The sequence below is a fragment of the Amblyomma maculatum genome, chromosome 10 (genome assembly GCF_055883805.1).
Source record: "Amblyomma maculatum isolate TAMU_Amacu chromosome 10, ASM5588380v1, whole genome shotgun sequence".
In the NCBI taxonomy this organism is placed as follows: Eukaryota; Metazoa; Arthropoda; class Arachnida; order Ixodida; family Ixodidae; genus Amblyomma; species Amblyomma maculatum.
Window position 1 is genome coordinate 63,429,841 of NC_139353.1, and position 288,358 is coordinate 63,718,198.

At 45.6% G+C, this 288,358-nt stretch overlaps 1 long non-coding RNA gene and 1 pseudogene across 1 annotated transcript; both read right to left on the reverse strand.

Annotated features, from left to right (window-relative positions):
* Window positions 1–27,094: 27,094 nt before the first annotated feature.
* On the reverse strand, window positions 27,095–211,350 carry LOC146176685 (uncharacterized). Its single transcript, XR_014701554.1, has 3 exons — window positions 210,070–211,350; window positions 75,561–75,611; window positions 27,095–27,153 (listed from the first exon to the last, which is right to left on the reverse strand). It is a non-coding gene; the product is annotated as an uncharacterized LOC146176685 (long non-coding RNA).
* Window positions 211,351–228,279: 16,929 nt separating this feature from the next.
* LOC146176686 (uncharacterized) lies at window positions 228,280–241,997 on the reverse strand (annotated as a pseudogene).
* Window positions 241,998–288,358: the final 46,361 nt, after the last annotated feature.

The following is a 288,358-nucleotide window of genomic DNA, read 5'->3' on the forward strand; positions in this document are numbered from 1 at the left end:
GTCTAACAAAGTTGAAGCAAATGTCCTGAGCTTCAGGGCATGCCGTTAACAATTTCTGAACTATAATCGGTGAACTCGTTATGATATCGCCATCAGAGCTTGATATGTTGCCTTATAAATGAAGGAGGACGTGGTGATCAGCCTAGGCGATGAGCAACACATCGGTTTATTATCAGATTTTGACAACGAACATACCTTGAAACTGAGCCACATTAAGGGACTACATGGTGTTTCATATCCCAAGTACGGAAGTGCTTACTTGACATAATTTGTACCAATTTTGTTCGTTCATTGTGAGTAAACAGCATCTCTTTTCAACATACCGCATGAGGCATCCACTTTCCCACTACAATTACGTCTACAGGATGCTGAAACCAAGTTTTCAAACACTCTTTTAGAATGGTGGAAAGCGAGTGACGTTTGACGAAACTTAGAGCGCTGTTTCGAGAGAGGGAAATCAAGTACTCAGTGCCTATACAAAAGCAGCCCCTGCACATACGCAAGGGACACGACAGACTTTCTTTTTACGCCGAAAGCTTTTATAGGCTCATGAGTGTCCGTCCATGCATGCGCGCATCCGCAAGAGGTGTCACACTTCGCGAGATTCTGTGAGATACGACGAGATTACGACTTCATCACCTGGTGAAGTCGCCGGTCGTTGAGCGGATGTGACTTCATGAGTAGATCTGATGTCATCATGCCGTCACATCCGGTCATTTCTGATAATCGAAACTGACATCATCATGACGCCACATTGACATGACGTCACTGATGACATCACATGCGATTCACGCATATACGAAGCTGACCTGACCGGGCGTCCGATCCAGGCGTTCGTGCTGCGCCATTAATTTGGCGCTTCCTCGAACGCCGCACCACACAGCATACAGAAGTAGACGCAGTAATGCAGGAATAACGGTGTTTCAAACAAAGGCTTTCGCCTCGTCGCACTTTAATGGTCCAAAAGCCACCTAGAATTTTCGGAACCACGCCTACACTGCTAAATTCAATGAAGCGCACTGTAATAAATCTTTTCATCGCAAAGAGAATAGCAGGAAAGATAGTCCTGGCCATTACGGAGACACAATGTTCACCGCGCCTTGCCGGCACCAGGAAGTGTTGCTACTCAACGCAGTGCACCTAGTATACAACAATGTAAAAAAACGTCTACTCAATTTTTGGCCCACACACAAAACCGGTTGAGTCAATAAAGAATGACCTTCTTGGAAAGCCCGCTGACCACGAGCAAGCGAGAGAGCGCTGGTTAAAGACTGCCATCACGCCATGCTGACGCTCACGGAATGAGATAACACAGCATACGGCTTACCCTCAGTGTTGAGATAGTCTCCTTCCATTAAATGAGCATGCACCAACATTAAAGCTAGCAAGGTCGACAGCGAAAATCGATGCATTCGAGAAGCGCACGGCGCCGCAGCCACGATTTAATGAACGGGAGGAAAATTAGAAACCATAATGAACACGCTTATCACTTCGTGACACGCGAAAGAAGCATCGACTAGCTGGAAGTTGGCAAAACAAGCATAAGTGCCATTCCAGATAGTGCAACAGTTACGCCCGATTTTTAACATAAGATAAAGAAATGTAAGCATACGTCATATATATATATTTTTTTAACACAGGGTTCAGTCCTTGGACCCCTTCTTTTTTCAGTGACATTGCTATTGACATTACCAGCAAAGTTCCGTTAAATTCTGACGACTGTGTTGTGTACCATGTTGTGGAAAGTTCTGATGCATTAAAACTTCAGCGGAATTTATATTCTACTCAGTGCTGGCGATCAAAATAGCAAACTTCCTTGAACGCTTCAAACTGCCAACTTGCCTCATTAACTCAAAAGTGTTTTCTTATAAAAACCTATTACTCATTAAATAATGCTCCCCTTCAAAAAAGTTTCTGAATATAAGTATCTCGGCGTATATTCCACATTTAGCCTTACGTAGACGAGGCAAGTTGATCATATTAAATCTAAATCCTGCAGACTGGTTAATTTGTTTTAAAACGTAATTTGAATAAAGCACATATTAATGTAAAATAGCTCCTGTATTTCAATTACATTAGACCAATTCTTGAATATCGATGCCCTGTATAGGACCCCCTGTTTACTTAATTACCTGACATGCTCGAACGCGTCCAAAATAATGCTGCCAGATTTGTACCTAACAACAACGTTTCAACTAATGTCACGTATCTTAAAAGCCATCATGGTCGGGAACCATAGTATACCGCAGAAAAATTTCACATTAATGATCATGTGTCGCATTTATTTTGGAAAACTGAGCATTAACAAAGATCGGTACCTGCTTGAACCACACTTTTTTGCTAGACGGCATGATCATCAGTGGAAGATCCGAGATATTAAATTCCAGACAGATGTGTTTAGAATATTATTATTCCTACTGACGATCAATGAGAGGGACAGGGTGCCAGCTGGCATCACTGAGTGCTGCACGAAAAATTTATTCCGGGCGTTTTTATAAAAATGTATGACGTGGCGCGCAGTTGTCCCCTGCGGTGCATGTTTTTATTCGTCATTATTCCTTGCGTCGCGATATTTTACCTTTGGTATTTTTGATGCTCTTTCAGCCTTTACAGGAAATGTTACTTTTCATCTCCCCCTCCCCTCCCTCTGAAATATTACCATTAGAAGCTGCAGGACTCTGTAATAAACAAATAAATAAACTACATGCTTAGCAACTACTTTCAGAAAACAGATGAGAAATTAGGAGCGTTATATTTGTTTTCACTGAGCAGATCAGGTAGTTTATGCGTAATATTGGTCTCCAAAAAACAAACTAATGCAGCAGGGAATTGAACATACTAATCCTATTTTAAAGCGTTATGAAAGTGGGCGTAAGAAAGTAACTATATATTATTTAGAAAGGTTATATTAATATATGGAGCTTCGCAATACATAAATTACCGTTGTTCGGGACGTGCTGAGAATGATTGCAGCATTATTTGGATTTTCCTAAGGTCAACATTAGTTCGACACCAAACAACGTGGATCTTATTTTTTTTCCAGTGCTCCGTGCAATCCAAAATGTCTGTGTACTTGTTCACTGCACGTTTTTAGTATTTTACGTTCGGCGTTTCGAGCCACTCCCCCCCCCCCCTCCCCCTCCCCCATATATGATGCATATGGAACATCTTTTCGGATTTGCGCTCCAAACCCTCGGCTGGTAAGCTTTTATCTGGTATTTGAACCCCCTGTAGAATTTATTTTACTCTTCCACACTGCATCCCGCAAGCCACTCTGATAGCGAAAATCTTCTTACAAGAGCCGTTAGCCAACATCAAGGGCCCACATTTCGCATTGCTTCGGTTTATAGTTCCTACGCATTCGACAGAAAAAAAAAAAACATCACGCAAGAACACTACGCTATCGTTAGTACGCACCACCAATGCTAAGATCAAGGGCCGCTACAAATCCTCCAGCGATCACGTTCCTGCAAATGCCTACATGGATTCTTGCCGTGTTCGTCTTAGAACACCGTCCCCGGTACCACAGGGGAGAGCCAAAAGCGGCCATTCATCAATGACCGGGTCATAAACCTTTCAGCTTCATATCCCCAAGTGTGACAGAGGACGCTGTAAGAGCCCTGAAGGAAGGGGGGTCATTAAACGTGACCGTCTCTTTTGTTGTCATGGGGGCTCAAACAAGACTCCCTAATTCCAGTGGGCGTTCTTAGAATGACCTCTCAACAGCGTTGACACAATGCCTGCCTCCCCAGACAATCAATTCTGTACGAAACAAAGCGCCTAAGGCGACGCCTAAGCCAACACATACGATGTCGCTCTGTTGACGGCGAATGAACTTGAATGAACAAAATATATGCGATGTCGCTCTGTTGACGGCGAATGAACTTGAATGAACAAAATATATGCTTGTAAGCATATATTTTGTTCATTCAAGTTCATTCGCCGTCAACAGAGCGACATCGTATGTGTTGGCTTAGGCGTCGCCTTAGGCGCTTTGTTTCGTACAGAATTGATTGTCTGAGCAGGCAGGCATTGTGCCAACGCTGTTGAGAGGTCATTCTAAGAACGCCCACTGGAATTGGAATTAGGGAGTCTTGTTTGGGCCCCCATGACAACGTATTCGTTGCACTTCAGTATTTGGTCTTCTAGATTTGCAACGTTGAACGTCGCAATGGTGACCCTGTACGTACAGTAGTAATATTGAAATTCTTGGCCCGGCGCGGCCTTCTATTGATAAGACATTCGAATCGATGTCTGAACAAATCGCTGCATTAAGCCCTGACACTTTAGGCGACCTTCGGAGGCGATTTGAGAACGTCACTGTCTGATAGCTCTTACTTCACTGCTGTTACAGCTCTTGCATAAAACCAACTTTTTCGTGTATTTTCATGGACACATAAAGCAAAAAATGATTTTATTTTTGGATTTTGGATTTGCGGTCGTTCAATTTGTTTGCGTGTTCTACGTAGTGGTGATAATATTGTGTTCAGTAATATTATTTCAATTCTATTGCAATCCACTCTGATCGCGGCATTACAGGTTCGGTACAAGTTTCTCCAACTTATTTTATTTCTTTTTCAACCGAAATCGTATTTAACCTGAGATACTACTGAGCGCGATAAGTGTGCACGCATTTTTCAGTCATTTTACCGAAAAGTCTAAATCTATCAGCGCGAACGAATTTCATTATTGGCGCGCCGCGGGAGATCAGTGGTTGGGGCACTAGACTACTTATTCCTAGCAGCGGGTTAGATCCCGGCCGCGGCGACAGCTTTCTGTTGCAGATGAAAATCAAGGCGCCCGTGCAATATACGGCATCAGTGCCCATTAAATGACCTCAGGTGGTCGAAACTTCCTAAGTCATTCTCTACGGCGTCTCTCATAGTCACAGTTGGTTTGAGACGCCAAACCGTAATGATAAAGCGAGCCATCTCATTTCAGTGCCCCTTTTCTCATGACCTACGCATAACCGAAAAAATGCACAAGCGTAATTTCTACACAGTTTGGGCGTCCTATATTACTTCGCTTAGTCAAACCAATAAAGGAAAAATGAAGCGTTTATTAAAGAGACAAATGAGAAAGGAGCCAAAAGATACAGGCACAAAGAAGAGCATGAGGAATTTTTTTTTATTTTTGCCGTCGATGAATATGAAGTATAATTAACCGCGGAGGTACATGATTGTTCAGAAAGCAGAAGAAAACATAAACAAGCCGCCGGTGGATTGGAACCCATGAGCGGGTAGTTCTTCTTCTACTTTTTAAACAATTATGCACCTCCGTGATTGACTATTTCTCCAAATTCATCAACACCAAAATATTATCTATGGTTTCCTTTGTGGTATGGCTTTTGGCTCCTTTCTTATTTACGTTTACTTAGATTTTTTACAACATCATGAGCTAACCAAATAAGCTCAGAGCTCTGCTTTATCGTGGTTGTTGGGATGCCTGTAATAGAAAAGTTTAGAATGTGCAAGCATCGCCCGAGTGCATGACCGGCGCACTGCAGTGCAGTGCAGCGCGGAGCGAAGTGGAGTGGAATAGGGAGTAAGAGGTGACAGAGAGGTTAGCCTTATGAAGTGCAGTGTGAATTATAGGGGAGTGGTATGGAGTGGCGTTGTGAAGTACGAATATCTGGGGTGTAGAGGGGTGCGGTGCGGTGCAGTGCATGCGGTGGGGTTCGGTTCGGTTCGGTTCGGTTCGGATCGGTTCGGTGCGGTGCGGTGCGGTGCGGTGCGGCGCGATGCGATGCGATGCGGTGCGATGCGATGCGATGCGATGCGATGCGGCGTGGCGTGGCGTGGCGCGGCGCGGCGCGGCGCGGCATGGCGTGGCGTGGCGTGGCGTGGCGTGGCGTGGCGTGGCGTGGCGTGGCGTGGTGTGGTGTGGCGTGGTGTGGTGTGGCGTGGTGTGGTGTGGTGTGGTGTGGTGTGGTGTGGTGTGGTGTGGTGTGGTGCGGTGCGGTGCGGTGCGGTGCGGTGCGGTGCGGTGCGGTGCGGTGCGGTGCGGTGCGGTGCGGTGCGGTGCGGTGTGGTGTGGTGTCCGACGCGGGATGGATTAGAATTCAGTGACATGAAATGTAGTGTGGAAGGGATGCGGTGGTGAGATGTGTGGTGTAGCTTGGTACTGATATGGTACCAGCTTCCCAAAATACGCATATGGGCTAGCGCAGACACCTTGGTGGAGGGATTTGGTTTAATAATAATAACTTTATTTTCACCACCACAAAGTACATGGTGGCAGGATGCCTACAGTAAAAGCTGCCTCTTGGGCAGCTTGACAAGACCACATGCACCCAGCCGTTTACTTTGGCAGCAAAAATAGCACACAATATTTAGAAAAACGACAATACATGTATTACAGAAAACTACATAGGCACATGACAAGTATTCGTCACAAAAACAAAAATAAAACCACATACATAATTATTCACATGCAAAATAAAATAAAATCACCATGTACAATTTTCACTTTCATAATGGAGTGTCACTGAGTAGGAAATATTCAAGCAGTTTTTTGTATGAGGTATGTTCAAGTGGGACATTATTGAAATGAAGAGAATTCAGGAGACGTGGCAGCGTATTTTCCAGTGTTTGACAGCCGTATGTTGTTCTGTATGTTTTAATATGCCACTTATCGATCTTTCTCGTTTCGTAGACTTTGTAGCTGAGTTCAGTGTTAGCCAGTTTATGAAAAAAAAGACGTGTTATTTGTAATCTCGCGTTTTAAAGCGCGGCATAAATGAAAGTTATACTGTTTAGTAATCGGAAGTATTTTATGCTTAGAAAAAAGTTCCAGTGTGTGGTATGTTCTAGGGACATTTTCAAGTATTCTTAAAAAGCTTTTTTGTAAGATATGCGGTTTAATTCTGAGCTCACAGACCTCTTCGACGTGCTCTAGCTGCCAAACATTCACTTTTCACATTCCGCCATCATAGAAGTGCAGCTTCCGCGACTGGTATTGGTCATAGCCTCAGCCGTAAAACAAAACCGCGACTAAACCAACGCGACTAGTCTCCTGCTGGGAATCATTAATGTAATCACAGAATACAGATTTTTTTTGTGTGTGTGTAAAATAGTTAATATTAATGGAGTGTAGGTGCATCTTGACCAAAGAGCGCCGGCCTAACCTGTTCATCGATCCGCAAAAATTTCCACAGATACCAACTTTTCTAGTCCCTTTACTGAAAATAACCAGACGTGAGGCCAGAGGAAAGCTTGTAACCATTGATGAATGAGTGGGTACACGAAAAAGCTGGGGATCGAACTCGGCAACTCCCGCGAATGCTACTGATGCTTAAACCTCTCAACCTGGCAGGTGAGATATGATCACGATGACTCTAGTGGTGGTGGTGGTGGTAGTGATGATGGTGATGGTAATGATGATGACTATGGTGGTGGGCTTTATAAGAAGAAAGGGACCGTGACATCCAGCGACAAACTATCACCTCGGCAAACACACTCGGCTCTGTGCTCTCTTCGGGACTCTATGGTAGCCGTCATTCTGGCATGTTTATAAGAGCTAGAATAGACCTAGAGAGCATGTTTATAAGAGCGCCTTGTCAGATAGCCTCTATGACTAGCAGAAAAAGAACGAGTAACAAAAAGGTGATTGCTCTGCCGTCATTATTGCCGAGATGCCACGCCGTAACTTCGGGAACGCGTATAAAGAATGGCGTAGCAGGCGTTCAGAGTTACATATGATTGATTGGGCCTGAAAGAGGCGGAGATGGATTGCTTTATGGGGGCGGACGAGACAAGCATGCACGCTTATGTGCGAGCACGTCAGAAGTATAAACACGGCCACCGGAAGCTTTTTCCCTCATCTTCTGCCGAACAGGTCTCGCATAAAGTGCAGTGCCCTGTCTTAACCGACTTAGCCCTTTCTCTATTTCTTCCCTCTCCCTTTTCTCGAGGCAGCTTCTAGGAAGATTGCCAAATTCAGTCACTGTCAGGAAAGTTTAGTTCGTTGTGTTCCCGAATGTCACCTTACTATTCTGAACGTAAGTAGGGAGCAAAAAGATAAAAAATATGAAAAGGAGTAATGCAACCTAAAAAGAGAAATTTAGCGCGGCCTCTTATGTGCGTCATCGAGTTACGTTTCCCTTAGAAAGTAATGATCAGACAAGCCATTCCCAATTTTTCTACCACGGGGCCTTTTCATCATAATAGCAAGGATTCACAAGGCGAACTAATTTGAGTACGTCCTGTTACCTAGTTTTCAACCGAAGGATACGTGTTAATCTCACGTCCAGGTCACGCGATAATGACGTACCTTCGTTCAAATGACGCGACTTATATAAAGCATTATATTCGACACCTTGAGTGTAAAATATATAAGCCTTCAAACTTCAGTTTAAGGACGCCAGATGCGCCACGTTCGGCACTCGACAGTACCACTTTTGGGTCCAGCGTGAGTTGGGATCGCTCTAATCTCGTAACCTCACAGGGCACATTGTTGAGCACGTGCGCAACTACTCCTTGTATATTCCCAATGGCCAGAATGTGAGCGAACGAGCGAGTATCCGGTTAATAGGTAGTTAAGAATACAGCGCCCTGTATTTTCCAGTCTTTCAAAATGTTTTAGCGATGAAGATGACGGCAGAAAACTGCAGGTTTGATGGTAGCGTAGTATCTTCCTGTGAACTTAGTTCCACAACAGAAATTATATACACACCGGAGCCCTTTTCTCAAACTTAATTTTTACCAGCAGTAAGTTTAAAATTGCTTTGTAATTATATGTGAGTTGTTGAAATGCTTTACAAACAATGAACTCTTTTATAATTTGCGCGACACTAAAGTTGCGGGCCTTCATTTTGCGTGGCAAACAGAAAACCAGCATCACGGACCAGATTTGGCACACCAAAATTTGCGCCTTGCTACAGAAACTTCTTCGAATCGCAGGACCAGGGGTTGACATGCCCTGAGGAAACTGCTCACAGATACACAGCCTTGTTATTACAGGCAACACCTTTGAGCAGAGAAAATTATCAAATTTTACATCTTAAATCTTAAAATCTGATTTCTTAGAGCTCGAAACTAAATGTTCACAGCGGATGTCTTTCACTTCTTCTAATGCGCTGTTTTGAGCTAATTATAGTTTAACTGCTCTTGACAAGCTCCTTTTTCATAGCTTCCTTTGACGGGACGATGTGTTAAAAAGAAAAAAGAAAGTTTATGCACCAGCGGACAAGAGCGAAGTTCTGTTCTGGCAGCGGCCTGCTACAACAGTTATATGATCTAGCGGCCTGCAATCATTTTAACCGAGAGTCCATGAGAAAGTGAGAGCGCGAAAGAGCGGAAAGTGAAATTATCCAACACTGCAATGGGTGACGTTGATTGAAGGATTTCGCTTTATAAACAAAAAGGAAGCGAGTATTAGCACAGATGCCGAACTGCTGCTAAAGTTTATTTGACGCTAACTGCGAAATAAGTGTAGTAAATAAAAAAAATGAAAACATCGTCTTCGATATGGTATGGTACTGTACGATACGGTAGGTATGGTATGGTATGGTATGGTATGCTATGGTATGGATGTGGTATGGGTATGGTACGGTACTGTATAATATAGAATGATATGGTACTGTGCGGCACGGTATGGTATGGTATGGTATGGTATGGTATGGTATGGTATGGTATGGTATGGTATGGTATGGTATGGTACAGAACAAACAAAGGCCAAGCGAGGCATTTCAGATTGGTATGGTATGTTGCTGTACGGTACGGTATGGTGTGGTATGTTACGGTATGATATGATATAATATGATATACGATATGCTATGATGTGATGTCGAATGGTAAGGTATGATGCAGTATGATATGGTAGGCACGGCATCATACGGCACAAGTGGGGTAACGTCTAGATAGACTGCGGCTATGCGTCTGGTTTAGAGTTTCTTGATGTAGCCTGCTGTTGCACTTTGCTTGGGAATATTTTTCGTAAGAAAAACATGGAACTTTATGTAACGAATGACACCGACAGGTAGCAGTCGATTATTCTTGTTATAACAAACAACCACAAAAAAGTTCCAATGAAAACACTTTTTGTCCTAAACGCCGATTGGAACCCAATATTAAGCTTGAAATACAGCACCCAATTTCTGTCACCCAAGGTACCAGAAAATTAATTTCGCGAGAAAGAAGCGCCGCATTAATACATTTGTTATCTTGATTTCATATGGCATGGTTACGGTAAACCAAAAAGACATTTCAAATTTGCTGACGAATATAAAGGTTTCAGTACTTAGAACAGAAATATATTCAAACAACACAAAAAAACACGACGATGTATCAAGCACATAGCATGTATTTTATACCACCAGGAATTCAGGCCGCCGCAGAGCAATCCCTTTTTGAAAAGATGGCTGAACGCGCTGCCATGAGCCAAAAATTTTATTCTTTTTCACGTTTCTATGCTCGACGCAGTCACAACGGAGCGTCCACACAAAAAAAATAAACAATCCAGGCCTTCACATCCAATTGTCTCGTTGACCGCGAAGGGAAGAAAAGGTCAAGAGAGGCCTTTCAGATTTCATTTTTAAACTGGCGTGGCGAGTGGATGCCCGAAAATACGGCCTGGGTATCAGCCCAGCAATATCATCCTCGCGTATCCCGATATCTACTGCACATCTCGTGAAATAAACAGTAAGGCCGGCTTATGTAAACGTGGCGTGTCTTCGGCTGCGCTGTGCTTTGAATCTCAAGGCCTGATTTCCGCGAACCCTTTCTTCTGATTAAATGCCAGCACTTCTGAGGAAAGTCTAGATTTGTATTTATTAGTCGGAAGTCGGGTAGCCGGATCCATGCGCGCGTCAGCGAAACTACAGGCAAGGCTCTGTATAGCTTGTCTTGCGAAGTAACATAATCCCCCCCCCCCCCCCCCCCCACACACACACACCCCAACGATGTTCTTAGTCAATCTCACACTTTCACTTCCTTTGCTCATTGGGCACTGTTTGTTCAGCGATAAATCTGAGCTCCTCCACATATAACACTTTAGGATTTACTCTAAGAGGAGCTTCTTCGAACTATAAAAGTAGGTAACACTGAGCATGAAGCGTTCCCAACAAACAGCGTATGTGTTATTAAACTATAGCAATTAATGACGTTTCACTTTCCTATGACTCCTTACTCACATTGAATAAATTGCGATCAATCTCATGATTTAAATATGACAATTTTTCTATGATTTTGTTTTATTTATTCAAGCATACTGTAAGCCTTGGTAGGCTCTTACAGGAGTGGGTGAGTTGATGGGACCGTTATACAAAATGAAAAACATCAGAAACACAAAAATGGAAAACATACGCACTGCAACACTCTAACGGGCATTCAATTTGTCGCATATGAAGCACTGTAAAGAACCGCGAAGCGACACATTAATAGAAACGTACAAAAGTGCCTTCTTATTGTGGAAAAAGTAGATGATTCAGTACTAGATACTAAAAAAGAAGAGGAACAACCATGGCATTATTCCTCTGTGTACAGTTATGCACTAAGCTTGACCGTAAATCGCCGTATTTCACATCAGGCGCGTTCGTGCTCTTTTAAATATAGAATTAGGTTAGTGGCGACATGAACAGGAACCCTAAGCATGTTTGGGCTGGCCTCTTCATTTGTTTTTAATCTGCCAGATTAGGAGCTGGTTGACTTTTTCGGTCACAAGTACGAGAGGAATACCACAGGGAATCCGTGGCCGTTCGCCTCTATTGCCCCTGTCCAAATACTGTTCGTCTCTTCTTCGCGGACACCTGGCTACAAAGGGGACTGAGCAAAATGCGCCCAAGAAATATCTGCCCCTTTTTTCTGTTGTCAGGTTTTCTGCTCGTAAGAATACAGCAGAATACAGAAACACAGCGAATGCCGATTGAAGTTATTATCATTATTTCTTGCGCATTGAAGGTATTCCCGTTAATCCCTACCTCCATCGCAATGATGCCTTAATAAGTCCTCATACTGAAACACTGGGTGAGTGTTGGGTACTGGGTGAGGGTACTGTCTCTGCAGGCAAATTTATTGGATGGGGCGGGAGGGGGCAGGAGGTCATTTTCTTTGTTCGCCACTATTGGCAGTCACTGAACGGAAGCGTGATTTGCAAGGCTTGATTAATGTCCCTGCTTGTCGTTCATTCGGATAAGCAATAAATCAATGGGGGTTAATTCAACTGGAGGTAATTAGAAAGCTCATAGTGCTGCAACGAGAAGTAACCGCTGTAAAAAACTTTCGGATATATACAAGCGCCCAAACAAGACCACACGCACAGGCTTCCTTCAACAAAGAGAACTGTGCATTGAACCGTTTGAGCCCCTGATTACTTTTCTTTCGGTTTGGCTTATTGATGCGTTGTTTTTTTTCTGCCGCTAACTACATTCGCGCGCGTAATTTGCATGTAAGAGAAGCTGTTTTAGTCGGAATAAAAAAGAAATCGATTATATAGTTTGAAACTTCTGAGACACGCAACGACGCAATCAAGCCGTTCTTTTCTCTTGAACGTTCAAGACTCGCTTCATCAAAATTCCGAAAAGTACGAGCTATTCGGAAATTCATTACTCTCTCATATCGGCACACAAGCACAAAAATAAATAAAATTCAAACAACGGTGAGACTACGCACATTCTCTCACGCATTGCTGAGCAACTTCGACAGTTAAGTACATGCTCAAAGAAAGTGAGAATCTTCCGAAACCATGGCGTACCCCCTAAGCTCCGTTTTTTCTTGCCCGCTTTGCGTACTTGTAAAAAAGAAAAAAAAGCGTTTAATCCAGTTATTTCCAAAACGAGATACTTTCGCGTCTAACTCTCCACTTGAATGCCAGTTAAACCTGAACACCTCTAGTTATATTCACTACATTGATTAACATAGTTCAAACAAAGCGAAAATTCCTAAAGACGCGCTGGTCGAAATTTCTTGTGACGGTAGTCAGAAATACAGTAATCAGCGTACGCAGCATAGCAAGTGCGCCCCCCCCCCCCCCCCCCAACGCAGCTCCTAACAAAAATATATCAATACGAAAATTTTGTTCGGAACAAGGTAGATTCCTTTCGCTTCTGCAACTATGGGAAAATCTTTCGTTGCGAGGAAAATGAGTGCGTTGAAATAAAGAATTGAACTCTGCCTTCAACGATACATGTCGTTAGTACTCGTTACAGCATTGATGGCTGTAGTCTTCGGGTTCAATTTCATAAAGTCTCTCATTTTTGCTTGTGTTGCCTGTACACACACTTGTTAGCCTGAACTAGTAAGCTAACACATATACGAAAGTCAACCGACTGCATCGTTTTAACCAAGCCGTGCCTGCGTGGCATAGGCATACCGTATCTGACTCGGAATGCAAGGACGCCGGTTCAAATTCCCAACTCATCCTCACAACTCACATGAGCTACCCGATAGCAATTTGGTTATGTCATTAGGAGACGCCTGCTTCTGGGAAAGAGAGCCATGGTTAGCCTTGACCGCCTAGTAAAGAGCAGAGACATTAGTCTGCCAACCAAGATCCGTATAACTCGTGCTATGGTCTTTCCAGTTGTGATGTATGGATGCGAGAGTTGGACTGTGAAGAAGGCTGACCGCCGAAGAATTGACGCATTTGAACTGTGGTGCTGGCGGAGACTCTTTAGAGTTCCTTGGACTGCCAAAAGATCAAATCTGTCGATCTTGTCGACCATAAACCCTGACTGCTCATTGGAGGGTCAAATTCTAAAGTTAAAGCTCAGCTACTTTGGTCATCTGATGAGAAGAGGAGTAGCCGGAGAAAGATTTGATGTTGGGGAAGATTGAGGGTCACCGGAGAAGGGGTAGGCAGCGAACGCGGTGGTTAGATGGCATCCTCGAGGCGCTGCAGATGAAGTTATGTGATGTTAGGAAGATAGTGAGAGACCGGAAAGCGTGGCGTGATATGGTCCATAGGGTCACGAATAGTCGGACACGACTGAACGACTGAACTGACTGAACTGACTGACTGCGGCACCGTAATGTTACATAACCAGCTGACCAATCAATGCACGGCAAATATAGATCATTGCTGATTCGGGCACTGCATGAGTCCCAGCGTTCATACTGACAGCAATAAGCGGACAAACAAACCGAACATCGCAATTGCATGCTAAGAACAACAGCGTTCATGCTAACATGTCGGGCTGTTCTAGTTCCTTCCCTTCCATAAAAGTAATTTGCTGGAATTCATAGTCGGAGTGTGGTTTAGAAATATATCATTATTAACACCATGATAAGCCATTTGAAACACAAGAAAGACACATGACTTGAAGCCGTTTCCTTTATCGCCTATTCGAAAATGCAACGAAGAACAGAACCTTCAAAATCTTTGCGGCGGTTACGGGTACCAGCAACTAAATTCGCTCATACAGCCTTATATAATTTTGTGCCAATCAAGATTCCTGTGCAAACCACAACAGCGTGCTAAACAAGAGCGTCAGGCCGAAAGCGACGCTTCTCTCCCAACCTGCGAGGTAGGAGGACAGTTAGCGCCACCTACTCGTTGTGAAAGAAGACTCTCCTTTATATGGCTGATTTCACCACCACATTCCTCAAAATCTCATTCTCTCTTGTTGGCAACAAAGCTATTCATTGCTCCCTGAAGTCATAGACGTTCCGTTCTTTCCTCAACCCATGTCATTCACTCAATTGTTCGGATTTCCACCCTTGAACCAACCAAAGTTTGCGTAAGCGGTTCTCTTCATTTTCAATCCGCTTTCCACCAGACAGATCGAGAAGAAAAGTAAAAAAAAAAAAAAAAAAAACCATTATTGCCCAGTCTGTCTGTAGGACAAAAGCTCCAGGCCCCTGCAGCCATAAAAACGACGAGAAGGCCCTGCGAGGCTCCTAGTGACGATATTTTTGTTCTTATTACAATCCACGTTTAAGTGCCATGCATTTCTTTTTGTTTGATTTTTTGCTCAATTTTAGGCGCCAAATTTAGTCGCACAAATTGCTAAAACTGAATGAACCTTCAAAAAAACAAACAAAAAGAAAGACTAGTTCTCGTGCAGAACAAAAATCAATTGAAAAAAAAAAAACGATCCTGGAAGTAAAGAAAAAAAAAGAGAACCGGCTATGTCATTTGCATGTTAAACTGAAAGCTTCATTGGAGGATATGAAGTTGCGAGAAAGCGTTGTGCAAGACGTTTCTTAGTGCTCTCGCGACAGGCACGTCATGGTCCCGCTTTAAAAAGCTTTTTGTGGAAGGGCGGTGCACCGCTCAATCTTCTTGTTCAGCAAGGCCGGCGGGGGCTTTCAGTGTTAAGGGATCGAACCACGGCACGCGGCTTAAAGGCCACAGCTCGCACTGGCCAATTTATTCTGCATACAGACGCCGTCATCGTGCTGTACAAGCCTGTGCTTATACGCATCTCATGCATACAACACAGTATCAAGAGGTTGTTACTTGGGCTCGTGTGCTTTTTTTTTGTTTTTGTGATATTATATATCTATCCGCGGCACAAGCAGTAAAAGATAACACTGGGAGATTTATGCTTACACTTCTGGTTCACGATAGTTACCGCGCTTTGTGGTGCCATACTGGAGATAAGTTTGCTCGATGTCACAATAAGTGTCATTATCTGCATACATATAAACACGGAGGTTGAAGAAGACGCTGGAAACGAGCAACGGTATTCGCCATGGTGACTCTCGGAAATGAGGAAAATATAGTTTCCAACAGTTTGACCTTCTCGAAATAGCTATCGAACTTATACTGCATGGTTACACGGTTATCCATCCTGTCCTTTATTTCTGATAGTTTCTAGGCAGTTTCATTAGTTCCGACATTAATTAACGAAGAAATACACGAGCGATAGCTACCATTCTCCCTTGCCTCTTTTTTCCCATTTTCGTCCGTATCGTTTTTAGAGTGGTAGCCCAACCCGCGTATGTTTATTCCGTTTTTCTTCGAACATATATTTCCATTCGTCATTCTTCGTTTATCTGAACTCAATCCGCCACACTAGTGCTTTCGTTGCGTTTGTGAGTGATGTTTTAGATAACGCAGAAAAAAAAATCACGCGAAACACGCACGCATAGTCAGGAACGCGACCTATTGCAGGGTTTTTCCCAAAATAGGGAAGGGAGCAAATGCCGGCTGGAAGTGCTTGGCTCCCTATGAAACGCAAGTCAGCAATTGTTGTTAAGGTTGAGGGGATTATGTCTCGAATTAGAATAGGGCACTAGTGACGAGACAACTTCGATTTTAACCCTCTTGTGTAAATGTAGCAACGTTGACCACTAACAAATTGAAATGTCATTGTGTTGCAGATATGTGCAGCCATAAGGTGGCGCAAAGTACTCGCCCTACAGTGCCATATTTGATTGCATAAAACTCCACCATAGAGGCAAAACATTTTCGGAAGCGAATAATAGATGCATATAGCAGTATAGCAGACAACATTATATGCTTGACAGAGCGGCAACGCTAGGCACAATTCTAACTGTGATGCTAGCTCGAACCCACGGCTCTGTTCTTTCTTATCACAGATTGATCTCGCGATTGCAAAACTATTATTTAGCTTCCAGTTACTCCACGCATACAAAATACATACACTTTGATGTTACTACTGTAACGACGCTGCATCTGTTATTGAATGATCAACTTGTGCACATCTCGCTGCACTGAAGACGAGCTATAGCTATGATAGCTATATATAGTTCAGCAACTACACATCCCAGACTGGTCTCGGCCCACTTGGACAACTCTGAGGCCTCCAGTTGTTTAGTTTCCCACGGAGAGCAAGGCAAGAGGTGCCCGTTCTCTTCCAAAAGTAGCGGAGGATCCTTCCAAGCTTGCTACACGCCTTGTTATTATTCAAACGCGGAAGCGCAACAACTTTGAAGCAGATAAAGCAAAGAGCGGGCAACAGAGCAGTCGCAAAGGCGGTTCCCGTGAAACGACGTAGTGATCGGATGCCCTGTGTGGGAACTCTCGGAAAGCGAGCTTGCTGCCGATGACTGTTTCGCGTGACGGCTTCCCGGGAGGCGTGAGCGTACCTGGCACACTGAAAAGCGACGACCAGTAGGCTTCACATCAGACAGCAGCACATGGGATCAGAGAATGCACTTGGTATCAAGTTTTGCAACACCAAGCTCGCGGGACTGGGAGAGATGGGTGACCCTAAATAAAGGAATAACCAAGTCGACCCGCCCCAAAATAAAAAAAGGTCTTACTGGCGGGCTGCGTTCGGTCAGTGGCAGTATGTGGTTCGAATGCTGATCGCGTGGCCGCGGGTCCGACATCAGACCTCGGCGGTAGCACTTCTTTGGAAACGACATGCACAACCATTTATTAAAATGACACTTTTATGCGGAAGTAAAAAACCCAGCCATTCCGCTGAAATTAATCACATGTCTCCGATTACGAAAGCTAGCCTAGAGATTCGCTTTGCCAGATCAAATTTATTTATTTACAGTGTGTACGCAAACAGTTCGAACCTAAGTTCTAGATGCGTTCTAAGCAAAGCCTACCCATTGGTTTAAGTATTCAGCAGGTTGACGACACGCTGTTAACGTGTCCTCAACCTCCTCGTATGTTTCACGAGAAGAAACTCTGGCCCCGAAAGTTGTCCGCAGAACGTGTCCACTTTGAGTGCTACCATGTATTGTGACAGTTGACTTATGTATGATGAGTTGTAATGCATTCGAGTCTAAGAGTATGGTTAAGCGGCGATTGAGACCACAGAACGTGTCAAGGTTCTTCCCCGCTTATCGCATCTGGCTTGTCACTTACTACTAAGACATTAGTAATAGAAATTCACACGGCACCGATTTGCTTAATGTTCCTGTCAAAAATGTGATGCAACTGTTAATCATGCAGCGATTCGTGGGGTGATACAAACTTTAGTCGCTTATTTGGCATTCATCTGCTAGTATAGCTAAGCGATATGCATTCGAACCGACTTGTGTGCTTCCAATTGTATGTCCTAATCACCTCATTACACCACGTGATCGAACGCAGCGGGCGTTTTCAAAGGAGAAGGGAAGTGGGCGCCCTCGGATGAGAAGTGAGGAGGGCGTTGTAAAGAGAATCAGAAAGGGCACACTGGGCATCACGCTATTGCACGCGTGCTCACGCAAACCACAAGAGGAAGCGTGGGAATCGGGCGTCGCTGCGCGAGGGGCAGACATGGCAGTAATTAAGTTACAGTAATGAAATTACTGTAATTTAATTACTTTTTCTGTAATTTGTAATGTAACGAATTACTTTTTCAGTACCGTAATTTACTAATGTAGTGAATTAGTTTTTAGTAGTAATTTCGCAGCAAAGTAATTGATTCCCCTCGAAATTACTTTTACTAAAGTGCGCCATCACTCCATCAATAGACAACAAAGTAGAGTGCGCGAAAGCAGGAACGACGTGCTGCAATCCGAAGCCAGCGTAACGGATTGGCAAAAGGAGACAGAATAGAGCAGAACTATAGTCAACTAGAATACTCTGGAGAACAAGTTGTTGTTTTGTTTAATAGCTTTACTTAGTTTTTGCCTTTATGGAAACTAGAAAGTAATTTCAAAAGTAATTGAATTACTCAGTAGAAGCAATTGTAATGTAATTTCATTACTTTTGGGGAGCAGTAATGAGGAATGCAATTTAATTACTTTTCTGCGATTTTCCGCAAATTAGTAATGTAATTTAATTCCTTTTAGAAAGTAATTTTGCCATGTGTGGCGAGGGGGTTTTATCTTTCACACACTTAGGTAGTCCTAAGTTTCTCGATGTGTTTTCCTAACCCTGATCGAAAGCAAGTAGACTGTATAGCAGACAGATAACGAAAAGTGAGAGTTCCCGGAAGTCACGAATAATGCACTGCAACATAATTCCTTCAATGCCACTTTACGGTTTTCGAAATTCGCCATCACTCTTGGGAGTGCTTAGTACGCTGCCCAAAGCAGCCGCACGGCGGCGCTGGTGTTAAAACAAAAAAGCAAGGAGGGGGGGGGGGGGGGGCTTTTCGGTTGTCGGATCGGGCAGAGGTCGAATAACTTACACTATATTTTTGATGAGATTGACTGTAGCTTTTTTTTTTTTCTTACAGAGCTTTAACTCTTTAATCACTCTGCTGACCATATATGTCGCTAAGCACTGTATAACGGCGTGTAGTCATGACTGCTACCGAGCAGCAGATGAAAACAGGTTTGACACAGTTCAATATAGGGAATCACAGAGCAGTTAATTAACGCTGTTGTGAAATGCAGAGTTCGGTTTTGAGGAAGAATAATAGTCAGGGCAAATACATTTTTTTTTCTGTATCGCTCAATACACCTCAAAATCTCTATTCCGATTCCATATGCTAGACGCGCACGATACAGCAGTATAGTTACGTTTAGTTCCACCCAAACCTAAGCCCTGCCAACTGTACAGCAGATATGGATTCGCGGCAAATACCAGATGCCTCAGGTTAACGTAACTAAGTTTTTTAACAAAGTGTCCTACTGAAGTGACACCACACGAGAGCTGCTGGCAGCGGCCTAGCCTTGTATACTGGACTTTGTTTATTCACTAAAGTTGATTATTTTCTTAGTACTTACTCTAAATAACCAACTAAAAAAGTTGGTTTTTTAGAGTAAGTACTAACGAAATATACTTAATTATAGACTTCAGAAAAGAGTATCACTGGAGAAGTTACAAATCTCGAAAGCCCTTTAACAGCGTTGTTTCAGTCGAGGTACGATTTACGTAACATTAATTACTGACCTTCAAATAAAGCTATCACGTGACCAACTGCTCGCTCACTTATTTCGCTGAGTGCACACACAACGCTTCATCGAGGAAAGCACTGCAGAGGAAAGCAGATTTTGTTCCCTGTGACACATCTCGGGATTCTGAAGTTCCATCGCAGTTAAGTGAGACGTTCTGAATGTGCGAGTTATCGTTAAAAAAAAAACAGTGAAACATTATGGTCTAACTCTTCAAACCTAGATACAAAGCCAGAGCTCGGAGCGTCATACTAAGCTCCAGGTCCAAAGGTTAAATGTTTTGCGGCAATTGGTCAACGCAATGACAGTCAAGGTCAGAGGTCGTTTGGGTAATTGGTTAACGCCATGTTAACCGGTCAATTTAACCTGAAACAAAACTCAGTTCTTGGCCTCAAATTAAAGGTTTTCACCGTAATGGTAATGACGAATCATGGCGTATAAATATCATGCTCTAAAAGTAGCTTGAGTAAACGATGGCTTGATGCAAACATTTCAGCCGGCTGTTTTTCAAGATACTGTGCCGCTTATCTGCTCAAACTTTGTTTTCAAACCAATAACTGAAAGGGTATGTTAATACTGTTCACCAATCACGAATGTTTTGAGAACAGAAGAAAGGAGACAAGGTGACGTTGCTCCCAACAGCTCTCAGCTGGTGTCACTAGGGTAGGATATATCACCTATTTAGAATTGTTGGTTGTGTTCAGCTGGAACATCCAATATATAAAACAAACAAATCCCAGGCGCAGCAGCTACTTTCCGGAGGAGGAGAAAATCAAGGTGCATATCTACTGTGTGCACAATCCGTGCGCATTAAAGAGCCCCAAATGGGGAAAATGTTCGGAACCCTCCATTACGGTGCCCCTCATACACTGAACAAAAAAAAAAAAAAAAGAAGAAGCTTAAGCGCGCTCTTTCACAGGAAGTGTAATAGTACAAGGTACTGTTTCCATTTAAGGATTCGAACGTGTTAAATTTTACGTGATCAAGTTTGCACACAACTTGTTACGAAAACTTATTTTTACGAAAGCTCCGTGTTACAAACGCTGCGAAAGGCACAAAAACATGCATTTTGGGATTCCACGAGAGCTACGAGAACTGTTTATACATCGACACCGGATATATCTAATCCAGAAGTATGGCGAAATACGTATTTCTATATCTTGTGGGCTATTCCTTTGCCCGAGGGAGACGCAAAACACACGCAGCGGGCCGTGAAACACACATCTTTATATCACTGAGGTTGGACTGAGGACAGGCAGGTCCGTCCAGGCAGAGCTGGGGGGTCAGGGGATCGTCGTCGGGAGAGCAGCCAGGTAGCGGGCAGCAAGAACCAGAAGAGCGAAGAGCCGAGCGAAATGCCCGAGCGCCTCGTTTTATGGAGTCCGAGTGAGGGCCGATCAAGGACGGGTTTCCCTAGGCAGTTGAGGGAAGGGGATGCCTGAAAGCGGTCGCCCTTCAAATACGATGCGGCGCGCCGCTGCCTTGAAAGGTCCGTGGAACAGGGCCCCACAATCTCGAACTAGATTCAAAGGGAAGGAAAGTGTAGCTGGAGGCGGCGAAAGTTAGGTGGGCGTACGAGTTCAAGGACTTCGCAGGGGTGAAGTGAGATGCAGCTACACATCATCGTCATCATCAGCCTGACTATACCCACTGCAGGGCGAAGGCCTCTCCCATATTTCTCCAGTTAACCCGGTTCTGTGCTAGCTGCATCCACTTGACCCCTGCGAACTTCTTAACCTCATCCGCCCACCTAACTTTCTGCCGCCCCCTGCTACGCTTTCCTTCCCTTGGAATTCAGTTTGTTACCCTAAGCGACCATCGGTTATCCTCTCTTCGCCCTACATGTCCTGCCCATGCCCATTTCTTCTTCTTAATTTCCACTAGAATGTCAGTAACTTGAGTTATTTCTCTGACCCACTCTGCACGCTGGTCCTGGTCCTGTGTAGATACACGGTCCTGTGTAGCTGCATGCTGCTGCTGCTGCTGCTAAGAATGCAGCTACACAGGACCGTGTTTATTGGAAAAATTTGGGAGAGGCCTTCGCCTTGCAGTGGGCATAGTCATGCTGATGAAGATGAGTATGATGACATATCGATCATTCTACCCACGAAAATGGCTGTTGAGAAGACAACCTGCAATCTAGTAGCAAAAACACTTTGCGCGCACGCTCGTAACATGCTTCTGTTTTTAAGGTGCCGTCCGCCGTGGTGTAGGTCGCTCAGTGCTCGCGGGGCTTTGCTGGACCTAAGCTGTTTTGCATCGAAGACGCTGCTTAAGTGTAAAAAGCTACGGGCTATCATAAAGACCCGTGCACCATTACAAATGCGCTATTGAATTATTAAAGGTCTAAATGAAATTGTGGCCACACAGTTTCCGCAACGTCTTCACGCCAGAAGCAAGTCGGGCGATGCACGCCGCTAGGTTCAAGTTTGTCCGTTTGCCTTGACTGCATTACAGCGAGTGTGTGTGTGTGTGTGTGTGTGTGTGTGTGTGTGTGTGTGTGTGTGTGTGTGTGTGTGTGTGTGTGTGTGTGTGTGTGTGTGTGTGTGTGTGTGTGTGTGTGTGTGTGTGTGTGTGTGTGTGTGTGTGTGTGTGTGTGTGTGTGTGTGTGTGTGTGTGTGTGTGTGTGTGTGTGTGTGTGTGTGTGTGTGTGTGTGTGTGTGTGTGTGTGTGTGTGTGTGTGTGTGTGTGTGTGTGTGTGTGTGTGTGTGTGTGTGTGTGTGTGTGTGTGTGTGTGTGTGTGTGTGTGTGTGTGTGTGTGTGTGTGTGTGTGTGTGTGTGTGTGTGTGTGTGTGTGTGTGTGTGTGTGTGTGTGTGTGTGTGTGTGTGTGTGTGTGTGTGTGTGTGTGTGTGTGTGTGTGTGTGTGTGTGTGTGTGTGTGTGTGTGTGTGTGTGTGTGTGTGTGTGTGTGTGTGTGTGTGTGTGTGTGTGTGTGTGTGTGTGTGTGTGTGTGTGTGTGTGTGTGTGTGTGTGTGTGTGTGTGTGTGTGTGTGTGTGTGTGTGTGTGTGTGTGTGTGTGTGTGTGTGTGTGTGTGTGTGTGTGTGTGTGTGTGTGTGTGTGTGTGTGTGTGTGTGTGTGTGTGTGTGTGTGTGTGTGTGTGTGTGTGTGTGTGTGTGTGTGTGTGTGTGTGTGTGTGTGTGTGTGTGTGTGTGTGTGTGTGTGTGTGTGTGTGTGTGTGTGTGTGTGTGTGTGTGTGTGTGTGTGTGTGTGTGTGTGTGTGTGTGTGTGTGTGTGTGTGTGTGTGTGTGTGTGTGTGTGTGTGTGTGTGTGTGTGTGTGTGTTCGCGGGGGCGGGGGGTATATGAAGGCCACCTTCAATCACCAACCACGTTCACATTGTCAAGTGGTTTCACAGCGCTAGTTTTGCCAGCGGGAAAACGTGGTGCAGCAAACTCGTCTTCGCGAATGCAAAGTGTTCAAAGAGTCTACCTTTGGGAGCAGCGGCGCTTACAGAGGTGCGGCTCGCTTTTGGATATATTGAATGTTTCCTTGAGTGATAGTTAATAAAAGCAAACAACAGTGCAATATGGTCTCGCGCGATTTTCAACGGGGTATTTTCACTGTAGGACACAATCCTAATGCGATATATCCAGGCTCGACTGCATTACATTCTATGCATGGTGTATCCTCTTCATCCTCATCTGACACAGCTTGGGATATAGTGAAGCGGAAACATTACAACAGTAACAAACAGCGATCACATGGTGCTTCGAACATAACATGTTTTGCTAAAAGCAATGACAGGAAAGAGCTTGAGGTTAGCTAGGCCAAGAGAAAGAACTATACCCTTATCTCTAACTTCAGCGCATGTCCCATGGCTTGCAAAGCTTTGCTACGACGAGTCCTTACCCTACGAATATTTGTTCCAATCAACTTGCCGTTCCATAGTGTAAACAGTACAGGCAGTATACCTACAGTCATTTGCACAGGACAGATGAGATGACCTAGTTGATAGTGTTTTGATGACACGTTGCGGTGCGTTCACGTACGCGAAAGATTTCTGTGTCTGTGCAGCGTCTTTCCTTCAAGAATTTTAATAAATCCAAATAGTTTGACTGGTATAGTCTGCGCTGTCGGTCGCGCGGCATCGCTTTATTTCGGCTTATACTTAAAGAGCGCAGTGTTATTGGATAATGCATATACAAACAAAAGGTCATATTTCCTACACAATATACAGAGAGAGATAAACATGAGAAACAACATACTGGCTTACATTTTAGCCCCTGTTTTAGCAATGAGCTGCAGTGTACTGCTTTCTTAAACATCGTGATTATTAAAAAAAAAAAAATAAAACTGACTACTAAAGCACCACTTAAATGAGCACTCTTTGAAGCAATTGCTTTTCAAACCAAGATTTTCCTTCTGTTTGCTTTATCAAACCTTATTACATGTTCCCTTAGAATGATATTCAAAAAAGACGCCGTCCGGTTATTGCTGTAACTAAAAATCGATTGTCCAGCTCATTCGGGCTGTGTTATCGTCTGGCTGCAAAAGACGCATTTATTGACGAGAAAAAAAAATCTATTTAAATATCTTCCTGTCTGTCCAGTCGACCAACAACAGCTATGCACAGTTGCAACAGTATAAAATAAAAAGTAGGGAACACAGATAAGTCATTTCTATGACAACGGTCTTCAAGGGGACGTGGTTTCAAAATGCGCAAAATAATAAATGCAGACAGTACGCAGTCATATCAGGCGCAATATGTCACCACCAATACAAGCGAACTACATCGAATGATGTGCATCTAAAAGCATACTGCGTGACAAAAAAGAAAAACTCGAAACAAGCTTTATATTCACCAATGCTCTCAGGAGCATTGGTGAATATAAAAATAAATATAAACTTCTTTAGTTTACGCAGCCTAAACGCACACATAAACAGTGCAGTTCATCCAGCTAGGCACACAAACTGCATCGAAATCTGCATCGAAGAGAAGAGATCGAAGATAAAAAGACGCAATATTAGCACTACACAGTAGTTCGAGTCGTTCAGTGAAAAGAAGCGAAAATTTACGAAGACAGCGCAGATAGTAGTGTAGCTAGTAACAGTCTCCAAGCGTCCGTGTACGCCTGTGGCACAACTTCGTTAAATGTGGCGCATTTTGCAACGCAAACAAAACGAAAAGACATCTGACCCGTCGGGTTCGCCTGCTATCTCCTTATTAGTACAACAGCCGGCGCATCCCTTCCGCCTTGTTCCTCTTGCCCACGGTCTCTGCGCGTAATAACTCCCCTCCTCGTCCCTCTCGTGTTTGCGAAGCCAGCGTGAAAACACGGCGCGTATGTGGGTCAAGGCCCAGGGGCCAGAACGTCGATGATCGAAGCCGTGGCTTTCGTTACACGGCTAGGGCTCCGCACGCGTTGCGACGGAACCGAGTTCCGCGGAATCGACAGCCCCTCTGTAGGCGGCTGTAACAGCCACTCAGCGCAAGGCTATTACCGGGCGTCACTGGGCTCTTGTTCGACTCGGAGAGTGAAGGGTTGTGATGCGGTTTTCTTTTCTGTATTTTCGCGCGCGACTTCTGCGCTTTGGCATCGACCTAATTGCATGCTGGCGACTGCCCGATGCATTCGGCTGAGTGCAGACCACGCTTGAGTTGAGTGAGGCGAAGATTTATGGGAAAGAGGCGTAAAAAGTTAGGCATCAGCATGACACGGACACGTCGCACGTCAATAGGTCGCTGTTCTAACAAGATAACCGTTGTACGTGGACAAGGAAAGAAAAACTGCGCAAAGCAAGCGGACGAAGCATCTCTGCCGCAGTCTAAAGATGTCGAGTTCAAGAATTGACGGGGTCACCGTAGGAACATGGAAGCCCAGATATGCAAAACATAAACCAGACTATTATTCGGAGCCACGTGGCATATACACGAGAGTATTACTTTTCTACCTGAGCGTTAACCATTATTTTGTCGTCTGTGGGGAGAAATGAGAGATGCACCAATTAAATCCCTAATCATTTACTGTCTTGCAAAAGTTTCTTTCCAGATGACCTAGACATCTGGGTTACCGAATGGCCGGCCACCTTTTTTTTACTATGTGTTTCTAGGTCAATTAGATCATCAGTGCCTTGTGGTCAGAGAAGTAGACACTCCTTTGGCTGGAGGCGAAATTAGCAAGGCGCCTGTGTGCTGTGCAATCTAAGTGCACGCTGAAGCCCCCCAAGTGGTCTAAATTACTCTGGAGCCCTCCACTATGGTGTCCTTCATAGCCTAAGTCAATCTATGACGCTAAACTCCACACACTGGGCTCCTAATGTCTGCAAGAGGTATACTGGTAGTTTTTCGAGGAGGCTCAAGGCTTCCGACCGGAGGAGCAAGAATCCCAGTGGGCTCGATTTTCTTCTCACCTTTCTGCATGAAGAGCGTTCCGAACCGGCAGTTCTTTCTAACTCACCAAAGTCACGTGGTCCTGTGACGTCTCATAAACCACTGATCAATGAAAGTTCGGCGTCATGTGACCGAGTGACGTAACATAAACCGCTGCCCACTCAGAGCTCGGCGTCATTTGGTAGCGTGACGTCACAAAAACCGCTGACTGATCATAGCTCGGCAATGTCGCCTGAAAGCTACTGCCTACCAAAGACATGCTCGTGATTGGTGATGTGTGTGGGGCTTCAGAGCGTCGATGCCAACGCCTGAGGGACAGTTCATTGCGGCATGGGGGTACTAATGTTCTGGCGCAAAAAATTAAAATTACCAATTACTTTTGTACCTGCTCTCTTCGTAACGCGGTTTTGGAGACGGATATGTTTACATCATTGATCATTTCTTTTTAGGCGAACCCTTCCTTTCTCCAGACGCTCCACCATGCGAAAAACAAAAAGAATACTAGTCACCTAGAATGAACTTCCTCGTACTGTGATGAGCGCTTCATTTGTTCTGCACCCAATCGCTTGAAACGAAGATATCCGCAACCTGCTGGTATGCTCAACTACACGAGCGCGCTTTCACGGTCTTTAGTCTCGGGAAACACTGGCAAATTCCCCGGTTGAATTAGGCGAAGTGTTGATCGTGCGCGGAGGATAACTGGGAAGTGCCCGAAGACAATATTTTTATTTCGTTCCTGCAGACCGCTCGGGAAAAGAGCATGATTATTATTTTTATCATGTGCTCTCAAAGGGATGAAATTCTAGCGCTCACAAAAACATTACAATGTTTTCTACTGGAGCCGTATCATCCTGTCCGCTTTTTTTTTGCTGTCTCATTTGTTACAATGGCAAATGTACGCATGCCTCCGGACCCACGTGATCAAAGAAAAACTGTATCTGAAATTTGGTGCACGTTAAACAATATATTACGTAAATCTGGCTTTAAGCGAGCAGCGCAATAACTGAAGTTGGATATTTTTAAAACAGTTTCATAACTGACGCTTTAAATTTTCGAAATTGTTTATTGCACTCACCGCGAGTCTGCTGTTCATCTCCAGGCTGACCTCCAAGCCATCTTTCGTGCACCAACCTGCAAATAAAACAAGGCAAGGGTTAGTTTGCACAATATGATAAAACGTATCGTAAACCTGCCCTTGTTTGGCAAGACCGAGGGACGCGCTCACTCCCAAGGCCGAGAAGCTATACAGACATGTGTCAGTAGAAATATAGGTCACGCGAAAACTAAATTCACATTGTTCTCCCTCGTGAATGTCTTCTGAACGTGAATGTTGTAAATGTCTTCTTGCGTAATTAACCAATTTTTCCACCACCCTTAGAACACTTGGCCAACAATGTATTCTGCTGAAGCCTAAGTTACGTTGCAACTACTGTACTTGGACAATGTGAAAGACTAGCATGACAATACTTTCCTTATTGAGTGGCATATAACCACGTGATATAAGTGGGACGATGTCCTCCATATTTCTGTTTAACAATAAGTTTACTGTACGATGACAGCCGTAGTTGGAAAAACCTGTAAATACATACCTTGCCGCGAAAATAACATGATTCAAGAGTCATGAGCCGTACTTTCCCGCCTGCGGTTTTTGTTTTTTGTTTCCGCTAAACTGCCATTGATACCAAGAGAAGTGCGCGCATGTTGTCAGAAGCAGTTATGTGCACACAGTAGCAGCGCGGCCGTATCACAAGAGTGCATATTAAGGAAGCTCCTCTTCTGAGAAATTAAAAAAAAAGAATATTTTAGCCAGAAATGTGTTCTCATAGAGGTGACAAAGGAGCGAGCATAGCCGCTATCATGTTTCCAAGCTAGTGCTTTGCTGACTTAATAGATAGATAATTACCACGAATATTGATTTGACGCCTTGATGTCTACCATCGAGTACACATCCCGTTAATGAAAGCGATACAAAGTGCATAATGACGTCTGCGTCATTGTTTGGTCTGTGTTCGTGAGCTCATATGCAAGAGGTCGGGGCCTAGCCAACACCCGCTACCATGCGTTGCAGAACCACAAATAAACCATTGCCAGACTTCTGCCCATTGAGACATCTACACGTGAATGACTCACCCACGTGTGACATCCAATTCGCGTTTCGCTAGCGCTACCAGAAATCCTACCAGGCGGCGAAAGGGCGACGACGAGCCCGATATGGACTCTGTTCCAGCGTAGAGCAGCGCCGTAAGGCGAGGATTCTCTAGATTTGGACCGCGTGGAACGTCAACGTCACCGAGGGCCCACCCTCCGCTTGAAACACAAAGATCCTGCGTGACACAGTCTTCCATGCACGACGTCATGTTGGATTGCACTGGATTGGATCTGCGGCCTTCGTGTTATACCTCTCATACTGAAAGCCGTCGTCGGCGTCTTCTTCTATGTGCGCCAAAGTAGATAGAGGTAAGGTTTCTGATTTCGTTGGATTGGATTGGGCTGAAGAAATTGTATTGATCAAGAAGATTAACAGGATGGGGATCAGTGACGCTCCGAAGGTCTGGTTCAATATACCCTCTTTAGGGGGCTGGCCGAAAGAACAAAATAAGGGGAAAGTTAAGCTCTGCCTTTAAGGGTATGACGCGATAGCGTACGCTAACACCGCACACATAAAGTCGAAAATTTGACATTTAAGACAAACTTTTTGTCGCAAAACGTAAGATTTTTTTATAGCCTGCAGCACCCACCACTACGCATGGTTGGTTGGTTGGTTGGTTGTACAACTTTTAATTACATCGGAAACGGTGAGTCGTGCGCCCGCGGATTAGAGGCTGACAGGTAGCCCTTGGCTTGTTACGGCCTCTTCCGCCAGATGGACGGTGCGGTGCTGGATCGCAGGGTCCGCGCTTCGCAGCGGGGTATCCCAGGCTTCTCTTCTTGTAATATTTTACCCTATCCCTGGAGATTATGGGCACTCCCAAATTATGTGGTTGAGGGTCCCTCTCGCCCCACAGTGTTTGCAGAGATTATTGTCCCTAAGATCTGGTAGCGCGTGTGACTCTTTCTGTAGTCTAGTACTTTTCTGTTGTAACTAGAAAAATTCTGGTGTTCCTACAGAAATAACTGTCGTCACAACAGGTTAGGGCCGAAACACACAGAAATTCTGTCGTGACAACAGAAAATTGTATGCAGTTTTTTTTTCAACTGTGTTCAGCCAAGCCATATGAACGTACATGCATGGCCTAGAGGTAACGTGTCTAACTGAGAATGCAAGGGTCTTGGCAGGCTGTTTCTGATATCACCATCCCATATGAAAGGAGAGGCTCGAGTTGGCAGCTCCTGTTAACGTCAGGCAACCTTAAGTCCAGTCGCTTCGCGGCCATGTTAGCGCCATGTGGAAAGATTTACATCGGACAAACGGGCCGGTGCATTATTGAGCGTTTAAGAGAGCATAAAATATCGCTCAAGAACGGAACAGGCTCGAATCTACCACTTTACTGCAAGGAATGCGGGAAAGAAGATAAAAGGATAGAAGTCATGCGAAGCCAGACTTCGAGATACAAGAATCGTCTTAAAAGTAAAGACACAGTTGCACGCGAACTGATTGAGGCCCACAAAATCGTTAAGAGTGGGAGTGCATGCATTAGCACTCCCTCAATCATAATATGCAAAGAAGAGTGTAAATTTTTAGATATGTTTTAGATATCATTGTCCACGCCTGTCCCTTCTGGTGCCTTATTTGTGATCGCGCGCGCATTTTTTCTCCTTTTGTTCCCCTGTTTCCTTCCCCCGCCCTCTAATGGCTATATAAACATCTGTTTTCTCAGCTTCAACAATTTGTTGCAAGTAGCGCATGTCCTGTCGTTTCATTATCTGTGTGCCGTCGTTGTTGCGCTGGAAATATTAGTAGCGCCATACCCGTGACGTGCCGCTCACAACGTCGATGACGATTCCAACGCCGGATATTCTGGTGAACAGAGTCTTTCAAGTTGGGCTCTGCAGATGTAAGAAGGCTAATCACCTTCAAGCACTAACACAGCCGTAACAAAACATGAGACGGCATCGCCGCACGCGTACGGTTGCACTGTGTTTCGAAAAAAAGGAAAAAAACGTGAACAGGATGTTTACCCTTGTCTTCATTAGAATTTCACCAACGGGAAAGGCGGCGCGGAATACTGGTTTTAGTCGGTGTGGGCAGCCATTCTAAACACAGGTGTGAAAGGGGAGAGGAAGGCAGACGCATAACCAAGTCAAAACGGCGCACATACAACACGAAGACACAGAAGAGAACAACACGGATGCGTTCCTGTCCGTGTTGTTCTCTTTCATGTCCTGTTATATGCGCGCTGTTTTGACATGGATCAATACGAACTCACCCAGCTTTCTATTTTATTGAACGCATTGCTAAGCACGCAAATTACACAAACCCTTAAGGAGGGCATCGGGCATGACGAGTTTGGTGAGTAAAATCATCTAGAGGGAAAATCAGTCATCTCGGCACGCTGTACCGGTCAACGACTGACGTCGCTCGATACGTGCATGTCTCCAGAACCCAAGTGGTCTAAATTTCCGGAGTCTGCCACTACGGCGTCTCTCATGACCCAAGTTGCCTTGGAACGTTAAACCCAAGAAACCAAATCAAACCATTCAGCAAAATTTCGCGGCACCTGTACTCTTCTTCTAATTTTCCACCTAGCAATATACGTTACACCGCATAGAAGACAGATAGGACCTCATAAGGAGTCATGGTAAAGATAGTCACCTACTGTTAATTCTACAAAATACAACCTTGGTTTTTAAACAGAAACTTTGACTTTTGTTTCCACCGCCTGTGATTTCACTTAATATTTCGTTTTATGTTTAATTCAGTTTTATGTTCATTTCAGGCAAATTTCATAGCGTTTTGATGTCTTGATGCTCCAAAAACGATTCATCGCAAATGATTTCATGGCCTTTACTACACAGACTTTCCTACCTCCGCAAGCAACCAAAATGTTGTCTTAAATAAATCAAGACGTCCCTTAAAAACGTCTGATTATCAGCTGGAGACGTGCACGTGAGTTCTGGAGACGTGCACGAGCACGTGAGTTCCCGTCTTTGTTTCTGCATGTCTTTCTCTGCTTCTGCGTAAATCGCAACTAAAAGACTATAAGAACTCGCGTTTTATTATTTGACAAAGTTTTGAATGCCTTGAAAGGGAAAAACCTACTCCTACCAAAAAAAGAAATGAAAAGTTGAAAGTTTTCAGCACGGACTCCATCTCATTGTGTGTAGCTTGTCGAAAGATGAACCGATAAAGACGTAACCAACTTTCAGATCCTGAAAAAAACCAATGCTTTCTTGATGTCCTCAAATTACATTCAGAAGTAGGCAGTGCAAACCCAATCCGATTACCTTCACTCGATTACTCTCGTGGGCGTTTCCTGTTCGCGGTTGACCCCCATAACGACCTCACTCCCCCCCTCCATTCAAAAAAGAAAAAATAGCCCCGAACGCACGCGAGCTACTATAGCCGAGACCTTCCCGGTACTTGAAAAAGCCTTACTTGTTCAGGTGTCCAGCAGGAAACAGCGGCAACGGAAAAAAAAAAAAAAAAGGTCAACCGCCCTCCACAAAATGATGGGGGCCTTAACGACGCAGTCACTGAATAAAATATTACTGTAAAGACGAATAAAAAATAAACGCGCAAAAAACACTCGTGAATAAAATACGATGCACCTCGGCGCCAGGAGAGGGAGCAAGATCCAGGGTAGAATGAGGAGGTCGTCGCTAATTAATTAGTCCGAGTTAGATATCCAGATTAACACGACACTCCTCTATCCACTAGCCTGTTTATCGCTTCTCTTGTTGCTGGCCTTTGACTTCTCTAATGCTTTGTGTTTACTTAGCCCCGGTCCAATAACACGGTCTCCGTGTTCTCTGATAGCACCTTGCACGCACATTTAGCGACACACTCTCTCCTTGCATAGCCGAGCATGCATAATTATTTGATGGCGGACGCAACGCTTGCGGCTCGCTTGTTTGGGTGTTGAGGACGAAAAGCAGGGAATAACCGCTAGTAAAAAATTAAAGAGCACTGCAGAATCTGCATTGGAGTAATGCGAAAGCACCGGTGCGCTGTTGGTTGCTTCTGGTTGCTTATAGTTGGTTATTTCACTTCTATTTCGCGCGCCAATCCCTTCGTATGATCTTTCTCGGCTCTACTTCTGGTTGCGTGAAGTTACATCCTCCACGTCACATTAATTCACTTCTTTTTTATTCGTTTTAGTATTCGGTACTTTCAAATAGCGCGCCAATCCCTTCCTATGCCCTTTTTTGGCTCGACTTCGGGTTGCCTGACGTCACATCCTTGACGTCACCATAATTGACTGATTTAATTAACTATTTTAGTATTTCATACATTCAAATGTGGAGCCAAGCCATTGGCTAATGAGACCATTTTGCCTTTACTTTTACATTTTTTGCGTCTAACTAAAAACCTAACTAACTTATTGACCTAATTATTTATTCGGACATAACGTTACGTCCCCATCTATCGATTGACACCACTAATTAACCTCTACCACTTCTCAATTACTCACAACTGCTGCGGACATTTAAAATTTTGCTTCTAATTAATTACCTAATAAACTTATTGGCATAATTATTTAATCGGACACAACAATATGTCACTCTCTATCGAACTGACACAACTCATTAACCTCTACCACTTCTTAATTACTCCTAACTGTTGCGGACACGATTTTGCGGATGCGGTCTGCGGACAGAAATTTGTGAATATAGCGAAGTAATGCTTTCGCATTAAAAAGGTCCTTTTGTACGCCAGTCTTCAAAGGCTTTGCGTATGACGTCACTCTTGTATGATGTCCCGAACCTGCTCTAAATGATGCCTGTTGACATAAGACGGGACAGCTAACGAAGAATTTGGTAAATATTTAGAGTATAGTAGCTGCGAATATACATAAAAAGACCGCAAGCTGACTCTTGCCTTATACACTATATATAAATTATTGGTCCTGCGCCACACATAGCGTTCTCACAAATTTGATAATGCATCAAGCATTCGAGGACCAGACGGGCATGAGGGTGGGATTTGCAACATACAGAAGGGTTTGTTTCGCGCCTTTGCATGACTTCGCGAAACACCCCACGAGCGAGGACATAGGACGTATAAGGGATAGAACAAACCTCAGTGCACACAAATTCAATTGGGAAAATTTTTTCTTTGGGCGAAAATAGCGGAAGAAAATTTGCTGACGTCCACTGCAACCCATATTTGGTAAGTCTCCAGCACGCTCGATATTTGCACAACAGGAGTAGGAATTTGCTTCAAAAGGCTCACAAAGCTCCCGATCATGAATTCAATTGTCGGAAGTCTACTTTTTGCCCTTAACCAGAATTCTAAAGCTCAATTTCGCGGGTAATCAAACTGAGCATACGTGTACGTCACATTATCCCCTAGCAAAAAAAAAGAAGTGCTTGAGAGGGGAATTCTGGCTCTACTGGCTAGCCATATAAAAAAAAAGAGCTAGGAAATACGAAGCTACAACCATCATATTAACTCACGAAGCTTGCTACAGTGAGAAATCAAAGTACTGCAACAGCGTTCTCAGTCAAGTTAGGTTCATAAAATAAAGAAGCCCGAAAACAGACCGAAGACAGGCCTCACAGCAGGAGAACCAGCGTCCATCTTAGCCCTTCCGCGTGGCGTGTCAGTGCGTTCTTATTTGGGGTTTGGAAACTGCTCCTGAGTGCACGTATAAGCCCCACGGACTATCCAGCGCCACATATGTACCGGCAGCATCGCCTTTGCTCCGGAACATGTATTACACCCCCCTTCCACCCTTCTTTTCCTGGCAAGGCGGCCCATGCCTTCAGACTGACGGGAACAGAGTAATAAAGCATCTTTCAGTAGGCTTGCATGAGGAATACAGAAGCAGCTCGGAAAGCAGCCTAGCGGCACAGCACGTAGCAAGTATGATGACGAATCCACTACGATGACCACGACGTTGCTGCAACGCCTGGTTGGAGCCGACACTCGGAACCATTCCTACCCCTTTCTGCGCCTATTATGGTCCCACCTTGTTTTGGCCACTGGCGCTCTACTCATCCATGTATCCCCCCGTTTCTTCCTTCCCTTTCCCTCATCGGCTCCCCTCGTCTCTCTCTTTTAGTTATTCCTGGTTTCCATAGCAACGGAAAGTCGTGACCGCTGAGCACAATGCATTGCACACCACGAGTATATAGCGTATATACGTATCACCACACCAATGCCGCCACGCAGGATAAGGAAAAACTAACCCCACAGGAGCGCCCCTAGTAAGCCCAGTCCAGGGACGTGTCCTGCAAGTCTGACGAAGAAGTCAAAGTTATTCAATTTGTGGCGTTGACAATGGTATTCGTTGTGGAAAGAGAGTGGGAATGAGAAAGAGAGAGCGCTTCTGGCGTTACGGGTAAGGAAGCGAAAAAGAGCTAGAGCCGGCCCAGGAGAATTGTTCAGCGAGGTCGGCTGAACCAAATCAACTCTGCTGGTGAACACTTCAAGAAGTTGGCGACGCTTTTTTTTATCTCACAAAAAGAATGTTTGTTTCGAAATCGAAGCACACATCAATTTCTTCTTTTTCAACGTGACCCTCACACTGAGTGTTTATTTCGTTGCCTAAAACAATACGTCTGCCTTTTATGAAGGAAGACTGCTCAAAAGAAAGGAATTGAATATAATAAGAGACAATGGCCTGCAATCAATATTATTTTTAACTCTTTCGCCGAGAAATAAGAAGGCAGTGATAGCGCTTCGCCTGTACTGACTATCACATTTTGAACATGTCTACTGATTTCACTTGGTGTAGGCTGCCTGCAATGCCCTATCGGCCTGAAAATTATTCTAGCACCTGCTTGAAAGCTGATAGCGTACGCCGCAGTTGCTCGGTAAACAAAAGGGTATATTCTGAACAATGAGAAACGGGCCTTTCCTTGATAACATTGTTTGGATAGATGTTTTCAACGTTGAGCATTTCCACAAATTCAACGATTGATCCACTGGTTGATTTACTAGTCGTTTAATTATATGAGATTGTTAGATGATTTATTGTTTCATTTATAGATAAACAGGTAATCCATGAACTGAGCAACCGATTTGTCAATCATCCGCCAAATATTTAAAAAAGGGTCGATTCATTGACCCACCAAATGACCGATTCATTTCTTACTTGCCGATCACCCACACCTCACCACTAGGGTGTTTTCACATCGTCGCCGTCGAAATGCGTCCACCGGAGCAGAGATCGAACACGATCTGAGCAACTGAACGCTAAACCCATTGGACCGGTGCGGCTGGCGAATAATGTATAAAAAAAGAAAACGCTCGTCAAACACCGCGGATTCACATGAATGGAGGCAACTTTGTTTACGTTCCTCCGAACTTTCCAATTGCGTTAGCCGGCTCTGCACCTGAACGATTGCCAATAAAGGCTATCTTCTTTGCTAACACAGCATGGAGCTAGAAAGCGGGCCAAGGTAGGAGGTGAAGCGAAAGCGGAGGAAAGACCTCGCTGGCGAAAGCAAAGCAAAATATATAAAGGCAGGAGGGACGCTAGCAGTACCTTCCCGCAGGAAACGATAATCGAGATATCGGGGGAAGAGCACTAAATTGATCGTCTTTTCGCGTGCGGCCATCATCGGTAGGAGATGGAGGGGGGGGGGGGGGGGGGGGGGGGATGTGCACGCCTTTTCCGGGAATGCTCGCGATCAGAGCCACAGTCAGAACCGCTTCTAGTGCGGGGAAGCTCACGCACTCCTAAAAGTGGTAGAGGAGAATGACAAAGGGCACCTTTATCAGTTTGTTATAATTTTTTTTATACCGTGAGCAAGGCTACGTTGATGCAAGTAGGCGCGCACATGAGGCAGCTATATAACCAAGGTATGCGATGAGTGCACCTTCAGTGTATTTACGATCATATGAAAAGGGAAGTCTTAGGATGACTCCTCCTCTGACCCCCCGCTTGCCTGGATTCCCAACTTGCTACGTGACCGAGTGTAAACAAAACAGGAGATCACCCTTTTTTTCTCCCGTGACCCTGCGTTAAGCAGCTGAGCGCTCTAGCTTGTGCGCCATTGAGGTGGGTGAGGACAAAAAGAATTATTAAATGACGAAAAAAAAAAAGAAAGAAAAGAATGAATGAACAAAAAAAACGTAGAAGTAAGCAATGCAGGACGCGGAGAAGCGTTTTAGGATTAGACGACGGAATCACAAAGCAGGAGAAAGAACGAGAAACAATGACCGTAAATCTCAAGTTCATGATCCTCGCTACAAGTCACTCGTGAAATCTAACCACGTGCTGTAAGTTTAAATGTAGTGAACGGACAAAGTTCCTGCGTGGAAGTAAATCTCAGTGTTCACAACATCTAGGGAAAAAAAAGGTTTTTGATTGAAGGGATACCGGCAAGGGACAAAGCACAAAAATGGAGCCAGTCGCTAACGTACCCCCACTTTCTCCGTGAAAGCGTACGTGTAAAAAAAGCACAAATGAAGCAAGTGCTGCACAAAGCGCCATTAAACGATGACACTATAGCTTTTTTTCCCCTAGCACGGTAGAAAAAAAAAAACAAGAAACGAAGTGCACGATTCACGAGTATTAATGGTGCCCGTACTAAACGCGCTTTTGCCACATCAGATCTTTCCTTCTCATGAAAGTAATTGTGCCACCAGGACTGACGTAAAAGAGCTGAAACTCCTTTTTGATGGACCTTCAGTTCGCCGTGCGATAGCAGATAGCCGGTGCAATATAACGATCGAAGCAGGGGCATTGATACATTCCTCACTGAGTCTCTCTTCCTCTCCCATTAGAACAGCGCGATAAAAAGTTCCCGAAATAGTATCGTCATTTTGTTGCCCACCGGAAGCGGCGTTTGCGAGAAAGAGAAGGTGCCGGCTGACAGAGCTTCCGGGATACCAAAGCCCCCGTGCGTCATGCGGCTACCGAAACGCGTGGGCGGGTGGGTGCGATAATGGCCTCAGGCGAGAGTGCGAAGTTTCCCTTGTACAGGAAGCAGTGGTTTCAAAGACTACGCCGCCACCAAAACAAACTGGGTGACCTGTGCTTACAGTAAACCGACGCCAGAGTATGATTTACGGGCCCTCTCTTTGCGGTGCTTCAGGTGCAACGACCTAAGAACCGATACAAATACTTTTCTTTTTTGCGCAAGAAAAAAAAATAGTCTGCGCTCAAATATACCGAAACTGAAGCCGGTGATTCTAATTTATCCTGAATTTAGCACGTTCGCTGTCTCTTGCGCTTATAAAAGGGCCCTTACTGCTGAAAATTTGGCAATTAGAACACTTCAATGCGGTCGCGCTAAGAATTTACCATTTCACGGATACAGAGGTGTGAGCTCCCCTTCACTCGGACTCATCTGCGTTCAAACTATTCAGGTGTCAGCATACATGACCTCCTGCTATCATTCCGCCCACTGTGAATCAGTTATAACGTACCAATTTCGAACACTTGAACTAAGAAGCCCTCTGGAGAACCACTGGTTTCTTGTCCTCTCAATACACTTAGGACGTGGGGAAGACGCTGAGTTTCTAAACTGTTCGTACTCCGGTCATTCAAACCCAGTCATATTAGCGCCGCTACTTATTTTTTGTTTTATTTTCCTTGTAACTGCTAAACTAGAAAATATATCAACGTATAGTACGTCCGCCCCCATACCGTCTCCTTAATGTGTCTGGCTTTCTGGTGCTGCCATCTATGTGCGAACCGTTCAACCATCCCCCCAAGCCAAACAAATCCGTCTGAGCGAGTCTCGCTCACGATTCTGCCGAAACAGACGCTCCTGCCTGAGCGGGCTAATTTCAACAGACCCTGCGTTTCTCCAGCCCCCCTCCCCCCTACCCCTCTCTCTCTCTCTCTCTCTCTCTCTCTCTCTCTCTCTCTCTCTCTCTCTCTCTCTCTCTCTCTCTCTCTCTCTCTCTCTCCCTCTCTCTCTCTCTCTCTCTCTTCCTATCCCTCTCAGTGTTCTTAAACAGGAGGGGCGCGTTCGGGACAATCAATTTTTCCAACTCCAGTGCCGAAGCATCTTCCGGGCGGGTTGACACGAGCTCGCCATTTGTTCGACCGCTCGCGGTCCCGACGGGGACTCTCCGAGAGAAGAAAAGTCTTCAAACGGACACTCTTTGGAGCGAACGTATCCAAGAAGGCTACGTCTCCGCGCCTCTAATGGCTTTAACGAGGTCTGTCTGTCCGCCGTTAACGACGCCAAGCGTGCGAGACGAGGCAAACTAAGAACAGCACAGCCTTTGTCTCTTGTTGACCGATCGGGAAACAGAATAATAGGGGAGACATAGGCTTTGGCTCATGCCACAGATGTCTCCGTTGGGAAAACACTGAGCATGTAGCTCAAATAATTAAGTATCCGAAGGAACTTATCAAGTTGGGCGTTTGCATATGCCTCTATCACGCACAGAGCCCATCGTGCTGATGTCTTGCAGTCATTTGCTGCATTGTTCATCTTGGCGCGTGTCATATGACTCATATCCCCAGGCAGCACGAAACATTGGCTCAATATTGGCACAGTGTTTATAATAACCGGCCCAGCATAGGACTAGTGCATTTCAAATGCAGTGCCAACATCGGGGCGATGGTGTGTGTCGCCTGGGTCGCGTCGTGCCCTTCTTTGTGTACGATTGCCTATATTGGCAACAAACTGTCTCCACAGTGTTTCCAACAAAGTTATACCTAATTTTCACTTTCATGTACCTCTCGCAATAAAACTGTGCAGTGTTGTTCTAATGAAGCACTTAATTGATTTTTGCCTTGTGGTTTACTGCAAAAAGAAGCCAGACGACAGGGTTTTCTTCTTAGTCGCACAGTGCAGCACGTATCAACATCATAAAGTCCAAAAGGTCTCGAAGGGTTAGGATGAGGGTTTTAGAGGTTTAGAGCCTAATGGATGTCCAAAATGCTTCGCTAATCTGATTGAGAAACAAGCCCCTTTTGGTTACTTTTGGCGAAGAATGTGGATATGTGCGCGCTGCAGATACCATAATTATTGCAACTTAACTTGCCCCCCTTGTCTTCTCATGTGAGCTTCGGAATAAATCATATTTAGGGCTGGTTTTCGTCTTGGGGACGTTTTTTCCTAGTTGCCGCTTCTTTAGTGGATGTTTTTTCCGGGGCCGTATCTTCCGGAAGGCGTCCCACATGTTACTGGGGATGAACAAAGGGCGATTCCTAGTAGCTCCAGGACGAATGAAGCGGCTGGGCTAAAGCCAAAAGGACGCTCAGTTGTGGATGTGTCGGGAAGCGACCGGAAAGTCCGATGTTGCAAGGAGATATATCACATAGCAACATGGAGTGTAAGATCTATGACGCAAGGTAAACTGGATATCGTCAAGCGAGAAATGGACGGATTGAACATTGATATCTTGGGTATCAGCGAGCTCAAGTGGACCGGAATGGGAGAATTTAACTCCGGCGACCATTATGTCTTTTATTGTGCGCACGAATCCAAGAGAAGGAATGGGGTCGCTCTCATAGTAAACAGAAGAATGGGCAAAGCAGTCCTAGGGTACAACCCCAAAAACGACCGAATGATTTCACTTCGGATCCAAGGTCATCCTTTCAACATAACAGTTATCCAAGTCTATGCACCGACCACTACTGCTGAAGAAGCTGACGTTGAGAGATTTTATGCGGACCTACAATGCCTTTTAGACCGCACCCCATCATCAGACGTCATTTTTCTCGTAGGAGACTGGAATGCTAAGGTAGGGAGTGAAGAAATATCCGGAATTACAGGCAAGTTCGGTCTTGGTGAGCCAAATGAAGCTGGGCAGAGGCTAGTAGAGTTTTGTCAAGAAGACAACCTGACCATAGCGAATACTCATTTTCAACAGCACAAGAGGCGCCTGTACACATGGACTTCACCGGACGGTCTGTACATGAATCAGATCGATTATATTATTTGCCGACAGAGATGGAGAAGCGCTATACAAGCAGCAAAAACAAGGCCTGGGGCCGATTGTGGCACCGATCATCAGCTTCTTGTTGCCAAGATTAAGCTTCGATTGAGGAAAATGCAGAAAACTAGAAGGCCTTTCATGTATAATCTGGATCAAGTTCCATTAGAATATGCTGTGGAAGTGAGGAATCGATTTCAAGAATTAGATCTAGAAGACAAAGAGCCCGAAGAGATGTGGACTGATGTTCGGGATATAATACAAGAAGTTGCTACTAAGGTAGTTCCAAAGCAAAAGAAATTCAAGAAAGCAAACTGGTTATCTGAAGAGGCATTGCAAATAGCTGAGGAAAGGAGGACGGCAAAAGTTATGGGGGAAAGAGAAAGATACAAGGTTCTCAATGTGGATTTTCAGAAAATAGCAAGGAGAGATAAGAATGCCTTCTTGAACATACAGTGCCAAGCAGTTGAGGACAACAGCCAATTAAGGAACACAAGAGCTCTGTATAAGACAATCAAAGATATCAAAGGAAGCTTCTGTGCTAAGATGGGCGTGATAAAGGACAAACGAGGCAAGGACCTCACTGAAGCCGCAGAGATAAAGAAGAGGTGGCAGGAATACACAGAAGAACTGTACAAGAAGGACCCGAATGTGTAAACCCAACATAAGACGATTGTGATCACTGATCTCGAGCCGGGCATCCTGAAGAGTAAAGTTGAATGGGCCTTAGCCAGCCTTGCTAAGAACAAAGCTAGCGGAATTGATAGCATTCCAGCTGAGTTGCTTCAAAACCTCAACCATGACGCTGTTAACATTCTGCATACATTATGTCAGAAGATTTGGACAACCCTGCAGTGGCCACAGGATTGGAAGAGGTCAGTTTACATCCCCATTCCAAAGAAAGGCAGTACCAAAGATTGTTCCAACTACCGCACGATCGCGCTTATTTCGCATGCTAGCAAGGTGATGTTGAAAATCCTCCAAGGTAGGCTGCAGCAGTATGTGGATCGGGAGCTTCCGGACGTGCAAGCTGGGTTTCGCAAGGGCAGAGGAACTAGAGACCAAGTTGCCAACCTTCGCTGGATCATGGAAAAAGCAAGAGAGTTCCAGAAACCCATCTACTTCTGCTTTATTGATTATGCGAAAGCGTTTGACCGCGTAGATCACAGCAGATTGTGGCAAGCTCTCCAAGAGATGGGAGTTCCAGTTCACCTCTTCTGTCTCCTCAGGAACCTGTATGAAGGGCAAGAGGCCACAGTCAGAACTGGGCATGGTCTTACTGATTGGTTTCTGATTGAGAAAGGAGTGAGGCAAGGCTGCATACTGTCGCCCTGCCTATTTAACCTATATGCAGAGTGCATCATGAGGAAGGCTGGTCTGGACGAGTGTTCAGCTGGAGTGAAGATTGCTGGAAAATGTATCAACAACCTTAGATATGCGGATGATACCACTTTAATGGCAGAAAGTGAAGTGGAACTCAAGAGACTTCTGATGCGCGTACAAGAAGAGAGTGAGAAGTTTGGGCTTAAACTGAACATTAAAAAGACAAAGATCATGGCGTCTTGCCCTATCAAGTCCTGGAGCATCAAGGGACAAGAAGTGGAAGGTGTGACAGATTTTCTCTTCTTGGGCTCCAAGATTACCTCGGAAGGAGACTGCAGCCATGAAATTAGGAGACGCCTGCTTCTGGGAAAGAGAGCAATGGTTAGCCTTGTCCGCCTAGTAAAGAGCAGAGACATTAGTCTGCCAACCAAGATCCGTATAACTCGTGCTATGGTCTTTCCAGTTGTGATGTATGGATGCGAGAGTTGGACTGTGAAAAAGGCTGACCGCCGAAGAATTGACGCGTTTGAATTGTGGTGCTGGCGAAGACTCTTGAGAGTTGCTTGGACTGCCAGAAGATCAAATCAGTCAATATTGTCGACCATAAACCCTGACTGCTCATTGGAGGGTCAAATTCTAAAGTTAAAGCTCAGCTACTTTGGTCATCTGATGAGCAGAGAGGAGTCGCTGGAGAAAGATTTGATGTTGGGAAAGGTTGAGGGTCGCCGGAGAAGCGGTAGGTAGCGAACGCGATGGTTAGATGGCATCCTCGAGGCACTGCAGATGAAGTTATGTGATGTTAGGAAGATAGTGAGAGACCGGAAAGCGTGGCGTGACATGGTCAATAGGGTCACGAAGAGTCGGACACGACTGAAAGACTGAACTGAATCTTCCGGGAACCTATTTTCCGGAAACGTTTTTACTTACACCCGGACAAGGCTACGTTCAGTCGCGTCTTCTTGTGATCAAGTGTTCACACACGATTATTTATGCCAGCATAAACCTAGGATGTTCACATCCGCTTGGACGTGATATTCACCTTAACAAATGAAAAGACCGATATGGGCTCAATAGTTTTTACTGTATGGTTTCAGTTATCTTTCATATGTATAGCAAAAAAGCTCCTTGGGACACTTCAGGTCTCGCTAAGTACCTTACGGTTCCCTGAAACTCCCTCGTCCTATACACAGTGAAAGAAATGGCGCAGAAATGTCAGCGCAGGATCTTTACGTCACAAGTAGTCATCGCGCTGCGCACATTAGCAATCATGAGGCATCCACAGCTTACCCGCGGTGATGGTACAGTGGTTACGGTGCTCGACTGCTGTGCCCAAGAATACCGGATCGAATCCCGGCCTCGGCTTCCGCTTTTCCATTTAGGCGAAAAGCAATTCGCCCATGTGGTGTGCGATTTTAGTAAACGTTTAAAAAACCCCAGGCGGAAATTTTCGGTGCCCTCCACTACGGCGTCTCTCATAGCCTGAGTTTCTTTGGAACGTTAAACCCAATAAAACTTGACGTTCACAGCTGTTACAGAATGCCAAGTATAGAATAAACAATACAAAATGTCACACATACACATCACTTGCTCTTTAATTAATATTTGGGCCAGTCATGCAACACATTATCGCGGACAGTCGACTGTGTAATTTGTCGAAGTACATAATCTCATCAGTATATGCAGCCAATGCTTGGACACTCGCTTAGCAGTTCATACGAGATAGCATATGTGCGTCGTAATTTTCTTTATCACATTGAGAGAAACAAACGCAACGATCGTCGTGCCTTTCTGACAGCAATGTTTGGCACAGCTAACGGAGAAAGCCCGGATTTGTCTCCATGAAAGTCACACATTTTACGCGGAAGGTCTTACAGCTCGTTCAATCGCAAAGACGTAGCTGCACGCCAGTTGCGGTTCGGGTTTAGTAGGAAGCGATCGGAACTTGGTGGAAAAAAATGGAGGCCTCTAGTTGAAGTGGTGTCTCCTTCAATACGGCGCTGGTGGTGGTTGCAAACGTTATTAAGAAATGTGGGCAATAAATGTAATATCATAATGATGAGATTGCTCTTGGATGCATGCTGTGACCGAAAGGTATGCGTGGTTCAGGTGCTCACCGAGAGCTGTGATAGACACTGCGCAAATTCCTTCCCCCCCCCCCCCACTTAAACAAAAAAAAAAATAAAAAAATTGCTGAATGAGAATGTGGTTCTTCAAGGCACTATTGCGTTTATCTTTAGGCTATCCCTGGACGTCATCCTCCTTTTTACCTTTCAACTTTGCCGAACAGAAACCAGCATTATTCAGCGCACGCACTTCCTCACGATCATTATCATGAATTTAAAAAAGGGGCAAGAGTGGACGTATTTTACAGATATTCGTAGAGCCCTGATAACGAAGTTCAGATAAGGAGCTCTGCGTCAATTACCTCTCTTATCACAGCCATTTCTGAAAAACAATTCGCTAGGGCTGCTTACTAATACTCTCTTTCGATCCCAGCAAAGTTCTGCGCATGAATTCTCTACACATGAAGCAAAAAAAGTGTACGGCGTAAAATACATAGTTGTTAAGCCAACCTCTATGTGCGATTGTTGTCCCCTGGTAGTAAAACCATGAACTCCACCATAACAACCACAATCTCAGTTGACGATAACAGACGGGTATTACGCGTACCACCAGCTTCATTGTCACATCGTCCCCAAAGAATGTTGTTTCATATTGTGGCAGGCTCATTACCAGCGTCGCGTCATCAACATATCTTCCTCGGCTATCTAGCTCTATAATGTGGAATATTTTAGCCTAAACTGCTATGTGGTCGAGCTTTTTTTTTTTTTACTTACTAGCGACAGCATATGACTGATATGTGTGATCAACCAAGAAGCTCTCGTAATCACGAAGTCGATGCGGCATTTTATTTGTTTGTTTGTTTTGTGGGTTTTACCTTTCCAAAGCTACTCAGGCTATAAGAGACTCCATTTTATTTGTGAAGTATCACGTGCGTGACATTACGCGTTAACAGTCTTCCACTGTACGTTCCCGTTTTATGATATTTCGGCTTACTGCCTCACTCATGAGGGATTCATTCAGAAATGAAGTTCTTAGGCGTGGCTGTATTGTTCTCTATTTACCAAGAATTACCTCGTTCAAACCCTGGTCCCCGTACGCCCTGGTGTGGAAAGGCGATCAAGTCATCTCGTTGGACCTATGCAAAGTGGCCTTTATAACTGGCGCTCTCATATGAGTGTACGAGGGTGCAGAGAACGTGCTTTGTACAACTACGTCTACTCGTTCTCCCCACAAGAAGACGGCAATTCCTGCAGACATTTCTCGAGTGTATACGTTGCGTGCTGGATGCGCCAACAGAACATTTTAGTGCACGTCGCACAGAAGATGTAACGCAGTGCATTTGCTGCCTTTGGTCATGACTAGCAACAACCGAGATTGAGGTGTCCATATTAGACTCACAATCTTCACGCCGCGTTCACTGAGTCACCTTGGTGTTCCATAATAATGGAAGCCACGTTCAAAAACTCAACAGAACTTCAATTATTTACTTCGAATGTAGTACAAACTGCACAAACCATACCTTGTTATAAACTTAGGAGTTTTTTCATGGAACCAATAAACTGGGACCAGTATCGTCCGATGTGGACTAATTGACGAAATAAAGGACTACACCTGTCTACCAGTTGATGTTAAACAATAAAAAACGTAGAAATGTGGGCATCCGACCTTTTTTAAAGTTTCACTAAGTTATACAAGAACAAGTAGTTACGAACTTTTCGGACACGGACATTTGATAGCAAGGTTCCATCTCCATTGTCAAAAGATACAACTGATTGAGAACACAAACTTTTCACGAGAACACTTTGTGGAGTTACGTCCGAGAAACCTGATAGTCGCGTAAAAGCTCAGTTCCTAGAATATCCCGCCAGAGACGTCCAAGCTACCACTATACGGAAGAAACAAACTCTTTACTTAACATGTCAACAAGGGCTGGACTGTATACTTTGCTTCGCTTCTTATATTTTTAGGTTATTTTGATGTATTTAGGTCCCGCCCATTTTTAACGTAGGAGTGACAAGTATATGAAAGTTGCCCAAACTCTGATAGGTGTCAAGCTCCGTCAGCCCATGTTAAGCGGCAAAGAAACCCCCATTGCATCTGCATATCTATGCAGCCCGCGAGTTTGTTTCCTACTCTGATTTCCGTCGAATAAGCGAACAGCGAATAGCAGCACTCAAAGCACAAGGCTAAATATTCTTTTTGTTGAAATGTAACTAAAATTCTCAAAAAAGGGAATTTCTTTAAATCTTTCATTCATTCTAAAAACTTAAAGACACGGCCTGAATCTCAAAACATGTTTCTTTTTCTTAAAGCAGGCTGAAACAAAGGGAAGAAAGGTATCAAGCCCATACTCATGAAAGGCAGAAACGCAACAATTGTAAACAATCGAAGCACTGCGCATTCGCGTCTTCACGCGGGACACTCCGCGGTGATAAACTGCAAACACGTCAGGCATCACGCACGCGTTGCGTAGTGAGAAAAATGCGCTGTCAGCCCGTCTCAAGCCATGCAAGACGCACAGGGCCACTCCGAGTCCGTCGAACTTGCTTTATTCAGCTATTCACTCTTACCGCTTCGATACAACATTTCGTCTTCGATCGTTCAAAACCCGTTTCAGGTACGTTCCTTTGAAGATCAAACCAAACAAGCCGACAGGCATGCGCCACGGACCCTTCTGTTTTACGGGCCAACTGCAAACATGTCGATCACCGGGTCTGGCACAAAAGCGGCACTTCAAATCCCAAAGCTACACTTGTGTCTGTGAATTGTTTTTCTTTTGGTGCATAAAACTCCTACTATAAGCAGTTTTGTCCTACTCCTTGCTTCTTTTTTTTTTTCCTTTTCGAAAGACACCCTCTTCTCTTTTTATTTCTCTTTCTTTTCCCCTTGGTGCTACTGTTGCTTTTTTTTCTATCACGTCCTCACTCTAGTATTTTCCTTTCTTTATCCCTCATTTTCCTCATTTCTTTTTTCTTTATTTTTCATTTGTTTCCCGTAGTGATAGCCAGGCGACACACTACACATACGTTTCTACTAATAACTCTCTACCTTATACTGCGAAAGCACGGAAAGGGACAAAAGTCACAGCATCATGTGCTGGGGTGTAAAATGTCCGAACGTTTTGACGGCTAGAGAAAAAATTACGAGAGACTTTAGCAACTAAAGTAGTGAAAGGCGAAAGCCTGAGTGCCGCCTTCTGCTACGCAACTGGCACTGATTAGTAATAAAATAAATAACCATAAATAATCAATTAGCCATTTAAATAATTATTTAGTAATTGATTATTCAATTAATAATTATCCCGCAATTGGTCACTGACTGTCATATGGCTATATAAGGCCCGCATTCGCGCATACGTTGGTGGTGCTCTATGATTGAACGAGACCTCTAAGACGCCATCCCATCTCGGCCAATCAGAGCCGCCGCAAAAGCGGGAAACATTTTGTCAACGAGAGCATGAGCAAATAAAGGCTTCGCCTTAAAATAAACGAGAAAGAAAAGCAAGTTTCTTTCCCGGAATTATTGAAGATAGTTCAAAGATATTAACTCTTTATATTTATCAAGATGTATGACTGCATTGAAAGAGCAAATAGCCTTAGCTATTTTCTCCTCGTGCATACGTTGCGCAACTTTTCCTTGGTTATAAAAGGTAATAAATGACAGTTCTATTAGTAGGGTTACTGCGGTATGTATTACGGTCTCCCCTGCCGTATGGGAGGAGAATTAGTCAAAGTTCGGCTCTGTACACACCAAGGTCAGAAATAGGCTCAAGGGACACAGTGTGCACAAGCCGCTCTTCACTAGAACTAGCATAGAGATTACAGTTCCTAGTTTAATTAGCAGCGTCGGAAATGACAGCAGCAGCGGTTTGGAGCATAGTGCGAGTGAACAAATTTCTGGCCTCGATTCCGTGGCAACTTTTTTTTGCTGAGTATTTTTTTGTTCGTATATCTTTCAGTTGCGATTAGTCAGGTGGGAAGAAAGAATATCCATGTTCTCGTGTTGGGTTCTTCGTTCATTCTAGTCGTTTTATATTTACGTTCAATAGTAGTTTCTTCCATTTCAGCGAGCTCTCCTGCATTGTTTGAGGTTTATCTTATTTTTCCTTGCATCAAACTCGTGTATAAACGCACTTGTCACGTTCTGGTATGTTTCCCTCGTATTTTTTATTTGTTTTCTTTTATTTCTGCCTTTCATTGCGAGGTTTTTAATATGCAGTTCAATGTTTACAGCATTGCCATCGAAATCAACTATGCGGAAATGAGTAATGGTCATTTTCTCTCTTTCTTAACTTATATTCGAGACGTTTCCTTTGTGAAATACTTTGTAAAATATTTCTAGATAGTTCAGAGTTTGTCAGTTTTTTCTCTAGAGCAAGCCACGGTGATAAAAGAAAATGCCGACATTCTGTGCGCCTGTTCTTCTCAGTTTGTTTTAGTCAATACGAGTGATCTGTCGTTTGTTTTCATTTTCGTTTAATGTTTTGTAGATAGTTCATCGCATATCTTCCATTGACTCATTGACATGGCAAGGAGTGTGGGCGATTTCCTGTTTTCGCTTCTTCCTAAAGTTAAGTTTCAGTTCTTTTATCTTTTAGTTTACTTTGCAGGCGGCCAAATGTTATCATGCCAGTGATGCAATACTTAACCTAACAGCATTTACATATCTCAAAATGGAAAACATGCTTCGGATAGTTGTTTTAGGTATACTCTCTAAAGGGATTCTTCAGGAGGATAGGACGGTAGTCACTGACCAGCAGCACAAGAAATGTCTAGAAAAATGAGCACGTTGCTACTGGTGTTCTCAACCAATGATTTTCTACTACGTACTACCACCGAGTACTGAAGCTACCTAATATAAGCTTTTTCTATAAGGAAACACGATAAATGTATTGTTTCCAAGTAATACAAATTGAATGCGAGATGTTCTTTTCCATTAGAAATCAATTCTCATTTCCCATGCATACGCGGCGCCGCTTAATACAACACTGATCATATGTACAGTGCAGGATTTAAAAATTTGCTCTCAAAATGTTATTACCTGCAGCCACATTTTCATTAGCAAAATAAAGCAGCGAAAAAGAATATAGCCCCATCTCTTCATACCCCGTGCGCTGCACGGAAGGCACAGTAAAAAGGGAAAATGAAAAATGCATCACTTCGGAAAACTGGAGCGTTTCAGCAGTTTAAATATTTATCACGAAGCTTTTCAAGTAATTCTAAATTGTGCGAACAAAACGAAATACAGGAGCAAACAAATTGTGTTCTCCGACCTTCTCAGTGTTCATTCCTATTTAGGAGTAATCTATCAATTTTAAGGATTGGTACACATTTTTAAATGTTTAAGCGCCTCAGCATGTAGGCTGTTTTTCCCTCCTGTGTTCTATGTCTGGGGGAAAAAAGGACGAGAAAAGACTGTACTTTCTTTATTCTTTCTTCTGTAAACGTATTTTTTTTAAAGATTTCCAACTTTTTTTCTCGAGCCCTCCCATCTCTATCCTGTACCCACGAGAAGGATCTGTGTTTGACACGTCGGTCCCGAAAGCTATGCGCCTTTTGCGCTTAACCATCTTACAAGCGCAGCACCTCACGTCAGGAGGTAGCTCTTTCCTTGGTACGAGCCCTCATCGAAAGCAGAGGACTCGATTAAAGAGCGGCGGAAAGCGGCGGAAAGCGGCACTTTGCTCACGCAAACCTGCGGCCCAGCCCGTTTCCTAACGCAGGTGTCCTCTTCTAAGTTTTTCTTCACTGCAGGCAACTAGGTGCAGCACGAAACACCAATTTGAACCTCTTAGTCCTGTGGTGTCCAAGAAAGACGGGAGGAGCGGACTACCTAAATGTTCAATCTAAGCTCACGTCAATCCCTTCTGAATGATAATGGAGGTTTAATTTGTTTCCTATTAAATGCATTCATGTAAGGATTTTGAATTCATTTAAATATATTTTCAGCGAGGCCGACGTGGTTAGGAAACATCGGGGGAAAAAAGTCGGTTAGAAACCTGAAAGGACCTTATATTCGTATGAGACTGTCAGAAAAGCTTCCTTTAGAGAATACAGAAAAATGATTTTCTTTTTAATAATGGTGCAAAACTCTCTAGCTGCATATGATTCTGCTATAGCGAGCCTTCGCAGCAACGGAGACGCAAATGTGTAACCTTTCAAGCGCGTGCAGCGAACTGCGAGGTTCAGTACAAAAGAGGTTCGGCTTTGGCTGGGCTTGGCTCCCTTTGTGTATATAGCGCAGGGATTCTCAAAGGATGGAGCCTCAGAGCGGCTTTGCCTTGATAAAGAGCAAAGAAGAAAGGCTGGCTGGCTGGCTAGCTGGCTGGCTGCGGAAGGCTCGCCAGAAAGCCGTGGCAAATTGGATTCCCGTGTTCCGCCACCACAGCGGAGAGCCCAGCCGCGCCTCAAAAAGAACCTAGTAAAGAATAAGGAAGAAAGCAAAGAACGTGGAGGGATCGCTGCAGGCGAGAAGAAAGTACAATGCCTAGGCGACCATATCGATTCGTCGACAGCTTTTTTCGCGTCGGAACATAGGAAGGATGTGAAAAAAGTGCCGAAATACTCGACGTGCGCGTAAAAGTATGCGTGGAATACTTCGGCAGCTTAGGATTCTCACCGCAAACACTACATATGCTGCAGTGAATAGCCGATAACTATCGATACCAAGAAGAAAACGTACTGACTCTGGGACTTTTCAAGTCTTTCAGTTTTCGTGAGCGTTGTCATCTTTTATATACCGTCAAGCTTTGCACGTATACAGCTCGTTGCACCTGTGTTAGCTCGAGCGATGAATGTCATTATTTGGCGCCATGTATCGCATATATGCTTTTATGGCCACAGGTATTTAACGCGGTAACATTAAGGCCCCGTGTAGCAGAAACCTGGATTCGTCGCCGTTTTCAGCGCATCCTTTGTTCTTGACCGAATAATCCTGAGATGCACCGCTTCAAACGGATCGAGATCGCTGAGCGGGGTGGCATGCCAAGTTCTTTTATCATACCATTAAAGATTAAAGATATTAGTTGGAACTGGGTGGCCGGTACCACTGGCGACAGCTGATTTGCGGATGAGCTGAATGATCCAGACTTCATGATGCACCACGCAGCAGAGTAGGCGACGACACACAGGAGAGGCGCACAACCGCCGAAACATACATATAAACAAAGACAATGATGAACTGGCAACTGATTATTTGAACACCAACATCCTCTTCCTTCTCCACTCCTAAGCACACGCACAACTTCTTCTTTGACGGTCCTCCCAGTAATCTAAAAAGTCATTCTCTTTCATCGATAGAAGAACAGAAGGCACGCTAACGCAATCATCACCAGCTAAAAATATCTCCCAGGCTTCCAAAATCTCTCTCGTTAATCTGTTTGTTCTTCCTCAAAATTGCTACTTTATTAAGTTCTGCTCAGTAATCAGTTTTCAGGGCAGCATTGTCTTTGTTTATGTGTGTGTCTGTGGTTGTGTGCCTCTCCTCCGTGTTGTCGCCTACTCTGCTGTGCGGTGCATCATGTCGTCTGACCAGCTAGCTCGACTTTCTACTGTATTATCGATCCAGATTTGCTGGTCCAGGTTGTCGCTGAACAGGGCCGCCTCTCAGTGTTCGTGTGATTGGTGCAGCATTATTAACTTTTTGTCAAGTTTGTCCTAGTGTTCCCAAGAGCTGTGGTAGAAAACAGAACATGAAAGAGTGACTAACTTTAGTACGCAATTTTTGGGCGCCACAAATTGCAGCGCCATTTAGGAGCAGATAAAAAAAGCTGTCTCCTATTGTCGTCATTGCTTTCTTGCCTCATGAATAAAGGTTTTTGAATGAATGAACATTGCCTTCTGAAAAATGGATGCTTTTATTTTTTGTTTGCCTCTAGTTATCTCTATGCCTTATATGCCTATGCCTTATAAAATTTGTCACTGCGTTTCTTCAACTAAATTTATTTGATAGGTGGTTGTGCATTTTTTGACTATCTCAAAATATGCATCTAAGACAGTTTACCTTAATGACCGCGGGTGGCGTCACTATTTCTTCATGGGTTGCCTGCAAATCTACTCAATGAAGTTTTTCACTCACTCACTCACTCACTCACTCACTCACTCACTCACTCACTCACTCACTCACTCACTCACTCACTCACTCACTCACTCACTCACTCACTCACTCACTCACTCACTCACTCACTCACTCACTCACTCACTCACTCACTCACTAATATTAACAGGCCCTAAGCGATGGTGGAGATGGCTCCACAGCGGGAGAAGCGGCAATTAGCAGCTGCAGAGATTTTGCTGTGTGTCAACGTCACAATCTCACCGTTGACGTGAAGCCAGGATCAGAGTTTCACGAGCTATGGAAAGCGCATTCCCAGTAACGGTTGCGCGGAGGCACTTCATACGCATGCCTTGCGATGTTTCACATAACGATTGTGGTTGTCAAAAAAGAAACAGAGTTTGCAACTGCGTATAGGCAAATGGAATTTCTTACTGTTGCAACTAACGCCTTCGTTTTGTACCCTTATGGGCGTAGTTTAATGCCCCCTTCTCCCCCCCCCCCCCCCGCCTTTTCTCTTTCTTCAAATATTTATATAAAACTCGGGGTTTGCACGTTGTACGGATAAAGATAGACAAAAATGTTTTTGCGGTACTTGCCTTCACAAAAATAAAGTATGCTTGCGCGAGTTGGTCGAAGCGAAAAAATGAGAACGTTTTCCAGGTTCGCGACCCGCGGAAAACGTTACCCCTCGTCGTCTTTCTTCCAATTCGTACGGAGCTCAGCTCGTTCCTGTATCAGATGAACTCCCTCCTATCGAGCTGGTTAAATATTTCCGGGACATCTTTTTTTATACCATCTTGAAGAAAACCGTTCCTCACGCTTCCAGAATCCGGCGTCACCTATCCGTAACAGATGTCGTCTTCATCCGACCGCTTGATGTTCTTTATTGGTTGGTATTTCCCAAATACTAGGTGTGTGCACGGCGAAATCCTTGTACGATTCCGAGAATTCCTGTGATTGGCGATGTAGATGCGAGGAGGCCGGTGGCTACGGCAATGGCTTCGCGCACTGACCATTCCTGGCAGTTCTCGATATCCCCATGTCCGCGCGTAATTTCTGCGCGTGACTTGCCGGCTGCATGTGAACAAAAAATTTAATTCTCACACTGCTCAGTGTATGACACTGCCCGTAGTTTTGAAGTGACTGTTCCGGTATGTATCCTTTGGATTTTCTTTACAGAGCTAGGAACGCACCTAATTGCATGAATAAAGCTATTACACACGTTATGCTCGGCAATAGTAGTACACAATGTAGTCGGATGTTATCATCATCATCATCAGCTGGACTGTACCCACTGCAGGACGGAGGCCTCTCCCATATTCCCGGTTCTGTGCTAGCTGCATCTACTTGACCCCTGCGAACTTCTTAACCTCATCCGCCCACCTAACTTTCTGTCGCCCCCTGCTATGCTTTCTTTCCCTTGGAATCCAGTTTGTTGCCCTAAGCGACCATCGGTTATTCACTCTTCGCACTACATGTATTGCCCATGCCTTTTTCTTCTGCTTGATTTCTAGTAAAATGACATTAGCATTAGTTATTTCTCTGACCCACTCTGGCGCTCTTGCTATCTCTTAACATTGCCCCTACAATCTTTCGTTCCATAGTCCTCTGCGTTGTCCTCAACTTAGGTAAAACCCTTCTTGTCAGCCTCCACGTTTCAGCCCCATATGTGAGAACAGGTAAGATGCAATCGTTCTATACTTTCCTCCTCAGCGGTACCGGTAAGCTGCTAATCATAATCTGGGAGTACTTGCTAAATGCGCCCCATCCCAATCTAATTATCCTCGTTATTTCTCTTTCATGGTTCGAATCTGCGGTTACTACCTACAGGTAGTCGATTATACATCGCCAGAAATCTACAGCTTTATGGAAGTGCACGTGAGCCCGTATCGACGCCTAGTTTTTCGTACTCGTAGTGACTGGTACTGTATAATACAAAAAATGCAACTCAAAGATAGCATTCGAGGAGGCAACTGATTTCGCTTCCAGAGCCGGTGGTGTCTCTTCACGTCTTAGAGTGTTATTTAAAAGGGATGTCAACTACGTGGTGCACGATATTCATTTTCACAGGACTGCAGCAGCCGACGCCACTGAGGTCCCATTTAAGGGGCACCTAATATTTGTGGGGACCAGCCCCTTCAGGGTTGATCCCATCATAACTCCCTGTGCCCATTTATTTCGAGTTATTAAACAGCGTGTATACTCAAGAAGGCCAATACGCTAATGTTGGCCCTTTAAATTGGAGCAGGTGGTGGCGTCTCCTATCAATTATCCAATCCAGCGAGATTATTAAATGGAACATATCATAAGCGTAGACTAAATAAAGGAACCAAACAAACAATGCAATTTCCCAGCGCATATACAGAACACTAAAACCTGTTATAAACTCTACTGCATTCCAGGTGAGGACTCAGAGCTAAGGTTTACTAGAATTTGGGTATAACTACGTGACTAGAGGTCGAATTCCGTCCCGTCTAGCAATGGTAGAGAAAAAAAAATTGAAATCGGTGCAGTCACATTTGTTAATTTACGTTCGAGTTCACCGTAATAAGACGCAGTTTGCGCCCTGGTCCATAAGAGCAAAAAATGAGCCACCTTAAACGCGCACTTCATTAAGCGAGCCCCATGAAGACGGCGGAGCCACGGAGCGTTCAAACCTATCGCGCTAAAAAGAAAGCACGATCGGGTAGAGCCGCCCAAACCTTTAGCTCCGTGTGTGATGGCCGCCTTTCTGTGCTCCTGCGACTTAGGGCGGATAAAACTTCCCAGAAAGCCCTTGTTCTACTTCATCTTTTCGTAGGTCAGCTCCTCTTTAACGCTCAGAATAATAGAAAATGCGGCCGTCACGCACACCCCGTAAATAATTGGGCGGCTGTACATTCTTTGTCATCGAAAAAGCAATGTGAGCTCTTGAGGAAACGACACAACAGCAACCAGGGAAGGATTTTGCCATGCTTGTAGCCGTTCATCTAACATTGTGCAGCCCTGTTGTAGAGGAGTAGTCAAAAACTTTCGCAAATCAACCACAATAAGACTAGCGCGGACGGTACACGACCGTTGCGATCGCAAAAGCAGCGAGATTTCATGTTGGAAAGTCTACGCTGTCAGCGATAAGAAAAAAAGGGTGCGATACACTCTTGAGAAATACTTCTCTTCATTTTCGCTTGGAGTCCCAGGCTTTGACATCTTTAGCGAATGTTTTCAAAACCGTCGACTATTCTCGTTTCGAGAGCAGCATTTTACGTAATGAATGTTCCGCGCTTCACGTATACTTGTCGAATGCATGGATATTGTCACGCGAGCAGCTTCGGATATCGCCGCTAATCTCTGCGAAATCTAACAGGTGTACGAAGCATGCTTCAAGAGGCGATGAGATCTCAGGTGCGATGATAGTTATATACCCAGCGGGTAGTCAAACAGCTGGTCTCCTTCCACTGTTAAAAAATTTCTGTGCAGTACGTAAGAGCTTAAGTTGTATAGAACGTATACGCAGCAGTAAGGTTGGGACAACGTGTTGCAGGTATAGTTGCAGTGACAGTAAATAATAACAAAAATTCGAAGACGCTTTGGCGACTAAAGTGACGAAAGGCGAAAGCTTGAGTGCTGCATTCTGCTAAGCGACAGTTGCGCACGTAGCGATGAATGCTGCTACGAGTAAAGCGAGCGACTACTCTCCTATTCTGCAAGTGTATTCATTGAGTGAATTCTGCTTAGCAGCGACTAGATCACGCTCCATGTATCTTCGCGGTTGTTCTACGTTTACTCCTGTGTGGTTGATTTTACTGGGGGCGCGACATTAATTAGTAATTATTTATAAATACCAAAATTTGTCACCAATTAGTAATTAGTCGTTGATTAGTATTCAGTAATTAGTAAATAGTAAATACTAGAACGTTATTATAATTAATTTACTACGCATCTGTCACACATTAGTAAGTATTAACTAGTTAGTCATTATTTATTCATTGGTAATTAATTAGTCATTGATCATTGATTGCCATAGGGCCATACAAGGCACGCATTTGCGCATGCTGTGGTGGTGCTCTGTGATTGGCCGAGACCTCCATGACGTTATCCCGTCTCGACCAATCAGAGCCGCCGCAAAAGCGTGGCACTTTTGCTGACGACAACGATGAGGCAATAAAGGCTTTCGCCTTAATAGTTAACTGCTACAGGCCAGATAATTGCGCTTGCAGTCTGTAGGGTTGAAAATTCAGAGGCGAGTACGTGGCAGCCAAGAATGCCCCAGTGTAGCGTTGCATATAAGTTAGGCTAAGGAGGGATCTGTTCGCTGTTGCGGGCATTGCGCAGCCAACAAGGGATTTTGCATGTCAGCACCATCGAAGTGCAACCTACGTAGTTGGGATCGAAGCGGCAACATTGGGATCAGCCACTGCGCACTAAAGTCGCTGACCTATCGTGGCTGATAACAGAGGAGTAAGATCTCTTCTATAATGGACACAATCTTGCCGACCACAGCGCTTAAGTGAAACATATGCGATAGTTATGCCGTCCCCTCGCCACGTAAAGATTGCTTTAGCTTGGTTAGCAAATGGGATCCAGGAACATTTCTCGTGTTTTTATAACATTCTTTTTTTGGGTAAGCTTATTTGGCATGGCAAGCACACCTTTAAATGATTATCTTTTTGAAAAATGAATGCCTAATTTTCTAACATTACCTAACAATTGTTCTAATCATTGCGTTCAGTTATTCTATAAATAATTAACTTTGCCACCATGTTCAGTTGCGGTCTAGTAAAAGAGATTGAATTTTAGCATCTTCTAATTTTTATTTTTTTCTAGACTACTGCAAAAAAGGCACTAAGGAAAGTCTATACGCTGTGCACACAAAGCACAAATCGCTTTCTTTTCTTTAATGAGTAAACAAAAAGAGATGGAAAAAGAAGCCACGGAAAATCGGCCTTATAAACGGTACCGCAAAACAAGTTTCTGCGAAGTATGCGGCGTATTTAAGTTGCAGCGAGAATTAAAAAAAAAAGCTCTGTATTCGAGTGCGCCGTTTGGAGACCGCCAGAGGATATATTGCTATTGTTTGCACAGCATACAGTGCACGGCGAAATTTCGCCGATATCCTCGAGTAGGGCAAACGTATGGCGCAATCGGCTGGCGGAAATACAGTGAAGCCCGTAGGCGTTCGTGTTTCAGAGGACCAAATGCTGCTGTTGGGTTAGCTCTGTAAGGACGGTAAATAAAGGCCCATTTCACGATCTAGCAGAATTAGGCAAGAGCATATGTGGACAAAGGCCGTGACGCAAAGGACTGGGCGTGAGTAAATAGAGCAGACAGAATAATCTTCCAAAGGCTGTCCGCTCCTGTTGCTTGAGAGCCCCTGTCAACGATGAAGTGAATGGACGGATGTGGCTAAAACTTGGTTCCAAGAGATCAAAGTAAAAATTGTGACGATAGCCATTCCGTGCTATCGTAAAAGTACGGTTTGCATTGCAATCATTTCTCGGCATACCAATAATGAAATCAGAAACTGGCTAATTTTAGTCCACGCATAGGAATGTATGAAGACAGGATCTCTGCTGTATTTATGAAACATCTCCCAATATAAAAGAGCTTATGAATAGATGAGAAAAAAAATTAATTCTGAGCTTTCACAGCGAAATTTAACGCCATAGCGGTAAACCTATTTTTAAATTTCAGAGTGCGAAACCTTTTCCTGTATCTAATTAATCGTTTTTGTTATGAGTAAAATCCACCACGTACCAAGCAAAAAATATCTAATTTTGTGGCATTTAAGAAAGAATAAAACGGTAAGAAATTAGTTCCACTATCTTTCACGGTTACACTATATTCGATTGAGTAAGCAGGCTAAATGCTTAAATGCTCATACGTTTAATTACGGTGCGCCAGGCCGTAATGCGCAGCATATGTACCTTGTCAGTGTATTTCATTTTCTGCTGGTGGAAATTGCATCCCATAAAAAACGGCACATTCTCTACACTGAGAGTAATGTTTCCTTGAAATCCGGCACCCTCGAATGATGTTACATAGCGACATTAACTTTGCCCAGTCAAGGTCTGCTCACCAGTGATAAGCGCGCTATTCTGTCTCATGCCCTCTGGCTCCCGATTTATGTAGTCGATATCGCGCACACATTTCCGTCTTAAGCAGCACCGATAAGACTATTCATAATAAATGCTGCAAGTCACGAGAAAAAAGTACTGTTTCAAATATATCTTAACATTGTATCAGTGCCTAAAATCTGCAACATGTCCAGAAAATCTCCAACACAGAAAGAAAGTAGCAATTACCGGCATCCGCCCAACCTCAGCCATATCCGGCAGTAATGGATGGCTACACAGCTTTTGTGAAAGCTCAGCAATGAAATAAAATAAAAATATTATCCAGACGAGGTGCTTTCTTAAAGATGGAAGTTTCTGAACAAGCTCGGCAGGTCAAATTTGTATCCATGTAGGTATACTTAGGTTCAAAGCCAACATTTAGGTCCATGTTTCACCTCCAACATGCAATAGAAGGGAAGGGATCAGCTCACCACGTTCCAAGCACTTGATCCGCCCAAATGAACAAAAAATTAGAACGCCATCGGGAAATACACCAATGTGGCACTTTTAAACAACACTCGTCACAAACATCCAGTCAACACTGATATTTTCTCCGGCGTGGTAGCAACTCAAACAAGCCACAAACGCATTGGATTACGCACGGGCTGCGGCTATAGTTTCTCAGCTTAGTAGCAGAACGGAGGTCGCTATACGTGGGTATCATCTGGTCTGCAGCGTCAGTGCGCCTCTCGACGTTCGCGACAAAAAGGGAGACAAGGTCCGCTCAGCGTTTATCTACGGCTCAAACAATGTGCTCATATCGCTCGCGCTTCTGATAGCGTAAGTGACGCCGAGGTGAACTCCCAGTCTTCGCACACAAATGCACCGAGGCGCATCGTCTTGCCAGCTTGCACGCGCGTGTGTGCACATTGTATATCGCGTACGACGCGTAAATACAAGGCGTAATCGGAGCAGCGCTACCACCGTTATGCTTCGAAGAATAGAAGATGAGAGGACGACGTCGAAAGGTGTACGCTGTTGTGGCAATTGACCTTCCGACCGCGTACAGGGCGCAGAGGGGAAGAGTGTGCTGTGGAAAAAGTACTAAGACATAGTGGTATGGAACGGTACGCTACAGCTTGTATGACATATGACATGACATATGGTATGGCATATCGTATAACATAGCGCGATCGTATTGCAGGTACGGGATGGTATAGTATGGTGTGGTATGACATGACGTAGTATGATAGTTAAAGTACGGTACGGCACCGTACGGTGTGGTATGGTATGGTATGGTATGGTATGGTATGGTATGGTATGGTATGGTATGGTATTGCATGACATGACATGGTATGTTGTAGTATGGTATGATATGGTATGCTATGATACGGTATGGTGAATAATTGCTAAAAAGCGGCTCAGAGGCTGTGAGAACCGCAGTAAAAGAGGATTCTGGTCGATGTCAACCAACGGGGTTTCTGTAAAATGCTCGGATTCCCATAGAACGTGTGTGTCTCTGCATGCTGTGTTCGACGGAGTATGGCCGCCACGGTATGAATTAGATCCCATGCAAGTCTGACGCGAATATCTGATGGGCGGTGCACTTGGTGGCACGTCCGCTTTCATACCTGTTTTCTTTGGGACTTGCACGACTGTGCGGTAGTACCGCTACATGCTATGTTAAGCTTCTAGGATACCGTGATCAAAAAGTGCTTAAAAGGAAAGCAGAAAGGAAAGAATACGATAACACCAGCACTGGTAATTAACATTGCCACAGGTCGAGTGCAAAGTGGTGTTATTACTCGAATCGTACAGAAATCGTTTGGTTCAAAAGCTGTCGCTGGAATCCGCATTGTGTGTCGGAAATATTCATGTGGAAAAAAGGTGAATGTTCGACAAGGTTATGGCGTCAAAATGACATGGCATCGAGCAGGAGTTTCGAACACCCCCAATTGAAAATAAAGCTACATAACAAATTACGGAAGGGTCCAAGTGAAGTCAAAGTTGGCGCGCAAGTTTCTGTAACTGACGTATTTCATAATTTGTAAGACACTCAATGAAATAAATTGGTCACTATTACGCTTTGAACCCAGGTACTCTGCATGCCAGACGGACACGCAACGCAAAGGGGACAAAGGTTTGTTGGTGTTACAGGGGCACCTAGAGACCCAGTTGCGGTACGTATGACTTTGTAGCGTCTGTTTGAGATGTTTACTAATATCAAATCAATATAAATCTCAAAATTAAAAGGATTTAAACAATGAAGTTTTTCAAAGAATTAGTGCGATGTAAAGGCGCTTAGCATCTACTGTTGACTCGGAGCTTAATCGCCTTCCTAATTATAAGCCGAAAACTTTTAATGGCTCATCGTCACTTTATACCTGTCAGTAATACTGTGACATCATCAAAAATTAAAAATTTTGTCTCCACCGGGAATCAAACCTCTACCCTCGGATCCACGGCTGAGCACTTTAAGCAACTGCGCCACGCCCGTGATCAGCACATCATTATACTTGTCTGTCCTAAGGATGATAGTAGCGATGACAATGACTCTGCAATTAATGGTAATGACAATGATCACATTAGCATTGATAATGACGGTGCAGTTGGTAGTGATGATGAGAGCAAGTGTGATGCATCGTGCTCAGCAGCAACGCTCAGACGTTCGCATTTCTGCGCTGTAGATTCCACAGCGCTGTCAGAATTGTTTCTTTCTCCTGTATTGTTCCGCCAACACACATTTTACATATGAGGCCATGAAACTGCATGTTGCAAGCCGCAAAAGCTGAAGGTATTTCTGCTGCGACACAGGTTTATAATTTCATGTATACAATTTCATGAAGGTTGTATGGCGACAAGGGAGTGAGCACCGTCGATTGGCTTGGCGTTGCTACACCCAACGCTACTTACAGAAAACCGGATTCAAAGATAGCGCGCATTCTTTGCTCCCACTTTAACTTGACATATAGAAATCGGAATTCTATGCAAGGGCCCTCATTAACCTGATCCGGAGAAAGCGCCGGGAGCTCCTGCAAAATGGACACTCTCTGCAAAGAAGCTCTTATGCACTAATAGATTGCAGATGACAAAGTCCGTCATTACCATTCTATCTGACTTAGCCCTAGATGTCTGTCTCTGGCAAATGGTCGGCGCTATGCGTGGCCCACGCAATTTTTACAGTAGACCCCGCATACGCATTCACGTATCTGCTGGGAATAGTGCGCTTTAATATTGGACTTCATCCCTGCAACTGTGCGTCGACTGCAGCACTGACACAGTTGCACGATCATGCGTGGGTACGTTCGCTAAAATGTCTGTTTACACCTACGCCCATTTCTGAAGTAAACAATTTTGGAAATACTTAAGCTCCGCATTTAAGGGTTATAACTGAACAGCGTGAATGGCGCCCGTGTGACGCCTCTTGTTGTGGATCCTCGTTGGCGCACAGGCCCTTTGCTGCGTACTTAATTAGTATAATCTCTTGACTCTTTCCTCAAACGCCTGACACATACCCAATAGAACACTGCATGATAAATCATAATTATAGCACAGTAGTATAACAATAGCATCATAGCATAATAAAGAATAATATTAGCATAATAAAGTATACAATCCGCTCGTTTATGTCCCTGCTGTGTTGAATGCCTTCTCTTTTGATTGTTGCAAACAAGCATTTATTATTGTTATTCATTGTTTTCTAATTCGCCGCAGCCCCAAAGGGGCTAGCAGTATCTGTATATAAATAATAATATGAATTATGTGCAAGCCAATGAGACATAGATATGAAGCCTCCCTTTAAAAACTAAACCGCACGAAGGTGCCTGCGTGGCCTTGTTTCTCACTCGAGATTTGAGAGTATCGAGTTCAATTCCCATCTCTCCTTTACATTCACAAAGTGCCACCCGAATTGACAGCTCCTGCCCCCTCGATGCCATTTTTTCTCGTGTTGTCGTCGCACCATCCACTGAGCAGTCAGTATCTGGTGTTGTCACTTGCCATGTGCCCCCGGTCGGAGGAAGAGGAGGAGGAGGAGGAGGAGGAGGAGGAGGAGGAGGAGGAGGAGGAGGAGGAGGAGGAGGAGGAGGAGGAGGAGGAGGAGGAGGAGGAGGAGGAGGAGGAGGAAAAACTTTATTAAAAAAAATGTAAACACTTCCAGGAGAACCTCTTAGTCCAGGAGGTATGCTAATTAATTTTCTCCTACAACGCCGACGGCGACAAAGGTGAGGCGGGAATGTTCACAGAACGGGCAAATTAATTCTGTCGCGTTGATAATCGTGACTACATCCACTGTGTGTGTGCTGCGCCTCATATCTGCGTGAGATGAATGCTGACCAGTGTGTATACCCAGACATTTTTCTTGTGCGAGTCACCCCACGCAACTCTTTGCACCATGATATCATCACCTCCCATTTGCACTCTACCTGTCCCTTCCATTCTCTTCCATGTTCTGCAGTTTGAGCCTGCAGGCCAGGGTGATAGATTCGCCAGGAAACCTATCCACTGTTGCTCTCATCAAGGTATATTTCTAACGGGACAGTATCAAAGGCCCCTCTTGAATGAAAATCTGTCATTGTCAACGTTGTCGGTGCTGTGATCGAGAACCTTGGGTGACATTGTGGCAGGGGCTGATTCGAAGGTGAAACTGACGGGCGCTGAAGGGTTAACATGCTGTGCGAGGCCACAAGAATATATGACATTGCATGCGGCTCCAACTAGGACTCCGCTTTTGAGATGCCAAGGTAAGATAGAGAACTCGGATCCTTGAATTCCTAGCGATACACTCTACTCCCAGACGAATTAAGCACGTACAGCACTGTCCAATGTTAAAGTGAACATGAGACCGTGCGGCTGAAATGTTTTACAAAGCTCTCCCGTGAAAACCGGTGACAAACAATGGCACAAGGCGCGCGCTTAGTAAGCACCTTTTACTGTGCTTTTGCAGCATGTCCGTAGTTCTGTCAAGCCTCGCCAGTTGTGAGTGGCAACGCTTTTCGATGTGTGCAGGCCATGCGATCGCAAGTTCCCTTTAGCAGTGGACCGTACTGTACGCATGGACTGGTTAAAACGGAGCTTTAGATAAATTAGTAGTCTTCTCATAATGTGATAGCTCAAGACGGTATGCTGGTGAATATGTACGAGATAGTAGAGGAACTATATAATAGGTTAATAATTAAACCAGTAGTAGAATTACCGTATAAGCAAACTAGAAACGCAAGTGGAGCCGCATACGTGAGTCTTTACCTTCATCGCGTCATACCATAAGCGTGGAACTGAGATGTCCCCGAATTTCATTGCCTTACTGCATCCCCTATTCGCTCTCCTATTTATTTTCGTCCATTTAGCTAGTTTCCAAGCCCTATTCCGCTACGCCATTTTTAAACAGTGTGTTATACAAAGCCCGGTGCCACTACCCTTACCTCTCGCCTGCCTGCCACTTTTTGATGCTCTACGCCTCCTGAAGCTCGTGGCCAGCGCCGGCTCAACTGAAGACCTGGTAACCTTGGTTTTTAAGCTATGGACGCTTTGGACACTCAATCTCGGTTTCTCCACATCCACGCAAAGAATTTTTAAGATTCTCTCCAACCACCTTCTCAGGCGATAGCTTCATCCTCCGCCAGAGGATTAGAATAACCAACCGAGCACTATCATGTTTACTTCCCTAAGTTCATTTCATCTTCTCTCTCTCTCATTCTTGTTGTCTTATAAAGGTGAATAACTCTCCCCTTCACTACTATCATCTAGGAGAGTGTTTAGCCACTCAGTGAGGCTACGAGTTGCATCAACCCCTAAGAAACTGCTCAAGCTCTGCCGCAACTTTGCTTTCGGTACACCTTGTTGACCTACACCTGCGTTGCGAATAGTTCTTCTCATAATTAGCCATACTCTACAAACACAGTGGGGCATAGAACAACGTTCAGTTGGTGCAGCGTAGACGCTTGAGTACACTTCCAAGTGCATGTTCGTTAGTTCATACAAGAGCTTCCTCGGGTCATTATAACACGACACGGTCTCCGCAATCTCTTCGTACTCCCTACCAGGTTTCTCGGGCAATCTGGCGAAAGCGCAGCTAAGAACGCGCGCACAGTTCTGCGCCCCGCACTCTCGTTAGAGTCCGCATATAAAATATTAAACGCAATTAAGGACTTTCCCCACGCGCGCCGTCGCCATCGTTAGCGTCTATTCAGTTACGCCTTTTGTTCCTTATTGTGTGCCTTAGCCACCAACAACACGGGAGCTGCAGTGAGAATACCTAGACGCCTTTCGCCTCTATTGTGTAATGTGCCTCAAGTCCATTCCCAAAACAGATTTGTTTCGCAGGTCACGGCTCTGTAGTGTCGTAATATAAAAGCTAGCACTTATCAGAAAACAGTAAAGATTGACATTACTGGAAACCTCTACTGACTATCTCTAAACCTAGCCCCTTTTCCCACCCAAACACTGCCACTTAACTCAGATGCTTTAGACTTGATTTGTAACCGGCCATGTTCACGTACTAGTTTCGGAGCTCTAACACAACCACGCTCACGAGACGCGACGCTGACAGCCTTTACACGCAGGCGGAGAACAACCTGGGGGCGGTTGCTGCGGCCTCAACTACAGGGAAAATTAACGTGCTGTGAAACACTCCACTCTTCACCAAACAAGCTGCAATAACGTGCATGAAGTTCTGAAACATTTTTTTGTAATCATTATCACTGTCACTACTGTCATAATTATCAATTAAATGCACCGCTGTTGCCATCGCTACTACCTACATTATTCTTATCGCTTCTATTATTGTTATCAGTAACTGCATCGTCATTCTCCCCGCAACAATCATCCTCACGCTAAGCAAGAAGAATTACGACTGGTTTCTCACGAGCCCGGCGTGACGTAGTGTCTTGAACACTGAGCTGGGAATTAGAGGGATAGTGCCTAGATCCCTGATAAAGACAGATTTTTGTTCATGGGTGTCATTTCGGGCGGACATTTCCGGTGGACATTTCGGCAGTCCAAAGGTTTTGTCTCATAACTGAAGTCATGAGCTCACTGCGTTCACGTTGCATGGTAAGCTCTAAGTCCTAACTGTTTCTTCGTCTCTACGTAGGATGATTTTGAGCGTTACGTACATGAGACCCTGTCTACGAGAAAGACAGCCGAGGTATGCCGAGCCGGTGAAAATATCCCTCAAACTAGAAGTGCCGAACTCACCAGCTGTTCAACGATAACTTGTTCGGACTAAGGCGAACAGCTTTGTCGCTCAAACATGCGCACTGACCGGTCATGCCACACATGACGGTCATTTTTTTTTTTTCATTTGTGTCTGTGAGAGGGCGCAAGAATTAAAAAAAATAATTGGAGAAAAGGGATGATGGGATGGTGTACTGCTGTTTCTGTCAACGGTTTTTAGTGCGCCAGCTGTTAGAGAGATAACCCTTTCCCTCGGCCTTCACATCTCTTGGTGGCAGTGATTAGGAAGCAACGTCAATGCGAATCAAGCTCATATCTTCATTGCCCTCAGTAACGCGGATTATTCTTTGTAGGTGTGATTAAAACACTTAGAGTCGCTTTTTATAAACCTTGCTCGTGACGGTGATTTTAGTGAGAGCGGTGCTGCAGGAGTATTAAATAAACAAAGGACGCTCTCCTGCACAGCTGGGACTTCATTCCTTAATGCAACCCTGGAGAAAGGAGGAAGAGGACGCAGTCCAGGCGATGACAGGGCGTATCATCGTATTTCTAAAGCAATTAATTCAAGGGATATAATCCTAACTCGGTCAGCAACCTACTTTTGCCGTACGTATGTTACTTTCATTCCCTCTTTCATTTCTTGAGTGCTTATTCCTTATTTTTCTGATTTTGCTTCCGGGCTTGCTTGCCCCTTCCGACCCTACTTCCCATCTCCCTTTCCCCTTTCCCATATTTCTTCGAACACCCTAATTGTATGCCTCCATCCGCCTCTGACCTTTCTTCTTTCCAGCCTTCATTGCTTGCTTCACGATGCAGTCTATCTATCCACCAAAAATGGGGGCACTTTTTTCACTTTTCCTATATTACAAAACCTATCTCCTTTTCACAACATGATGACACAGCAAAATGTTGTAACTGGCGTTGAGTTTAGCTTCAGCTAACTGGAATATACTTCTCATACCTAAGATATATTTCGCATTGCGTCCTACGGTATTGTAAACATGGCGTAGTCTTCTCTTTTTGGTGAGTGTATGTGCCTGCGGGAACCGCCAGCACGCTGGACTCATCCCATATTCAGTAACTACCAGTCATGATAAGCCACCTCATATATCCAGGTCAGGCACAACTTCAACGACAGCTTCGTATTAAAGGGTGTAAATTTTCACTGCACTGGTTAAATTCGGCATTTTTACAAGCTACCGCTATATATCAAATATAAATAGCATATATTTTATATCAGAATCAAGAGACGACGAGACAGGAACCGTTAGACCATTGAACCTGACACTAGTTCTATATATAGCTACATTTTATAACTAAAGAAAGGTACCAAAGCTCTCGGGCAAACCAGCAAGTTAGAAAGCAACGGCTTACAAAGTTTTGCTCAGTCTATGAAGAGTGCATTAAACTATATGTTCTTATAGACATTTGCTGAAAGCGCGCATATGCCGTACACAACAGCAGGACTGACGTCATTGCATTGCGTTAGAACAACCTTGATTGAAAAGGATTTCTTCTTCTCCCGCTTGTTTGTTTGTCTTTTGTTTTGCTTTTTTTACAAGCGGATTCGTTCAAGTTCAAGATGACGGCAATAAAGTTATCTTGAACTTTAACTTAAAGCCAGATTCGGTAGTAACAGCTAACGGGCCTGTTTTTCGCGCATCCCCTTCACAATGCTGCCTACTAGTACCGGAGTTAATCCCGCGATGAACTCTCATCCATCTCCTGATCTGTAGGTATTTCACCGGCGTCTTTGGCGCTCCTCTGTTCAAAAGAGCAGTGAGGAATTTTACCCTGGCGACCATTTCAAATAATATGGAACAAAATTATTTGGCTAGCCGAAGTAAACGAATTTTTCTTGTTTGCAATTTGAAAGATTACATGTTTCACGTCCTCGGCACAAGCAATGCAGATTTCAAATTAAGGTCGAAAATGACATCTTACGCTCATAAATCCTTCGGTGTACCAGATATTTCACACAGCGACAGCAATAGCACTGCGGAGAAGGTCGAGAGCACCAATCGGTGGTGCCCACTTTGGCGCCACCACCTTGGTAACCAGCTGGTAAGATCTTTATCAAACAGCGGACGTAAGTGAGCATTTCTCTGGATGGAATCCTGGTCACTAAAAGAAAATCGCTTATATTTCTACGCCCTGACGCCTTTTTGATCCTCAACCAGGTATTTGTCCAAACTCGGGGAATTTTTATGAGTCCTACATGTCACTGCGTTCTGTTACCTCAGTTTTCATTTTGTAGCGCAGTCAGTAAAAAGATCTACTTGCGTGCTTATCGGCATGGGTGATCGAGAGCCACTCTCCTTGAATGCACGCCATTTGGCCAGCACAATTACATGAATAGACGGATGCTATTTCTCTCACTGCCGCGAGCTCAATATTGTTGTTCAGCTTTTAGCTATTCCGGGATTAGGCATAATTCTACGTGTTATCCGCAATAAAAATACTTTTTTGTTCATGCTCTGTACGGTTGCAACTAATCATCTATCCTCTCCTTAAATTGCTTCTACTCGCTGACTTCTATACCATTAAAACCCAATTAAAAACCAATGAAATGTTTATTGAACGGCTGGACAAAACCGAGCCGAAATTTTACATAATTTGTTATAAATACCATTAATTGAGGTCTCGGTAACTACTTCAAGTTAGGAATGACACTATCAGCGCAGCACTCTCAGAGTCTCTCCTAAAGTTGTCCATTCTGTAAAGATAGACCATCGAAGGAGTTGGCCTACTCACTCAATAACGACGGTTTTCGCAGCGATATGCATCCACTTTTGATGGCGCAGTCAGAAAGCAGGCACTTTAACTGAATACACCTGTGGCCCACGCACCATATATGTATAACTATGCAACATCATGGATGACATTCATCTAGCTCCGTTCCCAGTGCATTAACAGCTTCACTGGCTGACTCATGTGACTATCTGCCACATGCGGCGAGCAACCAGATGTAAGAATGGTCTAACTGCGTAAAAAAATGTCGCCAGATCCCAAAACGTCCTTTCCCTAGTTACCCATAACAGAATGTTCCCTGGTGCACGCACGTTTCCGCCTACAGGTGAGACATTAATCTTTCAGCGCTGTACTTCCACCCCGCGTGAAAAAACGCCCGATCAAGAGTCTTATGTGTGTCTCCAGATACTACGCCCGCTCCTACAGCTCAAAGGCAAATTTACCTAATCTTAAACAACGTTTTTTCGGAATGCCATCACTTGATGCAAAATGTTATGCGGTTGTCTTCAAGTACAGCTGCACTAAATTCCGCATTAGATGCCTTGCGTGCTCTCGCAAACACGCAAACGATTACGCCACTGACACTATGTAATGAATAAAGATGAATCGCTTGATTGCCGGTCGCGAAATTAATGTGCTTCTACCACCTGCGTACATTTCTATTTAATGCTCTAAAAGAGACAACACATTGAACACCGACGAAGCACACATCCGTGTCTCGCTACCGGAAGTACTACAAGCCACTTCCGCCAGATGAGCGATGACGTTCATTGCTTACGCAAGGTAACTGCGACTACACGCTTGCACCGGCCAGCGTATAGTTCCGCAAAGTATCAAATCAAAATTAAATACGAAAGTTTTATGGCGAAGGGACAGGTGCAGAAACTATCTGTGCTATTTGTGGGCAAGAGCAGCGTTTCGTGCCATATGGAAAGGGTTGAAGGATGGAATGAGATAAAATGGAGAGGTACAGGTTGAGTCGTGTTCGGTTCCTCATTAATACTGCAATGCCCCGCGTATGGCCTGTCACAAAGTGCGCGCAACGATAAGTAATGTTCGCTCGTAAACAAGCCACACCAACACATTTGGGTGAACGGGCTTTTTTCGCACATTAAACAAAGTATTATAGGAGTGTCAGTGCCCTACATTTTGGACATGCGCTGAAACATATATCTGCGCAAAAAAGCCCCTATTTCGCAAATCTGTACTGGCAATTTTTATATTATTTCACTTTTAATATTACTCTAGATTCAATCCACGCATCCGATATTTAATCACAGCCTTATCTTAGTTACCCGTTCAGTGATATCAATGTCTCGTCATTATGGGGGATATTTTTAACCACATGGAATTGTTTGACGTCCACTCACATCGCAGAGAAGATGGGCGCCCTTGCGTTTCGCCCCGCGTCTATATCCGCTTGCCGTGGCCGGCATTCGATGCCGTGTCGTCGTATCCAGCACTCTAAGGTTATAACCATTGATCTGTGACAGCCGGCCCCCCAGATGGCAAAGAACCAACTATAGTAGGATGACGCAAACAAAATCAATAGTGCCACTACTGAAAGGTAAAGGCTCTGACTACTTCACTGCTGCGAAAAAAATGGAACACCCCATTTTTCGAGCGCTTATCTATATTGACAATGATTTCTAACATTTACAACGCGTTGGAAAGGAAGATGTTACGTTCCTAAAGCGCGCACTAACTACGGCCAACAAATGTTTCGCCACACACTGCCACCTTTGTTCAACTCATTAAAAACTCTCCCCCCCCCCCTCTAAAAACGACACCTATCTCGCCTTTTAAATGGGCTTATTGTGGATCTTTTTTTATTTTTGTCTTGCTATAATATACACTGACAGCATGAATACTTAAACAATTTTCTTCGCTCATAAATAACTGATTATTTATACAAATGAATTTCAAACCTGTTTTATTTGTATCATTTTATGCTATATGCTTTCTGTAATTTAATTTCTTGCGGTATTATATTGTTGTTTTTCACCCGCATGTATTTCTGTTATAGAATGTTCACCAATGCTTTTGCATTATTGTGTCTCTGTGTTCGCTTTATTGTGCACAGTACCATTTCTGTAGGGATAAAGACCCTGTCAAGCGGAATTCATTTGTATTTTCGTCCTAATTCGCTTCATCTGTACATATATATGCAAATAAACTTGAATTGAGTTGAAAAAATAATCTGCGCGCAATATTATTTCTCAGCGAGAAGAAAAAGAAATTATCCGCCTAACGCGGTGTTGAATGACTAATCTCATCTTCTCTTTTGGACTCGATCCCGCACAGAAACGAAAGGCAAGCTTCGGCAATGGGCGTTGAAAGCGGCTTTTTTTAGTGAGCCAGCGGAAGCTGCTTTAGGAAACTTGACCGGAACCAAGACTTCCCCTGTCGACTCAGCGCAGTTTTCCTTCCAGCAGCATCTCGTGTGCAAAGGCCTCAGAGGTCTACGTTTTTCCCAGTTCCTTCTCTCTCTCTCTTTTTCTCATTCATTCCCTCCAGAGCTTCTTCGTGAAAGTAGAGTAAGATTCTCAGCTGCGTCTTCTGAACTTTTTACATTTATTTCTGTTCTGGTATTCAGTAGCGCCATGTAGCCATGACCGTTGTTTTCTAACCTCTTAAAGGCCTTCGCCATTCTTGCAATACTTTCTATTTCATTCTCATTAAGCAAACTCCTGTGATCAATACCCCTCTATAGGCACGAACCAAATATGATTATTGCACCGAACGACTTCTGAAAAGTATCGGCAGGTGAATAGTTCGAAATGTCTGATCGTCAAAACACATTCATACAGAAGCTGATACCCCCTTTCGGAAACTATGCCTAACCAAAGCATTTTGTTTTGTTATCAGCTTTTTTGCCAAAAATTAACTTTCAGGTTGGCAGAAAAAAAAAGCACGCAGGTATATATATATATATATATATATATATATATATATATATATATATATATATATATATATATATATATATATATATATATATATATATATATATATATATATATATGAAGGAAAGAAGCAAACAGTCGGCGAGGCCAAGGAAAGCATTGGGGATTGTACTTTGTCTTTTTTTTATTTTTACTTCGTTAATCACATAAATTCGTAATTTAATCTGTTTAGGGGAAAGATAAATAAACACATAGTAGAAGGAAAAACAACGTGCCGATGGTGGGATATATATATATATATATATATATATATATATATATATATATATATATATATATATATATATATATATATATATATATATATATATAAATATTCAACAGAAACTGATTCCTTCTTTAGGAAGTATACATACCCCAAGAGCTAATAACCTCGCATTTTTCATCTAACCACAACTTTCTGCTTGCCATCATTGCTTTTTTATCAAACGTTCACTTACAAGCCGGCTAAACACCTCAGCTAAAAACGCCTCCTTTTTATCATTTTTTTTTTCGTTAAGTAAAAAATTCTTATTACGCGCGTATACCAGAGCTTAGGCCTTTCAAGAGCTCTCTATCCTCATTTTCGAAGGGCTGAAAAGTAACCACATGCATATATCTAAGCACGCGTTTAGACAGAGTAACCAGAATAAAGGGATACTCATAGGTAACTTTGCAGCATCGCTTTGTCATCATTAATCAGCCTTTTGTTGCGGGTTGGGGTACACACACGTCGACGGGGCTTGCATTTAGACCAGCTGCGTCGCGCAGACAAGAGGCGACCGCAGTTCGGACGTCCTAATTACCTGTGGCGCCACCGGAGGCAATTAGCGGGACAACCCAGACTTCATTAGCGGTCATTCGATGTGACCACGGCTGCGCTGAGGAGACTGCAAAAGCTCGGCCCCGAGTTCGGTCGTAGGGACCGTTTTAAAACATTTACCAAAGCTCCTTTCCTAACATTAAATAGCGTGGAAATCGTTTTACCCATCAGAAGAGCACGTTTTGTGATCGGACACGTGATAAAATTAACGCGGCGTCTTGAGCATAAAGCTCGAAGAAAAGCACAAAAATCTCCTATTCCCTCCATTAAAAGTAGATCGTGTTTTAATGCCAATTCTGAGAGACGGTTAGCAGAGTCAAAGGGGCAGACGGATTAGTAAGTTTGCGGAGACGGTTTTGCAGTTGTTGGCAATTTAATTGGATGTTAGAGGAGATTTTCTCTATGCATTACATGCTTGAAGTTTAATGCTGACACTATTGATGACAAAGGTAAGTCATGAAACGTTGGCAGGGGACAGTATACTTAAGGCTCTCAGACTTAGGCGAACGCTCAGCAGAACAGACACGAAATTATAATAACAAGCCCAACAGATGCATGCTTCTAAGAACGTTTTAAGCACTCTTGCTTTACTACTAGAGGGATTGACCCTTAACATATGCAATGCCATCAACGCTAAGCTCGCTGAGCTAAATGTTAACCGTGATTACTCAATTAACGAAAACATGAATCCAAATAGAGTTTCTAAGGCAGGAATGAAACCTTACCTGAGAAAGAGACCGTCATGAATTTGGCGATAAACTGACAGCTCTCTTAAGCTAACTAAGCAAGGAGCTTATATTATTTCCAAATATTTTGTGCCCAGTGACCACGCTTTGATGAGTGTGCTAACCATATATCCAAACACACATCCAATTTCATGAGCTGGGTCAAAAAAGTTTGTGGTCTTTTACGCAGCCTTTCTTAACGATAGGCTGCGCCTCACCCCCAAGCTTCGGTTCCCAAGCTTGCCGATGAACAAAGGGGATGAAACTTGAACAGAGGGCAGGAAAGGCACTCAGTGCAGTGGCTGGTTCAGAGCAGTACTATAGCACTGCTAGAGAGAAAAAGCGAGAAACCAAAGGGAGAGCAATGAAAAACCGACAGTAATGCTCAAGCATCCCCCCCCCCCCTTTCCCCCCGCCCTGTTCTTAGAGGCCTCCGCTGCATCTCAACTATTCGATGGGGGTGTCGTAAGCTCCCCTTAAAAAAGCCGCAATATAAAACTTCTGCAAATAAAAGTTCTATAAAGGATCTCACGTTCCAGGGATGTCAATATGCCCCGCGCAGAAGTCAGGATTGCAGACTAGGATGCTGTCGGTCCCGCTAGGACGGATGAAAGGCAGGACTTTCGATCGAACCTCACTGGTGAAATCTGGGCGTCGTCAACGGTATTCATAATCCACAGTTCCGCCTGTCGATATTCATCCGCCAATAATGTAGCTTATAAAATAAAAAAAAAAGAGAATATATGCGACTTTTCATGCATTGAAAGCGTCCACATTGAATAATTTTCGAGTAGACAGATGGTGTGAGAATGAGCAGTATAGAGTCAAAAGAAATGAAACTCGAGGCCAAGTACACCCAGAAATGTCTAGTACAGTGACTGTTTGCGGAGAGTTCTCCGCTTTATCGAGCTCTTGCATCTCTTTGTTTTTTTGCTTCAATACGAGGTTCACCATTTTGCACTGTTCGCATGAAGCAAAAAACAAGAAGGCGACATTACAATAAGCTTAGTTCAATAACTGGCATGTTCTAAAAGATATAACATCATATCAGCATATAATTGTAATATTATAGATAAATATATCATAAGATATAACAAAATAAAAATAATATTGCTCGGCTACTAATAGCCAACGATATAAAGAAATCGTTGAGTGCGCCTTTCACGAAGTTAAAATTTCCGCAGCTGAACATAAAATGACTTACTGGCACAATTTTTATAGAAGTATTTTCTAGGCAGTACACGTAATCGCTCTATACCATTACCGCAATCACAACAAAATAAGGCAAATAAAACCGTGTGTAGTGCTTCTGGGAAAACAGCTAGCTTATTTTGAAGAAAATACGAGAAAGAAAAGGACTACCCGTCAAACAAGCATATGACTACCGGCAGAGTGAACTGTTTCCGCGACATCAGCTTGCTATGAACAAAGCCTTTAACCTCCTTCAGCGTTTATCTACTTTTCTCAATAGTACCACGATATGAGGAACAAACGTTGTTGGTAGCAATTGGATAATACGTTGCGACCTAATTAGGCACCGGTTACGTGGGATGACACCTCCGTTTCACCGAGGGCAAAGCAAGTGACAACAGTAATCTCAGATGACTTCTCGGTTACTTCAGCTACCTCGGTTACCTCAGAAGAGAAACGGCCGGGAGCGCTGACACCGTACTTTAGTGGGCAGGCGCAAGTCCAATTCGAGATGCAGCAATCATAGTTTCTATACTCTAACTAGAGGGAAAGCTGAGGGCGCTGCACTTCAGCCACCATGGGCGCGCTAAGAATCATGGGCCGGGGTGCTACTTGCTGCGGGACAGTCGGTGTTTCTCGGATGCATGGAGTGGTGTTATTATAATGTTTTTTTCATCATCATCATCATCATCATCATATCGAGGTGCGTACATAGACCGCAAAATCTATAGTAGCGAAGGCGCAAAAGCAGACGTCGCCAATAAAAGGTTTCTGTTTCCCGAAATGCCACTAAAACTTCCTTAAGTAATTGCACAACCATAAATATAAATATCTCCAAAACGTTTTTTTTCCCTTAAAGTGTGCCTATTAGGTGCGAAATATTGGTATTTGTGCTGCTCAAAACTAAGCCAATAGTAGTAAGAGCCATCGCTTATTTTGGATAAATCTCACGCTAACACGCTGTTTCTCTCCCTTTTTAAAATATATAGTTACAATATTGAATAATAGGACATTATTTACGGTAGAACAACGTTTATCTTTGCATTAGTTTTGGCCAAAAGTTGTAGTTTTGCACTCGGTAGGTCTCCGGTCCATGATGCTTTGAGCGCCCATGGTGGCTGGACTGGTCGCCTGGAAACTCCATGTAAACTCCCATAGATGGGAGCAGAGTTTTCCCTCTAGGTAAGAGTAAGAAACTCTATGGCCGCAATTTCCTTGTCCAAGTGAAAGAAAGCTCGCAGGCTTATTCTATAGATTATGAAGCAGTAGCAATACTACCCACTATGCTTGCCTGAACATGATATATAAACAAAAAGGTAACTTCGCCTCCATTGGGCTTCGACGCGAGCCAAGGCGACCAGGTCATCTTTGTACACATCGCTTTAGATCACTGCGCCCTCTTTATAGCTCGTGTTTTCAAGGTATTTCACGTTGTGCTTCGGATACCGTCGCCTTCTTCGTCTCTCATCTGCCTTGACAAAGTTACACTAAAGACCAGAATGGGTGGTATTAGTTTTGAATGCGTGGCTGCTTTTTGACACCTGGCCTCGTCGCTCGTGTCTCAAGTGTGAGTTTGATTTCCGGAAGGGATGACTCTTGCCCATTTGAAATCTGTGCCGAACAAACCGGTCTCATATTGTCATTTGCGCATCCCCGAAGAAGTCCTGCCACCTTTCTTGCAAGGTTTAGCATCGAGGTTAGTCGTTCGAACTGCCAAACGCAGTGTCATCGTGTTCGACTACATTAACAACAGTGAGTGAAAATACAGCAGTGTTCAAGCAACTGGACCGTATAAGACCGGCACTCAGTAGATGAAAAACGCTAAAATAAGGCAAGCCGGGCCACAACAAGCCATACCGCCCTAGCCAGCACGCCATTTCTTTACTTCAAGTTCGGATTACTTTCGCGCATTGCAAAACGTTTCTGGCAACTTCTACCACTCGGTGCTTAAAGTGATCATAAAATATTTTATTAGATGCCGAAATGCGCTGAAAAGAGCACCTTTGGAAGAAGACAAACTAAAATAGTATGTTCAGTGATATCTCCCGCCAGGTAAGTTGGTATTCATAAAACAAATTATATTCATTCTAAATCATTGATGACCAGGTTTCAATACTATTGCCTTCAACTCATAGGGTGTTTTATTACAGAAATAAGCTGTTTTACTAAGCAAATTGAAAAAAAAAAAACTAACACCGCTTATTTAGCAGTTGTACAGTTAGTTATTCTCTGAAGCTGTAACCGAGCTCTGAAACCAGCCAAATTATGGATGTAGTACTTTAATATATAATCAGTTACTTATAACGTTTGCAAGACTACTGGCGAGTCACGATGGAGCTAGGAGGAATATAGTACATGCAAGCCCTACTGTATCTTGAACGTGAAATGTACGATTAAGAATGTTCGCTTCCGCTCATGCAGTACCAAATCTTGTAAGCGGTCATAACGTATCTCACAAGATTTCTGCTGTTTTCACCTTCAGAATCATAATGTCGGAATAAATACCTGAAGCGGCCTGTTACGGGTATACTCCGCCTGCCCGGTAGTGCTTCCTCCCTGCAAAAATAGAAAATAAAATCCACTTAGCCGCAAAACAAATACAGTTCAATGTTCAGTCCAGTTTATTCATTCAGCACCAAATCCAATTGCAAGATGCAGCGTATGTGTATTCAGTTTTACGAGAGGCCACCAGTTAATACATCCCTCCAAGTTTAGAGCTTTTGGTTCAGAAAGGTCAATATCTATTTTCTCCCAACGTCGAGTCTTCTATTCACAGGCTACAAATTTCAATGAGTTCTTTTTTCTTTTTTTTTTAAATATGCAGAGTAGCCCGACATACACTGAATGCCTACGCACTAAGGTCATGTATGTATGTATGTATGTATGTATGTATGTATGTATGTATGTATGTATGTATGTATGTATGTATGTATGTATGTATGTATGTATGTATGTATGTATGTATGTATGTATGTATGTATGTATGTATGTATGTATGTATGTATGTATGTATGTATGTATGTATGTATGTATGTATGTATGTATGTATGTATGTATGTATGTATGTATGTATGTATGTATGTATGTATGTATGTATGTATGTATGTATGTATGTATGTATGTATGTATGTATGTATGTATGTATGTATGTATGTATGTATGTATGTATGTATGTATGTATGTATGTATGTATGTATGTATGTATGTATGTATGTATGTATGTATGTATGTTGCTATGCATTTCGGTTCAGGACAATACAGAGAGCTACGGAACGGAAAATGGCAGCTGTAACGTTTACAGAAAGGAAGCGCACAGAATGGGTCAGAACAATAACTCGAGTTAATGACATTCTAGCGGAAACCAAGAAGAAAGGGGAGTGGGCAGGGTGTGTAGTGCGAAGAGAGGATAACCGATGGTCGTTTAGAGTAACAAAGTGGATTTCAAGGCAAGAAAAGCGCATCAGGGGGTGGCGGAAAGTTAGTGAACGGATGAGGTTAAGTTTTCAGGGGCAAGTGGATGTACCAAGCACAGGACCGTGTTATTTGGAGGAGTATGGAAAAGGCCTTCGTCCTGCGGTAAGTATGGTCTGGCTAATGATGTTGAGAGTTGTTTTAGTTGAAGCGAACAGAGCTGTCTGCTGTCGTTCAGTCAACAGCCGTGTTGAACTTCTCGAAACATCGTGGACCAACGAAGTGCCAGACTACTCCATTTAAAGCTAATCTCGCTGCATGCGTCCTAACATTTCGTTCATGCTCAACCTAAATCTGAAGTTGAACTAGCCGACTAATGCGTTGTATTTTGACAACAGCACTCTACACTGCCCCCCTCCCCTTTGCATATGTATGCGCTCCTAATAGCTCCGAACATCGCTGTATCTGTGATGGGTTTTGTCTAAAGATACCAAAAAAGTGAAGAAAGTCAAAATTGGAATGCACGCAAGTGGGTATCGCATGAATGTTGGCATGGAGACAAATACCATTTGTGTTGATTGCAAAGCTGCTCGTCAAAACAGGTTCGCAACTGAGTTTGAGGTCTTGTGCAAAGTTTACCACATTCACAAATAAAATCATCACACTCAGTCTTCTATGACAAAAGGGTGAGGTTAGCTATTCGCTACACAAGTGGATTCATGTCACTACAATACGCAGAAGCTGATTCGGGAAAATAATGCGAGTTACACAACTACAACATCTACAATTGCATGCTATTGAAGTGAACACACCAGTACAGTGGTCAAATTCTGGAAAGGCAGGCTGAAGTAAAGCACACTGTCGCATTAAAAATGAAGCAAAACGTTTCTGAAGTTTATTTTTTCAATACGAGTACATTAGTTCCGACAAAGGAAGAAAAATAAGGCGTTCAATTTGTCCAGTTAAGTTTACGTCAACTCTCATTACGCTCTCACTGCAATACAACCATGACTCAAAAACACCATCGAAGCACTCGCCAGCGACAAGCCATCGTCCCTTAAGCTCACACCTTTAAAGCGGACGTTCTCACGTATGCGTGCTGTCATGCTTCCTGCTTTTAATGTGTTTTTGTTTTGTTTTTTTTTTACAATTGAAAGAGTGAGAAGGCGCTTCGCACACTGTCCTTTGACCAAACTTTTCACCCTCAAAACCGCCCGCCTAGGCAACTTTCCTTGAACCAAAAAAATGTCAAACTGTCGTTTTTGTATATCCTCCCACTCGGAGCCAGAATCTTTTTTTTTTCGCAGTTGTTTCCCCATTGTCCCTTTTTAGCAATTTTCGTTCGTTTCTTACTGTCACTCCTTTCAATTTCTACACTCAGCATCGCAATCGGGACCGTCCTCAGGATCATCATGGCCATCTTCTGGCAGGGCGATGAGCCACCGCCTCTGTGACCATCGGCGGCTAGACATTCCGGATCATTAGCCGACCACAGATTGCCGCAGGCTCTGCGAAACAACACTGTTTCTAACAAAAGTGTTCTGTCCAAAATCAATTTTCGACCACTTCGAAACTCTGCTTACGAGCGTTTCAGTCAAGCGCACCATTGTTCTCGTGTTTCGTTCAGCTGTTTTTGTTTTGACTCACGCGCGGAAGCCACGGCAAACATTGGTGACCCGGAAGAACGGAGGCTGTCGCCTTTTCTTCTTCTTTTCGTGCCCCAAAACTGCTTGCCTCTTGCATCTTGCAAACTTGATTTGTTTCTCCTCCTTAGGCTCATTTCTTTTTCTTTTCTATGTTGCGAGGCTTTCATGCCTTTCCCCCCTTAAGTACTCCTCGTTTTTTTCCTTCCTTATTTTGCCCGTTCATCCTTATTTCATAGCGCCTTTAAGTTCGCTTGTTCCTCCCTTCCCTATAAATCTTTCTAACTTTTTTTACTGTCCTTATTCGGGCACTTTTGGGCCTTATTACCTCTGTTTATTATCTCATTTCCTCTGACACTCTCCCGAATCTTGCAGAAGCCTTTTGGGCTTCTGGTTGTCTTCCCCATTTCGTGTTCCCTTTCTTTTTCCCTTCGGCACGCCGCGGGACTTCCGCGGCCACTGCCGCCTGCGTTGTCGTCGTCATCAGCGGGCAGCTGCGGCTTCTTCAAGCGTGCGGCTCTGGCCCCGTCCTTTCCCTTCACTTCCTTTTCCCCTCACCCCCGGCATCCCAGCCCATCGATCGCCGCTGGCCACCCGTACCGCCGCACTGGCCTGAGCCGCGAAAGTCACCCGCCTTGGTGCGACACTAAAGCGCGGGCGTCTAAGTGCGCCCGTATAACGCACGCACACACAGCGACGCAAGCACGCCACGCGCCCCTGCATATCTCCCTACACCTTTCGCTTCCCCATCCCTGCCATTCTTTCTATCTACCTATCCCGTAGCCACTGTGGGTCTCCTACTTCGCTTCACGGGTCACTATGTCTTTGGGTAGTGCAACCGCGCTTTTGTGTCGTCTTTCTTCCCATGTTTTGTTCCTTGACCAGTCAGCGGTATCGTTTCTTTTTCCCTTATTTCTTCGGAAGCTTTTATCTCTATCTCTTGCGTCGCAGTTCATTGCAGCACAACTTTCTTGGTCTGCGCTCGCACGCATTACTTTTAAACATATTGTCCAGTGAAGCTGAGCAGCAGGACACATTAAAATGCACAGTACTAATTGACGCAAATGGTTACCTCGTTGGAGAATATCTTGAACTTTACGATTGTTTTACAGGAAAGCGATACAGCATTCCGGACAAAGTGCCTTTTGTTGCACTGTAATCCTTTAGATTCTTGTGTTTTTTGTTTGTTTTTAAGCAGTTTCGTGCACGTTTACATTCTAAAATCGCGTGGTTGTCATAATAAACCTCCAATCGTTTGTAAGCACTCGTTTTTTCGCAATTTTCATATGTCCGTTGTCTGTTTACCACTGGCTTTCAAGGTAGGCTTCATATTTAGGTCTGGTGGCCTGTCACATAATGTCGTAGCGTAAGGCTGTATGTGCTAATCATCGAGTATCTGGGAAATACGGGCGCCAACATGGTGCCATCTGTCATTATCAGGGTGATCTTCGCAAGTGTACTGACGCTCGCGCGGTACCGGTAGGCTGTGGAGGTCAGTGGCAGCGCTAAACTAAACGTCTCTATTAGAGAGTCTAAGCCATCGGTTCCGCCACACAAAAAAACGAGGACAAGAAGAATCACACACGACATGGATAAGAGTTTTAGCACAGCTCGATCTGCAATTAGTTTCCGTGATCCGCGCCCGCGCATTTCACTGCGCATGCCGAGACCGCCCTGACGGCGCTAGATGGCGGCACATGCTGAAAGTAAGCTTGTAAGTAACTTTTTGAAGCTAGATCAGGGTGCCTTAGAACACGCAGCTACAAAGAGAGATTTAACAATGAAGATGACGCATGTGCTGTATGTGGTAACTCCAATGAAACAATTGACCATATTATACTCGAATGTAATGGTATCCATCCGGAAGTTGATGCAGGCGCAGTCACTGTTCCTGAAGCTCTGGGGTTTTTAGAGATACCAGTGGCCGGCTGAATAAACCGGCGGTGTAAGCTAGCAAAAAAACGCCTGGAATATTAGTGGCTTAAAAGCAGAGAAGTGACATAATGTTAGTAATGTAGAAACAAAAATTTAATAAATAGAATGATGATTTAGTTAACCAATCCAAAAACTATAATTAAGATATAGGGAGAAAAATGAGCATGATAGCTACTGCTACCATCCCGTTTCAAAAGGGGCGCTCCTATATTCCATCCATCCATCCAAGCACGCAGACCTGCCGCGTTGGGACCAACCAGCTGGCATGCACAGGCGGCGCGCGGTATTGGGAGACAGATCGCGCTAGCTAGAACTCTCTATAGACACTATCGCATCATACTCAGAGAGGGGGCGATTAAGTAGCCCCAAAAGTTCTCCTTCATTTCTTCCTTATTGAGGTGTATTTGCAAGCGGTCGTCACGTAACCCACGACCTTTGCCTCAGCAGACAAATATTTCCCAGGGAACCACCGAGGTGGATGCTGAACAGAAAGGGAGTATTTAGTCTGGACCGGTTATGACGTAAGTGGCTACTGCGGTGGTGATAACAACGCTTCGTACGTCGCAACGCAAGGCTACTAAAGTAAAAGCAAAAACTGCGATACCGGTTATCCAAACCACTAGTGACACTATTCAAGCGGTTGTAAAGCAAGAACCATCTGCTTTATGCGGCACAATAAGTGGAGCGGAAGCATTGCCCGAGAAGGTGAATGCAGCACCAAGGCCGGCTGAGAACAAGAAAGAAATAACGGCAAATAAAAGCACGCACTAGCCTTTTCCTCGTAGAACTGTTCGAGCGTTACGTTCGTTCTGGCCATAATGCGGGCTTTAGCGGAGGCTCACTAAGCGAGGTCATCAAGGAATACAAATAAAGCTATGACCTCAAAAACTAGCAGAAAATAAAATACAAGGCAGCAAAAAGTTATCTGAGTGAAAATAAGAACAGAAAAAAATGTCATAAAATCTGAAAGTCAAATGCAAGCAAGAGTTTTAAGCCCGGGTCCAGAAAATCCGCCACTCTGGCCCCGTCTGCATGCGTTCAGGGCTTTCTCTTAAAGTTGACCTAGTTCCCCTATCTCTTGGTTTCCTTTATTCTTCGAAAGGTCAACAGCGGATAAAAAAAAAAAAAAAGAGGGAGAGGGAGGGGTAAGAACATCAACATCACATACAAGTCTCGAGCGCTCTAGAGAAATGGTCGACGTAGCCGGAAAGGGAAGCGGTCATTGAATAGACGACTGCGACTGGTCGAGCCGGTGGCTGTGTTTGTTTGGAAACGATGTGAGGAGCGGGAAGAAGGGAATGGAGGGGACGGAATGAAGGGGGAGGATGGTTAAAGCGCCAGTGGGATCCAATATGATGGGGCCGCGCAAAGTCATTTCTGCCATTTCCCCACATCCTTTAGCAACTTTCCAAACTGCACTCCCTCATCGTCGCTCGCATATCCAGACAACGATGAAAACACGTCGCGAGTAACGTTTCGGTAGAGCTACAGACACAGCCAGAGCCGGCGCCGGAACCGCCAGATATGGCACAGCTCGGACGAACGCCGTGGGGATTAAGGGCAAAAGGGACGCTGTAAATGGTGGGCGTAAATCTCCCCCGGCAAACAACCTTGTTTTCGACCTTCAAAGTATCTTTTTTTCTTAAGGGGGGGTATAGATTTGTTTTTGTTTGTTTTGCGGTTAGGCTTCTCAAATTTACTGTCACACGCGAAGGAGGGAGAGTCGGGACACAAAGTGCCCGCTTTTAAAGCTCGTACCGCGGCTACAACTTAGCCGCTAACGGCGACAGGACGTCAGCGAAAATTACGGCAAGGTCCGACACAATTAGGCGCTCCGATCGTAAAAAAACAGAGCGTCGACGCTGCAACTATTTGCAAAGCACGAATACACGCGGAGAAAAACAAATAAGAAAACAAAAGGTCACCGTGTTTATGCACGTCCGCTAGACTCCCTTTCACACGTGCATAGGCGCGACAATTTACGATCGGTAATGAGGTGGTTTAGGCGAGGCAGCCTTACAGTCGGGCAGCTTCTAGAGCAGGGACTACGGCTAGAGCAGGGACTACGGCTTGTGAGGCGCCTCACGTTATGGCTATGGCTGTGTTGGGGTTCAGTGGTGCTATACAAGCAGTCCGCCGAGCATCGCAATGTTGAGGTTTTGCGGTCTTTAAGAATCCAAGGTGGGAAGCAGTTTTTTTTTTCTTTTTTACTGAGCCCCTCTGCATTTGCGAAGCAGCTCTCTGAGCTCTTCCTACTACTCCTTAGGGCCTCAGGAATAGACTCTTGGCGCGACTGACTGATTTCAGCATCGTTAGGAGAGGAAAGGAGAGTGGGGAAGAGAAAGGAAGGGAAGGATAATCCGAAAATGCTCCGAATGGCTACCCTGTACTAAAGAGGTAGCGCAGTCCGGAAGTAGGGAAGCAGAGAAGGAGGAAAGGACACGTGTGTGGAATTGTCGGAGGAACTTGGTATTTCACACAATCTTCGCACAATTTAGCTTAGTGTTTGATGTCAGGATAGGTTTTTGTGCCTATGGCTTTCAGTTTCTCCCCTAGGACTTATAAACACCACCATCAGCCTGAAAAATGCCGCATACAGGACAAATTCTCGCTTATCTTGAAACCATGGCTTATCTTTAATTCTAATTCCACGCTAATTGTCTGGATGAAAGCAGCAACAAATTGTACTCTGTAGCAAATGCTCTTTGTAGCAAAGCGCGAAAGTCCCTCATCAAGCACCACGCAGACAACCCTTCATGATTTTTTTTCTCTCTTAAAATTCCGGTTCTTGACACGTTGTGCGTAATCTATTGGTTATTCAGCAACAAAGTTTATATAGATTGATAATAAATTCGGAGCTTTAGAAAAGGTACCCTCTCCCTTTGCCTTATTTAAACTCGCGACATTCATGATAATTTTCAGGCAGCCACGACTTATTTGATGGCTGATTGGAGCTGGATAGCGCTTAGCTTTCACACGACTACAGATTTGTAACGAATATCGTCAACGGAAGCAATTCCTGCGTTTAAATAGTTTTTTATTTTTTTCTATAATAGTTCTATTTTGCTTAAAATGAACCTATATTTATTAGAGGTGGAAACCCAGTAGGCAGCAGATATAAGACATTTATTTGTACGAAGTATCCGTCCAATATAATCGCCTACACTCCTGCGCCTTTCAGTTTTGATAGCGCTGTGAATGCGCTTGACGTTTCTTTCGTGGTGTAAATGTAGAAGAGGGAGAGAACGCTTCAATGCGTTTAATTTCAGCCGGTCTGTGATCATCAAAAACTGTCCACCTGCCTGTAACTTCACTCTCTTTAAGAGCTTCAAAACACCTGTCACACACGGCCTGCTAACCTGACCCATCACAAAGCCGTCGGCTTCGACAAATGGGACGCGTTAAACGAAACGTACCTAATTCGGCACGTGGAACACGGATTAAAGTCCGTCGGCATTGTTTTGGGCGTCGGTAGTCACAGTCGTCGGCTTTAGCACCGCCTGGCTGTTTCGGGATTAGAAGATTACAGCTGAAGCAGAGAGCGCCGGAGAACGAAATTGGAGGTAATGCAAGGGCACTAATTCTCACCGCGTTGTTATTATTTTATTTTGTTTTGACTGTCTTGGTGAATGAGCCAGCACACATTTGCGCTGGACCTCAACTTGAGGCCAAGTGAATGAAATAAACAACAATCACAAAACGATTGAAGCAGCACGCACCGCACCCGATGCCACTGTTGTTGTAACATTCGCAGTGGGATCATTTTTAAGGGGAAAGCCTTTCTAGACTCATGGTGATTATATCGCGTCTGCGAGATGTGTGCGCGAGATTTTTCGAGATATGCTCGCGAGATTTGTCACCGAGACGTCGCAATAGGTTCTGAAATCAACATGATTTCCCCGGTAAGACGTCGCTCTGAGGACGAAACCAAAGAAAAGAAAGTAATGTAATCACGATGAGTACACAGGCACGCAATATGTAAGAAGAAGAAGGAGCAGAAGAAGAAGAAGAAGAAGAAGAAGAAGGAGAAGAAGAAGAAGAAGAGAAAGAAGAAGAAGAAAAGAGGAGGAAGAAAAAGAAGAAAAAGAAGGAGAAGAAGAAGAAGAAGAAGCAGAAGAAGAAGAAGAAGAATAAGGAGAAGAAGAAGAAGAATAAGGAGAAGAAGAAGAAGAAGAAGAAGAAGAAGAAGAAGAAGAAGAAGAAGAAGAAGAAGAAGAAGAAGAAGAAGAAGAAGAAGAAGAAGAAGAAGAAGAAGAAGAAGAAGAGAGAAGAAGAAGAAGAAGAAGAAGAAGAAGAAGAAGAAGAAGAAGAAGAAGAAGAAGAAGAAGAAGAAGAAGAAGAAGAAGAAGAAGAAGAAGAAGAAGAAGAAGAAGAAGAAGAAGAAGAAGAAGAAGAAGAAGAAGAAGAAGAAAGAAAAATGGAGGGAAGGCTTTTGCCATTAATCTCCTATTTAAAAAAATTAAGTGCAATCGTGTATTTTTTACATACAAAAAACTGCATATGATTGTTTCGTCTAGTCGATTTAGTTCGGCTCAAATAACCTTGGCATATACCCCCTAGGAGGAGTTGCCAACGCAAGCAATTATTTATTCATATAATTGTCTCCCTCGCAGAGGCGAAAAATAAATTATTTCGCTCTCCTGCAAACGTACACGTACAGCAGCGCACAAACGCTTGAGGGGCATGAAAGTAACAGCAAAGCATTACTGCTATGCAGCCTCTATGCACTAAACTGAAGAATGTGCTTAGGAGTTGAATACTGTAACTGCACTACCTAAACTTCCTTCATGGCTGTTGCTTGAGTACCGGGCGAAAATTATGGGTTTTCAAAGTTCGGTGCACGAAACCGTGTGAGCAGATTGAGAGCTTTTCATACAAGTAAAGAGACCGAAGGATTTCCTTCCAAACCTTGTGATTCGTACCTTTTGAAGCGATAAGGGTAATAGTTAATTTCATCATCGATAGACGTGATACGCTACCGATGTATGGAGGTCGAGTCACACATTGTAGCCTTGTAAAAAAAACTTTATATACATTTTGACACACCCTGAATACTTTGCTCTGGAGGGAAAAAGAATCTAAGTGGCAAAGCCGCGATGCGCAGGCTATGTTCATATACCCGCTAAACAACGTAATTTATAACATATCGGCTACACATCTCGCAACATGTAAACGAAAATTTACACCTTATTCCTTAAATTACTTTATTCTTTTTATCTATTCAACCTCCTTTCCCTCCAGATGTTTCTAACATCTTTAATTTTTAAGAATTGCTGTTATTTATTCAGCAACTAAACAAGTCTGTATAATATTAGTTTAGGGTTTTTCATCTTTACACAAACAAAAAACAAACGGCTGATCAACAGGCAAACCTTTTCCCTTACAAGGTCCGTTGGCAGAAAAGGTTGGAAAAAGAGTAAGGTAAAAGTATTAACAGCCAATCTAGCCCTTTCTCATAGTACTTCATAGCGGTCTTTATAGTGCGTAATTCCGTCTCCCGCAGCTTCTTTCTCGTCACTGGTTGCCTCTGAGCGGGTTAAACGGCAATTGTTACCGAGAGGTATGCCTGAACGCAACCTAACGGTAACATACACTTACTAAAGGTAGGAAATGATTACGTTGAAAATAATGAAATAGTGTAAGCGCTGTCATTCTGTTGTCTCATGGCTGTGTTCATGGCAGGTTTTGTGGCTATTATGAATTAAAAACATCACATACTGCAACCTAAAGGGGAACTCCCTCCAGGAAAGATATTAGTAGCTTATTTTAATTTTGCAATTTAAAAATACAAATTTGGAAAAAATAGTTACGAACACAGGATTCAAACATATATTTTATTGGCTAAGTGTTCAAGTACGTAATGTTAATCCATTACACCACTGAGGCAACGAATACGGCAGGCTTTAAATGCGCTCTTATTCATTTTTACAATATTTCTGCTATCTGTCGCCAGGTGACGCTGCTCAGAGGACCCTACCGTTGAGAGAACGGAATCACGCCTTTATAAACCATCTAATCATAGAAGTCTATAATAAAGGTTTATTATAAACCATGGTTCATTTGACTGAGCCGCGACCAGCCATCTCGTACGATGCAAGAGTTCATTCAAAGCGAGCACATACAAACGTATGCAATGCTCAACGGATAAAGATAGGTAAAGCGAAGATGAAGAGCTCGAATACGAAATTTGCATCCGATTTGGCCTAGTGAATCGCATGTGGAGAATGTGGACTTGCACGTCACGTTTCATTTCGCTTTCCTTTCGAGGTTTTGTTTCAGGCAAAGAACGGCGATATTTGGGGCTGGAGACTAAAGCGGTAGCACGCAAAAAAAGTTTCAGGAGCGTTTAGCGGTCTCTAAAGCGGTAACGCAGTAAAGGTGTGTTGGGATCAATAGCTCTCGAATGGAAGTTGACAGGTCGTCGATATGCAATACAGAGCGATAGAGAGTGAAGCTCAAAGCGGTTATCGGCTATTATGGGGAGGCAAAAATGGCGATAGCACGATCCTCTCGTGATGTGCTGCCCCGACGCAAGTTCGAAACGTGAGGCCGGCACAGTTATTTTATTTCTTCCTTTCTGTTCAGCTGGCCTCAAACACACGAACAACGACTTAATATAGAATTGAAGGTCCAGTTTTAACATACCTCAATAACGGCCCTCATAGTGGGAGGGGGGAGACTCAATCCCACCGGATCATTTGTGCAACACCGAAAAAACACATGCCTGGTACTTTTACAATATGTTTTGAAAGGGAGCCTATTTTATTATGAATTTTTTAGAAAGTGATAACATGGCCCGAACGTTTTGAAAAAAAAAGAAAAAAAAAACCTATTGAACAGTTCACTTTTAGTGAACGCTTCACCAGCACTTTTGAAGGTCGGCCAATGCTTGTTGTAGTTTTCAGTCCTATATGAATGTGTAATTTTGTTACATTTGTTACATTAGCCTAAGCTATGCCAAGCAATGAATTTAAATCTCGTTCTTTTCGACACCATCATCAACCTATCAGAAAGACTTCTAGAAGCGCTCAAAACATCTATTTAGGTTCCTGAATTATTTACAACTTTAATTAGGTAAAAAAGAAGGAAAGTCAGAAACTCTCATGAGTGCAACCCGACACATCGTAAACACTAAATGCTCTCCAGTCAGAAGTTGAGCCCTCAAACTTCTTTTCGAGTAAAAACGCGGAAGGCGAAGTGCCCTTTTACCGTCGCACATACGACGTTAATCTCTCCTACACACTTAAACCGTTTTGCAGATCAAAGTAAAGTGTCCTCATGATTCACAGGAATTGCACATTTCTAGACTCATCTTTTACCACGGTGCTTTCATCGCTACAAGGGTCCGAGGCCATATACTACTTTGCAAGAGAGGCACTCGCTTAATTGCTTCAGAACTGTTCGTCTTTCAGCCCTATTTCATCACAAGAAATTGTTTCGTGTCTTGATTATAAGACACCTGAAGTACGCGCCACCATACACGGCTACTAAATGACGCTCGCGCCCAATGGGACACTCCGGAAAAAAAGCGGCAGATATAAATTAGGCGACCTATAGCTAATTTGCGGTTCGCCATGGTGACTCAGTAGTCAAAGTGCTCGAGTGCCGGGATTCGGCCGCAGTCGGGATTCCATTCCGCGTTCTCGAGCAAAGTAGTCGAGCGCCCTAACCCCTGCGCCACCGCGTTGGGCGAGAACGGAACTACGTTCTGCATTTTAGAGCAGCCATGAAGTGACGGAAAATAGCATCGGATCACAGAATTGCAAACGACCACCTAAATCTGACAGGCCTGTCTTTTAAGGAAGACGAGAAAGACATGCATATGCTAGAAAACTGAGGCCCGTGTCATGACGCCGGGACAGTTATGGCTTCTTTAAACCGAGTTCTGTGGCATCGAAGGAAAAACAGGTCAGCGAAAAATAGTAGAACTGCTGTCGTATACATAAAGACAGATTTCATATGGCCAGTATATCCCTAGCGCAGGATATCGTAACACGCACTTCTTTCGAGCATTTCGAATCTAGCACTTTTACCAGAGACTCTTGAGCAACATACTTGAAGCAACGATTTTGCCCCGCGTATGAAGTTATTTTTGTCATTTTGGGGGGGGGGGGGGGGAGGGGGGCGTCTCTGACTTTTCTATTCTATTGTGTCTACCAGTGCGCGTCATCAATTTGTCACTAGCACCCATTCAGCTTCGCTTCAGCACATTCACCAGGTTTAGTCAGGGTGCAGGTGCTCATTTAGCTGGCGCATGTACCATCGTCGGCAAAGATTTCGAGGCAACGAGATTTGCTTCTTAGACGCACTAGTGACACCTGTCAAGCTTCACCTTACTCCAAGGTCAACAAAGCCCAGTAATCACACTTGAATACATTATGGTTGTTTCAAGGAATTCCGAAAGGGCTCCACTTACGGTTGACGCGAAACATTCATTTGCTCGTTTTCGTTTTGTAAAGGTGGTCTGGTCCCCGAGTATGGCAATACAGTACTACGCTCAACTCACGGTAACAAATTATTTGAATAGTTTTCATAATGCGCCCAACAATGAAATTAAGTCCGAGCCTCGCGAACTCACGCCCGATAGTCAAGATTCCTATAATACCGATACCTCATCTTCTCCGAGGATATCGATGAGAAGTTTTGAATTCACAAGCGAACCCCACCCTAAATATCACAGTAACCTTCTCCGTATCGCTTACGATCGGCAACGTTTCCTAAATGGGCTTTATCCCATTTTAGTCCCTCGAGCCTACGTCAACCCATTAGGGTCCTTTGTACAACACGAGATTTTGCTTCCTATGTTTTGAAAATGTAAGCGAGGCTTTCCAGCATATTACTTTATCTCGAAGAATCTATGTATGCGTATATTGTGATGTCCTCATTTTTGCTGACCACGCCCTTTTATCAACAAAATTCTGGGTCCATAATGTTCGCTTCCGAAAGAGAGTTAATTTATGTCCCATTACACTCCACGACAGGTCTACTTCCTTGACGCAATATTCGAGGCCTCATTTTGATTGCGTGTGGCCTCTTAAAGGGTGAACAAAAAAAGGTGCCTTGCACGTCAAAGAACTCCCAGTAAAGTAATGACGCTTACTGGCGTCATAATAGCCATCGCCTTGGTCCTAGATGAATTTGAAAAGGCCGGGCTGTTAAGACTGAATGCAGATAAAGGAAAGCAAACAACTAGGTACCTGCCCAATGATGCTACATCGGGATGCTGATTTTATCCACCTAGACGTGTGAGACAGGACCCACCATTTTCCACAGACGCCCTACGAAAGTTTGGAAAATGTGCGCGCAACATTGATGTACAATTCAGTGCCGAGCCTTACGGCACAGCGAGAACTTGAAAAGCAGAGTACTTAGGTTCAATCAGCAAACCAGTTAAAGTTCCTTCGTTCGAAGCAGCATTCTGCTCTGACTCGTTTGTGAATAGTTTTATTCGATGCAGATACAGTGGAGTACCTTAAGTGAGGGCATTGCAAAAGCGTATCGAATGGCAACTGTACTGTACTTGTTTTTTTAAAAAAGAAAAAAGAAAAAGCGGTCAAACTCCAGAGTAACGCTGTGTTCAACTCCAACTGAAAACATTAAATATTCTGAAACAGAAAAAGCTTCTTAAGTTTTGAGAAAAAAGGTTACAACAACGGAGACTAAATGAAGATGTCATAAACGTGCCTCGATTCAAACTTGTAATATAGCTAACCCTGATCCACCTTAGAGAGCAAGCCGAAGCAGTCAGTTCGGGACTAAGTTGTTGACTAAAGTGGATTCTTCGTATCTTGTAGGATATTTGACGCATGCACACGCAGAAACAGGGGAGAGAAGTAACACCTTCATCCCTTCATACGTCAATAGTAATCATGCTCTTTGCCGCCGTGTTTAAGCGCTGTTCCACTATACTTTATTTCTTTTTCTTAACTACCGTGTTCTCAAGCGACACCCTTTCGCATCTCAGCCGAGCTTTCATACCGCCTCCTGTTCTCGCATAATATTAGCGCAGGAACATAGAAACAGCTGTAAGTACACATTTCTGGGTTTCAGATTCCAAACTCCTGTAAATTACTAAAGTCTTAATTGAGAACGCGCTCTACCTAAACTTCCTCCCGTTTCAGCTACAGTAACATTGTTGCTCTGCTCCTCTTGTCTCTACTGCTTCAACGCTCCCGAATTACCGTCCCGTTCTATATTTTCATTTATTTTTGCAGTGAGTTTAACGTCTCAGGAACCACGGACAACAAAAGCACGTCGAGAAGGGCAGCATTGGCCTTCCCTAGCAACCTGTAACAAGATATTAGATCAACACACTGCCTACTACATCTATATACACTAAAGGACACGTGGAATGAACCTCCCTTACATTTCTTTTGTTTTCCACATTGTCACCCCATATTGTCCTGCTCGTTCCATACCTCCAATGTATTTTCTTCATAATGTAGTGCACCGTTCCGTATCTTGAAAAGACGAAGGACTCCGATGTTGTAAGATAGTCCATACATTGAATCTATATTGTTTGTGTGCCGTAGTTTTGATGACATCGAAAGCCTGGAATTCCATCCTGATTTTATCTCACTCTACTTTGAAAGCAATTTCGTAGTTGCTTTACTTGCCAATATGAAGGAAAGTGGAGTATATTGATCCATATTTTGCAGAATGGCGATTTTTTTTATATACTAAGCGCTGCTACACATTGCACATTTTACGCGTCCTCATTGTAAAACTAAGTTTTTATCTTATTTTCACTGAAAGCCAAGTTTCCGCTACCATGCCTGTGCCCAACCTTTTCTACGTTGCCGAGTCTCAAGGGCGGTTGGTCATTTATTTTTGCGCTTTACTCGGGCGCGCCCTTGAAAGCCACCGCACATGTTTCACTGCCGTTGTTTTTCACTTTGAGGCGCTACTCACGTTTCTTTTACGTGCTCACCGGCTCTTATGCGAGCTTGGCATGAACTCTCACCCGGCGAAGAGAGTCCAGGCCTGCTTTGAATTTCAGATTACAAACACCGTACCATCGGGACGGCTGGGAGGGACGAAAGACGCCACGCTTTGTTCCGAAGGCAACTACGTAATGTAAGCCGCACGGCGCTTTTATTGCTCGTTCAAAATGTTCCGCATATCGCAGCATATCGGGAAGTAGCGCAGTCACTACATTTTCGAATAACATCTCCTATACGACAGACGAGAAAAGACCTCAAGACACAGAAAAAAGAAAATGGAACAACGATATTGAAGAAGTGCTAAAGAGAGTCATATTATTTGAAAAAAGATTATTGCCAGTTTGGTTTTTCTTTATTATATCACCCCACTCCCCTCTGCGTTTAATGAAAGACTCCACACAGCTCCACGTTATAGTATCCGTAGAGCTGCAAACATATAGCCACCCGCATCCCCCCTCCCCCCATAGAACTGAAAGTATATCGAAAAATAAAGCCCTGCATCTCACCTGTCAAGGTGTTTTAACTGCCCGCAATAAAAACGATCTGCGTCGCGCGCCCCGAAAGTAAACATTGTGAATTGAAATCTTTCAGCAGCTGATGACCGCTGAGAAGTTTGGCGCTGCGTCGGGGGAAAGTGCAATTGAAACTCGATGGGCGTTCGTGCGAGCGGCTCAGTATAGTCCGCCAGCTGTGTGCTAAATTCGCCAGCCAGCAGAGAGAGTGATGGAGCCTACGACTCACCCTGACCTCTTTTAGAGCTGTCACACTAAATAAAAGCCAATGTGGCTGATTTGAACAGGTCTTATTCAAACCTAGGGTTCAATAGCCGTACGTATACCCACTGAGTCACCACTGAAGGTGGTTTGGTTTGTTATAACCAGGTTTAACTGAAGGTAAATATCCACCATTTGACGAAACGGCAACTAGATGACGCCACAAGTAGGACTAAATTCGTGGCCTTCGCGATCACTCGCGCCATTGTGCAGTAGCTGATCGCTGAGGATATGGCTAAACGTCCGCATTTGAAGCAATGGCTACTAGACGGAGCCACGTGTAAAGCTGAACCTGCAGCACACCAGTCTTATCGCCACAAAAAATTCTATCAGGTAAGTACTGTTTAAAAACAGCTACTACACCGAGTTGAAACAAGAGGAAACAAAACGAGGCGTTTCATGCTATAATACGTTTAACAGAAAAAACCCTGGCAATGTTTTCGTCATAATCCTCAAGTCACAACGTCTCCGTCTTCCACCTGCGTGGCAAGACGTCTTGCCACACAGCGTCTTTTTGCACTAATATCTAGAAAGCATGCCGTTACCTTACATGCGGAGGAAATTTGATGCTATATACATTGTAGTACTCTAACATCCAGCTGAAAATCTTAGTTGAAATAGACCCAAAGAGCAAGATAAAAGAACTCACCTTCCACACAAAAGTATTATCAACGTGATGGGCGCAGGATTCAAATCTATCACAGTATTATTAATTGGAAATTACGATTGAGATAGTTTTATACCAGATACTATTTAATATATCTTATAAATGCTTTTATTTCTGCACTGCCTTCAACACAAAAATATATAAAACATCTTTCCTCGTTCCCCGTAGTACATTATTGTTCCTGTGAATGCATATTTTGGTTCCGCAACAGTTCCTCTTGCACGAATAGCCGAAAGTTCCGTTTGTAGTTTTATAACACTTTTTTTTTTAGCTTTCGGACATTTAATTTCTCTGCTGAACAATTCCTCCTGCCGTTCTCTATGGTTAGTCTATTATTGTTCTTGTGAATAAATATTTTGATTCCACAAATGTTACTCTTTCGTGTATAGCCCGTATGGTTATATTAGCAGTACTATAAGAGTTTTGTTTTTCCTTGGACTTTCGGACACTTTCTTTCTCTGGTGAAGAATTCGTCGTGACATAGTGATTTACGTGTCTTAATCATTTTCGCACAATCGTTATTTTTTAATGCATCTAGGAATTTGTTAATAACAAAAAAATTACTGAAACCTTCGCAAAGACATGGCTTCATCGTATAACGCGACGGTGCGTAACGGACGTATCGGCTGACATATAAAAGTAAGCGCGCCAAAAATTCCATTTAGTACAAAGTGGGTCGAAGTGGAGCAGTTGCCAATTACTGTCGATGCCCGACCAGTACTTTTCCAAAGCGGAACGTCAAGAAAAGATGTGGTTTCTGAAAATGGCAGAAATTTCAATTCGCAGAGAACCAGACATTTCACTGTTTTCTCAATTCTCCTTTTTAATTCCTTCTCCCTTATGCCATTCAGCCTCCAATCATTCATTCGATCGTCTTCTACCGGATCCTTGAAAAAAGAGTCAGCAGCCAACCATTTATAAGCGTAATTCCAGCATGTCGAGGAGTCTATAATGAGCGCTAAGTCCTCTTCAATATAAATAAGTCGATTGCTTATATTTTCTTGTTTTCTTTCACTGATGATCATTTTCCTTCACGAGGAATAAGTGCGTTAGGAAAGTAAACGTTCTGATTTATTTTTTCCTTTACAGCTCTGTTAGAATGTGTCCAGTACGTCCGTGCCGTCAGCAACAAAATTTCTTTCATCAATTTTTCGTTCTCAACTATTTCACGGAGATCCGTAGAACTTAAGAACTTACCCTTTCTAGCCTGCTCGCTAGCCAATTAGTAGAGAATGCATTTTAAAGCGAGGCGTGCTAAACACACTCGTGAAGCATATATTGTAGGGTGCTGCTTCATCAAGCAAAAGAAAACAAAAATAGTGATGCATTGCAACTACTGGACAGTCACCTTATATTCGATTCAGTGGATGGAACATGAACGTTTACTGATTATCAGACTATTCACTCATTAACTTTCCGCATGCATATAAATTATATCCTGTGATGATCGAATATTTAGGGGAATCTCCCAAGGTGGAGTAGATTTGTAATAAGGGAGTAATTACTCATTGTAACTGCAACAGTTTGTCGAACGGAAACTTGGCAGCTGCCGAAATTTATACAGCGGATTTGAAACCCGTGACGCTGCGAACTGATCAGTTTCGCTTGCCTCTGCTTTCTCCACAGCTAGTCCTCCGACATATGTTTTTGTAGATGTTGGGGGGGTTGCAGTGGCGTATAATATATGGATGAGCGAGATGATGGAGCGCCATGCAAATCTTATTGCACTGCAAGAGATATAGTATTTTTACCAAAGGGATTGCAATGCATGCTAAACCTAATATAATCAGACTCGAGGATAAAGCAAGCATACCTTCACTCGCAAAAAGTTACAAAAAAGTGCCATCTGAAAAATATTCTAGGCACTATAAAAATACAGATTAGTTTGCATCGAAATGGGGGAAAATTAAAACAACGCAGAAGGATAAGGCCAATCGTCATTGTCATTCGTGTGAATGAACGTAGCCAGTCGACATGATGAATCCTGAAACTGAACAATGTGATTACACTGAAGAGAAGCGACTCACTACAAGCGCTTACTATCAACAAAGGCATTTTGCCATAACGCTCCAAATGCTGAAGAAACAATTTGCATTTTTAGATAGTAACGGCTAATTATCCTATATCTTGTCTTGTTCCTTGGCGTTTTCATCCTTTTTCTCTCTGTTCCTTTTCCTGTTTATTTATTTCGAGCGTTGAAATAAATGCCTTGGTCACTATACAGCGCTCTTCGTGTGTGGTCTTTCTTCAGTGCACTCAACGTTTTACGTTTTAGCATCCATTATAAATCCTTGCCAACAACCCCAAACTTTGCCCTCCTAAGTCGCCGTAAACAAATCGGAGCTGAAACGCTAAACCATTTCTCGGAGCTATGATTGCACTGTTGGTACTTAATGTTTTGCAGAACCGCCGGGGTGGTGCAGTGGTAAGACGCCCGACTACTGTGCCGGAGTACCCAGGTTCGAACCCGGCCTCGGTGGCTGCGTTTCGATGGAAGCGAAACGGAGTGGCGTCCATGTGCTGTGCGATGTCAGTGGCACGTTAAAGAACCCCAGGTGGTCGAAATTTCCGGAGTCCTCCACTACGGCGTCTCTCATAGCCTTAGTCGCTTTGGGACGTTAAACCCCACAAACCATACCAAACCAAAACCAATCATCTCGTTGTTGAAGCAAAAGCTTCAGTATCTGTGTAAAGTCATGGTCGCTGTGCAGATCCGGAGCCGCTACTGCGCATACGCCGTAACCATGGCAATTAAATACGCACTAACAGAGCCGGTTGGTTGGGAAAAAGGAAATGGCACAGTATCTGTCACACTTGTTGTTGTGGACACCTGAACCGCACTGTAAGAGAAGAGAGGAAGGTGGGAGTGAAAGTGAAAAGAGAGAAAGAGTAGCCGCAGTGGAGGGCAGCGGAGTAATTTCGACAATCTGGGGATCTTTAACGTGCGTGGACATCGTGTGACTCCCCTGATGGGGCTGGGACAGGCAGGTCACCCCCGCTTGTGGCGGGGGCTTGCCTGCCACCAAATTTTTATTTGTTGTAGGCCGTCATTGCACCCGCCACCGCTTCGGTGTTGGACGAAGGCTGTTGTTGCGGCGCGCGTCTTTCTCTCCCTCTTCCTTTTCTTTCTTCTCTATTGTCTCTTGCACGAAACAGCGGAGGTGGCTCAGCCACAGAGCCAGTAGCAGGCCCGTGCATTTTTTTCCTTTCTTCCTACAGCCACAAAACAACGCTGACATCGCACAGAACACGGACGTCTCTTCATTTCGCCTCTGGATCGAACCGGGGTACTCCGGCACAGTAGTCGGACTAACAGAGCTGTTGCACCGCTGCGCTCGCTACAGAGAGGAGGAGGAGGAGCGTAGCGGCATACAGGGAGAGGTGTGCGCTGATGCGGAGAGGAGGAAAATGGTGGTTTCCGCACTGCGCATGCCCGTACCACAGCGGAGAGCCGACCGAGAGGATCAGGAAGGCGTTTGCCAGCATGACATGCGCAGAGTCATGAAAGTGAATTCTGCACAGACTGACGGTGAACTCTGATGTTTTCAATGGAAGGTTGGTTGTGTTCGATACAAAGCTCGGTCGCCCGCAGCCAAAGCTTTCGCTCCACATTAGGTTCAGCAGCTTCGGCGGCAGATTTTCGATGGAGGCGAAAAGCAAGGCGCCCGTGCGCTGTACAATGTCATGCACGTTAAAGAGAGCCAGGTGGTCGAAATTTTCGGAGCCCTCCACTACGGCGTCTCTCATAGCCTGAGTCACTTTGGGGACGTTAAACCCCACAAACCAACCAACCAACCGACCTAATTTTTTTCAGTATGAAGGCGGCATCAAAAGTTTGTGAAGGGAGAAAAAGTTTCGCCACCGCGCGAGATACCCAGAAGAAATTCTAGCAGGACTGAGACCATGTCAATGCTGCACGCACGGCCAAAGGGAGCTGGGTCAAAATCTAACGTTAAAATATTCTTTCTTGTGAAGCCATACATCCCGCAAGCTTTCGTTGTCGATTGCATTTACCGAAGGCTTGTCACGTTTGTTAAAAAATTCTCCTTATTTTTAATTTTGTACAAGTAGTATTACCACGCCTATCTGTAACGCCTCAACGGCCCTGATAGTGACCAAATAAATAAACGCGTCAAAAAAAGCGTTCATAGCGTGTTGCTCACGTGCTGCTGAGGTGGCTCGCACAAAGCCCCAGGTCAGCATACACAACCACCCACAAAAACGGCGATTTGTGTTGATCCCCTTGCCCCGCCGGGGTGGTGCAGTGGTAAGACGCCCGACTACTGTGCCGGAGTTCCCGGGTTCGAACCCGACCACGGCGGCTGCGTTTCGATGGAGGTGAAACGAAGAGGCGTCGTGTGCTGTGCGATGTCAGCGCACGTTAAAGATCCCCAGGTGGTCGAAATTACTCCGTAGCCCTCCACTACGGCTCCTCTTTCTCTCTTTCCACTTTCATTCCCACCTTCCTCCCTTCCCTTACGGAGCGGTTCGGGTGTCCACAGAGCAAGTGTGACAGTTACTGCGCCTTTCCCTTCCTGTGAACCAATTTAACTATTTAACTTTTTTTATCCCCTTTTGCAGACGCAGCGGGCAGGCTTCGCGCACTTGCGCGGAAGCACTCGCTCGCGGCTTGCGAACGCCCGCCTCAATTCCCTGGACCCTGACCTGAAGCTCCGGCTACCCCGACGTGAACTTCGCTGTGCCGCCTGTGGGTTGGTGTAGCGTTCACAAACTAGTATTCGTTTGTGATAGATATAGCTAATAGCCCTGCGTGTGCAACCTGCTGGCGCGACGAGACTATAGGCCACATTCTTTGTGAGTGTGCCATACACAGTACGGAAAGACAGTGTCTCTGTCGTGCATTGGAGCGTCTAGATAGAAGCTCCCTGACAGAAATCAAGATTCTGGGCCATTGGCCGCGGGGATCGTCGGCGGCGAAGGCCTCCCAGACACTTCTCCACTTCATGAAAACCACGGGCCTGATCGGTACGCTGTAATTTTGCTGCGGTGTGACGTGATATGACTGTGACGTGATGTGACGTGATGTGGCCGTGATATGACTATATTGACTTCACCCATCCCTCTTTCACCCATCAATTTTATATTCACTCACCCCCATCCCCCAGTGCAGGGCAAGAAAAAGGTTTCTCCTTACGGTTAACTTCCCTGCCTTTCCTCCTCCTCCTCCTTCTCCTCGCGCGCCCCGATGCGGCATTCCCTACAACGTTAGTACTTCCATTCAAGTGTTCAATGTCCGCAACTCTTCAACGGTAGTAATCTTCGGCAATTTACTATAGCTTTCTGATGCGCTCTTCGAACCTCGAACTCAAAGGTATAGTAGCTTTAGCTTTTGACCCGCCGCCAGGGCACGCAGTCACTGAACAAAAGTAAAACACTCAAACCTGTGTCTGATCTAAAAATGTGAATTGTCAGCACTGACTCAGAGCTACGAAAGTACAAGGATAGTCCTTGGGAAACAAACAAAAAACAAACACTTCTGGACAGCACCTATAATGAAAATACGTCGCCTTTTTGACACATCATAGCTCACTTGCAGCAAGTTGGTCGCGGTACAGCAACGAATCTGTCGGCGATTTTTGAGACTATCTGCGGGTCGGTCTTGAAAAACGCATCCCAACAGTAAATTTGACTGTCCAACCAAAGTAAAGACCACTGTGAAATTTACGCCCTGCTTACGCTAGGGGAGTAGTTATTTAAATGTAGGTACGAAGGAGTAATAAATTTCTTCTTTTGAATAATTAACACAAAAGCAGTCATACACTTTGCCACTGCGTCAAGATACAAAGACATCCCACACAAACACAAATTAGAGGGTCTCTTAGATATCTCTTAAGAAGAAGAATGGGGCGAAAGCCTACCCTTCTTCTATCATTTGCCTCGCACCATGCATTCGTTGCAGTGTTACATATATTTATAATTGGTTTAAAGAAGGCGCACTATCTGTCACACTTTCTCCGTCAAATGTGAATTTGGACGGTACACCATCGCTCCGGTCACGTGGTGTTCTTTGGCGCGCGTTCAAGTATGAGATTGCAGACAGCAGATACGCTAAAGAACTAATCTCGCGGAATCTCGCGGAATATGACAGACCTCGCGCACTCACTTCGCGCACAACTCTCGCGCACGGGATTTCGTTCCATGAACATAGAAAAGCTTTCGCCGTAAACACGACCAGAACGATATGTAATTTCACCATAGTCATTCGCAAATCGCCGTAAAGCACGACAAACCAAAGGACAAGGTGGCTGTATAAATGACTGCTGCCCATTTAACTATTCATAAGCCCTTCTAAAAGCGTGCCAGGGGAGAAAATATCTGGTATGTGATCCAACCCTCTTTCGTAAACAATCGCTCACAAATTTTTAATGCGCCGCCGGACCGACGGTGCACTTTCGTGCGAAGAGCACTCTCGGCGTCCAAACTGAGTGCTTCCCTTTGTGCTCGCAAAATTACTGTCCGACGTCCAGAGCGATCAAAGGTGAAAAGAGGGCTCCGACCGAGCGTAGTGTTTTTTTTTTGTTTTCAGCGGAAGCGTGCGGAATTTGAATAGTGGGCTTGAAATAAATAAATGAACGGAAAGTTTACATATAAAAAGAAAAACATGCCCCGTTGCGCACCTCTGGGGGCGCACACAAGACGCTTAATCTTCATCCGCATTGTTTCCGGGCACTGCAGCGTTTCATGAACAACGTGCGCACGCAGTTTCAATTAGACGGGGCAAATGCCCGAACGAGTAAACGGGGAAATTTCGCCTTTCAGTTTGGTCTCGTTCCGGTGTGCAAAACGTTCACATACACTGAACATTCCACAGGCATCGTTGCTAAAGATAGTAAAGAGACTGGGACCATTTTACAAACTGAATTAATCGCGCTTTTTGGAACTGAAAGGAAAGGTGCGATGGGATATTTCAAACTCGAGCAGGTCGTCAGGAATTTGTCAATCCCGAAGATCTTTTATTGTATTCTCTCTCTTCTCGAGCGAAGATCGCTCATGGAATACGGCAAAGTCCTGCGCATTGGCTAACAGCAGAAGCAAACGCTTAGTAAATCATCGGAAGGGCCGGGCAAGTGAACTACCGCATCAACATTTGTAAAATGAGCCTTCATCAGATTCAAGAGCGCCTTTGGTAAAATCGAACGAAAATAGAAAACCCCATTCACCTGTCGCTCGTTTTTCAAAAATCATTGTCTCCTCTGTGCTCGCACATAGGATTATTAATTAAATAGCTAAGTGCGCGTTTATTCTCACGAAAACAACTAAAGAGCGCGCACATAAGGCCGCTTTTCGATGGAGGCGAAAAGCAAGTCGTCCGTGTGCTGTGCGATGTCAGTGCACGTTAAAGAGCGCCAGGTGGTCGAAATTTCCGAAGTCCTCCACTACGGCGTCTCTCATAGCCTGAGTCGCTTTGGGACGTTAAACCCCACAAACCAAACCATAATAATGTGACAGGAGTCTCGGACCCAGTATTATCTGTGAAGGGAGGGAGTGATAAGAACGCGAATTGAGAATGAATTTCGGAGCTCAGCTGTCCGAATGGCAGCTACATTAGTCATGCGACCTGTTGAATCGACCACATAACCTACTCATCAAGATGCCACACAATTCAGCTGAAACTGTTAAGCCTACCTAAATACCCTGTGCTAGCATAATAAACTGACAAGCTAGCCTATTACTCCCCACGTGATCATGTCAATGTGCGACAGTGGTGAGATCACTACACGACATGTCTTCAATAGCTGACGTTGCCAATCCAGTTGTAAATGGCGTGAAATGCACCCGAATGAAGGATCCTTATCCGCTTCGGTTATGCACTGCTTTTCCCATCCTGTAGTGTTCCGTTGCTCAGCTGTTAGGAACTAGTGCAGAAGAGTAACAAAGCGAGCATCGCCCGAAGCTAGCAGCACCTCCACCCTCGAACACAGGCTAGTTACTGCCTCCGTGCGCACCGCGTGTTCTATCCGAGAAAAAACGGAAGTCCGAGAGATTAAGAGAGCGCTTACCGTGTATATGACCTCGCTAATTTTTCAGTTATAATCGCATTGCGTATCCAAAGCCGACTCTAAATCAGTCGAGCTGCGTTGCCAGTGTAGCATCGTTTTGAATGAACGTTGGTAAAACATATATGTACCCAGGTAGTCGACGCCATGCATAAAGTGCCATACTGTAGCTTCTTGCAAATCAAATTTTAAGCATAATGCATCACGTGTGGTAGAAAATAAAATATGTGAGTAGCTATTTTACAACCTCGCTAACGTAATCCCCCACGCGCAGTTGCGAACCACATCTCTCAACGTAATTATCAAAGCAGGGTTAAATTGCCGTTATCGCAGATTAAGCAGGCTTACTCCGACGTCATTAGTCACTAAAGCTAACCATATTAAAAAGATGGCAAGAAAGAAGCTTAAAATATCAACGGCGGAACGCTGCATGCACGAGGGGGTGTATTTGCTTTGAATTTCAATATTCTGTTATTTAAAAGAGTGAGTAAGGAGCTTGCATCGCTAGTTTTGCACGAACGTTTCGACATTAGTCCAATCAGTCTAATGAGCACCGTAGATTTAGACAAGTGCATTATATTTTGTTTAATAGAACGCCTTTTGTATATGTTTAGGTCTGAAGTGTACCAACCACCAGCAATTAATCGCTGGGAGATACCAAAATCTGTCCGAAGTTTTCCCCTATCAAACCTAACCTAACCAGTCTATAAGCGCTGTCTGTGATATTAGATTTCGCTGCTGTCTTGCTTTTATTTTTATTCTACTACTTCTTAATTTACCTAATCCACTTAACCTTGACAGTATATCCCAATGGACTTCAGTTAGCTTTTTAAGGTGTTTGTACACAATTGTCGTTCGTATTGCTTTACAATTATCACTTTGTTTGTTTAATTCAGAGACAATTGGTGTCCCTCAACTTGAAAACAGGGCGCTTCTTTTTTTACGAAGATACGGGCGCACCAAGGAATACCTTACACAGCAGTAAGGTTCCTGCGCGATTTCAGATATAAAAATGGCAATTTTTTTTTTTGGATTTCCCGCGCTATATACATCTTCTCAACATAACATCACTCCACGATTGCTGATGTATTCACGCTATAAATTGCAATGTTTCATATTATAGCTTCCAAATATTTCAACACCTATTTCAATATTGTTTATGTTTCTGCGAAAAAAATTAGGATTGACGTCTTCGTTTGGAAATTATCGGATGGATTTCCCTAAGGCCTGTATATTCTACTGATGCCTAAATAATGCAGTTCTTGATAATAAGCATTTGTCCCGAGTGCATTGCTCAAATTAATTCAATCTTGTTACCACCCCATCATGTTCTCGGTTATGGCGTCATTAAGTTTGTTACTGCATGTGGAAAATCCACAGAGTGATGGTTGTCACCTTCACGCATTTTATACGTTTCAGATTTCTTTTTTTTTTTTTTCTCGTTCACTACACCCGTTTTCGTTTTATTGTGTACGAATAAATTTTTGTCTTTATTATTCGGCAATCAAAAGAACGCCGTTTTTATAAATTAGCATTTTTCCCTGCTCGACCTCGAATAGCAAAATAGAGAAGACAAATCGCACGAAGGAAAGAGTCCTCAAAATAGTGACGTATTACTGCCCCAAGGTGAACTGTGAAGACCAGAAAGATTCAACGTGAATAGCTCCGCATAATGAAGGCTTTTTAAATCATAAATATTTGACGTAGGTTCGAAAACGTCACTCGCACAAAAGCTTGAAAATGGATTTGCGGCGTCGCACAAGTGAGCACCCCTCATAATTTCTTTTCATTGCCAAGAAAGCGGAAGCAACGCATGCTCCATCATTCGCAAACACTAGAAAAGCGCACCACTTCCTGCGGAGAAAGATGCAATGGTAGAAGAGAACGAGGCACCTAGAAATAATAGATTAACAGCTCCTCGAATAAAGGCCTAGTATTCTTCCATTTTTTTGCTCGTTCGTAATATCCATCGTTTCTATTTGCGGAATTTGGTCTCTGTTTTGGATCCCCGCAATACAAACTTCTTGCGGCAGCGTAAATCCCGAGATTAAAGTTTAACAGATCCGCCCCTCAGGCCGCTCCATCCTCCAAGCAGCTTGGAAAAGTGGCAGAAAGGATTTCGGCACCAAGGAAATTGATGGTGAAACGAGTCCCTCCGCACAATGGCTCGAGAATTTTTTAATACGCCCCAAGAACGCCGTCACCATGGCAACGGCTTTGGCGTACTCCGTACTAAAAACTTGGCACTTGGTGTATAGAAGAAGAATGCTGATGAGAGAAGTGTATACATTCTGTATAAACTCTTTCCACATTTTCTAACTCGATGAGGATTAAACGAATTAGCTTTATCCTCGCCTGCCTTTAAAGATTCGCTGCAGAAAAGGAAGAACAGCATTGACGTCAGTGCCGTTTAGTTAGGAAAGTGTTTAGCGGGGGAGAATGCGAATATTTTTACTTCGCAGTTTTTCGTAGCTCGCAAAACTCATTATTCACTAAAATTAGTCATCGTCACTATATAGAACGAAACAATGACCCTGAATCCCAGTATCGCCAACTTCAATATTTCCTTGCGGTGTCTTTGAAAACACTAGAAAAACAGTGCTCAGATCTGGAAGGGTCGGTCTATCAGTGGGCCTTGGAGAGACATTAAATACGATACACAATCTGCTCTTTCAAAACGCAGATTCGAATGCCGCTTCAGGCAGTCCCGCATGCCTTCAAGAAAGAGAGCAAACAGGAATTAATTTCTGAAAGCTATTAATCTCCTTTCGTGAGTCCACAAGTTTTCCCCGGCACAAAGCTCGCGTAATAAATACTCTCACTTTTGAAACTTGAGTCAGTTTCTCTATAAGAACCGAAACATTCAGGTCGCGGACAAAGGAAAATTAATGGAAAGTAGGACGACGACAAATGACTGCTTGTATAATTTTCTCGTTTCTGGGGAATTCGTGCTGGGTTCGATTTTTTGCTTTTATTTTCACTTAAATTTCACTCCTTTCTGGTAGTCGCTCTGTAGCAGCTGCGAAGTATTATCCGTCCTAACGAGTGCTCTCCGTTAAAGTTAACATGTAACACGATCTGACGACAGAGTTATGATTAGTCTTTAGTTTTCGCTAACATGCAGGGACATTAGGCTAATGTCTTAACTACACGATTTTCGTCTTAGCTTCAGTCGCGTTTCTCGCTGCACCCTCTGTCCGCGTTGCTCTCTCTTTTCCCTTTCTCTTTCTTGCTGATAATCCATGTTCGTTTTTTTTCCTTTCGGGCATAGTTAGGTCCTGATTAGGTCCTAAAAATTAGATGATCAAATATATTTGACAACATAAAACAGAGAGAGCCCAGTTCGGTCGAACGCGCTGTCCCATTCATTTAAGTAAAGCAGACATGAACACTAATTAAAAAAAAAAAAAACACTCCTCAACCATGAACGGGGCGTCAAAAGTGCACTAATGACTAGCCTTCTTCCCTTTTATCGACTGAGTGAAAGAACAGAATGCCGGAAGCAATAGTCTAGATAAGCCAAGATATGACGATATGTAGAAAAACAAACAAGAACTTTTTGCCCATATACACAGAAAGGAACCGACACATCGAGTTACTCAGCTCGGTTACTCAGTCCAGAACAACGAGGCCCTAAGTGCATCGACAGCGTTCGGAAAAGCCGTTTGCATTCCCGAACTCACACACTGGAGGACCGTAATCGGGAGTACGTGACGAAAGCCAAGATACGTGCGGCGGCAAAATGAAAATTTCGCTTAAGGAACGCTTCTTCTTATTATTTTCGCCTCGTTCTTTCGTTTCTCCAGAGAGGGCACCAGTTTGCATTCGAACGCCTCGCCGCCTGCAGGTCTAGTCTGGCGAGGGCAATTAAGGCCGCGCGAAGGCACCATTAATGGGCACATTATGCGCCTTGGCGGGAATTTATAACGCGGAGCGGATAGCGCACGCCGGCGCCTTAAACTCCCTTGGGGGCACAGGCCGGCCGCCGATGTCTGCATCCATGAATGCATAAGGGCAGTGAGTGGCCCCTCAGGCGCACCGGCCACCACGCGTGACTCTGGCTTCGGAGAAAGTACCCGTGTCACTTAAAAGCACTGCACATCCCTCCCCTCCTCTTTCTTGGACGCTTCCTTTACGTTTTTTTTTTTACGATTCGTTTTCAGATCAACGACTGGGATGATAAATGAATGGAGCCGTCACCAAGTAATTTGTAACGGCTTCAGTATAACGCCATTCATGTGGTTTTTGCAATTTTAGGAAAAAACAGGCAGCACAAAGAAGTGGACAAGGAACGAGACAAAGAGCTTGCGATGGTTCTTAAGGGTGTACAGCACATTTGGCAAGCAACATTATGTCGCTCACCAACGCGTCGTGATTGTGACGCAAAAATATGTAATGTTTTATACTGTTTAAAGCTGTCAACACGTTGCTTGATATTATAAGACTCAAGGAGCTTCAAGATTTATCTGCTACGACCGCAGCCACGCGCCACTGCGACTAAATTATTCAATATTATAGCGGGTGCTCATAAAATATAAATACTCATACAAATCTTATATAATCTCATACAAATATCTTTCAACGTTTGAAAAATGTATGAGATTGTATGAAATTTGTACCAGTTTAGTATGAGATTAGTATGAGAAATCTGTATGAGGTTATTGTTACTCATACGGTTTTTTCATCAGGGAACGTAAAGTCTGCAGCATTAAATTGAGCGTTCATAGAGTGGTTATTCTGTCTTTACAAGAATTCCGGGAGCCCTTGTTGCTATAGGCACTGCCAAGTTTGTAATGCTTTGATTCTCATCCGTTAACTTATATCGAGTGGGCCCAGAACTGATGAACACATTCACGGCTTCAGCTGCATTGCCTAAAATAAACCCAATTTATTAAACCATGAACATAATTTCATAAGTAAAGGAGTAGACATGACCACCATTACATTGAGCAGCGAATACTAGAGCACCAGTTTATATATTCATGGAACAATAGGCCTGCGAATATCCCATGCAATTGACAAAATTTATAATGAGCTCAAATAAAACCAGTTATTTTTGCACTGTATAATCTCATTGATAAATAAACGTGTAACGTCAGCAACTAATCAGGAAATCAAAATGTGACAATATATAATGGACTATTCGGAGATAAAGGACAATTGTACCTAAATTGCCGACCCAGGTAATAGCTGCGACTTCAAAAAAGTGAGGAGGATTTTATATTTTTCTACAAATTATTTTTCTAAACACGATAAATATTAAATATGTCCACAAGTCAGGAAGATATACACAGTCACACATAACAGTTATTAGCAACTCGTGCTGCCACCATCTGAAGTCCAGGTCCGAGTCCTAGCGGCGAAATCGCGCTAACTACGCAAAGCCTTCCCCACATCCATAACACTGGCGCGCCTGTAGAGGTTGTTTCCTTGTGCAACCGCGGTACTAAAGGAGAAGCATCCACCTGGACTGCAGGAGTTGTATGAATGGAGCTGACTACTGGTGCTCGCTTTCTTATTTTCTTAAAACAGCAGCAGTGACTTTGTTTTCCCCTCACGATATCATAGTGTAGATGCTGGCAGCTAACTAAGTTAACCAGATGCATTCCTAAGGCTTAACTAATCCCATGATACATAACGAACGCGTCAAACGTTTATTTGTACAATGCTCAGTTCAAGGAAAGAAGGATGTTCTCCTGTCAGAAAGTTAATCGCTACCTGTTATTTCCTCTACGTATTAACAGTAAAACAGTCTAAAAAATTGTGATTGCTGGATTACACATAGGGAAAGGCGGCCGTGCCGACTCTACGTCGTTTGGCGTGCACGAAGTACAACCGATTGTCATTAAAAAGAAATTACGCAATAAACAAAGGAACGATTATTTCATCATGCGGTTTCTTGCGGTGACTATACTAGTATACCGCTCGGCGGCAGCATCGCAGCTGTCTAGCTTCCAAAAAGTTCAACCCGATTAATATTATTCGTGCGAATTGCACTATCTTCGTAGAGCGTAACAATGCGAAAGTTTCCATTATTACATAGCAACCCTGAAGATCAGCAGTGGGCTCTTAAGACCAGCAATTTATTTCACAATTCTTGCTGCAGTAGGTGTACAAAAATACATTCCAGACGCGGGGTGCGAATCCTGCAGGAATGTCAATTGCACGTACTAGACCCTGCATTCTGTCAGGACTAACTTGGTTTCATCTTCCTGATCTCACAGACTTAGAAAAGTGAAGGACTTGTATACAAATCATGCCGCCACATATGGGATATCGGGTGTACTGCAAGTAACACGTGGCTGTGCGGGGAGTGGGCGCTTTTGAGAACGTTTTGAAAATTTTTCAAACGTTTTTCCCCTCTGTAGTGCCCTCTGTGTGGGCCATGAGGGATTGGGAAATACATAAACAAGTAACCGTCCACTCGCAGTTCAGCCTGTGATGATGTCCAGGTAAGCTTTCAAAGTCTAACAAATAAATCTCGCCAAAGGTCCTGAAATTGGATAATGCTACCCTCCTTTTACCAAGAAAGGCGTGCCTCCGACGCCGTACACGTGCTCTCATACCTCCGTGTACGGTAACGCTCCCCCACGGTCTGACCCGTGATGAGAAATTGGCAGCTTTGGAGGATTCGAGTTGGGGTGGCCCTAACACATGCAGTGACTCGACATTGGCCTCCGTTTCAAGATTTATATTCCAACCCTGGGTGCCCCGCCTGCAAGTCTCGAGATGCTGAAGCCGATATTCACCACCTGCTGTGGAAATGTCCAGCGCTCAACTCGACGAACTCAACGCAGATCCGGCCCCTGGTAGCAGTTTATCTACCCCCCCCCCCCCCCCCCCAATTCGTCGTCATATGCCACCTGGACGTAGGGACCACATCAACGTTCACTCCTAGACTTCATTGCTTCAACTAACTTCTATACATTAAGTTGACCACAACCTTCATCCATCATACCATATCCTTTATGCTCCGAGGTAATAAACATTGCCAAAAAAAAAAAGTCTCACCTACAATGCGTCCTTCAATATTCGATGCAAAATGAGGTGTTCGGAGGCCTGCAATGCATCCGTACATTAAGACAGAAGGAACGGCGCAGGATGAAAGCACGCGACGCGTGCGGCAAGTAAAAGCGAAGCGGCCGGGAGGCGAGTCATGCGGCATTCGGCGCAAGAACAGGCTTAGAAAACGTTCGAAGGCCCCGCGGCGTCTCCAGGAATAGCTGAGGCGAGGGAAGGTGTCCTCGTCCGTGCGTTCACAGAGAAAGAGGGAGCTGGGACCCGCGCCCGTAGAAGCCGGGAAAGCCCCCCCCCCCCGCTTCGTCTCCGCCTTGTGATGCCACAGCCGCCGACCTTGCCTCCCATGCCAGTCGGCTTAAAACCGTGTTTCACTCTTCGCATATTTTTCCTGCCTAGCCCTCTTCCTTGCACCAAAAAAAGGGCTCAACATTACAACTGTTTTACACCTTGCAGATTATACGACTTTGAAGAGAAAAAGAGAACGGCGATCTTACATCATGCTACTACGACCAAAGCCGCTGGCGTCCACCATGGATATCCCTTAGCCGCAAGCACACATGCCTCGGAGAATCGTTTTCGATGTTTTCTCCCCTGGTTTCTAATGTGCACTTTCCACGCTACCTGCCACACCTCTTTGATCATACCAGCCGAGAAACTCTGCTTCATGAAGTGTCTTGCTTCGATCAGTGGTCACTATTTAGATACTCACAAAATGTAGAGTCATCTGGACAGGCAGTAAAAGCTATCCTCTTTGTCACATTTTCTTTGTGAAAAACGCTTCTTTTCAATTTTTTTTCTATTTACTGAACCATTTCAAGTGATTTTATTGCCAGGTGCATGTTCAATACTTCAAAATATAAAAGTTTCCAACTTGAACTCTATTACCTTAATGATCTCGGGCGTCGCAACAACCTGTAAACAAGTGAATAGGAAGGAACACTGACTTCGACCTCCATATTTCTTATACACGGACCCGATGGGAAGTTCCACAACTGGTATAGCTCCCTTTTGGACCTTTTGTGAGCATCTGTGATTGAAGTCAGCGCATGAGTTCATATGAAGGCTACAACACAGCTTCGCTGAAGATGACCGTCACTTGTCCCCACTTTTTAAAGCGACAGGATCAGCTGCCAGTTTTTGTATAGGGAACTAAGTTCATAAATAAATTGGTTCACAGGAAGGGAAAGGCGCAGTAACTGTCACACTTGCTCTGTGGACACCCGAACCGCGCCGTAAGGGAAGGGAGGGAGGTGGGAATGAAAGTGGGTAGAGAAAAAGAGGAGCCGTAGTGGAGGGCTACGGAGTAATTTCGACCACCTGGGGATCTTTAACGTGCGCTGATATCGCACAGCACACGTTAAAGATCCCCAGGTGGTCGAAATTACTCCGTAATACGGATATGTTAGGAGCACCATAAAATTGCCGACCTCTACACAGGTTAAACGAAAAGGCACATTGTAGCCTTTTCAATTTGAGAGGGCAACGATGCCCATTTGTCATTGCGCTCTCAAAGCACACAACACACAGTCGTAACCTCATAGAACAAAAAGCATGTCACAACGAACTGCTAGCCTTTAAGCCAGTAAGAAGAAATTTTAGATTAATATTTTTTACATAATATTTACTATCCTCGTATAGACGAAGGAAAATATATGAAGCCATCTTTCTATGTTTCGAAGTGAATGAACCGCAATTTAAAATTATATTGATTTTCTTTTTAAAATGACGCACTCCGCTCTCCCTTTTATTCTAAGAGCAGTTGATGAATGCAATGCTTTGCTGCAACATGTTATTATTGTTGTACCAGATCGCCTTTTTTCACACGTTAAGTGCCTGACTGGTATCGCTGTTTTGTGTGTGTGTGTGTGTGTGTGTGTGTGTGTGTGTGTGTGTGTGTGTGTGTGTGTGTGTGTGTGTGTGTGTGTGTGTGTGTGTGTGTGTGTGTGTGTGTGTGTGTGTGTGTGTGTGTGTGTGTGTGTGTGTGTGCGTGCGTGCCTGCGTGCGTGCGTCCTTGTGTGTGTGTGTGTGTGTGTGTGTGTGTGTGTGTGTGTGCGTGTGTGCGTGTGTGTGTGTGCGTGTGTGTGTGTGTGTGTGTGTGTGTGTGTGTGTGTGTGTGTGTGTGTGTGTGTGTGTGTGTGTGTGTGTGTGTGTGTGTGTGTGTGTGTGTGTGTGTGTGTGTGTGTGTGTGTGTGTGTGTGTGTGTGTGTGTGTGTGTGTGTGTGTGTGTGTGTGTGTGTGTGTGTGTGTGTGTGTGTGTGTGTGTGTGTGTGTGTGTGTGTGCGTGCGCGCGCGTGCGTACGTGCATGTGTGTCGCTTCTGCTGTAATGCCTACCGGTGATGGCTGTACCAAATAAATAAATACAAAATGAGATGTGGCCTGTTAGGATCTCTTCTGATGCACTAAGGTCATCGGCAGGATTACTGACGCTTCCGGGTGTCAGCAATCTATAAATACGAATGCACTCTTACGCTAACCACCACCGAAACAAATCTTGTCCGATCTTTCTGGTTTGTACTATTGTTTTAAGACTAAAAAAATCATCGCAGCGCATTCTAACCAGCAGGGTTTGATCCCTGGTGCTAAGATTCTATAGCCGAGCTTCTTAAAAACTGAGCCATCGCCTGTTCTTAATTTATTGTCAGTTGTTAACAGATATCTCGGATGCCGTCACTCCTTACAACAAAGTTTAAAGACGGTTACATAGCCGAAAACAATGCTGCGCCTGCAAGATTGCGCCAAACGTATGGTGAAACCCTTGGCCTGTACGGCCACATACGTCGTTACACCGGAGCTGATAGCGGAAGCGATGGTTAAAGCTCCGTTATCTGACGTGGTGGCCCTCAGATGGCGCCACTTGTACAGCTGGAACCGCAACCGACCATGCCCATAGTTTCAGAAAGTTTGTATCAGTAAATACCGTGCAAAAACAGTAATTACACGAATTAAAGACAAGTAAGACTAAGAAATAAACCTTGCTGTCTCAATATAATATGTTTAACAGTGATAACCTCCCCAATGTTTGGTACCCGGTTTGATTGATAAAATATCTCCCCCGTTGTTATCGGTTGCAGAGAAGAGAATCATGGCGGAGCATATTCTATGTAGTAACGCGTCTAGCTGGATAGCACCTTTCGATTTGAACCCCATCGTATAAGATTTTTATATTAGATTCGGAAAGACAAGCCCCAATAGAATAGCCTGTATGGATTGGATGTACACTTTTTTATGGATTGGTTTGGTTTCGTTTATGCATGTTAACGTCCCAAAGCGACTCATGACACAATTTTCCCTTTATAGATCGGTTTAGTTGGGTTTTGTTTATGCAGGTTAACGTTCCAAAGCGACTCATGCTATTAAAGACGGTGTAGTGGAGGGCACCGGAAATTTAAACAACCTGGAGTTTACCCTTTATGTTACTCTTGCCTGATTTGCTAAACTACCTATAGATATATGTCGCTCCACAATCCCCGGAAAGTTCGTAAATCGTCACTCGCGAAGGGGTTTATCTGAAGGTTGAGATCGACAGTTGCAATATATTAGATTTAAGAAGACCTTAATCACTAGGAATAGCGCAAAAAGCGAAGTCGGGAAATTTTAAATCATACCATGTGAGATAAAACGACAGCGCTGCTCACTGCAAAACTAGTACTTAATTGGAAAACTAGGTATAGAAATAATTGAAACTTCCGACAAAATCATTTAACGGGAGCGAGCTTTAAGAATCAATAACATTCACTTTCTACGCATTCTACGCAACCTAAGAGCTACGTTACATATATGTATATATTGATAGCACAAAAGGTTATTTTCGCACATTTCCTCCCCCCTCCCTTGAAAACAAAATAATAATGATTCTGGCAGAGGATAAGTTCGTTTGTCTGTAACCTAGGAGCTTCCCGCAGTACTCACGAAAATTCCGTTAACATTGGCTCAAATTTGCTTGAATGTCAGATTTGCGACGACCGCAGCATACAGACAGCTGATACACTGCGGTACAAAATGTTCTGCTCCACTTTCCCAAGAATTGGCTCCATGCTTCCAGCACACTTCGCATGCACTATGTTCCACAAATCGTTCTCCCTTAACTATTTCCGCATCGCCTCTCCCCAGACACAGTGCGTAGAGGCTGCACGTTATTTCCGCTTCATAAGAGCAAAGCTATAAACTCTCAGTGTGTGTTTTTATCAATTCTTACCGCAATATGGGGAGAAAAAGAAGCAACGATTTCCCCAAGGGGGTAATTTCGTACAGTTTCCCTTTTCGTTTACTTTTTTAGCGCCATTCCTCGTTTCCTGTTTTCGCCTCCACGTAGCCTCAATGGATCCAACGCCGTCGGGCCTTTGTCGGCTCTATTAGCGCCGGCGGTCCCGAAATGGCGCGCGACCTACTTTTAGCATCCCTCGCTGTGGCTAGCCGACTGATGAGGCCGCAGAGCGAGAAAGTGTAACTATGGAAGAGCGTTATAGGGCCGAATCTTGGCCCTTACAATGGAGGGAGTCGCAGCAGACGGAGACAAAAGAATGCCGAAGTGATTCCTTGCAAACATTGGTGCAGTTCCCGGTAAAACCGCAAAAGCGCACAGGGGACAAATTCGAAGAACAAAAAAAACGGAGTCCTGATCTGTCGCCCTTAGCTTTTTTGATACGTTATCAAAAGCAACGCCTGAAGCAAAAATGATTTTTTGTCATTGCGTTCAGTGATAGCTTGGACGGAAGTGACGTCACCAGACCGGAAGTATTCCTCGAGGGAAGTGAGCTGTTGTAGCCGGGTATGACGGAGACTCCCATGTGGAGGAACGGTTCCGAAATTACCTGGCATAATATAGAGCTCCATCTAATGCAAGGCCCGGAAGATCGATGATCAGTGTACCTAGTCTCCGATCCATTGTCGGACAGTGAACGCTACTTAGATATGATGACGATGATAATTAAGTGCGCATGTATAGTATGGCTTAATAGCTGTTCTAAAACTGTCGTCATGAAAATCTCATCCGCCAGATGCAGATGAGCCAGTTGTAGCCTTTAATAATGCTCTCAACACCTGTACCTCCGTCAGCTAAAAAAGAAAACAAGCGAAGACAACACCTCTTTTCAAGCTCCCCATGACGCTAGTTCTTCTATTTCAGGCAGAGCTGGTATCGCATTTTCGAAAGTTATAAACGCTACAGAACAACAATGCTGGACAAACTAGACTCTTTCAAAAACCCCGCAAAACTCTCGCATAAATTTCAGAAGTAGGGCAGCTGTGTTCCTTAACGAACACCGCTTCGGCGATGCTTGATTCGAATGCGGCCGGCGGAGAGCAATCCAGAAACCTAACCTGTTCTTTCGCGCTCTTTACCAACCAGCCGCATCACTTCATTAAGTACATTCGTTGAGGCGGTGTAATGACGCCTATGGAGTTCTAAGCACATCTAGTGCGTTAATTTCCTCCGTCAGATGACATTTTCAAAACTACTTATTCGGATCGTGAACTGGTTCACCTCGCTATTAATGCAATTGCTCGGTGGCCAGAATAATTACAACTGATATCCTTTTGTACTGAGAAGTGAGCCGCTATCCTATTTGTCAGTTTTTTGGAATCACCTCTGCCATAATTTAAAGGTAATGACACTGCCAGAATTCCACGGTGCTTGCAAAAAGAGCAAGCTTCATCATTGTACTGCGCCCTCCGTGTAACGTGTTCTTTGCGGCACATTTTATACCGCTAATTTGGCAAACATTAGTAAAGTGACAAGGATAACGGCGACGACGCCGAGCTCTGTTATGCTGTTATGCATGCGCTCAACATTAAAACATATTCGAAAAAAAAAAATTAAAACCATGGCAAGTCGCGCTGCGAAAGCTCAGTAATTATAGTGACCGACTTCTGATCCTGGGGACGTAGGTTCGATCCCAGCCATGGCACCAGCGTTCCAATGCAGGTGGAACTCAAGGCACTGTACGATGTCAATGTAGATGACAGAACCCTGGGTGATCGATATCTCTGCCGCCTTCACTAAGAGATGTTCTATAGTCAGCTCTTCGACATTAAACTCAAACTAAGATCGCCTCTAGCCGCAGGCTGCTCCATCAGATGACGGGACGCAGGCCACTCAAGACCATATACTGTGGGAATGCGCCAGCAATCCCCCTCCAAGGACACTCTTGCCAGCTCCCTCAGCGGAGGAATGGGACATGCTGTTGGGCAGCCCAAGGAAAACTACTCAACTGGCCCTCGTCACGCGAGATCAAGAGGTCGCTCCCCACTGGAGGCACGCTAGACTCGCCCCAGCCCGAAATAATTCTTTTCATTTTGTGGCAATAAAAGTTGTTGCCACCACCAGCCCACACGTAGATGCTCAGGCCACAAAGACAAAGTAGGTGTGAGACTTGCACGTGCCGCTAGACTTCATTTTCTTCTTCTCTACGTTCCGCCGCGTACAGGGACCCCCGCCAAGATGGAACGCTAAAATGGACGCGCCTGTACGTCAGTGATGAGGTTAGTTGGGCGGCAAAGAGAAGTAGTGATACGTCGACGACATCCGTGGGAAGCTCAGCGAGAGGCTTCTCGATGTAAGTTGGCTTGAGATGGTCCAACGACGCCACCTCGTCGCGACTATTCAGCAGGATGTTCGCGGGTTTAGGCGCCTTGTAGAGGCCGTGGTACGGCCCGTCATAGGAGGGTGTAAAAGGACCTTGACAGCGAAAAACGTGGGTGTGAGGGTAGGAACAGTATTAACGTGAAATAATGTCCCTGTCCTACCAATATGTATATTCGACAACGAGCTCAAATCTTCGGCTTATCTGCGTTACAAAGTAACACGTGTTTCACGCCTGGGCGTTTTCATATGCGTGTGTCGTCACTAATTTTATAGCGAGAGACCACGCTGAAGTCAAATTTGGAAGGGCCGTGAAGACCGCTGAATGTCATGAGGCCGTAGTGCTGAGCAATCCGTCACCGAGTGAGGCCGGCGGCTGTCTGCTCCACTCGCTGCGTCGCTGCGTCGTGTTCCACAAGACAGCGTCGTGACGCTATCAGATCTAGACGCGTCTCAACGTCCTCGGAGCAAGAGATATGACTAAGACGCGCTAATTGTGGCAGTGAGAGCATGAAATCGCATCTTCACGAAATCATCTCGCACACACTGCGATCTCTTTTGAATAAAAGCTAGGGGAAAGAAGTGAACTATGTTTTGTTTAGTTCGGTTTATGGGGTTTAATCCCAAAGCGACTCAGACTATGAGAGACACTGTAGTGGAGGGCTACGGGAATTTCGACCCCCTGGGGTTCTTTAACGTGCACTGACATATGGCACAGCTCACGGGCGCATTGGTTTTCGCCTCAATCGAAAAACGGCCTCCACGGCCGATATTCGTTCCGGCATCCTTGGGAAAAGCAGCCGGCCGCCCTATCCAATGAGCCAAAGCAGTTGAGCAAAAAGAACAAGAATATTTTGTCCCTTACTTAGGAAGAAACACGTGCTACTGTTTTACTTGCCAGAGACAGCGCCGTGGCTGTGGAGGTACACGGGCTAAGTACTATACGCTCTTATGGTCGCTGAGATCAGAGTGGCGCTTAAAAAATGGATCCCGGTTTACATGGTTAAGCGTTTTGCCCAAGCTGTGTTTTGTTTATCTTGGTTTAGTTTCTTTACCTGGTGTGCCGTCGTATTCCCTGTGGATTCTGTTCGCACACAGGCACTTTGCATCACGCTTATCCCTAGTCTCTGAATTTGTGCATCTAGTTTTACATATATGAATTAACATTACGCTACGAAGTTATGTTAAAAGACCACCTGACATAGATACAAAGCTCCGGGTTAGCCAAATCGTGCGATCGTGCCTGTATGATGTAAGGGTAGCGTGCCTGAATATAGGGATTGAAGGGTCCCGGATTCGATTCCCACCACCTTGGCTAAATCGGCTCAGTTAAAACTGGGCTTTATATGTGAGGTGGTAGCCTACGCTATCGCTTCATATCCTTAAAGGCGGAGTTTAAATATCTCTCATAGTTTTCTCTAGATCGACTGTAGGACACGCCCTCAATATTTCCGGGACCGGTAAATCCATGTTGTGGACTATAAAGTTAGAGTAGAAGTATATAATAAATAAGTCACACAATACCAGCAAAGCTTTCAATATTTATTTTTACCTACCGTTTCCTTTCTCCCTATTGCTCACCTCTTTGATTTCCTCTACCTCTTCCTCGCTATCCCTTTATTTCCGCCGCCCCAGTTCACGTGCTTCAGATACCGGGGCTGGCAAACATATTTTCCTTTCTTTTGTATATAAATAAAATAACCGCTACCACCGCCACCATAATACCAGCACTGGCTGATGACGGCGGTTAACGAACGCAGTTGCGTACAGGACGCAGGCGCATAACAAGCGACACAGTTACGCCTAACGCGAGTGTGCTTGCTTAATTTAGCGAGGCCCTGAAAAAAAAAAAAAAAAAAAAAAAAAAAAAAAAAAAAAAAAAAAAAAAAAAAAAACTCATGCCACGGAACGAATAACTTCGCGAATAAAAGACGACTGAATGGTAAGATAACGAGCGGCGGTGGTCAGGAATAGTTTTCACTTATGAACGTGATTTGGCTTTTGCGCGCGTACGTGTGTTTTGTCGAGGTGAACGTAACCCCGCAGTTCCGTGCGGTAGACCCGAAAGCAAAACGTAATCACCGTACTCACGTCAGAGAAAGCTTCAGCAACTTCGCTCTGCCTCGTTTAATATTCATAAACGCAGGCAGAGTCCTAACGCGCGTGGCTGAAATGGCCGAGCTTGGCGGCCAGAACGACGAGCACTCCCGAGCTCGTTTCGCATTCATAACTCGACCAAACCTGAGCAGATGTTTGGTTGAAATACTCGAGGCTATTTGTCATATTTGCGCTCTCGAAAAGCAGTACAAAAGATATAAACAGCGGGACTGTGCGGAATCGCTACAACAAGACAAGGAAATGCACTTGTAGCCTACACACCTAGAAAGAAAAAAATCAGAACAGCATTCGTGCTTTCCAGAAGCACAATAAAATGCAACTGCGCTTTTCCTCGGCGAACCCAAGCAATACTTACTCTTTAAGGAAACGCAGCAAAGCAAAACCGAGGATGAGACGTCGCACTGGTGGCACGAGCAAAAGTTTCCTAGAGAAGTTACGCCCTGGCATCAACAAACGGCGGAACTGCGACCACGAGAAAAAAAAATCGACCACCAAGACTTGAGAATCTCCGCTTTCCCACTCCCCCTTTCCCGCAGTCTGGTTTCACGCTCACGGGTGTCTCCCCCGAAGCACGATGAAGTTGTCAGGAGACGGTGGGGAAGTGTGAGGGATAGCATCAATCGACGCGTCAACCACACTAGTGGGCTAGCTGGCGCCAAACGTCGGCGACGCATGGAGGCACACGAGTTCGACCCACTCATAGCTGGCAGCACAGGATTGGAGCCGTGTTGTGCGCAGATGTGTGTAGAAGACGGAGGCGACAGTCGCGACTCCCTCTGCATGCTCCCTCACACCCACCACACTCACATAGTTCGCGTCTCTAACCCGACCTCGCGCGTTCGGTCGCGGAACGTGACGCGGGCGTTCCACCGCTGCTCCCGCTGTCGTCGTCACGCCGTGGCACGCCAGCGACGCGCCTGCCAAACACAGTGCGTGACACAACTGGGCGAGTTTTGGTTCCTGCTGGTGGAGAACCGAAGAGGGGGAAAGCGGCTAAACAAATCAGTAAACAAATCAGTAAACAAATCAGTAAACAAATACAAGAAAAGCTCGCAGGAAAATGATTGTCATGTTTTGTTCTCGTGATCTGAAAATTCGCCGGACGATTGTTTTCGGATTCATTTCAAAACGCACTTATAGGCTTTCTTCGCCGAATACCGTATCAAAAGGGAAACAAATTCAGTTTTAAGGCGAAAGCTATTAATGGCTCATGCTGTCGTAAACAAAATGTGTCCTGCTTTTGCGGCGGCTCTGATTGGCCGATACGGGATGACGTCATAGAGGTCTCGACCAATTGCAGAGCACCACCACAGTATGAGCGAATGCGTGCCTTATATGGCTATATGCCAATGAACGACCAATTGCTAATTAATGACAGAATATTTACATACATAGTGAATGACGAATTAATTATCCACTTAATGTCTAAATAATTAATTACTAATTAGTGCCACTTGCTTAGCAGAATGCGGCACTCAGGCTTTCGCCTTTCACTACTTTAGTCGTTAAAGTCCCTCGTACTTTTTTATTTTTCTCTCAACCAATGTATCTTTTCTCTGCGGTCAGAATGACCAAATTGCATCTTGAGTTTTTGGCCAGCCCAAGCACCCAAATGGTAGATAATAGGGAATGTCAAAATAGGTGACAATATCAGGAAACAGAAGAATAGCGGGCTGCCAGTGCGCATGCGCACAATGTTTCGCTGATGGGGCAAATGATGTGGCTAGGTGTGGTCAGCGCCTCCCTACGCGTCCTTACCTTTTTTATAAAGCTTCCTAATTACTGGTAATGTGCACACAGATCATCATGCCGAACGAAATCCAAGCTTGGATAAAAAGACAGCAAATTGAGTTTTGAGAACTGGGCAGCTACATTTTAGTTTCTTCGACGACATACGACAAGCGAGAGGCCGGAGCAACATGTTGTCTGCGTATTCGTCTATGCCCTAGAGAACCACTTCTTAACTATCGCGTTAGCCAGAATAGGACAGCCTACCAGTACTTTCAGCACCAGTGGAGAAAGCGGCTCGACCAAGTGGATTCCCTAAGCGTGTTAATCAAGTAACTCCGTTAAGCGGACGACCAAACTTAGCAGCCTAACAGTTCTGCGCTAACACACGGGCGCCTGGCTATACGAAATCGAGCCGACCAGCCCGCTGAGGCATAAATTTGCGAGACAGTTAAGCCTCGACTTTTAAGGTACTACTCGGTAGCATCTGGTTCCATTCTGAAGCCGCCGTTGCGTATCCTCGTTCTACTACGAGCACGTTCCTATTCGCGTAATCACTGACTCCTTCATTTATACCAGAGTTTCTTCGTACTTGCACGTTATAGAACAATATCGTAACCTACCACGTTTTGTGAGCGGTCGCTCGACAGAGACATAAAGCGCCGCTTTAATTAAGCTCTATGAGAGTGTAGCCGCGTGATTCATTGTAGTGCGCCAGTTTAGCGGTTCAAGGTTCAAAGTTCAATGTTCATTCAGAAATAAATAAATTATTTGACTATACAGAAGGTTACAGAAATAGGTAAAAAAGTTTGACACTGTACCGGGACCTCTAGGTACAAACGAAAAAAAGAACAAATAACACCATGAAGCAGCATTGCACGATTTAAAACTTGTTAGCTAAATTTAAAAAACATTATTACAGCATTATAAAAAGCAAGCTATAAATACACCAAAATGGGATTAAAGGAAGCACATCGGATAAATATGCGCTGAAAAAAAAAATGGCATCAGGAATAAACAATAAACGAGCGGAGCTAGCACGTTTAAAAGAAGATACACATGAGATGGTTTTTATACAGTGAGGTAGAGAATTCCATAGCATTATTAGCGACACCCCGACAGTCTAAATGCCATAGTTAGTTCGAACTTTTAGAAGTGCAAAATTATTGTAGGATGCAAATCTAGTAGTGATTCGATCGATCAGTTCTTGCATATAAATGTGCTGTAGAAGGTTATGATTATTTAACGCAAGATAAGTCAAAACTCCAAGGTTAAAGTTTATGAGCTCAGAAATACGAAGGATATTGAGGTGAAAGTATAAAGAAGAAATGGAGCATTCCCTATTTGACCAAGTAATTATAAAATGGTCCCGGAGGGGGAAATTATCTTCGCATTTTACCACCTCAAAGGTGTAAGCCCAGTTGATAGCTCTTGCAAACTTGGCCATGTCATTTGGTCTCGCGACTTCACACAACCTGCATTCTAGTTAGTTCTCCACAACTTTCACGATACAGATGCTGATAACGCAAAACATTTAGGAGAATGTATCCCTAAACGTTGCCGCATTAAAACGCACAGTTGAGTATTTTCTAACCCCCACTCTCTCACAAAGCTTCTGATTTTCCCACAAGGTCAGTTTTCCCATCTGACTGAGTGAAGCTCTTAATCAGTGAGGAGTCAAAGCTTGTACTGGCGCCAAAAGTACATACCTTTCTGGGTTACGTACCTACTTAAAAAAACAAAATCTGCCGGGCATTTAAAGGCGGCTTTCCGTTCAAGATTAAGAGCCTAGCTTTTAATAGTAGAGAAAGAAGCCAGAAAAACATGCGGACTAAAAAGAGACCAAGTGGTTTAAAGGGGGCCAAAATCATCAATAATATGGCGATAGCATGGTTAACCTTGGATTGACAGATTATTTTCGCCTTCTAAGATTTTGCTTCATTTGGTTTGGATTACCTTGGTTGAGATATCATAAGATTATGCTGTCCAAGTTGGGAAGAGCGACGCCGATAGAAAAGGTTCGCTTTCAACAATCTGTAAAAACGCGTCTGCATAGCTTAGGAGTAGCAAGTCTGACTACGGATTGCAAGATTCCCGGTGGATTGGATTCCCAGCTCGAAAATTGTGGCCAAGTTTGCAGCGCCTCTCGATTCGGCCATCACATGTGGTTTCGCTGTGACAATAAACAGCCGGCACGGGAAATAGGTGCCGCTGCTACAAAAGCATGGAATTTCTTACCTCCAGAAATTAACAAGAAGAAAGGTATAGAAGTGAAATGAAATGAAATGAAATGAAATGAAATGAAATGAAAGGAAGGAAGGAAGGAAGGAAGGAAGGAAGGAAGGAAGGAAGGAAGGAAGGAAGGAAGGAAGGAAGGAAGGAAGGAAGGAAGGAAGGAAGGAAGGAAGGAAGGAAGGAAGGAAGGAAGGAAGGAAGGAAGGAAGGAAGGAAGGAAGGAAGGAAGGAAGGAAGGAAGGAAGGAAGGAAGGAAGGAAGGAAGGAAGGAAGGAAGGAAGGAAGGAAGGAAGGAAGGAAGGAAGGAAGGAAGGAAGGAAGGAAGGAAGGAAGGAAGGAAGGAAGGAAGGAAGGAAGGAAGGAAGGAAGGAAGGAAGGAAGGAAGGAAGGAAGGAAGGAAGGAAGGAAGGAAGGAAGGAAGGAAGGAAGGAAGGAAGGAAGGAAGGAAGGAAGGAAGTGGTGTGAGAATGGGGAAAGCACTGAAACAAAATCAGGGAACACAAAGAGCGAATACAAAAAGGCGAAGAAAATTACAGACACAGGAAGAAAGATGTGCGGAAAGAGCAGGAATCGATAAACTCAAGCAAGATGAAAAGACAGGAAGGCCGGAAGAAAAACAAAAAAGCGGGGATCTGAAAGACATAAAGCTACAACAAAGGAATAGATTGGCGGTCGACGTGTGTGAGAAACATGCTTGGTGTACCAATCCCAGGAGTAAAGTCACGAAAACAATCGCGTTCCCGTCGCTGCAAAGGAAGCAGTAGAGAGAGAGAGAGAGAGAAAGAGGGGGAGAGAGAGGAAAAGGCGACCTGCGGCAGCGTGTCGCTTTGTTTCCTAATGGCCGGTTGTCCATACGTACAGGCAAGGCCATTCTGTCCTGTGTTACGATATTTCTCAGCGGGCCTTCCTTTCTTTCCTTCCCTTTGTGGCTCCATTCAGTGAGCCGTGTCGTGTAGCGAACCTTTCCTGCCGCTTTCGTCGTACGACTGTCATGATTTTACGCATCAAGCGTCAAGAAAAACTACAGTCCCATCAGTATCACGACCGGCATCGTCGGTCAGCGGATACAGTTTGATATTGGGTACAGTTTACCCTACATTTTGCTGCCCGTGCAGCTGCAACATGTGTATCGAACATTGTATCACTGCACTGTTTTGTCAGTTACCGCTTAGATCCCCTGCCGCTCTTTCTTATTTTATGCTCTAAGGATATACCTGTATTCGTAATGCAAAGGGCTGCAGCGTCACTGCATATTAACATAAATAAATTTAGGTTTCAAGAATCAGCACGTTTCAAAGTCTGTGCCAGGGTTACTTACACTGGCAGTGCTTTTAACACCTCAGTAGAACGTTTACGCAATATAAATCCGTACAACTGGTCTGTTCGAAGAAAACAAAATTTAGTTGTGGTTTAACTCTGATAATTCTAGTTGAATTGCGATACCAACGGCGGAAGCTTCTTATGCCTGCTACATTATTCCCCTATCACGCCCTGTCAGTATAAGGTGCTACAGTTTTGGGGACACTTAAGCTCATCATTTGAGAAGGGATCAATGTTTCTGAACCGAATGTGGAGCGAAAGCACTAGCTGCGGGTTACCGAGCGTTCTTCGTCTTCTTTGTCGTCTTCGTCTTCTTAGTCTTCGCCTTCTTCGTCTTCTTCTTAGGCTGCGTCTTCTTCTTATTTTTCGTCTTCGTTTTCTTCGCGGCTGTTCGAGGTCAAACGTGGCCCTTCCCGGGACTACGCGACGGGCTGAAACCGAGACGGGGGCAGTAAGGCTGTCGCAATAAAAGGAATGCTAAAGCCGGGGCCTTACAAAGGGCTGTCCTGGTGGTCAAAACGTCCTATTTATATGTGTTGCTGGAACGCAATGTCTTTGATGTGTTCCAGACACTAAGCATAAGCCTCCCGCGGAGGAGTTCCACGACATTGGATCACTGAGACAGACATAGGCCCACAGAGTGGCAGAAGCCATGGTATCAGTGAATCGCTACGGAAAGTTTGAAGATGCGAACGTGTTTCATCCTCGCCCTAAGATAATACCTGTATCTCATCATTATCGTCGCTTTCTTGACGTTGCTTCTGCTCCAAAATTTGCACGCAACCTCGAGAAACATATTCTAGTAATTACTTATGTCTTATTCGCTTATTCGCGATACGAACATCAATGGACAAAAAGTGGAAGCTGTGACAGATTTTCTCTTCTTGGGCTCCAAGATTACCTCGGAAGGAGACTGCAGCCATGGAATTAGGAGACGCCTGCTTCTGGAAAAGAGAGCAATGGTTAGCCTTGACCGCCTAGTAAAGAGCAGAGGCATTAGTCTGCCAACCAAGATCCGTATAACTCGTGCTATGGTCTTTCCAGTTGTGATGTATGGATGCGAGAGTTGGACTGTGAAAAAGGCTGACCGCCGAATAATTGACGCGTTTGAATTGTGGTGCTGGCGAAAACTCTTGAGAGTTCCTTGGACTGCCAGAAGATCAAATCAGTCGATATTGTCGACCATAAACCCTGACTGCTCATTAGAGGGTCAAATTCTAAAGGTAAAGCTCAGCTACTTTGGTCATCTGATGAGAAGGGAGGAGTCGCTGGAGAAAGATTTGATGTTGGGAAAGGTTGAGGGTCGCCATGAGAAGGGGTAGGCAGCGAACGCGATGGTTAGATGACATCCTCGAGGCACTGCAGATGAAGTTATGTGATGTTAGGAAGATAGTGAGAGACCGGAAAGAATGGCGTGACATGGTCCATAGGGTCACGAAGAGTCGGAGACGACTGAACGACTGAACTGAACTGAACTTATGTCACATGGTCACTGTTTACTTTGGAAGTATGGGACACTTCGGCACTACCACCTTTGAGAAGGTTATAAACTCGGTATAGCACTTAGTAGCCACACCAAACAACAAAAGCGATGCTTAAGCAATTTTTCTGGAGGAGTGTTCTTCATGCTGCTATTTTCTGGAGAGGCTCGAGCTCGGCGTGCAGCAGGCAAAAAGCTCGGCGCTGAAAAGCAGGACGAGTAGTTTCTTTGTTCTACAAAGAAACAGTTCCGGAAACAGGATCCAGCTAAACCGCCTGCTTCTCTCAGGTCCTGTATGCTATGCTCGGTATAAAGGGAGGTCAAGGGAGACGTCACGTCAGCGCTACGTAAGGGGAAGAAATTCTTTTCGTGGACCGCAGAAGCGTTTGAAGCGTGAGGAAGCGAACCTCTACGATCGCGACTCGCAGTTCCAGCTGGGCGCCAAGCATTCGCTCTGCTCCCTCCCCACTCCGTGCAGCTCGGGGCTTCTCGAAATAGGATCTCCCCAGTCGAAATCGAACGACTGACCTTGACGCCGGCGAGCAGGCAGCACAGTTCTGCGCTTGGTCCGTGTACGCTCGTAAAGATATTCGCTCCTTTAAGCCGGTGCCCTTGAGATCGGAAAGCTGGGTGTAATCTACTATAAACATTCTTCCCAGCCAAGAAAGTAAGCAGAAGCCTTTAACCGTGCAATTGGTACAGTTGTCTTGGTGCCGCCGCTGCCTGCTTTTACAGACGCCAACGTGCGTGAAATTTTTTGAAATAAATTTGAGTTACGCGTTTATGTCACAAATGGGAACTACAGGGCGTCCTTAGTGTCCTTGATAGGGAGGAGTTTAAAGATGAGGATAACTTTAGCTTGTACTTAGTGATACTGTGCGTTTTCTATCCCGAAGATTCGTGTAGAGTGCAATTCATTCATGTGAAGTCACCTACACAAAACAGAGGCGAACCCGTTCGAGGATAACTAAAGGCATCTTTAGAGCTGAAGTTTATTTTTAGTCTCCTCTTAAAAGCAGCTAAATGCGAGAAACTGTGAGTAACAGTTAATTTTCACGCCAGCCAAATTGGTCACTACCGCTGAATAGTGGCAATGACATCACAGAGGGGTGGGTCAATGTGATGTTGGAGTCACCTGAAAAACCTAAAAAGGAAAAGGAAGCCTATGCTAAAAACGCTGCTTCCGCGCGTTCATTTTCTTTAGACCGGACTCTCCCAAGAGGTGGAAACGACAATAAATGTATAAACATCTGTTACATAACAGCGTTTTTGTGCCTCATATGTCCTCGGCATTCTCTAAACTAGTCGGTGACGTCGTAGATGTATTCACTTTATCCTCATATGCTGGGAATAGTTAAGCATGTCTAGAACAATTTAGTTACAAGGCGCCCAACACGATTTGATCACACAGGACAAATTACAAAAAACTTTCTTGCAGAGCTGACGTCTTTCAATACTCGTTTTTCTCGACAAGAAGCAAGTGAGTAGAATGCGCTCACCACCAATACTGTGGACTGGCCGACCATCCAGTCAATCTGGAGAATATTCAGCGGCATTTAGGATTGGGTTATGGGGTTTAATGTCCAAAGTAACTCCGCCTATGAGAGATGTCGTAGTGAAGGGCTTCGAATATTTCATCCATCTGGAATTGCTTAGCATTCCCAGCCATCTGGGAATGAGGGCTCAAGTTATGCCGAGTTAAAACTCAATTAAAAATTATTTAGGGGGCCTGCCACAGGCCTATAAAGGGGGCTTAGGTGAGCTTCAAGAGACTATCCGTTTGAAGTGATGTTTTGAGCACCATTACAAAAACAAATATTGAAGTTCAACAATCCTCGAGCTAGGTTTCACAATTGCAAGCCATCGGCCGCAGCCATAGTCGCTGCTGCGGCCGATGGATAATAATCACTGCTGCCGCTTCGATCTTGGCTAGCTTCTGCGCTTGGTAAGACTCCCAGCAACGGGCTGGTCTGGCTTCTGGTTGTTCGATAGTGTCAGCAGCTTGTCTGGCACGGCTTGCGGCCTTTGTCATTAGCGAGAGTGGCTACCTCTACGACACGCTGCCTGGTGGTTTCGCTTGACACTACTCTCGCGCACTTCGCCCGCATTCGCCCTGATGGCGTATGCGAATGTCACGAATACGGCGATGCTCACTGCACAGCGCGAGAGGGTTTTTCAGTTGAACCTTGATGAAAACGACGATGTTTGCTGCACAGCGCAGCAGCATGTTGCTGTTTAACACGAGGCGCGATCGGCTGCAGCAACAGAATAATGTTCTCGTGCCTGGACCAAACAAGCAGATTTTTTTTTCTATTGTAGGTCTGAAACCCAGTCACGGCAACGTTGTTTTCGGCGCAACATTGGCGTGGCGCAGATTAGACTTGCACATGCGCAGATGAATGATTTTGGAGAGTGAAAATGACGATGTTTGCTAGATAGCGAGAGGGTTCAAGTTCAAACGTTCGGAGCGAGATGACCTTGAGGTTAGGGAGAAGTAGATCCTAAACTTTGAAAGTAAATATAACGACGGAATCATGATGTGCCCATTCCTTTTAACGCACTACTCAAAGCAAGCCAAGTGTTTGTTATCTCGCTAGGAAGCAGGCAAATGGCGCAAAAGTTGCCTTTAAAGGATCGGAAAGAATCGCTGGAAAATTGATCAAAGTAACGCCTCTCATTTCAATGTTGACAACGACACAGAACCCTGCACAACGTCAGTTGGTCAGCACAGTAACTGTGGAGGATAAAGCTACCCACGATAAGATAAACATTGAAATATTACCTGTTCTCGCCTCAGAGATCGCAGAAGCACTTAGTCTTCAAAATTCTGACCAAGTATAGCTGTCAAACTACGGCGCTTTGCCGGAATCAAGTACGTTGTAAACTGGTTCCTCGCCGCATTAGTGAGAACAACACATAGGTCAACTGAAGACAATGGAAAGTTTAAAAAGCTAGGTGGGAGTAAAGGTCCAATGAACTATTAACGGCTGCTACTTTAGAGAACGCCGGTTACAAGGAATACCAGTTATTTCTGCTGGCCAAAGCATGGCATGCAGTCGCCGGTCTGAAAACATAGCTTTTGGAATGCATATTACGTATTTTAGGTAAAAACAAAGTTTAACACAGCAAGCTTGCATCACGGCACACGACAAAAGTCACGATAGGCCATTCCCCACGAACTATGACCCCCTGAGGAAAAATAGACCATCATTTCTTAACGAACAGAAGCTGAGAAACTTGTAGCGAGTGAACAAACATTCGTAGCAGGAGCTGTAACTGCGACAGCAAGAAACAAAACTGCCAAAACCATTAAGACGAAGACGAAGACTTCGCGGTAGTTTCGCCAGGGGTGGAAACGCAGAAGTCGCTCGATTCCGTTTCCTGAATTTACAGGGGAAGAGCTCTACTTTGAACCTTAAACCGGGTTAGGGACTTCGAAACGTTCCATCTGAGCAAATATTGAACTTATACGCACAAAACGGAAATAAAAGTTGCCGCTGCAAGTTCATCGCTGCTACTAAAGCGTCAGAACTTTACTGCCTTCTCGAACCCGGAGCCGACAGCGCACATATGAGAGCGATTGGGCCCCAAGTTCACTCTGCACCTCAACAGTGAGCGTTCGAGCCATCCGACATGCCCGTCCCCGGGGACAGAGCGGAGCGGCGCAGTGCGAGCTTTTACGCGAAAGGCCGCTACAGCAGCAGCGGGGCGGCGTCCGCCGGCCGGCAGGCGCCGGTATTTCGGGTCGTCGTCGTCGCAGTCGTGGTCCGAAGGAACCGAGCCCTGAGCCCGTATTTATAGACATCGTGAGAGGGAAATGCCTGAGTGAAGCGGCAAAAAGCCTCCCGGGGGCCGCTTTCACTGTTTCCTGCCTTGCATCACGCTCTCTTTCCTTCATTCATTCGCCGTCTCTCTCCCTCTTGCAAGACTCCGCGGCAGAATGGTCGTCGCTCCTGCCTCGATGTCGTCGCTATACTCGCGCGGAACGCGGAAAGAAAAGTCTGCACGCTTGCAGCCGCTGAGACACAGACGTGCATTATGGTCGGGGTGGAAAAGGGGAACTGTAAGCCTCCATAACACCCGTGTGAGTGTCTTCCGTGTCGGGCCACTCTTCCTCACCCCACGGAAAAGAAGTTCAGCTTGCACAGGTGCATCAAACACTCTAGCCTACTCCCGTCCTTTTCGATCTCTCTCCATTGTCCTCGCTGAACAGTCAGCAACTTTTGGAGTCTCAACGTCGCTTTTCGGAGTAGGAAGAAAGGGCCTCAGTGCTTAAGGCCTTGCACTCGTGAATGAAGATGTTTGGTATTTTGCTGATGCGGCGTAAAGGGTCCACATGCTCACGAAAGCACTTCAAGGTAGGCCATTATTTATGACTCCGTTTGCGACAGCTGACGTTGGTGCGATGACGGTCTTCCTGGTGGTCCTTTCCCGGTATCACAGATCCTTGTCCTTGCAAGAGAAGTTTGCCGTCCTTCTCGTATATGTTAAAAATACGCTTGATCTTGGTCGAAGACTTGTTTACTTCGTAGTTCTATCAGAAACCTGCTACTCGGGTATGGGTTTGAACTTAACGTCTCAACACATGATGTACGCCTCCTACTGCTGTCACCCTAGCTTGAGTACCTTCAGGTGTGGAAGGGACGTTTCGGAAATCCAGCAGTCACTTACTCCTTGAGTAGGTTATCCACACAAATGTATTCATTCGTAATCACACGGGGGTGCTTTGCGACTTAGGGCGCGGTTGAGAATTGCCACCTGCGGGTGCATCTGGGTTTCGCCGCCAGAGGCTTTCGTTCACAAATAACTTTGGTCGGAGGACTTTCATCTTGACGTGCATACTTGGCTTCAACCATGGTCTAGTGAAGCTAAGCAACATTTCACATCGTGATAAACCCCATTGTCTAATTATAATTTCAGAACCGATTATCTTATTTTAAATCAAGAAGAAGGAAAGAGAAAAAACACTTTTTTACGTCTGCTTAGTTGGACTGTAAGGTCTGAAAAGGAATTCAGCTCGGAAAATGAGTTCCATTGGGGCGCCAACCAGAGAGTGCGCTTCCCGTACGCTGTTGCCCTTCACCTCATTAGGGCTCGTTTACTAAAAATGGCGATTCATTCTCTGTAACAAGCTGACACTTTGTGCTGTTAAAGACGAGAAGCCAGAATATAGGGTGTACTGATGGGACTTACATGAGGCGGTATGAACAATGTGTCGCAAAAGTGTTTTGAGCGATTTTCCTCGAAATTTGGGGTCGAAGCAAGTAGAGATGGGACGTAGTGGTGGTGATTGGTATTCAGGAGATGTCAGCTTTGACATCTCAGGACAGGAAGAAATCAAGGGCATTCTATGGAAACTGTGACGCCACCCAGGGGGTGGGGCGGGAACTTCGGGTTGTGCCCGAACTTAAGAAATAAGTTCGCATAACGTGTAGGCGCTGGAGCAATGAGGTAGGATTGCGACGCCATTGCGAGAGACCTTATATTACGATGTTCTCGAGCAGACTGATAAGGATCATAGATTTGCTGGCATGCTAAGGAACTAACCAGAGCTTAATTAGTTAATGCTAGCAATGCCGAAGGAGCTACCACGCATTTCCGCTTCCTCTCCAGCTAAGAGCACGTGAAAAGATTTTTTTTTCTACGCAGGGAAAGGGGTTCAGTTTTACCTCAAACGCTCACAGTATCGGCTGATTTAATGTTTTCCCGCCCGGCTAGCTCAATGGTTTTGTAATTCAACGGCTAATCCTGAGAATTAGAGCTCGTTACCGCCCGCGGCGGCTATGTGTTGATCGAGGTGAGACGCAAAGCACCCGATTACTATGAACGTAAGCAGTGCGCATTGAACTCTTACGTTAAACTCTTGAACCAAGCCAAATCTGATTGAAAGTTCCACTCCTCCTCGCTCCAAGCTATTAAAATATGTCCAATTTTTTACTGCGCTTAACTGTTGCGAACAAAGTATCTCCTCGTCAATTGTGTTCCTCAAAGTTTATGTCCGTGTGTGTGTTCTGGCTTTCCATTTCAGTCAGCCGGGCATGCCTCTTCTCGATCTCCGTTTGGACCCTGTCTGCTTATTGCGAAATTAAATTTCTCTTCTTTCACCTGTAAAACGAAACGCACAAGGGGTAGCATGTGCTCCTATTTGACTTCTGAGTAAAAATAAAAGCGATGGAAGAATTGTCTCGCTTCGGAACTTTAGGGCCATTTGTTTAACCTTCACCAGCTACACCAGGGTAGGAAATGTCCTATACCTACAATAGATTTTTGCTGCACTGGTGTAGTTTGTGTAGGTTAAACAAATGACCCCTTTATGAAATATGCAAAAAATGAGCCCAAGCGTTCTGCTAAAGAGATGAATGTGCCAAAAAAGGCTTACACAAGGGCCATTTGTTCAAACTACACCAGGTACACCAGTGTAGCAAATCTCCTATACCTACAATGTATTTTTGCTACACTGGTGTAGGTGGTGTAAGTTAAAAAAATGGCCCTACAGTCTGAGAATGTGGACTTTTCAAGGACGGGATGCCATCGAGTAGAAACGTCCGCGATATCGGTAACTTTTTGCCCTCGACTCGATCGTTATTGGTCAAACTCTTCCCAATTTCAAGGAGCCGGAGTGCCGCAACAAAATAAAGAATATAGTTGCAGTGTGATAACGGCTGTGCAAAGATAAGTGAATGAAAAACTACCCTGACGAAAGGGTGCTTTTTAAGCGACCAAACGATTTCCGCGTTATCCAGGAACGCAGACGACGAAGATTCGCCGACTAAAGGGAGCAGGGTTGCAAAATATAGTCGAACTTTTTTCAAATACAGCCTGGACACCGAACATTGTTCCAGCGATTGGCTTCATATGGCAGAGAACATATTCTTTCGGGCTTTCTCTCGATACAAGAGAAAAACAAAAGGGAGTTAGAAGCCTGATGCAATGCGACTACAATCCCGAAGCGGAGATCAAACGACATGCGACGTTGGAATAAATTGGAGAGTTTCTGGACGAGAAAGCACTTCCGAAGAGAGTTCTGTAGCAGATGGGAAACAAGAGAGTTACCAAATTTTCGGAGTGACGTAGAGAGGGGGATAGGGGGAGTTCAATATCACGAATACACGGTTAATTCTATATCTCTAGTTTCTCAATCTAGCTGTTCTTTCGTTTGCTTCGATATCGGTGTAACTTCGGGCACGGATGGCATCCGACAGCGGTGCGTTTCGAAAGTCTGTCAAGCGAGCTACGACCCTGAAGTAACGAGAATTTTAAGTTGGATAGATATCGAGTTCATGAGAAAGTGTTTCCAAAGCCCGTTTCTCGGTGCCTAGTCGATCGTATTACGTATCGCTTGCGAAGAGGCACAAAACTCGATAAAAAAGCCGCAATGTTAGAAGGAATATACACGTTACCACAGATGCCGTAGTTATTAAAACAGGTTATGTTTTGAACGTTGATCGGATGAAGGCAATAATATGTAACCACATGATTCGCTGTCGCACAGCCTTTGTCAAAAGTTTTCGGCCCACAAGGTTCTACCATCACAAGGGTGTCGTAACTGCCCCTGTACACGCTTAAGCAACGAACCCTGAGAGCACTGCAAGTTTGAAGGCTGCTAGCCTCTCAGGAGAAGATATACTCTGTTACTCAGTCAGCTGAAGGTGCACTTGGTTGTACCTCCCATCTTTGAAAAATCGATGCTCGGTATACACCTTTTCATATACACCCTGCTCGCCGCCTGGAGTGGTGCCATTGTAAGCCACCAGGAAGAAACAGTTGAACCCTATAGCGGGATCCCGTGTCGCGGCTTTCAGCTATTGCCTCAAGAACGGCCGATGTAGGCGCGCCTACTCTTCCACTCGTACGAGTCCCATACGCGTATCTAACCTGGCGGCGAAAGCATGCGCAAAGGAATTACATTCCGCGTGTGGGGGCATCTCGTGGTCATTACAACAAGAAATTACATTACAAGAAATCCTAACCACACACGCTAAGTGCTCACGCCACAGGCGAGTGTCGCCGAGCCTTTTTAAGTCGAGGAGCTGATTACAGTAATTCGATCACGTCTTACTCCGAAATCATGACAATACGCGTTTACCCAGCCAGTATTATTTTAAGTTTTGTTGTTCGAACTTTAAGCACGCAGTGTAGAGTTTTCGTGTGTTGAGGCAGCTGCGTGTGGCTTGCAATTCTCGTAGCTTGGGGCCTGTGAAAAGCCCGATAATTAAGCTCGGACAAACATTTTCCTAATATTCGCAGGCGATGTAATTGGCCCATATTCGTGGTTGAAAAATGCTAATCTGTTGTTGAAGCATAGGCTTTGCTTTTACTTGAGCCCCTTGATCAGCACAAAGGAAAGCTGAAAGATAGTAATGATTGTTTAGGAGATGCGACGCTCGTTTTTTATGCAGCTTGATAACTGAAACCGACGTGAAGAGTTAAATAGTCAAACACTTGGCAACAGAGTAGTTAGCTTCTCATAAATAGAGTTGTCAGTCTGATGACAAGCACATAATATAACCTGATGATGAAATTTTTTATTTGCACACATGCATTGTTTCTACCTGCCGTTCATATTTTTTTAAAGTTCACTAGTTAGAAGACTGAACCAGATGCGGTATACGAAATATATAAAAATATTGCGTGACGCACGTTCTTCGCAGCTAATTGTGGGAAACCTACTAAGGCCGAACAACATTTTTATTGCGATAGCAATACTGCGCAAGGTTTCGGCCCGTCGCGCCGTCCCGGGAAGGGCCACATTTGACCTTAAACAGCCGCGAAGAAGCGTAAGAAGACGAACTACGCTCGGTCACCGGCAGGTGATGCTTTCTCTCCACATTGGGTTCAGCAGCATTGAACCCTTCTCATTGATATGTGGGCCGGTAGCTTACGCTCTCGCGTCATATACTCTTAAAAGATGAGCTTAAGTATCACCAGTGATGTAGCACCTTACACTGAAAGGGCCTGATAGGGGAATAATGTAGAAGACAAAAGAAGCTTTCGCCGTTGCTATTGCAAATTCAACTAAGGTTAACCAGAGTTGAACCTCAACTAATTTTTCTTTTTCAAAGTTTGCATCTGGAGAAAATGTACATTCGTCTTTGAGAGCTTAAACATCTCTCCTGGGGTATGCTTAAATAACGGCAAAAAAAGTCTGGTTCAATCATGCGCACTCTACCACGCTCATCTCATGCGTAACCATAATTAACTGAGCACAGCAACATCGCTACGCCGTAATAAAGCAAATGCAGCTTTCCAAATTCAAAATGCAGCACAAAACACTTGTGGGATATCATGATAGTTTACGATGGATGAACACACCATGGCTCCAAAGCTCCGGCTGCTTAAGCTACCCTGACGTCGTCATACAAAGTGTTCCCAATCTCACAAATGCGAGAGCAATAAACAGCTCGGTGATACCCGCAGATCATCATCGTATCGACAGCCTTTCAGCTAAGCGAATCGATAAATTAACACGATCAACCTGCTGATAATTTTCCATAACAGTGTTCCGTGATAATTTTGAAAGGAAAAGTTGCATTTGGGTGCAAGTGAAATGTAAAGCGGCGGTAAACACTGACAGAGGCGTGGGTAGGCGATCTCGAGTGAGGCATTCTCGTTAGCTGCCACCCGCTTTCCGATAACCAGCCCTCTCGAGAAAAATGCAAAAGCAGTGCTTCACTGACAGCTCGGCTCTGCGTCCTCCTCTTCGGTTTTTCGCACCAACTTTCTCCCCCTGAGAGTACTCTTAGAACAAAATGCGGACGACCCGTCGTATTTGCGTAGAATGCGCCTTTACGCAATTTGCGATGCACGAACGAGCTGACTGCGTGTTAAGGCTAGCTGTGAACGCAAGAGAGAAAAAATTATAGAAGCAAATAAGCCTTTCAGTTCCAAAGTTGCACAAGATTCGAACATGTTTATTTTACTCATTGAACAGTCGCGATCGAGCTCCAAGACTGCTATTCATGACTGAAAGCACAGGGAAAGAGTGCGTTCTTGGAGAAGTCTAACCGTGTTCGAGCCTCTGACAGAAGAGCAACAGGTTTCTTTACGTTACAGAAGGCATGTGTGGAAGTAAATTTGCCACTTATCAGTGTCACAAGCGACGTATGCTACCAAACACACCAACGCCCAGGATGTCCTGCCTGGACGTCACAAAATAATGAGGCAGATATTCCCCACTTGTGCGTTTGCCCGGTACTGAAGCCGACGCGAATTCAGTAACTGACGACAGTGGGTCTTTCGCCGAACAACTCATCTTCGTACATTGCTTGGACGCAAGGGCCTTATCGTCGCTCTCTCTTGAACTTTATTAGAACAACTAACCTATTTTCTTTTAGTTCATATCCCTTCAAATTTTTTACATATTCCATTACGCCCTAAGGCAACAAACAACTTTATTTAAAAATCAGGTGCGGAAGTGCTGCACATGAGGCTCACCTACACTTAGCTGGCGTGCCTCTAGGTGGAGCAGCTGTCGGAATGCACAGGGTGTATAGACATTTTCACATTAAGCAAACTGGTCGAAGCAGATGATGAATTGTAATGACATAAGAGCAGCTTTCGCCAAGAGCATCAAGACAGAAAATATTTTGATCTACTCAAGGGAGATGAGAGGCTCATTTTCCAAGCACTCTCACACACTGAAGATTTGCAGCTCGTACTTACTGTATAACCTGTTGATAGCCGGCGGCACAGCGTGCGCATACCTTGTAACTTCTACATAGGATACACACTTTCAAACCATTATGGGTTACTGTTGCTGTTCGACAAACATAATGAAGGCAGACGCTGTGTCCTCTATTAGCACTAACATATTTGCAGAAGCTAACATAACGTAAAGCTTCCTCTGATTAGCACTAACGTATTAATAATAATTACCGTTCCACTCTAAACTGAAACGACGCAATTGTGGTACAGTGAATGCTGGGCAAAATAAATGGTGAATAAATAATCCTGTACGCTTTCTTACAAGATGCAGAGACAAAGCGACAAAAAGTATTACCTTTGTACTGTGCGAATTGTCCTCGCTTCTGAAACCGACATGCACTGGCATGTCGGTGCGCCCGAAGACGAAGTGGTAGTTGGGTACGCCTAGCGCTCCACACAGCAATATTTTCCCGAGCAGCTCAATCTATTTGAGCTCCCTGAATAAATTCAGTACTACACCTTAGGCTATTTTCATACCTTAGGCTAGTGTCAGCGTGATAGCAACGAAATGAGAAGGTCGCATACATCTGAGAAATGCCTCATTGCAGATCTCATCCGAAGATGATCGATACGGCGCCTATTCTAGACAAAAATCAAATGCGCAACTGTCGTTGTGAAATATGCACGGAAAGAAAAGCTAATTCAATGCGTTCACTCACTTCGTCTCCTAACATACCTTTCGTGAGTGATTTCATGCCTCACCATAGGTGGAAAGGCAGCCAGGATCTCTTCTGAGCCCCGTTTACGGTAGAACACATTAACGTTCATGCTTGGCTGTAGAGATAGCATATTACGTCCGTTTTCTTTTTTTTTCACTGACTGACTGACTAAACCAATAGCTGAAGTTAGTTACTGCTGTAGTCGACTTATATCGAGAAGGGCACATGAACAGCCATGAAGGACTTTGGGAGAAACTTATCACGGCTCCATCCAGCTATTGTTCTTTGTGAAAATATACAGTTTTACCATTTTTTATCTATGATGATGTTCTCTCAGCCGCCCAAGAGGGCCCCATTCGGAAGTTATTCGCACCCTAAATACTAATTGCTACCATTTAATTCAAATATTGCGGCGTACAAGGTGACGTCGATGTAATTGTCAGCTTGCTTAATGAGCGGAGGGAAAAGTTAAGCCGAAGTCAGTCCTGGCAGACGGACGTGACAAAAATTGTAGGCCCACTTAATTTTATTAGGGGTTGAGAATGCGATGGAAATAAATTCAGGAATTACTCAAAGTGCTGCTGCTTTTACGTCATCGCTGCTTGCTGCACACACTGCGCAGCGTGCAGCCGCCGACTCTACAATTTCAGCGACACACTTCAGTGGTCGATCCCTGTGCGCGCAAAAGACAGACGGCCTTGATTCTGTCTTCATTGCAACATACTCTGTCTAGACAGGTCTACACAAAGCAAAGCGCTACTGCTAACTACAATGCTCGGCTTTGTCAATTAGCCTAGCGTACCTGTTAACCCAGCCACGCCATATGATCGCATGACGTAAGCATGCACGTTCACTAATCACTACTCAGCCGCGTCGTTAGGAATCATGAAGTCCCACACCCCGGCGACCAGTAAGCGCTGTGCCATGCCACGTGATCTCGTGACATCACAGAGTGATGACGCCGGATTTCAGGCCCAACGACATTTGTAAGCTGTCGCGTAGGAAATTAGACCCGGTTATGCCATGGACGGTACGACGCATTACCAGCCATTTAGCTCATCTACAACGAATACATGACTGCCGAATACAGTACACCTTTGGCACAGTCACTCATCTGTGGCTAGCCAAATGTATATGGCCGCTGCAGCTTACGAACGACGCTGCAGAGTCGTGGCTAGGCTAGGTGGGCTCCTATCGCGGTCTAAACGAGCGCGTCTGGATAACACGAGGTGGATTCTCAAGTTGGCTTTCGTCAGAGGGCGGTGACTGGCATCCGGCAGACATAGCGCCGAACCGACCGGTTTGTACTCAGAGCTGAATTCTTCCAACGTAGCTAGGCACGCCGGCGAAACGCGACGAGGACAATTCTATGCCAATACAGACGTCACTGTCAACAAAAATTAATACCACCTTGCACGTGCAAGCTGCCAGCTGCGCTGAAAGAGTGTATATAAACTTCATACTTCCCATACTTTATGAAAGTAGCATATCTAGTTTTCGAAACGATGGTGTATGGGCCTACTTTCCCCATTCGTGATCAGTCTCTCTTTAATTTGCACGTCATGGTGAAATTTCACTTATATTTTAGGTTGTTATCTTCGATCCATGCAAAGAGCGACCGCCGTTGCCACGACAAACCAGGAAGGCAGCCTTGTCGTCTTTTTGTTATCTAGCACAAAAAAAAAAGGGGGGCACCGTGAAAGACAGCTAGGCGTTCAGGGTGCGACCGCACCGGTTGCCTCGGTGGCAGAGATCGAAACGGCACGTGTGCGGTGTCAATCGGAAATCGAATCCCAGTGTGGGTGACGACCGGTGGTCCGCCCCTGATTCAAAGATAAGCCGTAAGCATGGACTGACGGCTCCATCGACACCGAAGGTGTGAAGGCACCCCCCAGACGTGCAATGCTGCCCGCGTTTTCCTGTTGTCGATCGGAAAGAGATCGATTTCAGCGCCTGGTGGCGCTTCGTAAGAGTGTAATTCAGTGCGGTATTGAACGTAACTCCACCACGCTACTCATGGACTAAGTGTGGCTTTACAACTGTCGTTTTGGGTGAGCGGGCTATCTGCCCATCGTGAAGCGCTCCTAAGACCGTCAATAACCCTTGCCGTGGCTTGTTGCTTGTACGCGTGTGAAAGGTCCCCTCTGTGAGGAGCTTTGATACTGAGCCATTATCAGAGAACCTAAATTTGAGTCTCGGGTGGAGTTTCAGAAATCTTTCCGAGCAGTTCGGACGTCATTACACATTTTAAGCAGTGCGGGCTTGTATTCACGGCTGGGATCTGATACACTCGCTTGTCCTTTGACATAGTAAAACATTGATGGATTTTCTCGCTTAAAGCTTGGGCATCTTTCGACTGTTTTTTTTTTCTCTCGCTTGTTTTGGTTTCTAGGGTTTAACGACCCAAAGTAACTCAGAATATATATGAGAGACGCCGTGGGGAGCTCTAGAAACTCCTACCGTAACAGTAACTTCGAAGCTATTTCTGCAGTGAAGTCTAGGACATCCTTCACATGATATGGAACTGCAAAGAGCAATTACAGAAATATAAAGCTCGAGCGCTCAGCCAAGCGGAGTGGGAGGCACAGCTGGCCCACACGAGTCTCTCTGAGCAGCGCAGCCTGCTCACCAGGGCCCGGGAGACAGCCCAGGCCAATGGTATCCTGGACTGAGGAAACCACCAACGGTATTCCGTTAAAGAATTAAAGTTTACTCTCTCTCTCTGGAATCTTGCTTAATGCTCTATCCATGCCGTCGCACTCGAGAGTAAATCATAGACGATTGTTTTTCCTTTGAGTGAGGCTGACAAATCTGGTTGAAGTGAATGACAGCCGAACTGCCAAGAAATGACTATTCTGGCTGCAAATTCCTTCAGTAAGATGTCCAACTTTTATTACTTACATCAGCCGTAATGTGCAAGAGCTGAAAAATTACGAAAAAAGCACTGTTATGGCAGGTAATTAAAGCGGCAAGACACATGCGCACTTCTAAGGCGGAGGCATCATTAATTATGGACTCTGATGCAAGCTGCCAGAGCGAAGTGTTTTCGCGGAGATCGGCATTTAGGGGTTTGGAGACACAAAGGCATGCAATATTGCTTCCGAATGTTTTCCAAAAGTCTCCTCTCGAGCTATGGATCTAGAAATTTCCTCTCAAATTAAATTTTAGAACTCCATCTTACAAACAGCTGCCGTCCTTACGTTCCAAAATGGCATTTCCCGATCGAACAACGGGTGACAAAGCCTTTGCAGAAACACCCAAAAGACAAGTGCTGTGTGTATAAAAATTTGAGGTATACTTCACACACACGCATGCGCAAAAAAATGCAATAGAGAATATTTACAGAATACTGAAAGTAAATCTAAACTGCGGTTTCAACATGGAACCTAACCAGGGCAGAAAACTGCTCATATATTATAGTCAAAATTTGGCGGTGAATCCAGCTATACATAGTAGGCTGAATTTCGACCGACACATAGGTCCTGAGCGACTACTTTTCTTAATTTAGAAGTACAACACTAGCAGGATTGCGCTTAGATTCGATTAAGAGCAAAATAGCGAAAACATTTCCTCTTCTCTTCTTCCTCTTCTATCTACCTCTTCTCTTCTAGGTATATTGCATGTTTGTGTACTCGTTATGATTTTATTACTTTCTGTTCTTTGGCTTCGTTGTCAGAACATATTGCGTCGTTCTTACCGCGGGAAATATTTTGACGTCAGAACTTATTGCGACGTCTCGCTGACACATCCCGCGGAATCTCTCAGACTCTCGCTGACACTTCTCTCGGAATGTCGTGGATACATCTCGCAGGCGCGAGATATTCACCATTAGCTTTTATAGAGGCTTTTGAATTCAAAACAATCTTAGTGGTCAGCCAAGGCGAGCACCCCTTCCAGTACGAACTGGCAAAACGCCATGCCCGCATCGAGGGGCTTCTGCTATTCGCGTTCTGGAATGCTCCCGCCGGGAACAATGCCATTGAATGCATGCGTATTAAAGAGCACAACATGGGCAATTAAACAATGAGGCGTGATAAAAAGACAATTTTTTTTTAAGTCCTAAATACGCAACTAGTCAAAGCTAGGCTTTTTTCAATGCTAACTGTAACAATAGAAAACAGCTATCATTTTGTGCCTTGTGAAGGCATTTGAGACTATATGAATGAACGAGGAGCCAGGGTGTAAAGGGCTGCGTTTCAACGCTGGTATGTTCACTGTAGAACATGCTGCATTTATAGCCGCCAAAGTCTGAAAAGATTCTATTAAAGAAGGCTCCAATGCTCGTTCAGGAGCCTGTCCGAGCATTGCAGCAAGTAAAATAATGCATACATTATCTACAGGATGCTTCAAGAAAAGAATAAAATATGAGCGAAATTAAACTAGACCTCAACGACAGATAGGAAAAAAGGTAAAGATCACAATCCCGGAGAGCGATTTCATGCGAATACAGGTAATACAATTGCGATACATAATAAACGAAAGATGTGTCGAGAAGAAGTGATGACAGACGCCATTGTCTCAAACGGACTACTTGTGAACAAGCGAGAATGGAAGGAGAAACGACTAGAGTCTGGTATCGTCTGTCATTCTGTCCTTTGAAACGATGGTCGACCGACTGGTTCCGTGTTAGCACGGTTAGGAGATATCATATACCAACTAGAAAACAATGTCTGAAAAAATGAATTTATTGAAAGCATTTAGAGATTAATTATAGATTAATTACTAATAATTAAAAATAATTAATCTATAATTAATTATAGATTAATTATTATTAATAGATTAATTATTAATTAACCTTTTGTTAAATATCCTGTATAGACATATCGTCATATACAGACATTTTAAACCCCGCCGGGGTGGCGCAGTGGTTACGACGCTCGACTACTGTTCCCAAGGACGCGGGATCGAATCCCGGCCTCGGCGGCAGCTTTTCGGTGGAGGCGAAAAGCAAGGCGTTCGTGTGCTGTGCGATGTCAGTGCACGTTAAAGAACCCCAGGTGGTCGAAATTTCCGGAGTCCTCCACTACGGCGTCTCTCATAGCCTGAGTTGCTTTGGGACGTTAAACCCCATAAACCAAAACCAAACAGACATTTTATGCTGCCTGTGTATGATAATTTGATAGATTTATTGCTGCTTCTAGTCGTCTAACTTTTTTGTCCTCTTCAAGTTTGCGTCGTTTCTCCTGCTTCTCGATGCCGCATTTCCAGGACGTCGAACTGGAACGTTTTCGGGTTCAGTATCGGTTCCCGAGACATTCTTTTCCGGTTTAAGCTGGTTCCACACGCCCCGAATCGGTTCAAAAATTATCCAAGGTGTTCAGGAAAAAAGAAAATAATCTTGGAGTGCTTTCTTTAGTCCGCTCTTTAATTCTGAATTTTATTCCCAGTGCGATTCTATACTAAAGGCTAAATATTCATACAGTAGCCTGGTTGTTTTTTCGTCAGATGTGACGGAGGGGTCTACATGAGTGCGCATACCGGAGCAGAACATCTGTGAAGAGCGAACGATGATTAGAGCAGGATGGAAAAGACAACGATGATTATTTTCATTGTCATATCACCGACCGAAGTCGTTCCACGTTAAAAACAAGTGAAAACAAAACAATGTGTCCTCTGTAACGACGACGATGTACGCGGAAGCGGGACTTCCTTGCTCTTAGAACGACCGTCGCTCTCTGCCAGTGAAGCCGTTCAGTTCCGAGTCCCTAGCGAGGCAATAAACTTGCATTACAGTTGCTAGCTTTTAGAGTATTTGAAATTTCACGTTTTTTTTTCTATTTCTTAAATTTGGTTCTTAACGTTTTCTTGCTCTCTTTTACTCCATTGCGTCTCCAAACCTTTATGCAATTCCCCAGCTGTACTATCCCTGACATTCCTTCGTTCTCCCTTTTTTGTTTCCTTAAAACCTGGTTGCTGGTTACTTCGCTTTTTTGAACCCGCCCCTCCTCCTGTTCTCAAGGCTTTTGTCACGTCCTCACTGGACACAGCGCAACCCAAAGAGCTGGTTACTAATCAATGCGTTTTCTTTTTTCTCAATATTGCACTTCAAGCTTTCAGCGCAACCTTTCCAGACTGCCTTAGGTTTCCGCCTCAGTGATGGTGAATAAACAAATAAAACTGATTCTTCTTTTCGACACCGCAGTAGTAAGGGTCGTCACGATAGCTCACCAAATGGAGCTTCCGAGTTATAACTACCAACTACAATACTACTCTGCTCCTTGCATCATTAATCCTTCAGATTTGAACATCGTGGTATAACTTGACTTGACTGGGGAAATAAAATAATCATACATCGTTAAGGACCGAAGAGACAAAAAGGGAGAAATCTAATAAACAAATTCTCTTCAACGTAGGTTCGACTCAAGAACGGACTGGCAAATTGTTAGCCAAGGCAGCTTTTCTACCCTGACACCCGCATCAGCATATCATGTTAAAGTCTCGGTCTACCTTATTGCATGTGCTGTTGCCGTATAGCATACGGCTGCTATGCAGATGCCATGGGACCGAGTACGACGTCGTCGAAACTGCTTTCCGTGACGTAGGTTTCAGCAGATTCATCATTTGGTAGAGCGTAAGCTGTACTACAATCATTCCAAACCTCAAGGTCAAATGGCTTCGAACATTGACCTTGAACTCCCACGCTCTGCATCAAACATTATCGTCAATTCATTTTCCAAGACATTCTTGCACTGTGCAAGGAACAAGTTTGGTTGGTTTGGTTTGGTTTGTGGGGTTTAACGTCCCAAAGCGACTCAGGCTATGAGAGACGCCGTAGTGGAGGACTCGAGAAATTTAGACTACCTGGGGTTCTTTAAGTGCACTGACATCGCACAGCACACGGGCGCCTGGGGACTGTTCCCCTTTAGGTCGCAATATATAGTGTTTCTATTCCTTAATAGGCGCAAAACCAGCCGTTAACAGAGCCACGAGGTGATGGCGTGACAATGGTAACATTATTCAGTTAGCTTCACCGTAATCATTTCCTGCCTTCAGTGAGTGTATTTTACCTTTAGGTTGCGTTCAGAGACACCTTTCGGTAATTATCACCGTTCAACCCGCTAAGAGGCAACCAGTGAGGAGAAAGAAGTTGCGGGTCCCTACCACTGAGGAGACGGAATTAAGCAGCCTTGCTAGGCGTGAAACGAACTTCAAGCAGATGCATTTCTAAACCGATACATTCTTGCCAAAGTCCTTTAATTCAGAAACGTAGCCCTACCTGTTGCTTCAGCACTACAATAGCATATTAAACCATATAACTTAGAATATCCCTCCGAAAGAACTCATGCCTGACACCTTCTTTGACACGTGGAACAAAGTAAATCCAGCAATGACCCTGATATTCAATCCCGAGCCGTGACATGGGTCTGTGTTGCCCAAAATCTTCATGGTCTCAGAGGCACGGGCTGACCACCTTCCCAAACCCCACATTTCCTCTCAATGATACAGTTGTACTTTCTTCCTTCCCAACAACAAAGATTGGTGCGATGCATGTGGCAATATAGTTTCCAGTGTTCATTCCTCTCTCTTCGAGGAAAAAAAAAAAATCAAAATGGTTGTGATGTTTCCGGTGTGAAGTGGCTCTTTGTGAATATGCGAGCAGAGCGCTTTACAAAAAATGATAAACAAGAAAAAATAATTTAGGTAAGTTGGCCCGAAAACAGCATCGAAGGGATGTTTTGAGCCCGTTCGAAATGGTTCAGTTCGAATACGGAGGGGGAAAATAGTCGGATTTGGTTTGGTTTCGGTATTTAGATCGGGCTCAGCCCATTGCGAGAATCTGCGTCTTGATGACACCTTTGTCGCATCTCATCAACCTCTCGTAGTCAGACTTCGTCGGCGTGTCATCAGGTATGATGAAGACGCCCGAAATTCACACACCGTGCAAAGATATAGTGAAATTTTGGGTTGCGTCCACATGTGTGGACGTAGCGCCTAAGGGTTTAAGGGTGGCCTTCGACAAAATTTCCAATTTGCGCCGCACTTGTGATATGTGAATAAAATCCACCAGCGCCCTTTGATCGTAAGTCCGCCACGCAAGTCGATGAGAACATCTTACAACTTTGGCTCAGTTTTTGAGACAGCAATTTAGCCCGCTGGTATATTTATCACAAACCAGACAAGCCACACTTCGGCGATGCAGGCATGCTCCCACGGCTTAAATAATAGGGGATTTATACCTGCATCGAGTAACCGTATTACAGATTGGGACAGTATGCTAATGAGTGTGCGACCCGAAACCGAAGTGAAAACTGAAGCGCCAGAGCACTTATTTCCAGTTTCGGCTAACCACAATAAATCACCCATTACATTTTTTTTTTTGCCGTCGAACCTTGGCGCAAGCTGCTCAAGAAATTCATTACAACCAACTGCCCTTGTTGCATTCCGTTCATCTGCATTCCATTCATCTTAACTAATTTTTAGCCGTAGTCTGTCTCTATCACTACTTCTTATTGTTATCCTTGCAAGTTCGCTTTCATCGCATGAATGACGCGATGTGGTGAGCGCCATTTAGCACCTGGAAGCATTACTTGGCAACACGCATTGCAGCCCTTATACTAGGTATAGACGTGGTAGAATAGATACATGGATTTATTGAAAGGAAAAGGCAGAGAGGTTGGCCCGAATAATTCAAATCTGGCCTGCTACTCTGCACTGGGGAAGGGGAAGGAGAGATGAAAGAAGGTCATGATGGGTGACGATATGGGAGAAGGCATATGAAATATATATTCAGACACAGCAGCTTGCTTTACAAGCGTGAGTCAAGTCCGCTGGCGCTCAAATAACGGCAAAGAGCACGCACTGCCTGGACGCCCTTTCCCTTGTCCTGCCAAGCGCCCAGCAGCAGTTCCTCCGACGTGGTAGAAATGATGCGCAGATATTAGTAGGAAGTCTATAGGCATCACGATCCAGCGATCGTCAGCAGACTCGTAACATTAAGATTCAAAGGAAGGTTCTTGAACAAATGATTTACTAGCGCCACACTATACTGCCTCAGAATAAGACCATATCTCCTTTGCCTTAAGGCTACTTCTCTCCTGCCGGCGCCTTGCATTTTTCTCTGAAAATCGGTCCCTTGAAGTGCCAAACAGTTAGTTGGCAAAAAGTGAATCTCAGTTACACCAGACAGTAGTTCAGAAGTGGATCACCGAAATCAACACCGAAAAACGGTGAGCAAGTATTTTCTCAGCGTCTCAGGAAGGTCGCGCCAATGGAAAGACGAAGGAAGACTATATATGGACGAACACAGCGCTGTGCACGAACACAGCGCTGTGTTCGTCCCTGTAGTCTTTCTTCTTTTTTCCTTTGGCCGCGTGCCTTTGCGCTGAAAACTATGTCCTTAAATCTAGAATTCCAACTAGCCCAACAACTAATAACTCTACTGAAGTCGCCATCTGCCCGGACTCTACGCTCCAGTAGTCTCCAGTTGCAGTCGTGACGAAGCGTTCAGTGATAAACTTTCACTCGAGAAGAAAGAGAAATGAAAAGAGAGTAAATGCGGCGGTAAAGAAACGGAATATCAGCCGCTGGTCTAGCTTCCCAGTCGTGATGAGGGGTTCAGCGAAACGCACATTCACTCCAAACGAGAGAAAGGGCGGCAGAGCACGAGAAAGACGAGAGGAAATGAACGGTTAAATGGAAGAGAAATGAAGGTCCAAGAGAGAACTGGAAAGCAGAAAAATGGAACATGTGCCGCCGAGTCCTTTTGTGCCAACAGCCGCGCTCTGTGACGCGGGAAGCAGCAGTAGGTTCGAGTAGCGGGGAGTCTAACAGCGTTTTGGAACCCCACCTGCGGAGAAGCGCGGCGGGCCGTTTGAGCGGCACGGGTAATTGCTCGAGTGTGGGGCGCTTCTGACGCGTTGTATACTCTCGGCGACTCGAGAGCAGCGTTGGCGAATTGATAGCGGCCGTAGGTGCTTAAATTTTCCTCGTCACACTTACCCGCCAACGTAACCCCATTTTCTGACCGCCTCCGCTCTATTATCTCACTGATGTATAACCATGAGCTTTTCTCTCGCATCGCAGTAACCCGTACATCATAAGATCGCTTCCTTTGCGGATGTCAGAGATGCTCTCGCGTTTAAGAACTTGCATTTTATGCGTGGGGGGGGGGGGGGGGCGGGAGCAGACTCGCAATGCATCAAGTGTACCCAGATTGAGTGTGACATCCACCTTTTCGGCAAGCTCCACTGAGCTTGCCGCCAGTAATTAAGTAGTGGACGTATTGTCATTCGGTTCCAGGGCAGAAATGGGGCCATATATTTTCAAGCAGCCCAAATATCAAGAATCATCTTCCGGCAACACATATCATCAGCCGAATATTGGGAATGTTGGTAATGTGCTGCTACTACTACACTATTCACATATCTTGCTTAGAAGTATTCAGAGACTTGGAATGGGAGTAGTTAGGGATAAGAGTAGATGGAAAATACCTCAGTAATCTGCGATTTGCTGACGGCATTGCCTTAATAAGTAACTCAGGGGATGAATTGCAAATAATGATTAATGACCTAGACAGGAAAAGTAGAAAAGTACGCTTGAAAATTAATATGCAGAAAACTAACGTAATGTCCAACAGCCTAGGGAAGGAACAGCAGTTTACATTAAGTAGCGAAGCACTGGAACTAGTAGGCAAATATGTCTACTTAGGACAGGTAGTAACTGCAGATCCGGACCATGAAAGGGAAATAACAAGGAGAAAAAGATTGGGATGGAGCGCATTTGGCAAGCACTCGCAGATTATGAGTAGCAGCTTACCGGTATCGCTCAATAGGAAAGTATACAACAGTTGCATCTTACCTGTACTTACTTAGGGGTTAAAACGTGGAGGCTAACAAAGAGGGTTCTACTTAAGTCGAGGACAACGCAGAGGGCTATGGAAAGAAAAATGTTAGGGATAACGTTAAGAGATAGGAAACGTGCCGAGTGGTTCAGAGAAATAACTCAAGTCACTGACATTCCAGTGGAAATCAAGAAGAAGAAATGGGCATATGGGCAGGACATGTAGCGCGAAGAAAGGATAACCGATGGTCGCTTAGGATAACAAACTGGATTCCAAGGGAAGGAAAGCGTAGCAGGGGGCGGCAGAAAGTTAGGTGGGCGGATGAGATTAAGAAGTTCGCAGGGGTCAAGTGGATGCAGCTAGCACAGAACTGGGTAATTGGAGAAATATGGGAGAGGCCTTCGCCCTGCAGTGGGTATATTCAGGCTGATGATGATGATGATGATGATGATGATGATGATGATGATGATGATTATGGTGGTGATGGTGGTGGTGGTGGTGGTAATGTGCTTTTCCCTTGTACGAAAGGGTATTGTCAACTGACTTCTAGCGCTGGGTCGACAATTGGTCTTGACCTGGGCAGTCCACAGAAACATTTACATTCCAAAACACTGCTCAAGCTGGAAGAGCAGACATCGTGCAGCTTTGACTGCCTGTTGTTGCCCTTATCCATCTAAATCTCTATTCTTCTCTTTACTTAAATCTCTTTACGCCTTTAAATTTTTTTACTTGTGACTGTCATCGCGGTAGCAGGCATCTGCAAAGAGGGCGCCACACCACCTAGATTGTACACATTGGAGGTGTTCCTAAGCCACAAATATTCGGGATGAAACGTAGTCTGCATTTAGAAGAGGGTACTATGCAGCCAGGAAGCGCACCAAATGGCCCAGACACCTTTAGCTTACCTATAGTTCGATGGAGGGAATCTTGACTCCATGAAGCAAGAACCACATTATTCACATCACATGGAGCTCAATGTTCTTCGGTCACTCTGCATAGCTCGAATAAAACTATAGCAAATCCAGAAAAAAAAAAAGTTATACTTGCACGTGCATGGGGCTCAGGTCAAAAGCTGCTTAACTAAAAAAATTCATTCCATGCTTGTAGAAAATGACTATATTTAGGACACATTCAACAAAGACGAATTGTAGTCGTCACGGGAATAGAACGTGCAAAGTGAAACACAAACGCAAGCAGAAACCCTAACCGCACGTATCACATCTACGAACGTCGTGAACGTCGTGGAGGCTCTTTCCATCTTTAAACTAAGTCACTTCATTTAGATTTTGTTTTTTTACGTACAGGCAACTAAACCTACTTGGGACCACGACCGCCGATTCTTAATGTGATTTCGAGAAGAAAGAATAACGCGGTCACTCTCTAATTTTTGGTGTGATATAAAAGCATCTGCACACTATACAAAGCGTCCGTCCGACCGACGCGACAGTGCAAGTGCACGCAACGCACCAAACACTAATGTCGCCACTGTCAGCATAATGCCATGCAAATTGGTTGGCGACGATAGGACGTGCTTTAAGGGTACCTTTTTTTTAGACCATTATCTACATCATAAAGTTCTAAGCTTATGTCATGCAGTCCTTCTCGAGCGCTGAGCACTCGATATCTTTGCGTGAGAGGTTCACAATAACTACCTCGGTCTACGCCACCGCGTTGGCAAGCAGACCAAGCAACCAAGCGGCCATCTTCAGTTCAGGTCCAAATGCTCTTCAAAAAGAATTTCGTGGGAAAGATTCTAGCGACATTAAAATGCCTTGCTATAAGCTTTTCCCTTCATAAGAAGAGGTCGCGAAATTTTCCTAATTTTAAAAGGATATCTGGTACTCCAAAACTAATATAAAAGAAGACACTTTTTTTACGTTTGCAGGCAGAAGGTCCTAAAGTAAATTAATATTAGAGACGGCCGGAAATATCAGAATTTTAATACCCGTTATGAGCCGCGAGTCGCTCGCTCGGTGCAAGCGGCATTCGGCGTGCGTTGCTTGAGATCGAGAGGCCGTTCTGCAACGTCGCAGCTGTTACACCTTCCAGCCGAGGCTGCCTCAGCAGGAGGCGAAAGGGAGAGAAAGATACGGCGCGAGAAAAAATAAAATGTCTCCCAGCGCAGCAGTTGCTGCAGCAGTGCCTTTTTCGCCGGGAAGAGAAGCAGCAGCTGTCGCCGCCGTCGGTTTAAGCTTCTGCTTGAGACCGCCACATTCCCGGGGGGGACCCAAAGCGGCGACAATGTTGCGGTGGGGACGACGGCAAGATGCCTTCATTCGGAAAGACGCGGATGAGATTACTACGTGCGAACAAAAGATGCCGCTGCTATCGTTCAAGCGGCATAAGTGAATATAAACCAATCGCGGTTTCCGAGGCGATGAAAGACACCGACCATATTTGGAGCGTTCGACGCAAAGCTGCGGACGCCCGTTTTTTTGGACGCCAGTCAGAGTTCCTGTATCATACTTAGAAGATTGGATATGGGTTAGTAAACGGCCGCCTCTCACCCTATCGCCTCTGTGCCCGCTCTCGCTTTTCTCAAGAAGCGTGCGTGTGAATTATTATTATTATTATTATTTTATTATTTGGAAATACTGCCAATCCCAATCGGGATTATTGCAGGAAATTAAACGCGTACGCTCGCTAGACCCATTTCCATCAACGAATGCTTCGATTATTGGCCCAAGGTGATTAGGTTTTATGACGAACATATCTTACCTGCTGCTGTTGAATTTTTTCGTAAGTCATCACCATTATCATCACCAGCCTGACTATACCCACTGCAGGGCGAAGGCCTCTTCCATATTTCTCCACTTAACCCGATTCTGTGCTAGCTGCATCCACTTCACCGCTGCGAACTTCTTAACCTCATCAGCCCACCTAACTTTCTGCCGCCCCCTGCTACGCTTTCCTTCCCTTGGAACCCAGTTTGTTAGCCTAAATGGCCATCAGTTATCCTCTATTCGCACTACGTTTTCGTAAATCACTCTTTCTAAAACATTGCGTATTTATACCACATACAGATAGAACCAGACGTTTGTTGTACTAATCTTCTTATACTTTTAAATACGCTCAGTAAGTCTATCAAGCAGAAACTCCTACAATAAGACAATATCAAAATTTTGCCAAAATTTCTGTGTGTCCCAACCCGCGAGTGAAAGTACGATGCTTTGAAATGGAGTGACTATCGCATTCGGATGCTTAGACAAGGTAGACGGATCGAAATATCCGCTGCAAAGGTTGCATATTGGCGAAGAGGAAATGAAAACTCCCCGAGTAAAGTGTAGCGGGCGCGTGCTATAAACAACCGGGGATATTTGAAATTAGTATTAAATACACAATTACAATGCCTCCAATTATTTCCAAGTTCCAGCTTTGGGACGTTAAACGCATGTACCGTAAAACACCGCATAGTGTCGTGCGATGCCATACCGTACCGTGCGATACCATATCACTACATACTACGTGATATCACCGCATACCCAACCGTACAAAACGTGTGATACCATACCGCGCGATATCATATCATTATATACATGATATCACAGCATACCGTACCGTCAGGGTGGTGCAGTGGTAAGACGCCTGACTACTGTGCCGGAGTACCCGGGTTCGAACCCGACCACGGCGGCTGCGTTTCAATGGAGGCGAAACTAATTGGCATCCGTGTGCTGTGCGATGTCAGTGTTGTTGTTGTGGCTGTAGGAAGAAGGAAAAGAAAATGCTCGGGCCGGCTACTGGCTCTGTAGCTGAGCCACCTCCGTTGCCTCGTGCAGACAAAAGAGAAAATAGAGACGAAAGAAAAGGAAGAGGGAGAGAAAGGCGCGCGCCGCAACAACGGCCACCGTCCACCACCCAAGCGGTGGCGGGCGCAACGACGGCCCACAACAGACAAAAAGTCGGGGCAGGCCAGCTCCCGCAGCAAGCGGCGGTGATCGACCTACCCCAGCCCCATCGCGATGTCAGCGCACGTTAAAGATCCCCAGGTGGTCGAAATTCCTCCATAGCCCTCCACTACGGCTCCCCTTTTTCTCTTCCCACTTTCACTCCCTCCTTCCTCCCTTCCTTTACGGCTCGACTCAGGTGTCCACAGAAACAAGTGTGACAGATACTGCGCCTTTTCCTTTCTGTGAACCAACTATTATTATTTATTATTATTACAGCACCATAACAAACAATACCACATCACACCATACCGTACCGTACAATACTACAGCATATTGTATTGTATGATGCAAAAGCAATGTGACTGCCGCAATGTGACTCACAATAAACAAAAAAAAAAAGAAAGAAGCCCCAAACAACCTTCATATGTCGAATGAGCGCACGAACCTGTGTGCTGTGCAATGTCGTGCAAGCTAAAGAACCTCAGGTGGTTGAAATTTCCGGAGTCCTTCACTACGTCGTATTCAGAAATGTGGCGCAACAAACGACGCAGCACCAACTAGCCCCTCAAGCCGTTATTCTGAGATTCCTTCACTACGGCGTCTCTCAAAGCCTGATTCGCTTTGGGACGTTAAACCACACAAAACCAAATCAATGAGTGCACATCCAGATGTTGCGCGTGAAATCCTTGGCAGCTTTGCTGTGCCCCTGGATAGCTTTGGCCGACTGCGTTCTAGCCCTCGGTACGGAGTTGTCCGCATAGCATTATACTATATTTCTTCATTTTTGCACACTTAGCTGTAAGGGGCAGTTACCTAAACCTGACTCCTGTGCTGATTGGGGCGCCCACGGGGAGGAGCGCACCTGCAAGCGACCAGCAGCAGGTGAATTTAAGCATATATAGATTATTGTTTTGCAGTCTGCAGAAGCACGTTCGATATATTACTACGAACAAGGTTTCACAAATTTGTAGGCAGAATGCATTAATTGACGCGGCCAGTTAACCCTACTTGTATCGTGGCAAAAGTTACATCGCACAAATTAGAATTTTTTTAGTTTCCAGATAACGCAAGCTGTAAAAGTAACGTGCCTGTTGAATACAATGAACAGTGGCTACATACACATGATGCACTAATCTACTGCAAGTCACATGCTTGTTGCGTGTTACCATGTCACAGGTTGGCGGCGCGAAAGCGCCAGGACACATGGACTGTGACGCCCTAATCTGCTGGGCCAATCGGAACTCAGCCACAATCAAGGTAGGGTGTGTGCCCTCTAACTGAAACATTAAACATGCTCAACCGGAAGGTGTGGGGGTAATACAGCGATGAACGAACGGAATTCGCATGATATGCATGGCTAAGACAGCGGTTAGTACGTCTAACCAGCTTTCACTCGAGCATATAATCTGCTACAGATTAAGCGAAAGTCGTTTCACGGTGGCACTGGGGTGTTGCTCAGCGGCTGGTTTCGGATTGCAGGACCGATATGCATTAAACATCGTTTTACAAGGAGAAAAAGTGTTGCAGGTTTCTACCAAATAACGGTCATTCACATGTATTTATCCTCTTACAGAACCGGCTCTTAATACCCATGCACCCCTTCAGTTAACGTCGCATACCAAAATTTAACGACTTAGTTCAGAAACCAAAGCACGAGAGCTTCTTAGAGTAAGGCCCCCCCAAAATCTATTGCATGAAATAAAACAAATCTTCACTTCTTTTCTTTCTTTTTTCGTTTCACTTGCTCCCTCTCTCTGTCTCTCTTTATTTTATTATTTTTTTTTTTTTGCACGCATATCTCGTTCCTGAACAACGCCTGCTAAGAATGCAGGCACGAACATCTGTCCTGGGCGCATATGGAGATAAAAACAAGATAAAAACAAGATTCCTCCCTTTCAACATTTATTCCGCTTTGACATGACAAATGGTTCGCTATGTCTGAAACGATGCAAAAAAAGAAATGCAACAACTCGCACACGGCTCCAGCGGGCTTTTCGGGCAGAGCGACTAGCTACAATTCACGTCTCTTTCGAGTGGTTAGCTTCGGAGTCAAATAAAAAAAGAGACTTCGCCTCTATACACGAGCAGCACGGCGAGGCCTCTTGCGGTAGGTTACACTGATAAAACAAAATAAACAAGTGCGGAGTACTAGTTCTGCGCGTGCTCTAAGTCTATGTGGGGGGCCACAAAAAACAAATGAAAAGAAATAGCGTCGTGCCGCCCTCTCTGATCGTTCAGAATGCACTGGCATTTCTGGCATTTCGTTCATTCCTTAGGCAGGCGAGTCTTGGATTTCGGTGATAAAATCAAACTGGGGTCATTCTCCAGCTTCACAACCGTTCAAGTGTGCCAACCAAGTTTCGGTTTTCGAGCGTTCGATATTTCAAGCATACTGCAATTTCTGGTGTCCGGGGAAAAGACAAAAACCAGTTGTTTGAAATAACGCAGTGGTTTTTCCCGGCAAGCAAAGCGTGCGTTTACAAGACGTCTGCAAAAGGTCTGCAGTGGCTCTCGCAGCACCGTACATGGAAGCTGCTGAGCGTTTTTGAAAAACAAATAAATAAACAACATGAGAAAGCAGAATGCCCGCTTTCATTTAGAAAATGAAAAGACTGAAAGCTCCGCAGAAGTTCAAGCACTTGGCAACGGTACAGTAAAAATATGGGAGACAACCAGATAATATACCATCGTTGTGAACAAGCGTGTAGCAATATTTGCACGCGTTTTATAGTGAAATGAATAATTTAATGCATAAAACAGATATCTGCTAAACGTAATTTCTAATTTGAGAAAATCACGAACGCTTTATTTTTTAATTTAACTTTCCCCATAGTTCTCACTCAAATAAGCTGGGTTAAATATAAATCTTCCAAAGTTATGCAGATGTGTATTGCTTACGAACCCTTTTTTTTTTTTTTTTGCGGTGCTGATTGCTAAAAAATCGCAAATATGCCACAACGCATGTTCCACATATTAGGGGACTATTGCTTCTCTTAGTTCGCAAGCGGATCCTCGGCACATAGCAGGAATTGTAAAGGCCCAATCACACTAGCGAGTCGCACAGGGTGTGCGACCGGCTGTCGCATGCGACCAGAGCTCGACTGATGTTCAGATTTGAGGCGGCGACCCTCCGGCTGCTTTCCCGAATCGTTCTCTTTGTGAACGAGACTTGTCGATCCTGACTCTTCACCAGCAGCGAGAAGACGGACGTAAAACTAACTTCTATTCATTTCCGCTAGTCTGCTGATTAGTTCAGCAGTTTTTTCCTTGTTTTTTCTTTTTTTTTTTTTTTCATTTTGCAAAATGGTGACATACGCTTGATATGTCCCTTTCGCCATCCGGGCAGTTTAATCGCTGTTGGACTTTGCCCGAATATAGTATCGTCTTACTCGTTCGCGTTTTATTCAACAAACTGCCCTCGTCTTCCAACATTTCTATCGAAATTCAAATCCTCACCACAAAAGTCTGATTACCCGGTAACACATTCGCACCAATGCCCATAAGTTAAAAGTAACTTAGAACGGATAACTAGCACTTTTAAGGAAAACATAAGCAGGGAAATGAATTATATAAATATGACACGCAGATGATGAGGACTCTGAGCACTCACTGTCGAGGGAAGGAACTGCTTTGATGCACCATTTTATCTCATCATTCGAGCAGCAAACCAATCTTCATCAGCAAGCGCCAGTGCCTCCGAACGTTTCAATACCGTAATACAGCAGAACGACGTTCCCAGTCCCCCTTGAATAGCGAAAGGAAAACCAGAGAAAAAATGAATCAAAGTAGCCGCTTATTGCAATAACTTCATTAGCATACTTTGTGTTTCACGCTTGAATTCACTCCCTTGACGCGCATTTTGGGCGAGCATAAATGGAGGCTTAAAACAAAACGGAGATATCTTAATGTTCGTAATCTTCACTTCTCGTCGTTAAATCAATTTCCGACTTCAGCAACTTTCCTCAACACCTCTTTCGAGGTTCGTGCTCGGCGGAAGTAGAATTTTACGAGCTCACCACTTTGGTCCCTGCTCTAAGAAACTTCTGTTTATATTCCTAGCGCCCTGCTGAATAAGCAGAAACTGGAGCCTCCTAGAGAATGTTAATAAGCTCCCAGTCGCTGCGTAAAAGGGCAACCTAGTCCTCTTTCTTGTTTTGTTTAACGCGGTCTCACGGTGCTCCTCATTAAAACACGAGAACGTGTCGTGGTTTCATTCCGATGAGCGCATTTATACGGCGCTGTTATATCACAGCGGAAATTCCCGATTCCTCTCGCGCGGAAGAAAAACTAAAGAAAGAAGGGGAAATGTGCTCGCGTAATTTTTCGCTGAATTGTGGGATTTGTGAAGCGAGTGAAAGGAAGCCCTGCCAGGTCGTATCAAGCTTAGCGCCGAAACGAGGGTCCAATGGCTGGTTTTTAGAGCCTTAGCGCGCATTTCGGCCGCTTATTGTTATCGCTGGGCTCATGTGTCTGTTAAAATATGCATCAACCCCGCTGGCAAGCTTCATCGACACGTGCTGCTTTTGCATCTCATTATAGCCGGTCTGACGGCACGTTATGGTGACAACCAATTCGATCGATTTTTTCGACAAAGCCTTCGGAAAAATTTCTCTAACTCGTCTAACTCGTGAGAAAATTTTCGAAAATATTTCCAAAAAGCTTGTTTTCTATGACTTTCTATGACTTGTTTTCGCTTGTTCTGTGCGTTTTTTCTGAGTGCTTTTTCCGGCGATGATGACACCGCTGTTATGGGCATCAATCGGAAACTGCAGCTGTGTCCGGCTGCAAGCGGGAATGGTCCATGTGAAGGCCTAATGCTAGAGATCAGTGAGAATGTCCAGGACTGTTAATGAAGATGGGCATTCGCGAGAACCCGAGCTCTGAAACAGGTCAAACTTAATTTCTGCGATGCGCAGCAGATTTTATTTCAACCTTTGTCACATTTTACCGATAACGCGGTGCTTATTTAAGCCCGAGGATGACGGCTGTGACTCAGCGCTAGTGCATTTGTCTATTCTAATAAAGCTCTAGGTCATAAAAGGATGTCCTCGATAAATGAGGGCTAAGGTGAGTGCCGTCAATTCGGTTGACCTAGGCTATATTAGAGGGCATTTAGGCGGCATTTAAACGAACATAGTACTGACGATGACGGCAGTGCTAATTAAAATAACAAAGATTATGCAATAACTGATACGGAAGCGGTGTAAATTTGTCATGACGCTCATATTTATTCGATAATGGTCCTATGAAATTGCCACAACCTTGCTACCACCATATATAGTGAACAGCTAACTAATATCAGAGACACGCATTACTTTTTTAAGGCGAAAGCGTTTATAGTCTCATGGAACAAAATCTTGTGCGCGAGATCTGTGCGCGAGATCTGTCATACTCAGAGAGATTCCACGAGATTCCGCGAGATTCAGTAAGATGTGTTCTTGTCTAGCTATCCTGCCATCTGCAATCCCGACTTGAAAGTGCGCCAAGGAATGCCACGTGATAGGAGCGATTGTGTACCGTACCTTGCCGGAGAAAATGTGAGGTTACTGCGCCTTTGCTTTCCTGTCAATCAATTATAATTATACGTAGCACTGCAACGAACGCCGATAAGAGGCAAATGATAGAGGAGAGGAAGGACAGGCTTTCGTCATTCTCCCCTTAAGAGAAATTTAAGAGACACTCCGATTGTTTTTGTTGTTTTCGTTTTTTTTTTTTTTTGCTTCTTGGTTGGAATCACTTTGGAGTGCAATAATAAAACTTGAATCTAATACCTGCCCATAATTCCCCAAGCGACGAGACGCGCATTAATTCTTGAACTGCTCGAAAACACGAGCGCAGTTTTTTTGAAAGACCGCAAAAGAAACCACCAAAGACCGGTGTTTCAAAGACCGACGCACGCGGACGTACTCGGAGCAATTGCAAAAAATACTTTGCATTCCCACGAGGCGATTTTCACGGAAACGGAAAACACTCCGCCATGCGAGACCAAGGAAGGGAGAAAAAAAAAAAGTATTCTGCCTTGCGAAACGCTGCAAGACGCTCGCTGTATCATCCAAGGTGTTGCTTTACCGCAAGCATTTTTTTCATGACGCGCTCTCTTCGGACTGCGCCCATCGCGCTGAATATTTCATCGCCACTTGTTTCATATTCCATAAAATGGGGATGGAAGGGGGGGAGGAGGGGGGGATTGTCGATTCGCCTTCAAACACTTCGCACGTGTGCTGCTTTCATTCCGGTGGTTACTTTAAAAGAAACGCTAGTAAATATCGGGAAGTGTATACACCGAGGATGAACGTGAGTGCGTGTTTTCAAGGCTGCGTCAAAGTATCCAGATGACTATGTATCCGGTCAGGCACTAGAAAGTCAACTGTTCCGCGGAGTATCAAGTCGCTGCATTTGCTCCGCGAAATTGTACTTCCCTGCTTGTCAAAAAATCTTGTGTTGTGATGGATCGAAATTAGTCCAGAGTTTTCTTCGTAAGCCTCGCTTCAAGACTCCGAAGTCTCATAAATGAGAATTACGTTTTTTTTTTTTTTTTTTTTCACAAAGCAGAAAATGATTCATGTCACCCAACAGCAAGGGCTCACATTTCTTAAAGAATTGCATTGAACTTGCCAGTATTCTGTAAACGTACTCAAAAAGCATCTCTACTTCAGGGTGAGCGAGTCCCACACTAGGGGCAGCTTCAATTCTTCCAGAATACATTTTGGAACCTTCCAGCCTTAGCACCGATAACGACCAGCGTTGCAATATGTCGGTGGCGCCAGTAATACCACACGCTATGACCAACCATGAATTCTTATGACACTAGAGTACTTGAATTTTAGCAATCATGCGACCAGCTCTTTTGTTCATTCAGGGATATATCACCGCCGTTTTGTTGTTTGTTCAATGTGATGCTGCTATGCAAGGAGGGGGGAGGGGGTGAAGGAGGGGGGGGGGGCACTTATTCCTGGCGAAAAAAGTACATCACCGCCGACCAAGCACAAAACAACAAAAACTGCTCAACTGGTCTAAACAAGCAACTGCTGTGTAGATACAACAAAGTGGAGGAGAAAAAGTTGCCGTTACGCAAATAATTCCGAGATGTCAATGAACTCATTTTGTAATACATTTATTTTATTTTATTTATTACATAATGCAGGCCGTGAGGCCTAAGCAGGAGTGGATTAAAAACAAAGCATTACAAGTAAGCAGTAATACCAAAATGCGAACAAAACAGAGAACAAACAGCAGGAAATGAAAATGATTATGGCAGAGCATGAAATAATGCTAAACATATGGTCATTTATCAGGTCCGGAGACTGTAGGCAGGAAGCTGATAAACTGTTCCAATCACTGATGGTCTGCGGAAAGAAGGATTGCTGAAATAAGCTAGTCTTAGCAAAGAACGGGGTTAGAGAAAGGGGGTGCTAGGGTCGCGTTTGTCTGGTGTTCGATAGTATCAGGTAGTATGAAGAATTTATTTCAAGTTATGGTGAGATAATAAATATGAAAATTTCAATGGAAGAAATTTTCGCCGGGACTGAAAGGCAAGTATAGAATTTGATTGCATTAGTGCAGAGACAGAGACAGTTCGACTGTACGGCGAAAACATGAATCGGACAGCGTTTCTTTGGATTCGGTCTAGTGTGTTTACGTTGGTGATAGTATACGAGTCTCATAAACACATGCATACTCTAATTTAGTCCTTGTAAAGGTTTCGTATATGCTAATCGTTTAGCTTGGAGAGGTGCATCTTTTAGCTTATGGTTAACAACCAAAGTTTTCAAAAGCCAGACGAGCAAGTGTCAGAGGTATGCGCGTTCCAGCTTAACTTGCTTGTTAATATCACACCAGCATATTTGTATTCGATAACTTCAGCAGTTAGCTAACTTCCGCAAACCATAAAGCTTTCTCAACAGGAAACCAGCATGCCACCATTTTTACTATGTAAACAACCCAATAAATATAGACCAGATAGAGTAAGACAGGCACACTAAAGCTTAAGGCTTCAATTTCAAGTAGCCCTCATGTGCCCTCGTACGGTCCTCGCGTGGGTTGAGGAAGCGTCAAAACGGTCTCAGACCAGAGTAACATTGTTTCGCAAGATGCTTGAGCAGCCTCGTAACACTCATCTAACCCCGTCTCTTCAGTCTAGGACGGCTCAGCACAAAGCCCAGTACTTGAATCTTCCCAAGTGCTCTCTCGAGACGCGAGCCCATTGCTCAAGTCAGCAGAAAGCGGCGAACGAAGAAACCAAGCTGCCACCAATACATTTAAGCTCATTTTAGACCTACAAGCACGAAGTACCGGGGCTGCTAGCATATTGACTAAAAACAGCCAGATATTGTCCCTTGAGCTGTTCCAGGGTAAAATATCGCTAACATTGCATCTCGCAATGTCTGTACTGCCTAATAAAATCTTCTTTCATCTATTTATTTCTGATATTCTTCATTTACGGCTCCCTCCTCCTCTTTCTGATGTTTCTCCTCTGCTCATATATTGTCACCATCAGCTTCCCTCGTTGTTGTCCCAATTAAACGACAGATTAGAGAACTGCAGTAATAGTATATCCCCATTTATTTCTATACACTCGCACGTTTCTGAAGAGGTGCAATAACTCATCAAGAGTCCTTGAATGAGGACCCACCCCTGCTTCTTCAGCTTTCCCGCCTTTCATGATTTTCCGAATAATATGTCTCTCTTTCCGGCTCTACATTTTTCGCTTCTTTTTTTTTTTTTTTTTTTTTTGTCTTTTCCAACTTTTCAGTTTCTTTTCAGACTCATTTTTCGCCTTGCTTTTTTTTCTCACTTTCTTAACTCTGCTTCCATCTTCACCTCCTTCTTCTCCATTATTTGTTTTTCACCTCTTCCTACTTCTTCACGAAGCTTCCACAATAGGAACGTAATACACACACCGACAGCTAATATAGTGATAGGACAGAGGCTTCTTCGGGAGTCGACTTTGTTCAACCTGTACGGCGGGCTCAGGTGCGTACATAAATGCCGTGCTCGCAATCATTGACACCGGCACTCACATTCTAAAGTCCGTAGCCTCAGTGAGAGTGTGATCGTGCCAAACGACCGGCGCTAACGGGTGTAATATTCATTAGGACAGAGAGGGCCTCCCGCTCGTTGCATACGCTTTCCCGCTGGTTCTCCACTAAGCAAGCCGTATACTCCAATGGTGCAATGGACTTTCGACCGGTCGATTTTCCCCCGGGCCTAATGCGTGGCATGTGTTTTTAACCGCCGGCTCCCATTCAGTAAGAAAAAATGCACAGTCACGTTTAAAAAACTCCGTTATAGTTCGCACACCTATTTTCGTATTCGTCCGGAAAATGGACGTTACGTTCGCTTAAACCGCCGGATTTTATGAAGAAACCCAACTCCAAGTTGGCGTCAAACTTATTCCCAAACACTAACTGGGTCTTAGTAAGCAATATCAGGCTCGCTGTGATCAGCATAAAAAGAGTTACCCCGCTGCGGTGGCTCAGTGATTCGGGCTATCGGCTGCTGAACCCAAGGATTCGATCCCGGCCGCAGCGGCTCCTTTTAAATGGAGGAGGAAACTAAGATGTTAGTGAGCATTGAACACCCTAATGTGGCCTAATTTATTCGCAATCCTCCATTGTGGTGTCCCTTCGCATTCTGAGCCAACTTGGAGACGGTTTACTCTATAAATGGAACTTAAACCAAACAGTTTGCTCACATGCAGACTCCAGCATTCCAAACGCGCTGGTAAACATTACTTTAGCCTCATGTCTTTATGCTGTTACGTCTATCTCCGTCTGAATCCTAAGCCTTATATCGATAGCTGTATAAGACACTTTCTCTGGGTTAAAAAATTACGAGGCCCTTTTAGCGTCTAAAGTAGTGAAAGGCAAAAGCCTGAGTGCCGTATTCTGCTACGCAAATGACACCAATTAGTAATTAAATAATCAACTGATTAGACAGTAAGCAGGTTTTATTTATCACTTAATTAAGCCATTACTCATTATAATTATTTAAAATGATTATTGTTAAATAATTATTTACCACTTCATTCGCCATTAATATAGTAATTGTTTATCCAATTCCTTAATTAGCCAATAATTAGTAATTGATCATTTATTGACATATATAGTTATGAGGCACGCATTCGCGCATATTGGAGTGGTGCTCTGTGATTGGTCGAGGCCTCTATGACGTCATCCCGCCTCAGCCAATCAGAGCAGCCGTAAAAGTGAAACACATTTTGTCCACTAGAGTATGAGCCATTAAAGGCTTTCGCCTTAAAAGTGGTGCGTATACGGACACAACTGAAGACTTCCGTTGTTCCCTCCTATCCAAAAAAATTGTTGACCAAGATTTTCAGACTCAAAAAGTTTGCCTCAGTTGTTTCTGGCCTCAGAGGTGTAATTGTATATACCCCTTTTTAACAAGAGTCGGGAACAGCACTGTTCCCAAAACTAACCAAAGGTCGAATCGAATATTTCGCTTATTTTGAAGAACATGGAGATTCTGCAGGAACGCAGGTTGCTGAAAAGGCTTGACAGAAATTTCACCGCCCGATTTCTGAGGCTGATGACCACAGCTAAAAGGATCAGAAATACTTGGCAAAAAAAAAAGCGGGGGGGGTGGGGGGCGGGGGCCGTGAGGCGTTGCAGCACCTAATTATCCTTCCCACGCGATCTGATTACTGTGCGACGTGCCCAAATGGGCCAGACACTCTTCTAGAAATGCACGATATTTTATCGTACCAATTACGTTAAAGGTTTTCAAACACTTGAAAACATAATCGACTCGTTTCAAATTATTCCTAAACTCTATATTACTAAATAAAATCCTGATATCGAATAATTTTTTTTTTTGCCTTGTCACCGATATCGTAAAATGGTCGAGATTGAGGTCGGAGAACTAGCACTGAAGCAACAGTAATGGAAGCTCTCTCCATTTGGATGAGTGAAGAGTAGCGATGTATGGGTTGGAGGCAAGCATCAAAGAAAAAGGGTGCGATGAAGTACAAATGGGAGATCGGGAGGTGTAGTGTAGACAGATCTTATAAAGTGTTTACCAAGGGAGATAGCGAAGAGTATGATTGGAATGCCCCTAAGCTCCAGAAAGTTTTCCTGTTGACTGAGATGGAGGAATCGATTATAATACCTACAGTGATACTATTTGAAGTGACACTGAAATCGCCGTATACCGAAAATGTACTGGCAGCCACCTGATTTTTGCCGACGATCTGGGAAAGGCAATATTACTTAAGACACCACATTAGCATAACTGGCCTCATTTGCATGCGGACTTTCAGCCAATCCGAACTGAGGTTCCCCAAGCCCAGAATATACATACAGTCATTCACAAAGCGGTGTCATTAGTTCACAACGAACGCTAAGAGGTTGAGTCTGCGGCTCTCAACGCAAAAAGGGTGAAAATGCAGACAGGAAACTTTCTTTGTCAGCGCAGTCTCGGGTCAGCTTCCGGCAGCCATACTCCTCGCCAAAGCAGCTTGCGCTGTCCTTCCCTCAAAGTGAAAACGGCTGCGAAAGAGGAGCTCCTTGTTTCCAAACAGGGCCAGCTATAAGCCAGCAAAAATCGCATGGTCTGCCTCATAAACATCAACTTCCGTAAACTTCACGTCCATCCGTTTGCAGTTGGCACTTCCGGCAGAGAACGGACTGCCTAGCTAGCTTTCGTTTCGGCATCACCATTCACAATGAGCAGTGTCCGCCAGCTTCTTGTAACGATCTCGGCGTGACAAGTTTCTGCAGGCCGTTCTATATAAATGGCATGCGTTTGTTCCTACCAGATGGAATACAGAAAACAAGTGGTTCGGCTGTGTGCACACCGCATGTCAACGTCCTATTGATAAAGATGGCGGACAATCGCTTTTGTTCCTTCATGTGTAGCACACGTTAAGTTGAATAGATCATAGTTGAAAGCTGCTCTGAAAGGGGGTTGATGAGGGGAAGGCGTTTCATTAAGCTGTTCGCTGCGCTGTTTATGCTGCATAGTATGCACTTCAGGTTCGGGGTGAAACTATTGAGGCACAAGACTAGCTTTATACGAATGTAATCCTAATGATTTCTCGTAAGAACGCCTAAAAAGAGTTCCGCTGTTTTTTTTAGAAACTTTCATAGCTAGAGATTTTGCCACCCTGTTCTTTTTCGCTTAGCAGCCAGAAATGCTTCAAATGGTAGCGAACAGTTATAGAGTTCGAAGAGACAGCGATCAGAAATTGAAGTTTCCCTGTGTCGATAGACTACGGTGTCCTTACGACAAAGGTGCTGTGTGTTCAATAGAAATAGAGATTCTAGAACTCGCAAAATTTTAAAAGAAACAAACGTCAAAGGTATCATCAATTTTGCGCCGATATCAAAGGCATATCGATTTCAAAGCGAACTTCACATTTCAAAACGAAAAGACCGGAATGTTGTAAGGTTCAATGCTTTCAGCAATAAATACCAGGCGGGTCACATGGCCTGAAGCAACACACGCACGCACACGCACTCTCTCTCTTTCTCTCTCTGCATACACAGCCAGCACAAATTACCCCCTTGTGCAATTTGCTCGCATTACAGGAGCTCCTAATGCCTCGCACGTGCGTGAGGTTCCCATCTGCACCTCCAACAGCTTTCAAGTGTCTACAATCGAATTTGGACCTAACCGACTTCGCATTCAACACCCATGAATACCATAAAACCTTACATTAACCCTTAATGTCACCTCTGTCTGCAGCATGCCTTGCGCGTGCGTCAGTGATTTCGAAAGCCCGGCTGTGGACGTTCAAAGGTCATGTGACCTATAGACCTCCGTACTCCCCTGTTATCCACAAAGATCACTACGCTGTTCTTTCTTTCGCTGAAGCGCGCGTTAGCTCAGGCGGACGAAGAGCTACATTATTAGCATGCACACAATATAGTCTACATATACAGACTGTATACGCTTTCGAACTCTCAAGTTGAGACAAGCCTGCGAACCTTTTCCGTGCAGCATATGAAAAGCTTGCTTTACAGGCTACAGCCCAGCTGTTTTCGTGGAGCACACGAGCAACAAATTGCGGAAGGCGCAAACAAAAATATGGGAGGTGAAAACATGAACGACCGATGAAGCTCAGTTGTCTTGCCTCTCCTGCTCCGTCTTCCGGGTTGTTGCCATTGATACGTATACGTTAAACAAACCCGCTCAACATTAAATAATACTATCGTGGAGCTTGCCTTATCGGTATATAAAAACCAACCTTCACTCAACTCTACCCCGTACCTCGACCCAAAGGCACGCGCGCGACTTTGATATGACGAAACATTGGGAAGGCGGCTTTAGTTAGATTCGTAATAATTGTCTCTAAACTTGCCCTCCCAAACTAAAAGGTATAAACAGAAGTATGGCTCACAAGCAGTTGGTAAGCACTGCCAAGTGAGATTTGCTCACTTGGGCTTCGAAAACTTCTCTCCTAATAACCTTCCTTTGCTTCATCCTGATCACCTGTAGGAACAAAAAAAAAAAAAAAAAAAAAGAAAACTACGCAGCTCATTTGCCTGGGCTTAGATGTATATAGCTAGAATATCGGACGCAATATACCTTCTCCAATGAAGAAAATGCACTCCCTAATCTATATTTGATCAATTTGTCATCCACTTTTTCGTTACACGGTCCGTCCATTCTTACTATCATGACGACAGAGGAGTAAAACGGTACGTAGACAATGGTAGCCACTCTATGTTCGACACAAAGGGCGCAAAAGTACCGTGGCAAGCGAACATGACAGAAAGAGCTACTTCCAACCTCATATCCTTTGATGCCGGGAACTATATGTAATTGAGTAGCCGAAGTAACCTATTTATCTGCCCTAATGGAAGGGAAGATGGTAAAATTTGCTAAAGCGATAGGAGGACAGAAGTTGAAGAAGTATAAGAAGAAATTGAGATTGGCCTCTGTTAAGCGATTATACAGTATTCAAACTAAAAAGAAGCATCATTCAATAAAAACTGGGCGTCTATATGATACAAACAAGCTGAAATAAGTAAAAACTGCTGTACGTGCAAAACTACTGGTGCAAGGTGGTGAAGAGCAAATATCCTTTCTTTGTTTGTTTTTAAGAAAGTTGCCCTTCAATAATGTCTAACATTTATATTGCATAAGGAACTTAGCCAGCTACCGTAACAGCTCAGGTGTGGAGCCCATCGTGGTTTCCCTCGTGGCAAAAAAAAATTTCTCATGCAGGCGAGACATCGAACCGGAGGCAGGGGCTGCGTCGTCTTTACAATAATTGTTGCAAATGACATACATCTTGTCGCGTCTTGCGACCCAGCACAGAATCTAGAAGGCGTCGAGTAACGGCGCGGCAGCACAATTCGCATTAATGGCTTCCAAGAAAAGAAACCCCTTTCGTTGGAGAACTTAGTTGCATTGAGCGCTACGTCTTGACGAGTTGTTAATTTGCGCACAATCTGTTACACGTCACACGAACGGGTGCTGTATGCCGGCTCAGGAAATGAGTTGGGCAGTGTAAAAGTATTGTTCGCTTTCCTCTTCTCGCCGAGATAATAGGCGAGACAGGCACATTAATGGAGTAGTATTGTTTTTCGTAGACTTTCGTGCATGCTGCTTCGTGTGTAGACTAATAGGCCTTTTCATTGACATTAGGCTTCTAGACACTTACGTAAGCTGTTGTACAAAGGTGACAAGTGTGTTTTTGCTTTGTTTTTTTCTAAATAACGCCTGGCGAATAATAAATCATCTCACCCTGTGCTTTTTCACGTGTCTGCTTTTTCTGTTCTATGGCAGTCGCAATGGAATCCCAAACCAACAAGCCGAGCTCGCTGGCCTGCTTTACTTGACAAAAATTTCAGTCCATCACTCTTGGATTGTATTTACACAATTATGCCTTAAAGTACTAAAACTACAAATTCTTTCTACGTGTAAATCATTGTATTTATTTGTGAAGTAAAGAAGCATATTTTTTAACCGACAAGAACGTCCCCTATAACCCCTGCAGGGTTTTTGCCATAAATTTACGGCGGCGATTTTCAGTCCCGCAAGGTCTTTGCCGTACCGGGACGGTTTCAATCCTCCGTTTGAAATTTCGCGCCCTAATGACGATACATACTCACCGGGAGGTGCTGCCACCTCATATGAGTTACAAGAAGCGCTTGAAATTTATTGCGCTGCCTTCTTGCGAAGATAAATAACTGATTCCTAGCTGCAGCCTGTCACCATGTCTGCGTCAACGCTCTTGCGGAGTTTCGGCTTCGCTATGTGATAGCAACAGAGGTGCGCGAAACTTGATTTTTATCTTTATGACCACTGCAGTGCAGGGGCCACAGAAGTCGATTTCCATATTTATTGGGGCTGTTAGCTTGTTTATCACCTATGATCGCTAGATACTCCTGCTCTCTATGTTTACTGAGTTTCCTGAGGTTCCCGAGTTTGCAGTGTCGAGCAACGTTGACTTCAAGATACGATTCCTAATATTGTTCTACAACACTTCTTTGACTTCACTCATATTGAACTTTCAAAATCTGCAATAAAGTAATTTCATCATCTGCGAAAGTCTTTGTTTTTAAATTCGGCCCTCAAAGGGATAACAAAAAACCGGTACACTATACATAACTATTTGCGTGCTTTGCTGAGCCAAAAAGTGCAAAGTGAGAAAAATGAGTTCAGAGATTTCAGAACATAATATTAGCATTTAGGGCCGAAATTAATATATCAAAGTGGCCTGGCGCATAGGCTGGGCTGTCCTTTTCAGCACGACACTGCTCTGTGGCAATCGCTCCGAGGTGCCTCTTTTTTCTCAGGTTTAAAGCTGTCCAGAACTTCTTTCTTATCGCGTGAATAATTTGCTTGGTTGCTTTGTGGGCATTCATTTTCGTCTTGTGTCCATTTTCTATGTCCAGCTTGTCGAGAACTCCGGTTAGCCAGGCTTTCAACAGTGCGAGAAGAGCGTCTGTGAGTTAGGTGCTTGTCAATTGGCAAGTACTACAGCTTAGGCGCCTTGGACACAGGCGTGTCGGTCAGAAGTTCGCGTGTTGGCCACATTCTTCCAGTGTGGTATTCAAAATTATCCCCCTCTTCACCTTACAGTACTACGATACACAATATTTTAGCGTTACCGTTGCTGCTGCCGTTTCTGAAGGTCAAATGGCGGCTGGATTTAACCTCTAACGAAAGAATGCAGTACGCCATTGGCGTAGTAGGTGTGGCTCTCCGGGTGCATCGTGATGTGTGCAAAATACGAATGTCCAACCTAATTCGGCTATGGCGAAAACAATGGCGACTCCGAAATATGGCCTGAGTCACTCCCAAATTTGAACCAGGCCACCTTCATAGTTTGACCTCATCACATTTGGGCCAATATCGATGTCCAACCTAATTTGGCTCTGACGAGCACTACGCTGACTTTCAATTTTGGCCTAGACTAGCCAAACTTTGGCCCGAGCTACAACCGAAATTTGACCACTTCCAATTTGAACCAAAATTGATGTTTAGCCTAATTCCACAATAGCGAACACGATGATGACATCCAAATTTACCCCGACCGCACCTAAATATGGCTGCCTACCCCCTAAGAAAAACATGACTGGCCAATTTTGAACAAAATTGGTAGCCAGCCAAATTGAGCTATGGCGAACACGATAGGGACTTCCAAATTTGGCCTGTGCTATAATCAAATTTTGACCTTGGTTGATTTGAACCAAGATCGGTGTCCAGCCTAATTCGGCTATGGTAAAAACGACGGGGACCCCCAGATTTGGCCCAAGCAACATCCAAAATTTGACCTCTCAGTTTGCAAGAAGTAGATATCCAGCTATATAATTCCACTATTGTGGACACGATGATGACCTCCAAATTCGGCCCGGGCCATCTACAAATTTACCTCGGCTGATTTATTAAAACCACTCTGTCATGTGCAAAAATTGTCATTAATAAATGATTTACGCCACCATGCATCCCAGGTGTCTTCATTCACGCACTCCTAATAACTCAGAGTTAACTGTCGATATTAAAGTTCCGTAGCGTCCAACCGCTACTCGTTTTTTTTTTCTTTGTTGATTACTGCCTGTTACGCCCGTCCGGAGTCGCCGAATGAACATTGGTCAAACGTTGCGGTCATAAGTTCGATTTATAAACTGTATTTAGAGCCCTTTAAAATAAAGCCTTGCCTCTCTCCATGAATAGGAGAGCACTGCTGAAACCCACCTGTCATTAGGGAGTTATCTAGATTTTTTGTCTCGTTTCCGTGGCCAGGTTACCTTCTTGCAGCCATCAGTTAGGAAGACTACTTTTGCAGAGTGCAAGCAGCGTTTTCGACGCGAGCTTGACCATCGATATCGAAAAGTATAGGTAACGGAAAACAACGAAAGCAAACTAACGCGCACTCTGAGTAACACAATTCGTTATCGTTAGCAAGCTCCCTAGTCCGCCTGGAATAGTCAGCGGAGATAGCCAGTGCTTACTACAACGCACAGGTCACGGAAACAAGGCAGACCACACAGTGTCCTTGAAGCTCTTTTTCTTTAGCTTGCCCCGAATGTTCGATATTTGTACATCTCCTAAGCAGGCCGAAAGTACAAAGCAGTTTTATCGCATTTTTCCGCGTCAACAGACTTGCCAGCCCAACGGGTCTACAATCGATAGAGATACGGCGCACTGAAAGGCAAAACAACAAACAGCCTCAGCTTCGTGCAGCCTCGGCTCAGCAGCACGCGAGCAAAAATCGAGCGGTGGCGCATACAAAAGGCGCGCGCGCTTAAAATCACTCGTCCGCGGCGCTCGCACTAATGCTAGGCCAACCCCGGATCTATAAGCTCATGTCTCGGTAGCAAGAAGCGTGCAACGTTACAGAGCCACCATTGGCCGATATGTAGAGCGATAAGCCTCGTCTTGTTCGCTTCTATTCATTGTGTCTCGTCTTTTGGCTGGTTTAGAATGAATGTTTACCAACTCGCCCAGCCGTCCACCTTGTAGAGCGACAGCTGCATCACTGCATCCTCGGCCTTTTGTTTGCAGTTGCAGAGCTCCCCTTACGGTACATAGATGCACCATATTCCGACACGCATATTGTAGCGAAGTCCTCGGTATACACGACGATTCATTTTACGGAACTCCGGATCAGAATGTCTATCAAATTGCGACCAGCTTCTTAAAGTTATTAGACGGTAGCGCACTTGAAATTGGTTAGCCACTCATAGAGGATCACAATATACTTCAGCAGCTGACTAGATTTCTGCAGGGAATACGTAGTCGCCTAACCCAGAGGGCTGGATCAAAGATTTGACTGCATAGTTGAGAACTTCAAAGGTTGCCTTTCTTTCCTACCACATGCTTAACACGGAGTAACATAGTCCCCAGCTCTCGCATGCATTAACTGTAATCAGTCCCCGCTTGCTAGCGTCGAATAGTGCCTCGCTTGCGTCGACCAAATGATAGTTCCAATATCCAAACGTGAGGCACCTAGGGAGCTTCGCAGAACAGATGTGACCGAAGAGCTCGGAAAAGTCCAAGATCAGCTGAACGCCACGTCATGTCCGGCAGTGAAGGCTACTATTCGGAACTGAAGAAAACATGGTTTTGATGGGGAGAGGGAGGTCACATGGAGCCGTCAATAACTCTTTGTCCAGATTACAGGGGACGGCTCCACCTGCTAAACACAGCAAAGGGTAGTGACAAGGTCAACTCTCATTCAGTAATCTACTTCACAAATAGCATCAAGACTGCGTCGCTGAACTTGAGATAAAAGCAAATAATCGCAAGGCAACACTGCCTACACTACATCGGGGCCGTCTGCTTTCGGTTACTGAGCTTGAAACTTTTCCCATGGAAGCTAGTGACATGTGTATATAGGCCGAAGCAGTACTTGGTGATCAATAGACAACTACCAGTTTGATGACAACGTGGCATCAAACGACGTGGCCTGTCGGCTGCAAACCCTCGTTTTGGACTTCACACTCTAGCTCCACACTTCACATACATGTTTTGTCCACCGCTAAGCGGTTTTTCATACGGTGGGGCACTCGTTCTAACTGAAAAAAAAAAGAACTCTTCCCGCACTTGCGGCACTAGGCTACAAGCTGCCAAACGCTCTGCCCACCTTGCTAGTCACGCGTGCACTCATGACACGAATCTGAAGAGAGAGCAGGGAACTAATTACTTATTATCATATATCCAAATGCATCACACACTTCCCTCTAAAGTAATTCCTACATATTTTCCCGCCATCTGGGTAGCTCTGCCTTAAACTAATGCCGCATACTTTCCCCGGAGAATTCCAACTGCACAGCACCCATTTCCCTAATTCTACCAAAAGTACTGCTCCGTTTCTCGCCCCGCAGATTCCCTAGACCACTAAGGGAAGTTTAGAGCGGAATTCTCTAATAAGCCTTGGACTGTCCTTCGCGCCATAAAACACTAGTGGTAGGGCTAACGCCGGTACTCAGTCGCGCCGACAGTACTGCACCGCACACGTTAGCCCTACTTCGCGCCGAGAGATAAAGTCAAACAAAGACAGAGAGAAAGAGAAAGGGTGAGGACTGTGCATCAAAACTGTAAGCACAATGGCCGATATGCACGCGTAGCTCTCCCGGCGAGACGGCCGTGGCGTCGAACAAAAGAGGACAGCGTGCGGACTCCGAAGCGGCTCGGCCTCCGAGATTTCATTGTCCTGCTGGTGTGCGGACGAAAGCATCCGACGCGCTTCTTCCCACCCCTTCTTGCTCGCCTGGCTTACATTCCCTTTGTTCTCAATTGGTCTGCACGGTATGCGGGGAGAGCAGCTACTGCTTTGCCGACACTGCGCAGAGAGTTGCGCACAAAAAAGCGAGATACGCACAACGCGCGGGATTGTGAGGGATCTGGTCGAGCAAACGTTTTGTGCGTACCCGGCGTGGTTGGGGTTGCGCCGGGCATAACGCGTGTGGGAATAAGATATCTTCGCTCTCAGGCGGCGAGGAATGTTAAGAGCAGAGCGCGTCGAACGTGAAGGTTTATTCGCAGTTTTTAATTTGCTGTTTCATTTGTATATTTGTGCTCTTTCTGTGCTTCATAATTTTCGTGTTATATATGTATATGTTCGCCTTGATGTTACATATCTTGTTTCTCTGCCGTCACTAGGGCATCGGGCATCTCTCAAGCTATCGTTGTAGCTTTTCGCCCGAGCCCCATTTTCTGTATATTACTGGAAATAATTTTTTTCAATTCAATTCAATCTTCCACCAACTGAAGCAAAAATGCTGACTTTCGAACCTCACAGCTGCAAAGTTATAGCAGTTAAAGCTTACAGATCGAATTGGTGTAGTCATAAAGTATCTAATTATGCCCTTGTTACACGGGCAGAGTTAACCGCGGTAAACTCTGCCCGCACAGTCTACAAGGGTATAGTTTATAGTCACCTCGGTTAGGCGAGTTCGTGCAGCCAGTTTTCTGGACAAGACGTCGACCTGGGTTCGGCCCCTGGACCTTGACGACTATCTTTTTCACCTGCGAAACGTTTGTGAAAGCGGTATTTCTTTTCTTTTAATTTCGCTTCGCTCTTCATGGGTGGATTTTATAGAGTAATTAACTTCCTATTTGTAATCTTTCTCTGCTTTGCTTTGGTTTTGTTTATGGCATTTAACCGCCAAAAGTGACTCAAGCTATAAAAGACGCAGTAGTGGAAGACTCAGGAAATTTTGACTACCTGAAGTTTTTTAACGTCCACGGGTGCCTTGCTTTTCGCCTCTGTCAAAACGTGGTAACCGCAGTCGGTATACTATCTCGCATCCTTGGGGGGGGGGGGGGGGGGGGTAGAGCAATCGAGCGCCCTAACCACTGCGCCACCCCGACGGGGCCTTACTCTACTTTGGCAGGCACCCCTAAACAAATCAGATTAAAACAATTCCAGTTAGGGCGAATATGGAGCACCCTATGTAAAAAACGCCGAGAGTTCTGGCTAAAATTATATATCGTGCGAAGGTAGTGCTGGACAAGTTATGCTTTTCTGTGGTCTAGCCTTATTATTCAAATGACAATGTCGTCGCCATCCTCGTTTTCATCGCTGGACTGCGGAGCATAAATGTCAAGTATAGGTGAATTAAATTACGTTACTAAATACTGCTCCTATAACGACATTATATTACAATTACTTCTGCAGACTAATTCATGACTTCCAATTACTGTCTTGTTTTCGTCTTTACAATAAGTAAGTAAGCCTACTAAGCAAAACAACAACCTTTACCCCCCCCCCTCCCCCTCCCCCCAACCGCACCCTCTCAGTCCAGAGATACGGCCATAATTGCCAGCAGTGACCCGGTCGCCGGATGCTGAGGAGCACAACGCCGTTATAACAGCGAGGCAAATGTTTATGGGGAGCATAGCATGTGGCATATACGTGGCGCCTGAAGTTTTGAAACTGGGTGTTCGCTGACACCGCGGTGAAAGCACCAGGATTGATTCGGGTCATGTGGGGCTCGTCCCAATGCGCTGACATTACCCACCAGGTGGGCGCTTCTACACTCCCCCTCAAGCAAAATACAGTATCTACTGCGTGGATTCAATCAGGAGATCATGGAAGCAGTAGCCGAAAAGCAGAGAGTGAGCCACTGCTGCGAGTTTATTTATTTATTTGTTTATTTATTTATTTGTCTTTACCCTCAGGGCCGTACAGGCATTTCAGAGGGGAGTGGGCAAAAAGAAATACAGGAAAAAAAGAAACACTGCAAAAATCGGGTACATAAATAATACATCCTATATATACAATATTAGCTATGAAATCGGCAATAATTGTATTAGTAGACACAAAACTAGTAGTACTTATATAATGCAGGTTAAAGCTTTGCGAAAGTTATTTGTATCAGTAATAGATATAATTTCATTAGAAAGATCGTTCCATTCTTTGGAAGTACGGGGAACAAATGAGCGTAAGAAAGAATCTGTTTTGCATAAAGGGATGGCTACTTTGCAGGGATGATCAATGCGATGCGATATGTAATAGGGTGTCTGAAAAAAATTGTTGTGTAAGACGGAATGATAATATAACTTGTGGAATAGGGTTAGCCGGCAAACTTTTCGTCGTGAAGCCAATGATGGAAGACGCAAAATAGTTTTCATTTCTGTGACACTTGCTCCTCGGTTATAGTTAGAAAGAATGAAACGAGCAGAGTTATTCTGAACGCGTTCAAGTGCAGTAATTAAGTAATCATGGCTAGGATCCCAGACCGCTGCTGAGTATTCTAATTTTGGAAGTATTAAAGTTTTATAAAGGAGTGATTTCAAAGTAGACGGGGCGCGGGAAAAATTACGTCTCAGATAACCTAGCGTTTTGTTAGCGTTGTTAATGATGTAATCTATATGAAGCCGCCAAGTTAGGTCGGATGAAATGTGAATGCCTAGGTATTTATAAGAATGGACGCTATCAAGTTCAATGTCATTCAGAGAGTATAGAGGGGACGAATTAGCAGCACGGGTGACACGCATTACCTTGCATTTGTTAGAGTTTAGTTCCATCAGCCATTGATTACACCAATTGATTATTGCCGTGAGGTCGCGCTGTAGAATGTTAATATCATTATCGTCTTTTATTTCACTAAAAATAACGCAGTCATCAGCGAATAAATGTATGTTAGATGACACATAGGATGGAAGATCGTTTATATAAATTAGGAACAATAACGGTCCGAGTACGGAACCCTGTGGAACACCTGATAGTACATTAGCAAAGGATGAGTTGTAGCCGTTAGCGCAGACATATTGTGAGCGATTGGTGAGAAAGCATTCGATCCATTTGAACAAATTGGTGTCAATATTTAGCGGAAGTAATTTTTGAAGAAGCAACTGATGACAAACCTTATCAAATGCTTTCGAGAAGTCTAAAAAGATGCAATCAACTACTGATGACTTATCCAGTATATGATGTAAGCTATTTGTAAAAGAAATTAGTTGAGTCTCACATGAATAAGTTTTGCGGAAACCATGTTGTGCAGACGAGAAAAATGAATTACTCTCAAGAAAGTTCACGAGTGTGGCGAATATGATATGTTCAAGTAATTTGCAACATGTACTAGTAATGGATATGGGGCGATAATTAGCAGGAGAGGACTTGCTCCCTGATTTGTGAAGTGGAACGATCTTTCCAATTTTCCATTGTTCAGGAAGTGTGCTTGTGTCCAGTGACTGTTGAAAAATATAAGTTAAAATAACTGAGCTATAAGCGCAAGTGCTTTTTAAAAATTTTGCGTTAATGAAATCATATCCTGGACTAGAATGGTCTTTTAGAGTATTAATTAGGCGAGCAACGCCAGCTGTGTCAACAGTCACTGGTGGCATCACCAGGTAATCATGATGACATATAGTAGGAAGACTGGTACAGATTTTGGATGAAAAATTATTAACAAAAGCCTCATTTAATACTTCAGCACAGATATCATTATTAACCGATTCACCACATGAGTTTAACAAAGCGATAGGATTGCTGGATGTGGGATTGATTACTCGCCAGAATTTTCTGGGATTTGTTTGTAGCATGTCCGGTAGGGTGTTAGATAAAAAGTGGTCCTTGGCACTTTTTAGTGCCATTATGTATAATTTGGAGGCAGCTTTGTAGGCAGCCCAGCGCGAGTCAGTTGGTGAACGTTTTGCGATGCGATAAAGCCGTTTTTTCTTGTTTGATAATTTTTTGATATGAGCGTTGTACCATGGCGCGTGCGAGTTATAGACGATGTTGCGGATTGGAATATATTTGTTTGTTAGACGGGCAACTTCCCCTGCAAAGATATCCCAGTTTGACTGAATGGAACGGTCATGAAAGTTTGAAAGAAAAGATTCCATGAAAGTGCATAGTTCATCATTTATTGCCACGAAATTTGCTTTCTTGTAGTCGCGTATAATCTTTTTTGCCTTGGTATGTTTGGGGGGTGCCGCATTAAGGTGAAAAGTAATTGATAAATGGTCACTAATGCCTGAAAATAAAGTAATGTCTGATACAAAATCCGGTCTATTTGTCAGGATAAGATCAAGTGTGTTTGAGGCATTAGGTGATATTCTGGTTGGCTCAGTAATTAGCTGCGTCAACGAAAATAAGGAGCACAAGTTAATGAATTCATCACCCTGCGCTGAGAAGGGAGACAAAATGGGCATCGTATCAGTGTTCCAGGAAATGTTAGGAAAATTAAAGTCGCCGAGCAGGAGTATAGGAGTAGAAGGGAAAGTCGTGCATATTTTATTAAAACAGTCATGAAGTTCGTTTATAAAGGTAGGCGGTGCAGATGGGGAACGGTAGCATGTACCCAGTATCAATTTACAATGATCAAGAATTAACGACACCCAGACTATTTCAAGACCAGTGTTAATATTGATACTTGAGGATGAAATGTCATTAGATATAGCAAGTAGAACGCCGCCACCACGATGAGCCAACCGATCACATCTGTATATGGTAAAATTATCTGCGTTGTGAAAAATTTCGTGATCTAGAACATTAGGCGTGAGCCAAGTTTCAGTAAGAGCAATAATGTGAGCCGAACATGTATCAGCAATAGATGATAATGCATGATGTTTATTTTGAACACTCCTAGCGTTAGTAAATAGAACAGACAGTTTCGTATTGGATGGAGAAATCAGACCACTGCCCCTCTCGCAACCCTAAACAATGGCGGAGGATGATGCATCTGAATGACTGGCAGTGCTATCTGTGCGTGTCCGAAGTTGTTTAACGGAATCCGACGCTATGTCATACGTGTACAACTTGTTGTTGATTGATAGTTTATCATATTTTAGCTTGAATTTCGGCGACTGAGGTAGAGATTTTGCGAAACCTATTAGTTTTTTGCGGACGGTCCTAGTAGCAGCCGAAAAATCTTCGTTTACTGTGACACCGCTTGATTTCAACTCACTGCGCAGTAAAAGCACTTGATCTCGCATTTTGAAGTTCGTAAACTTTGCGATAACGGGGCGACATTCGTTAGAAGAAAAATTGCCCAAGCGGTGAGCACGATGGAATGAATCAGCGGGAAATGACTCAAATACAGCCTTAATCTGATTTGTTAGCTTTTCTTCTGTTTGGAGCCAGGATTCTTGAGAATCGGGAATGCCGTAAAAAATTAAGTTATCCCGACGAGAGCGATCTTCTAGCTCGTTCAGACGCAATTGTAAGCGGCAGTTTTCAGCTTTTAGTTCTTCTACTGATGACTGAGTAGATGTTATTTCATCTGAGAGACGGTCAAATAAATCAGATTTCGTTTCTAGATCGTCCAATCGCTTGCGAATGTCAGTGATGTCTGTTTGTATAGTTTTTTGACCGGTTTTTATGGATTTTATGTCGGCCGCCAACTCAGTTTGACACTTCGCGCTTTGTGACGAACGGTTGTGCAAATCTTTGAGTAGCTGGAACAGGACCGACATTTGTTCGGCAGGGTCATCAGGTAAATTTTCAAGTTCAGTGACAGCGGGTTGACGCCTAGGAGGACCAGGGTTGGATTCGATGTCCCCACAGCATAACAACAGAAACAACATCGAGAAACACTCACACAATGCTTCACGCAAGGTTCCGGGGCACGGGAACACTACTAAGCACCTGTTATCGGATTTCTTAGCATATAGTGCAAATTTTTTACACACCTGCATGTCGAAAGAGGGCTGAATCAAGACGATGCCTTGAGCAGTGTTCCCGTGCCCAGTGAAGCCTCGATCGATGGGGTGGCTGCTTAAGTAGCTGGTTGGTAGCGATGTCGTTGCTGATGATGTCGGACGAAGATCATCAAGTTGTGCCGATGATATCAGGTCATGGTAGGGAGGGAGCGTACAATTGCAGTCATCGAGCGGTGGGCTTGATACCGGCGACGAGGCCAAAGGTACTGGCTGGTTGAACTGCGCAGCTGATAGCAGCGATGCGAAGAAAGCCAGGAAAGCCTGCATGTCGAAAGAGGGCTGAATCAAGACGATGCCTTGAGCAGTGTTCCCGTGCCCAGTGAAGCCTCGATCGATGGGGTGGCTGCTTAAGTAGCTGGTTGGTAGCGATGTCGTTGCTGATGATGTCGGACGAAGATCATCAAGTTGTGCCGATGATATCAGGTCATGGTAGGGAGGGAGCGTACAATTGCAGTCATCGAGCGGTGGGCTTGATACCGGCGACGAGGCCAAAGGTACTGGCTGGTTGAACTGCGCAGCTGATAGCAGCGATGCGAAGAAAGCCAGGAAAGCCTGCATGTCGAAAGAGGGCTGAATCAAGACGATGCCTTGAGCAGTGTTCCCGTGCCCAGTGAAGCCTCGATCGATGGGGTGGCTGCTTAAGTAGCTGGTTGGTAGCGATGTCGTTGCTGATGATGTCGGACGAAGATCATCAAGTTGTGCCGATGATATCAGGTCATGGTAGGGAGGGAGCGTACAATTGCAGTCATCGAGCGGTGGGCTTTATACCGGCGACGAGGCCAAAGGTACTGGCTGGTTGAACTGCGCAGCTGATAGCAGCGATGCGAAGAAAGCCAGGAAAGCCTGCATGTCGAAAGAGGGCTGAATCAAGACGATGCCTTGAGCAGTGTTCCCGTGCCCAGTCATTAAATGTGACGCGGTGATGCTGCGACTTGGTTAACCTCGGCTCGTGTATATGCTGCTGAGTTTGTTGCAGCCCTTTCTATTTTCTCTGAGAATAAACGCTGAGACTAGAGCGGTATTGCCAGCGCATTACTTAGCTGGGCATCTACAATAGTTTGACAATCTGATCCGTTTCAATTGCTTTGAACACCGCTCATTGATACACTGAGAGAACACGTATTTGACGTAGTCTCAAGATGGACATTCAGCCTCCAGGAGTGCCGTGATTTTTGGATCCAGATCTTTGTTGCGTTACGGCGTTAAACGCAACATGAAGAAAAACCAACACTAAACTCCCGCCTCAAATAACTAAAACGGTTTCAAGGCACGTTGCACCACTAAAGTACGATGAGGTGGAAGCCTTTGTTTGAAACGCCCCTGATTCCTTCTTTACTGCATCTGCGTCTAGCAAATGAAAGGCACAGTACAGACTCCTGCTCAGCTTCGCATATGCATGAATAGCTGGTGATGTTATCGGTCATGACTAGACGTGACGTCACTAACAGATGTGACGTCATCATGGCGTCGCTCTCGGTCATGACGTCACGTCCAGTCATGACCAATGACGTCACAATCTTGGGATACCCTGCGGAATCTCGAGAAGAATTGTTACACTTCTCGCGGAAGGACACTAAAGAGCGTATAAATGCTTTCGCCCTAATTATCTTCGTTTCTAAGCCTCTGTGCTTAAACGTGCAGCGCTCAGCATCTGTCGCAGGAGCCAAATATGTGGCACAAGAAGCCAGAGCAAGTCACCGTATTTAGCTCCGGCTGCCTTCTTTCATCATCATCATCATCATCATCATCATCATCAGCCTGAATATACCCACTGCAGGGCGAAGGCCTCTCCCATATTGCTCCACTTGACCCGGTGCCTTCTTTATCACTGGCTTTCTTTCTATTTGCATGCTGTCCCGCACATGTGTACAATGTAAAGCTCTCTAGGTCTATATCCTATAGGAGGTCACGCGTCACGAATGCCTTCAATTTTGCGGGCTTTCACCCAGAAAAAAAAAAGCGAATAATGAGAAAGAGCACGCCCGAAACTAGACAATCCCAATGTGTCGAAAAAACCACTGACATTCCACAGCGCAGCTATGAAAAATGCCAGCTGTGGAAGTGAACGACCGCCGCTACGTGACCTATATTTTCCTGTTTTTCCTCTTTCTTTTTTTGTCTTTTGCGTACGCTGATCTCAAAGCCCCGTTATGTGAACCTTTCTCTGGCACACAACGCATGCCGCTCTTATTCAGCCGCCATTTTTTTTTCTTTTCCCACCTACTCCCTAGATGTATGTCTTTTTCGTCTTCGTTTATTCACTTTTTTTTTTCATTAAATGCAGTGTTTTCTGACTCCGTACGCTTTCCTTCTCGCGCCTTTGGCCAAATTATGCCTGAAGACGGCGGTCATTCGTTATTCATCAATTGTGAAACGGAAGGTTTCACAATTGAATTTATTTCATTAGCTCGCGTGAGTCGAAAATACAAGACAAACCCGAAAGAACAAAGAAGAAATAAGGCATGAGTTCGTTCAGGGAGACCAGCTGCGCCTCCTGAGGAGTTTCAATCTGGAGTACGGTGATTGGACTCCCAAGCAATTGTGAGACGTGAACTAGCATAGAGAGACAGCTGTACGACACACGGTGGCGTGTGAAAGGCGGTCAAACACGCGGCGAAAAGCATCTTGATTGGCACAAGAAGTGATATTTTGATTAGAGACAGCTATCTCCATTTTTTTTTTTACCTTAACCTGCCTCTGCCGGATCAGTTCAGAGCATCCAGAAAAACAGAAGGCGGTACCTGCATTGTGCAGGAGGTTGTGCTCGACTCTGATAGAATGGGATGCCAGTTACGCCGGATATCAATTTAGGAAGATTTCGATTATCAGTTCAGAGCATCCAGAAAAACAGAAGGCGGTACCTGCATTGTGCAGGAGGTTGTGCTCGACTCTGATAGAATGGGATGCCAGTTACGCCGGATATCAATTTAGGAAGATTTCGATTATCACTACGACCACTCACCCAGGTATAGGACAGTGGTTGTCCTGCATACAGCATCGATTAGGCCAAGTACAAGCTTACGTGAAGTGCTCAAAAGGACGCGCGAGTCAACGTATCATCTTTCCAGTCCTATTATTTACTGTGAATGTAATTTAAGCACAGAACACTTCTCAAGACTTGAGGAACTGCCGATAAATTTCGAGTCACAAGAGAGGTGCGTTCGCTAGGTTGGACCATACACCGCTGATATTTTGTTCAGTATGAGTGGCAAAAATCACCATATATTCTTACTATCTTTTCGGAAAGGTCCCTGCTGAGAGGTATAAAATCAAGCCTATATACAAGCAGCTGCCGGCCTGATGAACGAGGTCATCACTCATACACTAAGCTAATTTCGACATCAACGACCGTAATAAGCGCGTTTTTTTTTTCAATAGTTTCAGGAACTTGTGAAAAGAATTAGTAATCGATCGTCACTCATACACTACGCTAATTTCGACATCACCAACCGTAATAAGCGCGTTTTTTTTTTTTTTCAATGGTTTCAGGAACTAGTGAACAGAATTAGTTATCCCACCCACTCCTGCAAGTTATGAATTCTTCCCCCCCCCCCCCCCTCTCTATCTCTATTCATCTATCTGTCTGTCTTTATTTTTTTTTTTTTCCTCCCTCCCTTCCTCGTCCTTTTCTTCAACTACTACCTCTCTGCTCGTCTTATTTGAACTGAAAAACGCAATAAAATTAAACGAATGCAAATTTCATCGACAAACTGCGATTTTCCCCTTCCTCGGCACTGGTAGCCTCAGAGGGAACGCAACACAAACACTCCCTCTTCAAAAATTTGAGGTTGAAAATGGGACATATTCCGGTCACTCCATTCAAGAACACATCTTCAAGGTGATAAGGCAATTTTCGGCCCCGTGATACCGGCGGACAAAAGAAAAATATTTCACACTGTCATCACCTGCTTGTGAAAACACTTTCAAAATAATACTATGTTCCATTCTTTAGCCTTTTTAGCGTCATTGCAGTCGCCATATTCTGCGATTTCATCGTTGTTTGCCTCAATAAAATTCGGCAATCATTCGACAGACGCCAATTCAGCCTGACTGTGGCACGGCCACTGTCGACTCGTAAAGCCAAGGACGAGAAATCCAATCCCGGCCGCTTTTCGATGCCGGCCAAAATTAAAGCGCTCGACGTACTATTTGATGCCAGTGCTCGTTAAAGAAACCCTACAACCCCGCCGGGTGGCGCAGTGGTTACGGCGCTCGACTACTGTTCCCAAGGACGCGAGATCGAATCCCGGCCTCGGTTGCCGCTTTTCGATGGAGGCGAAAAGCAAGGTGCCCGTGTGCTGTGCGATGTCAGCGCACGTTAAAGAACTCCAGGGGGTCGATATTTCTGGAGTCCTCCACTACGGCATCTCTCGTAGCCGGAGTCGCTTTGGGACATTAAACCCCACAAACCAAACCAAACCAAACCAGAAACCCTACAGTCGAACAAGCTAGAGCTCTCCGCTACGACATTCCTCAAAACCTGAGTTGCTTTGAGACGTTATACCACATAAATCACCAATGAATTTGATCGCACCTGTTGCCTTTAAGATATGAAACCGAACCCGATCGCATAGTCGCATCTAACCGCGCCGAACCGGCTGAGAGCAGACGCTCTTTCAAACGAGGAGCCGCAAGGGCGCAATATATAGAAAAAAAAAAAGAAAAGAAAGTAAATGTATACATTGAGCATTTCGCTATGTGACGTCAAACTGTGATGTCACGCACACACGTGCTCTCCACGCAGACGGTATCCAGATGTAGGCGAAGCAGCAGCGTGACACCAGAAACTACATACGGAACATTTGGCGGATGACAAAAGGCGTCGCACGTCACCGTGCCGCGTCTTGCGAGAAAATATCGCAAAGAAAAGTCGTTTAAAAATAATGGAGCTTTCGCGAAGCATTGTTTTTTGCTGTTATATTATTACGCGAGTCATACGGAAAAACGGATATGCGAAGAAAGTCGTGAATGCAGCGAATAAAGGAGCAGAAAATGTGGCGCCAGTCAATCAACCCGGCTATATTGCCGCCTCGTCCTGCTCCCCTCGACATTCACGTAGCGCATAGCATGGTATTTCACCGCCGTTTGTCGTCACCACGGCCGTGCCGTCGGAGCCTCCTAGCATGATTCACAATGCCCCCTTCCATACACTCTTAATCTGGTTCCACATACCAAGTGGAACCTATGTGGAACTAGATTACATAGAGTTTCTTAGCATAGCATTGAGTGTAAGAAACTCTATGCTAGATTAAGAGTGTATCCACATGGTTTCCAGCCCACTGGCGTACCTGTGTGCGCCTCAAACATCCTTCTCGATGTTCGCCTGCCTCAGCTGCGTATGCATATAAAAGGTCCCCACTCTATATTCCAAAGCTAGACATAACCCAGCTATTCAACATGAAACTTAATTGCGAGTTCGACGCACCCCTGAGGCTTTCGTATACAGTCAGCAGCGCTCTTGTTAGGCCAACAGTGTTTAGTGAACCGTTTTTCATTGTCTTGCTTTGTCTTGCGATCAATACGCCAGTCCAAGCTATATGCTATTTAGTGCGTCTGCGCGGGTTCCGTCATTTGCAAATATGAACAAAATTGTCACTTTTTGCTATGCGAGTAGGTATAGCGCCTGGCGCAGCCTTCATCTTGTGTCTGTAGTTGCCGAAAGCCACGTAAAGCTTGGAACTAGTGCACAAAGTATGACTGGTTCGTCTACCGCCCAGTTTAACGTCTCTTTAAACAATTGATAATAAGCATTAATAAGCCATTTTAAACAATTGTAGAGTGAACGGGGTGCCTGTTTTTATTGTTCCGATGGACATTGTTCTAGTTTGCTCACTCGTTATATCTGTATTTTTGTGCAATGCTCCTCCTGCTTGAGCCTAAGTGCTGATCTGCAGTAGGTTGAAATAATATTAATAAAGAAAACGAGCGCCGGCGATTGAAAAAGCAGGGAGAGAGGTCTCACGTGTGCCGACTGCCATCTAACGGTTCATTTCTGGAGGCACGGGGATTTGGGACTCGAAATTGCACGCACGAGTGGACACGCAATGCGAACGACGTACACACGCACGCGCACAGGTACGCACAGAGAGAGAGAGAGGCGCGCGAGGGGTCAGAGCGCTGTAATTACGACGAACAGAGACGTGTTTAGGCCGGGTGGTAAAAGGAAAAGGTTAGGGAAGAGGGGGAGTGCAACAGAAAAGGCAGCTTGATTGGCAGGCCTTGCAATATAAAAATATACCTTTGGCAGTATTGTTTATAAATACATTTTGGGTTTAAACCAATCCCCTTCTCATTTCGTTTCTGAATTCGATATCACCTTCTTTCTTCGTTCATCTGGTAGACGCACATCCGATGGTGGGGCTGGAAGAGAAGCAAAAGTACTGCAGGGTGAAGGTGGGCTGGTGAGTCGGAAAGCAAGGTGAAAAAATAAATAACGTTGAGTTCTACAACGCAGCCATTAAATTATGAGGAAGTCTTTATGTTTCTTCAATGGTTCCAAAAAACTTCGATGCCATGACTACAAATCTCGCATTCTCAAGAATGCCCACTCTACTGTTTGCATGAGTCTATATGCATAGTACATGCCTGCAAACTGTTTTTTGTGGTCAAGCAGATCAACCAATCCCCATTCAGTCCTGAAATGTCAAGAAATCGACCCTGACGGCTATGATATTCTCTGCAAACAAAGTGCGACACAAAGCCCTCGCGGTGCAACTAGCGGACAGCACTCAGGTGACCTTCATCTCACTCGCGGCTGTCTCCGGAACGAATAAGGGGCAAGGATATGAGCTACAACGAAGGAAACCTATCAATACCCGGCTCGGTTAATGTTGGCAAAGGTAAAGGGAGAGCCAAACTGAAAACAAATAACCAGAACATTCTCGTTGCGCGCGCCAAGCATCGGCTTCTCTTCCGGAACAACCTGCTGGCAGCAGGGGAAAGACACAACGGGACATCGTCGAATGGTTCACTTTTGACTCTTCTATCTGCGTGCTTCACGTTTGTAGAAGGAAAGCGCCCCATCGAATAGAACCAAGTACCACCAATTAGCTTCTATATTAGGCCGCCTTGATTGGTCCAGGCCTTGCTAGGCAGGCTCCGCGCATTAGTGAGTGGACAGGATCACTTACAGACCACGAATCGTATCAATCCTTCTGCGAGTACTCCTCGAGATTGGGATAAAAAAGGGCCACCGGATGGGTTACACACCATTTAAGGACTAAGAAATGCAGGAAAAGAAGAACAAGGAAGGAGTAAAGACTGGGGCAACAAACAAAAATAAAGGCAATCGAAAATAAAGAAATGACAACAACCAAAACAAAAGGGTAGATGACAAAGCAAAGCATCGCTAATGAAGGCCAGTGCTGGAGCTCGGCCCCACTGGGAATATCCGGTGGACCTGTTTAATTGCGGAGCCATTCACTCCACTCGAACGAGTCGGTACGTCGCTCTTAAAAGGGGACGAGTTAGCAAACAGCCAGAGATCGGACCTGTACGGAGAAGGGCGGGAGAGAACAAAAGAGGCTCCATTTTGTTCCTACTATTCTTGCATCGTTTGCTTTGCTTAGAGGGGGATCTCCGGTGTCGTTCATGGTCCATTCTTATCCGCCGCGAGTGTTTGTTTTCCAGTCGTGTCGAGCTTGATGCGAAGGCTCTTCAATCACTGCCCTCTCTCGGAGAAGGAGTTGGTGCAGTTGGGGAGAGAGCTGAGAAACGAACGCGGCCCACAAAGCGCGAAAATAGACATTAAACAGAAACATCAACAGAAGCCAGCACGGTAAGACAACGCATAAAATACCGATGGAGAGGAAGCGGAAGTCGCCCATTCCTGTTTCTGTCCTAGGAAAAATTGGTAAGAACTTAAACTGTTTCTTTCAAACACAGAGAGCAGTGCCGCTATTTGAGATAGTGTCCGACCGACTGAGCGAAGGAAGTAAAGTTCGCTAGAAATTTTTATCGCCCACTTTTGGCACATTCTGATGATGAGTAATAACGGATCGATATAGCAGTCGAAAAGAAGGAACTGAAGTGGGAAAACGACATCTGTATTTTTTTGTTTTGTTTTCTTTGACTGCCGTTTGAGTGTAAGCCAGAAGGGTAAATGCGGCAGTAGCTTTGTTGGCTCAGTCATCAGTCTCTTAGGAGACTGACCGCCACAAACCAACAATCACGAAAAGATCAACGACCACAGTTAAATTCCGCACAAACAGACTATTCATTAATCGTGACAGTCATGTGTTCCAGTTCGTCTAATTTGACCACAGTTTTGCTAAGAGAGTAGCGTCAAAGACGTTTGAAGCCAGGAATGTGCCAAGTTGACCGCGCCGCTGTTATTCCTCACGAGGCAGGTACTGTCTGAAAACAGGCTGCCGTTGGACGCTGTCCAACATAGGAGGAGGCAGCCGAGGCTGCGAAAACTTGACAATTCCACATCTCGAACTGAAAATGCTGTGTTTGAGAGTTTTGTCTGAAATAATCCTAGTTTAGTCAGAGAAATGGGAAAATTCGCAACAACATTCTGTTGAGGGAATAAACAATATTAGGAATCGCCACTAGAAGGAGCAAGTCAAATACATAATGTAAGTAAAATATTTTGTATGCATGTATGTATGTATGTATGTATGTATGTATGTATGTATGTATGTATGTATGTATGTATGTATGTATGTATGTATGTATGTATGTATGTATGTATGTATGTATGTATGTATGTATGTATGTATGTATGTATGTATGTATGTATGTATGTATGTATGTATGTATGTATGTATGTATGTATGTATGTATGTATGTATGTATGTATGTATGTATGTATGTATGTATGTATGTATGTATGTGTGTTTAGAAGAGAGTAGGCACTATTAAAACCGCCATTATTGTCAACCTCTTCTACCTCTATCGAGACTAGGGTCTTCCTCGACCGAAACGTCGACAATAAATGTGTCTTAAGTGTCTACTGTTTTGCATTTAGTAAGGAAGCCAACGGGAACTACTCCGTATATATATATATATATATATATATATATATATATATATATATATATATATATATAATTTATTTATTCATCTGAAGATCCTAAGGGATCTTCGGGTCATTACATAGGGAGAGGGGGATTCATTGAGGATAACACATTCTGCATGAAAGCGTACATAAATCTGCATGCAGGGAAAAAAATAATACATATGGATGAAAACAGCCTTCTTGGTCATAAAGGAAACATTATGCATCCAGAAAAGCTTGCAAATACAGCAGTTTATATAATGAAATACCACGATAGGATATTATGCTTACAAGAAACAGTGTTACATCACACACCACCTAACGATCGACCCAAGCGTACACACGCATATGCACACCCGGAGTTAGTCAACTGAAAAAAGAATGTACACATTACTGGACGTTAGTGAATTCTAAGTACCATAGAATAGCTGCTTGAAATGTTGCCGTGTCGCTGATAACGGCAATGCTAGATGGAAGCATGTTCCATTCATGAATTGACAGGACCAAAGGAGAATACAGGTATCGTTCTGTGCATGCAAAGACGGGTTTAATCTTGTGGATGTGACCTAAATGAGCAGAGATGTGCGGCGCAGGTGCAAGGTGGGAATATATAAATGGTGTGCTGCTTTGGTAGAGTGCACTGAAGAAAGCATAAACGGCTGAACTTTCTGAGCATGGCTAGTGGCTATAGATTAAGTGATATTTTTTATTCCTGTTGCACTTAGATGTCGAGAGTGCTGCGAAAGGATGAAACGCGCAGCCTTGTTTTGAACTGACTCCAACGTGTTAATAAGGCAGGCTTGATGAGGATTCCAAATCGTTGACGTGTACTCAAGCACCGACCTAATGAGTTACTTGAATGCCTGTAATCTTGTGTTCTGCAAGGCAACAACAGAACTGCAACTGATAGGAATGTTCTTTATCAAGATTTACTGTCCCTATATTTAATTTTTCTCGAGATGCGCTTGTAAGTTTTCTTATAAAGGGATTTTTTTTTTAAGGCAAAACATGGCAGCAGCGGAACATCCTACCTTTAACGAAAGAAATCCACCCGAGATCAGGCGACATGCCTTCCTCAATTAGAACCGTGTTACCTACTTATTGATACCATAATCGTCGAGACAGAATAATCATTTCCTTTCCAGTTTATGTCCTGATGCAGCACACATCATTCACCCGACAGGCAGCCGAAAGGGGAAAAAGAACAATTTACAGTGAAAGTGAGACGAACAAGAAAACACTAAAAAGAAACAAAATATAGGGCGGCAGCTCTGTACACGTGCCCAACTTATATGCTCCCATTCCGAGCGGACGCACTTTATGGCGAGCTCGAAGCTAGGTGGCCGCATCAAAGCTACGGAGTGGACACGTCTGGAAACGACAGGCAGACTTAAGTATGTGCTATTTTTCCTTTCTTTTTAGAGCCAGCACGTGTAGGCCTCGTGGATACAAATCCCCGAAGGCTTGCCTTCGTTCACAAAACGAAAAAAAAAAGCATATACAATCAACAAGTGGCCATGACACACAGAAAGAATGAATTAAAAACGCGGACAAACTAGGTCCCAGGCTTGTGTAACAGTCTCGATGGAGGAGAAACGAAGAGGTGTCCATGTGTTGTGCGATGTCAGCGCACGTTAAAGATTCCCAGGTGGTCGAAATTGCTCGCCAGCCCTCCACTACGACTCCCCTTTCTCTCTTTCTGCTTTCACTCCCACCTTCCTCCGAAGTTCCCGCCCCCGTACAAGCGTCTAAGCAAAGAACACGAAATTACCTGGAGGAGACTCCAAACAAACTCCTTTCCAAACCCGGTAGTTCTCTCACATATTTTCCCCAGCCAATTTTCTCCTGACTGCACACTGTGCGATGAAACAGCTACCCTCAACCATATACTCTGGGGATGCAAGGAGGACCCCCCACCTCCAGAATTAGGAGAAATCCTGCATCCAGATGACTGGGAGACCCTGCTGCGCAGCTCGGACCCGTGCATACAAGACCGGATCTTCAAGCGCGCCTATGAGGTCGCTAACAGGCTTGACCTGCTGGCCATCTAGTAGGGCAATATAACTCGGCCCTATATAACTATCCGGCTAAATAAAGGTTTCTTCTCTCTCTCTCTCTCCCTTAACGCATGTTTTAGGTGTCCACAGAGCAAGTGTGAGAGATACTGCGCCTTTCCATTCCTGTGCACCGATTATTATTATTATTATTATTATTATTATTATTATTATTATTATTATTATTATTATTATTATTATTATTATTATTATTATTATTATTATTATTATTATTATTATTATTAACGCTCATAAGTGAACGAGTCACCCGGTCCTTTAAGGCACCAAATTAGCTACTGCACTAATTATTCGAAAGTACGATCAGTGGACCCTCTCCGACGGCACCACCAGCGTAGTATGGCACGGTTACGGCTATGTGTTTGCCTGTGAAGGTTCAACGTGTTGTGAGCTTATTTTACGCTATCTGCATAGTTGAAACGACCTCTAGCCGTATTGATTTCTACTGCAGCAAATTTTACTTCAGTTGTTCTTTACTTGAGTATCATTGTAACATATTATACCTCCAAATTCGCTTAGCTGAATCATAATCCCCGCGTTCTGTTCAATTCTACGCTTACTCTTCAGTACATTTATTTCATACGTCCTTTCCCATTGCTCGAAAAAAGAATGCCGTTAACCAACAAAACAAAGATAAGGCTCGACAGCTTAATATTAACCGCCGCAGCCTACCGCTTTCCGGTAGTTTACCTGCCCATATAAACGCACTCCGCATCTACGTCTCCATAAATCAAGTCGAACAAAAAAAAGGAACAAAAGCTTCGCGATCCCCGAGCCGGAGCGAGACTATCGAGGCGTGTGCACCCTCCTAAATGTGTGACACACTTTTATTTTTCCCTATTCCTTCTACTTACCCTCTTCATGGCACTCAGTCAACCAGGTGACGAATCTCGGGCCGCCTCGCTGAGCAAAGCGCTCGTTAGGGGGCCGGAGGCCGGGTGTGCAACAGGCCCGATAAAAGAAACCCGTTAGAGTGGATGTAGTTCTGTACAACACGCCGTGAGAGAATGAATAAAGGCTGTCAGTAGGAAAACAAGACAAAGCCATCGTCGGTGCCATATATTGGTGCAGCCTGCGTGGTGCTTAGTTTTGCGATAGTAGAGCTTCCTTTTCTTTCCCCCTTTTTTCCCTGCGACAGTTGTGCGAGACGTGTGGTGCTTCCACGGAACGAATATTAAATGAGGGGAGTATGAAAGAAGAACAAAGGGAAAATACGAACGCAAAACATGAACAAAGAAAGGAAGACAGAGGACAGGCAAACGCCATGAAGAGGAATAAAAAACAGAATTCAAGAACTTAAGGAAAGGAACAAAGGCGGACGCAAAGAAACAGCAAAAACAAAGAAACTAGTCAACAATGAAATGAATAAAAATAGAAAGAAAAAGTTGCGGATAACAAAATATAAGGAAGAAAAGGAAAGAGCAGTAGAAGGGGAAAAGGCAAGAGAAGATAATGGAAAAATCACTGAGGGTGAAGGCTAAAAGACGCAAAGAAAGAAAGGGGGACATGTAAGCAATATAAGAAACCTTTGATCTCTTGCACAAACTGACCAGTGTTAAAGCAGCCTGCCGCCTCAGTTCAATCATAGAAAAAAACAAGCAAGCACAGCTGCCTGTTAATCAAAGCTGCAGAGTTTCAATGCCAGTGTCTGTCACGGCTGTTTGTCGGTGGCGCTCAAGTCTTCCAAAACAGAGTTTTACATACATTCATCACAAGCCTCATTTAGCGCCACGTTCGGAAAGTGCTTGAGCACTATGTGACGTACGCATCTATTTCGACGAGGTCTTTATACCACGAAATGGTGCGAACGGAACACCTGAGCCGTCAAAACAATGCAACGCGGTTTTTAAGACGTTTTTACTGGTCTCTGTTTGTCTGTTTTTATTGCTTTGTTTAACTGGATTCGCTGTTTCGACACAAACAACTCTTGATCTGTCCTGTTTAAAGAGCAGGAGAGGCTACGTGTTAACTCTTTATTTCGCTTTTTATTTCTATTTCGTTTGTTACACGAACGGCTTTCATACCGCGTCCCATCTTGCCAGTAAACGTGAAAAGGTTACTGCACACATACGTCTTGTACGTTTGCTCGCGTCGAGAGGACAAAGCGTTGCTAGGCAACCTTCCTGTCCGAGATGTCATATCAATCTACCTGGGCGTTGAAGGACACCTTTTGGGGCACAACTTGGTCGCACACGCACGCAGAAAGTAATAAAACAACAGCTTTAGAAAAACGTCCTTTGAGAGTAATACTCATCGCTCTCTTTGGTTTCGCCTTTATAAATATCCGCGGAATGTCACACATACACGCACGCATAACGTTCGGCCATGGCCCGAATACTTCCAAGCTCACCGTCACGCGTATGGGAATAATTGCTTTTTTTTTTTTTTTTTGCCAGTTAGCCAAGCGGTGACAGTAAAATCTGGGGGGGTAACTTTCCTGAAACTAATATCGCCGCCTCGGTAAGCATCGCCACCCCCTCTACTTTCGTACCCGTGTTGGCACCGATGTTGGTATTGAATACCTCAGTATTCGTTAGTGAATCATAAGGTTTTTATGCGCAACCATTACTGGTCACATTACGCGAAAATCCGTCCCGCTTTCTTGTTGTATAGTGGTTGTCAACGCCCGACTGCACTCATTACTATAGCGGTGAGTGGGACGAGTAGAAATTGGAAGTCATTAACTGAAATAAATTTGTCTGCACGGAGGTTTCAAATCAGTTTCTTTGCGCCCCAGACGGACACGCACCGCATACTCCACGAAGTGTCCCAGGTAACAGGCGTGTTAGAGGGGCACGTAGTGGACGCGTTCTGGCGCGTATGACTTACTAACCTGTGTTCGGGATGTGTGCTCGCGTTATGACAATAACCGTCAAATTCAATTGGGCAATGCGTGACTGCGTCTGCGTAAAGCCTGGTATGCCGCAAGCACTATGTTAATGATTTACAGCGAAACTGTGGCCACGCAGAAAGTGGTGTCTTCGCATGATCTCACGTCATCATCATCATCATCATCAGCCTGATTATACCCACTGCAGGGCGAAGGCCTCTCCCATATTTCTCCACTTAACCCGGTTCTGTGCTAGCTGCATCCACTTGACCCCTGCGAACTTCTTAATCTCATCCGCCCTCCTAACTTTCTGCCGCCCCCTGCTACGCTTTCCTTCCCTTGGAATCCAGTTTGTTACCCTCAGCGACCATCGGTTATCCTCTCTTCGCACTACATGTCCTGCCCATGTCCATTTCTTCTTCTTAATTTCCACTAGAATGTCGGTAACTTGAGTTATTTCTCTGACCCACTCTGCACGCTTTCTATCTCTTAATGTTACCCCTACCATTTTTCGTTCCATAGCCCTCTGGGTTGTCCTCAACTTAAGTAGAACTCTCTTGGTTAGCCTCCACGTTTCAGCCCCATAGGTGAGTACAGGCAAGATGCAACTGTTGTATACTTTCCTTTTGAGCGATACCGGTAAGCTGCTAGTCATAATCTGCGAGTGCTTGCCAAATGCGCTCCATCCCAATCTTATTCTTCTTGTTATTTCCTTTTCATGGTCCGGATCTGCGGTTACTACCTGTCCTAAGTAGACATATTCGCTTACTACTTCCAGTATTTCGCTACCTAATGTAAACTGCTGTTCCTTCCCGAGGCTGTTGAACATTACCTTAGTCTTCTGCATGTTGATTTTCAAGCCTACCTTTCTACTTTTACTGTCTAGGTCATCAATCATTATTTGCAGTTCATCCCCCGAATTGCTTAGCAAGGCAATGTCATCAGCAAACCGCAGATTACTGAGGTATTCTCCATCTACCCTTATCCCTAACTGCTCCCATTCCAAGTCTCTGAATACTTCCTCTAAACAAGCTGTGAATAGTACTGGGGAGATTGTGTCTCCTTGCCTAACACCTCTCTTTATGGCAATTTTGTTACTTTCTTTATGCAGAACTATGGTTGCTGTGCAGCCACTATATATATCTTCCAGCACTTTCACGTACGGCTCGTCTACCCCCTGATTTCGCAATGTCTGCATCACCACCGAGGTTTCAACTGAGTCAAATGCTTTTTCGTAATCAATGAATGCTATGTATAAGGGCTGGTTATATTCCGAGCATTTTTCTATCACCTGATTGATGGTATGGATATGATCGATATTAGAGTACCGTTTCCGAAACCCTGCTTGATTCTTTGCTTGATTGCAGTCTAAGGTTGTCCTGATTCTATTAGCGATTACCTTAGTAAATACCTTATACGTAACAGACAGTAAGCTGATTGGTCTGTAATTTTTAAGGTCTTTAGAGTCCTCTTTCTTGTGAATGAGGATGTCTCTACCGAGCCATGCTTAATCGGCCGGCCTGGGGATTTTCCACTTTTTATTTTACCCTTTGTTGAATTTATGATCAAATGGCCTTCCTCAGACTCCATAGAGATTCCTCTTTTCGGCACAAAAAATAAAAGCAGTTTTCTAATGCGTAAAGCACAAGTGTTTTAAAATATCAAAAGCCACAAAACGGAAACCTAAACTGATCTTTGTCCTATTCAGATATGTGGCGCAACAAACACAAACACAAGAGAAGATACACAACACACGCGCGTGTTGTGTATCTTCTCTTGTGTTTGTGTTTGTTGCGCCACATATCTGAATACGATGCAAGCACCAACTAGCTCCTCAAGCCGTTATTTTGATCTTTGTCGAAGCGGTGACGATACGACTGATCATCTAATGATGTTACAGATCATCCAATGAAGTGGCAAAAAATGTATCTGGTACTCCTCTCTATGTAAATTTGTGTGGAAAGAAAAAAAAAAAACGCTCAAGCGTCGTAAGTGGAGCATGTATGTTGTAGAGAGTTGTTAACAAGAAAAGAATGCAGAATTCGACGTAAGAAGCCTACTAGAATACTTCCAGACATTCTGGTATTAGGAAGCAGTGGTGTCTGGCATTTTGGTGCGCCTCAGGAAAGCAGGGAAATTTCGTCTTTCAATACACATTCACGTTTTTATATGATATTGCTTTTCTGTAAGAGGGAAGGAAATCTCAGTTCCACAGGCGCCATTTCCGATGTTTCTCACTCTTGTGATATTTCCGCTCGATATTAATTTTAACGGCGCAAGACGACCTGGCCAGAGGGAACCATGACTAACGTGTTTCAGATATGGACGTATAAGGTTCACAGGCTCGTTTTTCGAAGTTATCTTTAATTTTAACGCATCCAAAGACAGCGAGAGAAATGTCGTTGTAAATGACAACACCCAACGCAAATTTTCGATGTGTTGTACCGAAAAAAAAAAACTGCTTTGCTGTATTATAAAGATTAACGGGAGGGAAGACGCCTTAACACAATGCAGGTGTCAACATACTGTACCAAAGCCATGACATTACGCCGACAATTAAATCATTTATTCTATATAGAGAATTTCGTTTTCACGTATTGTTGCCTACTTTGCTTTCCAGTGTTTCGCGCTATTACAGCAACACCAATTCGGACAGGCTCCTCTCGCCTTTCGTCCTTCAGAAGACTGTGTTAACACACCGCAGATGTTGCCGCCGGAACGCTAGCAACACCAGCACGCCGTTTTCCTTAGACTCCTAACCGCTCATCGCGGTGGCGCAGCGATCGCTTGTGATGCGTTCATCCGGGACTACTGAAAGATCCCGGAAGCATGCGTCGCCCTGGCTTTGCGTGTTTCTGCCAGCAGAAAACACGAGCGCGAGCTTGATTTGCATCCTGTCGCGCGCCTCCGCGCATAGTTGGCACCTTGATCGTAATCGCGTGCCAGTCCCTTTCCGCGCCTGCAGCGGCAAGCGCCGACCCTATGCGAAGCCCATAAATCACTCGCTCGTTCCTTTCGATTACTTGAATTTTCTTTCTCTGTGGCTGCGGCGACTGTTGCCGGATACTATACGCGCGCAGGCCGATGGGTGGGGGTGATGAAAACATTGCCTGCCTGTCCCGTCGCCTAAACCTTCATCACAACGCCTTTCATCGGTGAATGGGCGTCATGTCCATGCAGATGGGGCTGTTCTTAAGCGCACAGCCCTGTGCATGTATATCACACTATACGACAATCTCAAAATAATGCGCAATAAAATTTTGATCAAGTAATAATTATATTTTTATATGCAACATGCTATAAACAACGTACTGATACAGTGCGAACACTGCACGTAAACTTGTCCGTGCGTGAGATCGTAACAATATGAAGAATGTGGTTTTGTTTGTGTGGTTTAATCTCCCAAAGCGACTAAGGCTATGAGAGACGCCCAATACGAAGAACGTAATCATTATTATTCGTGCGATTACCGAATGAAAGAACGACAGTGAGGTTACGAAGATTCATCCACTTGAATGTATTAATGGATGAAATATATAAATTAAGCATACAGTTACCTAAAGCAATGTGACTCGTTCTGATGGATCATTGACATGTTCTACGTGGAAATAAGAAGGAAGGATTCCGGTAGGCTGCTACGCTACAACCACCAGAACGTATCCGTGGGTCATCAGTCCGTAAACATTGTATTTGGCCTATGTTACGTTTTTCTGAACGAGTATTTTTATGCTCAACATATTTGCATCGTTTTCTCCAAGCAAACCCTGAGGAAACAGTTGCTTCGAAAATGTAATGAATAAGAACGTTTGCCAAAGCTTTATTTGCTGCGAAATTCAGAATACTTAGAGAAAATAAAACCTCGTTAAAATTCTAGTTTTGCTATTGAACTTGAAGACTTATAAAAACATTTACCAGACTTCGAAAGTGTACATAAGATTATTCAGTTTCTGCGCTTCCATTTGCATTAGGTGATCCAGCCTTTCGTCTATAGTGTTACGTGTGTTCGTAAAATCTAGTTTGGGCGGGTAGGCAAGGAAGGGGCATATTCCTATACATATTAGGTTAACCTGCAAATAGTGCCATAATTCGGATTCTTATAACAGTTTCCTGCAACAAAGTGCGCGACGTCTAGAACGCTTTTGTAAGGACTGCATGATGGAGCGGATGACTCTATCGGATTAGCTTTAGATGGATATTGGTATTTTACAGAGCTGCTAAACAGGCTACCTGCACGGTTTTGGGTGCGTGCAATAACTTCCTGGCATTCGTTATTAGAGGGCGGTAACGTTGATCATGACAGCAACGGTTATAAAGGTATAAAAAACCTTATACAGTACTTCCTAGACATGGGCAGCGCTTAACAAGATAATCGCACATGAACGTCTGGTCAGTACCCGCCTTTTAGACCCCTCGCTGGAGAAATACCTTTTTCGAACAAATCACGTCATTACGTACTATCCCGAATCACAAGCGCATAAAGCGATATAAAGTATAGGATTAAATAAAGTCATCCAACTGAAGTAAGAACAAAATATAGTAATTTGCAAGCGCTCTCTTCAGCATTGTACAGAGCCCGCGTACATTCCTCACAAGGCCTATTATCGGCTGAATATCGCGTTTAGGCCGGTTTCTAAGAAATGTGTTCTGGTTGGAAGCATGGGGTAAAATTGAGGTTTAACGAAACTGTGGTAAAGTGAAGTTTCACCCAAAAATAACAGGTCGGAGTCCCGTATAAATGTGAATTGTAGAGCTATTTTGTTGATGAAGGCTAATCCCCGTTCTGCTTCAAGCATTAGACAAGACATTACAAACATTACAAAGTCCGCTTTTCTCAGCCCTTGCACAGATGTATAGGGTGCTGTAGGAGAGACCCACTGGACAGAGATGCCTGTCTCTCGCCGAATTATTGTTGATTGTTTTGCCCATTTGTCGCCTAAGAAGTCGTCAATGTGGTAAAAAAATCTGCGCTGGACCATCTCGAGGCTCTGAAGGCGTTTTTTGACAGTCGAACAAACTACTGCCGCAAGGAAGCGGACGATTTAAAAACATGTAGCGTGAAATTCCATACATGCTTTATGAATTACACGCACCATGCTAGTATTACTGGATGAATTTTGGCTGAAACACACCCAGGAAGTGTTTCAAGGGCTTAAAGCGAAATTTACTTTCGAACATATCTTTCTTCAACAAACTGGACTATACTTGAAAACACACCCAACTTCACTATCTGGCGAAATTTCCGGAATCATAGATGCATTCTGTTACTTATTTCATTTTTTACAGACCTATGTCCCTATGTATCGTAACCACTAAAGAGAAGAAATCTAAAGTTACAGAACGCCGAACTACGTAGGTAGGTAACAACTTTATTGATTCTAACTTCTCCGTAAACTAGTTGTAAAAAGAATAGAGCTCCGTTTCACAGGCTATGAAGTTTATAGTCTGATGAATCCTTTTTTCACCTTACCTATGAATATGTATTTTGAGTTAATAATTTATGATTTATATCTTACACAATAACGAATATTTCGATTTCATTATTCGGCGTTCACTATAAAAGGTTCCCCTTCATGGATCACTGCCTTGTCGTGGCGGAGGGGCTTGCGAAACTCGATGAAGTCGTGAGCTCTGCTGTGTAGGGCCACCCAAGATAGACAGGTCACGGCAGAGAGTTCTGACAAAATGTGATTCACTGGAGAAGGTAATGGCAACCCACTCCAGTATTTCCTGCCAAGAAAACCCTATGGCCAGTCACAATACCATTATCGATATGGCGCCGGAAGATGAGCCCCCCAGGTTGGAAGGCGTCCCACATGTTACTGGGGATGAACAAAGGGCGATTCCTAGTAGCTCCAGGACGAATGAAGCGGCTGGGCTAAAGCCAAAAGGACGCTCAGTTGTGGATGTGTCGGGAAGCGACCGGAAAGTCCGATGTTGCAAGGAGATATATCACATAGCAACATGGAATGTAAGATCTATGACGCAAGGTAAACTGGATATCGTCAAGCGAGAATATGGACAGATTGAACATTGATATCTTGGGTATCAGCGAGCTCAAGTGGTCCGGAATGGGAGAATTTAACTCCGGCGACTATTATGTCTTTTATTGTGGGCACGAATCCAAGAGAAGGAATGGGGTCGCTCTCATAGTAAACAGAAGAATGGGCAAAGCAGTGCTAGGGTACAACCCCAAAAACGACCGAATGATTTCACTTCGGATCCAAGGTCACCCTTTCAACATAACAGTTATCCAAGTCTATGCACCGACCACTGCTGCTGAAGAAGCTGACGTTGAGAGATTTTATGCGGACCTACAATGCCTTTTAGACCGCACCCCATCATCAGACGTCGTTTTTCTCATAGGAGACTGGAATGCTAAGGTCGGGAGTGAAGAAATATCCGGAATTACAGGCAAGTTCGGTCTTGGTGAGCCAAATGAAGCTGGGCAGAGGCTAGTAGAGTTCTGTCAAGAAAACAACCTGACCATAGCGAATACTCATTTTCAACAGCACAAGAGGCGCCTGTACACATGGATTTCACCGGACGGTCTGTACAGGAATCAGATCGATTATATTATTTGCCGGCAGAGATGGAGAAGCGCTATACAAGCAGTAAAAACAAGGCCTGGGGCCGATTGTGGCACCGATCATCAGCTTCTTGTTGCCAAAATTAAGCTTCGATTGAGGAAAACGCAGAAAACTAGAAGGCCTTTCAGGTATGATCTGGATCAGATTCCATTAGAATATGCTGTGGAAGTGAGGAATCGATTTCAAGAATTAGATCTAGAAGACAAAGAGCCCGAAGAGATGTGGACTGATGTTCGTGATATAATACAAGAAGTTGCTACTAAGGTAGTTCCAAAGCAAAAGAAATGCAAAAAAGCAAACTGGTTATCTGAAGAGGCTTTGCAAATAGCTGAGGAAAGGAGGATGGCAAAAGGTATGGGGGAAAGAGAAAGATACAAGGTTCTCAATGCGGATTTTCAGAAAATAGCAAGGAGAGATAAGAATGCCTTCCTGAACATACAGTGTCAAGCAGTTGAGGACAACAGCCAATTAAGAAACACAAGAGCTCTGTATAAGACAATCAAAGATATCAAAGGAAGCTTCTGTGCTAAGCTGGGCGTGATAAAGGACAAACGAGGCAAGGACCTCACTGAAGCCTCAGAGATAAAGAAGAGGTGGCAGGAATACACAGAAGAACTCTACAAGAAGGACCCGGATGTGCAATCCCAACATAGGACGGTTGTGATTACTGATCTCGAGCCGGGCATCCTGAAGAGTGAAGTTGAATGGGCCTTAGCCAGCCTTGCTAAGAACAAAGCAAGCGGAATTGATGGTATTCCAGCTGAGTTGCTTCAAAACCTCAACCACGACGCTGTTAACACACTGCATACATTATGTCAAAAGATTTGGACAACCCTGCAGTGGCCACAGGATTGGAGGAGGTCAGTTTACATCCCCATTCCAAAGAAAGGCAGTGCCAAAGATTGTTCCAACTACCGCACGATCGCGCTTATTTCGCATGCTAGCAAGGTGATGTTAAAAATCCTGCAAGGTAGGCTGCAGCAGTATGTGGATCGGGAGCTTCCGGACGTGCAAGCTGGGTTTCGCAAGGGCAGAGGAACTAGAGACCAAATTGCCAACCTTCGCTGGATCATGGAAAAAGCAAGAGAGTTCCAGAAACCCATTTACTTCTGCTTTATTGATTATGCGAAAGCGTTTGACTGCGTAGATCACAGCAGATTGTGGCAAGCTCTCCGAGAGATGGGAGTTCCAATTCACCTCATCTGTCTCCTCAGGAACCTTTATGAAGGGCAAGAGGCCACAGTCAGAACTGGGCATGGTCTTACTGATTGGTTTCCGATTGAGAAAGGGGTGAGGCAAGGCTGCATACTGTCGCCCTGCCTATTTAACCTATATGCAGAGTGCATCATGAGGAAGGCCGGTCTGGACGAGTCTTCAGCTGGAGTGAAGATTGCTGGAAAACGTATCAACAACCTTAGATATGCGGATGATACCACTTTAATGGCAGAAAGTGAAGTGGAACTCAAGAGACTTCTGATGCGCGTACAAGAAGAGAGTGAGAAGTTTGGGCTTAAACTGAACATTAAAAAGACGAAGATCATGGCGTCTTGCCCTATCAAGTCCTGGAGCATCAATGGACAAGAAGTGGAAGCTGTGACAGATTTTCTGTTCTTGGGCGCCAAGATTACCTCGGAAGGAGACTGCAGCCATGAAATTAGGAGACGCCTGCTTCTGGGAAAGAGAGCAATGGTTAGCCTTGACCGCCTAGTAAAGAGCAGAGACATTAGTCTGCCAACCAAGATCCGTATAACCCGTGCTATGGTCTTTCCAGTTGTGATGTATGGATGCGAGAGTTGGACTGTGAAAAAGGCTGACCGCCGAAGAATTGACGCGTTTGAATTGTGGTGCTGGCGAAGACTCTTAAGAGTCCCTTGGACTGCCAGAAGATTAAATCAGTCGATATTGTCGACCATAAACCCTGACTGCTCATTGGAGGGTCAAATTCTAAAGTTAAAGCTCAGCTACTTTGGTCATCTGATGAGAAGAGAGGAGTCGCTGGAGAAAGATTTGATGTTGGGAAAGGTTGAGGGTCGCCGGAGAAGGGGTAGGCAGCGAACGCGATGGTTAGATGGCATTCTCGAGGCATTGCAGATGAAGCTATGTGATGTTAAGAAGATAGTGAGAGACCGGAAAGCGTGGCGTGACATGGTCCATAGGGTCACGAAGAGTCGGACACGACTGAACGCCTGAACTGAACTGATAAAAGGTTCACCCACGATAAGAAGCCTGAACAGCACTTGCCGCTAGCCTTACGTCGCTTTCGCGAATATTCGGTCGGCCTTACAAAACATGCATATATTAACGAAATGCGAAATTGCAATGTCGTCAGAAGCAGCTCAACCTTTCTCGTGACTCAACGCAATAAAAGACGTCCATAGGGTGCCGCTGACGCACGACGATGTGATGCGTCATGCGTCTCCAATGCATGAAGACTTGAGCAAAAAACTGGTACCGTTTACGTACGCTTCTCACAATGCATAATGAGTGCAAACTTCGGTCATGTAGTCAATAGGAAGTTTTTGCTTTTCTCTTTCACGTAATAAATAGAATCGTTAAGAGCAGGGCCATTGGCACGCTGCCTCAATTCCAATTAAACAGGTTGTTGATACTCGTATTGTGTTTGGAATAACGTGATAATAAGCGTCGTCTTCTTGGAAATCCCGGCTATGTCCATAGCGAAGACCTATCTCGTTTAAACCGCGAGAATTTCAGACCATTTTGTCCCCATCTTTCTCGCACGTTTTCTACATGGTCACCTTCGCTGTACTTAAAACCCAGGCTGTTATCCAAAGAGGCAACCTGCTGCTATTTTTTTTTTTTTCAATGCGAACGCATTGACCCAAAAGCCGGTATCTCCCGGCGGAGACCATGCATGTTATGAAATTCGGATGACGTCATGGCGCCGGTACACGACGACACAATGGAAGTAAGGCAAAACGCATAGTCATGAATGATGAAATGGAAGTATCACAGCCTAATAAATTATGATTCAAGACTTATAGTCTAATTAAAATACTGCAGTCTAATGAAGTAACAGATTGTAAGGCGCATAGTTTTTACATTACTCGTAAGCATGACTCAATCTCATAGTCAAATACATAGCTAACATGTCATTACTCATAGGCATCGCTGACAGTCATCATAGTCATGACTCGCCCCTAAAGTGATACTCGAATAAATAATACTTTCGAATTTCCACAAGTAAGCAGTCTTGCCTCCGAAGAAGATATTTGGCGTTACATCTCCCACTCTCCTACCGTAAACCATTTGTTTTCAAAATTCCAAGTAGAGCACTATTATCTCACCAGATAAATACGTTAAGGTTTACATGGTCTTAGTCTGCGACATATAGCGCCCTGGTCTTGTTTCCAGAACGTGCACTATAAACACGTAATAAGAAGCTCGTGCATATATTTCAAACCGTTTTCCACTCTACAGAGCCGTACGTACTGGCCGAATGAAGCCTGGCCGCATTCTACGTTTAAAGCAGACCCCTTAGCACTACTCCCGCTGTTTCTTTCATTCAAAGCACGCTTCTCAGCCAAACAAGCCGCCTGTTTTAATTTTGAAGCACAGAAGACCGAAGAAAAAAGACCGGTGTAGGTCCCCATTCAGTTATTGAATAAGCAGGATAAGTGAATCGAGTGATAAATAAACAAACTTCGGGGGTGTGGAGGCACTCCTCCCACCTCCATTATACCTGGAGGCGTTTGTAATAGCACGGCCGCTTTTCTGGCTCGGAGCGCAAAAGGAAGGGAGGAAAGCGCACCGGGTGAGCGAAGAGCGCACTCGGTGGCGGCCGCAGGCGCGCACATTGTGTCCCCGCGCCGGTGTTTCCCGTTATAACCCCAGAAGACCTCGGTCGCGGAGATGGCGGCGGCGACCCGAAAATAAAACAAATTAAGGTGAGGCTCCCTGCCGCCGCTTATAACACCGAGCGTACGTATGTGCGTCTATGTGAGCGTGAGCAAGAAAAGAAAACACTGTACGCCCGGCCAGCCAGGCCACGGGCCTTCAAGGGAAAACACCACGAAGCAAGCGAGCTGGGAAGCCGAGTACGCAGCACTACGACCACAACCTCCTTTTTCGTCCTGTCTATATAGTCGCTTATTTGTGCTGTCTTATTTGGCGCGGTTTGCACCTTGGCCCGAGGTCGAGACGTGCTGGCCACGCGGTGAACACGTGGTATGAAACACGTAGGGGATGCGGGGAAAAGGCGGTTGAGACGCGTTTTAGATTCGGCTGTTGACACGTGGTAAAGACCCAGTGGCGACACTTTAGAGAAATTCTTCTAGAGCCCTAGGAGAAGTGGACGATAAAAACTGAACTCTGGTTTAACATCAGGCTGTGCGCGAAATTGGAAATATTCTTTATCATGCAGAAAAGGGGACATGTGCGACTGTGTATTCAATAAACAGGCGAACAAATCATACCCTCGTTATGTGGGCTGGTTGGCAATGAATGTGGCATCCATCAAAAAATGATAAGGAAAAAACGCACAGTAGTATACACTGCTGCGTACCCTTCGCGTGTGGTAACATATTCGTTGGCGGTCATATTCTTTCCTACGCACCGTCTAGTTCAGAAAGAGACGCTTCGGCTGCTCGGTACTTTGCCAAACGTGGAATGAACTCCTGTCAGAGGCTGCTTGCAATAACACCTCTTATTCGATGCTTGCTTGTTCGCTGTTTTTTTTTTTTTTTTACACCACTCTTCGTAGCCCTTCATGTTACTCAAGCAATAGTATCTCACAAAAATTTTGTTTTGGCTTTTACATCCCAAGCGGCCCCCTGCGCTGTTTCAGTATGGTTTCATAACCACCTCAACCATCAGCAATAACCACTAGTCGGTGTCGATCATCGCAGTTTTGACGCCAGCAAGATTGCAGAGACGCACCTTGCTTAGTTTCGTCTCGGGGTGCAGTAAACCCCGTTTCCTCCAAACACTGACTCCTCTTAACCCTACCCATAGGGGAAAGCAATCGAGTATGGCGAAACAGAACGAAACGAGAAACCGGAAATGATGTAACGACAAAAACGAATAACACATACCAGAGATCTGTGCGGATGTATATTTAGTGCATCCGCGGGCATAGATGGTGTATATCTACCACGTTCTCTGTAAACTTGAAAGGCGACAGACGTGAGAAAAGCGACATGAACTGTCTCTACCAGCTGCATCAGGTAAGGGTGCAATTCTACTTTGCTACAGAAAGAAGAGATTCAAGAGACATGGTCTAGACGGTTTGCTTTTTCCGGAATTATCATAGCTCATATAACAGACACACACAGACAAAAAAAAAATAAGGTGGCACACATTTGTCAGAGCATTGCGCCCTATGCTGTTGGTGTGAACCGCGGCTTAACGAGGTAAGGAGTTTCTACAAAAGCAGCGATAGTAATGCTCGAGAAGTGTCGGAAGTTTTTCATGTCAGAAATAGGGGAGCCGCTGTGTCAATGACACGTCCGTGGCGGATTTTACGTCGGAGCTAATGTACCTTAAGCGTTTTGCATAAAAGGGCGTTGTTTTCGAATTTTCACACGGCACACGTGTTTTAGTTTTTTCATGTGTATTGTTGACTGACAACGAATACAACCTGACGAAAGTTTAGTGGCAGTCTTTTGTCTTCTTGGTTGTCCGTATTTGTTATATGCGCTGTCATAATTCCGGAAAAAGGAGTTCAGGCAAAGAGAAAATGCACTCCCCAGTCCCTTAGAGTGCTGCTACCAGGCCGCAAAAAATCAAAAGAATACCCACTCCCGCCTTCAAGTTCCAGTGCGGACGACGTTCACATGAGAAGAATCATTTGTTTAGTGATGTCCAGTCTTGGTCAAAACTCTCAAGGTAACATGAATTACGCTTCTACTGTGCAGTAGGGCTCTTCTTGATCCAGTAGCTACAAATTCCTTTACTGTGTGAGCCCCCGTCTGTCATATTTCAGGAGGCCGTAATTACTGCCATTTAAGAGATCAAACGCGAGCAGTGTTCCCTGAAGATTTTTGACCTTGCCGGGGTAACCTGCCAACATGGACTGGGTCAACTCTTGGTTTATTTCGGCCTTGTCTTAATTAGGGAGTTGGAGGGAAGGGAAGTGATCTTTCGGGTCAGTAATAATGGCGTGAAACACTCCCGAATATGCCATGTACACACGACTGCGCCGATAGACGTTTCACGACATCTTCGAGTGATAAATCTGTTGGGCCACCGTCCCACTATCACAGTCACGTAAATAACCTTGTAGAAGTGCCAAACACGTTTCTGATGAAGTAGCCAGTATGAATACTTTTAAGACTATGAACGATATGAAAAGGATGGGAAACGACGCGGCAAACGCGACTCGTTAAACTGGCCCGTTCTTGCTACTTCGAATTGCCTCAGTACTAATTGACTGCACGTACAGTGACAGAATCTGGGCCTCGTTGCCTACCATTTAACATCACTCTGAGTCGAATGTAAAGACAGTGCAGAGCAACGCATGCTGCAGCAGGTTCTAGTGGTCGCGAGCCTAGAGTGCAACGCCGTGAAATTTTTACCGCACTGCATTGCATCACGATGTACAACAGCTCATAATGAAGTGCCTGTAGTGGAGTGCGCATTGTTCAAATAACAGGAAGAAAAGAAAGTAGGTTGACCTTTTCTTTTTGGCCGGCACTATTCTTTTCCTTTGAGGATGAATTTGGCGACGAAAAGAGAAATACCTAGGCAAAATAATCAGTGCTCACACAGGCTAATTTACAAATTTTCAATATAACCGAGGCTTGTTCAAATTGATTGAACGTGAGGTAAGGCTCATTAATAAGATCATGATTTGAATGTGAGTCCGGACTCATAACTCAAGATCATAACCTGAACGTGAGCCCGTACTCACGACTAGGATCATAATCTGAACGCGAGTCCCGACTAAGTGCTCAGACGATGACCTCAACGCGAGTTTAAATTAGCTCATGTCTCAGATCATGATCTCAACGGGGAACCGGACACGCTCATGACTCGTATCATGATATGAACGTGACAGCGGTCACAATCACGACTCGGAGCATGATGTAAACGCGAGCCCAGATTCATTCTCCCCTCAAATCATGATGAGAATATGAGCATGAGTGAGCCTGAATATGTCAACTCATGAGTGATCCCTCCGACGTATGCTCTGGCGTCGAATCTTCCTTTGACAGCAATATGCTAAATGCCGGGATACCCAGTACAGAATGTACAGAAAAGCAGTATGCCGTGACTTGCGAGATATATCGTTTATATTTACTTTGGCGTAGGCTCTGTAACGAAGTTTAACAGTGAAGCATAGCACTGCGTTTTATATGGCGTGAAAATGGTGCCTGCAGTAGGGCACTAGAAAGAATGTCAGACACTGACCGAACAGTGCGCTGTACAGAAATAGATTGTCTTTCATTGCACTAACGTGCCTGAATTGATTATGTATGGAGCGTAATATATTTCCGGACACTATATGATGGGTGAATGCCTGTATTCTAATAACATTTGGCTGGATCACAAGCTACAACCTGCTGCTACAGAAGAACATGTGAAAGAGCTTGTTGATGGCTTCGGTCATGGGACAGTCTTTGTGAGAATGACAGGGAATGAATAAAGTCAATCCGACGGCCAAAGGGTCGTTGTTTGACCGCATACACGTATACCTTAGTGAAATGTTAGCGTGACGAGTTTCAAAATTTAATACATTTTTTTATTTGGATCTACTGCCCAAGGGTACGAAGTATCTGGTGAATGGGCATGGAAATATACGAACTCCAAATTACCACATGCACTCCGCGCGGAGAATATTGAAACCATTTGGGATAGATGTAAGGATCCATACACGTTTCATAAAGTTTTCTTATTGCCGCTATTCTATATGAATTGTTGATATATAAATGCTTCAGTGGGAATTGCTAAACAAATGCGTCTCTCCAGCTGCTACACGTTTAGACCTGTCCTGCGTCACATTGGGCCCCTGTATATTTCCTAAATATCCATATCCTCGTGTCCCCTCTTGTTCCCTATTCCCGCTGTCTACCTTCGCATCTCCTTATATTTCACTTTACATTACTAAGCCACCCGTTACTCCCTTCGCTTTACATGCCACGCATAACTTTCTTAAATTCCTTTGTTTCCGCTAGGAAGTCCCAAAATTACAGCAAAATTTCACTCAACAGCTAAAATGTCTGTAAATATTCGGATGTCCTATGAAACTAGGCATTACAAAGTTCCCCTCGAGATAGAAACTGGCACTGTCATTATGAGCGAATAAAAAACTCCATAGGATGCGAATCTGGGAAAGTTACCAGATACGAGGTAGCTGTTGCAAACATTGAGCATGCCACAAGCGGGACACACTGGAAGTGAGAGGTTTTATTATGATGCAGAGTGAAATGCTGATGCTATAATTGTTCCGGTTTGTCCCGTGTTTCGTACCGTGGTGAGGTACGTTTGAATTTCAAGCGCGAATTCCATGCATATACGCATCACAAGAGAAAGATCTAAAACCTCACCAGCCTCTTGCGCTATACCGAAGTGACAAAAACAGCGAACGGTCATGGGCCACACATGACGATCAGTTATGCTTTTATGCAGAGTTCTGGTAGCGTCCTTGTCAGGTTAGGTCCGAATGTCCCGAAAGTCCATCTCGTATGTGGCGAAGGTTCAGGACGATTCCGGCAAAAACAAAAACAATAGAAACTTTCCGGGGATGTTGCAGTAACAGCACCATCTCTCGTCGGTGACAGAAAGGCCAAAGTAGACAAAGCAAAAGTAGTACAAATTTACGAGGATTCGACCACTGTGCTGTAAAATCGCGTGATCGCCGTTCACGTGCGTAGCCCGTGGTACGCGTGCGGCCACTCGCTCTTTTCTTCGGACAGCAGCGAGTCGTCCAATTACCACAAATACAAGAGCGAGTGGTCCCTTATTTTCCCGTTCACACCTTTCTTTCTTTATCGTTACTAGCTAACGGACGACATTCTACTAGTTTCGATTAAGAACGCGCGCGTTTTGAGGGTGATTTTTGAGGCAGTATTCGATTAAGAATGCTATATCTGTAGTTTTTATGACTACCGACATGAAAGTGCAAATAGAAACATCTTTTACTAAAAAACAATATGCAGCTGGCCTTTAACTCGCTTCGGCTCTCTAAGACACATTGCCGTCTTTCGTTTAAGGTTGTCTTTATAGTTTTCCTCACTTTAATCGTTTCAATCCTTTCAACTTAATTTGAAGCTCTTTGGCTAGTCGGCAAGTCTGTTCCGAAAAGCGAATACAAGGGGGAGCCAGCGAAGCATGCAGATAACTGGAGTACGTAGCGACAGAGTATGGCTGCAGCCATATGCATATTTGAAAGACGGATAACTTTCATTTTTTGACACAAGTTTACATTCTCGTAGCCTCCAGCGTTGCGCAGGTACACGGCATTGTGCAGGGGTGGACGCCGCGGTTTTAATTGAGCGCTTCTACAATGTGGTCCAAAAGTATATTAGCGAACCATAGATACTAAATAACTTGAAAATGATCGGTATTTAAACGATGTAAACGATGCGGTTAGGAAAAAAATACACAGACGTGCTCATTTATTTAGCAACAGCGAGACTTATAATCATAATGGTTACATCTGCTGCGCTCTAGCGCAGCTGTCATCATCATCATCAGCCTAACCATACTCACTGCAGTGTGAAGGCCTCTCCCATATCCCTACAATTAACCCGGTCCTGTGATAGCTGCATCCACTTGACCCCTGAGAACTTCTTAACCTCATCCGCCCACCTAACTTTTTGCGGCCCCCTGCTACGCTTTCCTTCCCTTGGAATCCAGTTTGTTACCCTAAGCCACCATCTTTTATCCTCTCTTCGCACTACATGTCCTGCCCATGCCCGTTTCTTCTTCTTCACTTCCACTAGAATGATTTCCACTAGCGCCGCTGTACGAACATTACAACACGTAAAGCGTCGGCTGTCCGCGGAAAATGTAACAATCCTCGTTGCAAAAGTTTTCCTTGTTACCACCATAGTTGTTACTTGTTCCTGCGTGTTTCTTTGGCATTCACATCATGATACTTCGAATAATATAGACTTATGCAGTGTGCCCCCTTTCCCTTAGTTTTACGGCACTGTGCATAACGCGACGCAGCAAAGAAAGGCACTGCGGTGTAACGCCGTAACACCCCGTGTGAGATCTCGTGTGACCATAACAAATGCGTCACGACAGCGCATGGCGACCTGTCGCCTTTCAGTCCATGCCGTTTCACGCGCATTTCACGACGTCGCCACAATCTACGCGCACGATCCGTCCTCGTTTCACTGCTTCCTGTAACAGCGCATCCAACGGGGTTCCAACTGCAGCCGTATACATTAGGACAACGCTTCCGCCATTGCAGCTGTCTCGTGAACACGGCTTATTCTTCTCACTATTAACGTTTATGCCGTTAGCAACGGGGTTGCAGAGAAGAAGCAATTGTTTTTGGTAAAAATTCCACCTAGCTAGACTCAGGTGACCGTCACACGGAGTCGTTCCTTTGCGGCGCACGCTTCATTGTTCCCGGGAATGCAGCTCGCATTCTGTTGAGTAAATCTTTCAAAGTCTCAGAGCCAATAATCCTCTGTTCTCATTTGTTAGTACAAACTCATGCCTTGTTAGACAGCTTATGCAGGGATTGTTTCTGGTCTTAGTGTGAACTTTCCATTGTGCCCCGCAGTTTACTGCAAACCGCACGCGTTTCAGAAAACAGCTTGATGAGAACGAAAGTGCACTCACCACCACTGCTCAAAGTTCACAAGGAGTAAAGGCCCTGCAGAAATGCCTTCGCAGAAGAACAGCGAAAGCGCCGATTATTTGCTAGCTCGCAAGGATTATTAGGCCTAAAAATATCCCCATAAAAATTCGCACATATTCTTCGCCATTTAACCTCGTTTGGCAACGCAATCCTCTCGTACATCCCATAAACATACTCATGACACAATTGGCTTTTCAGTCTGCATCACCCAAGTTAAACCATCAGCTATCGGTGGTGAATAAACAAAGCAGATCCCTCTCCCCCCGTTTTGCCATATTTTTTTTTTCGGCCCACAAAAATTTATATTCTAATTTTCCCGCGTGAAACCCCGCTCTAGCCTGCTATGATTGCCTTCCCTTAAAATCTATGCTTTCTCGTTATACTCCAGCTATACGTCACTTACCTGCTGTACGTATTTAATGTAGCCAAGCTTATTTTTTTCTTCTCAGTCCCGTTAGGTTACCATCAACTCAGGTCAGTCTTCTAATCCATCGAGACTTCATTTTTTTTAGCGCTTCCTTATTGCGCTAAATTTCCGCAGGTAGCTACGCCTAACCGCATAGGGCTTTTCGTTGAGTTCCAATCTACGGTGCCAAAGGACGTGCATCACCCTCCCACTCCTCCCTTCCTCCAGACCCAAAGAAAGATACAAATTTTAAAGCTGTAACGCGAGACAAGAAGACTGCGGAGAGCAAGGCCTTGTTTCTGTAACTTTCGCGCGAGTCGTCAGTTGTTCAAAGGACGGGGCCCAATTATTCACTTTCGAGACAGTCGTGAGGTCACCCACCTTACTCTCACTATATAGTGAGTCGTTAAGAAGCAGCAGTCTTCTTAAGTCGGACTGCGGGCCACTCCTTCCAATGAGCTTTATTTTTTCCTCGCAAGGTATAAAAGGTGCGAAAGCGTACCTGAGAAAAAGGGCCGAAGAAAATGCGGCACATTTTCTTTGGATTATGTAAGCGCTGTTTCACGTACTTTTCCTTATTCTTACTTTTCTTTTTTCATCAGCTGAGCACAGACGTGAGAAGCGCCGCTTGGTTTTTGTCCATAAACATCGAAAATATGGACCTCACTGGGCTCCATTATTACTGAAATACGTTGCTGTAAATCGCCTTTATCCCGGCACAATTTCAGTTCTTCGACCTGAAGAAAAACACTGGTGAAACTTAGTGCCTGCCCATTTAGTACCGCTTCGGCTTGCGCTTGTAGGTTTAGATACTTAATTATATCCCGTTCAAAACAGCCTTTCGTGTGCCATATTTGAATGGGCGCGTTTTTGACCTAGCAATTTTAATAGCGAATTTAGGGCTGCAGTACCTGCCTATTTCCGGCTAAAGCGCTTGATTCCTTTGTTCTACTGTTTACCACAATTCGCTTCTTTGTCAAATTAGCCGCAGTGCTTGCTCTACGCTCTTATATCTTTACCACAGGAAGGTGCTAGATTTTTTTCACTGACACTATTTATTTGATGTGCTCGATAACTCGATAGATAACAGTCACAGGAAGAAAGACGGGCACGAAATAAATGCAGCGGTCAAAATACTGACGGGAAAGACAGTAAGCTCAAGAATGAAGTACTTCAGAAATAGCAATGGCCGAGAAACTGAAAGGTTCCCGGAATCAAGCCATCGAGAGTCAACGATCACCGAAAAAAAAAAAAAAAAATGAAAGCTGGAGAAATAAAAACGCTTCGGTGGTCTTCGTAATGGGTCAGTGGTGGAAAGGTAAAGAAGGCCACGCTTCGCACAGCAGTGACATTTTCACGGAGGTCAACAAAAACAACAAAACAACAACTAGAAGTCGTTTACATTTGCAGCCCAAGTACTTGGATATATGGGTTTTTCAACGGGACTGTAAAGAGCTTGACGCTAAGAAGGATCGCTTCGGACAAGAAAATGCTTTGGTCCTTTATAGCGGAAGCTTTCAATATGAAACCGTGGAAGTACGTAGTTTGAGGACCCCCGTTGTCGGAAGGACTCGATCTCGCGAAGTATCTACGTGTGTTGATAGTATCCGCAAATTGATTCTTGCGAAAATCTGAAACAAAGACTTCACTTAATTGCACAAAAGTAAATCACTTTTCTGTCAGCCGGGGAAGTGGACTGAAAGTATCTATAGTTTGGGCTATGCTTTTAAGTTTTTAAATAGTTATTCTGGTGAAAAAAGTAGATTCTTTTTTTTTTTTTCGTTGCCTTCTACAGGTTTTCACTTCGCACTTTCATTGTGCAAAATCTGCACACGCCTTACTGTGGCGCATCATGCTGCCACGTTACAGGAGCTGTTGAGTGAGAGCACTGACCAGCATGTCATCTCGTCCGTTTCTTGTTTACTGCACGCGTATTTATCCATCTACATACATACATACACACATACATACATACATACATACATACATACATACATACATACATACATACATACATACATACATACATACATACATACATACATACATACATACATACATACACACACACATACATACACACATACATACATACATACATACATACATACATACATACATACATACATACATACATACATACATACATACATACATACAAATGTTGACATAAAGGCAGAAGCCACACCTGTACATACATTGTGCAAATGAGAAAGACCGAAGGAAGCGAAAACAAGCGATTTCAGGAAAACAAATCCATTCATTGAAAGTCTACGGCTATAAAAGAAGATAAATATGTGGCATCGCTAAAATACCAACATGCGGTCGCTATTCCGCATGACTTGATTAAGCACTTGACTTCTATTTGGAGTAAAGGTTCCTGCACTGTTCCTGCCCTTCCTTGGGACATCGATTTAGAGCAGAGTGTTCGTTTGATTTCGTTTGCGGATTTTCTTAAACGAGCACTGACAGCGTAAGTACACGGGCGCCCTTGGTTTTTCCAGTACCTAAATGTGGCCGCCGTGGCCGAGATTGTCCCCGGCTCAGTAATCTAGAGCCCTAGCCCCTGAGTCACCCCGGCGGGGCCCGTTCGATTGTGATGCCGCTGTTAATAAAAGTCCCCTAGCCTTGGCATACATGAGCTATATGAAATTGATCAGCCTAATTAACGTGTTTCTTTAAAGATGTTTGTGAACGGAAAATATTGACCTATAAGATATAAAGTGGATACTCTCGTCGATGTTTCGAAAAAAAAAAAAAAAAAGACGTCGCGCAACGCTGACAACTTTATTGCTATCGAAATACTTCGCATACATTCATCCAGTGCCTTCTGTTACATGGAATTAAGAGTCACTGAATGTCGATGAAGATAATGATGGCCTTAATCGTGAAGTGTTCCCGCTGAAACTGTGGAAAATCCGCGCGATTTTTCATGGCAAATGATTCGTCCCTTCACCCCAATGATTTGACGTGCACGTTCCAACATGAAAACAGCATACACCGGGACATGATTATTAAAAACGCTGTTCATATAAGCCCACCTTCAGTATCGACAAACCGGAGGCTTCGTAGTAGCAATGACAGCAAGTATGCAAATTCGAGGCCTCTCTCCTGATCGCGTGCCTAAGCACATGAACAATAACTGGGGTGTGGTCCTCTTCGTTTCTCGAGAAAAAAAAAAGCGATCAGCACCGCGCCCAGAAACCAGGTGTAAAGCTCGTTCGACGTTGAGATGAATGTGGCAAGAGGTGAGTGTTTGCAAATGAATTGCGCAACACGAATTACGCTTAAAGCACATGTATTTTTGTTTGCATACATATGACCTCTTTATCTGCGATACAAAATTAAAAATAAATAAAAGCAGTGGTCAAATAAGTATTTCACTAACGGTCGTAGCGAGACAGAAAGAAATACTGTTCAGTCCTTTTTTTTTGCAAAGAAACGACGGAATTCTTGGCCACGTTTTTTCGCTTCCAGATTTAGCGCAAGTTAGATGCCAAACGTCCGTGCAGACATACACTTTATGTTTACTCAAGCAACCTATTGCCTATAACCACCTATTGGCTCGGACAGATAGTAGGAAGTTTTCGCCAGCGCGTACAGAGTGTGGCTCTCCCGAATGACCTTCGCGCGTCGGTCATTGACGATGACAAAAACAAAATCTGAGATGTCTCTTTTTTTCCCCTCTTGCTGGTCCTGCCAGAGAAAAACTGCAAGCTCTCGAACAAGTGTTCACCGATATTGATCGCTTTTTAATAGCAAAGTTGTCCACCCCACCTGTCGTGATTCAGTGTCTTTAAAAGAACGATTCCGGCTGGTTAAGCATGCAGTAGCAGAAATGGTTTGCAAGCTTACCTTCGATACTCGCTGCAACGTGGGAACAGTCTCCACTGACAGATGTTCCGTTTATCCAGACCCGCTTGGCAGTCACAAGCACAAATCAGAAAAGAAAACCGAAATAAAAAATTTTTGTTTGCCAAAGCGATCGCCAACGTCTTCAAATCGCGTTAGCGCCCAGTTCAGAGTATTGCAGAAAAAAAAGAGAAAAATTGTTAAGAAAAGCACGAAAAGGAATTGAAATCAGAAGAAAAAGAAAGAAGGTACGCCGCGGCGCGCCAAACGCCTGTAACCGCGTCACGCAGGTTATTTGCAGACGAGCAGAAAACACACCGGCGGTGAACAGGCTGTGAAGACGATGTCGCTGCGTCGAACGGGGAGCGTACGTATCTTGTGCAGGCCTTTGGAAGAAAATCGCTGCTTCTCACCACTCGTCGATGGGGCACCACATCGAACAAAGTGCGCCGGGTCTACACTCCATTCAGTTTTGTATCACTGCACTGTAGGATCAAGAATAACTAGCAGCACACCATCTGGCCTCAGTGATATTTCTTTATGCGTGGCTGGTGGCGGCATGTATCTTGCTGGCGCTGCCGCAGCGTAAGCAGACGAGCATGGGCAGACGGTTTGAAGCGGTGTCCTCTTGTGTTGATTGCTTCGCAGATGACAAACTAGCAGTGGAAGCACAACTTCGTTGTCCAGCTTTTAGCACCAACGTGACGATGTTTCCCCAATAAAATGTGGTCTTCGGGTCGAGACTCACGGACGGCGAAGAAACACTCCAGTTGCGGTGTAACACAAATCAACCCGCTTCGACAGATCGACGCACACTATTAATCTCAAGGATTGGTGTTAGGAGACGAACTGTAGCCAAATAAATATGCCTCTACGCTATCCGAGCTCCGAGGGTTTGTTGGTAGATGACCTCGCAATCGCTACACCACAGCTGCCTCTGTGTACAGCCGCTTTCGATTGCACACAGCTTAAGCGGAAACGCAGTAGCAGACGAACGCGCAACCCCGCCGCCGGGGTTCAGTTTAGCAAAGTAGAAAAAGAAAGCGGAAATAAGAACGGAAGGGCACACGCACGCACTCACATCGGACAGCAGCAGAAACACACACCTCGCTGGCGGCGCCTTCGGCGCGGCAGACGCGGCACAAACCCCGAGGCTGGCTAGCTGCTGCTCCGCTCAAAGCGCACGCTCGCCGCTCAAGCCGCGGCTCAAGAGCGGTGCTTGCTGGGATGCAAACCCCCCGCCGCCGCCGCCGCTGGCGCCCTACCCTGCAACCTTTTCGCGTTTAAAACACAACCACAAAAGCAAGCAAAAAAGGAGCGCACGCAAGCATTGGCGACGCTAGCGCCCCCGTGCGCCCATCGCCGAAGGCGCCCCAGCGGCGGCGGCCGGCCTTTGCGCGTCGTCTGCTATAAAATGTTCTGGGGGCGTCGTCTGCTTCCGGCGCTCCGAGCAGCAGACGACGACGTGTCCGTGTGCGCAGGTCGTCTGCTACGGGCGCGTGCGAATACTAGCCCTCAATGCTCTTTCAGCGCCCAAGCGGAAGTCAGCAGAAAAAACAACGCCATGTAAAGACGAGACGAAAGAAGACAGCTTCGCATTAAGAGCACTCTAAGGGCATCCTATTTTGGGAGTCACAAGTAAGGTACTCCACTCTTCGAAAAGCAATAACGGAGTAAAAGGCGTTTGAGTGCATTTATGTATCTTTTCCTAACGGTCATGGTCGTTGCCTCCACCCCTGCATCCACCCTTCCTCCCTCTTCTGTGACCTCACGAGAGCGTCTGTCTTCACGCGCGAGGACTGTAAAAACAACGCACTGAGTGAAAGAAGACCGACACGAAGTGAGACGACGTCTACTAGAAAGAGAGCAAAGGCGGGAAACTGTGGAGCTAGAAAGTGGGAGAGGGGAATGCGTTGGAAACATGTGTTCTCCATGGGCACAGCTGTTGCTTGCGCGTCGACCCGGCCTACTCCAAACTGAGTGCAGCAGCAACCGCGATCGGCTTCTCCCGCCTCGCTTTACCGCTTCGTCTTGGTTGCTTTGTCTCGCTGTTGTGGTGACATCTGGACGGCTCAAGATGCGGTGCTGTGCGTCTAGAACCTTCTCGTCTATCATCTGCTGTCGCTCTTTTTCGAGTAACTCGGAGTATAATTGAGCGATACTCTAGTCTAAGACAGTGTTGTGCTTTGCAACAACGTAAAAAAAAAAAAAGAACTATGTAGCTCCTGGTTATGTTAAACCCAACACGCTGTGGGGAGACAACACGAAAAGCCTGACTTGTTCATGCTTGGCAGCGATTGCACAAAAAAAAAGAAAGAAACAAGCAAAGTTATGGCCGGATTTTGCCGCATAGTTCTAGTTTAGGAATGTTACCCGTGTCAAGTTCAAGATGAGAGATGTAGTGAAGCTATGCGACCGAAAGGGTGTACACTGCAATTTCTGCCGTACGAGATTTTTATTAATGTTTGGTTTTATTTGCGGTGCGACTTCCTACACGCATTAACGGCGCCAAATATAGTACTGGACCTGCGTCAGTAGCGAAGTGCTCCTATAGAAAAAATTGTCGTGGTAATCGGCTAGTAAAAATCAAATTATGAACAAATAAAGACAAAAGCAAATACATTTTCTAAGACACCTAACCCTGGGCAGGGGGAACGAATTAGAAATTAGGTTGTGGATAAGAAACTAAAAAGAGAAAATAATATTTACGGCTGACAACTGTGCGAGCATCTTTAAAGAAGGGTTGAAATCTGGGTTAGTTGGTACCCCCCCCCCCCCCCCATTAATTGTCTTAGAGAATAATAACCAGCCAAGGGACGAGGACGAAGAAATACGAAGTACACATGGTAACTACCATGTGTACTTCGTATTTCTTCGTCCTCGTCCCTTGGCTGGTTATTATTCTCTTAGAACATATTTCCTGTTAATTGGATGTCTCATTCGTACTGCGAGAGATCGATTCTTACGTAGTGTGCTAAACACGCGCCTTTATGTCAAGTGCAAAATATGCGAATGGCGATTAATTATACCAATCTAGGTCCTGTTGACTGACTAGAGCATAAATGTTGACAACGGAAGAAACAGGTTTTACCAACGCACCCATCAAGCACACAGCAAAATTAATCAAAACTGGGTCGCTATTATTGCAAATGGAGGTGAATGCGTAGTTTAAAAACAAATTTACTCCGGAGTGATTGATTCATTTTACAAGCGCTGTGTCAAAGGTACTCAGGCGATGGTAGAGATGTGTAAAGTTGTATTTCGTTTAAAGACAGAAGACTTCTTTTCCTATAATGTCCACGACGTTTTTAAGACAAGGATCAATTTGATGGTATCACGGTTTGAATAATCACTTTCATTTCAAATAGGCCTGCGAAAGCGAGATGTGAAAACATTGTTTCATGTTTTTCTCTTTTATTCTCCCTAATTATTCCCGTTATCTTCGTTTATTTCAGAGCAGCTTTAAACAGTACGTACGGTCGAAAGCTACAAAAAGAAAAAAAAAAACAACTCAGAAAATCGTTTCCTACACAGACTTGACGAGTACGCTGTCTCGATCACGCAAGAGAATGTATAAATGGAAGATTGTAATACCCAGATATTAATAATGTTCATACACTTATTATTTGCATTTGCCACGGAAAACAGTTTGTGCACCAGTGCTCAGGTCCAATAATTGTGAGGCGTCTTCATTCCTGATACTGTAAATCAGTTCGTGGGTCGACACGACAGTAAATGCATTGCTTTTTGCGTGTCTCGTCCTAGCGCTGTTGTTGATACATTTACTGGAGATGGGAGAGAGGGGGGGGGGGGGGTACAAGCCTAACACGAGCGCTGCAAAGAAATTTGAAAGAGGAGGGTCGATTTTGAGGCTCTCTATCCCCATTCCTCACTAACCTTCTTTCTTGAACACCTGTCAGACTCAGGCCTCAATGATGCAAAGGCAACTCGGCAAAAGATAACAGAGAGCTTTAGCCTGCCAGAGACGTTAACTAACGTAGACGTACCTATATATGTTTGCAGGATCCTCCGGCGCGCACACTTTTACAAGGGCGTGTCCAATGGTGGGCACTACAACTGCCTGTGATGGATTCGGTAAACAGGTATACGTCATCAATAGTGTGTCTTCGGCAAGCCCGATATCTCTAATACTTGAGTGACTTTGGAAGTATCGATGTTGGGAACAATCGGTGAATGCATTGGAGCTCGAATTGTAGTCAAGAAACGTTCCCCTTGGAAATGCAGGGACAGAATACTGAAAATCTTAATGAATAGCTGAGACGAACACAGCTCTAGCCTGAAAAAAAAAAAAAAAAAGAAAGAGTTCGATCCATCTCTTCTCAAGGCTCGGGTTGGCCAAAGTACGCGAAATAAATATGTCTGCACCAACGTGTAGCCTCTCACATGAAAATGCATTCAGTTTCTTTACACGCCGCTTCAGCCACGACACAATCCAGCGTTTCCTACACGTTTTGCAGTCGGCATAAAAGATACGCCACGAACCACCTCCTTGTCCTAAGCTTGTTTTTCTTGGCTGCCGTCGGAAGCGAAGCCGCCACCCATTATGCGGGGTCCTACGACGTGTTCCTATCTGGCCGGAAATCGGAAATCTACTTCCGCTTGACTGAAGCTGCCGCGTCGTATTTAGACAGGGGCGTCGGGGGCTGCGCGGTTTTCCATTCCGGGTTGTCACGACCGTTTTCCCCGTAGCAGACGGCTCGAAGTGTATCTCGAAACAGACGACGCCGAGATGCGTTGGCCCGCGTCGCCTGCGTTTGACTGCGGCGTTTTCAAAATGATGGAATGTGTCTGAATTCCGAAAACTAATGCAGCTAGCCGTTTGTTCTTTTTTTTTTCATTTTTTTTTATTCCGCTCTCGTGTCGATGAACATGCCCCTGTTATTCATGCAACACTTCGCATGATATTGTATGCAGCAAGGAAGCCAGGAAACAGCAGCTGGGATTCGGTTTTTTGTCACTGATATTGTCTTACTGGTGCACACATTTCTGGTTGTGCTTCCTGCTGAGTTTAATTTCACAAAAGTATCAGTCATTTTTAAATCAGAAAACAACTTACGCGGGAAAATAAAAATAAAATGGAAGTGAAATGGTACTGCAGCGCGAAAAGAAAAAGAAATAGAGTTGTAAAACAGTGCCAGCAGCAAGTCGTGAACCAGCTATCTACGAGCAGCTCTCATTTGCCACCTCAAACACGCACATCTCTCTCTTCGCAAATCTGTTTGATTTAACGTGCTTTTTTGAAGTCGTTATCTTCCGATGAAACTTTCATTTTCCTAGTGACAGTTCTTCGAGATAAAGTATCCCAAGACACCTGATACTTTTGCTTCTCAAAGCATTTTAATCAGGACAAATACAGAGAATTAATGCTCTCGTTAAAGAATGCTTTCGAAGGAAAGCGTAGCAGGGGGGGGGGGGGGGGGAGGGGTTACCATTTTGCGGGGTAGAAAAGCATTGCTCGACCTCAACAACAAAGACGGCAAAGACGAAAATTTTGTCTGATTAGGTTAGTAAGGCTTTGCATCGTTTATCAAAATTTATTATAAGCACAAACAGCTTTGCTCTGAAGGCAAGAAACTGTACACAGGCCTCCCTTGGAAGCCATGTCTATAAGAGGCAGCGACCTGAGGTTATTTACTCTTACAACACATGGACGAGGCAGCCTCTGGAGATGCTCTGATACCAATTAAGCAAGCTGCGTTCTCGCACGAGCGCCAACAGAAATGAAAACAAACGTGCAGGCTGTGGAATATACGCATAATTCTTGTGGTGCCTATTGACTAGCATACAAATTACAATAAGTAGATTGGCACTGGTTGGGACTAAATTAAATATAGAATGCTGCTGATGAAAAATGCATTTTACAATTATATTTCAAGGCAAGAGCTTTGCATTCTACTTCTTGTTAGAAAGACAGTACAGCCGAGGAAATAGACATTACTCAACTCAGCATCAATTATCTCAGGTTAGTAAAAGTTAAGACGCTTGGAAGCCAATAACACAAATATAATGTACTTTTACGCGTTCATCGTGATTGTCATTACTTGCGTGATGTGTACTCAAAACGGAGCGAAAGCCGAACTTGAAAGCCCTTTAGCTTTAGCGGGAATTTTCCCATCAATATTCAACTCTCTTCTTTTTTTTTTCTTTTTTTCAGCGTTAAGAGCAGAATATGTGATAGCTATATCAATTGCTCAAACTCCTGGGGTCACCAGGACACATTCGCCGACATGTGGACCTTGCTGTGTATGCAGAGACACGAGGAAGGTAGGTTGTACAATGTAAAAAGTTAAAACAAAAATGTCCTGCGTGTACCAAATCCAACTTAATAAAATGACAAAGATAAGAGAAGTGGTCATCAGAGAAAGAGTATAGTTTTGGCACTCCTGGAAATGTAAAATCCTAGAAGTTGAACGAAAATAACATACCAGAAGTGAACCCGGGGAGACCCGCCATCTCCCCTGGGAAGCAGCGGATAGGTTAGGGATAGAGGGAGTGTAGAGGTCCCTGTGTTACATGTGAGACAGTAAGAGACTTGGCAGCGCTAGACTATTCCTACATTTTCCGTTGGCTTGAAAAGAAAATGCACAAGTTGCTAAGACCTGCGAAACTGCACGCTGGGATCACAAGACACACACGCTGGCAACCATATCCTACAATTCCGCATCGTGTATAACCGTGGTTGCCTGTGACAGCTAGGGGTCGCGTGGGTGCGTCTGCAAGGCTCAGACAGACGAGCGCGTAAATTTACAGGCAGTAGAACGATACAGAGATCGCCAATCTAATCAGCGATGCCAGACCGCGGGAGAGCCGCAGCATTCTGACTACGACCCGATATGTGCCGAAAAGAGTGACGCCCCAACCTGTCGGGCCAAGACCGAAGTTTCCTACGAGCAAGCGGTTACCGAATCAGCTTGCTGAACCATGAGGCCGCCGCGCCAGTCGAAGCGGCACACACAATGAGCAGAGAGTAAAGCCCCAACCCGCCAGTAAGTGGCGGGCTGGCCTGCATTCATATTTATCGGATAACGTTTAAATAATTTGAATAGTGTTTTTTCCTGTTACCCTTCGTTTGGATAGTCCTCCTTTCAGTACGACCCGTAATGCTCCAGGGTGGCGCAGTGGTTTCGGCGCTCGACTACTGTGCCCAAGGAGGCGGGATCGAATTCTGGCCTCGGCGGCCGCTTTTCAGTGGAGTAGAAAAGCAAGGCGTGTGCTGTGCGATGTCAGTGCACGTTAAAGAACCCCAGGTGGTCGAAATTCCGGTGTCCTCCACTACGGCGCCTCTCACAGCTTGAGCCGCTGTGGGACATTAAACCCTATAAACTAATCCAAACTATTGGTGGCGCTGTGATTAGCTCCGGAAAGGTAAAAACTTCACGAGGACAAAATCAAATCAGCGGAGAAACAATGGCCAATTATTTGCTGATGTATTGTCCTCACTTATTCCTGTACATCTGTACATATCTAAAGTCTTATCGAAGGATTCTTATTCATTATCATAAGCCTTTACTAGAAATGCTTTTCGTCAAGCATTGCTGTTGAAAAGGGGCTGTTTCGCTTCACGACGATATTCAGCGTTATTTGTGATCGGTTTATAGCGATTAGTACAATCATTTGAGGAGCTGTGCTACCGGAAGGGCATTTCAGTGGAAAGGAGTTATATGCCTTTGAGATTGCAGCTTGCATCCGGCTTGTTCATAATTTTAAACAATAGCTTCGACGCCGTCATTCTGTGTGGAGAGATGCGCCTGATATGCAAGAAGTTGTGCAATCCAGAGATTAACAGTACAAAGTAGATGGAGAAACGTGACATCACTTTTGGTGATTAGCAGAGCTCAAAAGGGATGTCAAAAGACGTCCAGGGTATTGTAGTGCGGAAATATCTATTCGTCACAGCTTCACTTTCCGGGGTGGGCTTTACCGTAGCTTGTTGGGCAGACTCCACTCTCTTGCAGCTGCTGAGAGGATCCGCATGTAACCAGAGAGTTCTACACGTCAAGTTGTTGTTGTAATATGAGTTGTGAATACTTCCTGATTTAAGCCAGTTTTCATTTGGATATCTTTCAAGTTTCCGTAAAACCCGAAAACGCAGAGAAGATGAATAATGTAACAAGAACGAAGAACTATCGTAACCAAACTTGGTCGAGTCTCCCCTCAGGTGTATCTACCACGTAAGAAGAAGCAAGCATCATTTTAGCCTAAATATTACCATGTACAAGGAAACATATTTATTGCACAGAAGGACACTATGTGCGCAACTTCTAATCTGCAAGAACGGAGTCCACAAAAGCACAAGAGTCAAAAGTAAATCAACGCTCTAACCTTAAACTAAACACCCGCAAAGATAACGTTTCAGCATATTGCCGCGAAACCTTCAAAACTGTATTTGTTGTTTTTTAACAGCCTCCGGCACGCGGCCTTATCACTGTGATTCCGGCACGCGTATCAATTCTGTATCCCGTGTTTGTCCATGCTCGTTGTCGCGATACGACGCGTTATCATTTTCTTTGTCGCAAAAGATGAGCCGAGCTCTGTCTCGAAGATTCCGATCACTTGTGTATGTTTCTACAATGTTCCAGGTTGTGCTAGTAGCAGTTTGCGACTTTATCTAGATTGTTCTCAGCAGCCTTTATATTGAGCGTTGACCAGTGTGACGAGCATTCTTTGTTCGACGATCGACGAGCACGTTTGTTGCTATCGCCGTCGCCGAGTTTCTTAAAGGAGGGTTGAAATCTGGGTCAGTTGGATGCATAGTCAGAGAATAAAAACCAGCCAAGGGACGAGGACGAAGAAAGACGATGTACACACGGAAGCTGGAACTAACAACTGTGCTTTATTGAAGTAATAACATTTCCCAAGAAACCTTGCAAGGCATGCGCAGCTCGACGTCCAACAACCAGCATAAAAGTGACAAACAAAAAGCAACGCTTCGGAGATAGCCAAGATACTGGAGTCTTTGAGATAAATAACTTATTTCTTTCTGCATCAATGATATGGATGCTGTGCTAATACAATTATCTCCTTGCATACTTATGTGATACGCTTCAAGAACTTCGCTCTCTACCTTACCCTTGCCTCTACCAAGAAATGTGACATTTGAAAACAGCGGATAACAACCGCAATCCCTACAATGGCGAGACAAAGTTTTAGCTCCACTGATGTGTGACAAAGAGTTGTGATGCTCTCACAGCCTATCATTAATACACCGGCCAGTTTGGCCGATGTAAACTTTTTCGCATGTTAGAGGGATCTTATAAATAACACGTGTGGCACAAGGAATATAACAATCGTCATGTCGCGTCGAGCATACAGGGGCCTTAGATCTGGCCTTAGACTTCAATAAAGCACAGTTGTTAGTTCCAGCTTCCGTGTGTACATCGTCTTTCTTCGTCCTCGTCCCTTGGCTGGTTTTTATTCTCTGACGAGTTTCTTAGTTCTTTTGCGGGCGCAAGTCAGCTCAATAAAGAGATAATTTCAGTAGCATCAAGCCTGTGTCTTCTTTTGGTGTCAATGGCCTTACCACCACTACGTGACAATATATAGAGATGGAAAGCCTACATTTAATAACGTGCCGAAAAAACAGTATCATACCTTCAGCGTTATAAAATACACTATGCCAATATGTTCCCTACCCTGGTAAATATTGTCACGAAGATAGGGATTTATGGGGATCGGCAACAGGGGCAGAGACACACAGTCAAGACAGGGGCTCACGGGAAGCGGTAACAGAGCGACACAGGCTCAAGAGTCCACAGTCCTAGCTAGCCGAAGCACGCGAGAGTTTAAAACTTCTTCATCTTTCAAGCGCTACCTCAAACCTTTAGGTGGCATTATTCCCCCCCCCCCCTAGAAAAAAAAAAGAAAAACGCAAGCTCACAGAAAAAACTGATCCGGATGGCAAATACGACTTTCAGCGGGTGGAATACGGCTTCATGCGAAGCAGATGCGCTAGGTCAGACGAGCACTAGTTCCGTCTGGAATAACCTCCTCGTACGTAACTTCTGAGAGGCGACGCAACACTCTGTAGGGTACAAAGTAACGATTGAGAAGTTTTTCTGACAGGCCTGGGCGGTGGACAGGTGTCCACACCCAGACTTTGTCACCAGGCTGGAACATGACATAGCGATGTCGGTCGTTATATCGGCGTGCATCTGTTGCTTGCTGTTTTGTAATGTGATTACGGGCGAGTTGGCGAGCTTCCTCAGCTTAGTTGGTGAATTCCTCTGCGTCAGCGGTAAGCAGCCGGTCGTCAGCCGCACATGGCTGCATGGCGTCGAGCATGCATCTGTACATCGCGTCCGTATACTGGGCGAAACGGAGTGAATCGAGTTGTTTCTTGGACGGCCGTGTTATACGCAAATGTGACATAAGGCAATATCTCGTCCCATGTTTTATGCCGCACATCCACGTACATGGCGAGCATGTCCGCTATTGTTTTGTTTAGTCTCTCAGTAAGGCCATTAGACTGAGGATGGTAAGCAGTAGTCTTTCGGTGATGTGTCTGGCTTAGTTGGAAAACGTCTTTAAGAAGACGTGCTGTAAATGCCTTGCCACGATCAGTGATGACGTATGAAGGGGCGCCATGGCGGAGGACAATCTGCTTCATGAAAAATTGTGCCACTTTGGAGGAGGTTGCACGTGCACCGTCATAGTTTCCGCGTAATGTGTTAGATAATCTGTAGCCACGATACTCCACTTATTGCTAGCTGACGATAGAGGAAAAGGGCCGAGAAAGTCCATACCAATTTGGTCGAATGGTACTAGCGGTGGGGGAATAGGCTGCAGGAAACCCGCTAGCTTCAATGGCGGTGTCTTGCATCGCTGGCACTCGCGGCAACCTCTAACATATCGATGAACGGTGGCGGCAAGTTCGGGCCAGTAGTAGGCCTGGCGCACTCTGGTAAGAGTGCGTGCAAAGCCCAAGTGTCCAGCGGTGGGTTCATCATGGCAAGCATGAAGGATTTCATCGCGGAAATCTGCAGGGATGACTAGAAGATAGGCTCGGTCACTGTTGCTGGCGCTTTTCTTGTAGAGGATTCCGTCGCGCGTACAAAAGGATGACAAGTTCTTAGCAAACTGTTGAGATACTGTAGAATCAAAACCCTCCAGATGATCGATCACAGTTTTGAGGTCTGGATCAGCCCGTTGCCGGGCCTTTAAATCAGATGAACTGATAATGCCAAGAAAATGGGCGTTTTCGTCCTTACTGTCATGGGCCAACTCCACGGGTGATCGAGACAGTGTGTCAGCATCTTCATGTTTACGTCCAGATTTATAAACGACAGAGTAATGAAATTCCTGCATACGAAGACTCCACCGTGCAAGACGTCCTGATGGGTCTCGGAGACTAGCCAGCCAACACAAAGCATGATGGTCTGTCACAACTTTAAATTTACGGCCGTATAGGTAAGGTCGGAATTTCATTGTGGCCCAAACGACGGCGAGACACTCCTTTTCAGAAGTTGAATAGTTTGATTCTGCCCGAGAAAGGGTGCGGCTGGCATAAGCGATCACTTTTTCCTCGCCTTGCTGGCGCTGGACCAGAACAGCACCCAGACCGACGTTGCTGGCGTCGGTGTGAATTTCGGTGGCAGCGTCCGCATCGAAGTGTGCAAGCACAGGAGGGTTGTGCAGCCGTTGGCGCCGCTCGGAGAATGCCTCCTGCTGCTCGGAAGACCAGACGTACGGGACGTCATCACATGTCAGGCACGTCAAAGGTTCTGCAATCTTGGCAAAATCGGCAATGAAACGGCGATAGTACGCGTTAAAACAGAAGCTTGGGCATGTTGGTAATTCATTGTGTAGAACAGCGCGAAAAAACGACAAGGACGAAGGAAGACAACAAGACGAGCGCTGACTTTCAACTGACAAGTTTATTGCATGCCTGCATCCATATATATGAACACGTTCACACAATAAAAGAAACAAGAACAACTAAACAAACACCGGAAAGTGTAAGAATGCAATCGAACCTTGTGTCATCCAGAATTTCACAACGCATCATTTTCTCGTGTTCATAAACCTTACTTCACGTTCCGATAAAGCTATAGACGGGCTGCTGATACAAGTTTCCTTTATCCTGTTGATTTCTTTTGCTTCTAAAATCTCCCGAACTGTCTGGTCATTATGCCGATTGATTATTTTTGCTTCCTCTAGAAATGTCTGGCAAGCGTCGCTTTTACAGTCCCTGCAGTGTATGCCCATAGTTTCTTTTACCATACCAAAAACATTATTGTGATGCTCCATTAGTCTTTCGTTAATACAACGCCCCGTCTGTGCGATATAATGTTTTCCACAAGACAGTGGAACAGAGTATACAACCCCTTTCTGGCAAACCACGTAAGGCGGATGCAGTTGAAAGTCAGCGCTCGTCTTGTTGTCTTTCTTCGTCCTTGTCGTTTTTTCGCGCTGTTCTACGCACGATAGTACGCGCACAGGCCCAAGAAACGTCGGACTACTTTCTTCATGGTAGGGATGGAAAAGTTGGCTACAGCAACTGTTTTGTCAGGATCAGGCCGGACACCGTCAGCGCTAACCACATGGCCGAGAAATTTGAGCTGCTGATAGCCAAAGTGACATTTTTCCGGTTTGAGTGTCAAATCGGCCGAGCGAAGAGCGTCCAATACCGTTCGCAGCCGCTTAAGATGTTGGTCAGACGTTTCTGAAAACACGATGACGTCGTCCAAATAAACCAAACAGGTTTGCCATTTAAGACCAGCAAGTACGGTGTCCATCCTCTGGAACGTCGCTGGCGCTGAACACAGACCGAAAGGCAATACCGTACTTTAAATTCATATAAGCCATCAGGTGTCACAAAGGCAGTCGTTTCCCCTATCGCGCTCATCCACTTCTATCTGCCAATAACCACTTTTTAGATCAATGGAGGAGAAGAACTTGGCGTTGCGAAGTCGATCGAGCGAATCGTCGATACGGGGCAACGGATATACATCTTTTTTTTTGTGATGTCATTCAGTTTCCTGTAATCAACGCAAAAACGCAGTGTGCCATCCTTTTTCTTAACCAACACGACTGGCGGCGACCACGGACTTTTAGACGGCTGAATAACATCATCATTAAGCATTTCCTGAACTTGTCTCCGAATTGCTTCACGTTCTTTGGCCGAAATACGGTGCGGCTGCTGTCGAATAGGTCGGGCATCGTCAGACGTTAAGATGCGATGCTTGGTGATAGAAGTTTGCCGGACTTTCGAGGATGGGGCAAAGCACGGGGCGTACTCCAGCAGTAAGGCGCGCAGGTCGCGTTGTTGACAGGCAGAAAGGTCACTGCTAACATCGATTTGGTCTAGAACACCAGGAGTATCAGTAAAGTCAGACGCAAAACATTCAGAAACCTCGTTTAACAGTTCGCCGAAAGCGCTGGCAGTAGAGCGATAGAGGTGGCGAGATTCATTCGTGAAGTTCGTGATGAGAAGCTCAGAGTGACCATTGCTGAGAATAATTAAGCTTCCAGCTGCACAGATGCCATGAGAAAATAAAAGCAAACGGTTGCCTTCAGCAATTATCGGCCCGTCACGTAGCCCGTCGCTCACAACACTCACAAACACGCTGGAGTGGGGAGGCACTGAAATACACTCGACTGAAACTGGTAGGGCGCACGTGCGTTGGCCGTGGGTGGGGCTGGCAGCCGCTCTCTCCGTTGAGAACGAGACCGTTCGCTGTCGGAGATCGATGATAGCGCCATATTTCCTCAGGAAATCCACACCGAGAATCAAATGACGAGAACATTCTCGTAGAACGACGCAGCTGACAACAAACGTTGACGTACGAAAGCCGTGCACTGCCCAATAGGAGTAATTACACGCCCCCCGGCCACGCGTATCTGCATGCTACACCATGGTGTCATAACCTTCCTAAGATGCGCTGCCAGTTTCCCACTCAAAATCGAAAAGTCTGCACCGGTATCCACTAAAGCGCTGACGTAATGACCATCGATGCTCACAGGGATGTCAGTGATAGCCGGTCTCGTGAACCAAATTCTGTCGTTTCTGCTCCAAAATCCATATCTGTTCTCATTGGGGGGACTTCTTTGTGCTGACATTTAACGGCCCCGCCCCCGGAGGTCGCTCTTCTCAGTTTTCCCGGTGGGGGCTTGGCGAGCGACCAGGCGGTGCTCGCGGGAAGTCACTAGTTGTTGAAGGGGATGGCCGACGTGAGGATGGAGACCTGGATTGTCGGCGCGCCATCCGGAGGCTCTCTTGTGCGAGGTTGTCTCCAATGTCATGAGGTAGTTGACCGAACGTGCGTCTAAGTGCGGTGGTGATAAATCCCTCCGGTCCGAGTTCCCGATAAGGGCACCACCGGAAAATGTGACCAGGTTCCCCACAGTGGTAGCAAAGACGGCGGCTCCGCGGGGCCCGCCAGACGTCCGCTCGCTGAATGTGTGACCGCTTTGGCCGCACGTACCGCGTTGGTTAGCTGTACAGGAATGTATTGCGTTGGCTGCTGGACGGGCATGCACTGGGTTGGTGGTGATGTAGACAACGGAGCCTGGACGGGAACTGGGCGTCGGAGAATGTCAGCGTAAGGCGGACGAGGATAATCACGAACAGGGGTACTTCGAGCTTCAGCAATATGTACAGATGGCTGCGTGACTTGCTGAATCTCTTCACGGATTATATGTGTGTGAGAATCACTCCTGGATTGGAACGTGTCACAAACCTTCTGCAGTTCCTCGCGTACAATTGCACGAATAAGATCTCGGAGGTGATCAGTATTTCTTACAGCATCTGTAAGAGGCTCGGCACCAGTCGTAGCGAGGATTGGGCAGTCGTAGACAGCCGAGCGCTGGTGTAGGATCTTTTCCATGGTGACTGCCTCTGTTAAAAATGAGGTAACTGTAGTTGGCGGGCTACGTACAAGACTAGCAAAAAGCTGTTCTTTAACCGCACTCATCCGGTGGCGCAGCTTTCTGTCTTCAGACATGTTTGGATCTGCACGTCGAAATAGTTTCGTCATGTCCTCAACATACATCATGACGGACTCGTTTGGCATCTGTTTCCGAGACTGTAGAGCACGTTCTGCTCGTTCGCGCCTCTCCAGGCTGACATACGCCTCTGTGATAAGACGACGGAACTGAGGCCGTGATGTTAATGTGCCTTCTCGGTTCTCATACCATGTCAAAGCATGGTCTTCCAGGCAGAAAATAGCGTTCCGTAGCTTTAAGTTGTCGTCCCACTGATTAAAAGATGCGACTCGTTCGAACTGAGCTAGCCAGTCCTCAACGTCTTCATGCGCAGTGCCATAGAACGATTTCGGCACTCGGGGGTTTTGAAGGTAAACAGGAGTACCTTGCATGATCGACGTAGTGCTTTGCGTGGCTGGCCGGATGCTTGTTGTTGAAGTGAGCTCTAAGGGTCCGTGTTCGGGAGGAAGACCCAGGTTCCTCCGGCTGACGCGATGAACTGGCTTGTCCACAGGCAAAAGCTCGGTGTCGTTGGTTCGCGGAGGGGTGTACGACATTGAGAGGGCAATTACCCAGTCGACTCCACCAAAACAGTCATGAAGACAGGGATTTATGGGAATCGGCAACAGGGGCAGAGACACACAGTCAAGACAGGGGTTCAGGGGAAACGTTAACAGAGAGACACAGGCTCAAGAGTCCACAGTCCTAGCTAGCCGAAGCGCGCGAGAGTTACAACTTCTTCATCTGTCAAGCGCTACCTCAAACCGTCAGGTGGCAATATATACTACTTTTTTACGTACCTAAAGCCAAACTCTGCTTCTCTGCTAAAGTCACCTCTGGTTTCAACCAGGATATGCGGAAACATTGAAGGATATTTCTTTCGCTATATAAGGAATTGGCTGTTTTGTTTCTTGGCTTTTATATGATGTGTAAGGGGCAAAACGCTTTAGAAACATATTAGTTTCTTAGGCTCTGTAACCAGTGTCCGTGTACACGAGCATGTTGAAGGCGTCGTCAGCTTTTAATACGTAGCGGCAAGAATGAATTGCTTTCCGCCATGTAACATTTGGTTGGAGGTGCGGTGCACGTCATCCTCATCATCACCTTGGAGCGCTGACGCCAGCCATACGCCGGAACCATTGGCCGAGAGCCCAGGGATATCGCCACGCAGCTTCGCCCCAGCCCTTCCTCCCCAGACCCGACCAGCCGCAACTACCGTCGCCCCTCCCCCAGCCCGGGTATGAAGACAAGGCGCATAGACGAACTATGCGACCTCGAGCCATCGGTCCCATAGACTTTGCTGGCAGACTGTTGAATAGCTCCAGGAGAGGAGGACCACCGAAACATCACCGTGGTAGTAATCAATTCATTCTCTAATATCTTTTCTTCAACATCCTCACCATCACCTCACCATCGCCTTCAAACAACTGATCGGGATGATCGCTCGGTGGTCCCGGGAAGTGTTGCGAATAAGATCGGCAGTGGCGTGAGAGGACCTCGCGCTAGGCCAGCCATTAAAATCTTCATTCATCATGTCACCATGTTGTGCCGTCTTGTTCTTTGCCGCCACGTGACAGTATTATCACCTTCTGGTGCAACCAGTGGTTACTTAGAGAAGCGGGAACGCTCCGCAAGCAGGCTTATGTTTAAGCTGTTCCTCCCTCTTTTCGCAGGGCCTTCATCCGGCAGAGGAAACTCTGAACTTGATAGACACACAGCTATAGGTGTTCTACACATGACCTCATTTCAATATCACCATCATCAGTCACACTATACAAACTTCAGAGCAAAGGCCTGCCTCAAATCCTTCCTTTAATCGCAGTATACCAGCAACGCCCACTTGACCCCTGCTAACTTCCTAATCACATTTTCCAACTTAACATTGTGGGACCCCTGTTACGCCTCCCTTCCCTTCGAATCCAATCTGTTACCCTTCGTGGATACAATGCCAATTCTGACTAGAATGTTTTAAATCGTGTTTGTTCCTTGACCCCCTCGGAATGTTTCCAATCTCTTAATGGTACACGTGCAATGTTTCGCCCCATAGCTCGCTGCATTGCCCTAAATTTAGGTAAAACTCTTTTCTTTAGCTACAAAGGTTCTGTCCCATAAGAAAGTGCCGGTAATATACAGCAGTTACATAAGGCTATCTTGGAGGATACTGGTAAGCTACCATTCATGACATCGAAGTACATGCCAAAGCGGTCCATCCCAACCTGATTGTTCTAGTTATTTCTTCTCTTTGTTCTTATTTCTCTTATTTCTTCTATTTCTTGTCTGGACCTGCAGCTCCTACCTGTCTTAAGTATGCTTTCCCTTGCCAGTTCTAGCGTCTGGCTACCTATTGTTAAGCGCTGTTCTTTGCTGTTGAACACCGGTTTATTCTTCTGCCTGTTAATTTTTAGAGAAACCTGTTTAAAACTTCAATTAGTTCCGTATCAAGGAAATGTCATTGGCACACTACCGAGTTATTTACCTCCCATCTCTTATCCACAACTTTTCCCAGTACAAGTTTATGAAGACTCCATTCAAGCATGTCTCCTTGCCTAACACACATCATTAGAATTTTTAATTTTATTATGGGAGGGTTATGCTTGATGTGCAGCCACTATAGATATATTTCAGTACTTCCAAATAAGGTTCAGCTGTGCCCTGAGCTCGCCTTACTTGCATAACTACTGTTGTTTCGAGTAAGTTAAATGGTTTTCACAATTTACGAATACTACGCGTAGAAGTCGGTTATATACCAAGACTTTTCCTATTACCTGGTTTCTATATCTCTCCTACTATTCCTAGAGCCTGTGCTCAGTTCTTTTATTGCCTCGTTTTCAGCTTGCCTCTGACCATCCTTGCTGCTGAAGACACCTACAAGTATTGTATGATGTACTTTTACATTACCGATTGCTCGTTCTACGTCCACATAGAAGCTTCCGGCTAAGTGATGTTCATATAGATGTAGGCACGTAGGTCCGTAGAATGTTCAAATTATACACCTTATTATGCTTAATAATTATAGTGATACCTGCTTGTTAACGGTGCTACTCCATTTCCAGCTATACACGTACTGATGAGAACACTTACACCTAGATTTAGCTGATATGCGAAAAATTAGTAGCAAAATCCGTGCCTATCCTTTAGTATTTCAGACGTCCTGACCGCACTAGACCCTATGATATCCTCCTCAATATCTGCAAGGTCCTCGAATAGCAATGCTAGACTATAGCCTCACTGGATAAGGCAGTGGCGTCGAGCGTTGCTATGCTCAATTTCCTATGGCGGCTTGTCCAGAGCCACTAGCACCCTCCGCTGCATCACAGGCATGGCAGCAGCCGCTGGGGCTGAGTGCAGACAGTTCATTCGTATATTGATATAGAAGGTAATGTGGCCATTTACTACAGCACTACGGTTAAATCTTCTGAATATGACGTGCGTGTACACCTGTGGTCACTGGGATCAGGCCACAACCTAGATCAGGTTTTGTGCAATTCCATCCACACGCAGATTTCTTTTAATCCAGTGGAGAACTGGTAAGACGTGATAAGCCAGTTATCCTCAAAGTTAAAGTGCAAGCATCAATTACGGCGCTACATCATTTTCATAAAAGGTGGAGCTGAGTAGCACAACTGAAAGTAAAACAAACAAAAAGACCGTATCTAAGAATAACAGCTTGTGGGGCGAGTTCGTGCATAATACCCAGAACTGCGACGCAACGTAGGCGAACACAGAGAGAGAAACACAACACAGACGCGTACTACAAACTGTAATACAAAAGGGAACCTAAACTTCCTCGTTCACACTCAGTTACAACTTCCCCCTCTACTCCCAAGTACATCACACTCGCATCCCTCTTCTTTCCCAAGCAGATATGTCTGACCAAAAAATAAATATATCTGTTCACCATTCACATCAGATGTATAAATATATCTGATGTGAATGGAGGACTTGGTCTTGCATTGATTGCTTGGACGCTACCTTGGATGTGAGTGTTGCTAACATTTGTTGTTGGCCAAACATATCTGCTTAGAGAGAAGAGGAATGCGAGTGTGATTTACTTGAATGCAGAGGAAGAAGTTATGCTTCGGTGTGAAAGAGGAAGTTCAGGTTCCGTTTTGTATTACAGCTGGTAGTGTGTGCCTGTCTTGTTTTGCTTTCTCTATGTGTTCGCCTATATTGCGCCGCAGATCTGGGAAAAAAGACCTCATTTTCGCTTTGAATCAGGTCGTCTGCACCGCTGACCTTTCAAAACGTGTCTCTCTTACTGTCTTCACTAAAACATGAAATTTCACAATGATATTGACGCTATTAAAAATAAACCTTAATATGAGTGTCCTCAGCCAACGTGTTTTCTCCAACAATTTTAGGACAACTGCCTACCCATTAGTACAACGAGAAAAAAAAAAAACTCATCCGTACACATAACTCTCTTCCGTGAACTGGCGCACCTAAAGTTTCAATCCTTACATTCAAGTCAATCAATCGTATATAGAAGCCCTCAATCTTGACCTCAAAGTTGACGAGCAGCCCTTATCCACAGCTACCTCGGTATGAAGGAATTCAGTTCAGCCTTAGGAGCAAGAAACATACTGTCAATATCATCATCATCATCATCATCATCATCATTATCATCATCCAGACTATACCCACAAAAGAAAGAAGGTTCTGCCATATTAGTTCAATTAACCCGGTTCTGTGCTAGCTGCATCCACTTGACCCCTGCGTAGTTATTAATCTCATCCACCCATCTAACTTTTTGCCGCCCTACGCCTTCATCCTCTTCGAATCCAATTTCTCACCCTTAGCTACCATGGGTTATACACACTTCGCACTACATGCCCAGCCCATGCGAATGTTTTCTTGATTTCCACTAGAATGTCATTGTATCAAGTTATTTCCCTGACCCATACTTCACGCTTTCTATCTGCTAATGTTAAACCTATCGTTTTCCGTTCCATAGCTCTCTGCGTTGTCCTCGACTTAAGTAGAATACTTTTCTTTAGCCTCTATGTTTCAGCCCTGTAGGTGAACACAGGTAAGGTGCGACTGTTACATACTTTCCTCTAGAGGCATGCCAGTAAGCTGCTAGGCAAAATCTGCGAGTACTTGACAAATCCGAGCCATCCTAATCTTAACCTCCTAGTTATATCCATTTGATGGTCCGAATGTGGGGTTACTACGTGTTCTAAGTGGAAAAAAACGCCTGCCACTTCCAGTGCTTTGGCACATATTGTAAACTCGTGTTCCTTTCCGAGGCTGTTGAGTCTTCCGCCTATTAATTTTTAGGTTTATCGTTTTGCTTTTCCTGTCTAGGTCATCAATCATTCTTTACAATTCATACCCTGAGTTACTTAGCAATGGAGTGTCATCAGCGAATCTCAGATTACTGAGGAATTCTCCATCAACACTTATCCCTATCTGCTCCCATTGCAGGTGTCTGAATAGTTCCTCTAAGCAACCCATGAATGCTACTGGGGAGCCTCCTTGCCTAACACTTTTCTTAATGGGAATTTTATTACTTTCTTTATACAGAACGCTGGTCTGTATAGATTCGTTTTTCTGTACAGAGCCTTTAAAACGTCTAACGCGGTAGAGAAAGCCAGTCAGTATGAAAAGACTACCATAATAGCGGAAAGGTGTTTTTCATTAGCTTTCCGCAGTACACCATACTTCAAATCAGCATGCTCTAGACGATGAGATTTCACATTCATTCAACCGACGAAATATCCTACTGAAAAATTTGTATGAGGCAATAACCTCACTTTTTCTCACACAGTTTCACTCAATTCACATAAGAAGTCACATACAAGTCGCATATAATTGAATAAGCTCTCGTAGTTTCTTGTACATTAACATAAATTACTGCATATTTTATGATAATGATGTGCACCGTATGAGTCTATGTGATTTTATGAGATTGTGCGAGGTTCATTTTTCATTAGGGTGTGGCCAAACATTTATTCAAAACGTTCAACCTTCTCCCCAAATGACCGCGGAGGACGTCCTGAGGGCATTTGCTTCAAAATGCTTTGCGGGAGCGCGGCGCGTGCGGCTCTATATTAGCTCCAAAGACGGAGTCAACTGTCACGTGCCGACCCCCTTTCCGTGCGCTCGTGAGCTCTTTCTCGTCAGCCGCGATCTCCCTTCACCCCTTTTCCCTACATTTACATGGCCCGCATTCGAACGAATCTAACGACCCCGTGCATCCCAAAGTTGACACGTGCCTCTTGTTTGACCAGGTTATTTGCCTTGGGTTGCGCCCGTTACAGCGGGCCATAACCCATTCAGTCGATCGGTTTTTAGAGTGCACGACCGCTGTCGCGCTGTCTTTGCGCGCCAATCGTGCCTATACCTTTCACGTGGGCATACCAGGTTTGTGCATGTGATACACCGCGAGGAGAGACGGGAGTGCTAGTACTTTCACACCGTCGCCCCTGCTATGACCGAGCATTACGGCAGATCCATGTCTCGGAGGTTGGCCCATGTATTCTGCGCAATTCTGTCCACAACTTCAAAGTACATACGTGATTAAGCGTACATGCTAGGCGACCTAGTTATCGCTCTAGATAAAGGCATGATGCCGTTCTTCCTTCTATTCGTCTGTCCGTCTTTCATTCATTCCTTTTTCTGTTCGTTCATCCAACCGTCCGTTTGTCTGCCACTATTCACGTGTATATGTTTGGTTTTGTGCGCCGCTGTTCGTCCATACGATTGTGTCTGCCGGATATTCTGTAATTATACTTCGGTGTCATCTTTATGACTGGTGAACAAGAGGTACCAGGGTTTCTCTAGAGAGTACGTGGAATTGGGTGGCCTCAGACACCTACCGAGACATACTCTTGAACGTTACTAGGTCTGGTCAACAACTCTGCCTCCTTCGTGCACATGGAAACCTGTCCTGCGGCCGGTCTGTGGGACATCCCGAGACCACATCACCTTATGTTTATCGCAGGTGAACAAAAGTTTCCAAAACTTCTATAATGTCGTCGCAAAAGCAGCTTCATCGTCTTAAGCAGGGAAAATACCTCGGTACTTACTCTGCTCTTGTTTACTTAATTTTCTATTTCACAAGGGCTTACTAGATTTAGTGAACACCATTTCATTTTCCTTGAGCAGAAAAACCTGTCTCCCAATGGCTGGTCTGTCGGACATCGTGAGAATACGTCGGTCTGACCTTTGAATAGTGGCGAACAAAGACATTGCAGGACTTCGGTGGCGTTTGGTAGTCTCAGAGATAACTTTTTTATCTTACGTTGCATATGTCTTGGAGACTGCGCTGCGCGTGTTTTCCCTAATCTCTGTTTCAAATGGCACGGGATGAACTTGCATACGAAGGCTTGGCGGACGAGTCTGCGTCATGCTCGATCATAAGAAGTTAGGCAAAAGTTTAACCCTCCCTAACTCCTAAGCAACTTAAGCGACAGCTTGAAAGTTAACAGTAGTAAAGCTTGGCTCGACTTGATTGTACCTGATTTGCTCGTCTTCATCGGCATACCGCATCGCCATTACGACGTTTTGCGAAACGGCTGTCACGTTCTTCCAAGGTCACGGCGGCACATTTTGCTAAACCTGCCTCGAGGCAGCGGAGGTGGCTCAGCTACAGAGCCAGTAGCAGGCCCGTGCATTTCCTTTCCCTTCTTCATACAGTCACAATAACAACAACAACCCCCCCCCCCCCCCGCCCGGCGGGGCCAGTGCAAAAATGCAAATTGTGACTTTGCGGCCAACGTAGCTATCGCTACAAAAATTCTGCTTTATTTGGGTTAATCGTGTTGAACTTCCCAGTGACTCAGACGCTTTAGTGGAAGTCTCCGGAAATTTAGACCACCAGGGGTTTTGAAGCGAAAGCTTCATTGGCCGCAATGCAGCAATTTCGGCATGGCACCAATTTCCGTCCGGGTTGCACCGCTCTTTCCACTTTCACTCACACTTTAATACCTTTCCTTACAGTGCGGTTCAGCTGTCCTCAGAAAACGTGTGACAGATACTGCGCCTTTCCATTACTATGAACCAATTAAAGAAACGGAGAGTCAGCCCTGGGTTGAGTGATGCCACCTTGAACAACCTTGAAGGTTGAAGGTCAAAGAAGATACTGCGACTTCCTTTTCTTATAAACCAAAGTAAAATATAGATGTCTGCAATTTCGAGGTTTCCACTCTGATTTATTTATAGGAAGGGAAAGGCGCAGTAACTGTCTCACTTGATTTCTGTAGACACCGAAACCGCGCCGTAAGGAAAGGGAGGAAGATGGGAGTGAAAGTGGAAAGAGAGAAAGAGGAGCCGTAGTGGAGGGCTACGGGGTGATTTCGACCACCTGGGGATCTTTAACGTGCGCTGACATCGCACAGCACACGACGCCTCTTCGTTTAGCCTCCATCGAAACGCAGCCGCCGAGGTCGGGTTCGAACCCGGGTACTCCGGCACAGTTTTCGGGCGTCTTACCACTGCACCACCAAAATTATAAGACAATAGGAGCAGTAGTGGAGGGCTACGGAGCAATTTTGACCACTTGGGGATCTTTAACGTGCACCGACATTGCTATTGTTGTTGCGACTGAAGGTGGTGGTGGCAATAACTTTATTAAAACAGAAGAGTTTGGGGCATGCATGCCCCCTGGGCCCCCGCACGGCCCCACTTACACTCAAACGTTCATGTTCCTATGGTTCATGACGTCGGCAGCCCAGCCTGTGGCGATCTTCTGCCGAACCGGGTCCTTAGAGTGCAGCAGGGTCTCCCAGTCCTCCCTGGTGGTAAGGTGCTCTAGACCCCGCGGGGGAGGATCCGCCGGGCATTGGAACAGGATATTGGCGAGGGTGGCGTTGGGGTTGTTACAAAGGGTGCAGGAGAGATTGGTGAGGGTGTGGTGGTAGCGAGACACACCATAAGGGGACGGGAGGGTGCGCGTTTGTAGTCGTCGCCAGAGCGTCTGGTGGTAGTTGTCTAAAGATGGGTGAGGTGGAGGATAGAGTAGTCGCTCGGCCCGATAGGCCTGCGTTAGCTCACTGAAGGAGTGCATGCGATCACGCGTGAATCCCGGATCGGAGGCCGCCGGCGCCCGGTTTAAAGAACCTCGGGCTAACGCATTGGCGGCCTCGTTAATGGAATTCCCAGCGTGCGCAGGCACCCATATCAGCTCCACATAGCGGGGTGGGTTAGCGGCGGGCGAGTTCAGTATGCTGAATGCAGAAATGTGAACTCTACCACGCGCAAAATTTAGTAGCGCAGTTTTCGAGTCGGAAATTATGTAGCGTGCTTCCGTGTGTGCAAGCGTGTAGGCGATGGCTTGCTTCCTCGGCTGCCTCCGAGGAGGAGACCGAGGGGAGGGGGACAGTAGCAACAGACTGCAGGAAGGAATTTGTGACGGCAAATACCGCTCCCTCATTCGTGCATGCGGCGTCCACCCATACGGCGTCCGTTTCGGAGCCGTAGTGTTTGTGGAGCGCCGCTGCTCGGGCTCGGCGGCGTTGCTCGTTATACTGGGGGTGCACGTTGCGAGGGAGAGGCTTGATGAGAAGGTCTTGGTGGAGGGGGCGAGGTATGGGAAGGAGGGTAGGGTCATTCGCTGAGACACGAACGTCTAAAGTCTCCAGGATATGGCGACCGGTGGAGGTCTTGGTGATACGCAAGTATTGGGCTTGGCGATGGGCCTCCACAAGCTCCCCAATTGTGTTGTGGAGGCCAAGCTGTAGAAGGCGTTCTGTGGAAGTATTAATTGGAAGATGTAGGGCCGTCTTGAACGCCGTGCGTAACATGACGTCCAAGGCGTCCGTTTCCTGCCTGTTGAGTCGGAGATAGGGGACTGTGTATAAAAAACGGCTGAGGACGAAGGCGTGAATTAGACGACATAGGTCGTTCTCCTTCATGCCTCTGTGATGGCCCGAAACTCGTCGGATGAGGTGCGATATCGCGCCTGTCACCCGCTTTAGTTTCTTGAGAGTTAAGGTGTTTTTGCCATTGTTCTGGATGTGAAGTCCCAGAACGCGGAGCGTATTCACCTCTGGGACAGGACGGCCATCGACTTCGATAACAATCGGTGTGGTGGGGCATCCGCGGGTCGTGGGTCGAAGTATAAGTAGCTCAGACTTCTCTGGGGAGCTTGAAAGTCCGATGCTCTGGGCGTGTTCTTGTGTGAGGGATGCGGCGCTTTGCAAGGTACCCTCTATGTCGCCATCACTACCGTGTGTTGTCCATAGTGTGATGTCGTCCTCATAAAGGGTATGTCTAAGATGAGGTATCGTGGGCAGTTTCCGGGCGAGTGGAATGAGCGTGGCGTTGAATAGGAAAGGAGAGAGGACGGAACCCTGTGGAGTACCGACGCTCCTGAGGGTGTAGGGTTGGGAGGTAAGGGGGCCGAAATGAACCTCAGCCATGCGGTCCGTTAAAAAAGCCTGGACATAAGTGTACATCCGTACACCTATGTTCAGAGGAGAAAGGGCAGTCATGATCGCCTCATGTTCGACGCGATCAAAAGCTTTGGGCAGATCCAAAGCCAGGACTGCCTTTGTGTGGCCCGGGATAGCTGGGTCAAAGATGTCGTGAGTGAGCTGCAGCATGGCGTCCTGAGCGGAGAGATGGGGGCGGAATCCCACCATGCTGTGTGGGTAAAGGTCGTTGTCCGCCATGTGAAGTGTCAATCTCGTAAGTGCCACGTGCTCGAAAAGTTTCCCGAGACACGAGGTTAGCGAGATTGGGCGCAGGTTTTCTAGTTTAAGAGGCTTGTTTGGTTTTGGTATAAATATTACCTTGGCGTGTCGCCAGGACTGGGGTAGGGTGCCCTCCGCCCAGCATTTGTTGAAGCAATCTGTAATCTGTGTGATTGATTTGTCATCAAGGTTGCGGAGTATAGAATTGGAGATTTTGTCCAGTCCCGATGTTGAATTTGTGCGGAGCGTCAGAAGGGCCGCTCTTACCTCCGTTTCCGAAATATCAGCGTCTAATTCCGGGTTAGGTTTTCCTGAGTAGGGGGGCATGGAGTCGGATGTGCCGGGTGAGGTGGGATCGCGAGACAGATTGACTGGGAGCGGACGTGCGATTCATGGGCTCCGCTGACAATCTTCGATTGCGGCGGATTAGAATACTGGATCACCATATATTTAGCATTCACGGGTTGCCTTCAACACCTGACATCGCCTGATGCCACCAGTGAGCCTGTGAGTGCCCCATTTTCGGCTGTCTGAGTTCTCGCTACCCCGTGAAGAGCGCTAACCCTAACGGCCAAGGGGTTGGGGTGCCTTACCGCCGCGGAGACGCCGGTGCGCCCGCGGATGCGCGGCATAGCGTTCGCGCAACGCGGGTCTAACGACGCTCGCCAGTGAGTGCTCCCGCTTCATTGATGACTACCACGACCACGATGAATTCTCTAAGAGGCTACGACCCGACGGAGATGGACTTCACTCATGTACCAACATCCCAGCAGCAGCTGATGCCCCCGCAGGATCTCCCGAAGGAAGACAACAGCCATGGCTGGAACATATGGTCCCGGCGCAACAACGACAGAGCGGCGAAGCTAAATCCACGCCTCCCAAGAAAGAGCAGGGGAACAAAGAACACCGAGAGCCTCCTGCACCGAGACCTCCGCGTCTACCGAGTCTCAGGAATTTTCCATACAAAGTCATCATCCGACCTAAAACCACGGTGGATCTGCAATCTGTGGCTCCACGCTCCTACGATCTCGAATTAGGGATCCAAGCAGCCCTCAACACCCCTCTACAAGAAAAGCCAACGCTGCGCGTTGTTAGCCAGCAGAACATTATAATGGCGTGTACTCACTGTGAGGAAGACGCGTTCCGCCTCGCCAAGCTTAATTGTCTGCACCTCGACGGCAAGAGTATAACGGTCACCGCTTATGTTGCCTTGCCAGATGATGTCTGCAGGGGTGTCATACATAATATCAAGCCTGAAGTGAGTGATGACTCTATCTTCCAAGACATGTCCTCACCCAGCCATTCCATACTGGGAGCGCGCCGACTGGGCAAGACTACGTCGGCAGTCATCGTCTTCGCCGGGCAGAAGGTTCCCTTCACGGTCAACTACGGGTGGTCAGAGCGCCGCTGCTACATCTACCGGAAAACAAGGGCGGCTTGTATCAACTGTGGAACGCCAGGTCACCGAGCAGATTGCCCGAAACCCAAGGGGGCTGCTTGCCAAACCTGTGGAACGCCGAGTCCAGATGAGACGCACGAGTGCACACCCGTTTGCGCGCTGTGCAAGGGCCCGCACAAGACTTATGCAAGAGACTGCAAGGAGAAATTCCAGAGACCGCTGAACAAGAACGCTAGTGCCGCGTCATCAAACGCGGCATCAACAACGAAACTTGAAGATGAAGAAGATAGAAGCAGGCCAAGGCAGAAGAAGCAGCCTGCACAGCGACACAGAGGAGCGTCGTCATCAGTCTCCCGCTCTCGTTCCGCCTCCCGCGGCCGTTCCAGCTCAAGACGCCGGGCAAAAGGCTCCACCCAGAACGCCAGTCACGTGGAGGCGGGTAAAGAACAAGGGAAGGAGAACCTCATCAAGACCACCGGGGCGCCGAAGAAGACGTCCTCGGGTCAGCTTTCAGATTCGAAGGTGAGCTTTGCAGAGTGGCCTCCCCTCCCCTCGTCCTCCCCTCAGAATAACACGGAGTTGGCAGCACTCAAAAAAGAGATAGAAAGTCTGAAAAAACAAGTCAGTGCTTTAACAATCCAAAACCAAGAGCTTAAGCGAGCTACTACTAGCGCAATAACCCCGGTAACTCAGCCGACTCCTCAAAACCAAAAACAGCAGGTAGTACCTAGCTCCCAGCCCGCTTTAGGCGAGGCCTATCAACAAATTATCCAAGAACTGAGGTCCTTCAAGGAGGAGTTTCAAGCTTTTCCAATTTACGTGAACGCCCAATTCCAAGAAATTCGAGAGCAGATTGCAAACAACCGACGATACACGGAGACGGCAATTTCTGCACTTCGGAAGGAACATGCGTATAAAAGACATAAGTCGAAATTCGCTCGTACAATGCAAGTGGACGAGCCATCCGATACGGATTCAACATGCCAGCCAAACCTAGAGTAAAGATCTGGCAGTGGAACTGCCGGGGATACAGGAGAAAGCAGGCTGCTCTAAATCTACTTATATCTCAGGAGTCTGACCCACCGGCAGCTATCCTAATTCAAGAACCCCACCTAATACCTATTAAACTCCAAGACTATGTCACTTACCAGCACTACCAGTTAACTGCCACGTTAGTGCACAAATTATACACTGCCATATTGCACGACCCTTTCGAGCCGGATATTGCGCACTGCTATATAACTATTCTTCCTCTCCAAAGAGGAGCGGCAAGCACGCACGTATTGAATGTATACAGCCCTCCTAAAGACAGGCACGCAAAATTGGGTTCCCTCATAAAGAAATTTCTGACCTCAGTGGGCCATTCCCCCTGCGTGATTGGGGGCGACTTCAACGCACCACACCCTTCATGGGGCTACCCGGCAGCGACACCAAAAGGCAGAAAACTGGAAGAAGTAGTGACGCAAGAAGGGTTATCGACCCTCACCGATCCCACTTACCCTACGAGGCTGGGAAACAGTGTCAGTAGAGATACGTGTCCTGACCTGACGTTCACCAAGAACATGCAAAGCGCCATTTGGAAGAATACCGAACAGCACCTGGGAAGCGATCACTTCATACTCTCTCTGGAGATAAGCACAAATGCGTGCAAGCGCAAAATAGGTATCGCAAGAGTTACGAACTGGGACAGGTGGAGAAAGGCCCAGACATCTCCTGCAAACCCTATTACCGACCTAGAGGAATGGGTTAAAGATGAGGTGCACACTTTGAAAGCCTTTACAAAAGAGGTCTGCACGACAGAGGACTGCCCAGCGGTCGATACGCACCTTCTACATTTATGGGAAGCGAGGCACTCATTGACAAAGAGATGGCGCAGACAGCGGCTTAACCGCAAACTCAAGAAAAAAATAGAGGAGATAAACAAAAAGGCAGAATCCTATGCCATATCCTTAGCCAGACAGAACTGGAATTCGCTCTGTGATGGTATTCAGGGGAAGCTATGGGTGTCAAAGACTTGGAAGCTCCTACGTGTCCTAATCGACCCCAGCAGCAGCAAGTCGGCCACTAAAGACAGGCTCACGAAGATCGTACACGCCACCCCGGGTACGGACACAGAGTTGATGGAAAAGCTCAAGACCAGGTATCTGTGCACTGACCAAGTCGTGGAACAGCCGGAGTATTCTGGGCTGGCGAATCCCGAGCTGGACATCCCACTCACGAAAGAAGAAATAAAAGCAGAAATCGCGGCCATGAGAAAAAATGCAGCTCCAGGTCCAGATCAGATAACAGCGAAGCTCTTATTTAACCTCAGCGATGACACCATCACCTCGCTGGTGGAATGCTTCAACCAGCAGCATTGGGCTACAGGAACGTTACCAATATCCTGGAAGACAGCCGAGGTTCGGTTCATTCCGAAGCCGAACAAACCCCTTAAACTGGATAATCTAAGACCGATATCGCTGACCTCGTGTTTGGGGAAACTCATAGAGAGGGTCATCAACACGAGACTGAGTAGATACTTAGAAGATAACAACCTCCTACCTAACACTCAATTCGGCTTTCGCCCACACCTATCAACACAGGACGCCCTGTTGTACTTGTACAAAGACCTCCTTGAGACACCTCCCAAGTCACAGACAAGGGCCATCCTGGCACTTGATTTGAAAGGAGCGTTCGATAACGTTCTACATAAAAATAACCTGCAAAGCCTCGCCGATACCAACTGTGGCGCAAGAACCTACAACTATATCAAAAACTTCTTATCAGCCAGGCAAGCCACTATAAACTTCGGTGGAATAAAATCAGATCTCATCACTCTAGGCCCGAGGGGAACTCCGCAAGGGGCGGTACTGTCACCCCTCTTGTTCAACTTAGCTATGAAAGATCTACCAGGCCTTCTTTCCGAAATTCCCGGCATCAAACACACATTGTATGCGGATGATATCACTGTCTGGTGCAACTCGGGGAGTGACGCCGAGATCGAGGAGCGTCTTCAAGCAGCAGCGGACACGGTGGCCCGGTACGCCAGGGAGAGAGGCCTCCAGTGTGCGCCGGAAAAGTCCGAGTTGCTAATTCTGAAGAACCCGAGGACACCCCTAGCACAGAACATCTCGGTGTATATAGAGAGCCACCCAGTACAGAAACCCACGGAGATCAAGATCCTAGGGCAGTATATCCCGCAGGGGCGACAGAACACCACCACAATGAAGAAGCTTACAACATCCACCGAGCAAATCCTCCGGATGATACATCGTATCCGAAATAAACACCATGGCATGAAGGAAAGGGACACCATCCGCTTGGTGCAAGCTTTCGTGATATCGCGGATAATGTACGGGACGGCATTCCTTAACCTCTCCAGGTCGGAAATTGAAAAGTTGGAGACACTCATCAGGAAAGCCTACAAGACGGCCCTGGGGCTACCGAACTCTACGCCAACGGCCAAGCTCAAGGCTCTAGGAGTACATAATACCCTCGAAGAGATGTGGGATGCACAATGGCTCTAACAACTCAATAGGCTCCCACTTACAACACCCGGCAGAGAACTGCTCGAGAAGATCCATGTTAATCAGCCCTACACAATTGACCAAAGGGAAGAGGTCCCACGCGATGTGAGAAGACGCATCAACGTGTACCCCATTCCGCGGAATATGCATCCCGCATATAACATCGAGAGGAGGATAGCAAGAGGGGAAGCCCTGCAGAAGAAATGAGACAAGCAGACTAACACCCTTTACGTGGACGCAGCAGGACCACACAATGGAGTCATGACTATCGTAGTCTCAACGCCTGCGGGGTCGATGGTGAACTCGCCTCGGTGAAAACATCTAACCCCACTCACGCAGAGGAGGCAGCTATTGCATTAGCTGTAGCATCTAACCCCAATGCCGTTGTGCTCACTGATTCCCAAAACGCCTGTCGCAACTTCAATTACGGATTAATTCATAAGTCAGGGTTGTCATTGCTAACTAAGCACCCACCCAACCAAGCATCAATCATCTGGTTTCCCGGTCACCTGGAACTACCAGGAGGAAACGAAGCCGCTCACAGGCATGCCCGAGCTCTTCTATACCGGGCGTCTCCCCCTGATGACCATAAAGGGTGCCGTGACCTGATAGGTTTAGCAGTGTATGCTGACAATCTCGCGCCATACAGAACAGCCAGAAAGGAGTACCCAACACCACACAAATCCCTCAATAAGTTAGAAGAGAACATCCTTAGGAGACTACAAACCAACACATACCCAAAACCAGCTAAATTACACCTGTGGTACCCTACACTATACTCTCCGCAGTGCCCACACTGTGGAGAGGTAGCTAACCTCTACCATATGGTGTGGGCATGCCAATTTAATCCCTTAGTTGACCCCATTCCCAACCCCTCGGAGGAGCAGTGGGAGGCTATTCTGCTCAGCGATGATCCTGACCGTCAGCACTGGCTGGTGGGGAGGGCCAGCGCAGCAGCAGCAGCCAATGGACTACCGGAATAGGCGGCCCACCCACATGTTCTGAGAATACTGAATAAACAAAGATGTTTTCAATCAATCAATCAATGCCGGGTGAGGTGTATGTTCGCTGAAGTGCGTCAATGAGAGCGTCCGGGTCGCTGTTGTGTGTGTGTAAGAGGCGTGTAACATGGTGTTGTGTAGCGGATTTGGACTGTGTTGGATCTATGAGATGTCTCAGAAGTTGCCAAGCTCGCTTGGTGGACAGTTTTCTGGCGAGTCCGTCGCAAACTTGCCTCCAATTAGACCGGCAAACCTCCTCTGCGTGTTGTTGTATCTGCGTCTGCAGTGCGGCCAGTCGCGTTTTAAGCGTTCTGTTTAACTTGTTGCGTTTCCAACGCGCGAGTAAGCTGTGGTACGCCTCCCAGAGGTGGGCGAGGCGGGAATCTAGAGTGGGGGTGTCCTGTGTGGTTGTAATTAGCCGGGTATTGTGTTGGACATCGGTCATGTGATTTTACCCACTCTTCGATGTCCGTGATAGTTGTGTTTGTGTCGTCCTTCCGCAATGCGCGGATGACGTCCGAGTTCACCAGTTTGTGGGTGATGTGTGTGTGGCGGGATTGTTTAAAGGGGAGCGAGATGTTAATGATGTAGTGATCGCTTCCCAGTGTGTATTGTGTTCTTGTCCAGGTGACGCCACCGAGGAAGCGACTGAGCGTCAGGTCCGGACTGGTGTCATTGCTGACGCTGGTGCCGATCCGCGTGGGTGTGTGGAAATTGTTGTTTGTAGTGAGGCGCAGCTCCTGGACTAAGGACCAGATGCATCGACCACGGCCCGTAGTATAACTGTACCCCCAGTCAGTGTGTTGGCAGTTGAAGTCCCGAAGTCCCCTCCGATGAGGAGAGGGTGCTTGCCAGCGAGTCGGTGGAGGTCCCGCAAGAGCGTCTCCAGGGAAGACATTGGATGAGATGGGGGGTGGTATATATTGGCAATGAAGATGGAAGGCACTGTGTGTGGGTGATGCATTATTTCCGTGATAACGCAGGGTGTCTCTGACGTAATAGTGTGTGTTTGGTGGGTGATTGAACGGTGAATAAGAGTGGACACCCTGGGTTTGTCCGTGGTATCTGAGTGGTAGGGCATAAAACTAGACAGTGATGCTCTAGTGGCCGTATCCTGGAGAAGGATGATTTGGGGTGGCGGGGTGAGGATTGGAACGAGTAATTGGGAAGGCGCACGCTTGCCCCGGAAGCCGCGGCAATTCCACTGAAGAATGGGTAAATTAAGTTGCTGCCCCGACATAGTGGAAAGATTGGGAGCCAAGTGCACTAGGCGTTGAAGAGGGTGGTGGTTGCGAGGGATGAAGAGGAGGTAGTTGGAGATTATGTGCTTCAGGATAACGGTTTGTGTGTGCTCTAAGGTTTGAATGCGGGTGTCTATGCTGGTCATTCTCATGTCGAGTGTATGAACCAAGCGTGAGAACATCGAGTCAATTTTGTTCTCGAGTTGGGTGAAGAGGGAGTCGATTTTGGAATCTATCCGGGCTTCTAAAGGAGGGAGGAAGGAAAAATGCACGGGCCTGCTACTGGCACTGTAGCTGAGCCACCTCCGCTGCCTCGTGCGGACAGAAAAGAAAATAAAGAAAAAGAAGAGGGAGATAAAGACGCGCGCCGCACCAGCCGCCGTCTATTACCGAAATGGTAGCAGGTGCAATGACGGCCTACAACAGATATAAATATGGCGGCAGGCTAGCCCCCGCCGAAAGCGGCTGTGACCTACCAGTCCCAGCCCCATAGGGCCAGGAGCAACCACCCTGCCCTACCTCGCCCACACTGACATCGCACAGCACACCGACGACTCTTCGTTTTGCCTCCACCGAAACCCAGCAATCGGGATGGAGCCAGGGAAGTCCGGCACAGTCTTTGTTGTGGCTATGGGAAGAAGGAAAAGAAAATGCATGGGCCTGCTACTGGCTCTGTACCTCCGCTGCCTCGTGCGGACAGAGAGAGAGAAAGTGAAGAAAGAAAAAGAAGCGGAAGAGAAAAACTCGCCGCAACAGCCGTCATCCACCACCTTAGTGGCGGGTGCAATGACGGCCTACAACTGATTAAAAAAAACTGATTTATTTATAGGAAGGGAAAGGAGTGGTAACTGTCTCACTTGTTTTTCTGTGGATACCGCAACCGCGCCGTAAGGGAAGGGAGGAAGATGGGAGTGAAAGTGGAAAGAGAGAAAGAGGAGACGTAGTGGAGGGCTACGGAGTAATTTCGACCACCTGGGGATCTTTAAAGGTGTATCCACACGACGGACAACGGACCTGTTTTGGACCGCGGACCAAGCGTCACGTGACGTTCCACTTCCGGTTTATGAGGTCCGCGCCAGGTCCGCGGACCGGAGCGGGCGAAAATGGCTGGGCATTTTTCTCGGACCGCGGACCACGGACCTGGCGGCGTCTGTGAACGCAGGAGGAGCGTTATTTGCGCCCGATTAAAGCGCACGAGCTCGCCCACATCAACAAAGTGCACTTCGAGCATGTTTTGAAGAGCACCAAGTAACATAGGCAGTGTCTAGAGTGGCCTACGACGGTGTTTTTATGCAGCCTTCGAGTACCGCGTACCACGGTACGTGCAGCACTACGTACTGCTGCCTCGTCACGTCCCGGACAAGTGTTTTACAGCGGCATGTTTAGTGAGAAGTGTCAAAAAACATCGGGCCCCATGATACATCATGAAAGAGAAGTTCCCAAATGAACACGTGCGACGACAAATGCCGCGAGTTTGCCGGAGTAGTGCCGCCGCTAGCGCGGTGGACGACGGCGCACTGGCCTTAGTCGTCACTAGGCCTAGATTGTTTCGCATCGAAGCCACCGCGAACAGTGCTTTCGATTTGATCAGGACTGCTGTAAATGGCCTGCCCTGTGTAAAAAATAAAAAAAAGGTCTACCTACTGTCTTGTAAAAAAAAAAGGATATGGCCATATATGAGCCAGGCCTTAGCAGCGGAGATAGCGTACAAGAAGGCCGGGTGAGCCAGCGCTGCACATGCGCGGCAGCTGTTATGCAGAAACTTGCTTGTTATCACAGTAATTCTCACGAGGTGGTCAGTTCGGATACGCCTTTATGTCAGGCTTGTTATTCTAAGAAATACTATTTCACTACGCACGCTGGCGCAAGAGATATGAGCCGCTGCCGTAGCACGTCTCGACGCGGCGGTAGGACGATGCTTGAGCGCGCTATTGACGCCCGAGTCGGAAGCAGCTCCACGCACGGTGTTATAAATAATTAGGATATTCGTAACCGCAGCTTCGTTATGCAACGGTTGCGCGCTGTGCAGCAGTGGTGAGCTGCTATTCGCGTTAACTGTGGCTAAGTTCGGTCCTCAGTTAAGGCGTCCGCGTATAGTGGTCCTTATTGATCATCTTCATCTTTGCGTCTGGAATTAAGCGGATTAAGTGGAATGCTGTCAACTCAGGTACGTTCTTAGGGCTGCACATATGCGTCCATCCATGTTTATATGAAGCCCCTATAGATGAAGCCCGTACCTGAATATTGCCAAAATGCACGCCAAATTCGGCATTGTGAAATAATGTAAAAAAAAACTGAGGCAGTGTCCAACGAGCGCATCGCGAAACGGCGAGGTAAATAGCGTATACCTTCGGCCGGCCTCGTGGTCCGGCTTGTCGGCTGCTATTTTGGCCCGCCGTGTGGATGCTGTTGCGGGCCGGACCTAGCCGGACCATGCGCGATCGACACCACGTGACCGGTCCGCGGCCCAGTCCGTGGTCCGTCGTGTGGATACACCTTAACGTGCGCTGACATCCCACAGCACACGACGCCTCTTCGTTTCGCCTACATCGAAACGCAGCCGCCGAGGTCGGGTTCGAACCCGGGTACTCCGGCACAGTAGTCGGGCGTCTTACCACTGCACCACCCCGGCGGGGCGGCCTACAACAGATAAACTCCCGCTCCACAGTTGTCCGGGGCAGGGAGGTGGTGAAGGGCGGCAGTTCCTGGCCCTACGGGGCTGGGGCAGTAGGTCAATGCCGCTTGCGGCGAGGCTAGCCAGCCACCGAATTTTACGTGTTGTAGGCCGTCATTGCACCCGCCACTGCTTCGGTAGTGGAGGACGGCTGTTGTTGCGGCGTGCGTCTTTCTCTCCCTCTTCTTTTTCATTCTCTATTTTCTCTTGTGTCCGCACGAAGCAGCGGAGGTGGCTCAGCTACAAAGCCAGTAGCAGGCCCGTGCATTTTCTTTTCCTTCTTCCTACAGCCACGACAGCAACAGTTGTCCGGCTATTAAGGCGAAAGCCTTTAATGCCTCAGACTGTCGTCCGCAAATGAATCCGCGTTTCGGGTGCATGCCTTATATGGGCATATGCCAACCACCATTGAATTGATACTTAATCAATAGCAATCAAATGATATCGGAACATGATTTAAGGCACTTGCAAGTTAATTTCATTATGATTTACAACCAATAATAAAATAGGCAGATGCGCATAAGAACCCATACGTTTGGAGGTCATCGTAACTATCACTTACCAATACTTACAGCTGAAGAGGTGTTTAACACTAACAAGACAATAACTAATACTCAAAAAGTGCAAGTCACGATTAACTATTACTAATAGATAGTAGTGGTTTGACGTTTCGAGATGTCCATAGCCGTCACATGGTGACGTCATCTGCCGTGACGTCATAAGCAGATGGGACGTCATCGGGACGTCATACCAAGTCATGTCTAATAACAGGAAGTGCTAATGACGTCATATTTCATCATAACATCAAGACTGGTGATGACGTCACCAGGAGGTTCATATACGTTGATGCGGCGAGTGGGAAGTCGGGTGTGGCGGTAGCCTCGGTAGTCGACGGCCGAGGCGCCCCAGTATCGGCAGCCACTATCAGACGCCGTAACTTCGAAACAGCTGAAGAAGTTGCGATAGCACTCGCTTGCGTAGGAACGGAAGCAAAGTTTATAATTAGCGACAACAAAACAGCCATCTACAATTACCCAAAGGGCAGGATCGCACCATAAGCGGTGAGAATCCTGACCGGAAAACAGTTGAATAGAAAAGTCAGCTTAATAGGACTCCAGCGCACATGTCTGTTCCTGGTAACGAGGCGGTACACGAGTTAGCCCGAGCTCTCTACTTCAGGGTAACCGTGGAGCCCCCTGATTGCCAGAACATGGACGAACGTCTATTAAATTACACAGAAATAGTCGGAATATATAGACAAAGCAGAAAGCTGGTGCCACCACTGGATAGGCGTCTGAGCAACAAAGAGGCGACCGCATGGCGGCGTCAACAGGCGGGGAATTACATTCACCCGGTCTGGATCTATCACGTCCAGAAATATGAGACAGGACGATAAATACAAGCAATGTGGGGAGAGAGGGGCCCTCAACCACGTAATATGGGAATGCGCTAGCTTCCCAGGGGCTAAGACAAAAATGCTTAGTAGAGAAACCTGGGAAACCCTTCTGCGGAGCGAGGACCCAACTCTTCAGAAGCAAGCCATCCGCCTGGAGGAAGAGATCGCAAGGAACGAAGACCTCTTTGCCTGCCTCTAATCGCGGAGATTCCGGCCCCCGTCCCCTATTCTTGCGTGCCGGGGGCGTGGAGTAGGGGGCCTGTTGTTGTTGTGGCTGTAGGAAGAAGGAAAAGAAAATGCACGGGCCTGGTACTGGCTCTGTAGCTAAGCCACCTCCGCTGCCTCGTGCAGATAGAAGAGAATATAGAAAAGGAAGAAAAGGAAGATTGAAAGAAAGACGCGCCGCAACAACAGCCGTCGTCCACCACCAGCGGTGGCGTGTGCAATGACGGCCTAGAACAGATAAAAATTCGGCGCCAGGCTAGCCCCCGCCGCAAGCGGCGGTGACCCACCTGTACCAACCCCATCAGGGGAAATAAAAGTTGTTCACACACACTGCATATACGAAGCTGACGCCGCCGGCCGTTCGATCCAGGCGTCCGTGTGGCGCCTTTCATTTGCCGCTTCTGCGAACGCCGCACCACAGAACATATATAGCAATAGACGCAGTAATGCAGGCATAATATAAATAATTGGTTCACAGGAAGGGAAAGGCGCAATATCTGTCACACTTGTTTCTGTGGACACCTTAAACGCGCCATAAGGGAAGGAAGGAAGGGAGGTGGGAGTGAAAGTGAATAGAGAGAAAGAGGAACTGTACTGGAGGGCCACGAAGTAATTTCGACCACCTGGGGATCGTTAACGTGCGATGACATTGCGCAGCACACAGTCGCCTCTTCGTTTATCGAAACCCAGCCTCCGCGGCCGGGATCAGTACAGCAGGCATCAGCGGCGTTTCAAATCTGTTGACAGCAATGAAAAGGTGCCGTATCTATCACAGTTCTGGTCAATCACAGACTGTCTCCTCGGCGGCCGCTTTTCGATGGTAGTGGTGGTGGTGGTGACAAACGTTTATTCATTTCAAAGGTGTGGATGTAGAGGAGCCCTAACAGATACTGTGTGGGGTCCCTAGTACGGGACCCCAGTGGCGTCGGCCGCTGCCCGGGCGCGCTCGAACAAGGCCTTTTGGGCCTGCAGGTCATAGCAGCCGAGCAAGGTCGCCTCCCAGTCCTCCCGAGTGGGGTTGGGGTGAGGAGGAATAGCTGGGTTGGATGGGCAAGCCCACACCATGTGGTAGATGTCCGAAGACTTCTCCGCACAGTGCGGACAACTGCCCGTGAAGGAGGGATTAAAATGTTTTAGTGCTGCCAGGCACAGCAGAGTGTTGGTATACAGACGGAGTAGAAGCCGCTACTCCGTCTTAGATAGACCTTTACTCGGGCGAGGGTAAAGGCTATGACAAGATTGATAATAAATAACAATGTCTATAAAAGAATACGCGGGTTCGAATTCGAAATCCTGATCTAGGGGGTCGAGATGGGAAGCCCGGAAAGAGAGCGCGCGGGCGGCGGCGTCGGCTGCCTCATTCCCTTCGAGGCCCATATGAGAAGGAGCCCATACTATTTTGCGGTAAGCGGGGTCCCCGGTATAGGTACAATTTTGAAGTAGTCGGTAGGCTAATTATGGCGCCCAGCCTTGCTCGACGTTCCGACAGGCCCCTCGCGAGTCGAAGATAATTGTTTTAGAATCAGTGTGAGTAGCTGCCAGCGCAATGACGACCTCCTCCACGTGGGTTATGTCACGGGCGCGAAATGTAAGCCAGTTAACAGTTTTGGACTGGTGGACCACTGCGGCCGTGTACCATCCCCCATGGTGGGGGCCGGAGGCGTCCGCGTAGTAAATGCCGGGTTTCGACCCTTAATGGCGGCCCAGGGCTTCCGCCCGCGCCAGGCGCCGGCCATTGTGGTCTTCACGTGTCATGTTTTTGGGAAAAGGGCGTACGTGGAGGGCGCATCTCCACTCGAAAGGGAGGCATACACGATCTTCCATAAGGGTGGTATGTTGGATATGTAGCCGGGCATTTCGATGGAGGCGAAAAGCGAGGCGCCCGTGTGCTGTGCGATGTCAGTGCACGTTAAAGAGCGCCAGGTGGTCGAAATTTCCGGAGTCCTCCACTACGGCGTCTCTCATAGCCTGAATTGCTTTGGGTCGTTAAGCCCCACAAACCAAACCAGACCATCACAAACGGTCTCGCCGTCAATGATTAAGCTGCGCGGCGGCGAAGGCTTCCGCCTTGAAGCACTTTAGTGAGGCGAAGTGCCCCTTGAATGTTTTAAATTAGGTTTTCGGGAAATGATTACTAATAAATTACGAGGGACTTTAGCGACTAAAGTATTGCAAGGCGAAAGCCTGAGAAGCCTAATCTTGTCTAGCGTTCCTGCCATCTGTAATCCCAGACTTGAACGCGTGCCAAGGAACACCACTCGACAGGAGCGATAGCACACCATCCAAACGCCCACTTGGAGAAAGTGTTACAGATACTGCGCTTTTCCTCCAGAAGTCTCATCTTGTCTAGCGTTCCTACGATCTGCAATCCCACACTTGAACGCGCGCCAAGGAACACTACGCGACAGTTTCCACAAAAGCGGGACACACTTTGTCCACGACAGTATGAGCAATTAAGGGCTTTCGCCTTAAAATTAGAGGGTCTCTGAAAGCGTACCCTCCCTATCCTATAATTTACCTCCGATTGTTATACTCTTGTCGGCATTCGTTGCAGTGCTAGATATAATTATAATTGGTTTACAGGAAAGGAAAGACGCACTATTCATCAAACACACTCAGGTAGTGTGTTTGGACAGTACACTATCGCTCCTGTCTGGTGGCGTTCCTTGGGGCGTGTTCAAATGTGGCATCGCAGATGGCAGGGAAGCATTCCGCCTCGGCCAGTCAGAACGCAGAAAAAGCGGGACTCACTCTGTCCTCGACAGCATGAGCCAATAAAGGCTTTCGCCGTAATAATATTAATTGGTTCACAGGAAGGGAAAGTCTCAGTAAAGGTCGCACTTGTTTCTGTAGACACCTGACCGCACCGTAAGCGAACAGGTAAAGGTTGGAGTGAAAATGGAAATAGAGAAAGGGGAGTCGAGTGCTTCGGAGTAATTTTGACCACCTATCTTTAGAAACTGTGCCGGAGTACCCGGGTTCGATCCCGACCGCGACGGCTGCGTTTCAATGGAGGCAAAACGAAGAGGCGTCCGTGTGCTGGGCGATATCAGTGCAAGGATCCCTAGGGGCACTATTACAGAACTGCGTTCAGTTGGCGTTCAGTTTCGGAACGCTCTGTGATTGTTTGGAAGCAGTTGCGCTGAGCTGAGCGCTTTTATGTCACGGCAGGTTCTGAGGCTTTGAGCGGAAGTGCTTCCAACCAATTTGTGATTGGTTGGAGCTGAACTTGGGCGCGAACTGGGCGCGAACTGGACGCGAACTGAACGCCGTTCTTTGATACCGCCACTGGAGGTCGAAATTACTCCGCAGCCCTCCAGAACGGCTCCATTTTCTCCCTCTCCACTTTCTCTCCCACCTTCCTCTCTTCCTCTACGGCGCGGTTACCCGACCTCGGCGGCTGCGTTTCGATGGAGGCGAAACGTAGAGGCGTCCGTGTGCTGTGCGATGTCAGCGCACGTTAAAGATTCCCAGGTGGTCGAAATTACTCCGTAGCCCTCCACTACGACTCCTCTTTCTCTCTTTCCACTTTCACTCCCATCTTCCTCCCTTCCCTTACGGCGCGGTTGCGGTGTCCACAGAAAACAAGTGAGACAGTTACCTCGCCTTTCCCTTCCTATAAATAAATCAGTTTTCTACAGCGCGGATCAGGTGAGACAGATTCTGCGCCTTTCCTTTCCTGTGAACCAATTATAATTAATAATAAATATTACGCAAAATCGCGGATTGAAAGCGGATGTTATGCTATCGCTGCAATACTCAGGTTTCGCTTTGTCATTAGGTTCAAGCCATGCTTAAACGCCCCATGACTTTTTTATTGTGCTTAGCACACTGGTGGTTTTCTTTCCACCTCCATCGAAAAGCGGCCGCCGCCACCACGATTCGATGACGCATTTTTGGGCACAGTAATCGAGTGCCCTATCCACTTCACCAGCGCGGCGAGGCAAAAGGGATTTTTACACGATTAATACCGCCAGGTAGTATGAACGCCAAGCTCGCTTGTGCAGTTATGCCGGATTCGAAAACGATTGCTGCGCTGGGTGAAGTTACGCAGCGATGGGGGATTAAAATGGTAGGCACATAAATCGGTTCTGATCTCTATGTTAAGTAGACTAACAGGCGCATACCGATTATGTAGCGGAACGGCATGACGCTGTTTTGATTGCCGTAAAAGAACGATTGCATCATAATTTTGATACCAAAATAAACAAACGTTGCGGCATATAGTGGTCTGTTGGGGATGCCCCAAGATCAAATAATGCATCGAAGGTGACAAAAGCCAATCATTTGGACGAATTTAATTGGCCGTTCACCCTTAAGGTGGAAGCATTTCCAATAATGTAGGAAGTTGAGCAAGTTTTTTGACGCATTGACCGTTGGAAGCGTGGACGTGTTTGCTGAGGAGGCTACTGCGCAGCGAAGTGTTCCTACACTCCCCTCGGAGGACCCGCCTTTCCGGCGCTGTGTTCCTATCGCGGCTGCCCGGCCCGGGATCGAGTCATGGAACGACCAACCTCGGCACTGCGCCCGTCCAAGGCGCAGTGCTTCACATTCACGGTGTCGGAACCTGTTCCGGCGGACAGCCTCATCGACACTATCGAGGAGGTTGTTGGAGTAGGGGGGCTGTAGTACCTGCAGCACCTTGGAGGTCTTCGTTTCCTGGCCGACGTGTCCTCCACGGCGCAAGCGACCAAAATGGTGGTGAGAGGCGTCCTGCGTCTCGCCGGAAAAGAAGTAGTGCCGCTGGAGCAGACGGGAGCTCCGGTGGTTTATGTGACGGTTCACCGTCTTCCTCCGTGCGTCAGCGACGAGGCTCTCGCGGCGGCGCTTTCTCCGTACCGAAAAGTCCTATCCGTCTCAGAAGTAGCATTCCAGTCTAGGAGCCACGTCCGAAACGGGACGCGGCTGGTCAAGTTGGAAATGACGCGGTCACCCCCCAACTTCTAGATTTTAACTGGGACCCGCGTGATGCTGGAGTATCGAGGAACGAAAACGCGTGTGTTCCAGGTGCGGCGTTGAAGGTCACATTGGAGCTGCTTGTTCGGCGGTGCGCTGCGGTCATTGCAGCGCTTACGGCCACGATAGCGCGAGTTGCCGCTCCGCTTGCAAGCGCTGTGCGCGGCGAACATCCAACGGTGGATTGTGTTCTACCGCGCTCTTATGCAGCGGCTGCCAAGTCGTCCTCGGAGCCCGGCGTACAACCCGAAAAGGCCGCGAACCTGGAGCTGTCCGGCGACACCCAGGAGCCCAGCAGGGATGCAGAGAAGGACGACGACGAGGCCTTGACGGCCACATCTGAGGCCCTCTCTGATGGGGCAACCACGGAGCCCTCCCCCGATAGCGAACCTGTGACGGAGGCGACAACTTCTCAGAGCGACTCCGAGACTTCCTCAGACGTACCCGGCTCTGAGTCTCGAGCACTGGAGTCACAACCTGTGGCGGGCCAGCACACGCACGGAGACAAGCTGCAGACGACGCCCGCTCCACATGTGAAGTCGGCAGATCTGGAGGCTCTGCTCAACGCCCCGCGCCTCCTGCACTCGGCGGCTTCTGCCCCCGTCTTCCCGAGTAAGGAAGCCACCATGTCTGGCGTTACGATGGCACGGCGCTCTGGCTCCGCGAGACCGCAACGCCTGAGTGCGGGCCGCGCTTGAAAGGGCGTTCGGCGGACGACGGAAAGCGTCACTTTTCCGGCACAGAGCGCTGTGCATCTTCTTCGAACGCATCAGCGCCGCATAAGAAGGTGCGGAAGGCACGAGATGGCTCCGAGATGGACTTCTTGGACGCCGAGTGGTAACCACCATGGCGCTGCCTCTCAGACTCAACGGCTGTTGCGGCCGCACCCTCCTCCTCCTCTTCGCATGTCTGGCGGTGGCCTCGACGCGGCTCAGTCGGCGCCGACCAGCGGCCACAGCGCGTGTGTGTGTGTGTGTGTGTGTGTGTGTGTGTGTGTGTGTGTGTGTGTGTGTGTGTGTGTGTGTTTGGTTTGGTTTGGTTTGGTTTGAGGGGTTTAACGTCCCAAAGCAACTAAGGCTATGAGAGACGCCGTAGTGGAGGACTCCGGAAATTTCGACCACCTGGGGTTCTTTAACGTGCACTGTGTGTGTGTGTGTGTGTGTGTGTGTGTGTGTGTGTGTGTGTGTGTGTGTGTGTGTGTGTGTGTGTGTGTGTGTGTGTGTGTGTGTGTGTGTGTGTGTGTGTGTGTGTGTGTGTGTGTGTGTGTGTGTGTGTGTGTGTGTGTGTGTGTGTGTGTGTGTGTGTGTGTGTGTGTGTGTGTGTGTGTGTGTGTGTGTGTGTGTGTGTGTGTGTGTGTGTGTGTGTGTGTGTGTGTGTGTGTGTGTGTGTGTGTGTGTGTGTGTGTGTGTGTGTGTGTGTGTGTGTGTGTGTGTGTGTGTGTGTGTGTGTGTGTGTGTGTGTGTGTGTGTGTGCGTGCGTGCGTGCGTGCGTGCGTGCGTGCGTGCGTGCGTGCGTGCGTGCGTGCGTGCGTGCGTGCGTGCGTGCGTGCGTGCGTGCGTGCGTGCGTGCGTGCGTGCGTGCGTGCGTGTGTGTGTGTGTGTGTGTGTGTGTGTGTGTGTGTGGTTTTGTTAGCACAGACGCGCGCGCCACACGGACCATGTCGAGGCCCGGACCCGCAGGTATCAATACTAAACTTCCCGAGCGCCTCCCTAGTGCTGATTAGCTGACACGTTTACAGACTTGGCTCGACGATCCTTTCAGTGAATCTGTTATGTTCTCCTGCGTTTCTTTGTTTCTGTGATATGTATAGGCCGTCTTTGTTCCTCCTCCATTTTATGATGGGTCTTTTTCGTTTTGCTTCCTTTAACGCGCAAGGCTTTCGCACCCTGACAAGCAAGGGAGGTGCTTTATCTTGCGCGTTCACATCGAGTAGATGTTTTGTTTTTGCAGGAGCGCAACTTCCGCACTCCCGCCGATGTCCTTTCCTTTCGTTCTCGTTTTAATGTTGAGGCCCTTTTTTCGTTAACGGACTCACGGTGTTGTGGCGTAGGCGTGATCTTTCTTTCGCCAGCATACAGGGCATGTGCTCATTGTACATATGACATAGATCGGCGCATGATTGTCATTGACATTTTTCTGGATGGTCGCAGGACTCATTTTGTCAACGTGTACGCGCCAGTCACGCGTAGTCTGAGAAACGAGTTCTTTCGATCCATCATGACATACTTTCTCGGCGACGTGCCCCACTTTCTGCTCGGGGATTTCAATTGTGTTTTAGACACAATGCGCGACATCAGGGTTCCTGGTCAAGGCGCCCCCAATTACCACGCAAAAGAATTTAAAAAAATTAGTGCGATCATTACGCTTAGAGGACGCGTGCGTCACTCTTCACACAGACCATTTCGAGGCAACACGAGTCTGTGGCCAGAGCGCGAGCCGAATAGATAGAGTTTACATCCCCTCCGCCATGGCACCTGACTTGCTACAGTGCGAGGTATTGCCTTTCGCAGTTCGGTTCAGTCGTTCAGTCGTGTCCGACTCTTCGTGACCCTATGGACCATGTCACACCACGCTTTCCGGTCTCTCACTATCTTCCTAACATCACACAACTTCATCTGCAGCGCCTCGAGGATGCCATCTAACCATCGCGTTCGCTGCCTACCCCTTCTCCGGTGACCTCAACCTTTCCCATCATCAAATCTTTCTCCAGCGGCTCCTCTCTTCCCATCAGATAACCAAAGTAGCTGAGCTTTAACTTTAGAATTTACCCCCCAATGAGCAGTCAGGGTTTATGGTCGACAATATCGACTGATCTGATCTTCTGGCCGTCCAAGGAAATCTCAAGAGTCTCCGCCAGCACCACAAATCAAAAGCGTCCATTCCTCGGCGGTCAGCCTTCACAGTCCAACTCTCGCATCCATACATCCCAAGTGGAAAGACCATAGCACGAGTTATACGGATATTGGTTGGCAGTGCAATGTCTCTGCTCTTTACTAAGTGGTCAAGGCTAGCCATGGCTCTCTTTCCCAGAAGCAGGCGTGTCCTAATTTCATGGCTGCAGTCTCCTTCAGGGGTAATCTTGGAGCCCAAGAAGAGAAAATCTCTCACAGCCTCCACTTCTTGTCCCTTGATGCTCCAGGACTTGATAGGACAAGACACGATAATCTTTGACTTTTAATGTTCAGTTTAAGCCCAAACTTCTCACTCTCTTCTTGTACGCGCATAAGAAGTCTCTTGAGTTCCACTTCACTTTCTGCCATTAAAGTGGTATCATTCGCATATCTAAGGTTGTTTATAGGTTTCCCAGCAATCTTCACTCCAGCTGAAGACTCATCCAGGCCGGCCTGCCTCATGATGCACTCAGCATATAGGTTAAAGAGGCAGGGCGACAGTATGCAGCCTTGTCTCACTCCTTTTTCAATCGGAAACCTGCAGGGTTGTCCAAATTTACTGACATAATGTATACAGAACGTTAACAGCATCGTCATGGTTGAGGTTTTGAAACAACTCAGCTGGAACGCCATCAATTCCGCTAGCTTTGTTCTTAGCAAGGCTGGCTAAGGCCCATTCAAACTCACTCTTCAGGATGCACGGCTCGAGATCAGTAATCACAATCGTCTTATGTTGGGTTTGCACATCCGGGTCCTTCTTGTACAGTTCTTCTTTGTACTCCTGCCACCTCTTCTTTATCTCTGAGGCTTCAGTGAGATACCTGCCTCGTTTGTCCTTTATCACACCCAGCTTAGCACAGAAGCTTCCTTTGATATCTTTGGTTGTCTTATACCGAGCTCTTGTGTTCCTCAATTGGCTGTTGTCCTCAACTGCTTGGAACTGTATGTTCAGGAAGGCATTCTTATCTCTTCTTGCTATTTTCTGAAAATCCGCATTGAGAACCTAGTATCTTTTTCTTTCCCCCTTAACTTTTGCCATCCTCCTTTCCTCAGCTATTTGTAAAGCCTCTTCAGATAACCAGTTGGCTTTCTTGCATTTCGTTTGCTTTGGAACTAGCTTAGAAGTATGTTCTTGTATTATATCACGAACATCAGTCCACATCTCTTCAGGCTCTCTCTTCTAGATCTAATTCTTGAACTCGATTCTACCTTAGAAGCATCTTCTTGTATTATATCACGAATATCAGTCCACATCTCTTCAGGCTCTCTGTCTTCTAGATCTAATTCTTGAAATTGATTCTACCTTAGAAGCATCTTCTTGTATTATATCACGAACATCAGTCCACATCTCTTCAGGCTCTGTCTTCTAGATCTAATTCTTGAAAACGATTCTACCTTAGAAGCATCTTCTTGTATTATATCACGAACATCAGTCCACATCTCTTCAGGCTCTCTGTCTTCTAGATCTAATTCTTGAAATCGATTCTACCTTAGAAGTATCTTCTTGTATTATATCACGAACATCAGTCCACATCTCTTCAGGCTCTCTGTCTTCTAGATCTAATTCTTGAAATCGATTCTACCTTAGAAGCATCTTGTTGTGTAATATCACGAACATCAGTCCACATCTCTTCAGGCTCTCTGTCTTCTAGATCGAATTCTTGAAATCGATTCCTCCTTTCCACAGCATATTTTGATGGAATTTGATCCAGATCTTACCTGAAAGGCCTTCTTCTAGTTTTCTACGTTTTCCTCAATCGAAGCTTAAAATTGGCAACACGAAGCTGATGATCGGTACCACAATCGGCCCCAGGCCTTATTTTTACAGCTTGTATAGCGCTTCTCCATCTCTGCCGGCAAAGAATATAATAAATCTGATTCCTGTACAGACCGTCCGGTGAAGTCCATGTGTACAGGCGCCTCTTGTGCTGTTGAAAATGAGTATTCGCTATGGTCAGGTTGTTTTCTTGACAAAGCTCTACTAGCCTCTGCCTAGCTTCATTTGGCTCACCAAGACCAAACTTGCGTGTTATTCCGGATATTTCATCACTCCCGACCTTAGCATTCCAGTCTCCTATGAGAAAAAGGACGTCTGATAATGGAGTGTGGTCGAAAAGGCATTGCAGGTCCGCATAAAATCTCTCAACGTCAGCTTCTTCAGCAGTAGTAGTTGGTGCATATACTTGGATAACTGTTATGTTGAAAGGGTGATTTAGGATCCGAAGTGAAATCATTCGGTCGTTTTTGGGGTTATACCCTAGCACTGCTTTGCCCATTCTTCTGTTTACTATGAGAGCGACCCCATTTCTTTTCCTGGATTCGTGCCCACAATAAAATACATAATGGTCTCCGGAATTAAATTCCCCCATTCCGGTCCACTTGAGCTCGCTGATATCCAAGATATCAATGTTCAGTCTGTCCATTTCTCGCTTGACGACATCCAGTTTGCCTTGCGTCATAGATCTTACATTCCATGTTGCTATGTGATATATCTCCTTGCAACATCGGACTTTCCCGTCGCTTCCCGACACATCCACAACTGAACGTCCTTTTGGCTTTAGCCCATCCGCTTCATTCGTCCTGGAGCTACTAGGAATCGCCCTTGCCTTTCCCACCAGGCCTTAAACTACGTGATCACTTCCCGGTCACGGTTGCTCTGCGAGCAGCCCCGGGCCGTGCAAACAGCCCCCTGATTTTGCGCATGGATGCAGCGGTACTACGCGATGAACAGTGCTTCACTGATATACGCCGAGAGTTGTGCTTGTCTGTGGCAGCAGTTAGTGACATAAAACCTGTTACCTGGGACGTGCTGAAAACATGCTGGCGCAATGTTCTTGTGTGTGCGGGGAAGGCGCGGCGTGTCCGCATTACGACCATGCTGAATTACGTTCTGTGCCGTATGCGCATCGTACGGGGCGCGAGACGCTTACGTTCGCGATGCGCGAATATCTCGAAACGCTGCGCGATGTGTTATCACCGCATCCTCGAAGACAGTTCTCGAAGCATCACTCTCAGCGGGACCATCAAACGCACCGCTTGAGGATGCAGCGGACCTCGGACACGGTCGAGCCGTTGGCCAGCGCAGTAACAGGCGAATTCGCGTGGAGAGCGTCACGTTTGCGGACAGTACGACGTCTTCGGATCCCGCGGACATCCGCAACTCGTTTGCCGAGCACTTCGCGGCCCTCTTTTTTTTGTAAGGCCTCGACCAGGAGAAGCATTTTCAAGAAGCTGTCGGCTTCTTCTGTGGGCCTCTCCCTCAACTTCCAGAAGACGCATGTGCGGCACTTAAGGAGCCGTCAACTTTGGAGGAGGTGCGTTGTGCCTTAGGCGCCATGAACCAGTCGACCGCTCCTGGTCCTGACGGACTTATAACCGGTTTTTATTCTACTTTCTTTGATATCCTCGGTCCTTCTTTACTTAAGCTCGTAAATTGTTTCCTCGAGAGCGGCACCAGGCCACCCTCGTTCAGTGTCGGCCGTATCGTTCTAATACCGAAGGAGGGCATGACGCCGTCGAGTCCCTCATCGTGGCGACCGATTGCCCTCCTTAACACCGACTATAAACTTGTAGCCACATTACTAGTCTGTAGGGTGCGAATCTACCTTCAGGACATGGTTAGCCCATACTAGTCCCGTTCGGTACCTGGATGATCGGTGTTCGCTTCGCTGACACTGACGAAAGACGACTTCGAATACGCCTGTGCCAAATGGATCACTGGAGCTTTTCTTTCCTTGCACCAGGCAAAGGCCTTCGACTGCGTAGAACATGGTTGCTTGTTCGCCGTGCTCCGGTCATTTGGTTTTCCTGACGAATTCGCTCAGCTCTTACGTGGCCTTTACACAGATCTTAGCAGTGAACTAGTACTGTATGGCCAAATTGCCGGCAGCTTTCCGATTACGCGGGGAGTGCGTCAGGGGTGCCCGCTATCGCCGATACTCTTCATACTTTCGCTCGACCCGCTTCTGCGTAGAGTCGCTGCGGACAGGCGTATTCGAGGATTTCTATCAGTAGGACAGGAGGCTGTCGTTGTATCTGCATACGCGGACGACATTTCACTCTTCGTGCGTGGCAATGACAGGTTCATTGTCTTTTTGAATATCTTTTCAGAATACGCAGCAGTTCAGGGGCCCTTTTGCCGCCATCGTACCGTTTGTGGGCGCAGTGCGTGTACTTGGCGTGCTGTTTGAGCCAAGAGGTCTCCCCCCGGACATGGAACGTAGTTCTCTCGCGAGCCACGCCCGCCCTTTCTGACGCAGCGCGTTTCAACCTCGCGCTCAATGCTAAAGTTGGTGTTGTTACGACCGTGCATCCGCATTTGCGCGCTCTATTGTTCGCCTGTGGGCATGGATAAGTGTTGTGGATATGTGGTGATGGTCCAATGGCTCTAAGTGAGCCTGTTTCCAGGAATCCTGTTTTGTAAGCCTGTTTTGCTTTGTGGACACCCTGCGAATGCCAAATTGACCCTGTCAAGAGAACGTCTGGAAAAACACAAAGAAACGTTCCCCTGCGGGAAATGTAGGAAGTGCTTTCTTTCTTTTGTTCACCCTTCCAGTCGAGAAGCCCTATCGTCCAGTGAGGAATGCCTACTTTCCAAAGGAGACGACAGAGTGACATGTCCGCTGACGTGCAGGACAAGAAAGGAGCATGACGCATACAGCCATTAAGTGATTTCCCAGGAATGCAGGAAAGATTTGCAATTGTCGAAAACGGACAATGCTGGGAGCGCATGCGGCGCCCACGTGCACTTGGGTTTCTGAGAAGTAAATCCACTTGCCGGAACCAGCTGCCTATCGATTCTTGGCTGAAGAATAGAAATGTACCTCCTCGCCGTTCCCAAGCTTTTCCCGCCAACAAGTGACCAGGCTCAACGAAACAATGCCGGGCCAGTCAGTGCTTCAGACCATCAGTGCAGTGATGTGTTCGATTGGATGCCGATATCTGAGGGGCGTTCCCTGGATTTGGTTGGTCAGCATCTTCAGAGAGGGGCTGGACACAGGGGGTTTTAAGGACGCTGCAGAGCACGAAATGTCGCTCTGGGCCCTGGGTAAACGGCTCATCCAGTCGCTTCTCGCTATGAACTCTTAACGCTTGCCATATTGCTGATGTACCCTTCTTTTTCGTGTAAATAATCTTGTAAATAAGTTTTCTCAAAGTGCCATTAAACCTGCTTGTATATATTTTACCAACTTCGAAGATTCAGTCCTTCTTCAACCCCGAGTCTCTGCACGCTACCAAGTGAAGGCCGGGTCGACGTAGCCCCAGCGTCACGACAACTGGTGTCCAGCGTTGGGATCTGAATCTACAAACCACAACATCTGATGACTGGAGGTGGGATCTGGATCTACAAGCTACAACATCTGGTGATTCGAGGTGGATCAGGATCTACAAGCCACAACATCTGGTGATCGGAGGTGGCATCTCAAGCAACAAGCAGGAGCAACAATCGGCCAACAAGAGGGCTGCTCGGAACATCGATCGCATGTGTGGGTGAGTGCTTGGCTTTTCTTCTGATGTGGACCAGGTTCTAGAACAGGGTTAGATTTTAGAACTGGTAAAAAGTGTTGAAACGCCTTTAGGTTTGGTAGTTTGCACTGTTGTTTTGGAAGTAGCCGACACTCGGAGCGATCATGGACCTACAAAAGCTGCAGAAACCGGAACTGTTGCAATTGTGTGAGGAATTGGGAATTGATACAAGTGGTTTGGCACGAAAACCTTTGATTATAAAGGCAATCACAGATTTGGGAGCCGATGATGAGGAGCTCAGCGAAGCATGGAACCTCATCGCCCAAAAAAAGGAGCAGCTCAGACAGCAGAAAGAGCGGGAAAAAGAGGAAAAGAGGCGTGAGCGTCAACTTGAGAGGGAAAAAGAGGAAAGGGAGCGCGAACGTCAGAGGGAAAAAGAGGAAAGGGAGCGTGAACTTGAGAGGGAAAAAGAGGAAAGGGAGCACGAACGTGAGAAGCTTGAAAGAGAAGCAAAAAAGCTGGACCAAGAAATTGAGCTCCGGAAATTAGAACTAGAGTTGAGCAAGAGGTCGGGCGATTGTCCCCAGCTAGCGGTACCTCGTCTCAACAAGGAGGCAGATTTCAAGATGTCAAAGTACATGCAGCCATATGTGATATCAGGGGATATCGGTCTGTATCTGGCTAACTTTGAGCGAACCTGCGAAAAACTGTCCTTCCAGCGAGACACTTGGTCTCAGAGATTATTGACGGTTCTGCCCTGCGAGGCAGCGGAGGTTGTCGCGCGGCTAAGCAAGGAGGACGCGGACAACTACGAGAAGGTCAAAGCTTGCCTTCTAAGAAAGTATAGGCTTAGCGCCGAGGCGTTCAGACAACGTTTTCGGAACGCTACTAAGTCCAGGGACGAGAGTTACCCTGAATTCCTGTACAATTTAAGAGTAAATTTGGGCGAATGGCTAAAGAGCACTGATTCCTACAGTGATAGGGACGCTGTAGTCGAGCGAATTCTTTTGGAGCAGTTTTATAGCTGCCTCCCAGAAAAAGAAAGAAATTGGTTACAGGACCGAGGCGACATTAAGTCGGCAACTGAAGCTGCCGAAGTCATTGAGGAGTACGCTTCGCGCCGACAATTCAGCAACCCAGCAGTGGATAGGCTCCGCAATCCCAAGTTGAGTGTAAATAACCGTCAGAAAAGGCACTTTGCTAGATTTGCAAACGAAGAAACGAAGGCTTCTTCAGGCAAACGCCCTAGAAAGGACGGCAGTGAGAAAAGTGGGGAAGTGACCAACGCGCAGAACACAAAGAACAAGCTTGGGGCTAGGAAGCCGCTCACATGCTTTAGGTGTAATGAGCAGGGTCACATTGCCGTCAACTGCCGGAAAGAAAAGTTTGCTTTCTCGTATGTCAGTGACTGCGATGAAAATATGCAGCTTTTAGAACCCTACCTGCATGACCTAGTAGTCAACGGGAAGCCTTGCAAGGTACTGCGCGATTCGGCCGCAACGATGGATGTTGTCCATCCGGCGTATGTGTCGCCTTCCGACTATACAGGACAGTGTGCGTGGATCCGCCAGGTAGTGGAGGAACAGAGTGTGTGCTTGCCAATCGCGAACGTGGTCATCGAGGGCCCTTTCGGCAAGTTAACAACCGAGGCTGCCGTTTCAGGAAAGCTTCCTAAGTGCTATCCGTATTTGTTCTCTAACAAATCGGACATGCTACTGCGAAAGAGGGGCATCCTTTTCGGAGACAGAGTTGTGCAAGCCTTAACACGTTCAAAGGCGCGAGAACTAGCTACACTGCTCATTCCAGAAGAATCCACAGCGGAGGAAACGGCAGTTAAAACAGTGGTCGATGCGGAAGATAGCGGGTCAGAAAACTTTGAGAGCGAGGCATCTCAGATAAGTCAACTTGAAAGTGAGCTTGATAAGACACGGAATGAGGACGTTCTAGAGAGTAACCTCTTGCCGCCGGTGTCTAGTAATCTCACGAGACTTCTAAGTGGAACCCGAGAGGACTTAGCTATGGAGCAAGCCAATGATCCCAAGAATAAGCTCGAAGTACAGTGGGAAGGACCTGCTAAAGTCGTTGCAGAGCTTTCTGACACTAACTACGCAGTGAAAATCCCCGATAGGCGTAAAGCAGTGCGCATTTATCATTGCAATCTTATGAAGCCTTATGAGCAGAGGGAAACCATGGTAAATCTAACGTTAAACCTTCCTGAGGAGATTGGGGATAACGTGATTTGCCTCAGCGGAAAAGGAAGCAACGCTCAGGAGCTTCTCAGAAAGACGGAGCAGAGAGGAGAACTAAAGAAATCCCAGCTGTCCGATCTGGGCGAAATAATAACAGAGTTTGAGGCCTGCTTCGTGGACAGGCCAGGCAGGACTGATTTGACTGAGCACGATATTGAGCTGACTTCAGACGTGCCAGTGCGATCAAGGTGCTACCGATTTTCTCCAAGGCAAAGAGAAATTCTGGATAGGGAAGTAACTCGCATGCTGGAATTGGGAGTAATAAAACCCTCGAAAAGCGATTATGCTTCGCCTATGATCTTAGTAGAAGCTCCAGGTAAAGACCCTAGGCCTGTGGTAGACTACCGAAAGCTAAATTCTCTCACCAGGGATCAAGTGTATCCTATTCCGAATATTGAGGAGAGAGTAGAACAGGTCAGTAGAGCGGCATATGTGACTACGCTGGACCTTACTCGAGGATACTGGCAAGTACCGCTCACTGAACGCGCCAGCAGATACGCGGCTTTCGTCACTCCGACGGGCAGCTACCAGCCAACAATGATGAGTTTCGGGCTCAAAAATGCTCCATTTTGTTTTTCCCGACTCATGGATAGGGTTTTAAAGGGGTGTGAAACATTCGCGGTGCCTTATTTAGACGACATTGCGGTTTTTCCGACTCATGGGCGGACCATATGGTACATCTAAGAGCTGTACTGAGCCTTTTGCGTCAAGCTGGACTAACTGTAAAGGCCGAGAAATGTTGCCTGGCAAGGGCGACCGTGGACTACTTGGGTCACAATGTAGGTCAAGGTTTCAGGAAACCCAGCGAGATTAAGATTTCTGCGGTAGCAGACTACCCGCGGCCGAGCACGAAGACGGAAATTCGGGCATTCTTGGGTCTGACGGGATACTACAATCACTACATCCCTAACTATTCAGCTTTGGCTAGCCCTCTGACCGACGCTCTCCGCAAGACAGAACCGACAAATGTAGTCTGGGACGAACAAAAGGAAGCCTCCTTCGTAAACCTGAAGGCTGTGCTGATTAGTCGTCCGGTATTGCGAGCTCCAGACTATGCCCGAGAATTCACGGTCGAGTGTGATGCCAGTGATCGAGGGTTAGGTGCTGTTCTCTGCCAGAGAGATGACGACGGTAATGAGCACCCCGTGCTCTACCTGAGCAGAAAACTGAGTTCTAGAGAGAGGGCTTATTGCGCGTCAGAGAAAGAGTGCGCTTGCATTGTATGGGCCATTCAAAAATTGCAGTGCTATCTTGGAGGGGCCAAATTCACCGTAGAGACGGACCATTGTCCCCTGGCTTGGCTGCAAACTGCGACATCGAAGAACAGTCGCCTTCTTAGGTGGAGCTTGATTTTACAGCAGTACAATTTTGAAATAAGATACAAAAAGGGGAAGTTAAATGGGAATGCGGACGCGCTTAGCCGCTGTTTCTAAGCAGTCCGAGGTGTTCCTCACCATGTATCCAAATTGATAATCAGGTTTTTATTTTTTTTTCTCGTGCGCTTGTATATGTGTGACTATGTAAAGCAGCACGTTTGGTTTTCGAGGCATACGTGGGTCCTGAACGTCTTGAGAGTGGGCTTTTCTCGAACAACAATGGCAGTTTTCTTTTAACCTGGTCTCTTCAGACGGGAGCCGAGTGCTTGTTTAGACATGTGGTTGAGTTTCAGACAGCTCGAGCAATTTGGCCTACAACAATCAAGACAACGCGACAAGCATCAGCGGGCTTCAAGCGTTCACGTGCAGGCCATTAAGTCGTCTCTTCATGCAGCAGCTGCGACTGCTGCCCTCCGAGACTCTTCTGGCGGGGGAGGAGGCTGTTACGACCGTGCATCCGCATTTGCGCGCTCTGTTGTTCGCCTGTGGGCATGGATAAGTGTTGTGGATATGTGGTGATGGTCCAACCAGGAATCCTGTTTTGTAAGCCTGTTTTGCTTTGTGGACACCCTGCGAATGCCAAATTGACCCTGTCAAGAGAACGTCTGGAAAAACACAAAGAAACGTTCCCCTGCGGGAAATGTAGGAAGTGCTTTCTTTCTTTTGTTCACCCTTCCAGTCGAGAAGCCCTATCGTCCAGTGAGGAATGCCTACTTTCCAAAGGAGACGACAGAGTGACATGTCCGCTGACGTGCAGGACAAGAAAGGAGCATGACGCATACAGCCATTAAGTGATTTCCCAGGAATGCAGGAAAGATTTGCAATTGTCGAAAACGGACAATGCTGGGAGCGCATGCGGCGCCCACGTGCACTTGGGTTTCTGAGAAGTAAATCCACTTGCCGGAACCAGCTGCCTATCGATTCTTGGCTGAAGAATAGAAATGTACCTCCTCGCCGTTCCCAAGCTTTTCCCGCCAACAAGTGACCAGGCTCAACGAAACAATGCCGGGCCAGTCAGTGCTTCAGACCATCAGTGCAGTGATGTGTTCGATTGGATGCCGATATCTGAGGGGCGTTCCCTGGATTTGGTTGGTCAGCATCTTCAGAGAGGGGCTGGACATAGGGGGTTTTAAGGACGCTGCAGAGCACGAAATGTCGCTCTGGGCCCTGGGTAAACGGCTCATCCAGTCGCTTCTCGCTATGAACTCTTAACGCTTGCCATATTGCTGATGTACCCTTCTTTTTCGTGTAAATAATCTTGTAAATAAGTTTTCTCAAAGTGCCATTAAACCTGCTTGTATATATTTTACCAACTTCGAAGATTCAGTCCTTCTTCAACCCCGAGTCTCTGCACGCTACCAAGTGAAGGCCGGGTCGACGTAGCCCCAGCGTCACGACAGTGTCGTCAAGACACGAGCGTGCGCTTTCACCTTTTATGTGGCGCGTATCTCGACAATCCCGCGCCGGGTGGTGAACAGACTCTCGTCCCTTATAGGGACTTTTGTTTGGGATGGCAGGACAGCGCAGTCGCTTGTCACATCCTACACCTTCCGAGGAGCAGGGGAGGCCTTGGCCTTCCGTGCATCCTGACAATGGTCCGAGTACTCGCGTTAAGGCTGGTGGAGAGGCTGGTAAGCTGACGAGTCTTACCCTGGTCGCTCGCGCATCCTGTACTGGATGAGCACGGCGCGTCATGTGCTTACACCTGAACAATACCTCGGTCCACAAGCGGATAAACCTCTGCCTTTGTACCGCAAGGTTGCCAAGATAAAGTCGACTCTGGATGCAGACCTGTCAGATGTTAATGTAGGCGACCTACCAGCCATACGCATCAGTGAATTAGTAGCCGTTCGCAGGCTTTCAGCTGATGAGCAACGAGAGACCAATGTACGCAAATGGCGAGCGTGGACAGCTCTTCGGCTGTCAAATGAATTGCGAGATTGTGACTAGCTTAGGCGCTGGGGCGTCCTCGCCACGAGACAGCGCCTTGCCAGATGAAGTGTTGTACCCAATGACCAGTGTGCCAACTGCGGTGCTCCCGAAAGCGTCGCGCATGTTTTTTCGAATGTGTAGTTGCGAGAACAATGTGGCGGCTCGCATATAGGATGTTTAACGTCCGCAAAAACCCTGGCGTCAGGCGCCGGCACAACCTTTTTGAACACCTTGTGTTCAGTGCGATTCTGTTTGTGTTGTGGCGTCGCAGGTGCCTCGCTGAGGCGCGCCGAACTCCCGCCCGAGCAATGTACCCAGCCTTGCAGAGGCTGCGCCTCCTCGTCTGGAAGTATCTGTCTGGACAGTTAGAAACTGACGGCAAAACGCTATTTCTGCGGCGCTGGCACACGCGCTTCCATGTTGTGCGAGGCAGCAGACTTGAGATGCCTGTCGTCCTTTATTAGAACCCTCCTCGTTTATACTGTTTTCCCCTCCCTGGGGAATCATGTTACCCTATATTTAGTTTATTATGCATATGTAACTTATAGTGTTTTGCATAGTGCTATTGGTCTGTGAGTAATGTGCGCTTTTGTATGTATGTATGTATGTATGTATGTATGTATGTATGTATGTATGTATGTATGTATGTATGTATGTATGTATGTATGTATGTATGTATGTATGTATGTATGTATGTATGTATGTATGTATGTATGTATGTATGTATGTATGTATGTATGTATGTATGTATGTATGTATGTATGTATGTATGTATGTATGTATGTATGTATGTATGTATGTATGTATGTATGTATGTATGTATGTATGTATGTATGTATGTATGTATGTGTGTATGTATGTATGTATGTATGTATGTATGTATGTACAGTACTCACGGATTGAAATAGGGCACTCGGAGCGCGTGGCCGTCGCTGCATCCAAGGCAGTGTGGTAAACAACAGGCCGGCTTATTGGCGACCGGAAGGAGCAGTTCTACTTATTAGATGTTCTCCCCCTCGCGCTATACCACAATGCAGCACTTTGGTTCCATGAGCATCCACGGGCGGCGCTGCATGCAGCGACGGCCACGCGCTCCGAGTGTCCTATTTCAATCCGTGAGTACTGTACGTATGTATGTATGTATGTATGTATGTATGTATGTATGTATGTATGTATGTATGTATGTATGTATGTATGTATGTATGTATGTATGTATGTATGTATGTATGTATGTATGTATGTATGTATGTATGTATGTATGTATGTATGTATGTATGTATGTATGTATGTATGTATGTATGTATGTATCCAATAAATTCTCTTAATGGCGCGTCAACGAAAGTATGCTTTCTGGTTGAGGAACGTTTCTACCTTGGAGAGCAAAAGTTACTTCGTCAATGGTCTTGCCCTCATCGGTGGACGTGTCCGGGTGGTTTTTAACCCACCTCGGTACCTGTAATTGATTGATTGATTGAATGTCCTTTATTGAATTGGAAGGCTCATGGCCATGGATGGGGATAAAGGGGAGTAGACAGAATCTTCATTGTTTAGGTCGTCACTCGAATCACATTGCTCTAACCAGGCCACTAAGCGAGCCATACTTGGCAAATATCATCTGTGTGTTTGCATCAGTTTCGAGAAGGGAACGGTAGTTCAGGCGGTAGGGTTCGATCTCGGGGCGTCCAGTAGAAAAAGCAGGGCATTCCCAAAGTAAATGAGATATGCCGCCGCAGGTTAGAGTCGTACAGTGGGGGCACGTAATCATTTTCTCCTTATACTGACGCCAGCGGGCCATAATACGTGGCGTGTAAGCCGCATGGGCGATGAGCTTATTCAAAAAGACTTCTTGACTTCGGGTGAGGTGGGTTCTTCTCGTAAAAGGTGGGTCTGGTGTGGCCACCTGCATGCGATGCTGACTGAGGCTACGAAGACTAGTCCGAGTATAGTGCATAAGGGCAAGAGAAGGGGTGAGTTGCCCGCCCAAGGTCGAATAAGGATGAAGCAAGGGGGGTGGGGAAGTAAATGTGGACATCCCACCTGCCAAGGCAGCCGCGGCGTGTGCCGCCGCATTGCCCCCTGATTCGTCCGAGTGACCTGGGGTCCAGTGAATAGCGACAGTTCTGGTCGCGAGTTGGTGGCGTTTAAGGAGGCGCTGTATAGCCGTAGCTGTTGCATCTTGTGAACCCGGAGTAGCGATTTCCTTGTAAGCTTCAAAGGAATCAGTAAGAATACGTAGTGACCCAGTTCCGGTGCAAGGCACTCCTGACAAGGCTCCCCAAATCGCGAGGAGTTCAGCGTGAAGAGGGGTACCCTGAGGTAGATGGCAGGCATAAGCGCCTGAAAGGGAAGGGTTGTCATCGCATACCCAGGCCATAGATGCGAATTCGCTTGTAATGGATGCGTCGGTGTATATGTCAGTCGTATCGGGGATTCGCTCTTGTCGGTGATGGGCAGCTAGGAGCTCCCGGGGAATGACAAAATCGCGGTTTATAGGTCGGCGATGGACGCGTGTGACTACTGGCATCTCCCAAGGGGGAAGTGATGCATATAGGGCTGGTGTTTTATCGTTACGCTGTTCATCCCAGGCCAGCAGGCGACGCCCCTGGACAGTGCTCTCTAGACGTATTCGATGACGCGTCTGTGACTCGGTAACGATGGTAGTGAGAGGTGGAAGAGCGGCCAAACGCTCAAGTTCGGCTATAGGAGTGTGCTTAGGTAGACCGGTAATAGTGCGTATTGTTGCGCGATGAAGGCGTTCGACCTTAGTGAAGTCAGTCTTCGACAGTTGGAGGACCGGTGTACCATAGAGGATTTTTCCGACCGCCGCTGCTCTGGCCATCCCACGGCAGGCATGCTGCCGCGCACCGCCGTGCCGGTTGAACAGGCGACGAATAGTATGTAGCAGGGCTGGCCAAAGGCGTTGTAACTGATGAACCCATTTCTGGGGGCTGTTGCAGCTTGATATGGGCAGGCCAAGAATGCGGATTTGCCCATTTGAGGAGGTGATGGTGTTGCCTCCGATGTGAAGATGGATCTGCATACTGGGGTTGGTTTTATGTTTTCCGTCGATACTAATCAATTCTGTTTTATGTGGTGCGAGTTCGAGGCCAATTTTGGTTAGTGTATCTTCAAGACAAAGAAGGGCCGCCTGAAGTTAAGTCTCCATAGAATATTTGTCTACGTAATCCGCTGCCTCAGTCAAGACGGTACTATCATCAGCATATATAGCGAATCTTGCGCTTGTGCTGATTTCCAGATTCTCGGCGACACGTGTCATGGCCAAGTTGAACAATATGGGTCCGAGAATGGAGCCCTGAGGTACACCCCTATCCAAGTAATAGGTTTTGAGCACCCATCCCGGAGCTTTGCCATGTAGCTGAATGGGTCTAGATGTCAAAAAATTGCGGATCCAGATTTGGGCACGATTACTAGGAAAGCGTTTGGCGAGTTCTTCCAGGATAACCTCATGGCGAACATTGTCAAAAGCTTTGTGTATATCGACAGCCAGGAGATAGTCAGGTAGCGTTTTACGATGAGCTCTATTCAGAACTCTTCGCAAAAGCCAAAGGCAGTCATGCGTTCCAAGGTTAGGGCGGAAGCCGGCTTGAGCTAGATGAAATCCAGGACTGACGTATTCAATGTAGTGACTAATCCGGGTATGCAGCAGGCGCTCGATGAGTTTACAGAGATGTGAAGTCAGTGCAATTGGACGCAAATTACTAGGAAGTCGAGGGTTTTTGCCAGGTTTAGGGATAGGAAGAATAAGAGAAGGCTTGAGGTTATCCGGTACCGTTCCGGTCTCCCAGTAAGAATTAATGATGTCGAGAAGGGCATCCTGGGCTGCCGAGTCGAGATTGCGAAGCTCCTGCCAACTAACCCGGTCATGCCCGGGTGTGGCGCGAGCTCGGCCTCTTCCGAGGGCTGCTTGCAGTTCTCCCTTTGAGAATGGGCGATCCAGGTCTGGATCAGGGTTTCCGACTGGGAAAATGGAAACTGCTGGTGGAGGCGTTAGGCTGGCGTGTGGGAAAAAGGTGCGTATAACTTCATCTTCAACGTCAGCCGGGTTGCCATTGAGAAGGAGATCGGCGAGAGGTGGTGCCCCGCGTGCCTTGCCATTTAGGCCACGAAAGATGCGCCAAAGTTGTGATAGGCCCGGTACTTGTCCAAGACGGTCGCATGTAGAGTGCCAAGCCTCACTTTGCAGGTGAAGCTGGTATGCCCGGATAAGCTTGAATTGTCGTCGAAGAAGCACGAGATCTTTATGACGTTTTCCGCGTGTCCGAAAACGTTGCGTGAGGTGATCTGCGCGACGCCAAAGGTTAGCCAGGTGAGCATCCATCCATTCTGAAAGTGGAGAACTGATATGACTAAAATATTTGCACAGACAAGCTGTAGTTTGTAGAGTTTCAAGAGCCCTGAAAAATTTGGAGGCATGTTAGCAGCACAAACAAAAGACACAGTGCAGGACAGTCGACTAATACACTGTTCCATGAACCAATCCAGCAGCTCATTATTTTTGAACGTCGGGTCTCCCATGTTAATCCAGTTAATATATGTGCTCCGAGTTTCTTTTTTTGGTGCGCCAGTGCACACCAAAGCCTTGCATCATCCACTAAACAAAATTAACTATTTGAACTCCAAAATAATCTCATCTATACAGGAAGAGCTACATTTTAATTGCTTCCAGAGGGTGCCTCAAGCGATGATCGAGCTTGTGCATGGAAGCAGACATAACATTTGCACTAATTTGCATAGCTTACTTACTCGGGCAATAGAGCCATCATATGCAATATAATACAAAGCTGTTCAGTACAGTTGAAAATTAAGCATGTGCGTATGTCACAAGACTTGCATCATCCACTGGACAAAATGAACTATCCAAAATATTCTCGCCTCTACAGGAAGAGCTGTAGTATTTGGATCACCTCCGGTAGGTGCCTGAAGCAATAGTTGAACACGTAACTAACTGCATGAAAGCATAATGACATAGCAACAGTTGTGCTAGTTTATATAGCTTCTAGCAAAGCAATAGAGCCATCATATATGTGTGCAACATATTCCAAAGTTATATATGTGGCCTAAATATACATAAATATAAATATAAAAGTATATATACATTGTTATTAATACAATGATAACAGTACTAACCTGTCCAGAGGAAACCTGTGTAGTGCTGAGGTCTTTCGGGCTTCCTGGCGATGATGATTTGCCATGCTAGGAAAAGAAAGGAAATTTGTGCGTAATTAACATTGTGTTAATGGCAGTTTTATTATTCTGCACATGAATGAGAATGAAAGGAGACAACAGTCTGCAAGTGCAAGGTCATAGGAGATACCTTCTTTTTTTTTATCTATATACCACATGTTATTTTTCCTTCCACTTGGTATTTAATGATCTTTCTGCCTAAAATCGTTACATGACTAATTCTGATCAATATCAACCACAAAAGTATTTTAAAAAAACCTACATTTACCTCGGACTCGACTGTTGGCTCCTTTCATTAATTGTATCATAACGAGCCAATTTCCCCTTCAATTTTCCGCTTCATGAATGAGAAAGACATGCATATACAGGTGTTAAAAGGCAAAGATCAAGAGTAGACTAAACGCACTGTAAAATAAGCATATCTTTAGGTGGATGGGGGGTGGGGGGGGGGAGGGATGCAGTTGGTCTGTATTGTTATTAGTGGGCTGGTATTTTTTTATTACAAGTCAGGCTTGGTTTATGGGGTTCAACGCCCCAAATTCGACTCAAACGAGGCGCCGCACAGCACATGTACAGGTGCGGACGTAAGTAAACGGAGCAGCTAGGCTTTTTCAGTCAAATTAAAATAACGCCTTCCTCACTGGAGATCAGGAAATATTTGTCCGTGAAAGGGCACTTGCGTCTACTACCGGTCCACGCATACCACGACTACCAGTTTCAAATATGCACCGAGTGAAAAATGAAGAAAAAGCGTGCTCCGTTTACTTTTGTCCGCACCGGTACGCGGGCACCTTGCTTGCGCTTCCGTCGAAAAGCGGCCGCTGTGTCTTGGGCACAGCAGTCGACCACCCTAACCCACTGCACCACCCAGGCAAATTATACTGCGATTGTTGTGATCGCGTACACGTTAGTGTATGTTAATTCGTGGTTTCATGTGCGCAGGTCGCCTTATCTTTTTTTCTTTTTTTTTCTTTTTTCTTATCCGCGCGCCGCAGGGCGAGAGCTCCCTTTTTAACATTTTCAGCGCCTTAACTTGTTGTGGTCCTCTCGCAGGAGCGGTTTGCGCGCAAGGAATCTTCGCCTGCAAAATCATGCACTTCCATGCGAGACTCCGAGCCATGCTACGCGTCTTTCCACAATAACTCCCAACCCAGAAAACTTACCATTCCAGGGAGAAACTGCGTCGGCAAAGCGTCGGACTTGAGGCGTTGACGTCTCACGTTGAGGCCAGTTTGCTGCGCCAAACTGGGATTATACTGGTATGCGTCACGGGAAAAGTGGCGGCCACAAACTCTGAGCTCCTGGCGCTTGTCCGACGATGACAGCCCGACGCGTTGGAGCCAGCTTTCCCGCGTGACACCTTGCTTTGTAGGGACACGATGTCGCATTATAACATCTTTCCTGTCCTCGGCTTTACAGCCAACTACACAGCAATGGTGGTCCATTGCAGACCAGAAAAAAAGCAGCAGCAGTTGGGATCGCGAGATTTCTAGACTGACAACCGGGCAACACGTGCTTTTGCGAGCAGACGGATCTCTCTCGGCCGGAAGTGTCCCGCTTCTATCAAGATGCGCGCAGAATTCTTACCTTTCTTTAATGTACAATAATAACTAACGAATAAAATACTACTTTCAGGAAGAATAGGGCTAATTTTAAAATCTATAATTGCAAAAATTACACGTGACGTCATATGGCCATGGCCAATGATAACGCTAATCCCAATGACGTCGCATGGGCTGGGCGGCTGAAAACGCACGGTGGTGAGTCGCCCAAATCGGCTGCGAGCGGCAATTTTCCAAAATTATTTGTAAATTACAGCTAACACGCAGAGCTTTTTGAATGTGATCTCGATGCTCACTAAGACCACCTCTAAACACATGTAGCATCAAAATACGGCCGCAAATGGCGTTTCAGGGGCCCTTTAAGGTTGATCCCCAATCCCATTGTTTCCATTTACAGCCGGAGTAGATTTCATAGCCGGCATTGTCGGCTATGAAATCTACTCAACCGTCCGGGACATAGAATTATTGCGGACACTTCTAATATAAGCGAAGTGTTGAGTTACATGTATTAGGGGCTGAAGCTATTTAAACTTTGAATTCTGATGAGGCCAAATTTACAACATTTTGAACGGCCTTTTAAACATGGAAACGTAATTTTTGATTAGATCCTCACCGATTGCTATCCATGTTCAATGCGCGTAGATGATTGTGCTTTCCATTTTTTTTTTTGCATTATCCAAGGGCTTTTTTTCTGGCCTTATTCCTAATCCCGTCCCCCATTTTTGTAAACCTCTTTTTTTTTTTATGGTAGGAATAAGGCATTCACCTCTTTTTCGCGCTTTTCTAGACATTTTTGAACAGGAGGAAGAGGAAGAGCTTAACTGAAACGCATAATTAAGCGTTGAGAATGCCTTGAGTATTCTTAAGACGGCATCTGCGTCTTGGCCAATTTTCCGCATTGAGCACGCGCTGAAAATATACTCTTGTGAAGTCCGAACCACAACTATCCCAAAAGTTAACCCTTTTGAACGACATCAACGGCCACCCTCATTTTTCTGGGCAAGCAAGCGGAGTTGAAGAGCTCCAGTGGCAAACCGCATCTGCATTGGTGCACCGTATTCAAACCTGGTGTACTTCCAGAGATGAGATCATTCAGAAAATAGCAATACCTTACCGAAAACGTTCATCGTCGTGAAGTTGCAAGCTACCCATTTACCTCCAATCTACCACATCAGTCCGGTAGTAATCCTTGTATTAAACTACTGCCACATAGACTGCATGCCGGGCAGTGAATGCAAGTGCAAGTTATTACTGTTTAAGTTAATTCAAGATATTTGATTTACTCTCAAACATTCTCGGGGCATTCCAAGTTAAACAATAAAAGTGGACGACTGTACTGTAAATGATAAAATATTTTTTGCAAAGCGACACCGCTATGCTCTGCGATGATTGCTCGAATTTCCCCATATCCAATGGGCAGCTCTCGCGCCGGGGTAAGCGACCGTTCTTTTTTCTTTTTGCTCTCGCCGTCAACGGTGGTGAACGAATTACTCATAGTGCTGCATCCGTACGAACCATGCATTTCTAGAAATTGTTCAAGCAGAATGGTACCAATGCAGTTCTCCGCAATGCAACTGGAAAGAATCGAAACATATCTGTATCACACGAAATGTCTCGAGAATTAGAGAAAATACTTTTCACTAATTTTATGTTGAGAGCCAAATAATTTTGCGGAGATTAACCAGTTGATTTTATTAAGCTCATCGAATTCCTCAGGTTCTCATAAGTTGATTGTACACATTTCTGGCATTCTGCGCACAATAAAATGAAATGTGAAGGCATCTCCATGCATTTATTTACTCAAGATAAATAATTCTTATACTATATTCTACGGCAGTGGGATGATCAGGTGGAATTTCGGTCCCTTGAAGTAATGCCTAACCGCTCTTTCTGTTTGTTTTATTTGGCAGGAGTGCTGTTGCCATAAAATATTTTTCAAGTTTTTCCCTGTGGTCAATGCGTACAGAAATCTCTATGCGACCACTAAGCCTGGCTTTTATTACCTTGCCTACCTTCAGGAAAGACTGAAAGACAACTCAGATAAACTTCCTCGTTCAGTTAGAGGGAGTGGGTCAAACACTTTTCTCTTTAACGTGCATCTGACCTATAACCTTATCCTTAGAGCCACTGCGACAAAAAATAAATACGTCACAGCACAGCCCTGAGAAGGCACTACAACTACTACAATGCGCATTCATTGAGCAGTCTCTGACCACGCGTTTTTCATTCACTTCACGAGACACTCATTCTCCTGATTTTTGTTCACCTGATCTAACCTAGTACGCAGTAAAGGCGCCACTTACTCTAACCACAGCACGATGCTCCCAACCCAGGGAAGTGTGGAGGGGAGGCAATGGTGGCAAAGCCGACTTTCACAATGACGCGCCAAACAAGCAGTTTTTTTAACCCCCCGCAGAAGCAGCAGAAGCACAACCACCCCTTACCCACTCCCTTTTCACTTCCCCTTACGTTTCCGTTTCTCGAAAAAGAAACGCAGCGCCATCTTCTCTCACTGACACACAAGAGAAGGCGGCATTGCCTTCTGCTGCTACTCCTTCCTCCCGCCACGGTGCCCATTGAAGCAGGAATAGAACTCTGCCGGCTCAAACGTGCACGCTGGGGACTCAACCACAGCTGACAAAACCAGAACGAACAAAAGTAGCGCTGCAGGAAAGAAAAACACGTACGCGAGCACGCTTCTGCACATTCACAAAGCGAGCCCACGCTCGCAGTTACCGTCGCCGCAGGAGACGTATACGTCCGGCTGGGGACGGTGGAGAATATATAGTCGCGCTGCGGCTGGGCTTGGTAGTGGGAAGTGAAAGGTGGCGAAATTGAAAAGGCAAGCACACTGAGTATATATATTGAAGACAAAAGCCTGGAGGATGTCACAGTGATACGTTCGCATTGCTTCGCTCTTGCCACTCCACCTTGTAGAGCTTTTACGTTTCCCTCGACGCTCTTTTTACCTCCGGATAATTGCATCACACCAGAGCTCCGTTACTCTGCAGAAACGCATGCGGAGGAGGAGCTCCGGTCCACCTCACTACCACGCCTTCCTGGCCAGTTCCCTCCGCTCCCCGGGACAAAGGAGGCGTTCTATTTGTATCATTTTGAACAAAGGACGTAACGACACTGCGCTTGCTTCTGTGTCCCTGCTTTTTATATGGCTTTACCTATAAAGGTAACGTGGCAGTAGTACCTGAAGATTCGTACTCTGATTATATTGCGATTTTTGGTTTTTTGCTTTTAACTTTGTGCAATGCCGGAATGCAGGATGCGTTGCAAACGGCTACTGACACGGCTCAGTGATGCGCCAAGAAAGGAGTACTTGAAGACGCACCAAGAAATAACTTCTGCCCGCCCTCTGAAAACGCAGCAAGTTAGAGATTTCGGCTACATTCGACTTGAAATCAAATGAGAGATGGTCTCAGAAGACGAAAGACTCCGTATCCGGAGACGCCACGTACATAGCCGCATAGAAAGACCACATACGTACACACATGTCCCAATTTGAGGAAGCAAATAACTCTGATCACCCTCGCAGTCATAAGAATCTCTGAACCCCGCAGTAGGATATAGGGAAACTAAGTGAAGCAAATTATAACCGTTTTTACCATAATCCGCATTATGACAATGTACGTTGCAAAATCTCACGTATAAAAGCCGTCTCGATAGATGCACTTCAGTCACGACAACCACTGTGCTTCCCAAGTTCCCTTGTATGCCTCCACAAAAGGAACTCTAAATCTTGGCACCCAAAATGTTGTTAAGAAGTCGGTGGAGGCACACCGGGTAGGAAATATTCTAGGGCCAAGCAAAACGTGAAAGGGCGCTTCTAGTTTGTCTGAAATATCCAATTAAGACCAAAGCAGCCCGTGCTCGAACCATAACCGCTTGCACCTCCAATAAAAGCAAAAATAAAAGCAAAAATCGGAACGGGAACACAACGCCTCGAATACGCACCGTGAATGCCGAAAAGGACGCTATAACTCGCATTTGGGACGCCAACGCGAACTTTCTGTACACTGATTCAACACAGATAACAATATCACTGAACCGTGAGCAAAAAACAATATGTGATGGTGGTCCCCATACCCCAGTAATAGGCAAACAGGCGGTATTAAGCGGCGTATTGCTACAGCCAGTCCAGATGCTGCGTATTTCACCCGACAATTCAAAGTGCACATCGAAATCCTGGGTTCTCAAGCTGTATGTCGCATCTTCGCATAACGCGTCACTCCATTGCACAACCACGAATTAGTAAAAGAAAAGAAATTAGAGGGTCTCTTAGATATCGATTAAGAGGAGAATGGCGAAAGCCTACCCTTCCCTCCTATCATTTGCCTCTTATCTGCGCTCGTGATAATTGGTTTACAAGAAATGAAAGGCGCAGACTCTGTCACACTTTCTCCGCAAGTGTGTATAGATAAAGCAGAAAATACATATTTCAGCTGCTATGTTATAAATATTGCTACGTTCACGTTTTCTTCATTTCTTTGTTTCGGCAATGATACCTAATTTGGTTCTTTTCTTCAAGGCACCACACGAAAATAGTATTACTTAACTGGGTGTTGCTGAAGCCCCCTAATCACAGACTTCTGTGCATGGGACAAGTTTAACTGCGATTTTCGAAGAGGGAACGGAAACGAATGTTTTTCTCTACAGTATTCTGGAGCACCATACTGCCTTAGAGTCCACAACCTAAGTTTATCGGAGCTGACCAGCAGATATCCTAGCTCTAGCTGCTCTCTCTGGAACAGCATCCTCCCTGAGCCGTGTTCGCCATTCTGCAGTGGTTAAATCTATAGACATTTTCACGACCCTGAGAGAAACCGGTGTGCTGTTAATCAGGCGGGGGCAGAAGCGGGGGGGGGGGGGGAATCTGCAGCTTTTTCCTGTGTTATGAGCACAGCCCAGTCTCCAATAAGAAAGTGCCCCTTGGCCACTTTAGAAAAGGTCAATAGGAGCAAACGATTCGTCTTGTGGATTTGCGAACAGTGCATATGTGCGCTGTGCTCTCACCGAGCAATAGCGTTCCGCCAACATGTTTACAAAAAGCGTTATCTCAGTGCCTCCGCGGCAGTTCATCGTCCTATCGTACTAACCTGAGGAGCAATTCTATAGAACCGGACGCGCAGCGTTAAGATTCCATCCGCGCGCACGCGTCTTCGGAAGTGCAAAGGGCTGATAACGACTTCATTTACGGCTTGACTGACAAATCGCTATGAATTCCGTGTACTGAAGGGAGCCTTTAAGCGACCTAATGCGGTGCCTAAAAGGCGGGTATCGAATTCACGCTGGGTCCTTCCTCGAGGCACTTATTCTCCACTTCTCTGAACGCGCGTAGCGCTAAATAGAGTGCATACGTCGAAGCGCAGCTGATCTTAAATGTTTTGAAGGAATGTATACAAAATAGGCTGAGGAAGGTTTCTAACCAGATACACCAATATCTTCCATTTCTTCGCTTTTTAAAGGTGAATCATGGAATTTGTGCGCGGACTACAGAAGCTGGCGCAGTGCGGAACGGATACACCAAGAGCACCGTTCATTAAATAGATGCATCTTCTGCTTTAACAAAAATAATTAAAATAATTTTTTTTTGCACTTCCGTGTTCTGAAACCTCCTGCACTCAGCCGCACGTGTGCTATTTCGCATATTTCTTTCCCTCTTTTTATTTATTGTTCTTTTTTTTTTTATTTCGCAAGCGATAGCGTTAAACGTCCCATTACACAGCAGATCAGAAATTGGCGTTGTCAGCGAAAAACCACGAGCATGGCAGTGGCCGGTGGTAGCTGGCAGCTGATATGGCCGAGCACTGATTCTTGGACAGTTTTTGGAGTTAACGAGGCCACATAATATCAGAAAGTTGAGAGAAGCTGTGAACTCGGGTCACTCATTTGGTGCTCGAAGGGGGAAATAAGGATGAACCTTGCAGTGCTCTTGGGCGACGAGTCGGGCACGCTACTCTTAGGTAACGTAGGAATGTTCATATAATATCATTATCATCATCAGCCTAACGATACCCACAGCAAGGCGAAGGCCTCTCCCATGTTCCTCCAAATAATCCGGTCTTGTGCTAGCTGCATCCACTTGACCCCTGCGAACTTCTTAACCTCATCCACCCACCTAACTTTCTTCCACCCCCTACTACGCTTTCCTTCCCTCGGAATCAAGTTTTTTACCCTAAGCGATCATCGGTTGTCCTCTCATCACACTACGTCCACTGCCCTTGCCCATTTCTTCTTCTTGACTTCCACTCATCATCATCAGCCTGATTATACCCACTGCAGGGCGAAGGCCTCTCCTATATTTCTCCACTTAACCCGGTTCTGTGCTAGTTGCAACCACTTGACCCCTGCGAACTTCTTAATCTCATCCGCCCACCTAACTTTCTGCCGCCCCCTGCTATACTTGACTTCCACTATAATGTCAGTAACTTGAATGTCATATAATGTCCGGCTCGATTAAAGCGGGGTTTTATATGGCAGGAAGTCCCCTGTGCTATCGTGTCCCAGCCTTGAAGGCGGAGCTTAGGTGTCCCCCCCTATCTTTCTCGATGCGCATGACAGGGCGAATAGCAAACATGGTCACAGTTCAAGTTAATTCCCAGTAAACTTTAGTCAAGGGTTAAAAAATAAAGCATCTGAGGTAAGCCAAGGAAACCAGCTTACTAGAGCTGTTATTGGCACCAAATGGAATGCCATTAACTTGCATTTGTTACCTAGCCCACTTGGCAAGCTTCTGGTAACTTAACGTTACACCTACCATTTTATCTCTCTATAGCTCTCTGTGAAGTCTGCATTTTAAGTGTAACTCTTTTCGTTAGCATCCACGTTTCTGTCCCATAGGTGAATACCGCTAACATACAATTTTGTATACTTTGCGACTGAGGGATACTGGTAAGCTGCAAGGGTGCTCAATCCTATAACCTTATTCTATTATTTATTTCTCTTCCATGATCCAGATCTGCAGATACTACCTGTCCCGACTACAAAGTATTCTTTTGTCGCTTTCAGCGCGTCGCTACCCATTTTAAACTGCGGTTTCTTTACGCGTTCCTTTCGGCTGTTGACCACTAAATTAATTTTGTGCATGTTAATTTTTTGGCCGACCGTTCTACTTTGCCTCTCGGTCATTCATCACCATTTGCATTTCGTCCGCTGAGCTACACAGCGAGATAATATATTCTCTCTTAACCTTTGTTAAGGTAGAGGTCCACACCGCCTAACAGCTTGCCTGCCGATCGGAATCCCCCCTCCCCTCTCGCGCCTCATAGCAAGGTTACCCGGTGCCCCCTTGTGCGCGTCTGGCAGGACACCTCTCGGTGCCTAAATGGCCATCGCTGGGTGTTGTGTTGATGTGTGACACTCAAGCGAAGACTGAATACCGCGCGAGCCTTCGGGTTCTGAGAATTAAGGGAGGCAGTTAATGGTCGTCCAGGATGCGCCGCACGAATAGATGCCTCAAAACAGAGGCTGCATGGAAACCGGAATGCCTGCACGTGTGTCTCCTGCTGCGCGCTGGCATTGTTCATTACAGTGCTTTTTCGTGTCGGTCCGCTGAGCTGTAGCCATGTGTTAAGATGCTAAAAACAGTTTCGTGAAAGCGCATGGTGATGGAAATTAAAACAAAAAAAAATCATTTGGCCATAAGGAGCTTGACTCTCATTGATGTGGAGAATGTGCCTCAGTATCCTGGACGAAGGGATTTAAGCGGTCGTTTTGGTGCGAAGCGGGGAGAGCGCACCGAGTTTCGGCCGCCCTCCTTCTGCTCTGATATACCTTCTTTCCGACTACTCTGTACTTGTTCCGGTCACTAATAAACGGCCTTTGTCAAAAAATTCTGATTCCAACCTGCAACGTATCGCCGGACAAGCGGCCGAAGGAACCTGGGGCTCTTCAACCAACCGCCTCTGCGGCCTACACACTTAGATTTAACTACCCTTATCCCTAAGTGCTCCCAATCCAGCTCTGAAAGTCAATAGGACTAGAGAGATTGCATCTGTTTTTCTAACACACTCCCTTATTGGAATTTTATTACTTTCTTAATCAAGAACAATGTTGCTGTGCAGCCGCTAGTAGATAGCTTCTAGTACTTTCACATGTGGCTCACCTACACGATTATTTCACAATGCCTTCATGACGGCTGAGGACTGAGGATCATATTGAGTCAAATGCTTTATATTAATGAATGAAGGATATGTTTAGTGGCTGAATATATTCCGAGCATTCTTCTAATACCTGTTTGATAATGTGTATATGTTCGATTGTAGAGTATACCCTTTCCGAAAACACCTGCTTTATAATTTGCTTGATTGAAGTCTAAGGTCTCCCTGAATTCATTAGCGATTACCTTAGTAAATACCTCGTAAGTAACGGATAGTAAGCTGATCGGTTTAATATGTCCTGTCCTCAGTGTCCCGGTTCTTGTGGATTAAGATTCCTTTAGCCATCGTCCAAGATTCCGGTCCCGTTGACATAATTAGGCATTGCGTAAACAGGGTGGCCAGCTTTAGCTGGTACGATATCCGCACCGTCCTTCAGCAAATTTGTAGTTACCTGATTTTCCCCAGCTGCTTTCGTTGTTGTCACAGCGTGTAGTGTTTTTTTAACCTCGTCTTTCGTTACTGACTGAATGCATACGCTGCACTGGTTCCAATCTCATTACCTTCCTAAGGAATGAGGCTGCTGTGTAGGTCAGTGTAGAACTACTCACTGGACGTTCCCACGTGACGTGGGGGACGGAACGTGGTGAGCGCCATTCCGACTGGCTTTCTTTATTTTTTGTTGGTGCTTAGGCCTGCCTGGGTGTAAGAGGGAGAGGGGGAGCTTTAGTTTTGACCACCTATATATTTGGTATTAGCGAAGCTGACATAAAAAAAGTTACGTTGCGGAAGGGACTCATGGAATATCGATTGTGCGTACTAGTTACCTAGCTTTAGTAAATAGATTTTCATGGTCTCTTTTATATCACAGGAGAAAGTTCCGGAAAAAGCAAAATCAATATTGAAATTAATGATAAGGCATCAAGAGGCGCGTCAGACTGCATTCGACGCGAATTGTTGTTTGGGTTAAAGTCACATGGCAAGTCATTTCCACCTTTGATACAAGCGCCTTATGAGCAGGAAAAGAATTAAGTACGTCATCAATAAGGTCCCCATTAGGTTCAGGTGCTCTTCATACAGGTGCGTCATTAAGTTATATAAGTAACTATTAAAGACAAACAGAAGGGTCCGATGGTTAGTACTTGAAAAAAGCAGTCATTGTCCGACTTCTGCCGGGCACTCAACATCACTGCATATGAAAAAAAAAAAATTCTAATGTCATTCTTAATATGTATTGCTACTCCACCTCCGTGCTTACACGTCGATTTAAGAACAAGATTTGATAACAGTCTGGCTTGTATACATCAGTGGTGCGCGTATACCAATTTTCTGTCAAAAAATTTGGCGTTGGCCTGAGAGGTGAAATCACCAAGAAAATCGGGCAGATTCTTCTTCATGCCTGACCGGCCAAATGTTTGCATAAAAACAGCTGAAATATATATGAAGAGCTTGAGCTTACACTATATCGCTTACATAATAAAGAAAATTGCTATGCAAGTAGGGATATCGAACCCTTACTGTAATTGTGGGTTGATTCATGCGGTTGATTCATGCTATTTTAGCCAAGACTTGCTCATCACGGACTCTCACTATCGATGAATAATCACTCCTTTCTTGCTGGATTTCCGCCTACAGCCCCAACCTAGCGCCAGATTGCAGCCTTGTTTTTCGTCAGAGTTTTACTCAGAACGGCCCTAAGAGCGGTTAAAAAATGCTCATTTATGCAAACAACGTTTTTGGCCGTTTCGTACAAATTATCCGGTGTGAGCCTCGTTTTCTGTTTACTCTCTGAAGCACAGTGTCGCGTCTGGTACTGACTTTATGTCGTACCAAATCGTCGCTCATACGCAACACGTTGATACAAAATAGTGCACTTCCAGCAATTAGATTTCCTTTTTGATTCTTATATCAAATTTCCGGTTTTTATCATCTGGCAACCTTCTTCCCGTCTATACCATGAAAATTTTTCAGCTATTTCAAAGTCAGTTCTCCCTTAATCTAACGGCGACTTTTCTTGGTCTCAACAGCATTAGTCGAAGTTTTTTGCTCCTAGAGCTCTGGGTGTTAAATTTCCAAAGGAAAAATAACTAAACAATACCAGAATATTAGGATAGAGGATGCAATGTCTCACATGTATACAAAGCGCTTAAAGACAGTTGGAAAAGCAAAAAATGCTAAACTGAGCTAACTAGTGTTATTACTAGTCGCATTCACTTGTGAATGTATGAGTTTTCATTTGTTTACTGCACTCATTACTTTCTACTTTCTCCTAGTGCCCTTTTTTACATGTAAAAATAACGGCCGTGTCCTAGAGAGAAAATGTTTTTTTTTTTCCACGCTAGAGATGCATAACCAACACGTGCGAACTAACAAGGGTTCTTTCAGTCATAAAGTAGTGCAGGAAAGCGCAACAACCAAAAGCGGAACCATCACCGATGCCTGGGACATTCTTAGTCGTCCTTGGCCTCCTCAAACTACTATTCATTATTTGGTGATATCAGAATTGATTACAATCGTCGTTATATACCTGCATGACTGTGCACGCCAGCTGGCATGCACGTTCTCTAGCGCCGACAGCAATGCATAATTCGTCTCCAAGTAAAGCGAGGATGGCGCTCCCACCAACATGCGTGCAGGCTGCTTTTCAATAACGTTAAAAATACGAGGGCCGAAAGCAGCCCCAGTTGAGCCTGCACAACTCCTACACTATAACCCCGCCGCGTAAATGGTACTGATTCAGGTGCTATTCATAAATGCGGAGCCAGCGGCGATCAATAAAGGCGATAAATAGAAAGGCGGCGTTTTCATTTCTGCTTTTTGCCTTCGTAATCCACGCATTTCCATCATTTCCTTTCATTCTTTTTTCGGGGCGTAGCCTTACTTAGCATCGAACGTCACTCGCTGTAGCCAAGGTGCGGCAGCTTTCCGGCTGCGTTCAGAGAGACAGGGGAATGGAAGAGCTGTGCGTTTCTGTGTCAGCGTGTTCAGAACTGCAGTTGCCTAGTAATAGGGCACAACATAGCGCAACCAATACACGTTGCCTCCGTAAGCAAAGACAGTCGACGAAGGCCACGATCAGAGCCTGAAAATCAAAACCGATCGTTTTGTGTAGGGAATGAAAAGGAAGAAAAAAATATATATAGCAATCAATATCACCCTTTTTTGCAAAGCACTGGTTCCCTTTTACAACCCAGCCACCTCAACGTACTCGCCTGCACACGCGTCACTCAGTTGTCGCCTGAATTTCCTATTTCCTGCCTTCCACGCCACGCTTTCCTCAGCTCAGGAGGAATGGGCGGAAGCGGAATCACTGGCAATAGCCATCACCATAAAAACACAAGACAACCAAAATAAGTCATCACACGTAGTGACGGACTCCCAACCAGCCTGCAGGGACTACCTGGCCGGAAAACCTCACAAAAAAGCGTGTGCAATATTACGTTCCATCTCCCAGACGCACACAATTACATGGACACCTGGACACGAAGGCCTAGAAGGAAATGAGGTAGCGAATGATCTAGCCCGAGCTCTCACAAACCGGGCGGATCCCCATCCCTACCTCACCCCTCTCCTAGGACCCTACGGCGATAGGCTGGAACACCTACGGTTAGAAAGAAGAATTTTCTCACCACCACACAAACACCTTCCTTCCTTGGACGCTATAGACTGGAGAAAAATACAAACAAACACATTCCCTAATCTTCAAATTTTAAAATAAGCCCAACAAAATACACGAGTTACTGTCCTTGGTGCGGTGCAAGCCCCACACTCTTTCACATCTCTTGGGAATGCCAGGACAAACCTGACCCAACGTTAATAGTGCCATGCCCGACACACGAGCAGTGGGAGGCGGCCCTGACCAGCGACAACCTGGACCAGCAAGCCTGGATTATCCAGCTAGTCGGCAAGTCAGCTGCTGCCAGCGGAGCCCTGGACTAGAGGCACCGACCACCCAGCTCCTGCGAATATTTACTGATTATATGCTCATTAAAAGTTTTCTCTCTCTCCCAGTACTGATTATATAGATTGGTATAAATAGTGGCCATCCATTGCACGATTACTGCAGTTCGCCAAGCTTCAGCCTCAAAACGTGTGTTCACTTTCCCGCCAAGCGCTCCAACGTTTACTAAAGTTTTGTAGCGAAAGCTACATTGGCCATGAACGAGCAGTATCGCGTGGCGGGAGGCACAAAGCCGTTAACCGCCGCAGCTGGCGAACGCCGCGCGCTCGCTGCGCCATCTGCCAGTCAAGAAGCAACCAGAAGAAGAATATGTCTCGTCATTAATGCGACAACATAGCTAGACATCAAATGGGTTCCTTTAGTCAGTGCTTCAAGTTTTAACAAGAAACATAACAAAAGACTGTCTTGCCACTCACAAAAAAGTCCTCGATTGGCTTACTATTGACTCCGTCGTGAATAACAACGAACGACTTTCATTCCTCTTGCAGTTATGTCCTTCACGGGTCATATGTGTGTACCTGAGAGTAGAAACGTCCATAACTTGTGACCAACATTTGTCGCCCAGCCACATATCAGAGGCATATCAGAGACATACCGGAGAAGCTGCACAGCGAACCACCTATGTTTTGTTGGACCGCGGGAAAAACATTTCAAAAATCTAGTCCACTTTATTTACACCCACCAAAACTCTATTCTGATAGTTTTACAGCTTCGCTGCATGAATTGCATCAGTCACTTTTTTGAATACTATGAGTTTGACTGGAATAACTTGATGGATTCAACGTTAATGTTAGTAGAATCCGTCAATTTATTCCAACCTAAGTTATTATCCGTCAAACTCTCCTGAGCGCATTTTCAAATTTGGCACCATTATATTGTTACGGACGATATCAAGCAAGAAGAAGCGGGCAGTGGCGCGGGTAGGAGCACTCGCGCTAAGCCCGGCAACATTTCATTAAACGTGATCTCACGGTCATAAAACTTCTCCTCCCTGTTCTCTGTTCTATTTTTATTAGCTTGCCGCCACGTAACCATTGGTTGGAGGTGCGGGGTACGTCATCATCACCCCCTCATCATGGTCCGGAGCTTTGACGCCCTGCGACTCCTTTCGTCGTCGGCGAAAGGTTAAGAGGCATCGCATGGCTTTTCCACTGCCTGCCGGTCCCAGCAAGACCTTGCCGCTCCTGCGCCCCGTTCCCCGCCCCGACCGCAAGACACGACGAAGGAGAGACTGACCCGAGATGGCCACATGACCACAAGACACAGGAAGAGACTCGAGCGACCATATGCGACCGCACTGATCAAATGTGCCGGCTAAAGAGCCCCCCCCCCCCCCCACCCCGACCCAAGACACCGTTACATTTCTAGACGTCCTCCCCTTCCTATGCCATGCGGTGGGTGCCTTGGCATTCCGCCATCGAGTCGTGGCAACATGTGGCCCGAAAGTGTCGTGGGCCAACGGGAATCATCATGCCGGCAAGCCGTTCTATTCTTCCTTCTTCCTCTTCTTTTTCAAGCATCCAGACAAGCCCATCATCATGCCATGGAATCATAAACATCGGTAAACTTCCTCGTCCACAATCGGGACGATCACTCGGTGGCCCCGAGTCATGCTACGGACGATGTCAAGGAAGAAGTAGCGGGCAGGAGAGCTCGCGCTAGGCCCAGCAACATTTCAATAAACGTCATCTCTCGGTCATCCAATATCTTCTCTCTGTTCTCTGTTCTGTTTTCATCGGCTTGCCGCCACGTAACAATATAATTGATACCTTAAGATAAGATGATCTGAATGACATCACAAGCTCCAACAAATAAAGAAAGCTCGTGGCGAAGGAAGGATGGTTGTACCATCGATAACTGCTTCAACTATATCGCATAAATAACCGAAAGGGGTACTCCTATTCTTCGCTGAATTTAGACTTGGGACATATTTCTAGTCTTTCTGGTGACTTCCAGGATCGGATCATAACTGACATGGCATACGATTTGCCATACAGATTGTAGGCCCCCTGCATACTATCTATGAATTAATATTGTTTGGGCTCATCTATAACAACTAGCACTCCGGGACCAGTCAAGATGTCATACTGGAATCCAAGGCTTGCGTGAAAATACTTTGAAATTATTCCAAAGGTGGATTCAGATCAAGTTCGATTCATGTTGAGTTACGCATTGACTTCAGACTCTCGAGCAAATATTTTTGCTGTCTGTCACTAGATTCTTTGCCATCGACCATTGCTTCAAACTCTGCGTTTTTATACTGCAGACATTTCTTCAACCAGGCTTACCTCTGGCCAGGTTTGAGATCCTCAAGCAAGGTTTTGGACTCCTTCAGAAGCATGAACTTCTGCACGCGTTCCGCGGCCGCTTCAATCTTGTACATGACGCTGAACACGTGCACGTACTTAGTGCTGGGCTCCGGTATACCATCCAGCACCAAGAAGGCAGAATACTGCTCGATCCTCTTCATGTTGACGGTCATCTTGAACTGGTACTCGTCTGCACAAATGCCACAGAGGAGCGCTGATGAGTAATGACGTACCGAGTCTACCTTAAAGACTTCGGCGGATAGAGTTTGCAGTGTGTAAGAAATTATATAATGAGAGAAAAGACACCGGACAAGCGGTACAGTTAAAGCTGAAGTAAAGTGTTAAATTCTAGCAAATTTGTCCTAGCAATAAAAATATTAGAGGGATCCAACGCTGCTGATCCGAATGCGTAACGAAAGTGGCTGCGGAACCAGAGTACTGGCTGTGAAGCCGACCGCCGGCAGTTGTGTTTCAATGGAGCCGGAACAGAAAGGCGTCCGTGTGCTGTGCCATACCAGTGCACGTTTAAGATCCCCAGGTGATCGAAGTTACTCTGTTCTAGGCAGAATCCACTTTAATGTCCTGCGCATGCGATGGCAGCAGACGCTTGCCCTGCTCCCTCGGTCAGCTCTCCGCAGCGGCACGCGCATACGCAGTGCGGAAACTACCCTTCTCTCTGAGCCGACGCGCAACACTTGTGGAGCAACGCAGCTGGTTGCCATGTTTACGGCGCATGCGCAGTACCAGCTCCTGCCAGGCACGGCAATCTTAGCTTTACATGGCGTGGTGAAGCCTTTGCTTCAAAATTGTGGAGGTTTAACTATCCTTAGACCATTCGCGAGAATATGGCATTGCCTGCAGCCACAGCCAGTGCTGCCGCATTGATCCTGGCAAGCTTTTGCGCTTGGTAAGCTTCTCGGCAACGGGTTAATCTGGGTTTTAGTTGTCCGGGGTCTAGGCGGCATGTCTGGTACGGTTACATTGTCCATCTTTAGAACTAGTGGCTTCCTCTTTCCGACGTTAACTGCGTCGCCTCTTTTTCTCGCACCGCCTTGTGTTCATCATCAGCCTGACTATACCCACTGCAGGGCGAAGGCCTCTCCCATATTTCTCCACTTTACCCGGTTCTGTGCTAGCTGCATCCACTTGACCCCCGTGAATCTCTTAACCTCATCAGCCCACCTAACTTTCTGCCGCACCCTGCTACGCTTTCCTTCTCTTGGAATCCAGTTTGTTACCCTAAGCGACCATCGGT